The sequence below is a fragment of the Calliphora vicina genome, chromosome 5, assembly GCF_958450345.1.
Source record: "Calliphora vicina chromosome 5, idCalVici1.1, whole genome shotgun sequence".
NCBI classification, from domain to species: domain Eukaryota; kingdom Metazoa; phylum Arthropoda; class Insecta; order Diptera; family Calliphoridae; genus Calliphora; species Calliphora vicina.
In genome coordinates, this window is record NC_088784.1 from 70,775,128 (window position 1) to 71,010,240 (window position 235,113).

Sequence of the window (235,113 nt, forward strand, 5' to 3'; positions counted from 1 at the left end):
AAACTACACCCGAGGATGTTTACAAAATCTCATATTGTGGTACGATAACCTAAAACCGATATTTTGGGTCACAGTGGGGGAAATGAAAAATAAAAAAAGGTGCAAGGGGTGTCTCGGGTATATTACAAATTAAAAATGATGCCAAATTTTTGTTCTCTATCCGATTTGAAATATTTGTATCTACATTATTTTATCTTTAATAGTTTACGAGATATTCACCATTGAAAATAAAAATTTTATGTTTTTTACTTAAATTTGTCTGTATTTTTGCAAAATACGGATCCAAATCTCTCCCGATTTTTTGAAATATATATCCTTTAATTAACAATAAATTTATTAGTATTATAAGGAAAGAATTACTTCAAAATCGATACCAAGTCAAAAGTTATGAGCACTTAAACTAAGTAAAAAAGCAAAAAAATGTTTCTTTTAAAATTTCAATAATTTATATTTTTGAGTGATTTTCGGAAGTGGGGTTATATGGGGGCTATGACCAATTATGGACCGATCACCATGAAATTAGGTCGTGTGATTTATGTCTATATTAAAGTTAACTATGTTGAATTTTGTGTGTTTACCAACATTTTTAAGCGATTTATGCACGTTAAAGTGATTTTCGGAAGCGGGTCTATATGGGAGCTATGACTATGGACCGATCGTAACAATATTTGGTGACATGAATTTTGTGTATATAAAACTTATTTGGAGCGGAATTTGTGGAGATACATATGTAAATTAAACATTTATGACCGATAAAGTCCAATTTCGGGAGGACATTTGTATGGGGGCTAGGTGAAATAGTGGACCGATTTCAGCCAGTTTCAATAGGCTTGGTCCTTGGCCGAAAAAATAATATGTACCAAATTTGATCGAAATATCTTCAAAATTGCGACCTGTACACTGCGCACAAGGTTTACATGGACAGCCAGCCAGCCGACCAGACGGACGGACGGACATCGCTTAATCGACTCAGAAAGTGATTCTAAGTCGATCGGTATACTTTAAGGTGGGTGTTAGACTAATATCTTTGGGCGTTACAAACATCTGCACAAACGCATTATACCCTCCCTACTATGGTGGTGTAGGGTATAATAAAAATATTGTAAAGTGTTTTTTCGCGATTTTTTTTTTAAAAAAAAAATACTTATATTAATTTTTAGTTATACAGAAAATAAAAACAAAATAAAAACAAAATAAATAATGCGTTTACATTTTTCTCAACGGTAAGATTTTGGGAAGTACTATAGAAGAAAAATAATTTCAATATTTGTATAAGTGCGTGGTCAAGAGCCTTCCGAAGTAGACCTATTTTTTATCTAAATTTTAAATTTATGCCAAATTTTCTCCTATCGCATAGCTGCTTTCAAAATATTAAATCCTCTTTTGTAAGCCCCAATATGTTCTTAAATATTCTGCAAAAGCAATTTATAGCCCGCATCTCAGTCCCGTCAACGGAGTCAAAAATCTAAAAAATAAAATTTTTGGTATTTTTTAAAAAATCGTGAAAAAAATTTCGTTTTAATTTTTTTTAATTTAAGTGTACATAACTTTTGACTTGGTATCGACTTTGAAATAATTATTTCCTTAGATTACTAATAAATTAGTTGTTAATTAAAAAATATATATTTGAAAAAAATCGGGAGAGATTTGGATCCGCTATTTGCAAAAATACAGACCAAGGTAGGTAAAAAATATAAAATTTTAAATTTCAATGGTGTAGTAGTATGTTTTGTAACTCTCGTCTTTTAGATTCTACATATGTACAAATCTTAATGTTGAAAGTCTGAATTTAAAACATAAGTTCAGTAACAACTCCTCTATAGCCGTGAGAAACTTTATTAAAATCGGATTATCGGTTTAGAACTTACAAATTTATTTGCACCTTTTTAATTTTTCATTTCCCCCACTGTGACCCAAAAGATCGGTTTTAGGTTCTCGCACAACCACAATATGAGATTTTGTAACCATCCTCGGCTGAAGTTTATTGCTAATCTTCCGCATTTGCAAAGATTCATCTTTTTTGCCTTTCTTTCCTTTTAAACAAGCCCAAACATAGTCAAGTTTCTTAAAATGCTCAATAAAATGTTAGCATATTTAAACAAAAATATAAAATACGAAAGGACAATTTTCGCGTTAAAAATGGGAAGCTCCATTTTGATTTTAGACCCATGGTTTCTTCGGCAAACATTCTTAGAATTCATCGTAGATTACGATTTTGATAACCGCTTTGTCGAGAAAAAAATTGACCCACTCTAATGTATATACTTTATTGGACATTTTATGTTTTCTACACATATGTGACGGTTAACCGTTTTAACCGGTTTTTTCAATGTCGGTTAACCGTAAAACCGCTTTTCTAAAAAATGCCTATTTTCGGTTAACCAACAAACCGGTTTTTTATAAAAACTAATCACGATCCATTGTAATGGATCACGCAAAATTAGGTTATCCATCAAAACTGCATGCTACACGTTCAATAAATATCGCGATACTGGATCGCGGTCAATATATATTGAACGTGTAGCAGTGCCCTTACCAAAATTCTTAAAAATTTATTACAAAATTTTCAACTTTTTGCACAATTGGTCAAGATACCACTTTTCGCATGACATGGAGTAGTGTGTTAAAAACAATATACATCAATTTCTCGCAGACAAACTTTGTTAACTGGTTCATACAAACATTCTGAAATTGTTTTATTAACAACAGTAAAATATATGTATTTGTTGCCTTGCACTCTGAACTAAAATTTGTAATTGGGTTGATCTAATTCTAAACTCATATTTTCACTACTCAATTGATATGTGTTATTATTTAGTACGTCATAAAATCTATTTAGGTTAATTGTTATTGTCGTGATATAAATAAAATAATCTGGCTAATTTGTGATGTTTATTTATATAGACAAAAAATATTAAAAACTTGCAAATTAAGTCATTAAACCGTGTTTTTTATTAATCATTAATCAAGTATTTATTAATTGAATCATAATATAGAATATATAATTATAATAAATAGTTTAGGAATACTTTCGATCAATTCAGTATTTGTTACATCATTACAAATGTATACAATTACATACAAAAGTATATTCTGTAGATATGTAAATAGATAGTGGTCAGTGCCCTACACATCGAAAAATAGTATAAACAAATTGATTCAGACCAAAATAGATTTAGAATTGGTTTGGTAGAAGGAAATTTTTGAAATACAATTAGCAAAATCGGAAGTATGTGTTATGTTTTAGTACTAGTCATAAAGAATTAAATGAGGGCTAATGGCTTAGGATATATTAGCATTTTAAAATTAATTTTTATCCACCGTACACCAGTTTTTTGTAATGGAATTGTAGTGTTTTTAAAAAATTCAAAATGGATTTTGCACTTCTTTTGAATTTTGTGCAATGGAACAAGACTTGTTGTTAAAAAATGATCGCCGAATTTAAACAAACACAGCGCACAGTGGGACAGAATCGAAATTTTTTGGAAATAAATCTGGCATTTCTAAATGGCTGGTCCAATCGGAATAAAATTTGACGTGGACGTAGCCAAGGAGTATTCAAGTTTAAGTTATTAAAATGGGCCCTACAAATCCTCCTACAAATTTGTATCAAAATTTTAATAGGATTGCAAATATTAAGACCTATTTGATCCACATATATTCCGAACTAATCTTTTTTGTTTAGATAAGTTTATTTTTGGTCTTACAAAAAAAAACTGGTCAAAAGGAATCCCGAAATTCCTAAAAATTGGAGCGAAAATCCCAAAACGGTATTTTTTTTACAATTTTATCCATTGGGTCCACAGTTCCATCGGTGTTAGGAAAATACTTTGGGGATAAATAGGAAACAAATCAAGATTTCCAAATCTTCTTTCCGTTTTCTGATCCCAGCTTTGGGATTTTAGAACATGTGGTTCAAATTTGAAATTTTTATAAAAAATAGGTCAAATTCTGAGGGCGTAGGTGCGACATATTCAAAAAATTGGGCATGTTTTTTTACACCAAAATGTTATCCGTAAAGATACCTTACAGATAGATACCTTACTTCTTATAGAATTTTTTTTTTTTTTTTAAAAAAAGAGTTAATTCACCCTTTTGCTTAAAATAATACAAAAATCTACTATTTTTTTAATTTTTAAATAGAAAATCTTTTATTTTTGGATTCATAATTGTTATTGCTCTGAAGTCTTTTGTATATTATTGATAATTTAGTTGTCTAGTTAAAACAACAATCGAGTCCATTCGGTCTAAAATTATGCCCTATATTTTTAAAAAAGCAGACCAAGGTGTGGCAAAATTTTAAAATTTAAATTTAGAAATGCCTATAACTCGGAAATTATAAGAGCTAAATAGCACACGCAAGCATGTCTTTTCAAGACCTAGCCGAGCGCTTTGAAATTGGATGGGAAGAAAAAATGGCACGTGTTTAAAAATTTTACATGTCGAAGGTACCCTACTTTGAGCCCTCATAGCGCCGCTCCTGCAGCATTTCTAGTGCCCATTTTAATAACTTAAACCAATCATGTGAATCGTAAAATAACTATATTATGGTTACAACAATCATGTAAATAGTTACTGTGACTATAATATTGTTAAAGAACTTGTAACAATGTTGAAATGGTTACAGTAAACATGCACAACTTTGTTTTTTCTCTGCGTGTGATTTCGATTTCAAGCGGTTACAGTTTTCGCCATAACTATCAATAAGGCTCAAAAGGCCAGTCATTAAGTATTGCTGGTTTGAACATAGGGAAGAAAGATCCGAGATACCTGATGTTTCTTCTGGAATTTCACGTCGGATACAAAATTAACTAACGAGAGAAATGTAGCTGTTATTAAAACATATAAAACTAAATGCGAAATTTTATTATGAAACTTTGGGAGCGAGGCAAACAATAATATTCATGTCGAAGGTACCCTACTTTGAGCCCCCATAGCGCTCCTGCAGCATTTCTAGGGCCCATTTTAATAACTTAAACTCGAATATTCCTTAGCTACGCCCACGTATAGTTTACTGTAACTATATATATGGTTGATACAATCATGTGAATCGTAAATTAACCATATTATGGTTACCACAATCATGTAAATAGTTACTGTGATTATAATATTGTTGAAATGGTTACAGTAAACATGCACAACTATATTTTTTCTCTATGTGTGATTTCGATTTCAAGCGGTTACAGTTTTCAGTGAGTTTGGATTTCGCCATAACTATCAATAAGGCTCAAAAGGCCAATCGCTAAGTATTGCTGGTTTGAACATAGGGAAGAAAGATCCGAGATACCTGATGTCACTTCTAGAATTTGACGTCGGATACAAAATTAACTAAGGAGAGAATTGTAGCTGTTATTAAAACATATAAAAGGAAATGCGAAATTTTATTATGAAACTTTGGGAACGAGGCAAACAATAATATTCACATTTCTGGAATTGGATAGCTGGTAATTGGGTTAAGTTTTTTTTCGACCCATCGACTCCATGAGATCACTTATTGTGGGGAGAAATATGGAGCAAAACGTTATCTACATATGCGACTTCTTTGGTGTCTTTGATATCAAGCTTGAAAAGTATTTTATTTACAACAATATTCCTATGAATTGGAGATATTACTGCCCCTGTGGCTACTCCTTGTCACAACCTTATTTAAACAGGATCACATTATTAATGGAACCAAGATCATATTATAAATGCACCTTACTTGTTGTACCCTTTGATGAAATAGCTGACTGAACAAACTATTGCAAATATTTATAAGGCCAACAACTTGTCTGTAGGGTATTCATATACAAATAAAGCTTATTAATTTCTGAATAGAGGCTTGTTCTGAAATATGTACTACACATAAAGAAAACAAATACATTTTATTTAATTAAATACATATGTCAGTATTAAGCAATTAATGAGTACGAATAATTCACATGTTTCTCTCACTATAATAATGTTTATTTTTTTGTTTTCGAAGTCAAACATAATTATAAAATTTCCAAATCCATGTACCACTGAACTAGACTACAAGTATCGGCGTAAAGTTCAATAGTATTTTGTTGTAAAGTTCTTATCTTTGCTAGACTGAAATGAGTAAAAATATGTATAACAAAGTAACAGAAAAATAAAATATATGTATAAATTTAAGTAGACTCGTGTAATGACGACATTATTATCAGTATTTTTGAATGTGTAAAAATAAATAATGAATGAATAAGTTTTGTGATGAATAATCAACTAAGGAAAAGTAAATCAGTTTTAAATAATGACGAATTGGCTTGATTTGCATGAATTGCAGAATTTGAATGTAAAGCGTTTTTTTTTTTAAATTCTTATCAAGAATTTAAAGCGCACAGATGGTTAAACGAATGCTACTTGATCCGCCAGTATTTTTTTACATACAGTGACTGATAATAAAATGGAAACTTTTCGAAATATTTAATTCCAAAAAATTCGTTTGAACCTAGTGTTTTTTTAGTATTTTTTTATACCCTTCACCTTCGTGAGAAGGGTATATATAAGTTTATCATTCCTTTTGTAATTTCCACAATATCATTTTCCGACCCTATAATATATATATATTCTGGATCCTTATAGATAACGGAGTCGATTAAGCCAAGTCCGTCTGTCTGTTGAAATCAACTTAACGAAGCCCCAAATAACTTACATACATCAATATCTCTTCCGGCTGGGTTGCTATTTAAAATCGAGAAAATCGGTCCACAAATGGCTGATATATAAGGAAAAAAACCAGGACTACCTAGATTTTTGACCTGGATTACTAAGTCATTAATATAGACAATATGGATATATAATGATATATTTCAAAGACCTTTGCAACGACGTATAAAAGACCATAAGATATAAGTAAGTTGGGTAAATGGGTCCAAATCGGAAACAATATTTTTTAACCCGAACTTTTTGTTCAAAAGTTTTTTTTTTCGGAAAATATTAAAAAAATTTAAAAAAAAAAAATTCGAAAAATTTTTATCCAAAAAATTAAAAAATGCAAAAATAAATTTTGTTTACCTAAAAAGATTTAAAATTTTTATTTTGAAGTATAACTTGTTTTGATGTAAAATCTGTCTTACGCTATGCATTTCTTGAAAAAACAAGATAACTCCATAGTTTTTTAAAAAAACAGAAAAATTAGAAATTTAAAACGAGGTTGTTTCGAAAACTAAGAGAGAAAGAGCGGAATAAAACAAATTCGGGTCACAAGATCGTTGTGTCCATATTTTGATCCTAAAAAACTCGGCTTATTTTTGATATGTACATATATAATAATAAAAGGAAAAAATATTTTTTGGAAAAAACTGGGTAACTCCATTTTTTTGTAAAAGAAAAAACGGATAAATTAACGTACTGAGTCAAATAGTCAATTTTTTTTTTACAAATTATTACTAAAGTTACCTTAATTCCGTAAAATAAAAAATAAATTGAAAATGAAGTTCTTTTGGAAAAACTAGGTAACTCCATTTCGAAACAACAAGGTAACACGTAACAATTAGCTAAATTTTGAATTAATTCTTTTCAAAACAAAAAAAGAATTGAATGAAATTGGAATGAATTCGAACGAATTAGAACAATGAATTGCAATTCAAATGAATGAAATCAAAAATGAGTTGCAATCAATCATATTCAAGAGCAGATCTAAGGGAATGAAAAATGGAAATGTCTCCTACCAAAATGAAAATACTCAGTGCAAATATGCGATTATTTAAACAAAAAATGTTTGTTAAACACACCTTTAATAATATTTTCACACTATTTGATGAAAATAATAAAAATTTAAGTTACTTTTAGTAAATAAACAAAATTTTCCATTTTTGATGTGATTGTCACCGATACCTAATAATTAAATTCCTATTCTGCCACTACCTGACAATTCCAGTATATCATGGAAATTTAAAATCTAATGCTAGGTATACACGTTACGATAAGTCGTACGATAAATCGTATAAGTATGAAGTACGAAGTATGGATATCAAAAATTTTTGATTTTTGTGATATTTTTGTTACTTGTCATTTTTTTCAAAGGAAATAGTACGATTTGTAGTAACGTCTATCACAAAATCGTACTTCAACTCATACTACGATTAGTACGAAAAATAGTATCGTGTATACCCAGCATAAGAATTTTTTTCTTTGGACTATACTAGGTGATATACAAAACATAAAAACTTAGTTGAATAACAAAACGACAGAGGTGCTTACTTTAGATTTAATTACAAAATCAATTCTATTCAAATGAGTTAAAAATTAATAGCTAATTCTTTTTTCTACGCCATTTTTCATTGAAATTGAGAACATTATACATGATATTGAGAAAATTCCAAATGAAATTGAGAATTTCCATTTTAAATTGAGAAAATTCCAAATGAAATTTAGAAATTCAATTTCAAATTGAGAAAATTCCAAATGAAATTGGGAAAATTCTAATTAAAATTAAGAAAATTCCAAATGAAATTGAGAAATTCCATTTCAAATTGAGAAAATTTCAATTGAAATTGAGAATTTCCATTTGAAATTGAGAAAATTCCAAATGAAATTTGGAAAATTCTAATTGAAATTAAGAAAATTCCAAATGAAACTGAGAAAATTTTATTTTACTCTACATAAATAAATATTATAACATACATTAAACAAAAAACATATGAACACAGTCTTATTGACCAACAGGCATATCTTGCAATTCCAAAGCGCTTTGGTGGAATGATTTTGTATGTTCAGTAGCTCTACAGCAATCTCCAGTAGTTATACAGGACTTAGAATCGTTTATTAATTCTTGAAGATATAAAATCCCCTGCTCTCCTACATTAGGAGGATTTACGGTTGGTATATTCATCAATATTTTTGATTTTGGACCAAATTATTTCAATAGGGTTAAGCATTGGAGAATAGGGACTCAATGGTAAAAGTGTTGCTGGAGAGTTGTCGAAAATTTTACATAAACGACTGTGACAAGGGGCATTGTCACATACCAAAACGAGTTCAGATAACTGATTACCCACCTCTTGCTATCAATACTTTTGACCCATTCGTTTCCGCTATCGGCAGTAAACGAACCTCTGCGTCTATCCATTTGAATAATGCCTGCGGTACCAATTGCACCTATCAGGTGGATGTCGGGTCCACCGGAAGTAGGTATCAAAATAACTGTTCGGGATCCAACACAAGACCAACCATGTTTTCTACGACAAAATAAATTGAAATTGGTCGATCTACCCAGACCACCACACCTTTCCACATCTGATATAATCGTTAATTTTGTTCTTTTTAGTTTAAAATAATTTATATAATGTTTCTCAATTTTATTTAGAATTTTCCCAATTTCATTTGGAATTTTCTCAATTTCAATTGGAATTTTCCCAATTTCATTTGTAATTTTCTAAATTTCAATTTGAATTTCTCAATTTCATTTGGAATTTTCTCAATTTCAAATGGAAATTCTCAATTTCAATTGGAATTTTCTCAATTTAAAATGGAAATTCTCAATTTCGTTTGGAATTTTCTCAATCTGAAATGGAAATTCTCAATTTCATTTGGAATTTTCTCAATTTAAAATGGAAATTCTCAATTTCATTTCAAATTTTCTCAATTTCAATTTGAAATTCTCAATTTCATTTGGAATTTTCTCAATTTCAATGAAAAATGGTGTAGTTCATTTGAATTAATTCAAAATCAATTCAATTCAAATAAATAGGAAATGAAATGCAATTCATTTTGACAAACTCATTTGAATTGCAATTAATTTTCACCAAATTTCATTCAATTACTTTTTTTGTGTGAAAAGAATTAATTCAAAATTTGCCAATTCAGTGCATGAATGATTAGCGAATTAATTCAAAAATTAATGATTCATTTACAGCTATGTTCAGTAATTGAGTTTATTGAAATCTAAGTTTAAATGTAATACATTGTATGAATTTGTAAATTTTATTAGTAATTCTAATCAGACCGAAATTATCATTATCTATATATATAGTACAGGCGCGGATCCAGGTCAACCATTTGGGGGCGGGGGTGTGTATATTAAAATTTGTTGTACATTTTTCTTTTTCATATGAAAACTTTTTGATTTTGGGGTGGGAATTCCTATTTCCCCCCCTGGATCCGCGCCTGATATAGTTATATGACAAAACAAGTATTTAACTGTAAAATCAATAAATTTAGAACAGCTTCCGCTATTATTAGAGTATCCAAACCTATTAAGGCAGCCTACTAAGACAGCTTAATTATTGTTTATCGGTAAATTAAAACAATTATTGATATTAGCCATACTTTGTTATAACTTTAAAATTATTAGCTATTGACTAAATTTTAATTTTTTGCTTTAAATAGCTGCATACGTAAAGATGTTTGCCATTTAATAGATTTCTTTGCCTGTTGAAACAATCGGGAGTTAGAGCAGTTAAAACAAAAAAAAAACATGAAACAAGAATTCATAGAGAAACATTTGGAATTATCATTTTTAGAACGGTTTATGCAGATATTACCGGTCATAATCCACGTTAACGCTTTCTCACTTTTGCCTTTAATTGTTTTAGTTTGTGGTCCTGTTATATTGGTAAGTGTTTAAAATATAGGATTTTCCTGATTTTCATTGTAAACTTACACAGTGCAACACGAACAAAAATAACCACTACGTGATAAAAGACCAAGAAAAAGTTTTTTGCGATTTGGATCTTGATGTTCTTTATGAGAAGGGCTACATTTTTGCCTTAGAGAGCAAATCAGAATTCCGACCTGTTTGGGGGCCCATAAAAAGTGCATGACTTTGGGCAAAACTGGGAGACACGGTTTTTTTTTATTGGTCTTTTATCACGTAGTGGTGTCCGTATATGGTTATATTTCCATGACTCAAAAAATTACACACAATTACACCAATAAGTATGGTTTTTATAGCCTTCACCAAGAGTGCTAAGGGGATAAGTTTGTCCTTTCGTTTGTAGTTTCTACATAATCTGGATCGTTATAGACAGCGCAGTCGATATAGCTATGTCCGTCCGTCGGTATGTTGAAATCAACCTTCCGAAGCCCCCAAATAACTTATATATATAATTCATACATCAAAAATTAAATTCGGGAAAATGGGCCAAAATTCACTGATATATAGTTATACCCTACACCACCATAGTGGGGAGGGTATTATGGGTTTGGGCAGATATTATTAGTCTAACACCCACCTTAACCCTCTAACCGGCAAGGCTGCCTTTAGGCGGGTATGTTAAATGTATTTAATGCTGCTTTATTTGGTTATTTTTCCCGTTATAACGCTAAATATGTGTAAAGAGACAAACAATTTACTTATTGTGATAAACAAGAACGTGCACTTGTCTTTTGTTTGTTTTTAGTCCAACGTATTTCTTTTTTTTTCAAACAATAACCTGGTATATTATTTTACCTCGAAATAAAATTAGCCGGTTAGAGGGTTAAATTCGATTAAACGATGTCCATCCGTCCGTCTGGCTGGTTGGCTAGCTGGCTGTCCATGTAAACCTTGTGCGCAGAATATAGGTCGTAATTTTGAAGATATTTTGGTAAATATAATTTTTTGATTCAAGGACGAAGCCTATTGCAACTGGCTGATATTGGTCCATTACAAATGTCCTCCCGAAATTAGACTTTATCGGTCAAAAATTTTGAATTAAGGTATCTACACCAATTTCGCTCCAAATAAGTTTAATATATACTGAATTCATGTCATCTAAATTTATGATGATCGATCCATAATTACAAAATTACGCATTGCTTTCAAGGAAAACAAATTCTTAAAGAACTTGTAATGTTTATAAGGGTCGTCATGTAAACTTGAACAGAATCAGCATATTTTTATACCCTACACCACCATAGTCCGTCCTTCCGTCTGTCCTTGAAAACCTTGTGCGCAAAGTACAGGTCGCAATTTTGAAGATATTGGGATAAAATTTGGTACATATAATTTTGTCGGCGCAAGGACGGATTCTGGAAGAAATACGTCCATTATTTTACCTAGCCCTCATACAAATGTCCTAAATTTGTATAGGTATCTTCACAAATTTTGCTCCAAATAAGTTTTATATATACGGAATTCGTGCCACCAAATTTTATTATGATCGGTCCATAATTTGTCATAGCTCCCATATAAGACCCCTTCCGAAAATCACTTTAACGTGCATAAATCTCTTAAAAATGTTGGTATACATGTAAAATTCAACATAAACAACTTTCATATAGACATAAATCACACGATCAAATATCATGGTGATCGGTCCATAATTGGTCATAGCTCCCATATAGCCCATTTCGAAAATTTATTGAAATTTTAAAAGAAAAATGTGTTTGCTCATTTACTTAGTGTAGGGTATTATATGCTCGGGCTTGACCAATCATACTTTCTTACTTGTTTTTGACCTACTTTTGATCTATATCTAGATTACTAAGTCATTAATAAAGACTATATGGATATCTAATGATAGGCATTTCAAAGACCTTTCCAACGAGTAAATAATGCCGTAATATTTCGGACCTAAAACGCGTCTAAATCGGGAAAAATACTTTTTAATCCGACTTTTTTTCACCAACAAATATTTTTAATCTTTATTTTTATACTAGAGTTCCAAATAATACTCTGTTAGTTAATTTTTGACTTAATAATTTCAAATAAAATGCATTTTCCCGTTTGCACCCCCTTTTTGGTATCTTTTGTAAAATTTTATTCAAATAAATTTCTGTATCGTAATAAAATATTTATGTCAATTTATAAAAAAAAACTATTTTATGAAAAATTTACAAAAAATAAACACAATTTATCCCTTAAGGGTTCGAATTTCCAAAAAGTACCAAATTCATGTTTGTTATTTTTTGATATGTAAAGAATGTGATTTAAAATTTGTTTCTATTTTTATTGATTTAAAGATATATAGGGTGCCAAAAAGTTACCAAAATACAGTTTTTACCCATTTTCTCTCCTAAAAGGTTCGAATTTCGAATACTCTTTTATCTATATAAATATACTGGAATATAGCACTCTTAATTCTTTTTAGTTGAAATTAAATTCGTTTGGTCATTTGGTGGTTGTGATTTACTTCATCTATATACATTTTGATAATGCCACAAGAGTTTCAACTAAAAATGGTCAAGGGTACGTATTGAAATAAAGTTGAATGGAAAATAAATTATTTTTATTAACAAATATTTATTTTAGTTTGATATTTTTAATCCGCAGTAGTCTGAGCAATTATGTTAAGCAATACTATTTTCCAATTGAGCTTATAAAAACCGCGGACTTAAAAGCGGATCGTAATTATTTATTTGCCAGCTTTCCTCATGGCATCACCTGGTAAGTTTAATTGCTGGATAATTCAACTAAATAGCACTAATATTACCTTTTATATTTATAGTATTGGTGTAACCAGTAACATGAGCCAAATGAATGCTGAGTTCTTGAAACTATTTCCTGGCATACAGCCAAAAATTGCCACTTTAAATGTATTTTTCTGGATACCATTTGTAAGAGAGCTGCTTATTTCACGGGGCTTGGTACCATGTTCGAAACATTCTGTAACAAATATTCTCAGTAGAAAGAACGATCGTAATTCCAACGACAAAATAAACGATGGCTTTACTGCGAATGCTTTAGCAATTATGGTGGGGGGAATAAAGGAGTTCTTTGAGACCTCACCGGGAATTTATTGTTTAAGATTGTTAAATCGCAAAGGTTTTGTTAAAATTGCTATACAAACTGGGTAAGTTATTCAAGTTTGCTAACTAACTCTTAATATATGTATGTATATTTTTATAGGTCCCCCATAGTGCCAACATTCACATTTGGAGAAGTTGATGTTTTTGATCAGGTCCAACTACCTTCAAATGTTTTAATAAAAATTTCGACTTACCTAAGTTTAGTTTACGTATTATTGAAATGTTTTTTAGTAAATATCCCTAAAAGACAACGACTTGTACAAGTTGGTGAGTACTGAATGAAGTATTGTGCTGTAGCTAACATTTAAATTATTTTTTTTTAATGAACACTTAATTACAGTTGGTATGCCCATTGAAGTGCAGAAACAACATAACCCTTCCCCGGAACTAGTCGATGAAATTCATCAAAAAGTTATCGACAGTTTGCAACAAATATTTCATACATATAAACATAAATATTTAGCAAATGCAGATACAGTTAAATTAATTATTAAATAAAATAATAATTGTGAGTTGTAATATGATTTGAACTTAAAACAAGTAAGAGCGCTGTATTCGGCTGTGCCGAATTTTATATACCCTTCACCAAATTATACTTCAAAATACAAATTTTAAATATTTTTAGGTAAACAACATTTTTTTTTCCAAAGTTGTTTTTTTAATTTTTTGGAAATTTTTTTTTGGTTTTTACATTTTTTTTTTATGAAAAAAAAATCGGGTTAAAAAATATTTTTTCCGATTTTGCCCCATTGTAGGTCTAACTTGCTATAGTCTTATATATGTCGTTGCAAAGGTCTTTCAAATGTCTATCATTGGATATCCATATTGTCTATATTAATGACTTAGTAATCCAGATACATATAGATCAAAAATTGAGGTTGTCCTGCTTTTTTCTCATACCTCAGCCATTTGTGGACCAATTTTGATGATTTTAAATAGGAAACTTCTGAGCATGTCTGACAGAATTATTGAAGATTTGGATCCCGAAGATATCTGGGGTCTTCAGAAAATTGATTTCAACAGACGGATAGACAGACATAGCTTAATTGACTCCGCTTTCTATAAGGATTCAGAATATATATATACTTTATGGGGTCGGAAAATTATATTGTAGTAATTACAAACGGAATGACAAACTTATATACATACATATACCCTTCTCTCGAAGGTCAATTATAAATTATTTCAACTATTCATTCATTCCATAAAACCATTCCCAATAACTAATACTTTTGATCCATTCAAAAGCTTTAATTTGAATGATTACACTTTAGTAAATTCAAATCTAATCCAAATTTAATGAAAATATTTGTTCTTTACTAAATTTGTTTTTATTTTAATCATTTAGAAAATGAATTGAAAAAAATTTTTCAAATCCATTTTGTAATAGATTTGAATTGAAGAAGATTTATGAAAATAATAGATTTTTGTGACATTTGACCTCCAATATATCGCGCAACGTATAGCTTTTACCATCATATTTAATGCAAATTTTTGATTTATTCTGTTGTTATAGAAAACTAATATAACTTTAGAGCTCTTTGGAATTCCAATTTGTATTTTGTGTAAAAAATTAAGAAAATAAAAAGAATCGTTTTAGAAATATCCAAGGATAAAGGACATTTTCCTAATTTAAATGTCCTTTTTCTAGGAAGATATATAATTTTTATAAAGATAAAACTGAATCCTTGTTAAACCCACCATGTTTGTTAAAATCGATAGACGCAGTCTAAAGCCAATTTTTCACCAAAATGTCCTAGTAAGAAAGTATGGTCGGTCAAGCCCGACCATATAATACCCTACACTAAGTAAAAGAGCAAAAAAAAATTTTCTTTTAAAATTTCAATAATTTATATTTTTGAGTGATTTTCGGAAGTGGGGTTATATGGGGGCTATGACCAATTATGGGTCGATCACCATGAAATTAGGTCGTGTGATTTATGTCTATATTAAAGTTAACTATGTTGAATTTTGTGTGTTTACCAACATTTTTAAGCGATTTATGCATGTTAAAGTGATTTTCGGAAGCGGGTCTATATGGGAGCTATGACTAATTATGGACCGATCGTAACAAAATTTGGTGACATGAATTTTGTGTATATAAAACTTATTTGGAGCGGAATTTGTGGAGATACATATATAAATTAAACATTTATGACTGATAAAGTCCAATTTCGGGAGGACATTTGTATGGGGGCTAGGTGAAATAGTGGAACGATTTCAGCCAGTTTCAATAGGCTTAGTCCTTGAGCCGAAAAAATAATGTGTACCAAATTTGATCGAAATATCTTCAAAATTGCGACCTGTACTCTGCGCACAAGGTTTACATGGACAGCCAGCCAGCCAGCCGACCAGACGGACGGACGGACGGACGGACGGACATCGTTTAATCGACTCAGAAAGTTATTCTAAGTCGATCGGTATATTTTAAGGTGGGTGTTAGACTAATATTTTTGGGCGTTACAAACATCTGCACAAACGCATAATACCCTCCCCACTATGGTGGTGTAGGGTATAATTAAATCAAATTATTTACTACATTATACAATTTACATGATAATTGTTTTTGCCTGAATCTTCGTTAGCTCAGAAATACCTAAAGTTTGTTGATTAAATACCTTCTTTATATTCCATCAGTTTTAAAATTTTTTATTCTATTTTGTTTAGAAAAAGTACCAAAAAACTATTAAATTTTGTTCCCTTATTAGTACGAATTTCAAAAAAGTACCAAAACAGATTCGAGATGTTTTTAAGAAAATAATAATTCGATTTCAATTTTATTCGTATCTTTAATATTTTTGAAAATAATAAAACGGCTCCACCGATTTTGATGAAATTTTCAAGGAATCTTCAGAATAGCCTGGAGGGTAACACTGTAAAGTCAGATTTTTGATTTTCGGTCTGTGGGCGGAGGGGTGTGGCATTATCAAATTTTTACATTATACCGCTAATACCATCTATATATATAAAAAACTTCTGGACCGATTTTGAAATATTGCAGATATTTAATTTTTTACCTAAACATGCACACTAGAGTGCTCCAAAAAAATAAAATTGCGAATTTTGACCGTCACCCCCCCTCTAGAATGGTTCTATGTATTGTAAAAACTCGTTGTGAAAAATATTAGGATGATATGATAACGTTAACTGGTGCCGCAACGACGCTGAAGTTTTGAGGTGCATTTACAAGGGGGAAAAAATGCAATTTTTTCAGATTTTGTAAAAATTTTGGCATTAAATAATTACTTTTGCAATTTAATTTAAAAGAATCAAAATGTACACGTAATTGTCGTTCTAATAAGATATAAAAGACAAAAATTGGTTAAAAAATGTTAAAGTTATTAAAAAATCGCCAGGCCATTAAAGTGTCTCAGGCCACTTGAACAAGAAATGTAGAAACAAAATTAACATATTTTGATAAATATTATAATAAAAGTACATTTTTACTTAAAATATATCCATATTTACTTGTATATGAGTTTTTGTCTTCGTAGGATACCTTTAACCTATTCGGAGGTATGACCAAATAAATTTAATTTTTTTAAAGGCAGTTACAAAACTCCAATTTCAAATTTTTAAAAATTTTGTTAAACAAATTTCAAAATTTTTTGATCATCACATTGGGATTTATTGAGAAAATAATAGGTAATAAAAATATGAAAAAAGTATGAAAATACCTCCTATAGTTTTTCCGTACCTGCGATTTAAATTTTGAGATTTTCAAGAAAAACTATTTTTTTTGGCCATATTTTGGCAAATGAGCCGAATTTCTTTATTGTTATGATTTTTAAGCAAAAGCTATTCAGAATATTATATTCCAGGTAATTTTAAATATAGTCTGAAAGTTTTTCTAAAATCTTAAAACGATAACCCTTAAATCGTGAAGGTCAAACGTCAATTTTTTCAATATTTGGAATTTCTCATGGAAACATAGCGAAATGTTATTTATTTTTCGGCCGATTTTGATGAAACTTAAGAAAAATATAACACAAAGTCTAGTATTAGAGTCTAATACAAGATAATTTTATAGCAAGAGAGTTTACTGCAAGAGAGGGACTGTAAAAACATAACATCGTAAAGCAGGCTCAAGACAAGATAATTTTATAGGAAGAGAGTTAAGGAAATACACAAAAATTATTATTATTTTAAAATTAGTTCTCGAAATCATGGCCAAATCATGGCCAGTCCCAAGTAGTCTCCAGCGTTACAAACATCAAAACAAACGCATAATACTCTCCCCATTATGGTGGTAGGGTAAGAAAATACAAATTTCTTAAGCATTTTTTTGGAATTTTTACCTATTAATTAAATACTAGGATCGCCTGGTGGTCAAAATTCGACCACTAATAACAAAATTATACAGTTACTTTGAGTATACGCAAAAATATTTTTCACGTTTGTTTACAAATACACGTTTATTTAGATGTGCATAAACATGTTGTTGTTGTTGTTTTTGTTTTTCAAGCAAATTTTTAAAAAAAATTTGTATTGTGCACATTTAGAGAAAATAATCTTTTAAACCATATAGGTTTCATCAATATTGGTGGACAATAACATAATTAAAAGTGTACCATAAAAAAACGTGTGGCCTATTTATATATAAGATTTGGATAAGTTTCCATTATATTGTTAACCACTGTCTACATTTGAAGTAGTCGTTTTTTTTTGCTTATTTATGGACCGAATTTGTGGACTTCGGAAAAGCTATTTCAACCAACAAACGGACAGACGAACATTTTATATAAATACACTACCCTACCTATAAATAACCAAAATTTACATACTTTATGAGGTCGCAAATGAAAATTATGGAAATTACAAACGGAATGAGAAACTTATAGTGAAGGGTATAAACAAATTTTTTTAAATTTTTGTAGAGTATTTCATAATTTGCTTTTGAGCTTTCAGAACATTGACTGGGCATTTGCATTAAGAATTCTAATATAATAACAAAAGTTTATTTTTATATTTAAAACATGGAAAACTATATAAATATGTATAAATGTCTGAATGTATTTACATTAGGGTGGCCCAATTTATATGGAGCCAAAAAAACTAGTCTATATTCTCAACTAAAGTGAAAGTTAGCTATATTAAAAAAACAGTTAAGAAAGTAAGTTGGTCAATAATAATCTACACTGAGTAAATTATTCGAATTATTCGATTTTTAACTTGAGATAAGAGATTTTAACTTGTTCGAATAATTTGATCACACGTTTAAAATTAATCGAATTATTCGAATAATTTAATTTTTTTATAAAAGTAAAGATGTCGGTTTTTTAATATTTAATTGTTAAAGAAAAACAAAAAATAACGTTAAAGTTAACAATTCAAGTATTGATAATGTTAAAAAACATTCGATAACAAAGTCCATCATTAAATTATCAACAGAAATATTCTGATCAGAATAACTTCCGAACAATCTATCAAACAATTGACTAGCAAACCCATTAGTTTTGGAGCTATGCTTTAACAAATTTGAGCTAGTTGGACATGATCCTGAATTCAAATACAATATAAACGTACTAAGAACTTTCTTATGTCGTTCATTAATTCGGGTTTTAAATTGAGTAACTAATTCTTTATTAAATGAATTATTCACTGTTTTCTAAATTATTTATAACAAATTGTATTATACCCTCAAGCTCTATCTATCAACGTTGCCGAATCTTTGCTTAATAAAGTGCTCTTGGGGAATTACATAATAAAGGAAATCTGTCGAAAGTTCGATATCATTGTCATTGAACGTGGCTAATTTGAAGTCAGGCAGTGCATGATTGAAGCATTTACAAATACGCAAAAAGTTTATTACCATGTTAGTATAAGACGAACTCCATGCTTTTCTTGCAACAAAACGTTAGTTTGCAATATTTGTGTTTATCATTCGATTTATTAAATATTTTGCAACACTTACGTACGCGATTAATAACATAACTTATAGACAAATATTTTAAGATCATGGCCTTCATCTATTTCAATGTAATCATTATAAATGTCATCATCAATATTACTTTCGATGACCGTTTCAAAATCACATTCTCCATCACATTCAACTCCACTTTAATCTAAGTTAATATTTTGATTACTAATTGCGATTCTTCTAATATTTCGCCAGCTAAATAACAAACATTTTATTCCGTACCTTTTATTTTCATTGGTTCAAGTCCTAAGTTAAAAATTTTGAAAGATTTTTTTTTAGAATTGTAACTTCTTGCAGTAATATTTTTATATTTATAGAAGGAACTATCGGAACAGTTATTTGTCGAATTTCAGAAACAATATAATTTTTGTGAGTCATTATTACTTATTTAAATTTGAAATTATGAAAAATTTTAAGAAATTTAATAAATTTATTCGTTTTATTCGATTATTCTACATAAAATTGTTCGAATTATTCGTTATTCGAAAATGGTAATTATTAAATTGTTCGAATAATTATTCGTAAGAAATTATTCGATTAATCGAACGATCATTAGTCGAATGAATACCCTAGTAAATGAGCAAAAACATTTTTCTTTTAAAATTTTAATGATTTATTTTCGTGAGTAATTTTTGAAATTGGGCTTTATATGAGATCTATGACCAAATATGGACCGATCGTTATCAAATTAGGTTTATTTCTGGAACTTCTGTTAAATTTTATTTGGATTACTGTGGCCATTATATGGGAGCTACGGTCAATTATGGACCGATTGCGTGATTTCTTTCTATATGAAACTTATTTGTCTGGATTTAAAATTTTTAAGAGTTGTATGATCTTTAAAGTAATTTTCGGAATTTTCGGGCCTTATTATGAATCGATTCACAAAACATTATATAGTATTAATAGCTATAAATCAAGCAATACAGAAAGTGATTCTGAGCCGATTGGTATACTCGCTCTGGTGGTTTAGTGTATAAAAACATTTCTCAAAATGCTTGTGATATAGATCACAGGAATAAAAGGTACTTTAGGTTTTACGATTTTTTAATATATTTTGTTTATATTTCTTTCCTAAATTCGGGAAACAATTAAACTTTCATGAAAATTGATTTCACAAATAAATGAAAAAACGTAAAAATTTGTCAAAGGGAGCAAGGTTTGTGGAACTTCTGAGAAGTAAATAACATTTTTTATACCCTTCACCTTCGTGAGAATGGTATAATAAGTTTGTCATTCCGTTTGCAATTTCCACAATATAATTTTCCGACCCTATAAAGTATTTATATTCTGGATCCTTATAGATAGCGGAGTCGACTAAGCCATGTCTGTCTGTCTGTTGAAATCAACTTTCCGAAGCCCCCAAATAACTTACATACACGATTCATACATCACTATTTCCGAATTCCGGCTCGGTTGCTATTTAAAATCGAGAATATCGGTCCACAAATGGTTGAGATATAAGGAATAAACCAACCTCGATTTTTGACCTATATCTGGTTTACTAAGTCATTAATATAGACAATATTAATATAGATTCAAAAACCTTTGCAACGACGTACAGTATGGGCCATAACTAAAGCACCCCCTCAATGGATTTTTTGAAATCATAATTTTTTTGATAAAAACGGCTTTTTTGGGATGTATTTTGTATATATTTTATTAACTAATATTGTTAATGTTCATTTAATAAGATGTTTAAAAATTTGACTCGGTACTGCATATTTGAAATGTGAGTTATCGGGAATCACAATGAATGGACTTAAAAATTCCAAAAGATAAAAATATAGGAAGACGTAGTGTGCAAAATTTAAGTTTTATAGAGTTTATTGCGAAAAAAAACAATGACAAGGAACAAGTACTCCAGTAAATTTAAAATTAAAGTTATTGAAGACTGGAAGACGGGCTTATCACTACATGAATTTAGTAAAAAATATTCAATTAACAGATCAGTTATTTCCAGCCTCGTTACAAAATTTTTAAAGACTGGTCGATAATCTCCGGTGCATTCTGGAGGTCGTTCGCGAAAAAAACATGATATTATGATTTCTTGATCAAAAGGGCAATTCAAAAAGATCCTATAGCATCAGCTAATCAAGTACGAACAAGTTTAAGATTATGCGTTAGCGAAAGAACAATCCGTAGAAGAGTAGTAGAAGCACGATTATTCAGCTGACGACCAGCAAAAAAAAACATTTCTATCAGCTAAGAACAAGAAAGCTAGACTGAAATTTGCCAAATCCCACATCCAGACGAATCCAAATACAACTTAAAAAGTTCCGCTGGAATAAGGCGTGTACGCAGACCAAAAGGAGAAAGACTGAATCCTAAGTATTGCAAAGGAACAATTAAACATGGAGGTGGCAATGTAATGGTCTGGGGTTGCTTTTCTGGTCAAAGATTTGGGCCAAATCATAAAATTTATGGGATTATGGATCGGTTCATGTACCGTGATGTATTGAAAGCTGTAATGTTGCCTTATGCCAGTGAAGAGATGCCAATTATAGGGAGCTTCCAACAGGATAACGATTCTAAGCACCCCTCCAAAGTTTGTAAGACTTGGCTACACAGCAATAAGATTCTAGTTCTTCATTGGCCTGGTCAATCTCCTGATCTCAATCCTATTGAGAACTTGTGGCACATTGTTAATATGAAAATAAATCGTGAAAATTGTTGAAATAAGGATTGAAAATTTTCACGATTTATTTCATGCCGTTAAAATAGCCTGGGAAGGAATATCGAAAAACGCAATTCTTTCTTTAAAAAATATGACAAAAATTTAAAAATTCAGAAAAGATCGATCATAGACACACAAAAGCATTCTCATATAATGGGTGCTTACAAAAATTCAAAGACGATCTAGGTATGTCTTTATGTTGAAGGAACGATATCGCGCAGATAGTGGGACCCAGATGGATGAAATTTTTACTTAACCCTCCATTAGTCGCAATCATTTTCAATCGAGACTAGTCGCAATGTATCAAATTGATATCAATAAAAAAAAGCGCGTTTCAAAAATAATCTCTTCACCTTTTATTTCGAAAACATAATAAATGCAATGTATTTAAAAGAGTAATATTTATTTATAATTTATCAAAAAATAGCTTAAAATTTAGGGTGTTTAAAAAAATTTACAACAAAAAAATGTTTGCCTGTATCAACCAGATCAGTTGCGAGTAACGAAGGGTTAATATTTTCTGTTGATCCGAATTGGTTGGTATGTAAAATGGGAAATATATGTCCAACTAAATGAACAAAATATCCGTTCGTCTGACGTTTAAAAACTATTAAAACACGAGAAGACCTTGACAAATAGTTATTGCTAGTACGAGCGTAAGTCAATAAGTCCGGGACTTTTTGAATTTCCCGGCTCTTAACTGAGAGGGCGCCCGAAACAATTGAAAAATCACGATATTGTGTTTGCCGATCGAATATTGAAAGTGCGATAGATTGTGGAAACCATAGGCATCTCACATGGCTCAGTAGTTTCAATTTTGAATTCTCACATGGGTATGAGAAAGCAAGATGGCTGCCACATTAGGCTACGAAATTCTCCCTCTTCCGCCCTATTCTCCGGATTTACCGGGCGGAAAGATATTTCACAAAAAATACCTTTTGGATGACCTCGACAAATCTTATTTTTTGAAAGGTATAACAAAATTGGGGAAACGTTGGACAAAGTGCATAGATCTCAAAGGAGACGACATATATTGAAAAATAAAAACTTATGTTTCATTAAAAAAGGCAAGGACTATTTAACCCACCTTAGTTAGCAACTTATGTGTCCAAAAATTAATAAAATAGGTTGAACTGGTAAAAAGTTTTGGATCTAAATATATGTAAAACTTTGTTCGGACTTACTACACTACATATATTTGGAAATTTAGTACTGACATTTTCTAGTAATATAAAATTAACCAAATCGGATAATTTGTTTAATTTATATCTCGTACGTTATAAAAATCGGGAATATCGAGAACTTTTTTTGTTGGAGCCATCCTAATGAATATATATTGAATATACCAGAATATACTATATAAAGTGATAGTGACAGTGAATCGACAACAATCTACTACAACAACATTACATACGAATTAGTTAATAGTGAGAGAGAACGAACGAACGAACGAACAAGTCTCAATGTTCAGTATTTATAGTGTTATCGTGTCAAGATATCATGGCGAGGTAACGACATCAAATAATCAATTTTGAAATACATATTTACAATTCATATGGAAACCAACAACTATTTATCGTAAACAAAAAATAAAACAGTATTTTTCAATAATATTTTTTTTGTTTTTTCTTTTCAAAATTTTGTGTTTATTTATTTTTGCAATTTTAAACAACAACATGAAAATTATACACCAAAAAAATATTGAAAGATTAGGGGCGGTGATAAGGTTAGAACTTAACTGAACTGAACCGAAGTGAATTAAACTGAACTGAAGTAATGCACGATTATGTTAGTTAATTCGAGCGACAAACACAACAACTTTAGAACGTTTTTAGAAAAAAACGAACTTTTTTAATTCAATACAAATTCAGTTGTATTTAGAACTTGAACCAGAACAGACGTCAAAACCAATTGCAGTGGTTTTGTATTTTAATACTTACTCTGCTCGTACGAGTATTTTGTAATTAATTGTGTGCTTGTGTAATTTTGTGTGTTTGTTTTTATTTTATTTTTTCTAATTAATTAAACTTGATATTAATTGTTTTATATTGTATTTAATACATGACTAAAGAATTTTTTTATTAAAAAATGGAAACGTTAAAGAAACAAACTAATAAAAAATTAAATGAAATTACCAAAGAAATTTCGGAAGATGTACACGAAACTGTGGAGCATCTAAAGCAGACCAATAAGAAAATCATTCAAGAGATTTCGAAAAATATTAAGAAAATTGAATGGGCACCGGTTAAAGTGCCGCCAAGAAGGCGCATACAAACATTGGCGGTGGCCATGTATGTTTATATTTTCATGTTTTTGCCCTTCCTGTTCCTGTTTTTAGCCGCCTTTACAATGGTGAGTGGGGCTTAATAATATTTGTATGAGAATAGCTTCTGAATATTTTGATTTCTTTAACAGCTGTATTTAAATTACTGGGGTCGAGGATTTTTATTAGTGTACTTGTCCTACATCTATTATGATCATAAAAAAACTTGTTCGTCTGTAAAAGGCAATGGGTATGTATTACTTGCAAATTGTTGTAAAACGTGTTTAATAATATTTTGTTTTTATTGTTTACTTCTCTTAATGACAGCTTGATGTTTTTACGTAAAAACTTTTTCACAAATCATTTACGCGACTATTTCCCAGTCGAATTAGTAAAAACAGTTGAATTGAAACCAAATCGTAATTATTTACTTGCCAGTTTTCCACATGGTATTATTGGGTAAGTTGATCTATGCAAATATATTTAATTATATTTAAAGTATGTAGTATATAAAAACAAATAAGAGAGCTAGATTCGGCTGTGCCGAATTTTAGATACCCTTCACCAAATTATACTTAAAAATATTTTTCTTTTTAAATATTTTTAGATAAACAACATTTTAATTCTTTTATAAAAAAGTTTTTTAAAATGTTTTCTTTTCGAAATTGTTTTTTAATTTTTTCTTAAAAAACTTTTTTCGAAATTGTTTTGTAATTTTTTTTTAAAAAACTTTTTTCGAAATTTTTTTTTAATTTTTAAAATTTTTTTTTTGGAAAAATAATTTATGACAAAAAAATTTTTGATGAAAAAAAATTCGGGTTAAAAAATATTTGTCCCGATTTTGACCCATTGTAGGTCCAACTTACTATAGCTTATACATCGTTGCAATGGACTTTAAAATATCTATCATTATATATCCATATTGTCTTTAATAATGACTTAGTAATCCAGATATAGATCCAAAATAGGCCAAAAATCGAGGTTTTCCCGATTTTTTCCTTATATTTCAGCAATTTCTGGGCCGATTTTCTCGATTTTAAATATTAATCGACCCGGAAGAATTCCCGACATATTGATGTATGAATCATGTATGTATGTTATTTAGGGGCTACGGAAAGTTGATTTCAGAATTCAGACGGACATGGCTATATCGACTTCGCTATCTATAACGATCCTGAATATATGTATATACTTTGTGAGGTCGCAAATGAAAAATGTAGAAATTACAAACGGAATGACAAACTTATATATACGTTTGCCACTCATATCGAAGGATATAAAAACAAGTATGGTCGGTCAAGACCGACCATGTAATACCATACACTAAGTAAATGAGCCAAAACACTTTTCTTTTTAAATTTCAATGATTTATTGTAGTGAATAATTTCCGAAAGAGGGCTTATGACTAATTATGGATCGATCATCATAAATTTAGATGACATGAATTCAGTATATATTAAACTTATTTGAAGCGAAATTGGTGTAGATACCTTAATTTAAAATGTTTGACCGATAAAGTCTAATTTCGGGAGGACATTTGTAATGTACCGATATCATCCAGTTTCAATAGGCTTCGTCATTGAATCAAAAAATTATATTTACCAAAATATCTTCAAAATTGTGACCAGTACTTTGCGCACAAGGTTTACATGGACAGTCAGCCAGCCAGACGGACAGACAGATGGATGGACATCGTTTAATCGACTCAGAATGTGATTCTGAGTCTATTATTAGAAAATACCTAGATTCCTCCATTTTAATATTATAGGGATCAAAATATTTATAGTGATCCTAACAAAGTTTTTCAAATACACATTTGGATCCTTTCTAGGTCTCCTCCTATTTTAATTGTTTCTCAAATAATATTTCGGCCGGTCAAATAATATTTTCGTGAAAATTTCATAACCCTAAGGCCATCCCTTTAGACCTTACAGTGCCTTCAACAGATAGACGGACATAAGGACGGACATAGCCAAATTGTCTTTAATTTTATAAGGCTCAATATAGGGTTTTCAATCGAATAAAAATTATTCGAATAATCGAGGAAAAATAAATGTTTCTCCTAATGAATAAAATTCTTAAGTTTAAAATAAAAAATTATTCGATCAATAATTTTCGAATAAATTTATTTTCAAGTAAATTTTTCGAATAATATTTATTATTAATTATTTATTCGAATAATCGAATTCGATTAAATTTATTTGCAAGTAAATTTTTCGAGAAAATTTTTTTTTTAATTATTTGTTCAAATAATCGAGAAAAACAATTGAATCGATTAACAGTCTATTAAAGTTTTACGAGCAATATTTCGATATGTTACAAGCGGAATGACAAACTCAATATATCTTTATATATATAATTCTTCTGTACGTGTGTTAGTAACTGAACTCCTCCTTAACGGTTAGGCAGATTTCGATGAAATTTGTTGTGTGTGTTTGAGTGGGTCCCTGAATGGTTTAGATTCACAATTGACCTATATAGGCACAATGGGCATGGCACCTCCCATACAAAGTAAACATTTATTATTGCATATCTGGAGTACTATTATAGCGGGAGTCTTCAAACTTTTTGTGAGCTATGGCAGAACAACGTTTGCCGGGACAGCTAGTCCCTTATATATTAAGTGCTGAGTATAAAAACACATTTAAATTAATTAGGACAGTCCTTTTTTATAGATATTTATTACGATAACGTTAATCGTTAAATGTAGCTAACCTTCCGGAAAAGATTAAAAATACAATACCACCTCAAGGAAAAATCAAAAATTTTGCATATCATTTATATTAACGCAATAATTTCTTATCTCGCAAATATAATTCTACATGTGTTTTTTTTGTTGAAATTTTTAAATTGATTGAAATAATTGTTACTGGGGGGTGGTGTGGTATTATAATCTATGCACTTTCTACAATACCGATCGTATGCATGCGTATAATAGTAAAAACTTAACAAATAATTTACATTTAATGAAAAATAATTATAGTGATGACGATATTTCAAGCTGAAACGAATGATAGTTTGTCGATAACGGAGGCAGCTAAACTAAAAAGTCATGCTATTTATTCAATTCGGAAAGTTTTATTAAAAATGTTAATATGTATCAGCCTATGAACGAGTTGATTGTTTGGCTAATAGAGGTCCGCCTTCATATGACCTTTGGAATCCCGTCTGGCTATGGAAATAATTCATCCTGGGGGTGACTTATATGGCCTCCGATAGTGCAATCGATGTAAACGAAGATACCAAAAGTTGCGAAAGGATTGAGACTATTTTCTGAATTATTTACAGGACATTGTGTTTCTAGATATAACAAATTTAATTTAGGGAATGTTGATATAAAACAGTTCAGATTTTTCTAGCTGTATGAGGAAACCTCTGGTCCTTCCGAGTCATTTTGCTTTAGGTTATACATATCCTGAATATGTTATGATGAAGTTTAAGGCTGCACCGAAGGTCCTATAGGTTGCAGAGCTTGAAGCCTCACTAATAATACTGTCCAACAAATTTAAACCTTTTTATTGGAACAGAATAGCGACCATATAATTTTGAAAGGACTTGTTGAGCAGTGGGTCAAAGTTTTATTTTTTTGATCGAAGGGAGCATTATACTAAATAAAAAAAAAGTTGTTAGTTAATAGGTGTGTTCGCGTACTTTCCAGTAAAAAATATCCAGTAACTTTATTTTAGAGAGTAAAAATAAATTACTCTCAATCTGAAAAATTACAAAAAAAGTACGCGAACAACAATTTGTAAAAATAAGTTGTTTTTTATTATAAATCAATTCAAAATATTTGTATTGTGTTATTTTACATCTTTACTATGCAAACTTGTAAATTGTATTAATTTTTAACTGTTTAGTTTTGTTTATATTTGCAACCATATGTTTTAAACATATTTTTACGTTGATGATATAAAAAAATATCATGTTCTCTATCTATGAACTGTCACTTTTAACACTCTCTTGCTCTCTCGTTACAAGTTTTTAAAAGTAAACGAACAGAATCCAGTAACTTCCAGTGATAATTTGTAAAAATTATTACAAATTATCAAGTACGCGAACACTACTAATGTCTTAGAGAATTTTTATTGTCATTTTACTATATTGTAGAATTTTTTTGAAAGATCTTAACCCTCTAGCTTCCCTCTTTAGGACCCCTTTTCGCATACACTTATACTAACTGCCTTGAATGGTCTTAAAATTAGGAATAATATAGCAGGAGCAATTTGGACTTTGTTCTAAATAAAACCGAAAGATTATTGTCATACTAGTCTAACCTCATTCATTTTGAAAACTGAGAAAGAGAGTGATTGATCTTCATCTGAGAATGTCAAATAGACGCAATCTACTATCTGCCTCTGAATATGAATATATGAAGGGCAGATCTGTCTAGACGAAGCTTCATACTCTTGTGTGTTTTATTGAGAAGACTATCGAGTACGGTTAATATAAATTTGTAACTTTCTTGAATATAGAGGTTATCAACCTTGGCTCTATTACATCGGCTCTACAAAGACTTGGTATTGACTAGTCCATTATTGCGAACTAATGTGGTGTTTTATTATCCTTGCTGTGTAATCTGGCAAAACATAAACTACTGGTAGAACGTAATTTTATTGGTTAGACTTTTGATCAAGTGGCAGAGTCAGGACACTAATAATGCACTTCGGACACTCTCTGCTTGGATAACATATCTTGTACTCTTCTCGAGGGAAAACAGATTCCCTTATTTCCACTCGCCCATTTAAATGGCGCGGGACTAACCTAATCCTAGAGAGCAAAGTATCTATGAGTATAGAAGAACAAGAAGGGAGAACCTAAGGCTCTTCGACTTGGTTTTTAAGTCTATACTCAAGTATGATGCTCTTGTTTTATTAATGGCTATTGTCAAATCCATCCACTGTAGGTCCTATGATAAGTTCTAACGCACCTAGGAACTGCTGATTGCATCACACTAACTGGCTAGCCTTTGACTTTATGGATAAGATCATTGTTCTCAATTGGCGTATGAAACCTTCGCCATGATACTGTCTCGATGGATTCCCATACATACAACATTGGATATTTACCAGCAAGACCTTTTTACGAAAGTGATTTTAATGAGTCGATCACAAATTGAAGGTTACAATCTGTCGAAGGGACTGCATTTGAGATCTTCAATGGTGGCACGAGAGCTCATCCGTGAGAAGGGTTGTGATCTTGTTTCGGTTTAACAAATTTTGATTATCATGAAAATCATTATAGTCCGACTAAATTTTTTTTTCAGAACCGAATCTATTATTCGGCCAATTCTCTAACAAACCGAAGCTTTTAAATTTTAATCAATGGATAGATTTTCATTATCTTAAAAAAAACTCAAATATTTTGTTGTGTTTACTAACTTTTGAGACTCTCTGTATTTCTTGATCCAAATATGACGAGTTAATCGTGTTTTATTTCATCTCTTTTTTTAAACCGGTCGCATTTTCAATACCAAATATTTTTTACCAAATTTCTCATTGTGGGACGATCACCTAAATATTGTATTAAATATGTATCTCATATCGGCAGATCGGATTAGAACATAAATAGGTGATAGTTGTAGGCAAAGAATAATATTAGTTGGTTCCCAGCAAAAATTTTGTGAATTTTTGTAATGACAACTAGTTATTTCATGCATTCTTTTGTAAGGAGTGGTGGTTACCCAGCACATTATTTTATTTACTAGAATAAGTACTTATTTTTATGCAGGTTGGTAATGAACTTTTGCATTTAGCACAACTATCTAGTGTGTTTGACTGGAAAACGGGAGGTTAGTGGTTCGCCACCTGCCAAAGCCATTAATTTTTTTGTTCATATCACATTCATTTATATGTTGATGTTAAAACTATTGTTAACTTACAATAAAATAACTCGTACATGGAGCAGTGAGTTAGCAGCTTGACTATCAAACACAAGTAAATAATGTGACTGTTCGATTCCCACACAAGGCAATATTTTTTGTGTATTTTTTTATCTACATATTCTTGTTGTGAATTTACTACTTATTTCTCAACTGATTGTAAGTACATTTGTAAGCTTGACCCCTGAATTTTTTAAAAATCTCGAACAACGGTAAGTAGTGTTTCAGTCAAATAATAAGTAGTTATCGCTTTGCTCCAATTATACTTGCTGGCTTACTAGGTAAGTAAAGTTTTTGCTGGGTTGTAAAGAAGGAGTTAAGCTTTTACAAAATCTAACTTGTAATCAATTTTGCATTAATTTTGCTAAGAGAATTATGTGTTAAAAAGTCCACTATCGTTTTCGTAATTATTTATCAAAAACCTTGCCAACAAGTGTTTTCTTATCACTCAAACCTTTCAAGTTCATACTTTAATTGCGGCCATACGAAGAAATCTGTTAAAATTATGCTACTTTGATTTTAAGTTACGGAGCAAAGTACAAAAGTCTAAATAAATCTTATCAGATTTATGTAGGTTTCATAATAAGTATGCAGTATTTCAAAATTATTGTACAATGTTCATAAAAAATACATAAACTTTGATGTTATGTATTTAAAAAAAACAGTGTATGACGACATATTATCGATTTTCAGTTGGAATATGTACCTGAATATTATGAATATTTGCTGATAGAATTTTAATCAATTAGTCAGAATTTTATGGGATTCTAGATTAATTAATTGAACCTAATAGAAGTGAATAGATAAGGACCTACCTTAATAATAGTCATTTGAAAATTATTGAAACATGCTTGAAATCAAAGCTTCGATTTTAATTCATTTCATAAAACCACTCCCATTTAAACATATTAATGAGCTTTTTTCAAAGGCTTTTATTTGAATAAAATTTATTCAAATTATTATTTGAATGGTTAAAATTTTGTCAATCTAATCAAATTGTTTTGAATCTTGGATCCTATTTGTAGTACATAGTTTGAATTGAAGAAAAATTACCAGCAGTTCTAGGCATAGAGAATAGACATAGAGCGGAAACTCTACTGTCAAAGACCTAACTCAGTTGTCAGAAACCTAAGTGGTGAGAATGTATTAGTAGAAAAAACTATGTGAAAACAAAAACAACACTCGTATGTGTGATTATTTTGAGTAATTTTTTTGTTTGAGTTTTTTTCTAGTTTCCGCTCTATGTTTCTCTATGGTTCTGGGATATTGTTCCGAACTAGTCATTCACGATAGCACAGTGGGGCAGAATCAAAATTTTTTGGAAATAAATCTGGCATTTCTAAACGGCTGGTCCAATCGGGATAAAATTTGACATGGGCTCCTTGGCTACGCCCATGTCAAATTTTATCCGAGTTTAATTTATTAAAATGGGCCTTACAAATGATCCAGGGGCGGCGCTATGTGGGCTTTGACATGTAAATTTTTTTTTCCATCCGATTTCAAATTTTTTTATATTTTTGAAAATCTCGGCCTTGAAAAAACATCCTTGCGTGTGCTATTTATCTCTTATAATTTCCGAGTTATAGACATTTCAAAATTAAAATTTTTAAATTTTGACATACCTAGGTCCGCTTTTTTAAAAATATAGGTCAGACTTTTGGACCGAATGGACTCGATTTTTTTTTGTTGGTAGACAACTAAATTACGAATAACATACAAAAGATTTCAGAGCAATATCAATTATGGATTCAAAAATAAACGATTTTCAATTTAAATATTCAAAAAATAGTTGATTTTTGCTGGTTTTTGGGCAAAAAGTGGACTTAACTATTTTTTTTTATTAAAAATAAACTTTCTTAAAGAACATATAACAATTTTATATTTTTCTGTAAGGCATCTTTACGAATAACACTTTGATAAAAAAACATGTCCTATTTTTGGAGTATGTCGCCACTACGGCCTTCGAAATGTGACCTATTTTCAAAGCTGGGATCAAAAATCGGGAAGCAGTTTTAGAAACCTTGATATGTTCATTATTTATCCCCAAAGTATTTTCCCAGACCAGAAGGAAATGTGGACCCCATGGGCAAAATTGTAAAAAATATAATTTTTGGGATTTTTACTCCAATTTTTAGGAATTGCGGGATTCCATTTGACCTTTTTTTTCATTTTGTTATTAAGAATGACAATTTTAAAAAAACGTTGAAAATTTCATTGAATTTGTTAATAAATAAATATTACATATTTATTGAGATTCTGAAACTAAAAGTTGTATCAAAATTTGAATAGGATTGCAAATATTAGAAACAATTTGATCTACATTTATTCCGAATTATATTTTTTTGTTTAGAAAAGTGAATTTTTGGTCTTACAAAAAAATTTCAAGTCAATATCTCAATTATATTCAAAAATATTCCACTTTAAAACTCCGTTCATCAAAAATATTGCACAATATTTCATACAAATTGTCTTCCCACAAGATTATCTGGGGTGTATAAAGTTTGACTTCTCTCTGCACTACTAAAGCACATACGTGTCAAATGACCCAAAATATATAAAATCGAATAGCCAAGTAGTCAGACATTAGTGACAATTACTGTCTATAAAGGATTATTTTATTAAGCCATTTTAGGATTTTAGTTAAAAACTTGAATGGTGCAATAAAGAATTAATTCTATAAAGAATTAATTTTATAAATAATTAATTCTATAAAGAATTTTCAAAGGAATTAAGCCTATGTATTAATTCGAAATTAATTCTTTAATGAAATAGTTAAGAGATACAATTTAATTTGTTTTGAATTTGAAAATTTAATTACGAATTAAATCTCTTCAGAACTTGGTAATAATTAATTCAATTTAAGCTTAATTCTCTAAAATCATTATTCATAATCAACAAATATCAACAATTCATTCCATAAAAAACATTCCGAAATAAAAATAAATTCTTTAGTTTTATTCAAAGGCTATTGTTTGAATAGAATTCAGTCATTATTGAATTTATTCATAACAAAATTCATTCAAAATTTGATGGTTCAGTTTTTGTTAATTCAAATCTAATCTAAATAGAATGAACATATTTTTGCTTCATTCAATTCGTTTTTTTTTTGTTTAAAAATTTACAAAATGATTTCAAACAAATGGTCTAAATGTGAATGTAATAGATTTGAAAAATTTAATCATTCAATACATTTTATTAATGGCCTTATTCCGAAATACTAAATTGTTTTTCGATTGTGTTTCTGAATCAGGTCCTAAGCTATTTTGTAGTGTATTTGATTTAAAGAAACATGAACTTAAAATAAATATTGAATTCAATACATTTGATGAATTGAGGAATTAAGCCTATGAATTAATTCGTAACCTTTGCTTGAATTATTTTATATTTCTGTTGATTTTTTTGAAGTTAATAATGCGATTTTATCTGGATCTTAGAAAATTGAAAATAGTTTATAGTTTATTTACAATTGCCTATTGAACCGATCTGTTTGTTGCAAATCCATTTCATTATGTACTTCATAAAAAAGACTTAATACTATTATTTTTCTTACAGCACTGGCATTTCCGTTAACATGGGCAACAATATCGGCAAGTGGTTGGAACTATTTCCCGGCGTACGACCCAAAATTGCCACCCTTGATATGCATTTCTACATTCCCTTCACACGCGAACTATTCCGTTTGTGGGGTTTAGTATCGTGCTCCAAGGAATCGCTAACATACCAACTAACTAGATCCAATGATCCCAAAAATAAATACAACAAAGACGGTTTCACATCTAATGCCGTAGCAGTTTTAGTAGGCGGAGCTCAAGAGTCATTGGACTCTCATCCCGGACGTTATGTATTGACATTGAAAAAGCGTAAAGGATTTGTGAAAATCGCCATAAGAACGGGGTAAGTTTTACACATATTTTATAAGTAAAGAAAAATTATTTAATATAAATCATCTCTATTATAGATCCCCCATTGTACCCACCTTTTCTTTTGGTGAAGTTGATATTTTCGATCAAGTGGCCAATCCTCCAGAGTCTTTGCTGAGAAAGGTGCAAACCTTAGTGAAAAAATTAACCGGTGTTTCACCTTTAATTGTATTGGGTCGTGGCTTCTTTCAGTATTCCTTTGGTTTTCTGCCACAAAGAAAACATATTGTACAAGTTGGTAAGTTTAATATTTAATTATTTCAAAGTTATGTTGTTTCAAATTCTAATTTATTTGTGTTCTAATGTTTAAGTGGGCGCTCCCATTGAGGTGGAGAAAATGGACACACCTAGTGCCGAATATGTCAATGAAATTCATCAAAAAGTTATCGATAGTCTGAATGAAATGTTTGAAAAATACAAACACAAGTATATTGAAAATGCCGAAGAGGTTAAATTAGTTATTAACTAATTATTGCATTTGAATATTTTGTACATAAAATTTAAGTTATTTATTTGTTAAAAAGTAAATGTTTTCCTAGTTTTTTAATTTGTATAAAAAACCACCTAATAACTCATAAGTTAGTAATAAATTTTGACAGTTTTCAATGGAAATATTCAATGGAAGAGATTGGTTTTTAATTGTATCTATCAACTTATAATAGTATCTAGTATTAAGATTATCAAGTATTAAAATGGGGGTCTATGTTCAAAAGAATTATTGGGTGTATAACATAAAAATGCGGAATTTTTTAAAAATTTTAGATTTTATTTTGAAATGTTTGAAGCGTATCCCGAGAGAGCATTCTGCATCGATCGAAACAAATAGTATTCGGACAGGGCAAGGTCTGGACTATAAATCGGTTGAGGCAAAACTTCCCAACTACTTCATTCTAAATTGTTTTTAACAGGTATTACAAAATGTGGCCGTGCGTTGTCATGATGGAATATTCTGGGCTTTTTTCGGTACAGGTTCCATGTGATGGTCTGGCCAGATTTCAGCAGTTCATAATAGATAGGACTCTTTTGTTCCCAAAAAATTCCGATCATTACCTTAACTCCAGGGATATTTGGCATTGATGTCGATTCGGCTGGTTGGTTGAGTTTCTCATACGATCCATTACGCTTCGGGTCATCGTAATGGATCCAATTTTCATCGCAAGTAATGATTCGGAGCAAAAATTATATTCTTTTATAGCGTTCAAACATCAATTGGATGAATGCTGCTGCTCGCAAACGTGTTTGCTCCCAATGATTTTGCAAGCTTTTGTTGAGTTTGACTGCAATCTTCGTGGAGTAGTGTCTCCAATTCATGGGTTTCAAATTTTTTTTTGCTGGCCTAGGAGATTATTGTCTTCCATGTCAAGATCACCACTTCTGAACAGCACAAACCATCTCTCGCATGTTGAAACCGATGAAACACATTCACCATAAGCTTTTTTCCAAATTAAAGAAGTAAAGCAAAACTTCCCGCATATGACGCTTAATTGGCAAAACATTTTCGAAGCAAAAAAATAATAAATGACAGAATCAATACAGTTTATTAACAGAAGAAATCTGAATTCAAAGTTGTGGCTGCATACCCAAATATAATCTATAAATATAAAAGAGTAACATTACTGACTGACGGACTGATTCATCATCACTCAGCCGAAATGGCAGAAACTAGAACCTTGAACCTAATAGATCCAGTAAGAAAGGACTTTGGAAATGGAAATTCGAATGCTTAGGGGGTAAAAAAGGTTAATTCGATAACCTTATGTTATTGAATGTTTGACACCCTATGTATCTTTTAAACCACAACAATTTTGGCAAAATGGAGTATTTTTAAATTTCAAACTTGACTTTTTTTTAATATTTTAAATTATTTAAACTGAGTAATGTTAGAGTTAGAGAATATTTATGTACCAAAATGTGAGAACTGAATATACCTTTTGCGGATTGTTACTCATTATCATATTGTATTATCATATGTATGTGTCTAATTTCATGATTCCAAATTCATTATTATAAATGCATTCAAAAAGTACTTTTTACCACAATCGACATTGTGAGGGTGACAATTTTTCGGAATTTTTTTGTTTCATTCGTCAAATTATCAGTTTAAAAATCATTATTTTGGTACACATTTTACTTTGAGTGTAGAATGTTTTTATTGAAATTTTTTGTAAATTTTAATTATGTTGGCTTTGGAATTTTGTTAAAATGAAATTGTCAAAAAGAAAATTTTCATAATTTTTCATCAAAAGAAAATTACATTCAAGTAGGAAGGTTGCATAAACGGATAAATTTGTTTTTAAATAAATTTTGAGACGGATTCTAAGGAAAACATTACTTTTTGGAAGGAATTTTAATTACAATTCGGAAGGCTGAATTTGTTTCATTTTTGGATTTCGAATATTGTCTTTATCCTTCTATAAAATTCGTAATTGCCTTTTTGGAGAATACCCTGTGGGACGTAGTTGAAGACTCAACTTCAAATTCACTTACCGGAGAAAAGTCTACAGGTCTTCAGCCTTCATCTTGTGTATTGCTAACTTTGGTTGACGGAAACCATCCCATCCCTGTCGACTACTTTTTCTTCAAATTTGGAATTGGTCAATTATATATATCATCGTATCCTGTTTATAACAAGAATTTTGATATCCTGATTCATCTCTCACCTGATTTGTACTTCATCTCAACGTGAATTTATAATTATTCTCAAACCTGAAATTATCGTTATTACCCTTGATCATAATATCGTCACAGCTATTGATTTTTTTTTATCTGAGGTAAATTATAAACAACTTGTTCGTAAATTAGTTTTTTTTTATAAATTTACCTGACTTCTGAATGTAAATAGCTACATTATATGATTTAATTTGATTTATTCTTCGATTCTGATTGTTTATAACGTAATTTGATTATTAACTTAGTTTTCGTGTTTAATTTTTTTACTTAATTGTAACTTTTTTTTAAATTTCATTTAATCTAAAAGTATGGTCACCTAATTGATTTTCAGATGTAGAAATAATATATGTTGACAAGTTTATCTCATTACATACATATTATACTCTAATTCTCTCCCACATCTGTATATTAACATTTATACACGGACACCCTACATTCAGACACTTATACTCAAATAACCCAACAAACAAATACATTTTAAACATTTAAACTTTTACTTTATACTAAATTATCTAAATATTTATATGGTTGAGTAATTATAATTAACGTTCCACTGTCATCCGGCGCCTGCTGACTACGTTGAAAAAAAAATGTAAGTTTTGACAATTTTTATTTATATTTTACCAGCCATTTTTTATATATAAAAAAAATACAATATAATTATATTATATATACGTAATATTAATGTAAAGTTAATTTAGATATCATTTTTTTTTAAAAAAAAAGAAACTTTGAGTAATAACAAAAGTTGCATTTATTAGTATTATATTCTTTTATCAAATTTAAATTAAACTGACCATATTAATATTGCGTATATAAATAAACACACCCAACAAACATTTCAATATCACCTTGTTTCATATTAAAATTTCCTATTACATATGTATATAAGATAAACTTAAATCGTAAAAATCCATCTTCATTTCAAATTTTCTACTAATTGAATTATTAATGGTGATCAAATTTTAATAAATGGATTTTAGTTTAAATATCTTTTTAATTTATTATTTAAAATCTTTTGAATATTACCTTTTTTTATATATTATAAATAAAAACTATACTTTTTGTTGTGGTTTCTAACATGAAATTTTGAATTATAATTATTTTTATTACGAAAGGTGAAGTATAGGTATGGGTCAATTAGGGTAGTTTATTATTTTTATAGTTTATTTTTGGGCTGACAGTCGAATCTAAATTTTGTCAGCATGGAGGGAGGGCTATGGAACAGTGTAGCGAATTCCAGCTAAAGCTACACATCAACCCTATACCGCTTCTCCTTCTCTACTTTGTTAATTATTTATTTACTTAGCTACCTAAAGTAAAGTCAATGTAACGGATTCAAATATATTAGTTTTTTTATTTAATATGGGAACACACCTCACCCCCCCCCACCGACGAGCACGGCCGTATTAATAGGTAGCACCGTTCCTATAAACAAACCACCTCATGAAAGAATCGTTACAACATAGGAACATGAAATTAAGCATATATGGTCCTAAGTGAGTGCTAATTCATTCTTCATCAATGAACTAGAAACATGAAAGAAAGCTTATATAGACCCGAGTGAGTAGGAATCCGCAAGTGGCTTATCGGGTCCAAGTGTAAATCGTGTGGGGACATTGTAGTACTTTTTCTTTATTCTAATGTTACTTTCTGAATTCAAGGGGGAGACTTTCTCTTCACCAATGAACATAAAAACATGAAATGAAGCTTATATGAACCTGAACGAGTGGGAATCCACAAGTGGGGGTTTATGGTACTATTTCTTTATTTTAATGCTGCTTTTTAAATTTGGGCCCTAGAAAAAAAAAATAAGGAATCAGATGGCATAGGACGTTTAAATATTTCTAAAATTATATACAAACGTTATTTGCTAATCAAATAATTTGGTAAGTTAGGATGTTTCATTCTATATGTGTAAATAACACATTTTTATACCCTTCACCTTCACCCTTATATATATAAGTTTGTCATTCCGTTTGTAATTTCCACAATATAATTTTCCGACCCTATAAAGTATATATATTCTGGATCCTTATAGATAGCGGACTCGATTAAGCCATATCCGTCTGTCTGTCTGTTGAAATCAACTTTCCGAAGCCTCCAAATAACTTACATAAACGATTCATACATCAATATCTCCGGAATTCTTGCTATATCGAAAAATGGCTGAGATATAAGGAAAAAACCTGGACAACCTCGATTTTTGACCTATATTTGACCTATATCTGGATTACTAAGTCATTAATATAGACAATATGGATATCTAATGATATATATTTCAAAGACCTTTACAAAGACGTATATAAGACCATAGTTGGGCCTACAATGGATCAAAATCGGAAAAAAAATTTTAACCCGAACTTTTTTTTTTTCACCAAAAGTTTTTTTCGCTAAATATTAAAATAAAATTATAAAACAAACAAAATTAAAAAAAAAATCCAAAAAATTAAAAAAATTGAAAAAAGAATAATTTTGTTTACCTAAAAATATTTAAAATTTTTATTTTGAAGTATAATATTAATTTAAATATCAAAATATACGCTAACGAAGTAGCGGGTAATACACAAATAAAAATGTGTAGGGCACAACTTTCAGACGCTACCAACAGCATTTATTTTTCCAATTTTTTTTGTCACTATATTTTTATACCCTTTACCTTCGTGAGAAGGGTATATATAAGTTTGTAATTTCCTCAAAATATCCACAAAATAAAATTTTCCGACCCTATAAAGTATACATAAGGTCGGAACATTTTATTGTGGAAATTCAAGCTATATTCAGAAACCCTGTGGTAGATGGACTCTGAATAGTAAGGAAACACTTGAGGTCCTACTAGATACTCATTTCCCAGGCTGCCTCCCAGTCGACGTTGAAACTGTGAATGGGGCTGCTGATTCTGTTGCTCCGTGTGAAAACTCTGTTCCGGTGAACAGAGAAAGAATACAGTAGGCGATCAAAAGCTTCGACCCATTTAAATCCCCTGAGCCGGATGGCATTATCCTTGCTGATCTTCAGAAGAATGAAGAAATAGTTGTACCATGGCTCATTAACATATACACAGCGTGTATCAGATGGACCTATATCCCTACGTGGTGGACGAGGTGTAGAGGCAATTGGTACTAACTGGGGCATTATGCCGAAAGGTATCAATTGGATCTTCAAAGCAGTCGTCAAACCCATCTTGTTCTATGGAGTATTGGTGTGGTGGCAGGCCTTGGATAATGCTACTCACCGGAAGGCCGTTGAACGAGTTCTAAGGACTATTGCGATACTGATTACAGGCGCTATAAGGTCTACTTCCTCTAAGGCACTTTTTACTATTCTAAACTGGTTACCAGTGGATTTGATGGTGATACAAATGGCTCTAAACTCTGCTGTGAGACTAAATGCGGGTTGTTCGTGGTCTGGTAAGGACCTTGGACACTCTAGGATACTGAATTACTATGGACAGATACATGGTAATGTCGATTACTGCATCGCAAAACCTTTTTTCGATAGGAATTTCCTTATTATGATCCCGATCAGGGATTTATGGCAGCGCGGACTCTTCCCTCCTAGCGGGTGTCTTTATGACATCTAGGTTAACCGAGGAATGCCGGGTATCAATAAATGAGATAGCGAGACATTCTAGGATAACGCTTAAATGGGTCCCTGGACACGATGGAAATCAGGGTAATTGTATAGCAGATGATTTGGCCAAAAGGGGTGCGATGATGAGTGAGGAGGCAATCGATCCCTTTTCTGGTATTTCCCTTGTTAAATGCAAGATGGTTGTTCAGCAGAAACTATATGAGACTGCACAAAACAGGTGGACTAATGAACCTTCCTGTGCTACAGCGAGGTCGACTTGGCCCGTATATGATGCCAACAGGACGAATCTACTTGTAGAATACGTGAGCAAATAAGGCTAATTGTCTCCTTTATTACAGGACACTGTTTAATCGGGACACATGCTAGAAGATTAGGCCTGCGGTACAATGATTACTGTAGAAGCTGCCATAATGAAGAAGAGGAAGAGACTGTGTTTCATCTTTTCTGCCAATGTCCGGCTCTTACAAACCTGAGGGAACGCATCCTCGGATTTCCATTCCTATCATGCTTGGACGAGCTATCAAGGTTGAGTCTTAAAAGAATCTACTCCTTCATCCGGGAATCTGGCTGGTTTAATTTGGTGGCAACGGAAGTATTGTAAATACCCTGATGTCTACCCCCTGGGTATCACAATGGGATCAGATTTGAATGGACCCAAGTGAGCTGCTTGAGGAGCAGCAGCCCATGGAACCTAACCTAACCTATAGATAGAGGAGTCGATCTGTTGAAATCTACTTTCCGAATAACTTACATATACGATTCATACATCAATATCTCCGGAAATCTCGGTTGCTATTTAAAATCGAGAATATCGAACCACAAATGGCTGAGATATATGGAAAAAATCCGGACAACCTCGATTTTTGACCTATATCTGGATTACTAAGTCATTAATATAGACAATATGGATATCTAATGACAGTTAGTTCAAAGACAATGAATGGGTCAAAATCGAAAAAAAAATGTTTAGCCTGAATTTTTTTTTCGCTAAATATTAATGAAAAATGTTTAAAAACAAAAAAAAAATTAAATTTAAAAAGAGAATTTTAAAATAACAATTCGATTTTCTTTTTTCAAAAAATGAAAAAAACTACATTGGAAAAAAAATAAATTTTGTTTACCTAAAAATATTTAAAATTTTTATTTTGAAGTATAATTTGATGAAGGGTATATAAGATTCGGCATAGCCAAATATAGCTCTCATATTTGTTTTTTTTTAAATGGACGCAATATTCCCAAAATATATAGATTCTGGCCCATTCTGCATCATAAACAAGTAAATGAACATTATTTATTAAAAATTTCGAAAATTACATATTTACACATCAATCAAACCACTGTTAAGTTGTTTTTTTTTTAAATTAAATTTTATTTATTTTGTTCATTTTTTTTAATTATTGTTTCTCAAATGTTGTTTACATTATTAACGCAAGCATTTCTTTGTTTTTATGGGGGTTGTTTCATTTTTTATTTAATGTATTAATTTTTTCTTTTTTTTATTCAAAAAATGTTATTCATTTTGAGAATTTAATTTAAATTTTAATTTACTTATTCATTTATTTAATCATTTTATATACAAAAAGGAGCAACAATTAATTAAAATTTTTCGACAACCTACACTACAATATTTTTTTTTTTGCATTTTGTTTCTTTTATTCCAATAAAACTTATATAAAACAAATATTTAATCAAAAAACACGTCTCTGTCTATAAACTACAAAAAAATATGTATGTATGTCTGTATTTATGTTGTATTTTTCATTTTAGTAACCATGTTTTGTTTTTCTTTCAGTGTAAATAACTATTTTCAATAGTTTGTTTGTTATTTTTATTATTTTTATTATATAAGATTTGTAACATTTTTATTTTTTATTAATTTTTTATTATTTTAAATAGTTTTTTTGTTTATTTGTTGTGTTATTATTTGATCTTTTGTTTGAATTTTGACCAAACAAACGGTGAGCTATTTCAACAATTTTTCATTTTCTAAAATATTTGTTAGTTTCTTTAGTTTTGCACATCAGTAGAATTGTAGCATAGATTTTTTGTTCAGTTTTATTTTTCAAAAAAGCCTTGTTCATTAAGTATGAATTTTTAAAATTGTAGTATTATTTTATTAATTTCTTTAGAGATGTAAGAGGGAGAGAGATTCTTTTGAAACACCTGCCTCTACTATTGGAGACGAACTTAAGTTTTAGGATCACAAATGCTGTTGAAAATGTGCATTAGCAGAACCACTTTAGATTCTTTTAAAAAATTCATAAAATTACACCATTTCCAATTGTATTTCAGAAATTTCTAATTGTATATCGGAATATTCCAATCATATATTAGAAGTTTCCATTTGTATTTCTATTAGAATTTTTGTGAAATAAAAATGGAAATTTCTGAAATACATTTGGAAATATCTGAAGTAAATACAATTAAAAAATTATGAAAAACATTTGCCAAAATTCTATTAGTGGAAAATTCTGATATACAAATAGAAAATTATGGAATTTCTAAAATACAATTGGAATGGTAATTTCAGAAACCGTTCTGTGGAGCAATATTTTCATTACTGAAATTAAATACATCCAAATTTATATTGAGAGAAAACAAATTGAAATCAAGAAATCTAAATTATTATATAGAAAATACAAACTGTAATTCCAAATAGCAAATAATTAATATTGAGAAAATTCCAATTGAAATTGAAAAATCTAAATTAATATCAAGAAAACACAAATTGAAATTAAAACAAGTAATAGAACTATATTCGGCTGTGCTATATTTAATGTTTTTAATTTATTAGTGAAAAAATTTAAATTTTTTTTGGTGAAAAAAAATTCGGATTAAAAAATATTTTTCCTGATTTTGACGACGTTGTAAAGGACTTTGCAATATCTATCATTATATATCCATATTGTCTATATTAATGACTTAGTAATCGGTCAAGCCCAAGAATATGATACCCTACACCAAGTAAATGAGTAAAAATATTTTTATTTTAAAATATCAATAATTTATATTCGTGAGTGATTTTCGGAAGTGGGCCTTATATGGGAGCTATGACCAATTATAGACCGATCACCATGAAATTAGGTCGTGTGATTTATGTCTATATGAAAGTTATTTATGTTGAATTTTGTGTGTATACCAACATTTTTAAGAGATTTATGCACGTTAAAGTGATTTTCGGAAGCGGGTCTATATGGGAGCTTTGACTAATTATAGACCGATCGTAACAAAATTTGGTGACATGAATTTGTATATATAAAACTTATTTGGAGCAAAATTTGTGTAGATATATATATAAATTAAACATTTATGACCGATAAAGACCAATTTCGGAAGGACATTTGTATGGGGGCTAGGTGAAATAATGAACCGATTTCAGCCAGTTTCAATAGGCTTGGTCCTTGGCCCGAAAAAATAATGTGTACCAAATTTGATCCAAATATCTTCAAAATTGCGACCTGTACTCTGCCCACAAAGTTTACATGGACAGCTAGCCAGCCAGACGGACGGACATCGTTTAATCGACTCAGAAAGTGATTCTAAGTCGATCGGTATACTTTAAGGTGGGTGTTAGACTAATATTTTTGGGCGTTACAAACATCTGCACAAACTCATTATATCCTCCCCACTATGGTGGTGTAGGGTATAAGTAGGCAAAAAATCGAGGTTGTCCTAGTTTTTTCCTTATTTCTCAGCCATTTATGGGCAGATTTTCTCGATTTCAAATACCAACTGGTAAAATTGGTAAAAAATACTATTTTAGTGAAACAAAATTTTGGTGAAAATAAATTATTGTGGATAAAAAAAAATTGGTTGAAATATAGGTGAAAACTCGAGTTAGTCTCAGCCATTTGTGGACCTATTTTGAATAACAATCTAAGTAGAACTATAGCGGATATATTGATTTAAAAATCATGTAACTATATAACATACAGACGGAATTGGCTAGCTACAACGATCCAGAATACATATACATTTTAGGATCGCAAATGAAAAATGTGGTAATTACAAACCGTAAGGGTATAAAATTGAAAGGCCTTAAAAATGTGTATGGAAGTTTTGTTTTACAAATTTTGAAAAGTGTTAAAATTTATTATGAATATGGAGGTAAAAATATATCAAATTCTAGAGTTCATAAAAAGGAAATTCTAAACAATTTCTCAACATCCTTCAGTTATTGTGTTTGTCTACAACACCATTTTAAGTAGAAATTAAAAAAAAAATCCTATTTAAAAATTAAGAAATTCAAATTAATATTAAGAAAATGCAAATTGAATATGAGAAATGTAATTTAATAATGAGAAAAAACAAATTGTTATTCAGAAATCCATATTAATATTGAGAAATTACAGATTGAAATTCATAATAGCAAATTAGTATTGAGAAAATACCAATTAAAATTGAGAAATTTAATACTAAGAAAAAACAATTGAAATTGAGAAATCGATATTAATATTCAGAAAATGAAAATTGATGAAATAAAACTTGATGTTGAGTAAACTTAAGTTAATACACGGTGTACAAATTTTTATTTTTTAAATTTAAATATGTTTAATTAATTCCGATTTCTCAATTTAAATTGGGTTTTTCTCCATATTATTTTGCTATTCTGAATATAAATTTGTAAATTTAAAATATTTATTTTTATTTCTTAATTTCAATTTGTTTTTTCTCAATACTAACTTGATTTTCTAAATTACAATTTGTATTTTCTCAATATCAATATGGATTCCCAATTTCAATTTATATTTTCTCAATCTAAATTGAGGCTATCAGCGTAAAAGTGGTTTGGATTTTTGGATTTCAATTTGTATTTTCTATTTCAACTTGAAATTGTTTACTCTACTTTTTTTTCGCGTTGAAATTATTGTGTCTAAAGAAGATGATTCGAAATTGTTCTCATATTTTTATACCCTTCGCCATGAGTGGCAAGGGTATATGTATATAAGTTTGTCATTCCGTTTGTAATTTCTACATTTTTCATTTGCGATCCCACAAAGTATATATATTCAGGATCGTTATAGATAGCGAAGTCGATATAGCCATGTCCGTCTGTCCGTCTGTATGTTGAAATCAACTTTCCGTAACCCCCAAATAACTTACATACATGATTCATATATCCATATGCATATCGGCAATTCTTCCGAAAAAATTTATTTTGCCATAAATTTTTTTTTTAAATTAAAAAAAATAAATGGAAAAAACTTTTTTAAAAAGAATTAAAAAAGTATTGGAAAATTTTTTTTTTTTAAATTTAAAAACAATTAAAAACAAGTAAGAAAGTATGGTCGGTCAAGCCCGATCACCATATAATACCCTACACTAAGTAAAAGAGCAAACAAAAATTGTGTTTTAAAATTTCAATAATTTATATTTTTGAGTGATTTTCAGAAGTGGGCCTTATATGGGGGCTATGACCAATTATGCACCGATCACCATGAAATTAGGTCGTGTGATTTATGTCGATATTAAAGTTAACTATATTGAATTTTGTGTGTATACCAACATTTTTAAGCGATTTATGCACGTTAAAGTAATTTTCGGAAGCGGGTATCTATGGGAGCTATGACTAATTATGGACCGATGGAACAAAATTTGGTGACATGGATTTTGTACATATAAAACTTATTTGAAGCGAAATTTGTGTAGATACATATATAAATTAAACATCTATGACCGATAAATTCCAATTTCGGGAGGACATTTGTATGGGGGCACAAACGCATTATACCCTCCCCACTATGGTGGTGTAGGGTATAATTAAAAAACAATTTGAAAAAAAAATTGTTTTTTTAAAAATTAAAAAACAATTTAAGAAAAAAATTCAATTTTGTTTAAATAATAATATTTAAAAAAAAAAATATTTTTAAGTATAATTTAGTGAAGGGTATATAAGATATAGCTCTCTTACTTGTTTTAAATACAAATCTGATGTTGTTGATACGATTCTGTTATATAACTAAATCGGAAAAGGAAGTTTTTGTAAAAACTAAACATAAGTAATATGAGTAACTTAAGGTGTTTTACTCCTTACAAGTTTATAAAGTCGAGTCCTATAGATAGGAAATGGGATAGAATCAAAAGCATGGCGATTAGTAACCAAATGCCCTTAAATCTCTTGAGAATTCTAAATACCTTTAAAAAACAATCTTCTCCCTCTTGTAAATAGAATCGGGGCGTTTTAGGTGGACATAATTATATTTCTGTTGAAATTTCTTTCAGTGTAAATTATTTTCATTGTAATTGTTTACATTTATGTAAATATATATGTATGTAAGTAAGTTTTTATACTAGAGATTTGTAAATGTAGAGTTAGTTTTGTAATTAAATAATTAAGTTTCGAGTAGATAAGTGTGGTTGGTTGGTAGGTACTAAAAGCAGTTTAAGTTCTTGTCTAGAAAAATGCTTTTTTTGTATTCTTACAATTTGAGTTTCTAAGTTTTGCAAAATGTTAAATTAAAAAAAAAGAAGTTTTCTTTCTAACTTTATAATAAATAGGAGGGACCCTGTGGCAAATATTTGGAGTTTTATTTTTTATTTTTTTTGTATGTAGCTATTTCTATTTTATATAAAACAATTATCATTTAATAGGTTTTCTTTACCTAAATTTTAATTTTTTGAATCAGGAATCTTTTAGATTTAATTTGGTTTTAATTCTGTTTGTTGTTGTTGTTCAAAATTTAATCCCTGAGGTGCAAAAAGTAGAGTATATTTTCATTAAAATATTTCTTTAAGTATTTCAGTTTTTAATTTCTTGTGCTTTTTTTGTTTAAATTGGTTTATATAAAAAGCTTGTTTTTAAATATTTGTAGGCCAACAATGTTTGTTTATTTTTTTTTTCATTTTGTTTTATTAATTTTCTATCAGGCTTTATTGGGTGCATTTTTCGCATTTATTTTGTATTTTATTTTGAAGATTATTTTAATAATTGTCAATATCTAATTTAGGTAAATACAATTTATAAATTTTGGATTTTAAATGTTCAGTAAAAAAGGTGCTTAATTTATAAGGTTTTTTTTATTCATTTATTTTGGAAGAGGAAAAAACATTTTTCTAAAAAATTTTATTATAACAATGATTAAAAATGGGCGTTTAATGCAATTTTTTTTTGGGAGTAAGGAGGGGTGAATTTTTAAGATTTGTTTTGCTTAATTTAAGTAAGAATTAATATGTGAATACATTAAAGGAAATATTTTTAGTTTTTGATTGATATCCATACTTTAAGTGATTAGATTAATACAATTTTTTGAAATATTTAAAAATTGAGATTTTGAAATGGTACTAAACTCTAATCAAAATAGTACTTTTTGCTACTTTTGTGTTAAAAATAAATTATTCGATAATTCCAGTGTAAAGAGAAATCTAAGTTGATGGTGAAATTTTAAAAAATGTTCTATCGAAAAACATTTCCAACTTGACGAAATGACCTGAGTCCGATTAGAGAAAATGCTTTTAAGAATCAGATAATCTATTAGATTTAATTTATAAGCTAAAAACGGATATATTTCTATACAAGTACTAAGTTTTTGAGAAACTGCACGATTTCAAGTTGAAATTGACAAAATATCAATTGATATTGAGAAAATCATATTAATATTAAGAAAATACAAATTGATATTGAGAAAAACCCAATTGAAATATTGAGAAAAACCCAATTGAAATATTCAGAAAATTAAAATTTGAATTCAGAAAATACAAATTGATGTTTAGAAAAACTAAATTCATATAAAGAACCAATAAATTTTTATTAGGTTTAAAATTCATAAAATATTTAAAAAATTTCATAGAAATTTTCAATTTCTCAATTGCAATTTTTATATTCTGAATTTCTTTTTGAGTTTTCTTAATATTGATTTCGATTTATCAACTTCAATTGCGGTTTTCTTTAATTTGATATTCTGAACTTCAATTTGTATTTTCTCAATATCAATTTGATTTTCTTAATTTCAATTTGTGTTTATCTCAATATATAAACTTGGATTTTCGCAATTTCAACAAGAAATGTAATTGAAATCAAGAAATCCAATTTGAATACGAATTTGACGTTCAAATTTTTTTAGAATTTCTAGGATATGAGATATCTGTCTACTGTCTACTTATCTTTTGCATAAATTTAGATTAAGTAGGATTTTTGGTGCTAGCTTTATTAGTTCCGGATATGTCTATATACAGATTTTCCCATTTTTATCCTCTTAAAAATCAAATTTTTTTTCCATGTGATCTACACATCGGCAGAGGTGCTTACATACAAAAATTCAGGACACACTAATTCTAAAAACTTCAAAATTGGGTAAAAAATTTTTATGAGTAAATAAAAACTCGGCTTCACGAAAGGACCAAATGCAGTATCTAAAACCATTTCCACAAAATTGCCTTTCTAATGAAACCGGTTTGGAGCTCATCGGTTGGATGTATGAAACCGCAAATGTAAAATTTTTTGGAAAAATTATGTTTGAATCCAAATAGGACCTTGGTACAACATTATGAAATTTTCCCCTAATATTCTCTGTCAATCTGGAATGGCATTGAAAATGAGTAAAATCGGTCCAACCAAAATATAATTTAAAAAGGGTATAAAAAATTAAAACACGATAAGGCTAAACGTGACCGAAATTTGGCATAAATAATTATTGCGAATAGCTAAATTGTGTGTGCAAAAATATACAAAACAGGTTGAAGCGGTAAAAAGTTTTGCAACAAAATATATGAAAAACTTTGTTCGAACTTACCACAATAAATCCCGAAAATATTTAAATTATTGAATCTAGCAAGGTGAATGAATTAACCAAATCGGGTGAACAGAATTCACACAAATCGGTGAATGAAAAAAATAGATCAGATAAGTTAGGTATAATGTTAGTCCACAAAAGAAAAAAATATGTTTTAGCAACTTTGGCTGTAGTTATGACTTTATAAAGTATGACTTACAATTATTTTAGCTGGATAATGAAATATTAGGAGTTAAATTGATTGATAGCTTTTAAATTATATAAAAGCCTAAAAGTATACAATACTAACGTTAAAAACGATTACGTTTTAGTACAAATCATAATAGTTTTCTTTGCATGGTAACACTGAAAGATATTTTACGATATTGGGTCAAAAATCAAAATCAACATATAATTTTAAATATGTATGTATATTAATTTAATATCTATCTAATTAATACTTACTTAATATGTATTTTGAACTTTATAAAACCTTTTGTTTCCACTCTCTCCTTCAGAATGTTGTAACTAAGTTCGCAAAAAATTTTCTTTACTCGAAATTAAAAGATTTTTTTTTTTATTTATAGGAAATTAAATTTTCTTTCTCTTTAAATCAAAGTTGTACTACTTATGTTTGGTAACTTCAAGAAATAGTTATCTACGATGAACAATGCTTAGAAGATATCTTTACCTAAAAAGTAACATGACATTAATTTCAAATCAATATCTACGGGCAAAAATTACCAAATATTTTTACTCCATACTAATTAGTTTGATATATGTAGTTAAAATTGTAGTTATAGCTCAAAATATAAGATCTTGAAGCCATAACTTGATTTTGAAAGATTAATATGTCTGTTAAACAGAAGATTTGTCTGATGCCGCGTTGACAACATGTCTACCATAACCTGTCAACATTGATCCAGCCTTATCAATAAATTTTTACATTAATGTATGGATCTGCGTCTGTTCAGGATTGAACAAATTAACTTACATCTCCACCCCCAAAAAAACCTACATTTTCTAATCTAAAAATTGAAAAAAAGATAAAAGTTTCATATATTTCTCCGCCGAAATGGTTGAGCCCTAGTACAAACCGACAATTTCTAAAAAGAGAAAAGAAATTTCAATTTATTTCCCCGCCGAAATGGTTGTCTGCTGTTCTGTTAGATGGACATTTATTCTAAAGAGTAAACGACTGGTTCCATAATGATCTAATTCCCTGTTGGTAATTAGTATCAATTGTTTAGTCCCATGACGTGTGTATGGAGGACAAATCATTTAATTTAATTAATTATGCCTTGAATTTCATAATTTATCAATGATTTATCATTAACCTGTCGTAGAGTATCTAAAAGGTATCAATTTACCCCATCCTATGTCAACGGCATTCAAATAAATTGTTGCACAGAGAAAACAGATTCGTAGTAGCAACCGAATCTGTTGCCAATCGAATGATTCGGTTGCAGACATAGACATTTTCGGTTATATCAACAGAAAATCCGTTGATAAAAAAGAATTTCGCTTGAAGCAACCAAACTTTTGTTACCCCTTCTACAATTTTGTAACCACAACTGTAAAATTCGGTCACTAAGGTAGAATCATTCGATTAAGGAAAAAATTCGGTTGCTATCACAAATCAGTTTTCTCTGTGTATAACTAGAAATAGTTCCTACTCCTGAAGCACCAGTTACCTAAATAGATCTGTGTCAGTTTCTTTTGATCTAGGGTATTTACTCACTATATGCAGAAACAAGGTAAGCAAATATTTATTTTTGCAATAATTCCAATTTGAGTTCCCAAATTTGAGACACTAAAATTGCTCTACTACAATTTGCATTCTCCAGATCTCTGTTGCAGCTACAGAAAATATATGTATGTTAAATTTTGAGGGTTTCGAAATGTTCGAACTATGGAATAATTACATTGATCTTTAAGTACTTTATCTTCATAAAGTACTTAAAGAGCAATGTTGATAAACATTGCTGGCAAATTTGAAATATTGCAAAAATAAATATCTGCTTACTTTGTTTCTGCAAATAGTGAGTAAATATCCTAGATCAAAAGAAACTGACACAGATCTATTTAGGTAACTGGTGCTTCAGGACTAGGGACTATTTCTAGTTATACACAGAGAAAACAAACTAGTTTAGTTGAGAAATGAAATAGTTTCAATATTTCAATATACTGTTGAGTTTTTTATAAGATTTGTGATTCTTGAACAAAATTAGTGTCTAAAACTAGCGAGAATCTAATAATATATGGAAATATCCTGCACTACTGTTAACTTTTCGTACCATTCCAATGTTTCTAGAAATATTTCCTTTAGTGTAATTTCTTTTAATTTTCTATACTTTTTGTTTCAATTAATTAAATATATTCAGCGTGTTTCGTTAAATTTAAGGTACATTTTTTTAAATAGGTTTTTTATTAATTTTTTATTGTTTTTTTTAATAGAGGATTTTTTTATTTAACATTTTGTTTTTCTTCAAATATATATTTATTAAGAGTATAAAGATTTAGTTAGTTTTAAATGGTTTTGTTTTTTTGTTTTTATTTTTTTGTTAAATATGTATATAAATTATGAATAATATTTGTTTAATGGTTTTTAAATTTACAATAGATAGAAAGTTTTAATTTAATGGCGGAAATAATATTAGGATTTTTCTTATCATTTGGAATAAAATACTTTTTTTTATAAGTTAACAATTTTTATTTATAATTTAATTATAATTTTTTTTCTCTTAATTATGCAATAACAACAAATTTCTTTTTCATATTAAATTTTCTTTCTTTTAATGTTTTTTCTAAATTGGTACTAAAACAGATTTTGTTTTATGGGATTTTTTTTAAATTTACTTAGATGGCATTTTTAGTGTATTTTTTAAGTTAGAAATGAGTTTAAATAAATGTTTTTTTAAGATTTCTTTTATTTTTTTTTGCTGTCACCAAATAAGAAAATGTGTAATTTTTGTAAAATATATATGTAAATGTAAGTATGTAAGTTTGGTTTTAATTTTTCAACAATATGTTCTACAGTTTATTAGCTATTTTTCTATAATCCCTCTAATTTGTTAAATTTAAAAGGATAATTATGTTTAAAATAGCTAGTAAACTTTTAAAACAATTTTATACGCTTTTTCTATATTATTAAGGTCTACAATCATAGAGAAATTTATATAGAGCGGAAACTCCTAAACAACTTAAACGCAAAACTGTTGTTTTTATTTTCCTATAGTTTGATTTACTAGGTTTTTGATAGCAGAGTTTCTTCTCTATAGGGCTTCTCTATGTCTACAACAATTTTATTTCTTTTTTTTTATAATAATAACTACATTTCTAAATATTAGCATTTTCATTTTTAAATACAATATATGATTTATTTATTATTATAATTATTTTTAACAATATAATGTGGAGTTTTTTATTTTATTTTTTAAAAAGGTACATAATTAGGTTTTCATTTCATTAATTCTCGTAAGTACTTTTTTTTCTCTTATTTTTCTTTAAATTTCTAATGTTTAAATATTGATGGGCTATTACTTTGTTTGTTTATTTGTTCTTTTATTTCATATTATTTATTATTATTAGTATGTATTTTTTGTTTTTGTTAAATTCTACTCTCTACTTTCTAGACTGACTGACTGACTGAATGAATGATTGACGTTCGACTTAAGAGTCTGGCCTAATATTTTTATACAGCCTCTGGTCTTATGATTGTAGTCTATGATGGTGTCAATTGTGGTTGTGGTGTAAAATAATGTAGTCCATTTGTTGCCATATCGTACTCGGTGATATATGCAGGAATTTCTAATTGATCTTTTGATATTGCTGAATATAAATGCTCCACACCAGGCAATGAGTGTACTTTGGCTTTGATGGCCGGTGCCATGAAAGTGGTAAACCACCAGGTCATCATCTATAAAGTAACCATTTAAAATTAATTATTTAATATATAATTGTTACATATTTTAAAAGAATATTAATATACCTTAGTCCAGAATGTTGGATGTACAATATAAAAGGCTTTTAGATTCTTCTTGTATCTGTAAAAGAAAGAAAAAAAAGTTTATAAAAAAAGAACAATATGATGAAATGGTGTGGGCGGTAACAAATCTAAATATAGAGATTTATATTTATTTTACAAAACTCTTTAGTAAACAATGAAGAGGATTCGTGCTCTACGATCCATAGGATCTTTTGTGCTTCGTATGAAGCAACTTTCATAAGAGATCAACAGAAAAATTCCCACGACTTTTGGAACATCGCTCCGATACGACCCAAGTAATAATCGCCCAAAGATTGTGAACTGGGCGACAACTGTATCAACCAAAAGTGCTTTCCTTAGGAAAGAAACATGGAAACTGTTACAACAACTCTTCGCCCCAACATTAGACAGTCACAAAGCACAGAGTTCTCATCGTACACCTCGCAAACTCTGCACTGTTTTGTACCATATTGGCGCAAAATAAATTGCTGATATCTAAGATCACTCCTTATGGTAAATATTCTTGCTATATCCGAAAAATATCAGCTTTTGCGATTCTTTTTCCAGGTCAGAGTAATGAATCGATTGGCCAGCCTGAGCCTAAAAAAGTTACCCGATTGTTGGAATTCAGATTCAAACAAAAAAACAAATGCTTTTCTTCAAACCAAAAACAAGTGCATCTGTGGGATGCCATAGAAAGGTTTAGGAAAGAGTATTGGCCACAATATCCACCCATTGTGCATACCGAGTTCGTTCAGCGATGTATAGCACTCCATGATGACAATGAATTGATAAACAGGGCCAAACAACTGAAGAGTAAATTATCTGAGTAGCTACCAGTCGTTCGTAGAGTTTTGAGACAAAGGCTCAGCATCTTGTAGAGTTAAACAAGGAGTTCCTCAGTGTGGGGTCCTGTCACTACTTTTGTTTAACTACTACATTTCTAAACTCCCCTCATAGGCGGACAATTGCAGCATTATGGCGACATGCCTCAACATTGAAGACCTATGCAGTCGAGAGAATGGTTATCTCGGAGAAATACACAACTTCTTCGCTGCTGCTATCACCAACGAAATTTTCAGCAAAACTCTTCACCACCTGGTTCATAGAGACGCCATTCAATCAGCAGGATACCGTATGAATGTCGTACTTGGAGATCGCCCACCACCGATAGCAGACGCCGAGAAGATTCTGCCGCGTAAAACAAGAGTCGTTTTGGCACAACTAAGATCAGGATGTAGCAACAGGCCTAATGCCCTTTGGTCCCTCATAGACTATGCCGTTCTCAATTTATGACCAGCATTAGGGTCCTCATGATACCCCCACATATTCAACTGTCCAGCCAACCCTATTTCACTACGTTCAGTGGATTTATGGACTCATCCTGTCGAAGTAGCACAACCAATCTTCTTCTAGAAGAAGATTGGTTAGTCAGTGGTCAATTACGCTGCTCCAATGTGGTGAACTTCGTTGAGTTGATCTGTCAAAATACTGTCACAAGCTGCATGCAAATTTCATTTACACGAGGGAACGATACTTCTTTCAGTCAAGGAATAAACCGTCATGTTGTCGAAATAGTTCCTCCTGGGATGTCGTCAGAGGAGTCATCCTATCTTAAAGGTATGCCAGGAATCTTCGTGTATACGAGGAGATTGTACAAAGGTACACAGAGAAAACAGATTCGTGATAGCAACCGAATTTGTTGCCAATCGAATGATTCTACCTTAGTAACCGAATTTTACAGTTGTAGCTACAATATTTTAGAAACAGTAACAAAATTTTGGTTTCTTCAACCGATATTCTTCTTTATCAACTGGCTTTCTGTTGATGGAACCGAAAAATTCTATGTGTGTAACCGAATCATTCGAAATTCGGTTGCTATCACGAATCTGTTTTCTCTGTGTATGTTCAGGATCCATTGGATCATAATTCGTATACGGCAGCTTTGAAAGACATTCAACAGACGCCATCATTACCGCAGTTTCAGAATTCCGCCAATAACAGACTCGGAGAAAACCATCCATGGAAAACAAGAGTAGTTGTGGCACAACTGATGTCAGGATGGAGTAACAGGCTTACTAATGCTTACTGTCCATCAAATCTTACTTCACTTAGTCCAATGTATTTATACACCAACCCAGTTGAAGAAGCGCAATTTCTTCTGTTACAACAATCTCTTAAGAAGACAATGCCTTAAATGCTGTCTGGCTATCCGACATCACAAACATCCTAAAGCCTCCCAATTTCATTCTTAAACACTCATCATTGCAAATGAGGTTGGCATAGACTACAACACCCGACATTATCTCTTAAGAAGAGATAACCGAGATCACAAACATCCTAATGCCTCCCAATTTCATTCTTAAACACTCATCAGTGCAGATGAGGTTGGTATAAATTTCCTCTTGAAATATTGACGAGTAAGAGGACATAGGAATCACGTTTGGGCCATAAACACCGGTCTCAGTGTCACCATTGGGATGTTTATTTCTAATGATAAACGACACTTAACCAACATTATTATGACACAAAGCTTGATTCGACCACTGATATAGTCCGACACTCGAATACAAGGATAGTTTTATAAGATCCCAGGAATTCCATGTCGTCCGGATATACATGATAGTTTCAGTGCACTCGTATAGGCCTCCTCCTTTACCAAAATAAGGGTGGGATGTACAGTATAGCAACCATAGCATAAGTGGTGAAGGTCCTGATGAAGCCGGTAAAGGAAACACAGATGGGGCGATAGACTTTATCAATCAGAGATCTTGCGATCATCTGTTCCTTTTTATCACCATACTAATATTTACGTAAGTATTGGTTTGATTACAGTAAGCTACCTATCCTGATTTTAACACTTATGTTTTCCCATATAGAAGCTGACAGGCATAGATTTCCTAAGCAAAACATTTCAATGAAATTATCTTAAAGTTTTATTATAAAGTTCAATTCAATTTAATATTAAGTGTTTTATTTTATATTAAAAACAACTTTTAATGAATCACACAGCCTCAAACGTGAGTAAACACCAGCGAATTTTTTGATTTTTTTAAGATCCTGAAAATCATTATATTTCGACTTAAATCTTATTTTTTCAGAACCGAATCTATTATTCAACTCAGTCTCCAACATACCGAAACTTTTAAATTTTAATCGATAGATAAATTTTAGGATTTTCATTATCTTAAAAAAATCATATAATTGTTGGTGTATACTCACTTTTGAGGCTCACTTTATATAGAAGAGCTTTCAAATAAATTGTTGAATTCAGTGTCAGATTTGAATTTCGAACTATTAGAATTAAGTGCTTCAATGCAAGTACCTCTCAGGTATGATCTGTTACCAACATGAATTTATAATTCATAATTGTGAATTTAAAAATAGAAAGTTGAGAATGTATACTTACTTGTAAGGCAATACACTGTATACTTCACGTAACCAATGTAATGATGGATAATTATTGGTACTGGTTAAAGTATGGAAGTAAGCAATGACATAGTCTCCTTTTACGATGGGATCCAATAATTTTATTAAATATAATAAGGCCTGTAATAAATTTTAATAAAATTAATAAAAAATTAGTTTTAAAATAAAAGTGAAAAACTATCTAAATTCCACCTACTTTTTCCAAATCAAGATTATGGGCTGGAAACCATTTACCACAAAATACAATAACGGGTCTACCCAAACGATCGACACCACTCTGATAAAGACAACCAATGCCCGAAACCTCGTTCAAATCCTCAATTTGAGCACGATGCAACAGGCGTTCGTATCTAAAATGAGAAGGGCAGAAATAAATATTTAAAATAATTTATTCAAATTAAATATTTAATTTAAAAGTGTTTAAATGGCTTAAAAGTCATAAACAATATAAACATGAGTAATGATCATAACAAAAAGTCTGTTAATAAATATTTGATCTACAATTATGAGGTTTATAGTTATAAAACGAGTTTAGTTATTTATTTTGTTACTATATTCTTGTTGTTTGACTTTAACCCATATTTTTTTTTTAATATTAAGTGAAATGATCAATAAAATACTATAGAAAATAATAAAAACAAATAGTAAAATAAATTGTTTAAACATGTTTTAATAGTTCTCTTTATAGTATTGTATTTATTTATAGTTTATATATGATGCGTAGTTGTGAAATTGTGTCAATATGGAACAGCAATTCAAAACAAATTTTCTAAATATGATCAAAAGTAATTTAATGTATCTCAATATTTCTCTGCTTATTTGTTGAGATAATTATTCTATTTTTGGTCACATCATATTATTTATAGATATTATTAATTAAATTGAACAAATTGTGTACAGCTACTACAGTGGAAAACAAAATTCTTTTAACGATTATGATATTTGTTTTAAAAACTGTATACAGTATATAATGTATTCAATTACAGTTTTACTCCACAGATCAAGCGTAATTTGTGTCATACTGTCAACCTATTTATACCCTACACCACCATAGTGGGGAGGGTATAATGCGTTTGTGCAGATGTTTGTAACGCCCAGAAATATTATTCTAACACCAACCTTAAAGTATACCGATCGACTTAGAATCACTTTCTGAGTCGATTAATCGATGTCCGTCCGTCCTGGTCGGCTGGCTGGCTGGCTGTCCATGTTAACCTTGTGTGCAGAGTACAGGTCGCAATTTTAAAGATATTTCGATGAAATTTGGTACATATTTTTTCAGCTCAAGGAAAAAGCCTATTGAAACTGGATGAAATTGAAACCTAGCCCCGATACAAATGTCCTCCAGAAATTGGACTTTATCGGTCATAAATGTTTAATTTATATATGTATCTCCACAAATTCCGCTTCAAATAAGTTTTATATACACAGAGAAAACAGATTCGTGATAGCAACCGAATTTGTTGTCAATCGAATGATTCTATCTTAGTGACCGAATTTTACAGTTGTGGCTACAATATTTTGGAAGGGGTAACTAAAGTTTGGTTGCCTCAACTGAAATTCTTCTTTCTCAACTGACTTTCTGTTGTTAGAACAGAAAAATTCTATGTGTGCAACCGAATCATTCGATTGGCAACAAATTCGATTGCTATCACGAATCTGTTTTCTCTGTGTACACAAAATTCATGTCACCAAATTTTGTTACGAACGGGCCATAATTAGTCATAGATCCCATATATGCCCGCTTCCGTAAAACACTTTAACGTGCATAAATCGCTTAAAAATGTTGGTATACACACAAAATTCAACATAGTTAACTTTAATATAGACATAAATCACACGACCTAATTTCATGGTGATCGGTCCATAATTGGTCATAGCCCCCATATAAGGCCCACTTCCGAAAATCACTCAAAAATATAAATTATTGAAATTTTAAAAGAAAAATGTTTTGGCTCTTCTACTTAGTGTAGGGTATTATATGGTCGGGCTTGACCGATCATACTTTCTTACTTGTTTTATTCAGTATTATTTGACAATTCAATATGGAAAGCCTCATACAGGAACCACGTCTCCAAATAATTCAGCTGCATTACGAAAATCAAATCGTTTTGTAATAAATATTTATCATGCACTTCTGAATTAAATTGTTAAAATCATATTAAATTTTTTCTCTTAACGATTCCGTTAATGAATTCATTACGAATTAATTCATAGGCTTAATTCTTTAGTATGTATTTCGAACGTATTGAATTCATTGCGTTGATAATTCATTCTTTATAGATTCTTAATTCAAATCCATTAAAAAATAGCTCTAAAATGTATTGAATTATTAATTATACCCTTCACCTTCGTGAGAAGGGTCCACAATATAATTTTCCGACCCTATAAAGTATATATATTCTGGATCCTTATAGATAGCGGAGTCGATTAAGCCATGTCCGTCTGTCTGTATGTTGAAATCAACTTTCATACGATTCATACATCAATATCTCCGGAATTCTTCCGGCTCGGTTGCTATTTAAAATCGAGAAAATTGGTCCACAAATGGCTGAGATATATGGAAAAAACTAGGACAACCTCGACTTTTGACCTATATCTGGTTTACTAAGTCATTAATATAGACAATATGGATATCTAATGATAGATATTTTAAAGATATTTGCAACGACGTATATAAGACCATAGTAAGATGGACCTGGGTCAAAATCGAAAAAAAACAATATTTTTAACCCGAATTTTTTTTTCACCAACCATTTTTTTTGATTTTTTTAGATTCGGCACAGCCGAATATAGCCCTATTCAAATCTATTACGAAATGCTTTAGATATTTTCAAGTTATTTTGTAAAAGAATAATATTTTAATTCAATTTAGATTATATTTGAATTAACAAAAAATTAATCATTCAGAGATTGAACGAATTTTGATTATGAAAAAATTCCATTATGAATTAATTCAACAATGAATGCATTCCATTTAAATAAAGCCTTTGAATAAACCTACAGAATTTGTTTTGTCGGTTGTCTGAAATTCTGAAAATTTAATTAATTAATTCGAAGCTCTGACTTCGAGCAACAATGTAGCTTTATTGAGAAATCCTTTCGAGTATTAGCAGACCTCTGAATTTTTTTCTTTTGGGTTATAAGTAGCAATGAACCACCTACAGCGTAGTCGCTAACAATATTTGAATGAAATTATCTTTAAAAAGTAAATTTCAGAGATGATTCCGAAATCAAATTTAAAATAAAGAATCTTAAAATAGCTAAGAGCGGTTTACATATCATAGGTATGCGAATCTATTTAAAAAAAAATCTACTGAACATTACTGAAAAATTTATTTTAAAAATACTAATTCCAATGTTTATTTCATTTGAAAGAAAAGTAAGTAAGATTGTTCTATTCGACTATGCCCACCACCAATATAATACAGGTACCGATTGTTGTGAATTTTGTATAAAACTTTTTACCAATTCAACCTGTTATTGTATACATCACCTTTGAATTGTTTTTAAATGTCGGATGGATATTTTGTTCTATTATTTTTTTTTGCTTGGACCGATTTTCAGCACCAAACATTTCTGACCAACCACAAATATTTTCGCAAAAATTCATTCCCCTAAGTTTGCCCCTATAGGAACTATCGTGCCTTCAACAGACAGAAGGCTATAGCTTTAAAAGTCGATCGTCATAAAATACTGATATTTATGTATTTAATGCTGATATTAGTAGCCTAATTCCTGGATTCTTTATCATTACCGATCATGAGTAAATGCGGCATCCATCTTGCGGAAAGTTTTCTCAAGTGATAATTTAAAATTGAAACCATTGAGCCATGTGAGATGCCTATGGCTTCCACAATCTCTTTTTTTTTTAAAAACTTTCGGGTGTAAAGACCTGAACTTGCGTCCAGAACGTTCGAAATTCAGTAAACCACTTTTTAACCATTGAAATTGATGGTGCAGAGTTCCAATAGTATTTATCAAGCCTAGACTTGTTTTGAGTGATGGGGATTTTCCGCAAAAAATAATGCTTAATGAGCACACGAAATTTATCTCCATTTTCTCTTCAAGTTACGATGTAGTCTGCTATCAATGGATGTCAAACACTAACTAAATGAAGCAGTTTGTTCAAATTTTAACAGGAGTCAACTGATAGATGCCTGTTGACAGGAGCTGTGCTGTCGTTTCAGTAATGAGGCGGAAAATTAAAAAAGTCACGGACTACGACGAATACTTCCATGTGCTAATCCGATATTTATTTTGGTGATGGATATAATAATACAATAGAACAAAATTACATGTCTTTAAATATTAAATACTTTCGGCTAAAACTGAATTTACAATTGAATACCATCAGTTGAATATCATAACAATTTTGTGGCTTACATTTCTAAACTTCTGGGTTCTAATTTCTGTTTACTATAAATTTCTATATATATTGTCACTAATATAAAAGGGCATAACAATTGAAGTGGCCACGCAAAGAGCGGCTGAGCGGCGTCGCTTAGTAGTATTTCATATGTTTTAATTTTTGACGCTTATCGCTCTGACGCTAGCCGCACATTGCGTGGCTTCGGCCTTACGGTCAAAATTCTTTATTTTTACACTATTTCCTTAAATACTTAGATGGTCGGTCGGTCCTATTGTGATTTTACTAATTGAATAAAACTGAGTAAGAAATAATGTAATTGAAAAAACATGAATTACAAGACAAATGAAATCTTTAAAAAACTAATGTCTAACAACATGCCTTTTATCACAACCATGGAAAAATGTTCCATATTCAGTCATAATTATTTGAAAATGTTTTTATTTTTGAAGCAGCAAAACACAAAAACAGACAGACAGCCAACAGCAACTGAAATCTTTGCAGGTGAAATTCAATAAGCTGTAAGGAGCAATGCACTCGTGCTCGCATTTAATTGAATATTGATGAAATATTTTCTACCAATTAACAGCATTAAAAACCGGTAACAACAATTCATTATTAACATTTAACTGTCAGTTGTTGTTTGAGGTAAAACACTCATGCCAGTCACAAGTCTTTAATACAATACAAATTAACAACAACAGAGCAGCAAATCAGATAAATTTAATCAATAACACATCCAGCTAAATGAATCATAGCGAGAAAAAATGATCTTTAATAGAACAGAAAAAAAAATTTCAATGCGACACAGAAATCCCGCACTATCAAACCCGATAGATGTCAGATAAAAAACTAACGGGACAGATGACTGCAATGCGTACAAAAAATGCTGAAACAGTAAAAGAAATACAGAAAATACCTTTCTTTATTTTTATATATGGATCATAAAGATCAACAAGCATTTGTTCTTTTTTTTAAAGATTTTAAGAACATTTAAACATGTTTAAGTTTTGAAAACTTATTGCATATAAGTATAATGCATAAGATAACAAAATAATGCTTATCTCTCACCATACGCTTTCGTTAGATAATTCCTGACGTTTTTATATCTATATATTTTCTACTGCGCCTGTAAAACATAATGAGATGCGTAGTTATCTTTCATTACGTCTGTCATTTTTGCTATATTATTTATTTTGATGAGATAATTTTAACAGAGGGTTTAAATTCATTTCCCCTTTGAAGGGTTCGGGATGCTGATTAAGTATACTGCGACATTTATTTACAATCCAACAATTAAAATGTCAAAAAAACCGTCACAACAAAATCTTGCAAGATTTACACCAATATAGTATGAGAAATATTTGATAATAGTTTATATTTGTGTTTTATAAACGTGAGTGTATTTTCTCTTATTATTCAAATACTTGACGAAATATGGGTGTCCCCTACACATTTCTCGGGAAAACTGTATTAGTTCTAGGGTGTCCAAAAAACCGGTTTCCGGTTTAACCGAAAAAGTGTGTTTTTGAAAAAACCGGTTTTGATTATTGTCTTTTAAAAAAACCGGTTAAACGGTTTCGGTTTTTTTCTTAAAAAAACCCGATTAATCGGTTTATATAAAATTTGTATTTATTATGTAAAAGTCTCCTTAAATTTATTATGCAATTATTTTATATCTTTTATGATTTATTGTCAAATGCTATAATTTTCTATAAAATAAATCAATATTTATAAAAATGGTATCAAATTTTTTCATAAATATGTTTGAATTAGCTTAAGAAAATATATTTCATTAAAACCGGTTAACCGTCTTACAAAAATCGGTTTGCTAAAAAACCAAAAGGTTAAAAAAACGGAACCGGTGAAGTTTACAGAGATAAAAAACCCGGTTGACCAGTTTTCGGTTTCGGTTTTGGATACTCTAATTAGTTCCATTCAAGTTTGGTTGCCGATTCAAAAATTTTAAAAAGGTAACGCTGTATTTTGGGTAATGGTATTTTAGCGATAACAGTATTTAATGTTATTTCGGTTGCCATGTTTAACATTTAGTTGACATTTTTATAGATTTAAAAAAACCTAACGATTGAAAACAAGTTTGTGTTTATAATTTGAAATTATTTATGGAATAACGGTTACGGTTTTTTGAGTTAACGGTACGAGTATTTTCAATTATTCGGTAACGGTAATTCCAGTTATTTCAATAGCGGTAGTTGAGATCAAAAATTTATTTTAGGGATTACGGTAGCTTAAGACGAATGATTTTTGTTTGCAATTGTCGTGAGTTCTAAGGGAGTATTAAGAGCCAATACCCTAACCTTGTAACGGTTCAGGAGTCAGTTCTTTAATCGTATACTCAGTGTATAATCGTATACAGTATATTATGGATTACACTTTCTTAATTGTATTTGCGATAAGTTCGAGTTGAAAACATAAGCCATGAGAATCTTATTGTTCAAGAAAAAATAATATTTCGGAATTTTTGGGATTATTTTAACTACCGTTTGGGGAGAACGAAAAAAAGTATTTGACAAACCTGACCAGTATGCAAATACTCATCCGAAACAGAGCAGACATGTACCGTTATATGTTGAAATAATGATTTAAATACGTATTTTCAATAGAATTAAACATCTCTATTTCTCTATTATTCAAAGAATATTAAATAAAGTTCACTTATTGCTATTGTCCATGATTTCACCTAGTCCCCATACAAATGTCCCCCCGGAATACTGTTTGAGCATTCTTAAATATGTTGATTATACGGAAATCCTGATAAAATTTCGCACGAATTAGTTCTAAGTATTCTGAAACTAAACTTCAAGGATGGCAAAAATAGGGCAACATTTGTCCCTATTCCTCTATTAAGGTCCTCCTCAGAAAATTACTTAAACATTCATAATTGTCTTATAATAATTACTAGCGTGATGAAGGAACAATCTTGAAATCTTCTACCAACCTTTGTGAGGATCGGTTCATATAACCGCTATATCCAAAAAATATTTTATTGTCAATAAATAATTTATACTCGTAAATATATAATGATACTAGCTGTCCCGACAAACGTTGTTCTGCCATAGCTCCCACTATAAAAGTACTTCAGATATGCAATAATAAATTTTTACTTTGTATGGGAGGTGCCACGCCCATTGTTCCTATATTGGTCAATTGTAAATCTAAACCATCCAGGGACCCACTCAAACACACACACAAAATTTCATCGAAATCGGCCCATCCGTTAAGGAGGAGTTCAGTTACTAACACACGTACAGAAGTATTATATATACACAGAGAAAACAGATTCGTGATAGCAACCGAATTTGTTGCCAATCGAATGATTCAAAGAATATTAAATAAAGTTCACTTATTGCTACTATTGATAACAAAAACAACCTTAACCTAAATTATTCCCCATAAAATAGCCGAAATATTATAAAATATCCCCAATAAAATCCCCAGTCCCCAAACGAAATTTTCTGTACCTAAAATCCTACAAGTAGTAGCCATAGATAAATATACATGGATCGGAAACTTTCCTGTCAAAAACCTAAGTGGTGAGAATGCATTAGTAATAAAATTAATACTCGTATGTGAGATTATTTTGAATAATATTTTTGTTTGAGTTTTTTTCTAGTTTCCGCTCTATGTGTATTCTATGTTCGTAGCATTAATATTCGTAAATATTTACGTACATTCACATACACAATTAACATAATAATAATTGTTAATGTTTAAAGAATTTCAATGAAGTATATCAACTATTATTGTAAAAAAATTAATAGAAAATAACAAAATAAATAAACTGCAAAAAAACCGTAGACGAATTATAATAATATATGGAGAATTACAATTAATTTTTGTTATGTACATAAATTTAATTTACTTCCATATTTGGATGTTTTGTTTTTTTTTTTTTAAATAGCTAAATTTATGTTATAGATCTACTATAGATTTTGAATACTGGTATTATTAATACAAACTGTTACAAATATAAAGTAAACAATTTTTTTGTATTTCAAAGTATGCATAGTTTCGAAATAGTTTTCTTAACACATTTTTTAAATTCAAATTAAATGTTTTCTCTCTATGAATTCATTACGAATTAATTCATAGGCTTAATTCCTTAGTACTTCAAACATATTGAATTCATTTATTTAAGAATTCATTCATGTGGCCGTACAAGCATGGAAGATGACGAACGTTCTGCAAATATGGAGGTTGAGGTCTCTACACCCGAAATAATTGAAACAAATAAATCACGATATGATGTTGGCCTATTAGATATAGAGATGATAGTGCGCTGGACTATAAGTCTGAAGGTTGCAGGTTCGATTCCTGCCAAATTCGGGCGTTTCTTCAGACAAGCCAAAGGTCAAGAGAATGGTATATAAATTCATCGAAAAGAATCTAGTTATATGTAACGAATTTAATAACCCATTGATTGCAAGGACTTCGAAATTAGCAAAATCTGAATACAAGGTTATTTACTACTATACGGTAACAGATCAGGCTGGTTTTATTCTTTGAAAAAAATATAGTGAAGTTTAAGTCGACGGAAATAATAGAAAATGCTCCCTCTTCTAAAGAGTGATCAAATTTGAGGTTATGAAGTAAATTGATTGTCAAATGATGAAATATCAAAATTGTATCTGTCATCCATTGACACTTATTTAGTACAAACTTGGGAAATTTTAACCATGAATCGCTACACTCGTGAACATCGAATTTTAATTTTGGAAATTTACTAGCAAAATGTTGAAAATTTCACATTCGCAAAATTCTACCAAACCATGTGGCCACAATTGGTTAATGTTGACGTCAGTGATCTTTTGATCCGGCAAAACAATTCAGTTGTTGCATAACAAATTTCCCGGTCGCGTAAGTTCCAGAGCTGTAAATGAATCATTCATTTTTGAATTAATTCGCGAAACATTCACACAAAAAATGAATTGAATGAAATTTGAATCAATTCAAATGAATTTGGTAAAAATGAATTGCAATTCGTTTTCAAATTGAATTGATTTTGAATTAATTCAAATGAATTTGGTAAAAATTAATTGCAATTTGTTTCCAATTCATTTGAATTGAATTGATTTTGAATTAATTCATATGAATTAGAAAAAAGAATTAGCAATTCATTTGAATTGAATTCATTTCAAACTCATTTCAATTGATTGAAATTTGAATTGATTTTGTAAGTAAATCTACAGTAAGCATCACTGTGGTTTTGTCATTCAACTAATTTTTTATGTAAAAGACAGAAAGCATTTCATACATTGTTATTTTTCCTGATTCCTGATTATAAATATTAACAAAAAGTTTTCGCTTCTTGAATATCAAATGTGTCAGTTCTTCTTGAAGAAACTAACTCCAGACACCATGTTTTCATTGATAAATTTTTGTACTGGATATTTTCATTTTGGTAGGAGAAATTTTTCATTCCCCCTAGAGATTTGCTCTTGAATTTGATTGATTGCAACTCATTTCTGATTCATTCATTTGAATTGCTAATTCTTTTTTCTAATTCAATTCAATTAATTCAAAATCAATTCAATTCAAATGAATTGGAAATGAATTGCAACTCATTTCTGCCTAATTCGATTGAATTGATTCAAATTTCATTCAATTCAAATTAATTAAAAATTTAGCTAATTCATAATTAATTAACCCTTTCAGACATTAAATAGAATTAGTTGAGATAAAAAACTGAAAATTTCAGTGTAGGCTAATTAAGAATATGAAGTCAAATTACGGGTAAATCGTCACACGTGACTGCCAGATGAAGTCAAATATATTGGTCGAATTTTCTTAAATGACATGTATCTCGTAAATAAAATTTAAAAAATTAATGTAATTAATTGCAATTAATACACAAATATCTAAACTAATACTCAATTAATACTTACACGCTTTTTTTAGAGCTTAAAATAATGTAACTATCATTTTAAAAAAGCACCGAATATTACTATATCTAACACATTCTTATAGAACGCTGACGTACTTATGAAAATAACTTAATTTAACCAAAACCAATGAAAAATTAGATGTTTAAATCACATATACATATATACAATCTAGTAAACACTCTTTTGACAACGCTATTAACTGTAAAAATCTATCCAATTGCGTCAACGCTACATGACTTTAAAAGGAAAAATCCAAATGTCCAATATATTGGACAAAATGTCTGAAAGGGTTAAAATAAAAAAAGAATGATTCATTTACAGCTCTGGTAAGTTCTCGTTTTGGAGATTTCAATTGGCCGCCTCGTATTTGTGATTTAACGCAGCTGCACTATTTACTCTCGGACCATTTGAAAAATTGGGTTTACGTGAACAAACCACAAACAACAGATGCTCTGAATGATGAAATTTGATGAGATAAGGGAAACGTTTTTGAAAAATCTTGTTCAAAATATTGTAAAAAGAGCAAACATCGGGCGACTTGCTAGAGGTCAACATTTGCCCGACATTATATGCCATTATTAATTCCCATATTTCTACTTCACATTGGTATCCTTAAATTTGAATTTGTTTTAAAAAATTGCGTGTTTTAAGCCAATTTACTTCATAACCTCAAAATGAATAATTTTCGGTAAAGTTACTTTAACGGTAACTCATCCTGAATGAAAATATTAATATTGCAATTTACAAAAATTCAAAATAAGTGGACAAATATTTTATTACAATTTGAAATTTTCTAGATTTCAAAAAAATCAATTATTGAAATTAAGATTTTGTATCTTTATAGAATATCGGTGACGGTATTTGAGATTATATCGGTAACGGTAATTGCTGTTATTTCGGTAACAGTTGCTTAGCGGTAACGGTAGTTGAGCTAAAAGGGTAATCTAGGCATAACGTAAGCTTAGCGGTAACGGTAGCCTTCCTTGCTTATAGGTAATACAGACGGTATGTAATATTCATTGTGAAATATAATATTCACTAGTTGCAAGTCAATCATTCAATTATCTAATTCCACTGATAATTGGATAGCCAAACCAATGTAACAATAACAACACAAGCATTTAAACACTATGGCCATCTAGGTAAATATTTAATGCTCTCGTATAAATAATAAACCAAAAACAAGCGCATAAATGTCATTTTGAAGAGCACCATGAACATAAAAATCAATAAAAACAATTCAATACTCGTACTTGAAACAAAAATGCTTTTTTATACCCACCAGATGGGGGGTATATTGATTTTGTCATTCCGTTTGTAACACATCAAAATATTTGTCGCAGACCCACATCTGGGTCCTCGTATGGATTCTAATACGATCTAACTACGTTCGTCAGCCTGTCAGTCTGTTGAAAACACTTTAGGGCCCAAACGAAAGTAGATATTTTCCACAAATATACTCAGTTGATAAGGTTTGTTTGGTATTGAAAATGGGCAATATTGGTCCATGATTTCACCTAGTCCCCATACAAATGTCCCCCCGGAATACTGTTTGAGCAGTCATAAATATGTTGATTATACGGAAATCCTGATAAAATTTCGCACGAATTAGTTCTAAGTATTCTGAAACTAAACTGTCAAGGATGGCAACATATGTCCCTAGTCCTCAATTAAGGTCCTCCTCAGAAAATTACTTAAACATTCATAATTGTCTTATAATAATTACTATCGTGATGAATGAACAATCTTGAAATCTTTCTACCAACCTTTGTGAGGATCGGTCCATATAAACCCTATATACAAAAAATATTTTATTGTCAATAAATAATTTATACTCGTATATAATGATATTAACCTAAATTTCGATATAAATCATTTAAAGTTTTAACTAATCACTCTATTAAATTTTGTAAAGTTCGGACCATAACTGATGCAAGTCCCCAAAACTACATATTGTTGGTGGGTCAACAAAATTCGGCACAGCCGATTATAACACTCTTATTGCCATTATTACAACTTGCCTTTATAGTTAAAGTTAACTTTAAGGGTACCTTTTTCTATTGCTTAAATTTACCTTTTAACTATAAAGGCAAGTGGTAATAATGGCCCTTACTTGTTTAAATTACTGTGGTAATAGTTATTACAGCCAATACATTTGTATTTACATAATAGTATTTGTACTTGAATTAAATTCGAAATATTTTCCATTAAAAAACAACAAGAAATATTGTAATTTTGTCAGGATGAGGCTTAAGAAAATGACAAGTAAACAAATCAATTGTCCAGCTGGCTGGCTAAATATATGGCAATTTCTTGGTAAACTTATATTTAATTAGTACATTCGTACTTACTTACAATTTAATAAGATTTAAATGATAATATCAAAACAAAATAACAATAACAACAACATTGGGATTAACCTTGACCTATGACTAGTAATAAATGTGGACTTTGGGAAAATGTGTGTAAATAAAACGAGAATGTTAAAGTTCTCATAATTAAGTGGATTTCCTTACGATGACGTCAAGTCACCTTACAATATTAAAAGTATATAATACTACAATACATTTGTGTATTCCATCACATGTTACTAAATATTTGCAAAAATAATATGTTATATATAAGAAGTGACTGACTGTCTTATATTGATTGAAATTTTAGGAAAATTCATTTATTAATCATACAATTCTCAGACAGTTTGTCTGATATAATCTCGAAAACAAGCATTTGTATATATGAAGTCTTCAGTTGCCTCTGAAGGTTTAAAACACTAATTAAAAATTAATACAGATAATGTAAAAACATTCCAATCTTTGTGCCCAATTGCTCTTAATGTGATGTCAAGGAGTTCATCACCAAAATGCTTTTGTAGGCTGCAAAATAAAATTTCTGCTAAGCACAGACGCATTTACTAAATGATACTGAACTAGCAGCGAATAGGGCGAATAGTCATGTTAAAATAGCCAACACTACCCTCTTAAAGAAATAAGAATTAACAATGAATTTACAGATACAATTTAATCGATACAAATGCATATCACTGGAGTTTCGAATACAAAGTATTATGCAAGTTCTTTGAAGATACCCATTGCCACTATGTTCCATATGGGCAATTCCACGAGAATCGCTACCACGACTGAAAACACACAAACCCTTGAAACTTTTTTTCAAGATGATTTGAATAGAAGATAATAATAAAATGTTACTATGTGAAAGTATTCAGATCATATTACAACATTTTAAAGACAAAAATAATAGTTTAATCTGATTATATTTAATTTTTCAATGTTTTAGGTATGTTTTAAGCTAAAATTGCGGCGAAAATTGTGTACGGTATGTCACGTACGATATTAAATTTTATTTATTACAAAATCATTCAAAGATTGTTTTTATTCAAATATGATGGATTGTAAAGAAAAATTATTTGGTTTAGTGTAAGAAATTAAAATAAAACATGTACCTCAAAATTATTCGCTCTATATTTCAGACAACAATGTTTCGAAAGAACTTTTTATTATTTTAAAATATAGTACCATCTGAATGGAACATAAATACCAAATTATTTTTTAGATACTCTTATTTTTGCAAAATCTATTTCAATCTATAGGCGTACAAATGTATCGTACGATGATATGATATTGCCCATATGTCATTTTGAAGGGTACATATCTGTCATTCACTCTTACTTAGATATTGATCTTAATAGTGCAAACATAGAGAATAATACATAGAGACGAGACACTCCGATTTGTCAAACAAAAATACAACAAATAATATTTCTGATACAACAACAAAATACATTGTCTAGCATGTATTTTGTTGTTGCAAGAGATAGGTTTTTGACAACAGACTTAGGTTTTTGACAATTCCGTTTCGTCTCTATGTTACCCTATGAGTGCAACCAACAAAGTTTTGTTTTGCTTCGAAAATGTCGAATTTTGTACCCATAAGGCAGTTTTGCTTTACTTCTATAATTTGACACAAGATAGCTCCCAATGATTTGATCATTGGGAGCTACTCAAGAAACAATTTCAAAAATTTTGCGAGCAGAAGTATTCATCCAAAAGCAGGGAAATTGGGTACAGGATTCACCCTAAAACAGGGAAATTGCATGACCTAAATGATGGTGGAACGCTATAAAGGAAAATCATTTCTGCACCGAATCATTACTTGCGATGAAAAATGGATACATTACAATAATCCGAAGCGTAAAAGACCAGAGACAAATATCCATGGCGCTAAGGTAATGCTCTGTATTTGTGGAAGCAAAAGGGTCCTATCTATTATGAGCTGCTGAGATCTGACCAGACCTTCACAGGGAACCTGTATCCAACACAACTGATTTGTTTGAAGCGAGCATTGTCCGAAAAACTAATATGCGGCCAGACATGAAACCGTAATATTTCATCATGAAAACGCTCGGCCACATGTTAAAAAGTAAGAAGTGGTTGGGAAGTTTTGCCTAGCCTGCTTTATAGTCCACACCTTGCCCGCCCGACTACTATTTGTTTCAATCGATGCAGAATGTCTCTGGTATACGCTTCAATTTCAATTTTCAAACAGAGTATCTGATATTGCCTTGATTCGTTATTGGCCTCAAAAGATGAGCAGTTCTTTTGACTCGGAATCCATATGTTTCCAGAAATATGTGAAAAGGTCATAGCTAACAATGGCCAATACTTTAAATAAATTTATATTGTACAAATGTTTCAAAATAAAAGCTAAAAATTTAAAAAATATCCCGCATTTATAAGTCATACACCCAAAAGATATGTACATATTTTTTGTTATTTTATGTAAATACAAATAATGCGATGAATCATTCCAAATAAGTAATAAAACTGCATTGACTGATTTCAAAAATATCTAACCCTCCGTTACTCGCAACTGAGTTGATACAGGCAACATTTTTTTATTGTAAATTTTTTTAAGCACCCTAAGTTTTAAGCTTGTTTTTGATAAAAATATCGCACTGGTTTATTTTATTTATTTATATTTATTCTGCAATTTAATTTTTATTATTCTTTTAAATACTATGAATCTAATGTTGTGTATTTCATGTAGCGCTTCCTATCTTCGAATTTAAATAAAACAAAGAGATATCATCGACATTTTTTATTCATTTGAAAGGCCTAACGATGTCAATATGTATGGAAAATAACATCATGCAAATATCTGCCGCCGTTTCGCTGGTTGGCACGCATCCGAAATCTCCAATTTCCCATGACTCTGACGCATAAATCAGACTGAATTATGTTGGCTTTGGCGGCCGCTGCTGTTTGTAGTATATTTGCGTAGACCTGCGACTTAAGAAAATCCCACAAGAAAACGTCTAACAGGGACAAATCGCACGATTTCGGTGAACAGTTCACATCACCTCCACGATGTTAATGGCCTCAAATCGCTGGTGCACAATGTCCAATACGTGACAGACATTTCATGGTGCCGTCCTGTGTTATGTATGTATATAATCTAACATCGTGCAAATGTCCGCTTCGGCTTCGTTGTGTGGAGCGCATCCGAAATGTCATATATTCTTGACTTTAGCGCATAAATCAGGCAGAATTTAACCTATGGTAGGGGTTATGTTGACTTTGACGGCCGCTGTGTTTTGTAGTATATTGGCATAGAACTGCGACTTAAGAAAATCCCATACGAAAAAGTCTAACGGGGACAAATCGCATGATCTCGGATGACCATGCCTTCAAATCGCTGGTGCAGAATTTCCAATACGTGAGACACATCTCATGGTGCCACGTAGCCAGTTGAAACCAGATATCAATTCAGACCAAAAAAGTTGGTAATGGCCTGACCAACATCGTTCTCAAATAAAATATGGGCCACCATCCCAAAATCACAGCAAACAGTGACTTTTTCAGTATGCATTTGACGCACTTGGATCTAATGAGGAGTGTATCGTCATAAATTCGAAAATTTTGTTTGTTTACTTATCCATTCATCCAGAAATTGGCCTCACCATAAAATTGATGAAGCGCTCGGAACAGAACATCGATTTTGGTAAAACAATTTTGTAATTTCCACGTGTTATTGAACTCTATAGTCCTTCATGCTGATTTGGCAAAACAAACTGAATAAATGACAGCCAATTCGATTGAAGTAGCTACAACAATATGGAAGATATCAGCTGTCAAAGTTTGGAAGTCCCTATTGGAAGACCCTTTTTTTAAAAGCAGGAACGTTTTTTGTCTCCTCTATAAAATTTGTAAAGAGGGACAGACTTTTCACATTTGACGCACTTGGATCTCATGTGGATTGGTATCGTCCCAAATTCGACCATTTTGTTTATTGACTTATCCATTCATCAAGAAATTGATCATACCGTAAAATGGAGAATCGAGCGTTTTTGCACACTAAAGCCGTCCATGATGATTTGGTAAAACAATTTGAATAAATTACAGCCGTTATCAACTGTCAGAGATCGGAACTTTATATTGCAAGACCCTTTATTAAAAACAAGGATTGTAGACCGTTTTTTGTGTCTCCTGTAAAATTTGTGAAGAGGGACTTAGCACGCTTGCATACTATGGTGTTTTCTTTGCTGACATAAAAGGTTGCAAAAAACATACAAAAACTATTTCATTACCAAAAACGTACTTCAAAATGAATAACAAGAAAAGCTGTATAAAAAGTGGTGGTTTTCTAACCCTTTGATAAAATTGTGGGTGAAACATATAGCATATTTTGGGGGTTTTAGTGCAACATTATTTGAAAAGAACACGTTATACGCTTATCAAACTGCAGAAAAGAACACAAAGAAGGGTTAAAGGCATAATTTATGCCAGCAAAGAAAACGCCGTAAGCTAACGATGTATTAAAAATGTAACCAAAATATATTCTGTGGTTTTATTTAACTACAAGACCTATTGTTAGTGCTAACTTTAAGTTAAGTTGTTATTCTTAGGGATTTGGGATCTTTAAGATTTTAGGATCCAATAAGAAATGACTGCCTTAGGATTCAGTAAGCGAAATCACAAAAATTTTATATAAAATTTTCTAAATTTTGGAGGAATTTTTAATAAATTTTCATTTATTTTTGTAATTCATCCAATAATTTTTCCCTGTAGCACTGTGTAAAAAGGTGGAGATAACTGCTCTAAAGGTTTTTTTTTCATTTATTAAAACAAACAAAAACCATTTATAAAGAAAACAATACAATATAATATTTTAAAATTCGTGACATCAAGTTATAATTTAATAAAAATTAATTAATTACAAAAAAAAGAAACAACAAAAAACAATTATTAAATAACTATGGACTGTTTTAGATTCAGAGCAGACCTTTAAAATTATTATTATTAATAGCCAAAATAAAAATACACCCAAAAAACCATAAAACTAAAGAAAAATTTAATACGTAATAAAGGCAGACAGACAGCCAGGCTAAGAAGCCAATAATGATGTCAATTTAAATTTGTAAATGTTGCTAATGACGTCATTGTCCTTTAAAAGGGGAACTATAAAATTTGTAGATTGGAAAGGTTGTAAGGGCTTTTCAGTAATTATTTATGTAGGTATAAACAAGTTGTGAATTAAACTTTAAAATAAATATATGTATGAATGACTAGGTTTCTGAATATTTTAAGAAAATGATAGCAAAAAAAAGAAACACGTGAGTTGTTTTTTATGGTAAGTACTAGGAAAAATCAATAATTAATGTATATATATTCAAACAAAACCATACAGACTAAAAGGAACCGGAGCAATAAAATGATAATAATCCTTTAACATAATTTGAAACTTTGCAGTTGGCAATTATTATCTGTACTACTACTGACCTTTCTTCGGGCGATTCCATGAGTTCATCCGGCATTACATCGCCAATATCTCTGGTGGTTTCTTGCATGGGACTAGTGCCCAAATCTATTGAAGTCATACCTTCAACCATTGTCATAATCTTAGGGAAGAACTTGTGTGTGTGTTTTTAGTTTTTTCTTAAAAAATACTAATTCTGATAGATTTTAACACCCGTGAGTGGACTTTTCAGTCACTAGGTTTTAATAACAAACGGTGGTTTTATTTTTTGTATTTTTTTTTGGATTGCCTTTTGCTAAATTTCTTTACTGAGAGTGTAATCGCTAGTTATGGGTGGGAGTGAGTGATTATGTTGATTTTGTATTGAATCACTTTTCAATCAATCAATTTTCTTTGATTTTCCTCCAGAAATTATTCACTTTTATTTTCACCAATTACGTCAATTTCTTTATTTTGTTTTTCTCTATATTATTTCTTTGTTTGCCGTTAAAAAAAATCTATAAAAACATTTAGCGGGTTTTGTTTTTCTTCTTTTAGATGTTACAAAATCTATACTAAAATAAAATTCTCTTTTTTTTCTTTTTCTTAAAAAAAACTTATATATTTTCTCCAATTCCACTTGTTTGTTTTTTCTTTTTTTGTATATTTCGTTCAATGAATTGAAATCGACCGTTTTCAAACGTAGCGTTTTATCGACTAAATTTACTTGAGCATCCGTTTGTGTCAAGAAACTTTTGAAATGCGTCGTTTTGTTGTTATTCTGCTGCTCTCACCATCACTGTAACGAACAGTGTTGCCAACTGCTTGTGAGTGAGGGTGATAGTAACGTTTATTTGACAGATAAAATTGTTATTGTTTTAATAGTTCTATGCAGAGACAGATGAGATAAACCACTCACTATGCTGGGGATGCTGGGGTTTGACGTATTTAAGAAATTTGTGATAAAGTAAATTTCTTATCACAATTTTTTGTTAATTTTATAGTTTAAAAATATTTGCAGATTCTATTAAGAATACTAAGTAAATGTGAATATTGGGTGTATGACTTAAAAATGCCGGATTTACAATTGATGGCTTATCTTTTGAACGCGGTTTTTTTTTAATAACTTATATGTAATTTTGAAGGGTACATATCTGTAATTTATTCTCACTAAGTTATTGAACATTATTGTGTAAACCACAAAGTTTTTTTTGCTTCGAAATGACAAAGCGTCATATGCAGGAAGTTTTGCTTTACTTTTTTAATTTGAAAAAAAAATGCCGCTGAAGCACACCGATTGCTCACCAAAGCTTATGGTGAATGTGTTCCATCGGTTTCAATGCATGAGAGATAGTTTGTTCTGTTCAGAAGTGGTGATTTTGACACGGAAGACAAAGTTCGCCCAGACCAGCCAAAAATATGTTTTAAGACCAAGAATTAGAGACATTACTACATGAAGATTATTGTCAAACTCAACAAGAGCTTAAAAAATCATTGGGAGCTACCCAAGCAGTAAATTAAAAACGTTTACGAGCAGCAGGATTCATCCAAAGGTTGGAAAATTGGGAACCATACGAATTGAAGCCGAGAGACCTTGAAAGATGATTTTGCATGTGCGAAATAATATTTAAATATTATAAAAGAAAGTAATTTTTGAACTGATTCATTACTAGTGATGAAAAATGGATCAATTACGATAACCCGAAGCGTAAGAGATCGCAGCCGAATCGATACCAAAGCCAAATATCCATGGAGCTAAGATAATACTCTGTATTTGGTGGGAACAAAAGTGTACTATCTATTATGAACTGTTAAAATCTGGCCAGACCATCACAGGGAACCTGTACCGAATGCAGCTGATTCGTTTGAAGCGAGCATTGACCGAAAAGGGGCCAGACATGAAACCGTAAGATGTGGTCCATCACCCGCCTTATAATCCAGGCCCTGCCACGTCTGACTATTAATTTTCCGATCGATGCAGAACGCTCTCTCTGGGATACACTTCACTTTGGAACCGACTATCCGATATTGGCTTGATTCGTTCTTGGCCACAAAAGATGAGCAGTTATTTTGGCTCGGAATCTATATGTTGCCAGAAGGATGGGCAAGGACAATGTCCGAAACTTTGGACAAAATTTATATTGTTCAAATTTTCCAAATAAAAACTAAAACTTTGAAAAAATCCTTCATTTTTAAGTTATGTAACTTGCAGTTTCAACATTCAATACATCAACATAACATATTTAATACTAACTAATACATACTAGTATATATTTGTCACTAATTCCCAAACAGTTTATGTGAATTTCCATATAAGGCATCTAAGAAAAACATGAACAGGGAGGCTAGAATCGAAGTCCCGATTCTTACTTCGTATTAATACCGAGAGCTGAAGCATTTATCTCGTCGGATTGTACTCATTAGCTAGTCATAGCCAACAAGTTGTAGTTAGCCGATGAGAGCTGAAGAATTTATCTCCTCGGATTGTATTTACGTCGTTAGCCGACCGAGAGCCGAAGCATTTATCACGTTGGATTGTACTCATTAGCTAGCTAGGGTTGAAGAATTTATCTCCTCGGATTGCATCCATAAACAGTATTTACAAATAATAAGTCGTTAGCCGACCGAGAGCCGAAGCGTTTATCTCGTCGAATTCTCCATTAGAAGCTTCGCCCATTAACCAACATATTTCAAAGATCCAAGACAGCTCTGTGGTAAAGATTTCAAAGGAAGCGGACCTTTGAAGAACCTGGACAGACTAAGCATACCCCGGCTGGAAACAAAAATAGTTATCCCCCATAACAGTTATCCCCCAGTAACACGAAGTCTGGTTATAGTTAAAACATACAAAAATAATTTTAACCGACAGTATAACCATAGAGAACATAGAGCGGAAACTCGAAAAAAACACATACGAGTGTTGTTTTTGTTTTCACATAGTTTTTTTACTAATACATTCTCACCACTTAGGTTTTTGACAACTGAGTTAGGTCTTTGACAGGAGAGTTTCCGCTCTATGTGTTTTCTCTATGATTATAACTATTAGTTAAGGCATAACCAGACTTCATGTTAATGGGGGATTTAAAATTAAATTTTTTGTATGGAAATTCTGTTTCATTCTAGAAGAACTGATTTTTTGCTCGAATTTGAACGAATAAATTTTACCGAAATCACGGTTTCCGTTGATGGTTGCCCATATAATTTACAGTAGAACCAAAATCAAGTTTTTTCTAAAACGCTTAAAAATACATGGTTTTGTATCATCCTGGAATTTATAATGGGCTGAAATTTTAGAGTCCAGATACGACGATCGGAAATATAGTGGTGAAACATATTTATGACTGAACAAACAGTATTCCGAGGGGACATATGTATAGGTGAAACCGATATTGAACATTTTCAATACCAAACAAACAACAGAGAGTATTTTTGGAAAATTTCAGTGTGTTTTCAACAGATGTACAGACTGACGGACATAGCTAGATCATCTTAGAATTTCATAAGGACCCAGAATTATATACTTTTGTGTGTTCTGCGATTAATATTTCAATGTTTTACAAATGCAATGAGAAAATCAATATATCACCTATTTTTTTGATGGTGGGTATAAAAATCTCAATACGAGTATTTTACTATATTTAATACAATTTAAATTATTCGATTTATTTTATAGAATTCAAATCTCTTAATCGAATCAAATCTAATAATTTGAATACCCTACTATCGAGCCTTCAACATGGCTCATATTTTTAATAATTTCTGATCAGCAGAGAATATTTTTGAGGAACATTTCATCGCCCTAGGTCCTTACCTATAGGCCCTACGTGCCTTAAACAGACATGATATCTTGGATCGATTTGGCTGTGTAATTTTACATTTTGGCGTTTTATTTTACACATTAAACAATTGTCATCTCCGTTTACTCTCTGTGCAAAAAGTACTAAAATGTGTATTTCATTTTACTCTTCAGTGTACTCAACATCAGAGTTGCCAATTTCTATTAAATTTGCTTTCAAAGTAAGGAAGTTAAAAAAACAATATATAAAAATCTTCAGACTTCAGAATACAAGGGAAAGTCAATGTGAGCTTTAATTATGTAAGAAATTACTTACATTTAACTTTTTTAAAATGAAATATCAGTTATATTTGCATTTATTGTTTAAATGTTAGAGGGTTAAGGAAAAGTGCCTAAATAATATCATATTAAATAGCAGCTTAGAGAAGAAAAACATAGCTAATCAAATTAATTTTAATAAAACTTAAAATTTTTGAGGAAATTTTCAATATTATTTAAGATTTTCTTAAAATTTTGTATTCATAATTTTAATGAATCACTTTTGTTAAATTGTCTCTCGTAGCCGGCAACACTAATCATCAGCATAGTTTGTTATTGTTTTTATTGTTATGATTTTGTTTTACTTTCAGAAACCCACTGTATTTAATTTATACTTGTGTAGTTCGCACGATTTTGAGTACAAAATTTTGTGTTGAATTTTTTTTAGCGCAGTCGTTTTAGTCAGCATTCTCTCTCAATGTGAGTAATTTGTTGTAGTATTATTTCAATATAATTCCTTTCTCAATTTTGTTGTTTTTATTTTGTTATTTATTGTATTTTATGTGTATTTACAAGATACAAAATTTTAACTTGAAAAGTTTTTTTCCATGCTGCACTCACTTCCTTTTTTTTTGTTTGATTGTTATTTTATTTTTGTGTAGATATTTTATATTCAATATTATTTTAATACGCTTGTCAAATTATTCATCACAAGGAAGTACGTCAATATATATAGAGGTAAATTTTGTGAGTGTATATTGTTTATTTTGCGTTTTAAGGCATGTGTTTGTTTTCAAGCGGTGAAAATAACAGATTTATTTTTTATCGGTGTAGGCGCCAATTAATTGTGTTTTTCTTTGGTAACCAAAGATTGATTTTGTTATAGACATTGACAGTAAAGAAAAATGTTTGCCTATATGTATTAAGAAGAATATTAGAGATCGTGTGAATATTCGGTTTCGTTGTAGGATTAGTTAAAAAATTGGATTTCACCCAAATATTCGGTATTCCAGCAACATTTTACCAAAACTTTTAAATTGAAACAAATTTGATGTGTAATTTAAATTTTGAGGATTTTTGGGCTTTTTAGTCCGATCAGATCAATAGAGATACATAAACTTTTACACACTATTTCAGCCAAAGCTTAGCCTTGGTCCAACAAATTATTATTTTTCAATAACGTTAGCTTTTAAAAAATATGTCAGATAGGTTCTAAATCATTAATTTTCATCCGTAATTTCGGTCAAAATGATCACCGAAAAAAGAACCGGGATCAAGAAGAAAAAAGGTTTAATAGATATTGGTAAAGCAAAAGAAGTCGAACAACTCTTTTTAAGAAACACCGAAAACTTCTACTAGAAAAGGAGCTCGTAAAGTTAAATACTCTGATTCTTTTGTACGCAGAGCCAAAGCTAATGCTGGGTTGAAGTTGTATAAAGTTCTGAAATTTCCAGATCGCAATTCGGCAAAGAACTTAGAGCGAAAAAATGGACGTAACATTTTATAGAAAAATACACCTGTCGTGTGATTGATGACGAAACTTATGTACTTTGCCAGTACATAATGAAATATAAAAAAATTATAGAAGACTTTTTTCAAAAAAATGGGAATAAAATATTATAGCTGATTTTTTGGAAAATTTTAATTTTTAAAATGCAATAAAAGTTTTGTTTTTGAATCCTTTTTAATGAAATTTTACACTTATATAGAAACTTTCGATCCAAATCCAAAAGTGAAAAAGATATTAGTGAATTGTTAATGACAATCCCACAATTCCCAAAAAGCTTCCCAAAAATTCCAAAATTGGGATTTTTAGATTTTTTGATTTATTGAAGGCACCAAGCTCGGGGCTATGAAATCCCTTTTGCACAATATTGAAGAACATATTGGGACATACAAAACAGGTCTTAATTTTTTGAAAGGAGCTATGCGATTTGAGAAAATGTTGTCTAAATTTGAAATTTATATAAAAAATAGGTCTACTTCGGAAGGCTCTGGACCACGTAATAATACGAATTTTGATATTATTTTGCTTTTATAATATTTCCCGAAATGTTGTGTTTCAGAAAAATATAAATATACTATTTATCTTTTTCTTATTTTCTGTACAATTTAAAATTAATGTAAGTACTTTTTTCGTAACAAAATGGCGAAAAAACTACTATTTTTTAAGTTTGAATGCACATAACATTTGACTCAGTATATGTTTTTAAACAATTATTTCATACTATTATTAATACATGTCTTGATAATTCAAAAAATTATATTTCAAGAAAATCGGGAAAGAATTGGATCCGTTATTAGCAAAAAACCTCATCAAGGTAGGTAAATAAAATACAATTTTACTTTTCAAATGCGAATAACTCTAACACTAAACTATAAGAGATAATATATGGCTAAAGCAATGTTTTTTGTAGATCTCGTCTATTAGATTCCATATGTATAAAAATATTTCAAATCGGATCGCAAACAAAAATTTGGCATCATTTTTTATTTTTGATATACCCGAGGTGCCCCACTTTGGGGCATTGTGGCTCGTCCCCCCTTAGTGTTATAAGCCCAAATCCAAAACTTAAACTTATCAACACCTCCTCTATAGCCACGGGAAATTTTATTAATATCGGGCAATTCGTTTAGAAGTTACAGATTTATTTCCACTTTTTTCAGATCCCTCACTGTGCGTCGTTGCAAAAGGTCTTTGAAATATCTATCATTAGATATCCATATTGTCTATATTAATGACTTAGTAATCCAGATCTCAGCTGATTTTAAATAGGAAACTTCTCGAAAGCATGTCTGACAGAATTATTAAAGATTGGGATCCCGAAGATATCTGGGGTTTTCAGAAAATTTATTTCAATAGACTGACAGATGGACATAAGGATCCAGAATATATATACTTTATAGAGTCGGAAAATTATATTGTGGGAATTACAAACGGAATGACAAACAAAGGTGAAGGGTATAAAAATAGCAATTTTCGGTTTCGACGTGCCAGAGATGGTTTGTTCGCTTCAGAAGTGGTGATTTTGACACGGAAGACAAAGATCGTCCAGGCCAACCAACAAAGTTTGAAGACCATGAATTGTAAGCATTTTTCCATGAAGATTGTTTTCATATTCAACAAGAGCTTGCAAAATCATTGGGAGCTACTCAAGCAGTAATTTCAAAACGTTTACGAACAGCAGGATTCATTAAAAAGCTAGGAAATTGGGTATCAATACAAATTGAAGCCGAAAAACCTTGAAATACAATTTTACATATCCAAAATGATGTTTGAACGCTATAAAAGAAAATAATTTTTCCACAGAATCATTACGATAACCCGAAGCGTAAGATATCGTATGTGAAGCCCGGCCAACCAGCCGAATCGAAACGAAAGCCAAATATCCATGGCGCTAAGGCAATTCTTATTATTTGTTGGGAGAAAAAGGGTGCTATCTATAATGAGCTGCTGAAATCTGACCAGACCATCACAGGCAACCTGAAGCATACATTTGCCAAAAAACGCCCAGAATATGCGGCCAGAAATGAAACTGTAATATTTCATCATGAAAACACTCGGCCACTTGTTGCAATATCTGTTAAAAACTATTTAGAATGAAGTGGCTGGGAAGTTTTGCCTCACCCTCTTTATAGTCCAGACCATGACCCTTCTGACTACTATTTGTTTCGATCAAAGCAGAACGCTCTCTCTGTAATACTCTTCACTTCAGAACAGAGTATCCGCTATTGGCTTGATTCATTATTGGCCTCAAAATATGAACAGTTCTTTTGGCTCGGAATCCATATGTTGTCAGAAAGATGGGAAAAGGTCATAGCTAACATTGGCCAATACTTTGAATAAATTTAGTTATTTAACTACAACAGTTTAGGAGATACTGTGAGAAATATTGATTTTGTATTTGAAATCGGAGATGTCCAACTGTTTGCTATCCCTATTGAGATGGTTCTTCCTTATTAAGGATTTTAAACATTTTGTTAATAAAGGATGATTAAACACCTCTATGGTCACCTTAATTAAGTAAATAAACTTATATTAATTACATTTTTGCTGTAAAATGTACTTTACACGTGATACGACAAAGATCTACATGACTATCAAGACATGTTAATTAACTGTAATTTATGATTGAGATACACAGTTTGTTTTTCACAAAATATCCGTATGATATTTATTTATATAAAAATAACAGTTCACTGAAAGATACGAATTGTAGATCAACATTTCATACAGCAGCTGATAAGAAACATTTTTGAAACAAAAAATTATTTTCGAAAAAAATTAAATATTAAAACAACCAAATATGATGCTGTGAAATTTAAAAAGACAAGACACATATTATTGCTTATCAGGAATGGTAGAGAGTTTTGTTTTTTAGAAATTCTGAAAAAAATATTTAAAATTTATATCAAACAAAGGAATTTTGTGTTTATTTAAGAAAATAAATTTAAGTTTAATTTCAAATGCGTAATTAGCCATTTAGTTAATTTGAAAGGAAACGTTATTTTCCAGGAGATTTGTTTACTTTTTGATTAATTTGATACATATATTGATGAGTCATTAAGAAAATACTTGACTCACAGTTTTTTTTTTTTTTGAAATATTTTGAAATAAACACAGCAGCAAATTGTTTTTAATTTTCAAGGTTTCATTAAGAAAATTTGCATACAAATCAATCGTACAATAATTTTCCATTAAACCGGAGCAAGTAGGTATTTGATAATAAATTTATGGAATTTATAATTCAAAGCGATATTTTTAATTTGTTTGTGTAAAAAAAATATTTAAAATTTAAATAACAACAATAATAAACGCCATATGCAAATTATGGTGAAAACGCAATAGCTAAAAATGCGCTTATTTATATTTGTTTGATATAAATGAAAGTGTATGTGCGTATCGTTCAATTTTATTTTGGTTTTTAAACTGAAAAAAAAAATAAAAATTATTTAAACACAATAAGGCCGAGAAGCCATCAAAATTGCTTTTGCAATGGCCAAATATCAACCAAAATGGTTTAGTTTACTTGAGAATGTTTGTTTTTTTTACGTTTGCAATTTTATTTGTTAAAGTCTAGGAAAATTATTAATTATGTTGAATTATATTTTATGCGTATGCGAAGGTTAATTTAACGTAATTGTATAATTTTTCATGCACTGCACAGTAGAGCAGAATCGAAATAATTTGACAATAAATATGTCACTTCTAACTGGATTCGATTAAAACATAGCGAGTATACGCATTTAAAAATTAAAATAACGGACATAATTTATGACCGAATTCATTAAAATGTTTCCTGTTATACAATATATAAACAAAATCATGTTTTGACGACGGAACCCATAGGCCCATCTGAAGAGCTGTGTACTCTCGAAGTAGGGCAACTCAGACATGCACAATTTTTAAATGCTTCCAAATATTTTAGGACTACACAAACGTGTGCCATTGGAATTTTTTCAAATTTTTAGCTTTTATTTTGAAACATTTGTACATTATAAATTTGTTGAAAGTATTGACCATTGTTAGCTATGATATTTTCCTATCATTCAGGCAACATATGTATTCCTGCTCATGTTTTGAGGCCAAGAACGAATCAGGCCAATATCGGATACTCTGTTCTGAAGTGAAGAGTATTGCAGTGAGAGCGTTCCGCTTCGATCGGAACAATTAGTAGTCGGACGTGGCAGGGTCTGGACTATAAAGCGAGTGAGGCAAAACTTCCCAACCACTTCATTCTAAACACTTTTTAACAGGTCGAGCTATGTCATAATGGAATATTATGGTTTCATGTCTGACCTAATATTATGGGAGTTTTTCGGCCAATGCTCGCTTTAAACGAATCAGTTGCATTCGGTATAGGTTCCCTGTGATGGTCTGGCCAGATTTTAGGACCCTTTTGGTTCCACCAAATACTGAGCATTACCTTAGCGTCATGGATATTTGGCAATGGTGGCGATTCGGCTGGTTGGGTGGGCTTCACATACGATCTCTTACGCTTCGGGTTATCGTAATGGATTAATTTTTCATCGCAAGTAATGATTCGGTTCAAATTTCTTTTCTTTTATAGCGTTCAAGCAACATTTCAGACAAACAAAATCGCCTTTCAAGGTCTCTCGGTTTCAATTCGTATGGTACCCAATTTCCCTGATGTTGGATGAATCCTGCTGCTCGCAAACGTTTTGAAATTGCTGCTTGGGTAGCTCCCAATGATTTTGCAAGGTCTTGTTAAGTTTGACAACAATCTTCATGGAGTAATGCTATAAATTCTTGGTATTTCTTTAGCTGGCCTGGGCGATCTTGTCTTCTTTGGCAAAATCACCACTTCTGAACCGCACAAACCATCTCTCGCAAGTTGAAATCCATGAAACACATTCACCATAAGCTTCGATGAGCAATCGGTGTGCTTCAACTGCATTTTTTTTAAATTAAAGAAGTAAAGCAAAACTTCCCGCATATGAGGATTCATTGGCTCGAAATAGAATTTACGCAAGGGTTAATTGTCAAATGAACTGTCATACTGTGCTAACTCTTTGACATTTATGATCAGGGCGGTTACTGCGTAACTCAATCCGAAAACGAAAATGTTCGAATTTGTGTGCTAAATAAATTTTAATTCGAAACGATTTCCTTTTTAATCGAATTAGGGAGTAAACCCTAGTATATTCAGGCAAATCATCATGAATAGATTGACGCTTAAACAACAGTATTATCAAAAATTTACTTCGAAAAGCAGTCATCGATTCGCGCAACTTATAGACGACTGTTTTATCACAAATTTCACGAAGTTCACGAAGAGGCAAATTTTTGGCTTAAAAGGTTTGTTAATAAACAAAATTTGAGGCATATGGAGTGAGACCAAGACACAACATACCCTACAGACTCCCTTACATCCAGAAAAATGCACCATTCGATGCGGTTTAACGCTGGTGGCATCACCTGCGTGAGCTTGATTTTTTGTTTCAAAATATGGGTGACATTGATCCGAGCGGGATGTGGTTTCAACAGGATGACGCTATGTGCCATATTGAAATCAAAATTTGGCGATAACTTGAGAAATGGAACTGTCAATTGGATTATGCTGATAAACCAGCAACAATTGACGCGTTGGAGGCCAACAATGTTCGTGTTATTGGTGACATATGGCCTGCAATGGGCGTCCAGAATGTGCTTCGTCATGAAAAGCCGCATTGGCGATAAAAAATAGATCCATTACGATAACCCGAGCTGGAAGACATCGTACTTGAAGCCCGGCCAACCAGCCGAATCAATACCAAATCCATGGCGCTAATGTAGTGCTCTGTATTTGGTGAACCAAAAGGGTCCTATCTATTATGAGCTGCTGAAATCTGGTCAGACCATCACAGGCAACCTGTACCGAATGCAATTGATTCGTTTGAAGGGAGTATTTGCCGAAAAACGCCCAGACATATGTTGCAATACCTGTTAAAAACTATTTATAATTAAGTGGTTGGGAAGTTTCATCTGAACTCTCTGGGACACGCTTCACTTTGGAACAGAGTATCCGTATTTTGTATCTTGGTTTCAAAAGATGAGCTATGCTTTTGTCTCGGAATCCATGTGTTGCCAGAAAGATGTGAAAATGTCATAGCTAACAATGGCCAATACTTACGGTAAATGGAGATTGTTACCGCAACATGACGTACATGGCTTAATCGACTCCGCTATATATAAGGATCCAGAATATATATACTTTATAGGGAAAATTACAAACCGAATGACAAACTTATATATACCCTTCTCACGAAGGTGAAGGGTATAATAATGTAACACTCACTTCCCAAAATTCCAAATTATCCTACAAAGAAACCACCTTAATATCAACAAACGTTGGCCATTTAACATTTTCATGTCTGACAGTCAAATTATCGCTGGTTAAATATTCGAATATTAATTCAAATACTGACAGCTTTTCACAGTTTAAATTAAAACCAACAGCAAAAAACATAGACCTTAATAAAATTAAATTGAAAGCCAGCTACACGAAACAAAAAGAAATTTTTAACACAAGAATGATTGATTAAAAATTTATATCAATGGAATTTATACACGGGCAAGTGGTGTGGGACAAAGAAACTATGTAGTTCCAATTTAACAATTGTGAATTGTGAATTTTGTAATTGAACTTTAACTTAATTTAGAAAATAAAATAAACTAAAAATAGATGTACATGAACATTGCTTAACACGTTTAACAATGTTACACTTTGCCGTTTCCTCCTTCCGTTTATCGAAATGTTTGTCTTATCACAGAACAGAAATTGGATCTGTAGGGGGGGTGGGGGTAGTGTCATGTCCTTTAAAACTTTATTCCTGCTCGTACGTATATATGTATGTACGTAATAGATTTTTGAATTTATTTCTCCGTTTTATATCACTAGATGTCGGTTCGTGTTGCATTTGTTGGTTGGACGGATGGTGACGTCAGTTATACTTAGTACCTGCTTTTTGTTTGCTTTCGTCATTAAGTCATGACCTGAATAGTTTTCCTTATATTCTCTACTACGGAATATTTTCAGATGATACTCTACGAGTAGAATACTACGTATGAAGTAAGTTAATTATAAAAAAAAAATATATATTTTTAAGACAATCGAAATTGACACTGTTTGCATGCGATGACTGTATATTTGGAGAGGGTATCTGGTATGATAGAGGGAGTAATGTTGCACAAATTCAATTTTAGTGCTCAATTTTGTACTCAAAAAAAGAAAGAAATAAAGTGAAATTGGTAATTTTTTTAATCAAATCAAAATCAAAGTGTATGTATGTACGTTGTACAGTGGGGTTGATGGGATAAGCGATATTAAATTTGTATCTTCTAAACTACTGGCCCGATTGCAAAATTATGTACAAAAGACTGCAGGAGGGCATACGATTTCATAAAATAAAATTTGTGATCATTCTGTTGCAACACAAGGTGCAATACTCGTACAGTGTGCCAAAGTCGACCACATTTTTGGATGGAATGCTCATAAAATTACACAGGGCAACAAAATCGAAACAATTTTAGAGACTTTTTAAACGACTACACAATTTTGATGTATTGTGGTTCCAGTAGTACAAATTTGGTACAAATTTTAAATTCTATGGAGAAGTTTTTTAAAAAAAAATTTTTTTTCTAAAATTTTTAATTTTTTTAGATGTTTCTCCACATAATTTGTGATAACTCAAAAAGGGTTAGTCCGATATTATTGAAGTAAACTTTTGTTAAAATTTTTGTTACAATAAAAACAAGTAAGAAAGTATGGTCGGTCAAGCCCGACCATATAATACCCTACACCAAGTAAATGAGTAAAAATATTTTTCTTTTAAAATTTCAATAATTTATACTTTTGAGTGATTTTCGGAAGTGGGCCTTATATGGGGGCTATGACCAATTATGGACCGATCACCATGAAATTATGTCGTGTGATTTATGTCTATATGAAAGTTTACTATGTTGAATTTTGTGAGTATACCAACATTTTTAAGCGATTTATGCACGTTAAAGTGATTTTCGGAAGCGGGTCTATATGGGAGCTATGACTAATTATGGACCGATCGTAACAAAATTTGGTGACATGAATTTTTTATATATAAAACTTATTTGGAGCGAAATTTGTGTAGATACATATATAAATTAAACATTTATGACCGATAAAGTCCAATTTCGAGAGGACATTTGTATGGGGGCTATGTGAAATAATGCACCGATTTCAGCTAGTTTCAATAGGCTTCGTCCTTGGGCCGAAAAAATTATATGTACCTAATTTTATCGAAATATCTTCAAAATTGCGAATTGCGCACAAGGTTTACATGGACAGCCAGACGGACGGACGGACATCGTTTAATCGACTCAGAAAGTGATTCTAAGTCGATCGGTATACTTTAAGGTGGGTGTTAGACCAATATTTTTGGGCGTTACAAACATCTGCACAAACGCATTATACCCTCCCCACTATGGTGGTGTAGGGTATAAACACATGTAAAATATACACTAAAGTACACGCTTGTACCCACATACAATTTTCTGAAAATAAGCGAATTCACTTAATTGTGAATAAATTCGAAAATAATTCATCGATTTTTATGATCGATATCTCATTTTGTTCCTATTACATGTGTTTCTGTGATAAAGTAACAAATCTAAACAATTTCTGCAGTTTTCGATTTTTCATGTTTTTTTTTTTTTTTTAACAAAAACAATTTATATTTTCACATAAAAAATATATTTTTTGCTTCAATTTGTTATTATTATAACTCCGAAACTACTGAACCGATTAAAAAGCAATATATAAAAGGATTGAAGATCGGAATAACCCTTTTTGAGTTATCATAAATTATGTGGAGAAACATCTAAAAAAAAATTATCATTTTTAGAAACAAAATTTAAAAAAAAAATTATCCATAGAATTCAAAAATTTTACCATTTTTGTACTTAGGTAACCATGATGCCTCAAATCTATTAGTGAAGCCTTTTTTTGCTGTTGATCTGTGATATGTTTGTTAAATCATTTTTGAAATATGAGAAGATTGTTATGTGTTTAATGAATAGTAGAAGAAATAATTTGAAAAAATAAATTTAATTATAAATTGCATGCAATTGCATAAAAATGCTTCTGAAAATTGGATCATTAGTTTAAAAGATAAAAATGTATTACCAATTTTTTTCCAATATGCGTTGTAATGTTGATAGTAACAACGACAATGATGTTGAATAATTGTGCTTGAATGGGATTTTAAAGGAATAAACTAATAATTTAATTTCAGTTAAATCAGATTGGAATCTTTACAACACATTCAGCATTCAAGTGACAATCCCAACAGCGTAACATTTTTCAAAATTCATTCCCGATCTGAAATTAAATATTAGACAATAGGCTACGAAATGTATTTTTAAGAAATAATTTTAAAAAAATGTGATCAAAAACTAAATTTTCTCAGTCCCACTCTAACTAATAGGTACAACTGTTAAAATTTGCATTTTTATACCCTTCATCTTCGTGAGAAGGGTATATATAAGTTTGTCATTCCGTTTGTAATTTCCACAATATAATTTTCCGACCCTATAAAGTATATATATTATGGATCCTTATAGATAGCGGAGTCGATTAAGCCATGTCCGTCTGTCGGTCTGTTGAAATCAATTTTCTGAAGACCCCAGATATCTTCGGGATCCAAATCTTCAATAATTCTGTCAGACATGCTTTCGAGAAGTTTCCTATTTAAAATCAGCAAAATCGCTGAGATATGGGAAAAAAACCAGGACAACCTCGATTTTTTACCTATTTTTGACATATATCTGGATTACTAACTCATTAATATTGACAATATGGATATCTAATGATAGATATTTCAAAGACCTTCGCAACGACGTATATATTTCACCAAAAAAAAATAATTTATTTTAAAAGTTAAAAAAAAATAATTTTATTTCGAAAAATTAAAAAAATAACTTTGGAAAAAAAATAAATTTTGTTTACCCAAAAATATTTAAAATTTTTATTTTGAAGTACAATTTGTTGAAGGGTATATAAGATTCGGCACATCTGCATATAGCTCTCTTACTTGTTAATACTAATGTAGTGTTTATTCCCAATGATTCAAGCACTTGAATATTTTGTTGGAATTTGACTTGAATGCTGATATAATTATGTTTTAAACTTGAAAAATATTGAAATAATTAAATATTTATCAAACAAAAAACATATGGCTTGAATCTATGTTTTCATTTTACTAGAGAATGCCATTTATATAAAGGCTTGAATTACACTTGCTTTCAACTTGAATTCCAGTACAAATGATTATTTGGTTAAAACTGAAAATAATTTCTTATAGTTTTTTTTTAAATTTCGTTTAAAAATGTAAAATATCGGATTGAGAATTATTATATATTATTAAAGTCAGAAACTGTTTAAATATTATAGTTTAACATCTAAGGGTAAAACTATTTTTAATTGGAGTTTTTTTTCACCTTTAAATTTGTGGAAAACATAGCTACTTTGATCCAAAACAAGCTGTTCATCACGCCATCCTTACCCCCATTTCATTAAAAGCACTGCCAAAAAATAAAATATTTAAGTGTGATGTCCAACTCAAGAAATATTTCAAGATTTGAATACATCGTTTTATGGATCAAGAATCAAAAAGTGTTGGATGGTTATTATGTAATTCGTTTCGTAAAGAAATTCGTTCGAATTTGTATGCTTTTTACATTGTATTTCAAATCGAACTACTTAATAACCCCCCTATATTTCGAACATTTTACAATAATCAATCGTATTTTTAAAATTTTCATTTTGATATGTATTTGAGTTGTTAGATAAGGCTAAATATTTACAACTCTCCCTAATGATTCTACATTGTAAAATTATTGTTTCATGTAGAAAAACCAGTTAACATTGAGAATAAACAAATTGAAATTTAGAAATCCAATTTAATATTGAAAAAATAATTGAAATTAATATTCAGTAAATTAAAATAGAAGTTGAGAAAATACAAAACTTGATGTTGAGAAAAACTGAATTAATATTAGAAATTCTGAATTTCAATTTGTATTTTCTCAATACTAATTTGGATTTGTTAATTTCAATAATGACAACAATGAAATATTTTTAATACATCTACCAAAATTTTGGATATCACCACGAGTTACATTTTTATTTAAATTATCTTTTTAGAATATATCACGTATTTCATCAACAGAACAGAGACTGATGGATGAATTCAAGTGGCATAATATTGAAAGAAGAGGTGGAAGTCTGTACCCGTGCAACTACAAGCATCATGGATTTAAGAACAATGTTTGGAAAAATTTAAAGAAGTTAAAAAAACTTATAAAGCCAACAACGAGAAACTTCTTGAAATTTCAAGAAACTTCTAGAGTAAACAACGAGAAATTATTAGCTGAAATTCAAGTCAACAACGAGAAACTCCTAGCTGAAATGAAAGCGAAATTTCAAGAATCATCTAGAGTCACAGACAAGAAAATTCAAAAAAAAATCTGAAGCTTTTAACAACAGAGTGGAGGGTATTGACATGAAGGTGTCAGATTTAGAGAATGGTGTCGATCTTGAAATAAAGGCGAATAACCTTCAATGCCAAGATGGACCAGAAGCATCTAGTAGAATAAAAGCTCCTAGTTTTGATGAGAGCACACCGTTTAATGTGTTCAAGTTTCAGTTTGATACAGTTGACAAGAGAAATGAATGGAAAAATGAAGATGAAGCTGCAGGGAAATGCAGCAGAAGTTCTAGAATTTGTACCAAAGAGCTGCTGGAATAATTATGAAGACTGCTCTGCAACGTAAGTATGGTAGCCAACAAAATTTAGAAATATATTGAATGGAATTACGTGGTAGAGTGCAGAAAGCCAATGAGTCGCTGCAGGACTTCGTGATGGATACTGAACGTTTGGTACACATATCCATCCATGCGAAAACCATCCGTTGATGGATCAATTCAAGATTAAAGCATTTGTGATGGACATTCATGATTTTGATATAAAACAATTGGTATGTGCCTCAATGAAGCCATCGCAGAAGATAATCTCTACACAGCAAAGATGCTAGGTGCCAGATCTTGAAGTGATTGGGTGAGAAGAGGAGAAATGTGGTGAAAGCTGTAAAAGAGGCAATTAAATCTCAGATGATAGTCCATTGATAAAATCATATTGGTTCCTGTGCAGTTGATAAATAGCTGCCTATAACGTATATGGGAAATTCCTGACGGAAAACCGTTGAGAAATCTAATTGTGGTGCCGTCCTCTAAAATCAACGAAGTAATTAAGGAGTTCCATGAGGGTCACAGTGGTGGTCGGCTTGGTGCGACAAAAACTTTAGAAAAGATAAAATGTTTCTATTGAGTCGGATGTCAACAATCTGCTGTTTTTGATTGGATAGCCAATTGTCCACAATACATACGAGTAGCAGCCAAAAGTCATGGACAGCATCAGCAGTACAGCGATCTGTGATGAATCTGGGCGCAAGCAGATTTAAATATCCAACAACAAAATGAAAGCCAGATACGATCGAGCTGTGAACTCTGAAGAATTTAGCGAATGCCAGTTTGTGATATTGTATAACCCACAACGTAAGAAAGGGACTGTTTCCCAAACTACAAACCCATTGGGTCTACAGAATACAGAAATACAAGAACCCGAGATCTGTCTAGGAAAAAGGTAAATTTATGCCTATTCGGGACGAATGTAAATAAGAAAAGTTTGACAAATAGAAAAACTTTTTATTAAATCTTTTAGAAATTTAAATTATTTAAAATATAAAATATTCTAGAGTAAGTGAACAAACAACAATTAATTATTGTTAAGTTACCGCAATAAAATTTAAAAAAATTGTGTATTCAACTATTACTACAAAACAATATTATACAATTTACCAAAATTTATGCTTAAATAAAAAAAAAACGCAAATGTTTGTACGTAATATTAAATGTGATTTTGTATATAAAATACATTTTGTGAACTGTTTACACACGATCTTCATTTTAAAACATTTACTGAGAAAGAGGTGGGTGTGAGAGAGAGAGAGAGAGAGAGAGAGGAGAGGTGCTACAAAATGTGTGATGAGAATTTAAAAGCAACGAAAAATTATTCAATCGTCATCCAGCGTGCAACGATCCATAAAAAATAGTTTTTAATATTCAGTGAATTCGATTGCTATCGAAAGTACATTTGTTTTTTTTTTTTGTTTTCAGACATGTATTTGTGCTGATTTTAATTTCAATTTAGATTTTTTTTATTTCGAATTTATAATTGTGGTAAACAAAACCCCCTTGGGTGTTAGTTTTGTTTACAAAAAGAAGAATATTTGAAAGTTCTATTCTTACAAATGTGGCCAAATTAGCGTTTCTATATAGAAATCTATGTATTTATAAAATCATCTTATTAAATTTTATTTTGCCATCGATTCCATAGTATCGCATTTAACAGTTAGGACTGCAAACAAATGATTTTTACCATCAACTGTCAAGCATATCTTACAAAAACTACAAATTACTAGAATAATTCACCCCTATCGCGAATCATTATTTCACATGAAATATGTTCCCATTTCCCATTTTTCATTCATAAACTTTGTTCATGTGAAAAAATTTCCCATGTTGTGAAATTTTTAGATGAAATTTTGTAAACAATAAACAGCTGCTACGAACAAAATCAACTATTGTGAATGAAAAGTTTAGGGGAATATCACGATAGCAATTTTCCCTTCGAGGGAAATGGATATTTCATGGGAACATGGATATTTCATTAAAAATAAAAATCATCATAATTTTCATTTAAAATCAAATTAAAACTACACAAAACGTTTTGAAATAGAAAACTTAATTTAGAAACAGTTACAGTTGTAAAAATTGAAATTGATATTTGTCAAAAAATCATAAAGCGTAAATTCAAACAAACAACAAATTAGTAACTAAAACAGAAGCAAAAATAAAAAAATAAAAATGGTAAACAAATCTAAAAATATGACGTGCTTATTTAATTATTTATTTAGTTAGTAAATGGTTCTTTAGTAAATATTTAATTTCACTTTAATACAATATAAATAATTGTTACAACTTGCTGTTGTTTTACATCTTTGTATTTTAAAAATACTCTAGTAATAAAAAAAATAAATAAATCTTACCTTTCTTGATGTTCTAGGCCTTCAATGCCATCGGCCACAACACTTTCATAGACACCATTACTGGGTCGGTTGCCCAATAAATGCTGACGATCCAAATCGGCCTTTAAAAAATTAAAGAGAAATAATTTTGTTTACATATAAATACATACATATTTTTGTTTTTAAACTAAACATCATATTTTGTAAAACAATTTATCTCATTTTAAACAAATAAATATACAAATATGTAAATATTTTCAAAGGCAGATGTAATGTTTTACAAAATAAGATAGTAAATATTTGCCGCAGTTTTAATCAATACCTTAGTATGAAATTTTGTTTTGATTGTTTTATCTTTAAGATAAATATTTTTATTTTAAAATTGTATTATCTACCTGAATTTGCGATTGCATGCCACCACTGTATGAGTTAAGATTCAAACCGTTTAAATCGGATACACCGTATTCAAGATCCGAACCACCACCTTCAAAATCGTGCGGACAGTTGTCAGAGTCGTCGTCAGCTGGAATGAAACACAAAACATACAGATAAGTATAAAGTGAAATCGAGTAACGTTATTAATTCTTAATAGTCTTGTTTTTATATATTGTATATGCATTAACAAGATTATTTCAAATATAAATATTATATAAAGTTTATTATATATTTGTAGAATATTTCGCCAGCTAAAACCTGATAACAATTGAAACCGCTGCATCATAGTGAGGCAGAATACAAATATTTTGGAAATATACATTTGGAAATGACATTTGACATGAAATTGAAATTACATAGGCGTAGCAGAGAAGTATTCGAGTTTACGTTTTGACAACCAAATTCATAAGCCCTACGGAGCGGGGCAGATTTTAAACACTTTAGTTTGTGGTTCGTTCAAAACCACAGATTTTGTGTCTATAGAAGCCTGCATGAGTGTGATATTTATCGTTTACAGTCAGCAGGATATACGAATTTAAAAATTAAAATCTCAAAATATTGCCATACTTTTTCTAAATCATATATTTGTTTCCGCCTTTACATATTCTACCAAAATAGTTAACAACGTAACAAATTTCATTGTGATATGTTAACGAACAAATCTTTTATTATACCCTTCACCTTCCTGAGAAGGGTATATATAAGTTTGTCATTCCGTTTGTAATTTCTACATTTTTCATTTCCGACCATATATATTCTGGATCCTTATAGATAGCGGAGTCGATTAAGCCATGTCCGTCTGTCTGTCTGTTAAAATCAATTTTCGGAAGACCCCAGATATCTTCGGGATCCAAATCTTCAATAATTCTGTCAGACATGCTTTCGAGAAGTTTGCTATTTAAAATCAGCACAATCGGTCCATAAATAACGGAGATATGAGCAAAAAACCGGGACAACCTCGAGTTTTGACCTATTTTTGATCTATATCTGGATTACTACGTCATAAATATAGACAATATGTACACTGATGGACAAAATTCTCCGCCATTTCCCCTTTAGGATGTGTAAAGGACCGCCACGCTACGTTTTTGTAAATTAGGTTAAGTTAAAATTACTTGTTTTAACTGAAGTATAATTAAAATGAATTATTGTTTTTGTTGAAAAAATAAAATTTTGCGTTTCAATTATATTTATAACATGGTAGTCCTTTAAACATTCTAAAGGGAAATGGCGGTGACTTTTGTCCATCAGTGTATATCTAATGATAGATATTTCAAAATCCATTGCAACGATGTAGATAAGGCTATAGTAAGTTGGACCTACAATGGTTCAAAATCGGGAAAAATATTTTTTAACCCGAATTTTTTTTCATCAAAAAATTTTTCAAAAAAAAAATTTAAAAACTAAAAAAAATTTTTTTAAAAAAATTAAAAAACAATTTGGAAAAAAAAATTGAAAAACAATTAAAAAAAAAATAAATTTTGTTTACCTAAAAAAAATTTTTTTAAAGTATAATTTGGTGAAGGGTATATAAGATTCGGCACAGCCGAATATAGCTCTCTTACTTGTTATATATTATAAATTTATGAGTTCTCGAATTTCAACAATTCAATGCTTGAATTACACTTGCATTGATTACTCTAGTTTACAAGGTTTTTGCTCATGAATTGAAACATATGGGGATTTGTGTATTTAGGACTTCTAACGTCGGAAAAAATATTAAAAAAAATCCTGGATGTCAAACTTTTGAGATATTTATTAAAAACGAAACATATAAAAATGTACACGCAGAGAAAAAATATAATTGGGCATGGTTACTGTAACCATTTATATAGTGTTACAAGTTTTTTAACTATATTATAGTCACAGTAACCATTTACATGATTGTGGTAACAATAATATGGTTAACTTACGATTCACATGATTGTCTCAACCATATATATGGTTACAGTAAACATATATATGTTTGTGGCAACCATATTTATGATGAATAATTTTATCATAATATGTTGTTCTCAGATTATGATAAGCCTTAAGCCGAGAGCACCATAATATGATAAGTCCTTCATCATATAAATGGTTGTCACAAACACATATATGTTTACTGTAACCATATATATGGTTGAGACAATCATGTGAATCGTAAGTTAACCATATTATGGTTACCACAATCATGTAAATGGTTACTGTGACTATAATATAGTTAAAAAACTTGTAACAATATTGAAATGGTTACAGTAACCATGCCCAACTATATTTTTTCTCTGCGTGTACATTAAATTAGTACAAAAAATTAAAAGTGAAGTGAAGTCCTCTTTTTATAATTATTTTCATTTGTCTCCCTCACGACACTCCAACAGTAGTCTCCCAGCGTATTCTGATTCCAAATACCTTGATAATTCATCTCGAAAAACTTCAAATCTTGATGGAAACGCTCTCTATGTTCGTCACTTATGTGTCCAAGGTTTTCCGGGAAAAAATCCACATAAGAATGAAAAAGTGAATTTTTTAAACCCATCAGTTCAAAATTATGTAATAAGTTCGCAACAATATCTCTGTAATTTTGACTTTTCTTATTATCCAAAAATTCTTGAACAACAAGTTTAAAAGAATTCCATACTGCTTTTTCAACATCGGTTAATAGACACTCAAATTTTGTATCACCTAAAATTTTTCTTATTTAAGGACCCACAAATATCCCTTCTTTTAATTTAGCCTCAGAAAGATTCGGGAACATAAATATTGAAATTCTGGTTTTGTCTTATCTAAAGCTTTTACGAAATTTTTCATTAAACCTAATTTAATGTGGAGTGGCGGCAAAACTATTTTTTGTGAGTCAACCAAACTGACATTTTTAATGTTCATTTTACCAAGAATATATTCACTACAATTTGTGCAAATCGAATGAGGTACCCACATTTTATCCTGATTTGACACGGGGAATCCAAAATAATGTAAATAAGCATTTTGCAGTGTTTGTGTTATAGGAAAACCTTGATTTAAAACCAAAATGGTCTTGGTTTATTTCACACTTTCTAGAAGATATTTTAAAATATTGTTTACTTTAGAGTTTTGTATTTAATAGCGATTTATTAACGTTTATCTACAAAAAAGATGTACTTTTAAACAGTATTTATTTTTTTCCTGTTAATTTTAAAACTCCAAAATTTTATATAGAAAAAACCAACAACGAAACAACATAATGTTTGGGGGATTAATTTCATTTCTAATATTGGGGATTTAATTCATAACTATTCTGGGTTGTATCAAAAACTGGCTTCACTTAGAAAAGTTTATGTTTGCATTGCCGATCTTCGGCCGGGCGCTAAGGTTTTCTCCTCTTGGGTTTTCTGGGCGAAGTGGGTTTTTGATACACCCCAGAGGAGAAAACCTTTGCGCCCAGCCGAAGGCCGGCAATGCAAAGAATTTTTAGTATGCGAAGACGGTTAATTTTTTTCATTTTGGTTTGAGGATTTAGTTCCTCTTGTTGGGGATTTATTTCATTTAGAACTTTTGGGTTTTAATTCATAATGAATTAAGCCCCCAATTTTGGGGTTTTAATTAATTTGCTGTTTGGGGACTTTGTTCATTGGTTACTTTGTTCGTAGTTCCTGGACCGAAAAGTTGTGCAAGTCAAAAACTATATTTTTTATTAGAAATAATGATATTTAACTAGTTTTTTGCATATTCATAATTGCCAATAAATAAGATTAAATTTATTGTTGAACATTATGAAATCGCATTTTTCTTTATATAGATATTAAGTAAACAATGCTTATGGGGGGTAGGGTCAATTATGGACCGATCCTCATAAAATTTTGTATAAAGATTTAGGTTTATATAAAACATTTTAGATCCCTTTCACACTAGGCAATTTAGTTGCGCAAGTCTCTTGCCCAACAACAAAACATTTTCGAAACTTTCTTCCGACAGCAACAGGAAGAACACCTTGCTTCTGACCAAATATTCATTAGGCGTAGCCGTTATTCGTCCACCCGATGGACGTCTATATAGAAAAACTTTATTAGGTGAAGCTGCTATACCAGATGAATTAGAAAATTGGTGACCAGTTGTACACACACTTCAAAATAAACACTTGTTTGCACTATAATTTATATCAACAAAAAAGAATTCAAAAATTATTACAGGAAAATTGAAAAGAATTGTTTATCATGATGTTGCAAATTCTCCACACTTTTTAATGTTTGCAGTAAATACAATTTTTAAATATTTCAAGAACTTTTCCAGCAATTTTACGTTTTAAAATCGCGCACTTAATTTCAAAACAATTGTTATTCGTTTGTTTAATTTAGAAAAATTAAAAAAATGTATTGTATATACAGAAAATCTTTCTTATTCCGAGCTCTATGTTAAAAAAAATGTTATTTGATAAGACACCAAAAGAATAGGTTCTGTCATAGAAATCTTTTTTTGTTTTGTTTATTTTTTGTTCTATATGAATGTTTAACAGCAGTTTTAAGCTCTTTTTACGTTTATACGCCATCGTTTTCATTTACTTTATGTGACAGAATTGTTATCATTGGTGCTATTAAGTTAGATGGTATGTTGAGTTGATCATGAGTTATATTTTGAAATGAAAGACAAGAAGTCAATAGTCTGCTATTATAAAAAATATGAATCGATGAAAATAAACTTATTCCTTTAGCGTGTTTTAGAAGTTTGTCTTCATGGGACTTAAACTAAACATGTACTTATTCTAGAAACACCAAAGCCCCCTATCATACACAGAGAAAACAGATTCGTAGTGGCAACCGAATTTGTCGATTACACACATAGAATTTTTCGGTTCTAGCAACAGAATATCAGTTCATAAGGAAGAATTTCGGTTGAAGCTACCAAACTTTTGTTACCCCTTCTATCATTATGTAGCCACAACTGAAAAGTTCGGTCACCAAGGCAGAATCATTCGATTGGCAACAAATTCGGTTGCTACTACGAATCTGTTTTCTCTGAGTAGAATTCATTATATTTTATTATAGAGTGTGACGTATATTCGTTATACAGCGAACATATTCTATATTTTTGAAACTGGTTATGGGTCGTTTTCTGATAAGAATGTATAACTCTTAAGATAAAAATCGATTGTTTTGTTTTTTTCAAATCTCTTTTGTAAATAAGATAAATCACTTAGAAAGATTTATCTGTTATTTTAATAATCTAGAAAGCATCTTATCTGGCATGAACAAATCAGATTCCGAAATGGTACTGAACTCTAACCAAACGAGTACTTTTTTTTACAACTGAAAGTACTAAATTCTCTTTTAAAGTTTTTAATTTTTTGTTGGACTGATTCCAATTCTACACATTAAAATATATGTAACCAGTGTTAAAAACTTTACCATAGGTCAATAATTTGACTGTAATTCATTGCCAAATATAATGTTTCAGACCAAAATGCAAATGGAAAGTTGGAATTATTATACCCTGCACCACCATAGTGGGGAGGGTATTATGCGTTTGTGCAGATGTTTGTAACGCCCAAAAATATTAGTCTAACACCCACCTTAAAGTATACCGATCGTCTTAGAATCACTTTCTGATTCGATTAAACGATGTCCGTCCGTCCGTCTGGTCGTCTGGCTGGCTGTCCATGTAAACCTTGTGCGCAGAGTACAGGTCGCAATTTTGAAGATAGTTCGATCAAATTTATTACATATTATTTTTTCGGTCCAAGGACCAAGCCTATTGAAACTGGCTGAAATCGGTCCATTATTTCACCTAGCCCCCATACAAATGTCCTTCCGAAATTGGACCAAATAAGTTTTATATACACAAAATTCATGTCACCAAATTTTGCTACGATCGGTCCATAATTAGTCATAGCTCCCATATAGACCCGCTTCCGAAAATCATTTTAACGTATAAATCGCTTAAAAATGTTGGTATACTCACAAAATTCAACATAGTAAACTTTCATATAGACAAAAATCACACGACCTAATTTCATGGTGATCGGTCCATAATTGGTTGTAGCTCCCATATAAGTCCCACTTCCGAAAATCACTCAAAAATACAAATTATTGAAATTTTAAAAGAAAAATGTTTTTACTCTTTCACTTAGTGTAGGGTATAATATGGTCGGGCTTGACCGACCATACTTTCTTACTTGTTGCGTTTTGTGGTGAGCCTTCTCTAATTATTAAGCGACTTAGAAAATGTCGAATTTTGTATCAACAAAGCATCATATGCGGGCAGTTTACTTCTTTAATTTGAAAATAAGTGCCGCTGCAGCACACCAATTGCTCACCAAAGCTTATGGTGAATGTGTTCCATCTGTTTCAACGTGCGAGAGATGGTTTGTGCGATTCAGAAGTTTTAATGTTGACACGGAAATCAAAGATCGCCCAGGTTAGTCAAAAATGTTTGACGACCAAGAATTGGAAATATTAAGATTGTTGTAAAACTCAACAATAGCTTGCAAAATCATTGGGAGCTACTCAAGCAACAATTTCAAAACGTTTGGGATCAGAAGGATTCATCCAAAGGTGGGGAAATTGGGTACCATACGAATTGAAGCCGAGCGACCTTGAAAGACGTTTTTACATGTCCGAAATGATGTTTGAAAGCTACAAATGAATCAAAACTTGCGATGAAAAATGGATCCATTACGATAAACGGAAGTGTAAGAGATCGTATGTGAAGACCTGCCAATCAGCCGAATCGACACCAAAGAAAACAAGTAAGAGACCTATATTCGTCTATGCCGAATCTTATATACCCTTCACCAAATTATACTTTAAAATACAATTTTTAGGTAAACAAAATTAAAATTTTTTTTTGGAAAATTAAAAAAAAATTCTTTTTCTTAATGTTTATTTTTTAATTTTTTTTTTTAAATTTATGACAAAAATTTTTTTAAAAAAAACAAAATTCGGGTTCAAAAATACATATATTTCCCGATTTTGACCCATTGTAGGTCTACCTTACTATGGTATTATATACGTCGTTGTAAAGGTCTTTGACATCTATCATTAGATATCCATATTGTCTATATTAATGACTTAGTAATCCAGATATAGATCAAAAATCGAGGTTGTCCTTGTTTTTTCCTTATATCTCAGCCATTTGTGGACCGATTTTCTCTATTTTAAATAACAACTGAGCCAGAAGAATTTCGTAGATATTGATGTATGAATGTGTATGTAAGTTATTTGGGGGCTTCGGAAAGTTGATTTCAACACACAGACGGACATGGCTATATCGTTCCGCTATCTATAACGATCCAGAATATATATACTTTGTGGGGTCGCAAATTAAAAATGTAGAAATTAAACGATCCAGAATATATATACTTTGTGGGGTCGCAAATTAAAAATGTAGAAATTAAACGGAATGAAAAACTTATATATAACCCTTGCCACTTATGGTGAAGGGTATAAATATCCATGGCGCTAAGGTGCTCTGTATTTGGTGGGAGCAAAAGGGTCCTGTATTTGTTGGTCCTATACTTCTTTCGCATCGAAATTCCATAAATAATGTACGAAATGCTATTCTGTTGCACAAAAGCCACTTATACCAATATTATTAGAAATCAATATGGAATATCCTACTCTGATATATTACTATTAGGGCAGCATTTTAACAAATGCCTTTTAGATGTAGGGTATTATATATTCGGCCTTATCTAAGTAATTCTTTAAGTGTTTGAAGAGTAGTTTATCAATCCATCTCTATTACCAAGAATTAATGTTGTTTTCCAAAATTTTTAATTACAAAAATTGTCAGGTTTGTTGGTTTTTTTTATTTATAACAAAATATAAATTTGTGTTCAAAGTTGTCGTTAATTTATGAGTTGGATACATTTTTTTTATTTTACTGAAATTTTATTTATTTGAATTAATGTGTGTGGAGCAAAAAATAAATATTTATAAGCGGTCAAGATTAAACACATGATATAAATAACATCATAACAAAACATTAATGGGGATTTTTAGGAATAAACATTCATCATTCTATTACAGTTCAAAAATTCCAATGATTCTTACAAAATAACTGATTAAAATATATACAATGGTTGATAATACAAAGGAAACTTTTCGAAATATTCAATTAATAGGTAACAATCCAAAAAAAAATTTAAAAAATTGGAATTGTATTTTTTAAAATTTAATTAATACCTATAGGGTGTAAACAACATTTTTAGACAAGGCATCGGACCTTTCAAATGTGTTACACAACTTGGTACACAGGTTCCTTTCAAGAAAAAGGTCATAAACAATTTGAATTTAAAACGCTCATTTTAAATTCTTTATCCAATTTTAATATTATTGTCATAGTAATGCTTATGTACGCTAGTTTCAATATTTTGAAATAAAAAATCGTCCTTGAAAAAATGTCCTAATATTTCGAAGAATAATCGAAAAATGTCCATATATATATGATATAAATTGCAGAGCTTTCGAATTTTCTAAGTATATCATCAAAAATCCTTTTCCGAAGGAAAACGGATAAACAATTTAAGACCATACATATCCTTTAATGGATTTTTTTTGAGATATCCTTTGAATAAGGACGATTTTCTATGCAATACACGATGAGAACAGATTTCTAGAAATCTGGTATTTTGCACACATCTATTAAAAATATAAACTTTGAAACTACACAGAAAAAAGTTTCAACATAAACAGTATGATTTGATTTTTAATTCATAACAATTATAAATAACAAAGGGCAACAAAAACGAAAAATTTTTAGAGGCTTTTTAATCACTACACAATTTTGATGTACATATTGTGGTTCCAGTAGTACAAATATGGTCCAAATTTTTAATTCTATGGAGAAGTTTTTTTTTGTAAATTTTTTTTTTTGTAAAATTATTAATTTTTTTAGATATAATTAATGATAACTCAAAAAGTCTTAGTCCGATATTATTAAAGTAACCTTGGAAAAGTTTAGATTTACATAACCTTTAATCCGTTTTTATATTGCGTTTTAATCTGCTCAGTAATTTCGGAGTTATAATAACAAATTGAAGCAAAAAATATATGTTTTACGTGAAAATAGCTCATTTTTGTGTTTTAAAAAACTCATGAAAAATCGAAAACGCAGAAATTATTCAGGTTTATTACTTTATCGCAAAGCCACATATAATAGGAAGAAAATGAGATATCGATCACAAAAATCGATGAATTCTTTTTGAATTTATTCACAATTAAGTGAATTCGCTCATGTTCACAAAATTGTATTTGCTTAGAAGCGTGTACTTTGAGTGTAAGAACATACAATTATCTAAACAAGAGCGAATTCACATAATTGTGAATAAATTCGAAAATAATCCATCGATTTTTATGAACGATATCTCATTTTGTTCCTATGGGTGGGTCAATTTGTTCGGGTGAGAAAAAGCATGACAGGCGTATAGCAAAATTTTGAAGTCTCTCAGCGGGAGCTAGGTTTTGATTTTGACCCTTCTCATAGTATTATTTATTTGTCAATTCATAACAATTATAAATAATTTCTTGTTTTGTTTTCAAATAAAATCTAGGAGGCTTGAATAAAAATATTTCAATTTCCATTAAAGGTATTAATTAGGGTATTCAATTAATCAGGTTTCTGGTTTAATCGGTTAATCGAGCAAATAATTAATCGGGGTTTAGATTTAATCGGTTAATAATCGGTTAATTTAAAATTATTCGATTAACCGAATAATTTCTATTTTAATTTTAAATTGAAAATACAACAACGAATTTTGTGTGCAAATACATACAAAAACAAAACAATTCAAACAAAAAATAATAGTAAATATGGTATTTGAGATCCTTTTTGTATACACATGTAAGTTTTTTAGGGTTTTATTGAAAACTTCTGAAATAATCTTTTAAAAAAAACAATATAATTTCTTTAGATTTAATAAAACTTGACTTGGAAGAAAATCTATCGCTGATGTATTGTTGGAGAAATCGAAATCATGATAAAGAATATCCAATATATCAGTTCTTTTTGTAGTTATCCCATTGGAGTCATTTTTGGATTGTTTTAGATTTTGAATAGTTTCGATAAGTTGTGATAAAAAACTCTTTTCCAAAAAAAGTTCGTCTATACATGTAAATAGAAACAAAGTTTCAAATACATGTAAATTAAATATGTCAGTTTTTATACTCACTAATCAAGTTTCTTGAATGTTCGAAAAAATATGTAATTTTAATTTGAAATTTGTTTCTTAATTGAAACGGAAAAATAAATACAAAAAATATGTATGTTAAAGTGCAAATAAAAAGAATTTCGGTTAATCGACACAAATTAATCGGTTTATTTGTTATTCGAAAATCAGCAATTTTAAATTATTCGAACAGTTAACCGTCAAAAATTAATCGGTTAACCGATTAACGGTTAATCAATTGAATACCCTAGTATTAATAGACGGCAATACTGAGCAAATTTAAAAAAAAAATTTGAAATCATTCGGTATTTCAAGGAATCGTTTCGAAAAAACATTATTATTTACACGAAAATATTACAAATAGTTTATTTCTTTGTTAATTGATATTTTTCTGTAAACTTTATTTTTATTTTTTGTTTTCTTGACATTTTATTTGTATTTATAAATACATCAATCAAAATAAAAAGTTTTTGAATTGTATTAAACAAAAAATAATAAAAAAAAAATCATTCGTATTTTTTGAAAATCTAATACTAATTTTGTTTAGACGATGAAATTGAGTTTTTGACAAATATTAATACTCAGTATTGCCGTCTATAAATACCTTAACATAAATTTGTATGTTATTCAAAAATTTCCTTGAAATATTTTTTCTTATTTTTATGATTTTAATTTTTGGAAGCATGTTAATACATGTTTAATGATATTTTTTCAACGTTTGTTGATTCATTTTGAATGATTGATCAATATAGTTCTAATATACGAAATTATTTTAACCTTCGCTTTACCAATACCACTTGGTTTTTGTTAGCTTAATAATTTTTTTCATTTTGTTTCGATTTAAATAAAATTTAGACTCAATGAACAAATTTCAGAGTTCTATATAATTCAATAAAAACATTTTAAACTTTTTATAAGGTTTTTTCAATTTTTTAAAATTTTGTTCATCGGATATATGTATAGGAGTGCAGTATCACCCGGGTGGGTATTGGTAAACCACGTACAAAAAAAACCTTTGGTAAAGCGAAGGTTAACTAAATCATTACGCAATGCAATTGTAATGCTATTTACTATAAAATATCAAACAATTATGTAAAAAAAAAGCAAAAACTTCCATCATGTACAATTTTCTAATATTTATTCTGTATTCTTATTCTGCATCGAAAAAGTTTGGGAAAAAAGTCACGTTCGATTTATAATATTTATTAATTATGAATTTGAATTTATTATGAATTTTTATTGTTCTGCGTATATAAAAACCAAACTAAAGTTTTATTTTGAAATTCTAAAGAATTTTAAATTGTGTACGGCCATGGAATATTATCGAATTCTGAAAAATTAATTTTTCTGAACTTTTATTTATATTAACAAAAATTGTGGGGACATCTACATAACACTTGACCGTCTTAATTGTGTATTTGGGGTCCAGTCATTTTCCCTTTGTAAATTTTTGACAACGTCTTGGAAATTATTTGTAGGAATTTCTTGAATTCTTAAATTATCAAATGTTGAGTTTTTATAGTACGCCTCTTAAAACTTTTTGTTGTAACTTTTGAATATTTATCACATCATTTATTATTTTGCTTTTTAAATTTTCGCAAATCATGACTCTATCTATTTTTACTTAGTATGTATTAAAAAAAACTTAAATAAAATTACAAAAAGAAATTATCAAAATAAAATAAATATTGAAACAACGGTAAAATAAATTTTTCTTAGCAGTTTTTTATTGAATCAAACATCAAAATCGTTTCAGTGGGAAATAAGTATTGTATGTATTTTCCCAAACAATTTCCAAATTTGTTCAAACTTATTGTATGTTAAATTTTTTTAAATTCATAACTTTATTTAAAACTAATTGATTGACTTTTCTTCCATTCGTTTCTCCTCATGTGTAGAATATTTTGTTCAGTGTAGCTAAAGAATACAAAAATTAAAATCTATAGCATATGCTAGGGATGTACTATAAAAGAGTTGCCAATATCATTTCAATTATAAATAAAATGAACTGGTTTTTATAGGAGTAAAATATCGGGTGAAATGTTTATTGAATTCAAGATTTTTGTAAAATACTCGTATACAGTTTTTAATAAATTTAATAGTTTCCTTAATTGGATATTATTGAAATAAATAATACTGATGACCAGAGAGCTCAACGATTATAATCGTTAAATAATAATTCCACTACATATTACTAATTCGGGTTCGCTGAATTCAGTGGTGTCAATCGTTTTTTTAGGTTAGCTCGTATTTTCGAGATATACCGTTATTTCGAAAATGGAGGAGGTCAATTTTCTGAAGACCCCAGATATCTTCAGATTCCAAAATCTTCAATAGTTCTGTCAGACATGCTTTCGAGAAGTTTCCTATTTAAATTCAGCAAAATTGGTCCACAAATGGCTGAGATATAAGGATAAAACCACGACAACCTCGATTTTTGACCTATATCTGGATTACTAATTCATTAATATAGACAGTATGGATATCTAATGATAGATATTTCAAAGACCTTTGCAACGACGTATATAAGACCATAGTAAACTACAATGGGTCAAAATCGGAAACTTATTTTTTAACCCGAATTTTTTTTCCACCAAAAAAAAAATTTAAAAAAACATTTTTTTTTAAATTTAAAAAAAAAAATTAAAATTTAAAAAATTTTAAAATAACAACTCACCAAAAAAAAAAATAAAAAAATTAAATTTTAAAATAACGATTGGAATTTTTTTTTTCAAAAAATGAAAAAAAACAACTTTGGAAAAAAAAAATTTGTTTACCTAAAAATATTTAAAATTTGTATTTTGAAGTATAATAAGATTCGGCACAGCCGAATATAACACTCTTATTTGGTTTCATTCGGAGCTTGTTTTACAAACTTCAAAATTCTGATCTATTTTTCGAAAATAAAAAAGTATATAATTCGACATTCATTTAGGGTGATTCTTAGAGTTTTTCCATTTTTATTCAGTAATGTTTGACAATTCATCATGGAATGACTCACACCGTCTCCGAATTATATAGATGTATTACGAAAATCAGCGCTCTGTTTTTCGGAAACTTCGAGCAACATATGGCTCGATACCCCCGGTCCCAGTAGCTTATTTCGCGATCCGAACCGCCTAGATCATTTGATATCAAACTTAAAATTTTTTTCTTTGTGGTTATGTAACGTTTTCTCATTAGGCGATTATTTTTTTCCCAACGTAAAACTGCAGATTAAAATTTTGTTTTTCTCAATGTCTCATTTGCTTCTATTCTTTCGCAAAGCTAACCCGACCTAATCGGCCAATTATTTATTTATCGTACAGATAAATTCAATCAGCTGACTGCTGTTCATAGTTTTTATGTGTTAGTTTAATAGAGGAATTAACATTAATTTGATGGAGGATGAACATGAGTTCCAAGTGAATGCTGAAAGAGTTTATCATGTCAGGCCTAATTACCTGGCAGACATGCAGGAAAATGAATTTTTCAAAAGATTCCGGCTGTCGATGACCACATTAAACAGCTGATTTATGTAAACATGTTGTCACTTGAAGGCAGGGTTCCCAACTTTCACATCTATTTTGAGAGGTATTGCCAACTGAAAATAATGTTTTTTTTCGGTATATTGAGAAAACCAAAATTGTTAACGGACAGTTTGCGGCCTAATAAATTTATGTCGAAATTTAGACCCCTTTCACACTAGGCAATTTAGTTGCGCAAGTCTCTTGTATTTGTAGATACTAGAGGTAATGTCGGATTAAGGAGAAGAAAATTTTGCATGCTGTTTTGTTGTTGGGCAAGAGACTTGCGCAACTAAATTGCCTAGTGTGAAAGGGGTCTTAGTAACAGGCAGTTTGTCGATGCATTGAGAAAACGGGCCTTGTTCGATAAGCCAGCTACGATTCAAGGCTTGGAAGCAGATATTACTCGCGTAATTTTCGAGATACCGGTAGCAATGTTGGAATGAGTGATCGAAAATTGGACCTTCCGAATGGGCCGTCTCCAGAACAGTCGCTGCCATCATTTAAATGAAATGTCAGAGATTGTACTTTTGGGTCATAATATATATGCCGATATTCAATTCTATTTTAATCATCTATATATATAAAAATTAAATGGTCCATGTATGTAATGTCATCACGTGAGAACGGCTGTAGCGATTTGGCTGATTTTTTTTTATTCGATTAAAGAAAAAAAATTTAAAAATTCCTGGTAAAACTCGGAAATTCTTTTTTTTGAGTCCAGTAATCTGTAATAAAAAAGCTCCCTAAAGTATGCAGTGCAAATTTAGATATTTTATTTGCAAATAAATAAGAACAGGCTGGAGTACGTGGGTTGGAGAAACTTGAAGAACTAACATTAGTAAATGCTACCGGGCGAAGCCGGGGCGATCAACTAGTTTACTTATAAAAAAGACCTATGGTTGCAGTTCAATTTAATTTACTCTAACGGGCTCCATTCTCCCAAATGATGATGCCAAACTCAAGATTGACCTTAGAGGGAAAGAAGACAGTGTTTTCGGGTCTAGTTTTTAAGGGATAATCTATTTGTATACCCTCCATGAGAGGTAAGGGTATATGTATGTATATACATTTGTAATTTACACATTATTCACTTTTGTGAGGCTGGGTCCTTAACTGATCTTACCCCCCATATAAGCCATATATCAGAAAAATAATTTATTGTCAATAAATAAAAAAAGTACCCACATACTGAAGGAGGGTATAAAAGATTCCGCTCAACCGAAAATAATACTCTTCATTGTTTTTAATTCAATTGCTTAAAACTAAAAATAGGATTCGTGATTTCACTTTATAATTTTAACAATTGATTAATAGCACATATTTTATTTCTGAATATGATTCATCACTATGTTTATTTACTTGTAACAACAGCACAGCTTTTCTCAAACAATATAGTATTTTTTTTAAATTAAGACTGAGATCTCCAACTTATGAAGAAGTCAAGGTTCCGCACTCTTTTAATATTTTAATAATTAACGATTTGCGTCTTTAATTCTACACCGATATTTGTCTACCTCCAAATGCGTTTGTTTGTGTTTATAAATTCAATGAAACTGAATTTACCTGTGCCTCGTTCCACATCCAATCTAAACACCTCGAACAATTCACTTTATAATCTTATCAAACCACTAAATTAAATACAACAACAACAATAATAAAAATGATTAAAGGTGGAAAAGGTGAACAAAGAGTCGAACAGAGTGAGCGAATGTAATAGAAGAGAGTTGCGAACCCTTTAATTTCTGTGTCTTATCAATTTGTTTCAGTTTTTGTTTCTGTTTGTTGAGAGTCAATACTTAATTTATTTATCAATTTTTACAATCTGTTGTTGTTTGTAAAAAGGGGTATTAAACATAGTTATTTTTTTATTATTGAAGATTTATAAAACAATTGTCTTTAACAGTGTTACGATTGATATGAAATCTAGAAAAATGGTTGATGTCCTTACTAAGATCAAAATTATTAAAAAATGTCTAGCAAGAGAATACCCGATTTCAGATATTAAATAACATTCTATTAATATGTACATCTAAACTACATACCATGATGACGCATTAAAACACTATGCTGTGGATTGCGTATGATGCGTATTTGACGATCGGGATGCTGTGGTTCACCATATTCACCGCCAATATCTTTAGGCAATTGCCATAAAGCACTACGTTCTTCTAGATTATCACGTGGAAAATAGAGAGGTGCCAATACCTCATAAATGCCCCGTTCATGGGGACTAACACAAAATATCACGATTTGCGATGTAAATTTATCCAAATAACGGCGTACGGTTCCTGCAAACACAAGCAAATTGTTTAAAAAAAATGTTTTACAATGTTTTAAGCAATAAATTGTTGATATACTTAATGCAATATGAGCGGCTAAGTCAGCTGGAAATGACTTTTGATTGGTACTAATATTGCACACAGATATAGTTTTTAAATTCAGTTCTTTGGCTTTACATAAAACGTTTCTATGGGGAAAAAGGAAAATATGTTAAAATTTAATAGATATTTTTAAGAAATTGTTAGATTATCATGTACTTACCTATAACAACAATGTAAAGTGTTTTCGGCTGCAGTTTTAAATTTCTCTTTATATGCAGGACCCACTGTATGTAAAACATAACTAGCGGGTAAATTGTAGCCCTTGGTAACGCGTACTTCACCAGTGCGGCATTCTGAAAAATGGAAAATAATATTAAACATCTAGTAGGTTGCTCATTTTTATATTATTCGAGAAAATAATTAATAAATTTCCATTACGTCACATTTTATTAAATCTTTAGCTTAATGTGCAAACATGCAAAGTCCACTTTTTATGAAAATAAGATTTTAAAAATACACTGTTTGCACAAAGTTCACAATTATTATTATCTGGTATGCAAAACTGATACATCCATTTTAATTTGTCATATTTGCCAAATTTGTGTCTCAATCAAATGGAATTGAGTATAACTACGTTATTAAATATATAATAGCGTCAAACTTGTTTTAGTTATTGTTTTATTCTAAAAACGTAAATCATACAACATTTGCCTATTTTGGCCTTTCAGGACAACTATACCGACAATAGAGACTTTAAATCAAATAACAGAGTTAAAACGATAAAAATATACACTGTATAAACTGTAATGAATTATAATTGAATCGTTTATTTCAAAAACCAGTCAAGCAACAAAAAATCCAAAATTACGTTATTGGGTGATTACTGTTCTGTAAAGGTAAATGTATCGTTTAATGAAAAGACAACTAAATACTGCCTTTATTATGATGAAGCAATGCCGCAAAATCCGTGTTTAGTGCAGAAAGAAGTAAAGTGATTTATTTTATACTATGTATAGGTCTCAATAAATGTGGTTGGATATGATGAGTTTTATGGGAATATTTGTCAATGGCCTACAGCGGAAGCATGATGATAACGAGTGTATGTTGACGAATAGTTATTTCAAAAACAAATATGACTATACGAATATGATGTTAAACTCTTTAAAAAGTTCATTTGTCATTTTACCTTTGAGTTTACATAGTATATTTCGTATGAAATTTACAATAGTGATGGTTGTTTGTTTCAGAAACCAGTCAAGTGCAAACTTTCAAAATATCAATTTTGTAGAAGTAATTTTTAGGTTCCTATTAAGTTTTCTTTGATTAACTAAAAATCAATAATTTGTTGCTTGATTGGTTTTTGAAATAAACGATTGAATTATAAATCATGCCAACTATGTAATAAAACTGCATTGACAGATTTCAAAAATATTTTAAACCAAGAAATTTAGAATGATTTTTGTGTCTCCTGTAAAATTTGTGAACGGGGATTTATCGCGTTTGCACACTAAGCTAACGAAATATCTTTTAAAATTATTGTTTATTAAACGTTTCTAAATTTTAGATTCCAAAATACATATAAGGTTCTCTGTTAATGTTTAAGGGGTATAACTACACATGGCGAGAATATATTATTAATTCTGTCAAAATGTTGATCATATTTGTTTAGAACGTTGACGAGCTTTGAGTTTGAGAACGTTGACGAGCTTTGAGTTATGGTAAATGGTTATCTCAACGAAATCCATAATGTCTTCACTGCACGCAACTTGTAGTTATCAACAACGAAGTCCACTTGGACAAAGGAGGTAAAACTCAACTTAGGCGACGTACAAATTCCGACAGTGAATCACCTGAAAATCTTGGGTGTCACTTTTGATAGGTCCTCAGGCACTAGCTGGCAGCACTTGGTGTATGGATAAAGAAACCTTGCTAGATACCTACAAGACGATTGATCGGTCAGTGGTCAATTATGCAGCTTCATTGTGGTCGCCTTCGTTGAGTGATACTCAGTGGAAAAATAATCAAAGTTGTCAAAATGCAATTTTGCACCGTCACAGGCTGTCACAGGCTGCCTTCAAATTACTCCCGAAAACCACCACCACGAGGAAACTTAGGTTCTACCGGTCAAGGAACATAACGTCATGTTGACGCAACAGTTCCTTCTGGGATGTCATCGGAGAAGTCATCCAAACTTAGACATCACACAGTTGGAGTCTCACCCGATAGAGAGCATTCAGAGGTATGTATGTGCAGGATCCATTTGATCGCAGCTCGTGTATGACAGCTTTGAATGCCATTCAGGTGTTAGGAAACCGTATGAATGTCGTACATGGAGGTCGCCCACCTGACGCCGAGAAGATTAAACCCTAGATTATATAATGTAAAATTGTTTATGCTGCAACAGCAACAATATACCGATCGAAATACTAAATTAAGCCAAAATGCAGTAAAAGTCAAATTTCAATAATGTAATAATGGGCCAGAATAGTTTCCCTCCATAATTTCGTTGACTATGTGATTCCAGTGGTCCCCGTGAGAACCAGCCGTTACTTCTAATAAATCTGATCATATTTACTAGTGACACATCTCTGATACAGTACAGATCATGGAAAACAGCTCTACCAAGATATAATAGTCTATGCTCTTGAAAGGTTGAAGGTGTTGTACCGATTCCTCCTCATCCAAACAACTTCTACAATAGCTATAACGTGAGTAACCCATACGTTCCAACACGTATCCAATCATACAGTGTCCAGTGATTATACCCGTAAGAAGCCTAATCGAATTAATAGTAAGAGACGAAAGAGTCCTGGTCATATCCTCTGTCAGAGTGGGCCAGAGCATTCTGGATATTGTATAAGTGATGATATTTAACCACTTGAGTTCCGTCTCACTCAAAGCCCATTCATCTATAAATTTCGATACTGTCACCAGGGGAGTGTGAATATCCCTTTGCGCAAGAGTTACGTTTTCATCTGATACTTCATTTCCCCGGATGCCCTCATGTCCTGGAACCCATATCAACTCGACATGATGTTGTATAAGTTGTGCCAGTGATTGGATACAATTGAGATGACATTTCGACCTAAAAACGATGGAGTTAGGAGCCTTGATTGATGCAAGGCTGTCCAAGTGGTCATCAAAAAATGCCGCCCTAACTAAGGGAACAGACGCTAACAAGTTGAGGTCGTGATCGATAGGTGATCGAAGATGTTCATTTACCCCACAGCCCCTCTTAATATAGAGGGGGGAGGGTAGTTCTTAAATCACATCCTTAGGATGCTTAAGCCCCTGCATCGTGCACGAAGACCCTCTGCTGCGGGTAGTCACCTTGAAATTTACAATAATGTAAATTTTATTAAAAAATTTAAGAGGTCCGAAACTACTAGTAATATTAATATTATTTTCTCTAAAACCTTAAAATTTTTAATGTTAAGCATCTTAAAAATCTCTTTAAGAAATTTGTATAAGTTAATTTTTGTGTGTTTAAATTAAAATTTTTCTGTTTTTGTCACACGGTGAAAATAGTTTTGGCTGTAATAATCGAATTAATCCCCAATCAAATGATTTAGTCTATTGTGTAAGAAAAAATTTAGTTGGGGTGACAAAAAATCAGGTATTCTTATGTTTCAATTGGTTTTCTGTTGGAAACATCTAAGGATAATCAATCATTCGATTGGAATCAAATGAAATTAACTAATATTGTGACTTTAATATGAAACTCCCGAAATTTCCCGATTAGGAACCCCACTTTGATTCCCATGGTAAAAAGATTAATAGTTCACCCGTTGCACAGTGGGAGAAACCCCTAATTTAGTGGAATTAAATTCATATCTTCTAAACGCTAGGCCAAATTAATTTCATTTATATGGAAATATTGCAGGCAAGGAGGTAAGCTAATAAAGTAATGCAAAATGGGTACTGCTACTTCAGTAGAATGAGAATGTAATTTTATTTATTGCAAGTAACTATTTAAATCTATAGATTTTGGACATTTACCCTGTTGCCGGCATAGGTCGAAATATTCCTATAAAATTAAACTTTTTTTAGTTTTATTAATAAGTTTATTTTTATTAGTTATGAAATGATTTAGTTATAATTAAACAATGAAATTAAGAGTAATTAAGCTAACTTGTTACAATTTTGTGGATTTTTATTATGAGATTTTTAAAATTTATTTAAATTAGTCGTCTTCAGAGTCTGATGAATCACTAGGAAGTAATGGATCCAACAGTAGTCTATAATATAGCCTTGATATTGGTAAAAAAAATTAGGACTGCATCTCACAGCATTAGTGAGAAAATTCAAAAGTAAAAAAAAAATTCTATAAGAATATTGCCATTGGTTATCACAAATAGCAGAAAATATATTTTTATTTTTCAGATTTACCAAGCCTCTTATTCCATCTACATAAAAAAAGTAAAAATACAACTTAAAGAAAACCGTGTACTATCCTGCTTAATAACAACTTTGAAAACAATTCTTCATAAAAAAAATGTCTGAAAAATTTTTTACATTGAAATAGTTGTCAATACCAAACCACTGAAGTTATTAATAAATGTTAAATATTTTTAAGTACAGCAACAACTATAGATTGAAAGTTTTTTTTTTATTTTGCGCCACTAAATTGTTGATTTCTGCCACAGTGCGTTGTTAAGAATTTATTTTTTGTTGTGAATATATCAGTGAAAAACATAAACAACAACTTTTAAACATAATTACGAATACCTTTATATGAATTCGAAATAGGGTACGGAATTAGTTAAAATTTTGGGAATATTTTCAATGGTTCAAAAGAATTAATTCTCAATACAATTTTCAAAATCCAATTAACAATATGCTATTAACAATTTCATTATGCTATCCAATTAACAATATGCTATTAACAATTTCATTATGCTATTCAGACCAAAAATTAATTCGTTGTCTAGTTCCCTTGTTCTCCAAACTTATTGAATTCATTCCTTTAAGAATTCATTATTTATGGCATTAATTCCTTATTGAAGTTTCAAGTTTTCTTTAATTCTAATCCATTACAAATTACTTCAATTCAAGTCCATTGCAAATAGGCATAAGACAATTTTGTTCAATTCATTTTGTAAATGATTAACAACTAAATCAAATTGTTTGTATTAGATTTGAATTAATAAAAATTTAATCATTAAAAGGTTGTATACATTCAGCTATGAATTAATTTAACTATGAATTAATTCTATTTAAGTAAATGCATTTTAATGTAGCTAAAGAATTGGTTATGGGTTTATGGAGTGAATGGCTGCCTTTTTTAATTCCGAATTAAGATTTTAGTGAATTAAGCTCAAATTGAATTAATTCTATGCTCAGCTTGCACTTAGGAAGCTAGCAATTTTTTTTAAATAACTTTAAGGGGCCTTATATTTACCTCTTATATTATGTGTTAAATCATCTTTTAATTGATTACCAGCTACATTTAAAATACGATCCGATATAATATTGCTTTCAGTTAAAGTCTCATCGGTTGTATTGGTGATGGCATCTACTTCCAATGTGGTTATGTCGCCATCCCTGTAAAAATAAAACAAATATAATAGAGGAATATAATTAATAACACTGAGTAGCACTAAGAACTATGTAGTTACCATAATATAAAGCGATTGTTAACATCACGGGATATGGGAAAGGGACTGCAATTGTGACGGGGACCTCCTAAAGTTGAATAATCAGTTATTGGCAGTCTTGTATCTTGTTTGGCAGAACCACCCCAGGTGGATAAATTTTCAGGTTTAATTTTCTACAAATATAAATATTGAGCAGTATTAAATTTTCTATTTTTAACAAAGATAAAAAAAAAAAAACTTACGCAAAACGCTGAACCTAACGCTTTGAAATCTTCATTTGAATTTGTATCCAGTCGCATGTTGATTGATGTTTCTGAAAAGAAAATAAACATAAGTAAATATTAATTACAATTTCAATATAAAGATTTAAATCATAGAGAAATACAAATAGATGGGAAATATGGAAATATGTGAAAATATTTTTTTTTTATTTTCACACATTTTTTCATCAAAATATTTTTCCAAGACCCGACTTAGTATATATATTCTAGGTCCTCATAAGATTGTAAGCCGATTTTTAATATCGGGAATTCTTCCGGGCCGGTTGCTATTTCATATCGACACAATCGGCCCACAAATGGTTGAGATATAATGAAAAAATCTGGACCACCTAGATTTTTTACCTATTTTTGATTTATATGTCATTAATATAGACAATATTGATATCCAATAATAGACATTTCAAAGACCTTTGCAAGGGCGTATATAAGGCCAAAGTCGGAGCCACAATGGGTCAAAATCGGGAAAAATATTTTTTACTTAGAATTTATTTTTAAAAAAAAAACTTTTTACAATTTTTTTTTATAAAATTATTTACAAATTTTTTTATAAATTTTTTTTTAAATTTTTCTTATAAAATTTTTTCACAAATAAATTTAAAAAAACTATTTGCCCTAAAATATTTTTTGCTAATAAATTAAAATTTTTGTTTTACCTAAAAATATTTTACATTTTTTTTAAAAAAGTATAATTTGGTGAAGGCTATATAAGATTTTTTTTTACTGATTGACAGTATAAAATAATTTTTGCCAAAAATTTATATTTCCCAAAAATAATTAGAGTTCAAATCCCAAGTTCGGCAAACTAATACATACTATTGACCCAATTCTTTTTGGTTTACATTCTTCTGTATATAATTCCTCAATTTTTAGAATTTAAAAAGGTTTGTAATTGAAATTTTTGCTTTATTAAATTTCCTAAAACTATGTAGTAAAAGCTTGACTTGCATTTGATATTATTCCTGGAAAAATAAATAATAAAACACCCACCCTAATGTACATATTTGTTTGTGTTAACGAATTTTTGTTTTTTAAATTTCCTTTCGAATTGAAACTTTAATTTTCCTGGTAAAAACTTTATGAATGCAGTGGTTTTCGCAAAATATTTTTGTGAACGTATGTATATGTAGGTGTGTGTTGGAGCCGATAAATTGTTGTAAACGTTTCTTACACGCACAGGCATATACACATTTACATTTTCACACTTTTACTGTAAACAAAAGTACCGTTAGCCACACTTTACACTTTACACACACATGCCTGGAAACACATTAATGGAAATCTTACAGTGGAGGCTATTTAATTGGTATACAGACATATTTTGTTTTAACAGACTAGTTCGTAAGTTTTTTTCAAAATGTAAATAAAAATTAGTTTACGTTTATATAGTGCATCACGATTTAAAGTCCGATCGTAGATTATTGTGTGTATGACTCAAAAATGTGGAATTTTATCAAATTTTTAGCTTTTATTTTGCAACATTTGTTCAATATAAATTTATTCAGAGTATTGGCCATTGTTAGCTATGACTTTTTTTTCCATTTTTCTGGCAATATATGGATTCGGAGCCAAAATAAATGCTCATCTTTTGAAGCCAAGAATGTATCAATCCAATATCGGATACTCTGTTCCAAAGTGAAGAGTATCCCAGAGAGAGAGAGATATGCATCGATCGAAACTAATAGTAGTCGGATGGAGCAAGGTCTGGACTGTTAGGAGGGTGAGGTTAACCTTCCAAACCACTTCAATCTAAATAGATTTTAACAGGTATTGAAAAATGTGGCCGAGTGTCATTTCCGAGTGTCATTTGTTTTTCAGCCAATTCTCGCTTTAATGGAATCGGTTGTGTTCGGTACAGGTTCCCTGTGATGGTCTGGCCAGATTTCAGCAGCACATAATAGATATGACCCTTTTGGTCCCACCAAATACAGAGCATTACCTTCGCGCCCTGGATATTTGGCTTTGGTGTCGTTTCGGCTTGTTGGCCGGACTTCAAGTACGATCTCTTACGCTTCGGGATATCTTTTTCATCGCAAGTAATGATTCGAGGTACCAACATTGATTCGGATCATTACCTTGATGTAGTTAAGATACGAAATCATCGCAATTTATCGAGAAACACACAAACGATCCAACAGAGGAAACTGGACGTCAAAAAGCTGCACGCACAATAAACTGCTACCGCCTATTCCTAATTCTACAAGAGACAATTCCGTACCCTGATGATATCTGTGCAGAATGGCAACGTATTGCACACTACATGGAAACTGTGGCCAAATCCGTACTTGAGTTTCAAAAGCATCCTACAAAAATCCATGGTACGACCAGGAGTATCACAATGCAACTGCAGAGAGAAACGCTGCATTCCTGGCAACACTGTAGTCCGCTGTAATGCGAGGAGTATGGAGAGAAGGAGAGAGGAGAAACGTCTGTTCTGTCGAGTGTTAGGAGATCGAGATATATAGGAGTAGAAACTAAGTCCGCAAATTGTACCAAACAGAGGGCATTGTTACTTGTAATTTCTCCTATAAAGACCTAGTGACTGATACTGAAAGTGTACTGAGGATATAAAAAGAAAATTTTTCCATGGTGTTGGTATCATATGATAATAGCGACGAAAATACGCTTGAACTAATCGTCTAATGTACAACACCTAGCCAAAATGAGATTGAGAAAGCAATATCCCGGCTGAAGAACAACAAAGCTGCAGGTGCCGATGGTTTACCCGCAGAACTGTTTAAAGGCGGCGGCAATGTGTTGTTAATGAGTATGCACCGACTTGTTAGAAGAACGCATACCCGATGACTGGAAGAAAGGTGACAAAACCGTATGTGCCAACTATACAAAATTCTATAGAACACACAGAAAACAGATTGGTCGGAATTCGGTATTTATTATAAACATTTAATAACGTAAACTGAAAATTTATTGTAATTATTAAAAAAGTATACATTTTACAGTTTTTCTATGTTTAGAATTGAAAAATCATAATCATAATTGAATTGAGGTTCTAGCAACTGTAAAATAAGAATATTTAACCGGTTTGTGTCTTTACTAAGCTTTATTCGATAGATTCGGAAATGACAATCGAATTAAATCAACAATATTAATGATTGTGATCGAAAAATTCGATTAAGACGTAAGAAAACCAAACTCGGTGTTCACAACAGATACAAAATAAAAAATGGTAAATAGTTTTGACATTTGTTCAAAATAAATATTAAACTAAATTCTAAAATACAATATTATTTGTTTAAAAGAAAATAAAAACCAGAAAAGTCGATTTAAATAATTAATATTAGCGGGTTAATACAAGGGAAAGTAAGTTTCATAATTATTTTAACTGATATCCGGATACAAAATAAGTATGTGACTGAATACTACATACATACATATTTTGTAGAAGAATCTTTCTTATGATTTCATTAAAGACATATTGATATTGTTTTAGGTATAAAGGAATCAAAGATGAAAGGTAATTCCCCAAAAATGCATACAATCAAGATAACGAAGAATAATTCAAACCCTAATCATCCGGATATTATTTAAAACCAATCCTTATCATGCATAAGAAATTCAGTTTTCAGTCGTGGTTGCACAACATTATTTGTCTTGGTCTATCGTTCAATTCATCTTTTATGTATGGACACCTGGAACGTGCTGTCATGTTATAGTGTACCAATATGTATTAAATTATATTTTGTGTTACTTTATATTTTAAATAAATTTAAATAAACGGAATGAAATGGAATGGAATGTTTGAAAATTTATTGATTATAGCTACTAATATTTTCAGTCCTTTTCACCGAATTGTGTTTGAATACAGTTACGTGTACTATATAATTCAGTTATTTCAATCGAATTAAGAGATAGTAATTGCAACCGACAAAATTCGATTGGCGACAAATTCAGTTGCCACAACGAATCTGTTTTCTCTGTGAATATATCGATATATCTGGCGTACTATGCTATCGATTGAAAACTAAAGTCAGCGAAATAATAAGACCCTACCAATGTGGATTTAGACCTGGTAAATCTACCACCTACCAAGAAAAATAAATCGATACCTATTACCTGCTCGTCGACTACAAAGCTGCTTTTGACAGCCCGAGACGAGCAAACATATTTAAAGCCATGTCTGAGTTTAGCAAAGCTAATACGTTAACTGAAAGATCAGCGGTTAAAATTCGAAAAGACCTTTCCGTGACGTTTATTACCAAACGAAGTGATCTATTCAATATTGAAATAATCCTGTGCGGACTGTGCGAGAGGTAACTGCAACATTCTCCAATTCCAAAAAGGAGTGGTTGAAAGTAGGTCTGGTAGTAAATGAAAATAAAACATTATCAACGAACAAGGAAGCAACAAATCTGGGTCAATATGTAAACATTGGAGACTATAACTTTGAGATAGTGAACAACTTTATCTCGTTACCGCCATAATCCAAAAAAATAACATCAGTTTGGAGATAAAACGAAGAACTATTTTTACTAATAGATGCTATTTAGGGCTCAGCAAGCAGTTAAGAAACAAAGCTCACTCTCGACGAACAAAAATTGCATTCTATTGAACGCTTATGTTCTTAAGTAAGCAGATGAAGCTGATCTTGTGGAGTTTGAGAGAAGGATTATCCGTGAAATATAAGAACCTATCTGCGTCGACGGATAGTATCGCCATCAAATGAATCACGAGCCATCAACATAGTTAATCCCATCAAAGTACAATGGTTGCGCTGGATAGAGCATATCACATGTATGGATGGGAATGCTCCGGCGAGTAAATCATTCGAATTCGCTCACAAAGGAAGACATAGAAGTGAAAGACTCAAACTGGAAGGATCAAGCTGAGGAAGATCTAGCAAAACTTGGCGCTAGAAACTGTAGGCGAAGAGCATTAGATAGACGCGCGTGAAATACTATTCTGAATCAGGCTACAACATAATTTCGGACATGAAAAATCGTCTTTCAATTTCTTTCAGCTTCAATTCGTATGGTAACCATATTTCACTGCTGTTTGCAAACGTTTTGAAATTGCTGTTCGAGTATCTCCCAATGATTTTTGTTTTACGACAATCTTCATGGAGTAATGCGTCCAATTCTTGGTCTGGCCTCGGCGACTTTGTCTTCCCTGTCAAATTCACCAGATTTTAAAGACATACACCCAATAGTTCTTCGGTTATTATAGTTTATGGATTGAAAACGGTCGCATGTATGTCTTTCTGAATACATCTTTAAATTCCAGTTATAATCTATTATATTGAGGTGTAAACATGAGGCCCTCGATATGCAGGGCAAACGAGTATTTTTGCCTTTTTTGAACTGCATTTTATTTACCTTTGTGGCTCCAAATTATAATTTTTGTATGAGAAACGACTCACTCTAAGATTTATTTCCTTTATTTACAGATAGAGTAAACTAAACGTCCCAATGTGCCATTTTATATTTGGTTATACAATATAATAATGACTATCACAAAATAGTTTTTATTATATCCTTTATTTAGTCATCATGCCTACGTTTAAAAACAGATTAGCTAGTTAAACAATTTACTAATTTTTCAAATTTGTTTAATTAATTCAATTATTATTTCCTTAACTATATTGTATTTTCTACTAAATCTACTAAATTGTTGCATGTTAATGGAAATGAAATTTAAAAAGTATTTTGTGTTCCAATTTTCGCCATCAACAAACATGACAAAAAAATTTCTTAACAAAAACCTGAATCTGTAAAGAACCACACAAACCAACCCATCAACTTGATATTTTTACGAAACGCCTCAAGTTATGCAGCAAGTTGTGTGTGGTGTGCAGTGTGAAAACAATGTTTTCATTCTTTAGCTGGAATACAATGACGGCGAGAAGATGAAGAAGAATAACAACAACATTGAAAATGTAATTTTTGCTGTTAGCAAACAAACCCTGCAGTTTTAAAGGCAATAACACCCTAGTTAGAATAATAGTTACCTTTTTTTACTGATATCATTTAAACTAGTATAAGAAGTAAATTAATTAACGAATTAAAATATGATTTTTATTACTAGGTATTTCTGTAATTCAAATATGTAAATGAAGGTGATGCCAATTACTTTTCGCTAATAAAATTGTAAGTAAAATATTCATTGATTGCTAACAATAACAACCAAAACAGCAAATGTAGCAATAAGTTTTTTAGAGTGTTGCTATAAAACATGAGACTTTAGAAAAAATAATTGTTGTAGTGATTCTAGCTTTAAATTCGTCAGTCAAAAGCATAAGTGGCACATTTGTCAATGGGGAACTGGTTCCATGTAATGCAGGGAGTATGCAAACACATTTACACAATGAACATGTTATGCCCTTTTAGCATAAATATATTTGCATGTGTAGGTTTTGGTGGCTGCGAATACATCAGAGTATGACTATAAATACATTAAGGTGGCCCTCACTTTGCATTAAGTTTTAAAATTGTTCTCCGTCATCTAGAAAGCAAATGCTGAAAATTTGAGCAAAATTTGTTAACGTTTAGAGGTTGCACATTTTATTTTCAGTTTCGAGCTTTGGGCCAAAGCTGATTTTTAAATGTCGGAGAACGATTTTACCCTTGGGAATTTCGAAAATCGAAAAAGTGCCAAATAAGGGCTGCCCTAATATCCATACGTATGTATTTGCTTGTCTGTGTGTAGGAATACATGTAACATTTTTGTTAAAATACTCATAAAACCAAAAAAACTACATACATTTTCATTGTTGCAATGTACATTATTTACTATTGAAATCTACATCTTTTTACATCAACATTCAACATTTTTTTTACTTTACAGCATCAGTTTATATAGTTTTTTTTTCTGTGTCACTGATGTTATATTTGTTGTTTGTGCGTTTTTTTGTTGCAGATTTTTTTCTTCTGTTTCACGAGTTTCATTAGGTTGCTTTTATTTTTGAAAATTTCTATAAAAGTTTCGTAAAAGGTACAACGACTAGTAAATGTAAATGTCATAAAAATAACTGTTACAAACAAAAAACATTGTTTAAATAACGTTTTACATTTTTCCTACCTTTGTACAATAAATATATATGCAACATAACTATGTAGAAACTTGTGTACTCTCAGCTCGACCTTTTTATCATCAAAAACTATATAATCTTTTTTAATATTTTAAATGGAGCATGTAACTGCATGACTTTGTCAATGTATGCAAAACAATTTTGTTTGCATGAGTTTGTAGTTGCAGTCTTTGTTAATATCACTATTTATAGTAAAATATTAAATGTGACATTTTAGGTCTTTTAAATAGTTTTGTATAGAACAAAGAAAACTTAAAACAAAATGTAGCTAATGATGTATTCTTATTAAGGTCACCAAGTTAAAAATTCATACAATAAATTATAATGTAAATGTTCTTTACATTTTACTCAACATACGAATGAGTGATTGCACATAATTATCTAATATTTATTGCGTATACGTTAAAAGGTAAAAAGTTCTTCGACTTAAGGAAAAGTATTAAAAACAAATGTTGCGTATCTAATTTCACAGTATGTAAACAATAATAGTTTAAACTGTGTAAAAAATAATTTGCAATATGTAAATCACAGTTTCAAAAGTGTAAATAATAGTTTACACTATGTCAACAATAGTTTACACTATGTCAACAATAGTTTACACTATGTAAATAATAGTTCACACTATGTAAACAATAGTCTACACTATGTACAGACAAATTTACACTATGTAATCAATAGTTTACACTATGAAACAATAGTTTACACTCTGTAAACAATAGTTTACACTCTGTAAACTATAGTTTACGCTATGTAGCAATAGTTTACACTATACAAACAATAGTTTACAATATGTAAACATTATTTTTAACTATATAAACAATAGTTTACACTATGTAAACATTAGTTTACACTATGTAAACATTAGTTTACACTATGTAAACATTAGTTTACACTATGTAAACATTAGTTTACACTATGTAAACATTAGTTTACACTACGTAAACAATAGTTTACACTAGAGGTTGCACATTTTATTTTCAGTTTCGACTTATGGGTCAAAGCTGATTTTTAAATGTCGGAGAACGATTTTACCCTTGGGAATTTCGAATATCTAAAAAGTGCCAAATAAGGGCTACCCTAATAGCCATACGTATGCAAACAATAGTTTACACCATGTAAACAATAGTTTACACCATGTAAACAATAGTTTACACTATGTAAACAATAGTTTACACTATGTAAACAATAGTTTACACTATATGTAAAGAATAGTTTACACTATGTAAACAATAGTTTACACTATGTAAACAATAGTTTACACTATGTAAACAAAAGTTTAAACTATTTAAACAATAGTTTACACTATGACAAATTAATTTGAAAATCAGTCGTTTTTGAAATAACTTGATTTACAGGACAGGGGCGTATACAAAGTATATTTTGGAAACAGCATTTCGCAAACATAATTTCAAACCGCCCACTCTATAAATGGTCACAATAATAATCGTTCATTCGTTTTTAATTAACTGCTAGTTTTTTGTTACAATCTCTTACTGATTGAGTTCGTTATAACTGTGGGCTATTTTCTGTTCGTCATAAAAAATAACAAAAAACTGCATTTGAATTTCATACAAGAAATAGAATACAAACAACAGAAAAAATTAAAAGAAAAAAAATATTGCCCATTATATTAGAAATGGTGCTGATAACTGGTTTCTATGCAAGTGTAATTTTTTATTACATTTTCGCCCAAGGCAAATTATGGTTACAAGAAATTGTACAAACCAAATTGAAAAAGAAAATGCTATTCTTAAAATTTTTGGGGAAGATACAAAATGAATGGATGAATGAATGAAAAAAATCATATTACAGCAAAGTGCTAGTACGTTCTTTTCACAAAAATACATTTTCTATTTATTGCTTGCATTGCAGTGATGAAAAGAGAAATTCTAAAAATAGTTAACTTGTATGTTTTATGAAACTTGGATGTAACAGGCTACGTACTGGTGGTGTAGTGAATGTACTTTTTGTTAGTATTGTATATAACCAGGCAGGATAACAAGCAAGGAAAGGCAGCTTTGGATACGAGAATTACGGCATATATTTACCCCAAGAGATATTAGAAAAGAGTGTTCCCAATGGTGTTGTTAGAACTGCTAGTTTACTAGTAGATTATTATAAGTAGACTATTAACAAACACACATACACCCAGGCATTTAAACACATACATGTATGTATTGGATCTCATATGGGAGTTTTAGAAATTATTTCAAAAGAACTATTTCTTTTTAAATTTTGTATAGAACAAATACATAAGTATAAACAATTGTTCGTTTTTAGAACATGCCAAACAAAATTAAAAAAAGTTATGATGTAAAAATTGTTTGACATACATATATAAATTTTTGTTCACTTTAAGTAAACATCATTTAATCCTACACCATGTAAACAATAATTGATACTTTATAAATAACATGTAAACTATAGTTCAAACTGAAAAAATATACATATGTATGTATTTAGTTTATATAGTTTAAGCAACAGTCTACACTATGCAAGTAATAGTAAACACTATATAAACAATAATTTATACTATGTAAACAATAGTTTACACTATCCAAACGATAGTTTGCACTATGTAAACAATAGTTTACACTATGTAAACAATAGTTTACACTAGTAAACAATAGTTTACACTATGTAAACAACAGTTTACACTATGTAAACAACAGTTTACACTATGTAAACAACAGTTTACACTATGTAAACAATAGTTTACACTATGTAAACAATAGTTTACACTATGTAAACAATAGTTTACACTATGTAAACAATAGTGTACACTATGTAAACAATAGTGTACACTATGTAAACAATAGTGTACACTATGTAAAAAGTAGTTTACTCTATGTAAATAATAGTTTACACTATGTAAACAAAATTTTTCACTATGTAAACAATATTTTATACTATGTTAACAATTGTTTACACTACGTAAGCAATATCTTACACTATGTAAACACTAGTTTACACTATGTAAACAATAGCTTACACTATGTAAACAATAGTTTACACTACGTAAATTATAGTTTACACTAAGTAAACAATAGTTTACACTGTGTCATCAATAGCTTAATCTGTTTCAATAATAGTTTAAGCTACATAAGTAGTATTTTACACTTGTAAACAACTTTTTGACATTTTGTGAAATAGATAAACCAATGGAAATAATAATATACACAATCTTTGCAAATTTATACTGAATGAAAACAATTGATTACAGGTTAATAATGTGTTAGTCCATATGTATATAATAGTTTAGGCATTGTAAACACTAGTTTAAACAGACAATACACAATCATTTATACAGTATTTTGACTTTAATTCTAACCCAGAGAGGTCTGTGTATATAGAATTCAAAGCATATCCTTTGTATGACATGAAGAAATTTGTTTGCTAAATGTTAAAACTAACATTAAGTTTGTTTGAAACATGTTTGCCTATCTTTCGCATTAAATACCTTTAAATTTCTGCTAGACAAGATAATGATTGCATGTTCGCTTCATAATAATTTAAATTAGAAAAAAAAGCAAGCAGGAAGAGTGTAACAAACATGCTGAACACGGTGACTTGGTATTAATATAACCTTGATGATGAAAAAAGAATACGTACATAGGGTATGGTATATAAATTTAAATGAAATGCTCGCACTAGAATTAAACAAAGGATTTTTATAGAACACAAATCCCCACATTTTCACCAACCACCTGCAAACAATCTGCATGAAAATGTCTTGCCTGGCCTGGCACTGTATACAAAGTTGTAAATTTAAATTATAATTATTATTATTTTTTGCACAGCTTTTTTTTTATTTATATTAAGAACGAGTGCAAGTAAAAGTAAATGAAAATATAAGTTAGTGAACACTAGTATTTGTATGCATCAGGAACGAATCAATTATGCCTTGCTTTTTAATGAGCAGGATATTGAACAAACTTTTGTTAACAATTTTGCTACTAAACAAATTTGAATTAGTTCGTTTCGTTTCGTAACGTTAACTAAAAACTAATTATATGCGAGCCTAAAAGTATGCCGAGAAAAATGTACATTTAATATTGTTGGGTAAAGTGGAAGGTAGAAGAAATTATATTCAAATCATCAGACATACTTACATTTTCTATTTACATGTTGTAGGGTGTTTGTAGCACCAAGAAAATCTCATTATGAGAAAAAAACTGTGTGTAATTATGAAAAACGTTTATTTAAATTAAAAAAGTACGCAAATTATATTCATACAAACTTATACATTTAAATAAACTACAAAAATATAAAATGATTCATTTAGTATGTCTGTTTTACTAGTTGTAATTAAATATTTAAATAGAAAAAGAACAAGTTTAACTTACTGAAATTTAAACTAAGATAGTTATTAAAAAAGAACCAAGAAAATATATACAGATGCATTTTTAGAAAAGTTTTTATTAGTCCAATAAGAGCACGTGGAAACGAGTAAATACTAAGTAAAATTCTGCGAAATTCTTACTTAATCTAAGAGATGGTAAAATTGTTTGTTTCTGATGTTTCATACAGGGACCGTAACGGTTATAAGGGATATCAAAAAAGTTATTTTATAACCGTTATTTTGTGACTTTAAAAATAAAAGTCCATCTAAAACTGTTATTTTTCAACGTAAAAATAAAAGTTCCGATGAAACTTTTAAAAAAAAGTTTTAAATATCCGTCATAAATAAAAGTCTTTTGAGGACTTTTATTTTTTCGGTCAGAAAAAAAAACTCATTTGAGGACTTTTATTTTTTCCGTCATAAAATAAAAGTCATTTGAGGACTTTTATTTTTTCCGTCAGAAAATAAAACTCATTTTATGTAAATTGCTTGTCGTTGGTCAGATCATTACAGGCTTGTTATACACAAAATGTAAGTGATTGAAACTTTTAGACAATAAGTGTTAAATTATTTTAGGAGCAAGACTAGTAATCTTAATTTACCTCAAGTTTCCATTGATGTCCAGACTCGATGGAATTCTACCTACCTTATGATTAAAAACTTAATAGCCTACAAATCCTTCTGCTTGAAAAATGTCGATGCCGCGCTTAATCTATGTCAGTCAGAATGGAAAAATATGGAAGCCTTATTATCCCTCTTGGAGCCTGTATATTTCGCCACAAAAATGCTTTAAGAAGAGCAATTATTTTTCAGCGATTTTTTTAAAATATGGCTTCAAATGAAGCTTGAAGTTCAGACGAAGCCTGACAGTTCTAAATTTTTAGACAAATTAGAACAGCGTGAGCAAATGCTGCTAAATAATCCAACATTTCTTGTAGCTTTATATTTGGATCCGCGTCTTCATTGCATCATAGCGAAAGAGCCTTTAAAATTGATGTGTGCTCGAACTCATCTTAAAGAAGTGATCGTTCGGATTTTGCAGTTGGAGAAGCAAGTGAGTTTTAATAAATATTTTATAATTTTTTCCTAAAAATGTGTTTTATTTGGTTTTTTCTTTGCAGATAAATAAAACCCAATGCGATGATCGACCGTCGACAAGCAATTCGTATATAAGCTTTACGATCTTCACCAGATGTTTTTCCATCTTCGCCGGATGATTGCGATACATCTCAGTCTCGTACATCGCTTTTGGGGCAATATTTGAACTCCCTAAATGTAGATAGGGAACAAGAAAGTGAAGAAAATGATAATGAGGATGAAAAAAAAAGCTTTCTATGAAATAGATAACTTTTCTCCAAGGCCCTTAACAATTGATAAATCTCTTTTTGAGTTTTGGGAGGTAAAAAAAATACATTATCCGTACTTATATAAATTGGCAAAAACTGTACAATATGTTCCTGCAACACAGGTAAGCGTGGAAAGAGCATTCTCTGCTCTTAAATTGGTTTTGAGTGACCTACGTTCAAATCTTTCTGCAGAAAATTTGGAAAAAATTATGTTCGTTAAATTAAACAAGTAAATAACTACACACTCAATAAAAAAGAGACTGAAAAAAGAGGAAAAGAAAAAAAATGAGTTTTATTTTCTGACGGAAAAAATAAAAGTCCTCAAATGACTTTTATTTTCTGACGGAAAAAATAAAAGTCCTTAAATGAGTTTTTTTTTCTGACGGAAAAAATAAAAGTCCTCAAACGACTTTTATTTATGACGGATATTTAAAACTCTTTTTTTAAGAGTTTCACGCGAACTTTTATTTTTACGTTGAAAAATAACTGTTAAGTTTGGAGTTGGGATCATTTTTTTAATATCACCATAGATTCTGAAAGAGCACGTCAATACGAATCTATTGGTATATAAGACTAAGTCCGTTGACTCTAACATAGTGATTTTTTGATTTCAAATTTTCTGGATAACCGTTATTTACGGTCCCTGGTTTCATATAGTTCATAGATGATTACTTGCCAAACCGTAACTTGTTCACCCTACATGTATCTAAGTTGCGCCATCTGTTATCAGTCTTTGTAAGAAAGTGTCTGAAGACTATATTTTAAATAGTCTCCAGTGTTATTGCTACTGAAACCGCATTGGAGATATCCAAAGCAGATCCCATTTTGGCTAACTCGTGTGCCTGTTCATTGCCAAGTACTTAGTTTCTGTACTTAGGGATCCAAACTAAAGTAATGTCAGATAGACGACCTAGCCTTGACAGAGCTTTCTTACATTGCTTGAATAATGAAGATGAAGTTGTATAAGAATTCGATGGTTATGTAGTATATTACAAGCTACCATAATCGCAAAAATGTTAGCCTGAAATACACTACCTTCATTCGCAAGATAGTATGAGATGCCTATCCCAAGTTCATCACAAAAAAAACCAGAACCAACACCACAGCTCATTTTAGAACCGTCTGTATATATCCTGGTGTCATATTCGTACATGAGGTTACACCACTCACTCCTGGATGGAACTAAGACTTTGAACACCCTATCAAAATCTGTATATGGAGTAATATAGTTCGAAGGTTGGTTTACGATCGGAGTCAGTAGGACCAGAATCCCCGCGTGGCCATATTTTCTTAATATCCAAAATCCAGATGTATTAAGCCTTGCAACGCTGCAGGCAGAGGTGGCCATTATGTGAAGGTCAGCTGGAACAAGGTACAGTATAGTGTTCAGTGCCTCTTATATAGCTGGTATACGATATAGTTTTTTCTAGTTGCAGTCCACCATACAAGAGATCCATTTAACTACACTGGTGCATATTCCTATAAACGCACTTAATTTGTTTATGTATTTTTGTTATATCTTTGTTGTTCTCATCCAAATGCAAAATTTAACTTTTTCAATGAGAGACAATTTAACGGTACTTTTTGAAAGTAAACAAGTTTTTATACCCTACACCACCATAGTGGGGAGGGTATTATGCGTTTGTGCAGATGTTTGTAACGCCCAAAAATATTAGTCTAACACCCACCTTAAAGTATACCGATCGACTTAGAATCACTTTCTGAGTCAATTAAACGATGTCCGTCCGTCCGTCCGTCCGTCCGTCCGTCTGGTTGGCTGGCTGGCTGGCTGGCTGTCCATGTAAACCTTGTGCGCAGAGTACAGGTCGCAATTTTGAAGATATTTCGATCAAATTTGGTACATATTACTTTTTCGGCCCAAGGACCAAGCCTATTGAAACTGGCTGAAATCGGTCCATTATTTCACCTAGCCCTCATACAAATGCCCCCTCGAAATTGGACTTTATCGGTCATAAATGTTGAATTTATCTATGTATCTACACAAATTTCGCTCCAAATAAGTTTTATATATACAAAATTCATGTCACCAAATTTTGTTACGATCGGTCCATAATTAGTCATAGCTCCCATATAGACCCGCTTCCGAAAATCACTTTAACGTGCATAAATCGCTTAAAAATGTTGGTAAACACATAAAATTCAACATAGTTAACTTTAATATAGACATAAATCACACGACCTAATTTTATGGTGATCGGTCCATAATTGGTCATAGCTCCCATATAAGGCCCACTTCCAAAAATCACTCAAAAATATAAATTATTGATATTTTAAAAGAAAAATATTTTTACTCATTTACTTGGTGTAGGGTATTATATGGTCGGGCTTGACCGACCATACTTTCTTACTTGTTTTCTTATTCTTGTTGTTTGCCTTAATTATGCGATCAAATGTTCTTGGTGCTATTTTAAGTGGAAGATTCGTACAAATGCAGACGTGAAATTTGTTTTTAAAAAAGTAACCAAAAATAAAATATTATCAATTTTATAAATGTCAGTTTTAAAGATGCCCAAGGGAACTTTTTTGTCCGATCAAAAAAAGATTCAAATTAAAATTTTTTACGACCAAGGATGTTCCAATAGAGAAATTGGACGCAAAATCGATCGTTCGGAAAGTGTAGTGCGAAATTTCTTGAAGAAAGGTCAAAAAAAATACAAAACTAACAAGAAGACAACATAATCTAGTAAAGCAAGAAGCAACCCCCAACAAATTGAATTCCACACAAATAAAGAATAAATTGAATCTTCCAGTGACTTCCAAACACGTTGCACACATTTTACGAAACGATGAAAACATAAAATGGAAAAAGCCGAAATGTAAACCAATGCTAAAAAAGCACCTTAAGAAAACCGTCTAAAATTCGCAAGAAAATATATGAAATGGACAGATGAGTGGAAAAAAGTAATTTTCTTTGACGAACAAAAATTTAATTTAGACGGTCCTGACTAGGGATGCCAATCCCGAAATCCCGATCCCGAAAATCCCGGGATTTTTCGGGATCGGGATTTCCCGAATCCCGGGATTAGTGAAAAAGAATCCCGGGATTTTTCGGGATTAACAAATCCCGAAATATTATGAGATTTTTGATATTTTAGGAAGATTTTTGAAGCACCCAAAATACTTAGAAAGCTAAATTTCACCATATTTTTTATAATACTAATCTCGCTTCAAATCCAAACGCAGACATATTTTTTCATTTGAATCGGAGAGCAGCACGTCTCCCTTGCATTAACAGGCTTTTACACAATTTACACTTTTACGAAATTTATGTTCAAGTTATTTTCTAAAGGGGACTAGGGGCAAATGTAGCCCGATTTCCGCAGTACTTTACAGTATAATTTTAGAGTATTTACAACTTATTTTGTGCAAAATTTTATAAGGATTGCCGCATAATCAAGATATTTATGACTGCTCAAACAGTACTCCGGGGGACAATTGTATGGAGCTAGGGGAAATCATGGACCATTTTATTTTAATTTAACGCATTAGTTTTTGATTTGTTATGTTTTTACTTAAATATATTAATGATATAATAGTTTTTATTGTTGAATTTGATGTTTTTGACGTTTAACTAAAATCCCGAAGTCCCGAAAAATCCCGAAATCCCGAAAAATCCCGGGATCCCGAAAAATCCCGGGGTCCCGAAAAATCCCGGGATCCCGGGATTTACATTTCTAAAATCCCGAATCCCGGGATTTGTAAAACCCAGTCCCGTTTGGCATCCCTAGTCCTGACGCATACTCATGCTATTGGCACGATTTGAGATCAAACGATGTTCGGATGTCAAAACGTAATTTCGGTGGTGGCAGTGTTATAGTTTGGTCAGCGTTTTCTGCAGTTGGCAAGTAGAAAATATGTTTTGTTCCGACAAAAATGAATAGTGCGATTTATAACGAACTGTTGGAAGATGCTCTTCTCTCATTTATGGAAGAAAAAATCTATGAAGATTGCATATTCCAACAAGATAATGCTGCAATCCATGTTTCTAAGCAATCGAAATCTTGGTTTAATGAACATAGCCTTCCTCTGTTGGACTGGCTGGCTTGTAGTCCGGACTTAAACCCAATGGAGAACTAGTGAGGATACATGGCCGTAATGTTTATGCAAGTAATGCCCAGAATGAAAGCATAATGACTGTGACAGAGCTGAAACTAAGAATTAAACAAGTCTGGGAGGAAATTGATTCCAATCTGCTGAAAAAACTAGTGGAATCAATACCAGGCCGTATTTTTGAAACAATCTATAACAAAGGATCATCTACACATTATTAATAATGCTACAGTGGCCCATAAATTAAAGTGCTTTTATAGAAAAATACCCTTAGAAATGGCTGTTAATCTCGAAAATTAAGTAAAAAAATAAATAAAGTGCAAATGAATTTTTTGTGAAGTCTTAACTAATTTAATAAACAAATTTGTAGCCTCCTAAATATGTTCATGTTTAATTTTTATAATCTTTTTTAAAAAAAAGTAGTGTGCGTTTATAGAAATATGCACCAGTGTATGTTCGGACTAAGCCCCCATTTTTTACCAAATATCTTACGACAAGTGTAATAGGCCACCGTTGACCACTTAACCCCGTGTTGAGTTTTCTTTTTCCATGATAATTTAGAGTCCAGGATATTTCGCATTATTTGAAAGGGAGATTTCGCAGTTTTTCAACCGCGGAAGTCTGAAGCTCGGAATCTTGGTCTTGGTGTTTGTCATGAAAGTACAAGTTCTGTTTTGCTTGGAATTACCGCAAGACTACTTTCCATGGTCCAATTTTTGTGAATCACATCCCGAAAAAAATCCTGATACAATTATTACCACATCGTCTGCATAAGCGACAACTGTTATAACTTTTTTGTCTAATTAAATGAGAATCAAGTTAATAACGATAAGCCAAAGTAGTGGAGATATCACTCCGCCCTGAGATGTCCAGTCGCTGATATAATCTTCAATATCTACCTTAATAAGAGCTTGTTGAATTGCAAGAGCAATTACAATATTGAAAGCACCTTCTATGTAAAGGAAGGCTGTCATTGTGTATTGAGGGATATCTCTATGACACTTATGGTTTCATGTAGAGCTGTCTCTGTAGAGCGACTCTTAAAGAAGGCATGCTGACTGATTGAGCGCCGTGTTGTGCCCTCTAGCGCTGCCTTATATGTGTGTCGATGAGTCTTCACAACGTTTTAAGTTGGAAATATGAAAGACTAATTGGACGAAAGTCCTTCGCGTTCTGATGACTTCTTTTGCCGATTTTGGGAATCAAAACGACCTTGACCCTATTCCAGTTAACCGGAACATGGTTAAGAGAGCGACGGAGCGTAAATATTCTGTGAAGCCAGGGGATGATATGACAGGCCCAGGTGACTTGAATGCGGAGAAACTATCAATAGCCCATGATATCCTACAATAGGAGATAATGTTACTGTAGATATTGGATAGAGGTCCTACTTTCACTCACAATATCCGTAGCAGTAGTAGTATTCAGTAGGATACCAAGTGACTCTGCTGAGGATTCGAATCAGGAGTCATGCTTTCTTTTAATATATGTAGGATTGGATTGCCCTTTGGCTAGAATTCTGCTAAGTCTTGCAGAGTCCTTTGTGTTATCTATGGATTCGTAGAAACTTCTCCATGAGTTGCTTTATGCGACTACTATAGCATTATTGTAAGCTTTTAACGTATCAAGGTAGGTTTGCCAGGATTTGATATTATAGCTAATGTAAAAGGCCCTACTTGTTTCCCTATGTAGCTTAGATAGCTCCGGGTTCCACCATAGAGGAAAGCCTGTCTTTGCCTTAATGACTGGACAGGAAACTTCGAAAGTTTTGAAAAAAGTTTTACTAAGGTTTTCCATTATTTTTCAAGACCAGTGATCGAGTTTTCAACAACTGGCATATTCTTCAGTTTATGTTGGTCACAAGTTTAATATTTAAGGTCTATATCTTGTACTGTACGATTCGTGCAATCGGACCAGTAGTTTAGGAGATTCAAGTTTATTAGGCTACAGTTGGTCTAATTTTGTTACCAAACATGCTTATGAAATATTAATTTGACCAGGTTTTAGTTACATTGCACCTTAAAGGGTTAACAACTAACTTATTAGTCTTTTTCCTCACCTTTAATTAACACATTTAACAACTTCAAGCATAAAATCTAACACTACAGTCTATAAAACTGCTCACATATTAAATTAAGATGATGCTCATGATGACGACAAAAAAATAAAAAACCTTTGAGGAGAAGCATGATGTGAAAACATCTGATAACTATCAGTCTCGTTTTGAGTAGATAACGCCGAACCAAGATGATGCCGACTACAGTGACATGACACCCACTTATTTTGTCAACTCCGCAAGAATGAACAATATTTTTTACTCATAAACGATTAAACAGATTGTAAACAAGTAGACAGATGCACGTATGTATTTAAAAGATACCGGTATGAGTAGCTAGATATAACCGTACTAAGTCATAATAAACTAAATAAATATTTGCTAAAATTGGTATGAAAAATAAAGATCACGACTCATGAAAATAAAATATTTGAATAGAACTAAATCTGTTGTTACACAAAGGAACCAAAACAAATAAATTATTTATGAAATAAATTTTAGACAAAAATAAAGTTGTCATCATTTGTTAGTAAACAAAGCAAATAGATGACTAAATTTCATTAATAATACTTTTTTACGTTTTATTAAATATAAACAAATAAATTTGTTTTGTAAAAAGTTTATGATCAAACAAAATATTTTTGAAATGATGGAATCATGGCAAACAAAAATGTATTTATATTTTCTACAACGCAAAAACAAAATAATTTTTTCAATATTAAGCCCTAGATCTGTACAGTTTCATTAAAATTTTAAAGTTTACAAATTTTACAGAGACAAATTTTTGGTATCTGGAGTCGAGCTGATAATAAATTGTAAAATTATCCTATACTTCTTTTCTCTATTTTTAATAGCAACACAACCAGAACTCTACCCAACATATTGATGTATCAATCATGTTTGTTAGTTATTTGGAGACTTTTGATTGTTTATCGACTTCGAAATTCCAAAACGAATGACAAATTTGTATACAGTTTTTGATTTTATGTCTTCCCGGTATGCGACCAAAAATCTCTTAAAGGAAAAGACCTAAGCTTTTTTTTGAGCAAAACAGGTTTTTGATTTTGCAAAAAAAGTCAATAATTTTTTTTCAAGGAAATATGGACGAAATAGCTATCTAAACTATTTGCGACACATTTTGCTAATAACAATAGGTAAAAAGTTATATGGATGAAGAAAAAACCAGTCTGGCCAAAATGTTATATTAACTCTGAAAGTTCTTGACCGATCTTTTTGAAAAATTGTGTCTAAAATACTATGCAAATTTCATCCCGATCGGAAGACATTGATTTCAAAAGTTGTGTCAATTGAGATGAAAACCCTCATATATGTATATTCTGGATCCTTATAAGATCCTAAGACGATCTAGCTATGTCCGCCTGTTGAGCCCAAACAGAAGGAGCTAACTGGCTGACATTTTCCTCAAATAATCACTCTTGATGAGGTATGTTTGTTATTGAAAATGGCAAAGTCAGAATCTAGAAAATATTGACGGACTTTTTTGTATATTTTATTCATGTCATTCAAAGTATCGTTGAAATTCATTTCAAACGATAGTAACTTAAGAAATTTTTATTTTGTAAGAAATATGAAACAAATTTTAAATCCATTCATCAACAGCAAGAACAAAAAGTTTTGTTTTGGGAAAAGTCGACAAAGTTTATTTTTTTGAGCCATCCTAATGAATATTTTCTTTTTTGTTCTTAAGAAGCCATTGGAAAAAATCTCTGATTATAATCAATAATAACACTGAGCTATAAAATAACATCGTGAACTATAAAATAACATTTGGATTGACTTTTTGGAAAATAATGTAGAGAAAATGATGTAAGATTTTTACAGTGGGTAGATACGACCACTGGACATCAATTTCTTGCAAAAATTGAAAATTTAAAAATTTTGAGTTGACTCTCTTTAGAGGAACCAGTGCGATATATGTCATTTACCCTTCACCTTCGTGAAAAAGGTATATATAAGTTTTTCATTCCGTTTGTAATTTCCACAATATAATTTTCCAACCCTATAAAGTATACATATTCTGGATCCTTATAGATAGCTGAGTCGATTAAGACGTGTCCGTCTGTCTGTTTGTTGAAATCAATTTTCTGGAGAAACCAGATATCTTCGGGATCAAAATCTTCAATAATTCTGTCAGACATGCTTTCGAGAAGTTTTCTATTTAAAATCAGCAAAATCGGTCCACAAATGGCTGATATATGAGAAAAAAACCAGGACAACCTCGATTTTTTACCAATTTTTTACCTATCTGGATTACTAACACATTAATATAGACAATATGGATATCTAATGATAGATATTTCAAAGACCTTTGCAACGACGTACATATATAAGACCATAGTAAGTTGGACCTACAAAAAATTAAAAAAAACCTTCGAAAATTTTTTTTCCAAACAATTACCTAAAAATATTTAAAATTTGTATTTTGAAGTATTATTTGGTGAACGGTATATAAGATTCGGCACAGTCTAATATAGCTCTCTTACTTGTTTATTCTCACTTTGCTATTGAACATATAGAGTAAACAACTATGTTTATTTTTGCTTCTAAAAATTTAGAATTTTGTGCCAACCAAGTACTTCTTTAATTTGCAAAAAAAAGTGAAGCTGATGCACACCGATTGCTCACAAAAGTTTATGGTGAATGTGTTCCATTGGTTTCAACGTGCGAGATATGGTTTCAAATTGTGATATTGACACGGAAGACAAAGATCACCCAGGCCAGACAAAAAAGTTTGAAGACCAGGAATTGGAGACATTACTCCATGAAGATTATTGTAAAACTAAACAAGAGCTCGGAAAATTTTTTGATATCAAAAAAAATAATATTGTTATGTGTTTACGTTTTAAAATCGGTGGTTTATTTCCTTTAAATAAACCGGATTATTTTAATTGTAAATAAAAGCGCCAATTTATTTAAATTTACACAACAGACACTATGTATTTTTATACAATTAAATTTTTATAATTTACAAGAATACACACTTTTAAAACACACTGGTTACGATATACTGCCCCACTCACAACTCGCTGTTACTATTTATATATAATACAACGCCATCTTCTACAAGTTTCATGAATAATCTAACCGAAAAACTCAAGCTATCCCCTAGCGCCTGTAAGCTGCTTCACAGTTAATGTTGTCCTACTGATAAGCAATGTTAATAACAGCGTGTTATCAACATTGTTTATAACTAGAAGTTTCTACTGATGAGGAAATGTTTATAAACAAGATGAATGTTGCAAGCAGACTTTACAGACCGTTAAATTCAACTTGAATAGTAACAATAGGTTATCGATGTCCGAAAATATTTATATTCGAACATCTATGGATAAATAAAATACAAAAGCTATTTTTAATTGAATTTTTTTTTATTTTTTTGAAAGTATTGCTACTTTGAACCAAAATTCGAAACTTTAAATAAAATGTGGAGCCTGTAAATGCTATTAGATTTAACTCAAATGTTCAGCATTTATTTTTTAGATGACGTGGAACAATTATTGAACTTGGAAGCATTGAAATAAGAGCCACCCTAATACAAATGTTAAATATTTCTTTTGGACAATTTCTTGAAAAGCCAACAAAAAAGCAAAAAGTGTTGTGTTAATCCTTTTAAATTGCATTAAAATGCAAAATGAAAGGTAATACAATTATTGTAAAATATTGTTGAGTAGATAACAACGAAAACAAAAAAAACGAAAAAGTGCAATTAACTTTGCTTGGGAATCATCAACACTTGACATTTTGCTTTTTGTACATAAAAGGTACATAAATGTGTTTTTGTATCTATTTGTTCTTTTTTTTTTTAAAAAAAAGAAAGACTATTATTTGTTTTTAAATTAACACCCACATACATGTTGCTTTTCCCAGTAGTTCTAGGAGACAGTACCGAAGTAGTGAGTTACTTCAATAGCTATGTGACTCGTTATTTTAAAACTTGCATAATGAGACTGTCCGATAGCTGGTCCAAAGCAATCAACGCATTGGATTCACATACTGCTTATATAGCGTCAGTTACTTTACTAGCTACCTAACTGGTTACTTAATCAGCTACATAACTAGTTATTTTAACATGTACGGCTGCTAATTGACCATAAATAGCCATCTAACAAGTAAGAGAGCTATATTCGGCTGTGCCGAATCTTATATACCCTTCACCAAATTATACTTCAAAATACAAATTTTAAATATTTTTAGGTAAACAAAATTTATTTTTATACCCTTCACCTTCGTGAGAAGGGTATAAGCTTGTCATTCCGTTTGTAATTTCTACATTTTTCATTTCCGACCCTATAAAGTATATATATTCTGGATCCTTATAGATAGCGGAGTCGATTAAGCCATGTCCGCCTGTCTGTTTAAATCAATTTTCTGAAGACCCCAGATATCTTCGGGATCCAAATCTTCAATAATTCTGTCAGACATGCTTTCGAGAATTTTGCTATTTAAAATCAGCAAAATCTTTCCACAAATGGCTGAGATATGAGGAAAAAACCTAGACAACCTCGATTTTTGACCTATTTTTGACCTATGTATATCTGGATTACTAAGACATTAATATAGACAATATGGATATCTAATGATAGATATTTCAAAGACATTTGCAACGACGTATATACGACCATAGTAAGTTGGACCTACAATGGGTCAAAATCGGAAAAAAAAATTTAACCCGAATTTTTTTTTTACAAAAAAAAAAAATTTAAAAAAAAAAAAATTTTAAATTTAAAAAAAAAAATTTAAAATAACAATCGAAAGATTCGGCACATCCGAATATAGCACTCTTACTTGTGTTTGTCCAAAGTTGTTTTTTAATTTTTGTTAACAAATTTTTTTGAATTGTTATTGTAAATTTTTCTTTTTTTTGAATTGTTATTTTAATTTTTTTTTTTTTGTGAAAAAAAAATTCGGGTTAAAAAATATTTTTTCCGATTTTGACCCATTGTAGGTCCAACTTACTATGGTTTTATATATGTACGTGCAAAGGTCTTTAAAATATCTGTCATTAGATATCCATATTGTTTATATTAATGACTTATAAATCCTCATATCTCAGCCATTTGTGGACCGATTTTGATGATTTTAAATAGCAAACTTCTCGAAAGCATGCCTGACATCTGGGGTCTTCAGAAAATTGATTTTAATAGACGGACATGGCTTAATCGACTCCGCTATCTATAAGGATCCAGAATAAAAGACATATCACAGACAGTCCAATAAACGATTGCTTGTAAACAAACCTTCCTCCGACAACTCTCCAATAGATTGCTTCTGGTGGCTAAAATAACGACTTTCTAAAGAGCAATACAATATAAACGTTTAAAGTGACTTCACTATAGGTTACTAAGAGACACTAAAGTGAATATTGACTTTACGTTATGTTATATAGGATATCAGTATACTTAAGCAAAAAAAAACTGTATCAACACAATTTATATAAAACCAGTTTGTACGAATTACTCACAAAACATTTAAAGTGACAATTCTTCGTCTTCACGCTTGATTACCTGGGATGTATAAAGTAACCCATTGTCTTCTCTCTGCACTACAAAGAGCACATACGTGCCAAAATATATAAATTGGAGTCAGTCAAGTGATCAGACATTAGTGACAATTACTGTCTATAAGGGATACATTGCCTGATAACTGCTGGGTTAAGAAGCTTTTTTCCCAATACTTGTGTAGGGTATTAAATACTTATTACTTGCACACAATTTAAACATTTTGCAATAAATTGGATTTTTTACCATGAACGAACGTTCCTCTTAAACCTTTCTTAAAAGTAAATTTATAGAAACCTGATAATTTTGAAATTTGTGTATCCCAATTTTGTTTTTGTATAATTTATGTAAAACCTTTGCTAAATAGTGTAATTAATTAAATCTCTGAGGCTGTTAACTAACTAATTGAATAATGTCGATAAGATAACATAAATTGCATCTTCATTATGTATTTGACATGTCATGTTTTCGATTGAAACTTATCTGGGATTAAACTGTTTATTTTTCCATAGAAATGTTAAATTCAATTAATTTAATTTTGCCATCCTTTAAATGCATAATTAATTACATAAGTATGTATGGATGTATCTATATAATTTTGCTTAATCCATTTTTGATTCACCACATGTGGTGCAGTTTATTTGACACTTGTATTAAGCGAGCCTGTATTTAAAAGCCATTTTTTCTCCACAAAATGTAATTAAAAATTGTATAGAACTTTAATTAAGGACGGCTTTTGTTGTAATTGAATCATTTACAGTAAAGTTGGTTAAAATCTTTTTTTGAATTTTATTCGTGCCCACATTTTTAGTTGCTCCTCATTTCACCATCTTCCATTTTAGTTTTAGTTTGCTAGCTAGCAACCACATGTAGTGTAATTAAAGTTGTTTTAGTATTATGAAAATAGTTGAAAATCATTCAGAGATGGGGAGACTGTAGTTAAAACTAAATTGACTTATTTATTAAAGTGTGGTCTTGTTGTAGAGCAGGGGTTCTCACAAGCATTTGCTTCAAGGCGCCCCTGACACATTTCATTGAAAATACGGCCCACTATTGCTATTATTAGGCAATACAGGTATATATAAATCCTTTTTAAATAATATAACGAATTGAAATCCACAAAAGCAATCTAATATTAAGAGAAATCATAATGAATATATGAAATCCGAATTAATAGCGAGAAAATATAAATTGAAGATGAACGATCTTTTATCTATTCTTTAAGAAAGATATTAAAAAGAATTTATGGTGAAAAAAATTTGGAGACAAAATCTCAAACATTTGTCTCGATTTTAAATAGCAATCTAATTTTGGTGAAAAAAAAATTTCACCATGAGTTGTGAAGCATGTGATTCCGTTCGTAATTTCCACATTTTTCATTTGTGAACACATAAAGTATATATATTCTGGATCGTTATGGATAGCGGAGTGGAATGTTTATAAGGACCCCTAGAAAATCGCCCCCATTTGACAACCGTTTTTGTAGATAGTGAATGTGCCTTAGTTGAAATGTATGAAAAGCTTATTTTGAAAATAATTCAGAAGCTTGTGAACGATTAATGAAATTCCCCATTGTCAATGCTGAGTTGATGTTCGTAGTTGGAATGGGGGCTAGTGGGCAGCCAACCAAAGTTGCTCGACGCTGGCCTATGTAATTTAGAAAAAAAAACAAGTAAGAAAGTATGGTCGGTCAAGCCCGACCATATAATACCCTACACTAAGTAAAAGAGCAATAAAAATTGTTCTTTTAAAATTTCAATAATTTATATTTTTGAGTGATTTTCGGAAGTGGGCCTTATATGGGGGCTATGACCAATTATGGACCGATCACAATGAAATTAGGTCGTGTGATTTATGTCTATATTAAAGTTAACTATGTTGAATTTTGTGTGTTTACTAAAATTTTTAAGCGATTTATGCACGTTAAAGTGATTTTCGGAAGCGGGTCTATATGGGAGCTATGACTAATTATGGACCGATCGTAACAAAATTTGGTGACATGAATTTTGTGTATATAAAACTTATTTGGAGCGGAATTTATGGAGATACATATATAAAATAAACATTTATGACCGATAAAGTCCAATTTCGGGAGGACATTTGTATGGGGGCTAGGTGAAATAGTGGACCGATTTCAGCCAGTTTCAATAGGCTTGGTCCTTGGTCCGAAAAATTTGATCGAAATATCTTCAAAATTGCGACCTGTACTCTGCGCACAAGGTTTACATGGACAGCCAGCCGACCAGACGGACGGACGGACGGACATCGCTTAATCGACTCAGAAAGTGATTCTAAGTCGATCGGTATACTTTAAGGTGGGTGTTACACTAATATTTTTGGGCGTTACAAACATCTGCACAAACGCATAATACCGTACCCACTATGGTGGTGTAGGGTATAAAAATGCTGTGGTACATACAACATTAAATAACATTAAATAAAAGCTTTGAGTTGATCATTGTAGAAATAGAACTTTCATTATGCTGCTGGTAGGAACATGGCGCTGTGTATAAATTGTGGCAGAGGTTGCAGTCGGAAGTTCAGTTTATCATAGGAGCTCTTAGAGTTTACATCAACTGCATTCCTTTAAATTAGAAAGTGTAATTTAAATGTGTAAATTACTGTGAATTATAAACGTTTATTTGTATAAATTCACAGAGTAACTATTTAAACTGTTGTTGTGTAAATCTGAATAAATAAACTACTAAACTGCTTTTATTTGGCATCAAAAGTATTCGGTTTATTTAAAGGAAATAAACCGTCGTTTTTAAAAGGTAAAAACTTAACAATATCTTATATGAGAGAGTTGTCTCTTTTAGTTCAAGCAGAAATTCAAATTCATAACGAGTACAATTTTTTACACCCTTCACCTTCGTGAATTCCGTTTGTAGTTTCCACAATATAATTTTCTGACCCTATAAAGTATATATATCCTGCATCCTTATATATAGCGGAGTCGGTTAAGCCATGTCCGTTTGTCTGTCTGTTGAAATCAATTTTCTGAAGACCTCAGATCTCTTCGGGATCCAAATCTTCAATAATTCTGTCAGACATGCTTTCGAGAAGTTTCCTATTTAAAATTAGCTAAATCGGTCCACAAATGGCTGAGATATGAGGAAAAAACCAGGACAACCTCGATTTTTGAGCTATATATGGATTACAAAGTCATTAATATAGACAATATGGATATCTAATGATAGATATTTCAAAGACCATTGCACCGACGTATATAAGACCATAGTAAGTTGGACCTACAATGGTTCAAAATCGGAAAAAATATTTTTAAACCCGTTTTTTTCACAAAAAAAAAAATTAAAAAAAAAAAATTAAATATTTTAAAATTTAAAAAATTTAAATAATTCGAAAACAAATTTTTTCCAAAAAATGAAAAATACAACTTTGGAAAAAAAATTAAATTTTGTTTACCTAAAAATATTTAAAATTTGTATTTTGAAGTATAATTTGTGAAGGGTATATAAGATTCGGCACAGCCGAATATAGCTCTCTTACTTGTTTTAAACTTAAAACTTTATAAAATGCTTTGTACATTCCAGTACTGCACATAGATTTACCATATTTGGTAATCTCTGTTTATAATTCGTCTTTGAAATATGTATGTATGTTGAACAACTCTGCATTTTCACAAAGTTCACTTTATAATAACTCAGCTAACCATGAAATAAATAGTTCTAACCATGTTTTCAATTAACATCTATACAGCAAAGATATTTTAAATAATGTATTCATGCTTACCAATTTAAACTTTAAATATATGTTGATATTAATTATTGTTTAAAAAATGTTTTAAAAACCAGCAAAAATTAGGTAATGTTAATTAATATAATATATTCAATGAATTCAATAACATCAGCTGGTCTACATAATGTATTTTAATGTCAATGCTTAAATCAAGAAGAGTTATTATGTTGGCATTTTAATCCATTACTGGGTAATGAAAGTTTAACCTTGTACAATTGCATCCCTTATAAATTAATTTAAAATAACATAACAATAGAACATAAATAAGTGTGTATGTATTTAAATTATTTGTTTATGCATTAAAATTCCAAATTCTTTTCAACATTTTTATGACATCTCTACTCACACGAAAAAATAATTGTAAAATTCCATCACGATTTTAGATAACAAATATTGCTACCATATTTGTTTGATTAATTTCAATTTGGAAAATAGACTTAAAAGGATATAAATCTATTTAGTAAAATGTTTGTTTTTTGAATGTACATTGAACATAAATAAATTGGCTTTTTTGTACAGAGACTAGATCTTCTAAAAGTTCGGTCACACAGTGTATATATTTGACAAAACAAAAATGATGTAAGCACTAAATAAAGTATTGATACGAAATTGCACTTTGAATTTAACGGTTTTAATGTCTGCTTTCAACATCCAATACTTCTACTTACTTATCAGTAGAGGCTGCCAACATTAACTGTTAAAGCTATTAACATTAACATTAAGGCTGCTGAAAGCTGTAGAAATAGAACAATATTGTTTTGTTCGTTAGATAATTCATGAAACTTCTAGAAGATGACACTGTGTATATAAATAGTAAAAGCATTTTGCAGTCAGTTAATTTATCATAGGCGCTGTTAGAATTAACATTAACCGAATTACCAGTGTATTCTTGGATATTATAAAGCGTGTTTTTTGAAATTTCGTGTATTAAAAGAGAGTTACTATTTAAATTGTTGCGTAAATTTAAATAAATAAAGAGTTGTTACAAATTTTAAACTACGGATCGCTTTTATTTGCAATTAAAAGAATACGGGTTATCTATATATATAAAAATGAAATGGTCCATGTATGTAATGTCATCACGTGAGAACGGCTGGAGCGATTTGGCTGATATTTTTTGTGTTCTATTCGAAATTTTCAGCAGATGGTTTGTAAAGAAAAAATTAAAAATTCCGCTAAAACTCGGAAATTCTTTTTTTTGTGAGTTCAGTCAATTGTAATAAAAAAGCTCCCTAAAGTTTAGATATTTCTTTGCAATTAAATAAGAACAGGCTGGTGTGCGTGGGTTGGAAAAACTTGAAGAACTAACATTAGTAAATGCTACCGGGCGAAGCCGGGGCGATCAACTAGTTTAAAATAAATAAACCACCGTTATTAAAAGGTAAAAACGTAACAGTTTAATATTTTTGATGCTGATTGTTCTTACAAACTTTTTATTCTAAACTTTTTCTCCTTTAAAATTCTATAATAATTGTATATTCTTTATGAAAGTTTCGGTTGCAATGGCCGAACCCCAATTTTTGGGCTAATCCATAACTGAACTCAAATATTCCGTCAAACTCTAAAAATAACCTTAAATGTACTTTTGAATGTTAAAAGAATCCTAGGCCGTATCAAGTTTTAAACATAGTTAAGGTGTATGTTTTTGTATGAAAAACTATTTCAAATCTTTGATTAAGCCCAATTATGACCCAATAAACTTAGAACAGCCATCAAATTAAGTTTAGGAACCAGGTGCAAAAAGGTGAAGAATTTCTCAGGGCATTGTTGCCGGTTTAGGTGTAAAAATGATTTTATTGAAAAACAAATGAAAAAGAACTAATAAAAAATATTTCGAATAGATCGGGCTACTAAAAGTTAGTAATACTTTGATTTAAAAAAAAAACACACTAAATTTCACATGCTAAAATTATGACATCACTCAGAAAACAGCTGACAGAACAAAAACTAAAAGTCAAATTGCATTTCGACCTTCGAAGGAAATGTTAACAAATCTGTAAATTCACAGTTAAATTTAAAAAAATATATATAATTACTTATTGAGATAAATGGTATTTAGTAATGCATGCCTTGAGGGACTCTTGCGGGTTAGAGGGTTAAATATGTTTAAAATTTTGATAAGATACTTGGCCACAATATTTTTGATAAACTTTGTGATCAATTTTGACTTTAAGAACAAGATTTCGTATAAGTACGACCATCAGTCGTACTGTAAATTTGGCTGATTGGTATAAATATAATTGTTTAGATACTTAAAAATACTTACAAAAATAAACGGAAGTTGATCTGAAAAGATAGAGAATATTTAATATTAATTTCATTGCTTCAATTAAAAATAAATAAAATTTAAAAAAATGCCAGGAAATATAAAATAGCAAGTGTGGAATCCATATTAAAAGTATTTATCTGGTTGAGCAGATTGGGTTAAATTTAATATTTTCTATTGCTAGTGCAATTCAGTGGTAGATTTCAAATATCGGTTTTCTCTATCTCCTAGTGTTTTAATTGCTAACATTAACATTGAAGCTGCTAAAGGCTCTAGAATTGGAATATTCTAGTTTTGTCCGTTAAGATCATTCATGAAGCTACTAGAAGAGAGATGGCGCTGTATAAATAGTGGTTGCAGTCATTAGTTTAGTTTATTATAGGCGCTGTCTTGTACATTATTAAGTGTAATTTATGTGTGTGTATTTCTGTGACTTATAAACGTGTATTTGCATAAAAATACTGAGTGACTATTTAAACTGTTGTTGTGAAAATGTGAATAAACAAGTAAGAGAGCTATATTCGGCTGTGCCGAATCTTATATACCCTTCACCAAATTATACTTCCAAATAAAAATTTTAAATATTTTTAGGAAAACAAAATTTTTTTTATTTTTTGGAAAATTTTTTTTTTCAAATTGTTATTTTAATTTTTGTTTTTTAAATCTTAAATTTTTTTTGTTTTTTCAAAAAAATTTTCGAATTATTTTAAATTTTAAATTTTTTTTGGTTTTTTCAATTTCTTTTTTTTTTGGTGAAAAAAAAATTCGGGTTAAAAATTTTAGGTCCAACTTATATGATCTTATATACGTCGTTGCAAAGGTCTTTGAAATATCTATCATTAGATATCCATATTGTCTATATTAATATCTTAGTAATCCAGAGAGAGGTCAAAAATCAAGGATGTCCTGGTTTTTTCCTCATATCTCTGCCATTTGTGGACCGATTTTGCTGATTTTAAATACGGAACTTCTCGAAAGCATGTCTGAAAGAATTATTAAAGATTTGGATCCCGAAGATATCTGGGGTCTTCAGAAAATTTACTTCAACAAACAGAAGGACATGGCTTAATCGACTCCTCTATCTATAAGGATCCAGAATATATATACTTTATATGGTCGGAAAATTATATTGTGGAAATTACAAACGGAATGACAAACTTATATATGTATAACCTTCTCACGAAGGTGAAGGGTATAAAAAAGAGTTGTTGCAATACTAAACTACTAAACTGCTTTTATTTACAATCAAAAGTATCCGGTTTATTTAAAGGAAATAAATCACCGTTTTTAAAAGGTAAAAACGTAACAATAGATTAAATAAGATAAAAATTTCATAAGAATTTGAACCCATTAGTTAAATCATTGGGAAAGTTTCCATTGTATAGTCAGCCGATGTATGTATATACTATTGAGAGTCTACGACCAATATTTCGAATCCATAAAATCAATATTTTTGGTATTGGGAACAATAATTAAATTTATTTAATATATCGAGCCCTAACCACGAAAATATCTTAAGTGCATAACAACAAACATAACAGGAAAAGTGTTTTTGTGATAGTTTACATGTTGTAACTCAATGTATATATGTATATGCATTTAAAGCTAAAATTGTTTTTGCTATTAAATTGTAGCGGTAAACAAATGATCCTACATGATACAATCGAATATATTGTTCGTTATGATATTTTCGCGGTTAGGGGTCGATATATTAAATGATTATTTTCATCATATTAGGAAATCTCTGATTCTTAGCAGCATAATCGCTCCTCGTGATTCACCTCTTTTTTGAATTTTGAATTTTATTTACAAAATTTTAACTTAGCTAGATCTCATTCTTTAACTTTACTGGTATGAAGGTGTAGTAAAGGCGTCATGTTTTATATTTAAAAAAAAATTAAAAAAAAACAATCTGCACTCTGAGCAGTCTACATATAGAATTATTAGCACCCTCATAATTACGAGTAAAATAAATTGAACAAAATTATTAAGACTTAATATTCACACATTCATCCATTCATTCATTCATTTATTTATTCAGTCATTTATTCATACAGATGAGTTCATAGAGGTATGACCGGTTAAATAATTAAACATGGTTGGATGGTTCGTTGGGTTCCTCATTGGTCGCTTGGTTGGATGGCTAAATTAGAAAAAAATATTTCATATTTCCAACATAAAGCCAATCATAAATTGTTGAACCAACATTATTTTTAATTCAATATTTACTAATATACATAGATAGGTACTACATACAATATACCAATACAACAAGTTAACCATTATTATTTTTCGTTTTAATTAAAGTTGGTAAATGAGTAATTTGAATGCAAACATGTGAATCACATGTGCCATTTGTGGAAATTTGTATTTTAATTAAAACTACAAAGAACTTAAATTCACATTCATACAAAATACATAAAAACTAAGTAACAAAACAAAAAAGACATTCTTTAATTACGTGATTAAACAAAGAAATTGTTGTTAATTTTATATTTTTACGTTTTTTGTTTTTAAGGTGATTATTTTATGAACTTTATTTAGATTTTAATTATATGACGAACGAACTGAACAAAACAAAAAAAACTGAAGAAATAAAATCATTTAACCTACATAAACGGCATTAAAAGACAGACAGACAGACAGTCAGTTAGACAGTTAGGTTGGGGAACTGGAAGACAGACAAGACAGAAGAATGTTGCATTGATTTGATACAGAAGAACTTGTTTGGAATAATTTTAATTGGAATGATTTCATCGTTTATAAAAATAAACCAGAATTCTAAAGTATGTAAATTTGTCCAATGAGTAACCGTTGACCATTTTGTATTACATAGTTAATTTAAATTACAGTGAAATGTGGCAATAGGAGACAGGAAAATATAAACATTAGGATGGCCCCTATTGTGCACTTTTTCGATTTACGATGCTGCCTAAAATGGTCTAAAATGGTTCACTGTAATCTACAAATCAATTGCTAGACAGTTTTGATCCCAGATATAAAAGGGTTAATAATGTCCCACAAATCTAAAATAACTAAAGCAATGAAACAATCTGATATTAAATATTAGAAAGAAACCAAATTTCCTTCAAATTCTCCAATTTGAAATCCCTACGCTAATATTTAAGTACAACTGTTAAAATTTCTATTTTTGATCCTAATTAACTTCTTCAATTTGAAAAAAAGTGTAGTTGAAGCACACCGATTGCTCACCAAAGCTTATGGTGAATGTGTTTCATCGGTTTCAATATGCGAGAGATGATTTGTGCATTTCAGAAGTTAGGTTAGGTTCCATGGCAAGCAGCTCAATTGGGTCCATTCTATACTGATCCTATTGTGATACCCAAGGGGTAAACAGCCGGGTATTTATAATACTTCCATTGTCTCCGAGTTAAACCAACCAGATTCCCTGATGAAGGAGTAGATTCGTTTAAGATTTATTCTTGATAGATCATCCAAGCATGATAGGAATGTGATTCGGTGGATGCGCTTCCTCAGGTTTGTCAGAACCGGGTATTTGCAGAAAATGTGAGACTGAGTCTCCTCCTCTTCTTTATTTTGACAGCTTCTACAGTAGTCGTTGTGTCGTAGGTCCAGTCTTCTAGCATGTGTTCCAATTATACAGTGTCCTGTAATAACGACGGAATTCCATAAGTAGATTCGTCGCAACACAGGAAGGTTCATTGGTCCACCTCTTTTATGCAGTCTCATATTGTTTCTGCTGTACAGCCATCTTGCACTTAACAAGGGAAATACCAGAAAAGGGGTCGATTGCTTTCTCATTCATCATCGCACCTCTTTTGGTCAATTTATCTGCTATACAATTACCCCGATTTCCATCGTTTCCAGGCACCCATATCTCGCTATCTCATTTAGGCATACTCGGCATTTCTTGGTCAACCTAGATGTAGTGAAGACACCCGGTATTTCATTAACGCCAGCCTTGCTATCGGTAAAGAGGAGCTAGACCTTATAGCACCTGTAATCAGTATCACGTAAGTCCTTAGAACTCCTTCAACGGCCTTCCGGTGAGTAGCATTGTCCAAGGCGTTCCACCACACCAGTACTCCATAAAACAAGTAGTAAATTTGCCAAGCAAAACAAGTTTGAAGATCAAGAATTGTAGGAATTACTCCATGAAGATTGTTGTCAAACTCAACAAGAGCTTGTAAAATCATTGGAAGCTACTCAAGCAGCAATTTCAAAACGTATGCGAGCAGCACCCAAAAGCAGGGGAATTTGGTACCATTCGAATTGAAACTGAGAGACCTTTGCATGTCCGAAATGATGCTTGAACGCTATAAAAGAAATTAATTTTGCATTGAATCATAACTTGCGATGAAAAATGGATTCATTGAAGCTCGGCTAATCAGCCGAATCGTCACCAAAGTAAAATATCCATGGCGCTATGGTAATTATCTGTATTTGGTGGGAGCAAAAGTGTCCTATCACAGCAGAGAACATGTACCGAAAGCCACTGATTCGTTTGCAGTGAGCATTGGCCGAAAATAGTATTAATATTCCATCATTACAACTCGGCCAAATGTTTCAATACCTGTTAAAAAGTATTTACAATAAAGTGGTTGGAAACGTTTGCCTAACCCGCTTTATAGACCAGACCGTGCCCCGTCCAACTACTATTTGATTCGATCGATGCAGAATGCTCTCTTTGGTATGTGTCACTTCAGAACAGAGTATCCGAAATTGGCTTCTTTCGTTCTTGGCCTCAAAAGATGAACAGTTCTTTTGGCTTGGAATCCATATGCTGCCAAAAAGATGGGATAAAGAAGGTCATAGCTTACAATGGCCAATACTTTGAGTAAACTTATAGTGCAGAAATGTAGAAAGACTTTTTGAAGTCCATGTCAGAAGTATCCTTTCACCGAGTAACTTCTGAAGGCGTAATTCTTACTTGAAGAGAAAGATGGGAAAGAATATTGCTACTATCGAGAAGGAAGGTGTTATAGCATAATTTGTTGATATAAACTGTGCCTTCATTATTGTGGATATATTTTAAAGAATCAAAGCGACATGGATGGGGAACATGCTCAATTGCAGGTCTAAAAATTCGAGTATGGATTTGGGTTTTATATCGCCACCCTTGTGGTATCATATCGTAAACAGAATTGTATTCAATCTCAGTGGTAAAGGCACTAAAGAATTTACCTATGTTGATGATGCTCCTTCTAAAAGGGAAATTTCTTCCCACAATAAACAAACACATGGGATCGGCATTGGGCTTATTACCACATGCACTTAGGACAATGTACCGACGAAGACAAAGCAGGTACTTTTTATGGGGAAATACAAAATTCCAGTGTCATGCTTCCTCGATGTATAGATAGTATTGCTCTGGATTTCGAGAAAAAAAGCCAAATGTAGTTTTACATTTTAAGCTCTCGTGGAAACAGAGAGTCGTGTGCGTACTAATATCTGCGTCTTTTGTACTTGTAAAACGATCTTTGGGAAAATATCGTGTCGCAAACGGTATATTGTTCCCTAATCTCTAATCTATACAACATGCAGAGAATAGCCTGTGTTAGATCACAGAGGCGATAAGCACTACTCCTCAGAGCAGTATAGAGACGATGCTGGACAAATGTCCCATTGATATTTTCATCAAACACTATTCAGAGAATTCCTTAAGAAAGAAGACTCCAGAATCTCAATCTACACAGATGATTTAAAGACAGAAACTGGCTCCGGTGACATCATCAAAAACAATTCTGAGAATTCCTTAAGAAAGGAGACTCTAGAATCAGGCGGACTAAAGCATGATCGCAAGGGTCATGTCACCCTCCAGCAGAATATCGGCATGCCAATCTGGGACAAAAATCTGATTAATTGATACCAACACAAAATTTTTACAAAACTTTTACAACGAGAATACCGACCAGATCATCGGAACTATGGTATCTCAATCTACACTGATGGTTGAAAGACCAAAACGGGTTCCGGTGCCTTAGACTCCAAGAATCAGGCGGACTGAAGCATGATCGCACTGGACATGTCACCTTCCTGCAGAATATGGACAGGCCAATCTGGGGTAAAAATCCAACACAAAATTTTGACAGATCTTCTACATCGAGAATACCGACCAGAGAAGACTGAGCAGCCAACTCTGATCTTCGGAATTAAGATATCTCAATCTACACTGATGGTTAAATCATAGAAACGGTTTCCGGTGTCTTCATCTAAAACAATTCTGAGAAAGAAGACTCCAAGAATCAGGCGGACAAAAGCATTATCGCACTGGACATGTCACCTTCCTGCTGAATATGGGGTAAAATCTGAATAATTGAAAGGAGCATTTTGACAGATCTTTTACAACGAGAATACCGACCAACGAAGACTGAGCAGGCAACTCGGTATTATGCTGATGGATCAAATACAGAAACGGGTTCATCTATGATGGAATTTTCTATGATGATCTGATTTTCTCGTATCTGTCAAACTATTCAATTTCTACATTGACAGTCGTAAAGCAATCAATGATACCCGGCTTGGTCACCGTAATTTTTTTAATAAACACAAGGCTTCTACTTGTCTGCAGAAATACCCAGAGCCATTGGCGGGAATTGAACTCGCAACCCTCTGATTGAGAGTCCAGCACACTACCATCTAATCTTCCGGGTCGAGCCAAAATGGATCTCGGGGCATAATGACCGTGGAAATGAAAAAGCTGAATAATGTGCAATAAGCTGGTAATCATTCAGTAAAACTATTTCGAACAATAACATTGATATGTCTTCGGTTGCTATATCAAATATGATCGATGAAGGACCACATATGTTGATATTCTAGTCCTAATATTTGACCTAATATTTCTTTGGGTAAACATCACTGACCACCGTTGCCAAACTAAATGCACATTAGCAGTGTAATAAATAGTTTAAACACTAATTAAACTTGTGCGTTTTAATTTATTTATCTTTCTTTTTTTAACAAAAACTAAATTATCATATTTATAAATGTATGTATGTATGGATAATAATATTAGAAAAGAATTTCCTTATTTATACCTACATTAAAACACTCACATAATAGTTTGTATAACTAACTATAAGAGTAGTATTTCGAAAACTTTTTTCAACATTTATTTTTATAACTTTGCATGTTGGTTCTTGTTTATCTTTCACTTTAGTTTTTTTTTGTTCATTGTATTAGTTTCCTAAACAAAAACAAAAATTAAAAGCCATTTGTCAATTACACTACAAACAAAAAAAAATCATTATTATTATTTGATCAAAATTTTCCAGGTCACTTAAATAATTTATGATATTTAAGTGTGTTGTAGGTCATTTGACTACATAGTTTCTGACTTTCTATTCTGCAATATTTTTTCCCATCGTAAAAATGTCATTATAATTATATATTGTCATCGTCAGTTTGAGAGGTTTATACTTAAGTCGGTGAGTGCAATTGTCAGTCTGACTTGGTGGTTGTCTTGTCCGTCCGTCCGTCTGTCTGGTCTTAACTATTTGAGTTGAAAATAAAAATTGAGTGGAAAATTGCACAAAATTACACTTGAAATTCAATATTATATGTAGAACTGTTAAATTCAATTATAAGCCATTAATGACACTGGTAAATATTCTTCGGTTTGTTTAAATTGGAAAGACAAAAACGTAAATTATATAAATTTTGCTGAAGAGGCCATAGAAATATAAAAACAACTTTAAACTAATTTATTATTAGTACCTTTACACATTTTTGTTTTCATGTGGAAAGCATAAAGTGAAAATAGTATGTAGGTTAGTATTAGGGATGAACTTATTTTGCACTTATTCTTTGTCTGTTGAATATTTGAGCAAAATCTAATAACGTTTAGTCATTGCACATTTGAAGTTTCGAGCATAGAGAAATACACATAGAATGGAAATCAGAATCTAACTCAAACAATTAAATTACTCAAAATAATCAGACACACGAGTGTTGTTTTTCTTTTCTCATAGTTTTTTTAATAATCCATTCTCACCACTTAGGTTTTTGACAACTGAGTTAGGTCTTTGACATTGGAATTTCTAATCTATGTGTATTTATCTATGGTTTCGAGTTTTGGGTCAAATTAGCAGTATTTTCAAAATATTTAAAAAATTAAATGTTGAAAAAAATTATAATTAATAACATTATGCAACAATTTAAGACTTTTGGAAAAACACATGATCATGACAGAATAAGTTCGATTCTACTATCAAAGGGTAGTAAAACTCCATAGTCAGTTTGACGATTTTGGTGATAAATTTTTTTGTTTGAGCCTCTAAAGATTCTGAAAATCAGTGGGCACTCAAAAAAAGGTGTCATCAGTTTTTGGCCAACAGCTAATTCAGACTTGGTGATACTGCTTAACTATATATGGCAATAATATAGCTAAGAGTCCACCAAACAAATTCTGTTTAAATATAGAAAGACAATTTTTTTCACTCTTTTTAGAAAAACTTCCAGGGACTCCTTCCTAATCTTTCACTAACCATTTTTAATCTGAACGTATCTAGGGACTCTACAAAGATCATCTTGTACCTTAAAAATTTTCGTTTTTTTAATATTATTTGACGCGAAAACAAAGATGTTTTGTTTAAAAAGCATGATCAAGTGCAAACTTTTCTATTGTGTAATAATCGGACGTCATTTATCTTAAAAACTAAACAAAAATTTTAATATGGTGATTTTCCATGAAGAAAAATATAAAATTTGAATTAATGTAAAATTTTAATCTATTGAGGCCAAGAACGAATCAAGCCAATGTGAAGCATATCCATCAATCGAACCAAATTGTAGTCGGACGGAGCAAGACCTGAACTGTAAAGCGTGTGAGGCATAACTTACCAGTAATTAGGATGTTTTGCCTAAATACTTTTTTCTAAATACTTTATTGCAATATGTGACCTAGCGTTGCAATTATAGAATATTATGGTTTCATGTCTGGCCTGTAACGGTCTGGCCAGATTTCAGCAGCTCATGATAGATAGGACTCTTTTGCTCCCAACAAATACAGAGAATTACTTTAGCGCCATGGATATTTGGCTTTGGTGTCGATTCGGCTGGTTGATCGGGCCTCACATACGATATCTTATTCAAATTATACCTAATTCCTCTGCTCTTGGGTGAATCCAGCAGCTCGCAAACGTTTTTAAATTGCTGCTTGAGTAGCTCCTAATGATTTTGGAGTTTTACAACAATCCTCATGGAGTAATGCCTTCCATTATTGGTCTTCCACTTCTGAACAGCACAAATCATCTCTCGCACGTTGAAACCGTTAAAACACATTCATCATAACCTTTGGTGAGCAATCGGTTTGCTTCAGCGCAGTGTTGCCAATTTAGCCCTTTTTGGGCTAAATTTAGCCCTTTTCAATCTTGTTTAGCCACAAAAAAATTAATTTAGCCTTTAGCCTTTTTTATTTTCATTTAGCCATATATATTTACTCTAATGAAAATTATATATTTACTGTAATGATCTGAATTTTTTACTGTTGAAAATTAGTAAAATCAGTTAAAAAAAAATTGGCAGGAATATTATGACAAAAATTAACTAAAAATGTTGAACCAGTAAACAATTTAAGCACATACAAATTTTTGGACCATCCATACATTAAAACAAGTAAGAGTGCTATATTCGGCTATGCCGAATCTTATATTCCCTTCACCTTTGTTGTGGATGCATTATTATTTTTTATAATTAGTATATATGTATGTACATTGCCCACTTTCAGCTTACAGCATCCTAAATTTATCAAGAACACAAAAAACAACAACAACGCCAAACGAAACAGAACACCAAAAGAAAAAACAAAAACAAAATACGCAAGGCAATGAAACCAACACACATCCAAACATACGTTTAATTGTATAAAAAACAACAACAACGCCAAAAGAAACAAAACACAAAAGAAAAACAAAATACGCAAAGCATGCACATTCAAACATTCAAACATACGATTTGTTGATTTTTTGTCAAAAAAACCAACACACAACCAAACAAAAGTTTAGTTGTATAAAAAACAACAACAACGCCAAAAGAAACAAAACACAAAAAAAAAACAAAATACGCAATGCTTGCACATCCAAACTTACGTTTTGTTGTTTTTTTGTCAAAAAAACCAACACACAACCAAACAAACGTTTAGTTGTATAAAAAACAACAACAACGCCAAAGCAACAACCATACGTTTTGTTGCTTTTTTGTCAAAGCATGCAATACATTGTGTTTTTTGATGAAATTTTCAGAGGTTGTCTCGGATTTTTGCTCATATCTCCGTTATTTATGGACGGATTTTGCTGATTTTAAATAGCAAAATTCTCGAAAGTATGTCTGACAGAATTGTTGAAGATTTGGACCCCGGAGATATCTGGGGCCTTCAGAAAATTGATTTCAACAGACAGACAGACGGACAGACAGACAGACAGACAGACAGACAGACGGACATGGCTTAATCGACTCCGCTATCTATAAGGATCCAGAATATATATACTTTATAGGGTCGGAAATGAAAAATGTAGAAATTACAAACGGAATGACAAACTTATATATAACATTCTCTCGAAGCTGAAGGGTATAAAAATGCCATAACTAATATAGAGAAAATGGACGCTATTTAAATAAAAATTGTTAACAAATATGTTAATGTTTTACGCGCGGGTCCAGGCGTTTATAAAATCATATATGGGGTAAAAGAGAATACTTTTAACTTTATCTGGGCGATGTATTGACGTAAATATAGTACTTTAGCAAATATTTTATAACACATGCCATGTAGTATACCATTTTCAAAGACTACAATCCAACCAATTTAGAAAGAAAAATTCAGTTCATTCCCAATAAGCATTTTAGCTGGAATTCAAGTGTAAAACAAGTTGAATTCCAGTCATACATTCAAACTTCAAGGGTTGAAATACAGTTGTATTACACTTGATTTCAATAGCATTCTCCAGTGAAAAGGAAACTTGAATTCAAGTCGAACATTACAGTGTTAATACAGTTGAATTCCAGCCTTGAATTACAATGAAATTCAAGTAGGAATTAAAATTGAATTCAAGCTCTGAAATTCATGTCGAAATAGTAATTGAATTCAAACTTTAATCTGTTATTATTTGATTACTTTTATTTTTTAAGATATATTAAAAAGTTTAAAAGGTCAGTTAATAATTAGTTAATAATGAATGTCAAATAACTTATATAAATAAATTTGATCTTAATTTAGAATAGGAGCAAATATATTGAAAAAATTAATTTTAACTTCGTAGATTCGTTCTTGAAAGCTTGTTTATTAATATTTATCCAGAAATCTGTTCATTTTTGACTATTTGTGAGCGCTAGATGAATATATTGCATTCTGTGTGATGACGAAACAATTTGTTATTAATTTGATATTTACTCACTGTTTTATTTTGACGGAAGACTTGCTTATTTATTATTTGTGCTGCTGTGCAGTTTTTTGTACATTGATTTTAAATATTTCAAATTTTTTTTTACAAAATTGATTAATATTTATTATTTGTTTGACAAAAAACAAAAATATGTTCAAACATTTTATAGCTTGAAAAGTACTTGAAAAAGGGCCTGAAATTCAAGTTGAATTCCAATTAAATTTCCAATACTTGAATTTCAATTTATTGGGTGCTTATTGGGTTATCGATAATAATTTAGCTATGATCATTTTTATCAGATCAAATATAGAAAATTAACTTTTTTCCAAATTTAAATTAAATATGTAGTTATGTTTACATATTTTGGCTATCTTAGTTTTGATATGTTTACTAACTAATGGCAAAATTTATGTTTTTGCCAATGAAAATCAATTCTGTCCGGAGACGTGTATAATTTTTAGAATATTTTTTTTCTGCATTACATGAGAGGCATATTTGCCATATATTCACTTATCAAAATATTCTCCATCGAAGTTATCACAAAGGATTACTTTATACATAATTTGTCTTTCATATAAAGCAATTTGCCTAGGAGCATTTTGCAGGCCAGGTGATAAATACGAGGCTTTAAAAACATCGGCATATGATATACGTGTGGCCACGTTATTTTAAAGTTAAGGATCAACATACAGGAATAAATATTCTTATTTTCTTGCATTTGAACATGTGCACGTGTGTTATATTCATACATCTTTGTTTGTCTATTCGCCATAGCCAAATGTAACATTCTAAGTTGTTTTTCGTGTCAAATGTATGTATTTTTTTAATTAAAAATGTTAGCCCTTTTTTAGCCTTTTTTTTCTAAGTATTTAGCCCTTTTTGTTCACCATGAATTGGCAACACTGCTTCAGCGACACTTTTTTCTTTAAATTAATGAAGTAAAGCAAAACTTCCTTCATATGACGATTCGTTGGTACAAAAAAACGTTGTTGTTTACAATGCTCAATAACTAAGTGAGAATAAATGACAGATATCCTTGGTATGCTTGGTCTGTCCTGGTTCTTCAAAGGTCTGCTTCCTTTGAAATCTTCTTTACCACAGAGCTGTCTTGTATCTTTGGAATATGTTTGTTAATGGGCGAAGATTATAATAGAGGATTCGATGATATAAACGCTTCGGCTCTCGGTCGGCTAACGACTTATTATAAAGTAAATGCAACTATGCAATCCAAGGAGATGAAACCTCCCCTATTCATGTTTTTCTTAGATGTATTATATTAGAATTCACATAAACTTTGGTTTGATAAATATTGGTTTGAATTGAACCCAGATAGTTTTCATGTCTAAGAAAAGCTTAAAAATTATTGAAAAATACATTGTAGGCTACTAAATACAGTGGTGGCCAGGAATTTAAGACAAAAATTGTTTGCTGAATTCGACGTGATTGTCAATTATTTTTTCAAATATTTCCACAAATATGTATGCATGAGGACTGTTTTAACACACAAGTGTGATTTATTCGACTGTGTCAATTCATACATATTCACCATGAACACATAAAATTTTTCTACAACTTGACCAAATTTTTTTTTTTTAAATAAACATATTTTCTCACATTTATATCATTATATTTTTATTATTATAAAATATTCGGACCAAATTTCGTATTTTTAGTTCCATTAGTTTCGCTCATATCATGTTATTAACAGCGGATGTTCGCTGAGGTGGGTCAACGTATTTCCACATATCTTTGTCCATATATGTTTTACCGATTTTTCCAAACATTTTTCAGAAACTAGAAACATTAATAATAAATTTCATACCCTTAGAGGTCCTTTTATTTTGTCTCTATCGCACTTAAAATTCAGTTGATGAAAAAAATTCAAGTATTTGTCTTAAATTGGTGGCCACCACTGTATGTGTACAATCTTAATTGCTTTTTATGCCCTTCACCTTCGTGAGAAGGGTATATATAAGTTTGTCATTCCGTTTCTAATTTCCACAATATAATTTTCCGACCCTATAAAGTATATTTATTCTGGATCCTTATAGATAGCGGAGTCGATTTAGCCATGTCCGTTTGTCTGTCCGTCTGTTTGTTGAAATAAATTTTCTGAAGACCCCAGATATCCTCGGGATCCAAATCTTCAATAATTCTGTCAGACATGCTTTCGAGAAGTTTCCTATTTAAAATCAGCAAAATCGGTCCACAAATGGCTGAGATATGAGGAAAAAACCAGGACAACCTCGATTTTTGACCTATATCTGGATTACTAAGACAATATGGATATCTAATGATAGATATTTCAAAGACCTTTGCAACGACGTATATTAGACCATAGTAAGTTGGACCTACAATGGGTCAACTTACTATTTTTTATCAAAAAAAAAAAAAAATAAAAAACAAAAAAAATTTTAATTTAAAAAAAAGTGTTTTAATTAAAAAAAAATTTAAATCAAAATTCGCCAAAAAAATTTTTTTACAAGAAATGAAAAAAACAACTTTGGAAAAAAAAAATGTAGTTTACCTAAAAATATTTGAAATTTTTATTTTGAAGTATAATTTAGTGAAGGGTAAGATTCGGCACAACCGAATAATCTTTAGATTATTACAAATAAATTGAGTCCGAATAATATAATACAATTTTCTTCGCAGCATTAAAATAGCTTAACAAATTGTCAAATTTATTCACAAAATTTCGTTAATGTTTTTATAAAAAATTTTATTTTTCCATGCATTATTACACACTGTAATTCTCCATTGGATTATTATTACTGTGATGATGGTGATATTTTTATTTTAATTTAACTAAAAGCAAATATAATTAAAAACAAACGTTTTTTTCTCCTCAAAATTTTACGATTATTTAAATGCAATAAAGTTCTACTGACGTCAAGTGGTTTTTATTTTTAGGCCGTTGCTTTTTTATATTTTTCATCATTTTTTTTAAGAGCTGCTGACATTTACATTTTTCCAGGTGTAGTTTTCTGTTTAAACAAGTATTTTTTTTTTTGGTTTAAAATGACAAATTTTTTCTGTTTATTACAAAACACACAAAGTTATTTTTTAATTAATAAAATATTAATTAGGTAAATAAATAAATAATAATAAATAACAGAATGTATTTATTTTTCATTTAAATACAATTCAATTATTTTTTTTTAAATTTTAAATCAGCTGTGAAAAAATATATTGCAGTTATATATAAATCAAATGGACACATTTTAATTGCTGTATTTAAATTATAAATAAAAATGTGTTTTCTATACGAGTTAACAACTGATCTTTTAATAGAGATACATGAATGTAATAAATTTTAATAAAAAGCCACACATGATTTACTTTGATGTGTTAGCAAAAATATAAAAAAAAAAATAATTTCAAAACTTTTAGTTGAAAGTACCTACGTACACACTTCAATTTGTAGGTGTTTTTCACATTTCCGTTGGAAAACTTTTTGATTTTTTTTGTTTTTGTTTAAATGTCATGTTTCAGAAAATATTACAAAAATGAAAACACACACCGGAAATTGTGCTTTCTCTTTAAATGTAACGTCATCATTTATATACACGAGTATAAAACAATTACAAAATAGAAAATAGAAAAAAATAAAAAAAAACTTTTCAATAGTTTCTTTTTTTCAACTGCATCATGATCAGAATTTCAGAATTTGTTAACGAAATTTGTTTTGTTTAATATATTTAATTGAGCCTACGTCAATGGAAATTATTTTTGAAATTGTGTTAACAAAGTGCAGCAAATTAATTGAATTATTTCGCTGAAATTTTAATATTTTTTTAGCAAGGACCCAAAATAACTATTATCAAGATGGACATCCTTAGAGAAGAAGGTTTATATAAAACCTCTTTATATACAGAGACTATAATGTATAAGCAATTGAAAATATTTAATCAATACTACCGATCGAAATACATGGGAAATATGAAGCAGCCCTACCCAGAAGTTAAGCAAGTAGTCAATGTAACCCTTATAGACAGTGATTGTCACTAATGTCTGATCACTTGGCTGACTCCAATTTATATATTTTGGTTCATTTGACACGTATGTGCTCTTTGCAGTGCAGACAGAAGGCAATTGGTTACTTTATACATCCCATGTAATTTGGCGTAAAGACAATTGTCATTAAAGTGTCTCTAAGTAATCCAAAATGTAGTCACTTTAAACGTTTACTTTGTACTGCACATTTTTGTTAGTAATTCGTACAAACTGTCTATTTGAACGACTATTTGAGATCAATTAGCAACCGTACATTTTGAAATAACTAGTTATGTAGCTGATTAAGTAACCAGTTAGGTAGTTAGAAAGGTAACTGAGTCTATGTAACCGGTATATGAACCCAATGCGTTGATTACTTTGGATCAGCTATCAGAGAGTCTCATTTTAATTCAAAAGGGTCAATTGATCCCCTGCTTAGGACATGCACGTGATAAAATAACTAGTCACATAGCTAGTTATAAAACTAGTTGTCTCCCCAAAGGATAAGTACAATTTCTAGTATGGGACAGTCTCCTAGAACTGCTGGGTAGTTGCTAATATTGTGAAAATATTGAGTGTTTGGGTACTCAATACTCTATTTTTCTATGTACTCGATATCAAAAAGTAAAAGACAAAAAGTGCAACTAGATGGATGGTAATGGAAGAATGGCTAATATATGGCCAGATAACTAAATAAAAAATAAATATCCATCCAGGGTGTAATATTATAACTGAAAGATGTGAGAGAATACAAAACAGAATATAAAAAATAAACAGCATCACCCTAATACAAGGCGGAGGAGAATGGAGGAACCAAGAAACCGATCTCTATACAAATGGTTCCACTATAGGCGACTAAACGGAAATAAGATTCTACAAACTAAACCGAAATATAGGAAAATGCCTGCGTCTACAAGATCAAAACACTGTTTTTCAAGCGGGTATCATGGCGATTAGGGAGAACATTAAATGGTTGAATAGGATTTTTTTTTTCATCATTTATTTATTGTATCTTCATTATTTAATGAACTAACAATAAGTGGTTCAAATCTTATATCTAATATTATTATTTAATTAGTCCAGCCAGTGCCGGACGAAAAAATTTTGTGTTCATGGTTGTTTTGGTTAAATTGGCATTCTTCCTTCTAGATTAGGTCTGCTGTGTCCCTCCTTCTTAATCGAGTGTGGCCACGGTTATCTAATATGTTGCGGGCCAGCGGGTTTGGGTGAACTTCAAGTTTTTTTTAAATATTTTTGTACGTTTTTCGAGATTTCAGTTTTTACACGTTTAGATCTTTGTGTATATTCGGGTTTTTGATATACCAGGGGGCAACTGTGATCATTCTTAGAAACTTGTTTTGGCGTCTTTGGATCTTTTCTACATTTGACGCTGAGGTTGAATAGGATTGATAACAAATCCTCAACTCATATTATTATAGATAGTCAAGCGGGTTCGATAATGTTAAATCTCGGAACTTATACACACCATCAATATGTGAGAATACAATATGAAAATAAATTAATTTTCCACATCCTTTTAATTTTTTTTCTTTATTTTCTTTGTATAAAATAAGCAAACAGCTGATTCCGTACGGAATGTGCGATCAGCTTCGCTCTTTGCTTAAGCAAACAAAAGTTGACGAAACTTGTCGAAACTCTCTTAAGTACATTATAGTTTGTCACATACGTTTTATAAGTAAGTATTCGCACAGTTGCTTAAGCTGACTTAATCTAGTGTATGCATATTATAGTTGGGCCTTATATGTGGAAAATTTCAGACAGCTAACTCCTTTAGTATTCGCCCCTATCATGCTTTCAATAGACAGACGGACGGACACAGTTAGATTGTCTTAGAATCTTATGAGGATCCAGAATTCATTACATAATCCTGCAAATATTCATAATATTGAAATATCAAATTGTACTCAATTAAGAGATTAACTCCCGTTGATTTGAAATAGTATTTAAAACTATTTGAGAGCTGTTTTGAGGAATACTGTGTTTGACCATTCATAAATATGTTGATTGTGTGGTAATCCTGATAAAATTTTACGCAAATTATTTCTAAGTACTCTGAAATTATACTGTAAAGTATGGCAACCTTTCTTCCTTTAATATAAATCTTTCTACCAACTTTTGTGAGCATCGGTACATAATTGACCCACCCCCATATGCATATCCCTTATATCAGACAATTATTTTATTGTAACATATAAAATTTTAAATTTTTATTCCCCATTTAACGTTTATTGAAATTTAAAACAATTTTTTCAATCTTTTAAATTTTCGTTGAAAATTTGTTTGGAAAATGTGAAATGAAATGATTTTTTTGGTATCAAATTATACTGGATTAAGTCAGAAAATTGTTATATTGGGTGTATGACCTAAAAATAGGGGATTTGTTTTTTAAATTTTTAGCATTTATTTTGAAACATTTGTTCAATATAAATTTTTTTCCCATCTTTCCGGCAACTGTTAATGTTTTGAGGCCATGAACGAATCAAGCACATTTCGGATACTCTGTTCCCAGAGAGAGCGTTCTGCATCGATTGAAACAAATAGTACTCGGACGGGGCATGGTCAGGAATATAAAAGGTTTTGAAGCAATACTTTCAAACCACTTTTTTGTAAATAGTTTTTAACAGGTATTGTAACATGTGGCCGAGTGTTGTCATCATGGAATATTACGGTTTCATGTCTGGGCGCACATTCTGTGCGTTTTTCGGAAAATGCTAGATTCAAACGAATCATTTGCGTTCTGCATAGGTTTATGGTCTGATCAGATTTCAGCAGCTCATAATAGATATGACCCTTTTGCTCACAGAGAATTACCTTAGCGCCATGGATATTTGGCTTTGCTGTCGATTCGACTTGTTGGTCGGTCTTCACATACGAACTTTCACACTTCGGGTTATCGTAATAGATCCAGTTTTCATCGTAATTAATGCATCGGTGCAAAAATGAATCATTTTGTTTTTTTGCATTCAAGCAATATTTCAAACATACAAAATCGTCTTTCAAGGTCTCTCAGCTTCAATTCGCATCCTGCTTTTGGATGAATCCTGCTGCTAGCAAACATTTTGAAATTGATGCTTGAGTAGCTCCCAATGATTTTGCAAGTTCTTGTTGAGTTTTACAACCATATCCATGGAGTGATGCCTCCAATTCTTGGTCTTCAAACTTGTTTGGCTAACCTGAGTGATCTTTGAAGTCCGTGTCAAAATCACCACTTCGTAACAGCACAAACTATCTCTAGCCCCTTGAATCTCATGGAACAAATTCACCATAAGCTTTGGTGAGCAAAGACGTTTCATTGGTACAAAATTCGATATTTTCGAAACAAAAATAAACTTTGTTGTTTACACTATAATGTTCAATAACTAAGTGAGATTAAATGGCATATAAGTTATTAAAAACAAAAACCACGTTATAATGTAGAACATTTATTATTTTTAAATACCGAAATTCATAAAACGGGGAAAATGTGTTCTAGAAACTGAGTTTTTTTAGAAAATTGCCTACTGTGACGTTATTTACCGTGTGATAGTAAAAAACTTTGTAAGTATTTAAGAAACATATACCCCCATTTTCTCAATATCTGGTTATCGTTTTTCGTAACGATAAACCTCCAATTAACATTTTTTTTTGTATGAGAACTGTCAGTTTATCGTCACGATAAAAAATAACCAGAGATAGAGAAAATGGGGGATAGAGTTATACAAATATGTAACTTTTTCGAAGATCGGCGCTTTTCGGTTTTTAAAATTTCTTACTGAAACCTAATTTTTTTTTTTTAAATGGCCAAGTTTGTATAGGTCTTGTGCGGACTAGATTTGCTTGAGTGAGCCAAATTTTACTTTACACGCTTTTGCATTAAATTCTCTTTTCGAATCATATAAAAATTGTATATAGTGCCGAAGAAAACTTAATACATGAGGAGCCGCAGGAAAAAAGGAACTTTTTCGAACATTTTTACAAATTAATTTTTTGGTATTTTTATAATATTTGGGTTGAAATCTTCTAGAAAAAATCAATTTTTCAAAATTTTTAAATTTTCAATTAAGTACCTTTTGTTCTGCGGATTCCCATATCTAAAACCCCAAAAAAAAATGGAGCAAAATTAAAAAAGAAAATAAATAAACCTAAATATCTATTCAACCAAAAGAGATAAACTTCTCAAGGACTATTTACATTTTAAAATTCAGCTCATTCGGATTATAAATGGATTTTTGGCGATGTTTTTTTTAAAAATGTGAGACTCGAGGTCACCAACTTTGAGGGGCCACGCACTGGCCCCCACTACCGCTAGGAAGCTGAACAACTGTAAATCAACTCGAAAACACTTCAACTCTAACCATGTGAACAATATATCTAATAGTTCCCGAGATAACGAATTATTTAAAAAAAAACGTTTCTAAACCATACATCCCCACCACTCTTTTAAATAAATAATTCTAAACAAAAAACACTTGACATTTACCCAAATAACGTGTGATCATCAATCAATTTTCATTTAAGTAGCCACTTCCTCTTATATACAGTTTATTTGAAGTGTGCAATTTCAAATATTAAACATATTCGAAATTCTCAATATGTGCATTTTTATATAAGTAAGTAAGTACTATACACTTCACGTTATTTGCTGAAAAAAAAAGCAAACTAATTATATTTTTACAAATTGTTAATAATGACTGTGTATTTTTATTTTTGTTTGTTACAAAAATAAACAATTTATTCGATAATTATTGTGTTTTTAAGTCACAAGTGATTGAAGCAAATTGCTAGACTGTAATAATAAAGCAAGTGGCAAATGTTTGAGAAAAGTCAAGTCGAATTTTAAAGATGCACTTTTTTGATGAAGATGCAATTTGGAATATAGAGAGTTATCTTAAGATCAGCTTAACAAGTTTTAAATTATGAAATCTGTCCAGTAAAAACTTGGTAATGTCATGAAAATACTGATTAAATTACTTTTTAACAAATACTACATACCATTTGTATTACTTGGAAGTAGTTTAGTAATGACTATATATATCTTTTATTAAAATATCACTAAATAGGACATTTGTTAAAATATTTAGCGAAAGAAAAAGTCAGTGTGACATACGGTTTGTTATAGCGTAATACAGTGCGTAGAGTACCTTTTAAAATAACATACACGCAATGTGTCGAGTAGAATGCAACAAAGACCAATATCATTTGATAGACAGCTAACAAACAATATTGATTTAATGTCAGTTTGAAACCAAACCCATCTATTTTCTTTGGCCCCATTGTTGTTGTATTCAAGTAGCAGCAACATGTTGTCATGCATGTTGTTTGCAGCTATTTTGAATGTTGTCATGCACTTGTTTTGTTTCTTTTCCCTAGAACTGCAATTTGAAACAGATAATTTGAGTAACAAACTGGTTGTGTTTTATTGTTAAATTTTTATTTTTATCTAAATACAATAATGTTGTGTTTGTTTATTTTTAAATTTGAATTTAATTTACACGTTTTATTTTCGTTTGATTAAAAAAAAACAACAAAACGATTAAATGATCTTTCAATTTGTTTTTTTTTTTTTAAATTAAATTTGTGGTAGGGAGTGGTTGTGTTTTTTTTTGCGATAGTAAAAAGATTTATGTATTTTACAATAATTGATCATAAAATATTGTATTTATCACGATCATTTTCCCAGTTAATTTTAGAGATCTATTGAATAGGGTTTTTAAAAATAGTTTTTTACAGCTAACATTTATAAAAATCTTGGAGTATTTGGAAAAGTTTTTTTGGTCAAATACTTTAATTTTGCTTATAATTTATTTTTCAAACTCCGCATATCGTCACGAATTCTCTGGAAATCCAACAAATGTAACAACTAATGTAACAAAGTAAATTATATTTTGGATTATTTTAAGTCTCTTAATTTCTAACCACGAAACCCCTACTCATGACGTAATGATGATTGGATGATACTTAAGGTAAACGCGATGATGACGTTACCACTGGCCAATACTCAAACACAATAGAACATGTTTCTCGTTTTAAACTTTAACTTGGTTGAATGGAAACTTTTTTGTCTTGTTTAAAACTACAAATGATAGATGCAATCAAAATATAAATAAATTTAGCTTTAGAGAATATTTTAAACGGGTTTTGAACTTCTCAAAACAGTAATTTACAATCGAAAACGTAGATCATCCAATGGCGACTAATAAAAAAATAAACAAATAAACTTAGACTAAAGTCGAAAGGTTATATTTGGATGGTTGTTAAATATATTGTTAGTTTAGTGAGCAAACCAGCTAAGTCCATTTTTTAAGAAAATTGAGATTTTAATACAAAACATTAGAATAAGTAAAAATATAAGTTTTCAATTATATAATGCGGTTTTTGTTTTTAATAACTTATATGGGCAATTCCATGTCATCGTATGTGAAATTAGGGTTTTTAATTTCCCGACCTTTTTTGATTCCCGGGAATCGGTAAATTTTTTTCTACATTCCCGAGTACCCGGCTATTCCCGAAATATATATTGATACTGTAAATAAGGAATATTATGGCCAAATTTCATATAAAAACTTAGTGTTATAATTATTAAATATCAGAGCTTCGAATTAATTAATAAAATTTGAGCTTAATAAAATCTTAATCCGTAATTAAAAAATGTCAGCCTTTCACTCCATAAATCCATTCCTAATATTTAATTTTTTAGATTCATTCCAAAGCCTTTCTGAATTAATTTTAAAGTTAATTAATAACAGAATTTATTCAAACTTTGAATGATTAAATTTTTGTTAAATCAAATCATTTACAAAATTAACTGAAAAAATTGTCTTAAACCTTTTTGTACTAGATTTTAATTGAAGAAAATTTAATCATTTAATAAATTTTTGAAGCTATTTTGGGATTTGAAGAAGAAATTTAAAGAAATATGAATGATTCAATATGAAATAAATTCTATAAATAATGAATTCTCTTTATAAATTTTCATACGAAAAACCCCAAATATAAGCAAAAACTTTTCACTGTTTTTTGGTGAAAAAAAATTTAACTTGTTTTCTATGTATTTTCGTCAGTTTTTAATTCCCGGGATTCCCGACTAAAAATCTCGGGAATCGGGTAGTGAAAAATTGGCAAAATTCCCGGGAAATTTGTACCGGGAATTTCCGAGATAAAACCCCTAAGTATATAACCCCTAATATAGATTTAGCAAAACTAAGATTATCTGAAAAATAATTTGGTATTTATGTTCCATTCAGAGGATACTTTATTTTAAAAAAATAATACGAACTTTCGAAACAGTGTTGTCCAAAATATCGAACAAAATAAGGGCATATCGCACGTGACATAAAACGAAAGTAATTTAAAGGTACACAAATTTGCGAATGTTTTGTTTTAATTTTTTGCACTAAACCAAATATTTTTCCTTTACAATCCATCATATTTAAATATAAACAATCAGTCGATGATTTTATTATAAATAAAATTTAATATCGTACGTGACATACCGTGCGTGACATATTTTTCTCTTATAGTAAAACAATATATATTCTGTAAATATATCACCGTACGACACTTAATATTAGACACGAACCGGATGATATACGTCTGAAACAATAAATTAAATGAAATTTATAGTTTCAGACGTATATCATCCGGTTCGTGTCTAACGAATTTGTTCTCTATTTGTCGGACGGTGCACCGCGGTATATGCATACAAAAAATAAAAAAATAAATGGAAAATATACATATATTCGGTTTCAATAACTTAGTTGGTAATAGCAAAAAAAAAAAAACAATCAGAGTCAAATTGGGAGCTTATTTTTTGTCGCCATTTTAGCCTAAAGCCTACTAATTAAATTATAAAATTAAATATAGTCAGTTCAAACTCTTATTTTTGCCTTTAAAATGTTGTAATAAGCTCTAAATACCTTCACATAGTAACATTTTAGTTTTTTCTTCTTTTCAAATCATCTTGAAAAAAAGTTTCATGAGCTTTTGTTTTTCAGTCGTGATGACAACCACGACTCGTGGAATTGCCCATATGTTATTTTGAAGGGTACATACAGTGAGCCTCAAAAGTGAGTAAACACCACAAATTATTTGTTTTTTGTTCTAAGATAATGAAAATCCTAAAATTTATACATCGATTAAAATTTAAATGTTTCAGTTTGTTGGAGATTGGACTGAATAATAGATTCGGCTCTGAAAAATAAAGATTTTCATGATCTCTGGTGTTTACTCATATTTGAGGCTGAGTGTATCTGTCACTTATTCTCACTTAGTTATTGTACAAAGTTTGTTTAGCTTCGAAAATGTCAAATTTTGTGCCAACAAAGCGTCATAGGCGGGAAGTTTTGCTTTACTTCTTTAATTTAAAAAAAGTGCCGCTGCAGCTCACCGAATGTTTACCGAAGCTTATGGTAAATGTTTTTCATTGGTTTCAACGTGCGAGAGATGGTTTGTGTGGTTTAGAAGGGGTGATTTTGACACGGAAGACAAAGATCGCCCAGGCCAACCAATAAAGAATTAAAGTCATTACTCCATAAAGATTGTTGTCAAACTCAACAAGAGTTTGCAAAATAATTGGGAGCTACTCAAGCAGCTATTTCAAAATGTTCATCCAAGAGTATAGAAGCGTTGGGGCCAATACGAAATGAAGCTGAGAGATCTTTAAAGAAGAGTTTGTATGTCTGAAGTGATGCTTCAACGCTATAAAAGAAAATAATTTTTGCACCGCATAATTACTTCCGATGAAAAATAGATCCATTACGATAACCCGAAGCGTAAGAGATCGTTTGTGAAAACTGGCCAACCAGTCAAATCGATACCAAAGCCAAATATCCATGGCGCTAATGCTCTGTATTTGGTGGGAGCAAAAGGGTCCTATCTATTATGAACTGCTGAAATCTGGCCAGACAATCTAGGGAAACCTGTACAGAATGCAACTACTTCCTTTAAAGCGAGCATTGACCGAAAAACTCAATGCTCGGGCACATTACGCAGTACCAGTTAAAACTATTTAGAATGAAGTGGTTGGGAAGTTTAGCTTCGCCCGCTTTATAGTCCAGACCTTACCCCGGCCGAATACTATTTATTTTGATCGATGCAGAACGCTCCTTCTTGTTCCAAAGTGAATCCTATACTTTGGAACAGATTTGATCTTGGCCTTAAAAGATGAGAAGTTATTTTGGCTCGGAATTCATATGTTGCCACAATGGCCAAAACATTGAATAAATTTATATTGTTCAAATGTTTCAAAATAAAAGCTAAAAAATTAAAAAAAATCAGCATTTTTTTGATTATGATTATTTTGGTTGTTGAATATGATGACCTACATTTAGTGTTTTTAATTTTCCGACCTTTTTTGATTCCCGGGAATCGGGAAATTTTTTTCTACATTCCCGGGTACCCGGCTATTCCCGAAATATATAATGATACTGTAAATTAGGAATATTATAGCCAAATTTCATGTAAAAATTTAGTGTTATAATTTATTAAATATCAGAGCTTCGAATTAATTAATAAAATTTGAGCATAATTCACTAAAATCCTAATCCGTAATTAAAGAATGTCAGCCTTTTATTACTTAAATCCATTCCTAATATTTAATATTTTTGGATTCATTCCAAAGCCTTTGTTTAAACTGAATTAATATTGAAGTTAACAGAATTTATTAAAACTTTGAATGATTAAATTTTTGTTAAATCAAATCATTTACAAAATTAATGGAAAAAATTGACTTAAGCCTTTTTGTACTAGATTTGAATTGAAGAAAAATTTAATAAATTTATGAAGCTATTTTGTTATGGATTGGAAGAAGAAATTTAAAGAAATTATAATGATTCAATAAGAAATTAATTCTATAAATAATGAATTCACTTTTTAAATTTTCTTACGAGAAACCCCAAATAAATAATAATATTAATAAGCGGTCTATCATTGCCAAGATATAAGCAATAAACTGTAAAAACTTTCCACTGTTTGCTATGTATTTTCGTCAGTTTTTAATTCCCGGGATTCCCGACTAAAAATCCCGGGAATCGAGTAGTGAAAAATTGGCAAAATTCCTGGGAAATTTGTCCTCCTTATGTATCCAGTACGATACATATTCATAACAACTTTTTTCCCTAACGACCCTTCTGAGCATGGTTCAATAATGAATCACTTTCCTTTAATGATTGTCCTTGTGCGCTACACCACCATAGTGGGGAGAGTATATTGGGTTAGTGCTGATGTTTGTAACGTGTCCTGTCCAATCTGCTCAAACTTCTATATTGTCCCAGGGATGAAGCCTATTAAATTTGGTTAGAATCGGTCCATTATTTCTCCTAGCCCCCTTACAACTGCCCTTTCTGAAAATAGTTAAGCTGTCGTAAATATCTTAATTATCTTAAGCTGTCGTAAATATCTTAATTATAAACATATCCAAACCAAGTTCAGCACAAATAAGTTTTATATGAGCTAAACTCGTACTACCAAATTTAGTACCTATCGATCCATAATGTTCCATAGATCCCATATAAGCATCATTCTCGATAATTTCATTAATGTGCATAAATCTGTGAAAAATCTTAGTATCCAAATAAAATTCAACACATATATACGCATATCATCCCACCAAATTTTGTGACGATCGATCCATAATTCATCATAGCTCCCATATAAGGCCCACTTCCGAAAATCACTTTATCGATAATAAATATCTTAAAAATGTTGCTATTCACATAAGATTCAATACAAATAAGTTTTATATCAAAAGAAAACGGTTTAGAATCCTATACTCGGTGTAGGGTATCATATGGAATTTTACATTTGCAAGATCATCTTTAATCTTTAAAAATTCTCACAATTAAATTTTCTTCTGATTTCATACGATCACAAATTAAATTAATTAATGCAATAAAACTAGAATTTTCATTAAATACTTAAATGTGTTGCTTAAACAAATTAATTGTTATTAATTGGATACAAAATTAAACGATTAACATTAAACAATTTTAAATTATAAAATTCTATTTAATCTCAATTGAAATGTGATTTCCAATTATTATATATTTCCTAACATCTAAGCTCAAATTTAACATTACACATTTTCTATAAAACCAATCTCCCAATAATGTGGGTTTTTCCCAACAATATATGTCAGCCCTAATTAAGAAAGAAGAAAATATAAACATTTAATATTACATTCGGATTGATTTATCGCTAAATAAAACTTAAGTTAGCTGACAGAGTAACTGATTTGAAAATGGTTTTCAATTAAAATCTAATTGGATTTTCAGTAAAATGCTGACATATTTAAATAATTCTATTGATACGAAGCATACGAAGCAAATCGATTATTAATTTCTAACAACTGAAGTTGTAAAGAATTTGTTAAATTAAACAATTTATAAATAAATATATTTATTTAAACTACAAAAACTTTACAAAAAATAAGAAACATGTGAGGCGGAAAGAAATTAGTCATTGGCCTGAAGCTATATTGTTCAACTGCGTCTCAAATTGTAGTAAATATCAAACGCTGACCTTTAATATCTGCTTTTTTTTGCTTTTCAACAAAGAAATATAAATTTTTGTTATTATTGTTAAAACCACAATTATTTGTATTTATAGTTTATATTTGATTAATGATTTATTTCATTCCATTGAAAATCTATTTATGAAAACAACTCCGTGCTGTTTGCACTCTGCACCATTTCCAATTAAAATTTAGGAAATTTTTTAATTGTGTTACAAAAGTTTTCTCAATTGTTATGTTTAAATGTCCAGTAAGATTTTAGAAATGTTTTATAATAGTTTTCAATTTTGTGAAATCTAATGAGAAATTTTTAATATCAAATAGGAAATGGTGTATTCGTGCAATAATAAGGCGAACCAAATACGAAACCTACAGTCAACCAACCATCTACTTATTGAAGTTGTTTAAATATATACAGTGCCGGTTAAAATAATAGCACCTCAGAATCTTAAAGCAATTCAAATGCGATATTTTTTAATTTCTAAAGTACGAGGACGGGTCAATAAATCCGTGACATTTTGAATTTCCGGATCTTAACTGAAAGAACAACACAGATACTGTCAACAAACATCTGTCAAAATTTGAAAAAGCTGCGTCATTTAGTTTCTGTTTGACAACCATTGATAGCAGACTTCCGCATGACTTTAGGAGATAATATAAAAAGAAACAAAGAAACCTAGATGTCAAAATGCAGCCTTTAGGACAATCACAGGCTGCCTTCAAAATACTTCCGAACACGACATTCACAAGGAAACTAAGTTTCTACCGGTCAAGGAACACAAACTTCAACATCACACAGTTGGAGTTTTTTTTTAATTTTTTATAGTCAATGGTCCGTGAAAAAGTAACAAACTGCAAAATAAAATATTAAATAAAAATAAAAACTTTAGAACAAAATACAATACAATAAATACTTCAAATACTGCAAAGAAAGACGAAAAAAAGTTATTGAGAAAAAATATACGTGAAAAAATATTTTATAAATGACATGCTTTTGTCAAATCCATTCAATTGACTTTAGCTGGATTTACTTAGAGAAGCTTTGTTTAAAAGTTCTAAAAAGAAAGAATGTAATCATTTTTACATGAAATATGTGAAATAAAAGTTTATTGAATGTTCATAAACTAATGTTTTGTGAAGCATTAGAAATCTACTTCATTATCTGGCAACAAAAAACCTTGTATTCGCAAATATTTTCAAAACTCACATACAAAGTAATGAGTTAAAATCGCATATGCTGACGATGTTGTGGTATTTATATCAGGTAAATTTCTAGATACAATATCTAGTTGTATGGAGTCTGGATTAATAATACTCAGTGAGTGGAGTGTTTCGAATGGACTTAGTGTTAACCCCCTGAAAACGGAACTAGTGCTTTTTACGAGAAGGTATAAAATCGAAACCAACATTGAATGGAATCGGTCTTCAGTTCAGACATAATGCTTAGTATCTTGGCATCATTTTAGATAATAGATTATCCTGGAGTCTGAATATTCAGAACAGGATTAATAAGGCCTATCTATTCTTGCAAGACGGCAATTAGAACCAATTGGGGTATTGGACTGAGGTGTATAAAACTACAGAAGGCCAATATGTTGAACTATTCGCAGCGTATAATCACCTTGCGCAACTAGTTAATGAACCAACACATATTCCATGTGTTGATGGGCACCAACATATCACCATAGACCTTTTTCTAACTTCACACCCTGACAAGTATGAAGTAGATGTTTTTGCACCTCTCGGTAATTCGGTTCATTGTACCATTTCCGTCTCAACTTCGCTCTCAGAACTTCGTAACGTTTCACGACCAGCTACGAAACGTTCAACTTATATTGGAAACTCTATTTCTTAGAAAATAATGTCAATGTCATGGCGAAAATTATAGAAAATATAATTATGTAGGGATGAAATTCTACATTCCAAAAAAAAATTGTTTTACTATGGATAGATCCTGGTTTAATCAGAAGTGCAAAATTGCAGTAAAAGCTTTTGATCATTCGTTAAAATAATATAGGATAATTCTAGTTCCTCAATTCATACTCTTTTAAAGGATGGTCAATCATTCACTGTTTGATAAAGCTAACTTTTTGGCAAAATTATTTGTAAATATCTCGAATCTATCGGAAAACAATCAACCACTATCCGAGCTCGAAAGCGTATCAGTAACTATGCCAAATATATTCTTTCGCGCTCGTGCAGTTACAAAGGTTCTGAGGGATCTCAACATAAACAAGTCTCCTGTGCCAGATGGTAAACAAGCACAGGATTTGAAGCAGTGTTCTTCGATGCTAGCTCGTCCATTAGCTAACCATGCACGCAAGACTCAATGTTGTATGTTATCACACAAGCGCACGACAGATTATTTTTCTTCATCTGTTTTAATGGGTGGATAGGGATGAAACGATACCACCAGGGTATCGATACATGTACTCGATACTGCATCGTTAGTAAAGTATCGATACCTACTCGGTATCGAACAAAAAGCATCGATACTTACTTGTATCGGTAAATTTTTTCACATGATTAGAACCAGTGAAAATCTGAAGTAAATTCAAATGTACATGGTTCTAAGTACCTGTTGTACTTTGTATGCGTAAACTCGTATATATAAATATTGTTTAAACCTCTATTTACTGAAAAAAACGTTCTTCAAATCAAATTTTTATAAAATTTAATTAAAAAAGAAAACGTAACACAGGCTTATTCTATGAAAATTGTGACTTTTTGATTGGATAGAGACCCTATAATTCTGAAAAAAGCATGTTGACTTATTGTCAGAGTTATATTGTGGAATTTTATGGGGATCATTTTTGTGGAAGATCTTAACTCTCTATCTCCTCTCTTTAAGGGTCAATTTGACCCTTTTTTCGAGAAAATAAAAAAAGTCCTTTCAAAAAGGACTTTTAAGGATTAAAATAGGTGGTGGTCACCAAAGATGTAAATAAAGCTCTTTACGCTTAATTAGTAAAATTACACGCCAACTCCGGTCTCGTATTTTTCAAAAATTCACCAAAAATCCAAGTATGATCAGATGTAGATACTTGCTTTGAAATCTTTTCAATGACAGGATCTGCATAGTCAGGATGGCTTTTTAAATGCTTGTGCAGATTTAACGTATTGCCAAAATACCGCACGCTTTTCAAGTATTTTTTCATCTTTTTTTGTAAAATATAACTACACGGCCGATTTTATGGGTGCCATTTCTAGGGATTTTTTATCAAATTAAAGTTTTACAACACAAATCAAAAATTATATTGAAAATGGCGTCAACTTAGCTTTGTTTTGTTTAATAATATGAAACGAGTATTTTTGACCGATACGATACTTTTGACCGATACCTACTTGGGACTCGGTGCTAAAGTATCGATGATATAAGTACTTGGTATCGAAACAAAATTATCGATATTTACTTGTAGTTACTCGTATCGTTTCATCCCTATGGGTGGATTAGTTATTAAAGAGTCAGAAGCTCTTGCTGTTCTAGGCATGAGTATACAGTGCGATGTCCGATGTACAAAACACATTTTTCAAGTGTGGAAGGAAGCATTCAAGTGCATTTGTTTTCTAAAACGATGTAGGAAATACTTCACACCATCTGATCTTCTTACTATTTACACCACTTATATCCGACCAAAAATGTAATACAACTCTTATTTATGGGCCGGTGTTTCGAAGTCTTTTTTAGAGTTACTCGATCGCGTACAGGAGAGGACGAAGGTGCTTATTGGTGGCAGTAGGGTATCCAGTTCTATCCCCAGAGTGCTGCTCCATGCTAAAAAAGCAAGTAAGAAAGTAAAGAAGGGGCCATATAATATGCTACAACGAGTATATGAAATTTGTATGTATAATGGACCGATTTCAACCAATTTCAATAGGATTCGAATAAAAAAAATTAAGTTTTGCAGAAAATATCATACAGCCAGCCAGGCAGACGGACGAACGTTATTAAATCCGCACTATGGTGGTTTAGGGTATACAAATTACCGGAAATGAACAGATATTTTTAATATTTCCCTGGAATGGAAAAAGTCCGGGAAAATATAAACCCTACTCCAAAGATAAACAAATTGTGTTATGATTTCGGGAAATCCCAAATTTCTTTAATTATTTTATACTGCTGCACATTGAAACATTCCTTACATTTAATCCTTTAACAGCACTGTCTTTAAATCATGATGATTTTCTTTATTTTTTTTTTGCTTTTGTATACTTTTTTGCATAAAAAAATTGGCTAAAATACAATCTACAAAGATAATAGAAGTTTTATTATAAAAAATAATAAAATCTCAAATGTGGCAGGCAGGTTTACAAATCCATTCAAATGGGTGGGAGGGTGTAATAGAAATGAATACAAAAGTAGTTATGAAATATGTAGGTATGAATTTATACTATAATATATTGACAAATTTAACCAACCATCCAACCAAAACAATAAATCTCTGCTGTAAGTGTTACAAGGTTTTACAAAAAGGTTTTCCAATTATATCACAATATTACGAGTATTTTTATTTTATTTTTTTCATTACAGCTACTATGTTTTGGCAAGACTTGCAGCTGGCTGTGCCAGACTTTAAAGATACTGTTTGCTGTTTAAAAATTCGTATAATTACTTAATGATTAAATTGTTTATGGTAATCAGCGATAGACACCTGGAAAAATGCTTGGCTAAATTGTTTTGTCGTTTGTTAAGAAATAAATTTTGAATTCAAAATCGAACACACACACTAAATACTAAATTGTGTGAGTAGCTACTGTGTAAAAAAGTTAAAAATAAGATTGCATTGAAATGAAACCGTAATTAGAAGATAAAATATTCCTGTTCTATATCTGATTCTATTCTATTATGTTGTCATTAAATTTTGTGAAACAGATTAAGTACAAAGATAGCAAAAGTTTTAAAATGTTACTCGTTTGAACCTCAGCACGTGTTGTTAAATCCTGGCATAGAAATATGTTTAACTCAGCTAATTAGTTCATTCTTTTGCTAATTATAACTAATGGGTATCAAAAAGAGGATTATTCGAAATTTAAGCTTTTGTAACATTTGCATTGATGATTTTACATAATAATTTTGGTGCCACCAAAACTAAAGCTGATTTTATGTATATTTGATACCCTGATTCTAATACTACGCGTAGTTTTCGAGAAATTGCAGGGGTAAAATAAAGGAACTAAACGATTTTACACAATTTCCTTAAATTATTTTACAGTTTAGAAGCATCTTATTTACATTGTCTACGATAGAGGCGCATAGGACACTCCCGTGTGATACTCCAATATTAATCTGCCATTAATGGAAACGTTCTCCTTATTCTTCGCTATACGATTCAAGATTTTCAGGAAACTTAGTTGGAACCATCAAAAATACCAGCTTTTAATTTTCTGTACTCAAACCTGGAAACATTCTTGAAAGAAAGGCAAAACACGGACCAGTTCTATCTAATGCCTTCACTTATTGATTTATAAATCACAATTTGATGTGTAATGTAGGTAAAATCATATTATCTCGGGAATCCAAAGGCGGATTTATAGCATTTAGTTTACCAACCGTCATGTTTTCTCTCACAGGCCAGAATTTCTTGATTCAACGATCGTAATTTGCTCTGCTTTCCCATAAGCAGATGAAGCATGGACATTTAGTGTAGCCACTTTGATGGCCTAACAAGAAATTAAACATTTTTTAATCAACACATTTAACCCATTGGAGATCTGAGTACTTAAGTTTTTTTTTAAAACAAGATCTACGATTTGATACTCCTCCTACAGTTTCATAGAATGAGCAATAGGCAGAGCTGCTTGCTTATTAGCAATATCTAATTTAAACAAAAAATTTAGAAAACACTTCATAATTTTCTGAGCTAAAGAATGGAAAAAGTTCTTTTTTGCTACCGCGATAAAATGAGACTGTCTCACCTTGAGTAAAAAGATTTATTTATTTGAGTCTATATGCTAGCAGCTCCAAGTTCTCCTTTGAAAGATCAAGTTTTTTTTAAATCACATAAGTAAATCATCGTTAACACTTCAAAATAGCTGTCATGTTCATCCTATAAAACTTCCACGATCTCTGTGTCCGACAAATCTAATTGATATTGATTTATAGGAGAGATGGTTCGTGTCTGTGTTAAGTGGATACTCTTTAGCAGACGGAAAATCAGGATATGTCATTTTCCTTTTATTCATACCATGTAATTTAACAACTCAAAAATAGCTGTCATCAATGAGGTTTTTTGGTTCTGTTCCAATCATAGGTACACAAAACTTCAAATGACTACGTTTACAGCTTTCTCACTGTCTTACATGTTCCCGGATTATTCAGGACGTCTGTTATAGGTTATCTAAACTTTTTCAAAACAAACGTAACAAAACACATTTTAGTCACTGCGACAAGTTGAGTACATAATGCTAAAATCAACTTTAGAAAGATTAAGAAACGGGCACACGAATTTACTTATGATAGCCAATATTGAAATTCAGCTCTGGGTGGAGGAAGAACTCTCGCGTCGTTGCCATTATCCGTTAAGGGCAATCAGTCCTTTTATAGCTGCCTTCGAGGGATTGCGTATCACTCACATTAGTTAATGGTTGGCGTCGTCTAACGTTACGGTATCTCGAAGTTTTTCACTTAACCACATGCATTCGTTTTGGTTATAATTTATAACCTATAATTTGTCGTGGTGGAGTACCAAACAAAACTCAAGTTTGATTCTGTGGAGACCATAAAACTCAGGAGTTGAGTTCGAGAATACCGGCTTCCTATACGAAGGTATAGGTCGATGTGGTAGTTCTTATTAGACGCAAGCTGTAATTGGTGATGACGTTATTTTAGGCCAAGAATTAAATCCCTGAACTAAAATTTGTTACATCGTTTGTTGATCTTTGTAATGCAACCAGAATTTGAATGCTTTTAAATTTACAAACAAGAAGATAACCTGATATAGAACTAGTTAAGTGATAAGTTGTTGGGTAGGAACTAGTTCTCTAGTTCTAACATCTGATACGGATTTAGTTAAGGCTAATTATTATTCTTATTTTAAAATGGTTTCTCTTCGAATCTGGCTTTATTTCGGGACACTTCAGCTTTTCAATTGCAAAAATGAATTATTGGATGTCTTATCCTTGGTAAGCTCAGTTTCTCTTTAAGGCGTCATTTATTTTGGAATCGGATGTCGTTTAGGTTCCCAAATGAGTATAATATTCTTCAGACTGAGTTATCTGAAAAATCCCTGACAGGTGCCTCGATAGACTAGACGATAGTGTACAGGACTATCAATCTGGGGGTTGCGAGTTCGATTCCCAACCGAGACTCTGGGAATATCTGCAGACAAGCAAGTATCCTTGAATATGGTGAGGCATTCGAAAGTTGGACCGAGGGCGTACGACAAATCTCCTTTAAATACAATGCTAACAACTAAGAAGCGTGGTGGCTTGGATTGCCCAATAATGACTTCTGATGAAAGATGAAACTATATTCCACTTTTACTTGGAGATCTACGTACTAGGTTTCTAGGACATTGTTCCTTCGGCAGTCTCACTGAACTATCGGATATTAACCCTTAACCTGCACTAATGGCTATAAGTCTCTAAAACGGTTTTAAATGCTTTAAAAAGGGACGTTGCATCTATTGTCCTAATCAGACGAATATAACGAAATATTCAAATATATTATTTCCGAGGAGCGGGAAATATTTCTAATTCGGAAGCAGTAGACATGTACGGAAGCTGTACAATATTTCTATTAAAGCTACTTGCTGTACAGCAAAGGAACAGCAATGTAAGGGAGACTTTATGGTTTTTAATTTTGGATGCAAAATTTATTGCTTTTAAGAAGCTCATAATCAGAAATACATTTATGCCTTTATTAGGAATTGCAACTGATTACTGGGACCTCAAATTCGTTAAATGACAAGGAACTAATAAATTTTCCTCTTGAACTGTTCTGAAAATGTCAACTCAACTTTTTATAACATTATTCTATGAATTATCTTCCCATTTTCTCTTCATCTATACCACTGTCTCTATTTCTTATCTTTTCAGGCAACACAAAGGGACCAACTGAATGGATCCAAATGCAATGACCGCCTGTTAAACTTAAACTAGTATTAGACCATAAAAATTAAAATCTTACATACATATTGTTTGCTTGGTATGTAAACGTGCTAACTACCTTTTTAATAGATTTTAATGTAGAGACACGGAAAATATTACAAATACTTTTGTTTAAAATATTTATTTAAATATGTGATTGCAGTTAAGTTTGGCAACTGTGAATTTTTACAAAAGATTTCTATTGAAATCATTATTTCCAAAAATAGGACTTAGCACATTTGCGCGAATTCAAAGAATTTGAAATCACTCATAATTCATTTTGAATATGTTGCATATTTTAAATAAATAATGCAATTTCATTTATGTTATAAGTGTTTGCCATTTATCTGTTAAGATTATCTGCTCTCTATTAACAAGTATTATTTATTTAATAATTTTCTGACAGTGTGCTGAAATAATTAAATAAATCAAATAACAATCATCAATTATAGTTAAATTAAAACAACTGTCAGTTATTGTTGATTTCATAACAAGAATATTTTATAACATGTTTCTTTTTCATTTCACTTACTTACTTACGTTTTTATGATTCATAAATTTTTTACAATGTACGAGTAGTATAAAAATATATTGTTAACATACTTAGTTAAGCTGTGGCAGTGCAATGTACACTGCACAGTGGGGCAGAATTGAATTTTTTGGAAATAAATCTGGCATTTCTGCAGCGGTCCGATCGGAATAAAATTTGACGTGGGTGTATTTAAGTTAATTTGTGGTCTTACAAAAAAAAATATCAATTCAATATCTCAAAAATACGCCAGTTTTAAAACTCAGTCATTCAAAAAAAATTTCACTTTTTCATATTTTAGTATAAAATGTGACTAAGTCAGAAGACTTGTTGAATAAAATATTAAAAAAATGTATCAAAAAAAAATCTGAAAATTTGCAATATTTTTGAAAGACTGAGTTTTAAAAGTGGCATATTTTTGAATCTGATTGAGATATTGCCTTGAAATTTGTAAGACCAAAAATTAACATATCTAAACAAAAAAAAAATAACTCGGAATAAATGTGGATCAAATTGGTCCTAATATTTGCAATCCTATTAAAATTTGTATACAAATTTTAGTATTAGTAACTCAATAAATATGTAATACGTAATAAAATCTTAACAAAGTGTAAATAAACTTGTCAAAAGTTCAAAGAGAATACCGCAATTGGAAAGCGAAAATTCCAAAAATTTAATTTTTACAATTTTGCCCGTAGGGTCGTCATTTCCTTCGGGGCTGGGAAAATACTCTGGGAATAAAAAGGGAACATATCAAGGTTTCCAAAGCTGCTTTCCGTTTTCTGATTCCAGCTTTGAGATTTTAGAACATGTGGCCCAATATTGAAATCTTGATAAAAAATAGTTCAATTTCCGAAGGGCGTAAGGCCGACATATTCGAAAAATAGAACATAATATTTAAAACAAAATGTTCTCCGTAAAGATACCTTACAGAAAAACATAAAATTCTTATATGTTCTTAAAGAAAGTTTTTTTTAATAAAAACAGAGTTAAGTCACCAAAAAAAACAAACTGAAGTTAAATATCTAGGTCTGCATCTAGACCGACGTCTTACCTGGAAAAAGCATATAGATACGAAATTGACTCAAATGAAGTTAAAATTACTACAAATTTACTGGCTAATTGGTAAAAACTCGAGATTGAGTTTAGATTGCAAACTTTTGCTGTACAGCTCAATAATAAAACCCATATGGTGCTATGGAATTCAATTATGGGGCACGGCCTCAGCTTCTAATATTGAAAAAATTCAAAGATTCCTAAATAAAATATTACGAATGATAACAGCAGCGCCTTGGTATGTGAGAAATATTAACATTCATAAGGACCTAGGTGTCTCTCTGGAGAAAAATGAAATAAAAAAACAAGCGGAAAAAGTTAGAAGTTCACCCAAACCCACTTGCACGAACATTAATGAGAAGTAATGGCTACATCCGAATAAGAAGAAGGAATCCAACAGACCTGCGCTGATGATAGGATCTATAAATTAAACATAATTTTTCGTCCAACTGTGGTGGGACGTAAATAAAAAATAATATTTAGATTTAAGATTTGAAGAAATTATTGATAGTTCACATTCTTTTGTGAAGATACAATAAATAAAATATGAAATAAAAAAAAAAAAAAAACATGTCGAAGTTCCCTACTTTGAGCCCACATTGCGCCGCCCCTGGAGCATTACGCCCACGTCAAATTTTATTTTAATGGCACCAGCCTTTTAGAAATGCCAGATTTATTTCCAAAAAAATTCAATTCTGCCCCACTGTGCACTGTAACAAGATTATTTTTCAAAGCATTTCAGAAATTTGTAATTTAATATTTATATAAAAAACACTGAGAAATATGAAGTTGAAATCTAAATTTGATTATTGCGAAAAGGTTTTGAGATGTTCTATTTAATAGAGGTAGTTATGTTTAAAAGGAAATTACATTACATATCTAACCGTAACATATGTATGTGTACCACTTCCAATCCTATAAACTTTAAAATCTAGTCGAAATACAGACAGAAATTGTCGCTAATATCTGATCACTTGGGTGACTCCTATTTATATCTTTTAAGTCATTCGACACACATGTGCTCTTTGTAGTGCACAGAGAAGTCAATTGGTTACTTTATACACCCCAGGTAATCTAGTGTGAAGACAATTGCCACTTAAGTGTCTCTAAGTAATCCGGAGTGTAGTCACTTTACAAACTGGTCTTATAAAAATTGTTTTGATATAATTCTCATTTTTGCATAAGTGTACTGATATCCCATGTAACATAGCATGAAGTCAATAGTCACTTTAGTGTCTCTTAGTAACCTCTAGTGAAGTCAGTTTGAACGTTTATTTTTCACTGCACTTTAAAAAGCAATCCATTGGAGAGTTGTCGGAGGAAGGTTTGTTTACAAGCAATCCTTTATTAGACTGTCTATGATATGTCTTTTTGGCTGACTATTTGAAGTCAATTAGCAGCCGTACATATTCAAATAACTAGGTATGTAGCTGATCAAGTAACCAGTTAGGTAGCTAGTAAAGTAACTGTCGCTATTTAACCAATATGTGAATCCAATGCGTTGACTACTTTGGACCAGATATTAGACAGTCTCATTGTAATCAAAAAGGGTCAATTGACCCCATACTTAGGGCATGCACGTGTTAAAATAACTAGTCACGTAGCTATTGAAGTAACTAGTTCCCACCCTAAATGATGGGTAAAATCACTAGTTCGGGAATGTCTCCAAGAACTGCTGGGTTAGGGTAAAGTCAATTGTCACTTTAGTGTCTCTGAGTAACCTAGAACGTAGTGATTTTACCCACCAGAAGTAATATATTGGAGAGTTGTCGCAGGAAGGTTTTTTACAAATAATCCTTTATTAGACTGTCTATGATGTCTTTTTAGCTGACTATTTGAGGTCAATAGCACCCATACATGTTAAAATAAGTTATGTATCTGATAAAGTAACCAGTTTGGTAGCTAGTAAGGTAACTGCCTCTATTTAACCGGTACGTGAATTCAATGCGTTGGCTACTTTGGATCAGCTATCAGACAACCTCATTGTATTCAAAAAGGGTCATAACTAGTTGTCAAATTAAAGGCTAGGTAAAATCACTAGGTCGGGACAATAACCCAAAACAGCTGAAACATGTTTACGTAACTTACGTACATATTTAAAATACGATTTGACTAACTTAACCACATATATATAAATTGTAATATAAATCTTAGCGAATGACAAATGAAAATGAACATCTAAAGAATGCTCTAGTTATTGTTGTGTATTCCATTTATTTTTGAATTTTCCAACCGCAACTACTACTGCAATCTGCTTGGAGAATGAGAAAATGTGCGAGTGGGCCCGGAAAAAAACCGTCTGACTCTAAAGTTCGTTGTACACACAGATACCAACTATGTACTACAATTGTATGTGCCTTGATGCGAATGTGACAAAAAGAAAAAAAAAACGGAAATTAAACATTAATATTCATAAACAATACGAGAATTTATACTAAACAAACAGTTGTTGGCATTAGCTTTTAATAAAATAAAATAAAAAAAACAGATTCATAAATACTATATCGCATACGCGTATTTATGTGTATAAATGTTTTATTTTTGCAAATTTCCATAAACATAGTAAATATGAACGTTCTTATATTAAGTATTATGTGTAGAAAAAAAATCATGTTTAAATCACTGTACACTCCCCTTTAACAGTGACTGACAAAACATAATTTTATTCTACTACAAAAATAAGTCGGCCTCCTACACCGTTACCAATATATTTCAGAAATTTACATTTGTATTTAAAAAAAAATATAATACAAAAGGACTCAGATCAAAAAACCTTAACACACGTTTTTCATTAACACTTTTTTATCAAGGTACCATGTCAGTTATTATATTTAATGTCAATTATGTTCATTTGTTGTCAATCTGATTAAAAAGAGTGACCAGAAAAAAGTGCGTACTAAAATTATTAAATATTTTCAACAAAACCCAACTTGGTCCTACAAACAGTTGGACAAAAAATCAATGGTCTGCCATCAAACTGATTCCAATGTTATTAAACAGTATCGGCAGGACTTCTTCATTGATAGAAAGAATGTTCCACATGATGTTTCTAATGCCAATAAATAGAAAGCATTTTCAAAAGAGCTCCCAACACATCCGATAGGAAAGCAGTCCGATTAGCTCAGTACTCGGACTATTTGGTACGAAAAGTTAAAGCCAATGCTGGTTTAAAAACATACAAGGCTCAAAAAGTTCCTGACAGCAGAACTCTGCTAAGAATTTAGAGGCCAAAGACAGAGTACGGAAATTGAAGTAAAATTTTTTATACAAAAAAATATACCTGCTGCATAATGGATGACGAAACGTACGTATGGAAAATTTTTCGAAGCTTCCGGGTCAATATTTTTATGTTGCAGATGCTCGAGGGACTGTTGTAGAAAAGTTTAGCGACAAAAGAAGCCAAACATTTGTTAGAAATGGCTCTATAAATACCGAAATTTACATCATGGAATGTTTACAAAAGAGGGTGCTTCCATTCATAAGACTTCATAATGTGTCCACTTATTTTTTGCCTGATTTGGCATCCTGTCGCTATGCTAAGCAATATATGTTATTTGTACCAATTGGGTAAATCCTCCAAACTGCCTGGAGCTAAGGGCAGGTGTTCAAACTAAGTGAGAGAAAGCTCAATAAACACCTTAATGGAAGAGTTTCCGGAAAAGGTTCATAAATTTATTACTATTGATTAAAACAATAATCATAATATTTTTTTGTAAATTGAAATAATAATTTCAATCAAATAAAAAACTAAATCAAAATTGTAGGTTTAGTGGTTTAATTTTTATGTATGTTAAGATTTTTTCGATATCAGTTCTTATTTCAGCAAAATATTTTATAGTCACATATTGATAGTAAAAAACCCTATTCGAAACCGTTCGAACAAAAGAACTGTACATCCAAAGTGATACTCTGTTCCAAAGTGAAGCGTATCCAAGATAGAGCGTTCTGCATCGATCGAAACAAGTAGTATTCGGACGGTTTCATGTGTGGCCGCATATTTTGGTATTTTTCGACGAATGCTGTCTTCAAACTACAGGCCATCACAGGTTCCCTTTTCTCCCAAAAAATACATAGAATTTCCTTAGCGCCATGGTTATTTGGCTTTGGTGTCTATTCGACTGGTTGGCCGGGCTTCACATCTGATCTCTTTAGCTTCAGGTTGTTTGGTTATTTTATAAAGGCAGCCATTATTAATCAGCTTACTCTAAGGATCATGCTCAGGTCCTCAAGAGGTCCTTCACATATCAGAAATGGGTTCAGTGCCGAACCAACCTGACGCACGAATGAACGAATCCATCTTCCTGACCTTCACAGTAGATAGATCCGCTAGGTCGTGCAAAAAAGGACTACCTATTGACGCAGGCCGAGCCCCCGATAGAGCACGGCAAAGGCATAGGAGACGTTTAACCGTTTCCTCCTCGTATTCATCATGGCAATTTCTACAAGTCGTTGTATGGAGTGTTCAGTCTCCTAGCATGCGCCCCAATCAAGCAGTGCCCAGTAAGCACTGATATCAGAGCTCGCAGCCTAGGCCGTGATAGCCCCGTAAGGTACATTTACCATCATATCGCACACCCAGTTCAAAAGTGACACAACTCAAAATTTTAATTTTTCAGAAATCGAAAATAAATATATACCAATTGCAACATAATGAAAGACATTAGTGTTTTTTTTAGCCACAGTTAACAACAAGAGAATACACTGATATCTTTTGTATAGATAAACAAGTGTATTGTGTATAGTTTAAGCGTAATTTAATTTTTTGGGTTTATAATATAAACTTTATATAAACTTTATATAACCCCACAAATTAATTTTGAGTTGTGTAACTTTTGAACTGGGTGTGCGATATAATGGTCAATGTGAGCCTCGATATCGAGCAATTTGTCAGATTATAACATCTGAGCTGAGCAGACTCAACTAATTTACGCTGTATGAGTGAATTACAGCAAAATAGCGGTAAACCGAATAAATCGAGCTCATCAATTCATCCAAAATAGCATTGCCAAGTACACCAGAGTGACTCGTCATCCGGGTAATGGATCCGTTTTCCATAGCAAGTTATAATTCAGTGCAAAAATTATTTTCTTTATGCTTTCAAACATCATTTCGGACATGCAAAATCGTCTTTAAAGGTCTGTCGGCTTCAACTCATATAGTACCCAATTCTCCTCCTTTAAAATTGCTGCTTGAGGAGCTCCCAATGATTTTGAAAGCTTTTTTCGAGTTTGACAATAATCTTCCTGAAGTAATGCCTCAAATTCTTGGTCTTTAAACTGTTTTGTCTGGCCTTGGTGATCCGCCTTTTTTAAATCATATTTGAATTCCGAAAAACGCATTAACCTAAATAAATGTCTTATACATATCGATATCGAACCAACATTTTACACAGATCAACTATCAGTCCCCAGCTGTTAAGCAAGTAGTCAATGTATCCCTTAAAGATAGTAATTGCCACAAATGTCTTATCACTTGCCTGGCTCCAACTTATATATTTTGGTCATTTGACATGTAGTTATGTGCTCTTTGTAGTGCAATTGGTTACTTTATACATCCCAAGTAATCTAGCGTGAAGACAATTGTCACTTAAGTGTCTCTAAGTAATCTGGAGTGTAGTCACTTTACAAACTGGTCTTATACAAATTGTTTTGATATAATTTTCATACAGTTTATTTTTATTTTTGCTTAAGTATACTGATATCCCATGTAATATAGCATGTATCTCTTAGTAACCTATAGTGAAGTCACTTTAAAAGTTTATTTTGTACTGCACTTTAGAAAGCAATCCATTGGAGAGTTGTCGGAGGAAGATTTGTTTACAAGTAATCCCTTATTAGACTGTCAATGATATGTCTTTGTAGCTAACTATTTGAGGTCAATAGCACCCGCACATGTTAAAATAAGTTATGTAGCTGATCAAGTAACCAGTTATGTAGCTAGTAAAGTAACTGACTCTATGTAACCAGTATATGAATTCAATGCGTTGACTATTTCGGACCAGCTATTCGACATTCTCATTTTAATCGAAAAGGGTCAATTGACCCCCAGCTTAGGACATGCACGTGTTAAAATAACTAGTCACGTAGCTATGGAAGTAACTAGTTCGGGACTGTCTCTTAGAACTGCTGGGTCCATATTTGATCATAGCTCTCATACAAGGACCACTTCCGAGAATAACATCCATAAAACGCGGTAAATTTTGTATGACAATCGCTCTAAAATAGGTCATAACTCCCATATTATTCCCATAAAAGGCCCATATCCGAGAAATACATTAATGAGCATAAAAATCGATACATATTTAGTTTGAAGTGTGCATAAATCATACTACAGGACTTTGTGACTATCGATCCATTGACCCTAAATAAGGCTGTGGAAAATACATTATAAAGATGGAGGCCATATACATTCTGGTACGATCTAGGTCCTAGAGGGTGGTGACAATTGGTGACAATTTCGTACATAAACGTCACTATGTACGAAATTGTCACCAAATCTCGAAAACAAATAATAGAATTTCCGTATGTCCTATGTTGAAAAACAATTAAAACACGGACCTACACTATGGATATTTTGTTTTTATTCAACATTCCCCTTATTATCTCATCCACTGTAAATTAAAGATGCACATACCCACATATGTGTGGACATGTGAATGAGCAAGTGGAACGAGTACGTACATACGATTTTCTTTTTTTGTAACATCCGCAGTTGACACAACACACGTGCAATGTAGTGGGAACAACCACCACGTAGCAAGCTTCATTTCATAATATTTCCCATATTCTCATTTTCAAACTTAGTTTGTTAAGCCAAGTTATTGGAGGAGGGTGGAGAAGTGTAGAAGGTTTGTTGTCATCAAAAGTATGGGTACCCTACATGACCACAAGATGGCACTGTGTTTTTGGTACTTAAAAGTTTTGTGTGCTGGGTCAGCCACTTAAGAACGTGTTTAGGAAAATGTGTTTGTTCATTTGTTGTAAACCACATTAAAGCAGATTTTCGCTAAAGGATCTATTTCAATTTTAAAAATAAAAAATCGTAGAAAAAACCTTAAACCATAAGAGTCTTACAGAAAACTAAAAATAAAAATATTACTGCTTCAACAAACGATAAGAGAAATTTATACTAAAATCATATTTAATATAGGTTAACGCATTTCCTACGAGTGCTAAGTATTTGCAACAACAGTAATCAATATCATTTCCGGATTTTGTTTAATGTTCGCCTGAACTATTTTTCTAACATTCTATTGACTTATGGTATTAGAGTAGTGCACCAACTGGTTTAAAATACCTGAGATCGTTATTTTTAGTTTTTTTTAGCGGAAATTAATTTTAAACAAAGTTGTTTAGATAATTTGGAAAGAGTGCACTCAGCGCAGATGCAATAAATTAATATGATTACTGGACAGCTACATTATTTTGTTAGGACAAGGCAAAAATTATATAATAACCAAAGATAGAAATATAAAAATCACATGATTTAAGGAATTCTAAAATGGCAAATGTATTAAGTTACAAGTAAAGCTTAAATACTACATGCAACCGGTAATAAAAATTTGTTTTTAGATATTTGAAGGAATCTGTTACGTTATTTTAATCCCAGTTTAATGTACTTAATGTGACATTTAATTTAGAATTTTCTAATTTCTCGAAATTGTCCTTATATTGCACAGTGGGGCAGAATCAAAATGTTTTTGGAAATAAATCAGGCATTTCTAAATTGCTGGTCCGATCGAAATAAAATTTGACTTGGGCATTGACAAGGAGTATTCGAGTTTATATTATTAAATAGACCCTACAGATGATTCAGGGGCGGCGCAACAGGGGCTCAAAGTAGGGTACCTTCGACATGTAAAATTTTTAAACATTTAATAACTTAAACTTGAATACTCCTTGTCTACGCCCTAGTCAAATTTTATCCCCATCGGAACAGCCATTTAGAAATGCCTGATTTATTTCCAAAAAAATTTGATTCTGCCCCACTGTGTCTTGCAGTAAACACTGTCACAGTAGGACTCTTTTCAGAATCTCTCTTAACCAGTTCAAAATTATTCTAAATTTATAGCCTTTTTTCTGTTCTAATAAAAAAAGTTTACATACTGTCATTGCTGTTTTTTTTTGAGTTACATGACGTCAGCACATAGAATTAAATAAAATGTGACATCTGTGTTTTAATTTATATGTTTATTGTAGCAGTAGTTGTTGTTTTTGCTCATTTTATTGTAACAGCAAGAGCGACCTACAAAAAAAAGATTTCTTCCGTTCCTAATTGTGAGTTTGAAGTTGGTTAAATGAAATAAATCAAACAAACAACATGAAAACTAAAAACTATATATTTAAAAACATTGTCAATGTAACAATTGTTGAGGCATGTAAATAAAATTTTCATAAATTTAAAGATACCCAGCAGTTAAGCAAGGCTGACTCCAATTTATATATTTTGGGTCATTTAACACGTATGTATGTGCTGTTTGTAGTGCTGAGAGAAGTCAATTGGTTACTTTATACATCCCATGTAATCTAGCGTGAAGACAATTGTCACTTAAGTATCTCTAAGTAATCTAGAAAGTAGTCACTTTAATCAATTTATATCAAAGGATAGGAAGTTTTTAGTTTTCTAGTTTTTAAAAATATATAAAGCTTTTGACAATTAAAAAATTCATGGCATACTTTTTTGAAAAATATGATAAAAAATGCTTTTAATTTTATTTTTGGGAAGATAGAAATTTTTCAAATTGGAATTAAATTTTTGTTTATGAATATTTTTTTTTATCAAATTTTATAGATATATTGATTTTTCTATTGAAAATGGTAAATAAAAACAAATTTTGGAACTTGTTATCAGGAATCCCCCAAAAGTTTTTTGGCTATTATATCCATACCAGGATCGGGGTTATCGGAACTCTTTACAAAATAATTAAGAATATATTGAGCCATCTACAATTGGTTACTATTTATATTTTGATATCAACTATGCGGTTTGAGAATTTCAGCTTTAAAATTGAATTTTACATAAAAAATAGGCGTTTTTTTTGGATGGATCTGGTCCCCTCGGTATCAAAAATTATCAAATTTTTTTTTTCATTTAAAATATTTAATGTAAAGTTAGCTTTTCAAAAAGTATAAATTCCTATTAATCTTATAAGATATTTTTTAGATAACTTAAAAAGAAAAAAAAAATACTTTTTTCCAATAAATTAGCGAAAAATCGCTATTTTAAAATTTTTTAAATTTAAATGCATATAACTTTGGAGTTTGTCATTATTTTTAAACAATTCTTTTTCTATTTGACATCCGGGAATCTGGCTGGTTTAATTTGGAGGCAACGGAAGTATTGTAAATACCCTGATGTCTACCCCTTGGGTATCACAATGGGATCAGATCTGAATGGACCCAAGTGAGCTGCTTGAGGAGCAGCAGCCCATGGAACCTAACCTAACCTATAAATGTGTTGGAGAATGGATAAAATCGGGATATATTTGGGAAATTTTTGACCCCGCTGTTATCAAACAAATTTTGATAATTTAATTTTCAAATGCGAATATCTCTTAAGCTATAAGTGATAATTGATAGCTACGACGCGTCGCACAGTGGAAAATTTTTGTCAATATCGGATCAAAAATCTGTAACTTATGAATGAATGAGGATTTTTAAAAGATTTTTTTTGGAATAGGTGGGACCTTAAGCTGTAATATGGATTTTTAATCTGAAAAATCAAATTATTTAAAAAAAAGTTATGAACGGTTAAAAATACATTTTTTGATTTTTTTTGAGTTTTTGTATAAAAGTAATAGTATTATAGTAGCTCTAACTCACATATTTTTAAACCGATTCCAAAATTTTAAACAATTATGGAGAGGCATCGTGTAAGTATTTCATAAATGTCTGCATATTTTACGAAATTATGTAAATTTTTATAAAAAGTTTCGCATTTTTATACCTTTCACCTTCGTGAAAAGGGTATATATAAGTTTGTCATTCCGTTTGTAATTTCTACATTTTTCATTTCCGACCCTATAAAGTATATATATTCTGGATCCTTATAGATAGCGGAATCGATATAGCCATGTCCGTCTGTCCGTCTGTGTGTTGAAATCAACTTTCAGAAGCCCCCAAATAACTTACATACACGATTCATACATCAATATCTCCGAAATTCTTCTGGCTCGGTCGCTATTTAAAATCGAGAAAATCTGTCCACAAATGGCTGAGATATAAGGAAAAAACTAGGACAACCTCGATTTTTGACCTATTTTTGATCTATATCTGGATTACTAAGTCATTAATATAGACAATATGGATATCTAATGATAGATATTTCAAAGACCTTTGCAACGACGTAAATAAGACCATAGTAAGTTGGACATACAATGGGTCAAAATCGGAAAAAAATATTTTTTAACCCGAATTTTTTTTTCATCAAAAATTTTTTTTTGTCATAAATTCTTTTTCCTAAAAAATTAAAAACTTTTTTAAAAACTTTTTTTAAAAAAAATTAAAAAACTATTTGGAAAAAAAAATTTAACAAAATTTTAAAACATTAAAAAAAAAATTTTGATTTTGTTAAATAAAAATATTTAAAAAAAAAAATAATTTTAAGTATAATTTGGTGAAGGGTATATAAGATTCGGCACAACCGAATATAGCTCTCTTACTTGTTTTTTATTCATATGCTAAAAGGTGTTAATGAAAAGTTGAATAAGTTTTACAATTTTCATCCGATTAAAAATATTAAAACACTGTTTTGTTAAGAACTAAATTTACTTTATACATAGTTATAATTTTTTTTAAGCTATCATAGCAAAATAATCAATTAAAATCAAAAAAAGCTGATAATTTTTTTTTTCTTAATTTCTGAGTTGCTCAACATTTTTGAATACCATTTGTTTATAGGCACAAAAAGGCAGTTAATTTTCATAAATATTTTATATAATAAGTTAGACTTTAATTCCATGTTAAAACTAGATCGGCGGCAAACGGCGCCAATAATTAAAATCCTAGTCAAAGTTGCGTAGTTAAGCCAAAAAACATATATTTTAAATACATACAAAACTCATTACAAATATAGAATCTGGACAAGATACCCTTTCCAACAAGGTATAACAATCCTAAAAAATATAATTATAAATATTAAAAATACGCCTTTGAATATGGTCTAATTTTAACTTTTTTTGACATAATAATTATATTTTCTGCAAATAATTATTGCTTGACATCTTAACTTTATGATAGAACTTGTTTTATGGTTAATTTCAATCATTTGCAAAAATCAATTATGAGATGCATTCACCTTATATAAATCCACTGTGCGTCGTCGCGACGAGGTTAGAGCTCGATGAGGAAATTCAATATATGTAGTTTTATAACATCGCACTGGTTCCTCTAAAGAGAGTCGACTCAAAATTTAAAAATTTTCATTAGAGGCAAAAAACTGTTTTTTTTTAATACATTACAATAAAAGTCGAAGACGAATACAACTGTATTTTGTGTCGAAAGAGTAGAAAATGATGTAAGAATTTTACAGTGGGTAGATATGATCACTCCAGTGAATTTTTTGATTTTTTTAATATCATGAAAATCATTATAGTCCGACTTAAATCTTTTTTTTCACAACCGAATCTATTATTCAACCAAATCTCCAACAAACCGAAACTTTTAAATTTTAATCGATGGATAAATTTTAGAATTTTCGTTATCTTAAAAAAAAATCAAATAATTAAGCTTTTGGAAGTTACAGATTTATTTACATTTTTTTGAAATTACGCTTATTTTGATATCCATATTCTATCAGATAGGGGAGAAAATATTTTTCGAAAAATTCAAATAAAATTCTATCTAGATTGAATTTTGAAAAACTAAAAAAACCGTATCGGTGAATATATATGAGGCTTATGAAATATTAGTTTAATCGAATTACTTTAAATAATTCTAAGTCAAAATCCAAAACACTTAAAATTTTTGTGAAAAATTACAAACGTTCGAAAATTTCTGATACAGCATTGAAAGCGTCTTACTTATAGAGAGCTTTGACATCAATAGTTTTCTTTGGGAACACCTTATTTTTCTTCCATACAATCAGGGCCACCCTAATATACATACATGTATGTATGAATGTGAAGGAGGGGACAAAATGAAACAAACAGAACTAGTAGAAGCAGAAAAACATCAGGTTGGTTACATAACATTCTTGTTTGGTATTGGCCAAAAAGTTAGGTTTTGCATTGAATTTTGGCCATGTTTGCTTTTTTATGAATATTTTTTTTTTTATTATTTTTCTAAAAACAAAAACTACATACAATATTTTTAATGTTGTCATATAAATTATACCAAAAATGTACAAACGATGTACAAAATAGTATGTAAGTAGTTATGTTCTTTTTTTATAATTAATCATTTGCAGTATGTCTATAAATGAATATTTGTGGTTAAACTTGTAACAATACAAAACCTGGTTTATTTACAAGCCTGTATAGTTATTATTGTATAATTTCTCCATTTTTTTTAATATTTATTTAGTTCTTTTTCTCATTTTTATATTGTAAATATTTTTATTTCATTTTTTTCATTTAAATATTTAATGTAAATTAGTTGGCATCAAACAACAAGCCATAGTGAAATAGTAAATATTAACATTTAATTATAAAAAGAGGTATAATTAACTAGTTAAAACAAATATGTAGTAAGTAGCAGGGTGACCAATAATGAACTATGTCAAAAATAAAATTCCCTGCTTCAGTAATACAACTTTTATAAGATACCAAACTCGTATAAGATACTCTGAAACAATTTGTGGTATAGTGGTCACTTTACTAACCACCTTTTCTATAGTATTTAGAATATAGTTCATTTGCATCTATTGGCATTTTGCTAAACAATTACATTTTTTAAAGTCATGATTTATTGTTTTCTTGCTTAACTTTGCCGTCAGGTTGCTCTGGTTAGATTAATAGATTAATTTGAAAATATTCTAAACCGCAGTTTTTCTAAGAAACTTTCAAGCATTTTATAAAAAATGCACAGAGTGTTTATTGTTCATCTAATTCAGTGTTATTTCGTTTGTTTGTCCAGAAAATTTAGTCAAAATTATTAGATTTCAAACAAATTTATACGCTACGAAAATTTATATTATAATTATTTTTAATGCCAACCAACACGGTGGTTAATAAACTAACCACCTGGAGTGGTTTTGAATTACTTTTTTTTATTTTTTTATAATAAACTAACCTTAAAGTAAAAATGCAATTGTTTTGATTTTAAACTTATACACAAAGGGTTCAATTCCCGTCAAAATCTCTGGGGTTTTCCACAGGCAAGCAATAATAGCTGCGAAGTTTGTATTTGTTTAAAAAATAGCTTTTGCTAGAAAAATGTTGTCTTAGAATGAAGTAGAATCTTTTTGGTTTCGGTTAACCTGCTTTTATTTAATTAAATATTATACCAATAGAATAATAAATAATACATTCATATGTATACATTTGCTTAACAGCAAAGTATATAAAGTGGTCTTTGCCATAAGCCAATTAAAATTCCTATCTTTGTTAGATCAGTCCAATCTTGAATCATATAAAACTAAAAATAAATAACACGGCAATTTAACAATAAACTACTCACAACATTCACATGTCATTCTACACTTTGATTAGAATACTTTTTAACAGCAAGGCTAAATAATTATATCCTTTAAATTAATATTATATACAAAAATTAATGACATTTTAATACATAGTCCAATTGCTGCTTCGGTTTAATATTGATTCATACATTCATTCGTTCTCATTAGGTTTTAACGTAATCTATACTGAATTATCTTTCTAAAAAGTTGTACAAAAAATCTTTTTCCCTCAAGAAACTTAATTTTTTATTTTGGCACTCGAATCAGTGCTGAGATGTTTTTGAGTAGATTTTTTTGGCCTCAAAGTTGCTCTCCTTGTTCCTACAAAATTTAAAAACATCAGCAAAAATGTTGTTCTTATACGAATGTCAAAGAATTTTATATTTATATAGTAGTTCTAGAATATATCTACAAAATATACTTTGTAAAAAATTTATTTTGAACTGACGTACCTACCTAGGATATTTCAAAAATATCAGTTATATATTTATAGATAGATATATATAAAACACAACAAATTTTTCTATCTACCTATGACCGCTATATACTCTGAAACCATCCAACCGATGAGCTCCAAACTGGTTTCATTAGAAAGATAATTTTGTGAAGATGGTTTCAGACACCTATTAGGTCCATTTTCACATAAAATTTGTTTCCAATTTTTAACTATTGAAAATTTCTATGTCTTGAAATGCACATGTAGACACTTCTCACGATTTTGAAAATTCAAATTTTAATGGGGTAAAAATGGGTAAAATCGGTAACTCTACATCTCCGGCACTAATAAAGCTAGCACTAAAAATCCAACTCAATCTGAATTTATGCAAAAAATAGGTATATAGGTATGTGATACTTTTTGATTTTTTTACTTACCTATTGTTGTGCAAAAAATAGGTATATAGGCATGTGATACTTTTTGATTTTTTTACTTAAAGGGGATAAAACGGACGAACACCAAGTTTTGGTTCTTTTAAATTGAATTGTTGTTCTTCTAAAAAATATGAAACGTAAAAAGGGGGAGGGGTAAAATTTATCTCTCGTTTTGGTACTTTTTTACATAAAATTTTCTATGTACATTTAATGTTACTTTTCTAGAGAGTGACAAAAAATTTACCATAACATGTGAATTACGCATAGTACTGTACCTTTAAAACGTGATGGTTCCTGGACTAATTTTCCTTGCTAATTCGAAAATGGATTTTTTTATACTGTCGTATTCGAAATCCAACATATTAGTTTCAGTTTTCGGTTTCCACTCGGACAAGTATATTTCTACTATAGTAAAAACTGAGTGGTTAATAATGAAAATATGAAGAACGTTTGTTTTTTCGCCCACAGAAGGATCATTTGGGATAATTTAATCATTTTCACTTCTAAAAACGAATATCCTATGATAAAAGCAAACCGTTTTTCATGCCTCCAAATTGTTTAATTGTTTGTTTATGCTTAAAACTCTCAAAATTTTTACTGAAAGCCGAAAATGGGCATGATTGGTATTTATTGGCGTGGCACCACCAATAAATAGTTATTTTCGTCGTACAAACCTCGATCACGAAAGTAAATAGTTATTTGTAAATACCTTGAGAACTTTATAGTGGAAGTCTTAAAATTTTCCCGAATATCATGCTTTTAATTTTAAAACCAATACCGCAGAAAATGGGCGGTATTGGATTAGTGGGCGTTAATTTCAAATATCTAAAGAACTATAATCGTAAAAAGATTTAAACTTTGTACAAATTAATTTCGACGGAGTTTGACTGAAAATGGGCGGAATTGGATTAGTGGGCGTGGGACCTATTATACAAAGTAAATATTTATTTTCGAATATGTGGAGAAGTACAATTGTGACTTGCATTTTATGGTCATAATCAGAGCGATTAATTCTATGGATCGTAAATTGATTTTAACATTGTGTCCTCATCGTGAAAAAGTTGTCGCAATGACTGAACACAGTAAACAATTTTAGAAAACCAATAAATTAAAATTTTTTTTTTTTTTAATATAAATAAATAAAGAAATGAATTTATTTAATTTTATTAGCGAAAATAATTTTATGGCAAACAATTTTTGTTTAAATTTCTTGTTTTATTTTAATTTAATTTTTTTTTTTTTTAAATTTTCAAAAAAAAAAAATTATTACTGAAACAAATTTTATAACAAAAAAATCCGGCTTAACAGATATTTTTCCCGATTTTTGACCCATTTTAGGCCCTACTTACTTTGGCCTTATATACGCCATTGCAAAGGTCTTTGAAATATCTATTATTGGATATCCATATTGTCTATATTAATGACTGAATTACTAACCAGATATGGATAAAAATTAGGTCAAAAATCGAGGTTGTTTTAAAATCAGTTTTTGTTTTGTCGGCTCCATAATCATTGAAGACTTGTGTTATATTTGTTACAATGTTTTTTTGTATTTCTTCTATAGAATATGATGTGTTTTACAGTATTTTCTATGGAAAAATTACATTATAATAGTTTTTCTATAGAAAACTTTCTGTATAACAGCTTCTTGTATACAAATTTTGAGTATAAAGGTATTTACATTGGAAAATTTTGTGTGTAACCGTTTTAAAGTAAAGTTTCAGTATAACAGTTTTTTCTATAAACAAATTTCGAGAAGGATTTTATCTATAGAAAATATATGTAATGGTTTTGTTATAGAATATAATATGAAACGGTCTTGTATAACAGATTTTCTATAGATAGTTTCTTGTATAATAGTTTTTCTTTTTAATTTGGAAAAGTTTTTCTATAAAAAACTTTCTGTATATCAGCCTTTTTTATACAAATTGTGTGAATAACAGTTTTTATTTTGGAAAATTTTGTGTGTAACCGATTTAAAGTTAAGTTTCAGTATAACAGTTTTTTCTATAAATAAATTTCGAGAAGCATTTTATCTATAGAAAATATATATAATGGTTTTATTATAGAAAATAATGTGAAACGTTCTTGTATAACAATTTTTCTACAGATAATTTTTTGTATAACAGTTTTCCTATAGAAAATTTTCTGTATAACAATTTGCCTGTAAAATGTAGTATGTATAACAGTTATTCAATCGATATGTTTGTGTATAATAGTTTTTTTCTATAGAAAGTAACAGTTTTTTCAATGAAAAATATTCTGTATAAACTTTTTTTTGAAAATTTTAAGAAATATCAATTTTAGTAGTATGAGGGTGAACAAACGTTTTTTATACCCTTCAGCTTCGTGAGAAGGGTATATATAAGTTTGTCATTCCGTTTGTAATTTCTACATTTTTCATTTCCGACCCTATAAAGTATATATATTCTGGATCCTTATAGATAGCGGAGTCGATTAAGCCATGTCCGTCTGTCTGTCTGCCTGTCTGTTGAAATCAGTTTTCTGAAGACCCCAGATATCTTCGGGATCCAAATCTTCAATAATTCTGTCAGACATGCTTTCGAGAATTTTGCTATTTAAAATCAGCAAAATCGGTCCACAAATGGCTGAGATATGAGGAAAAAACCAAGACAACCTCGATTTTTGACCAATTTTTGACATACATACATATATCTGGATTACTAAGACATTAATATAGACAATATGGATATCTAATGATAGATATTTCAAAGACATTTGCAACGACGTATATAAGACCATATTAAGTTGGACATACAATGGGTCAAAATCGGGAAAAAAAATTTTAACCCGAATTTTTTTTTTCAAAAAAAAAAAATTTTTTTAAAATTTAAAAAAAAAAATTTTAAATTTAAAAAAATTTAAATTTAAAAAAAAAAAAATTTAAAATAAATTTTTTTACAAAAAATTAAAAAAACAACTAAAAAAAATTTAATTTTGTTTACCTAAAAATATTTAAAATTTTGAAGTATAATTTGGTGAAGGGTATATAAGATTCGGCACAGCCGAATATAGCACTCTTACTTGTTTTAATATTATTTTGATACAGAACAGAAATTACATTTAATGGTCGGCGAATTTTTTAATAACTCGAACATTTTCCGATCGATTTTTGGTTTTTATATAATTTAAGAAAAATAATTTTATATAGATTACGATTCAGTTATAAATAAATGCGAAATACAATATTTAATAAAAAATTTTTACAAAAAACTGAACAAATTTAATTTTTTCCTAATAAATTGGAAAAGTTCAGGGCCTATGTTTTTTTGGGTTATTATTAACCGATTTGATTCAAATCTTCATAGTTGGACTATTATAGCAAGTGTTATAATAATCCTACATTTGTTACTCGAAATTCTTAACCCAATTTGTATACAGCACATAAAAACTTTAAAACTTTTCCAATATTTCCAATTTCCGAAAACTTAAGAAGAACATTACAATTATTCTGAAGTACATAAACGTGTTTTTTTTCTTTAAATATACCTGCATAAATAAATATTGCTGCAAAGTTATATCAAAGATATCCAAATGTTTTTTTAATGTATGTATTTGTATTTTGCAATGCAAATTACATATCGAACATTTTATTTTTTCCCTGAATGTCAGATTTAACTGCCTGTTTTTATTATATTTCACTTACTCGAATATTTGTTTTTTCTTTTGCTATATTGCTACCCAAAAAAAAACATGTCTTTTTCTGAAAATGTTAAATTTTGTTCTTTTTTTATACATACTTTTCTGTGCCAAACTAATCAATATTTTAAAGATAAATTCGACACTTAACTAACGTGGAAAACAGCAACAAAAATATATAAAAAAACAAAAAAACATGATTTTGTTGTTATCTCTAGCATTATTTCAACATTTTTATTCTCCCACATGTCCCTGAAGATTTTCCAGCAACAAAAATGTGTGTTTTTCAAAAAATAAAAACAACAAGAACAGGCGAAAACAGAAGAACATGACGAAAAAAAAAAAGTTTGAAGAAAATTGCTACAAAGTAATTTAAGCGAAAGAAAACGGCAAACAACAATTTCTACATATAAAATTCCATTTTTATTATTTTTGTGTTTTCCACCAAAGGAGAGATAAGTATTGAAAGAGAGAAACAGAAATATGTACACAAGTATTTCCATACAGGACAAAAATATGCTCTCCAAAAAAACATACTCACACTCAGTAATGCAAACATTTAAATAAGCAAAATGTTAGACAGTTATCTTCCTCACAGGATGTTGTCGAATGGAGGCACAACAAAAAAAAATACTTTCACACACATCCATACTCATACTGATAAAATACAACAAACCTGTATAAACGTGATTTACTTTAAAATATTTCGTTGGTGTTATTGTATTTTATTTGCCAACTGTGTTTTGTTGTTACTGCTGCTGCTGTTGTGTCTAATATTTAACGGAAATAAAAAATGTTATTAGTATGGGTAAATCTACAGTATCGGTTAAAATACATAAATTGGACAAACATTTATACGGTAACTTTATAGAGAAACAAATTTGCTTGTTTTTTAAAACAAAAAAGCTTTGAGTGGATTATTGTAGAAATAGAATGTTCATGAAGCTACTGGAAGGAAGATGACGCTGTGTAAAAATAGACGCTGTTAGAAGTAACATCAACTGTATTACCAGTGTATACCTGTATGTTATAAAGGGTGTAATATAAGTGTGTACATTAAAAGAAAGTGACTATTTAAATTGTTCAGTCAGTTGAATCAAAGAGTTGTTACAGAGTTAAGGCCGTATTCATAAACCAATTTTAAATTTAAACAACGTTTTAAAATCAAATTTTGTATGGAAATGGTGCCTTAAAACATTGTTTAAATTTAAAATTTTTTATGAACACGGATTAACCTCCTAAACTGCTTTTATTTGCAGTCAAAAGTATCCGGTTTATTTAATGGAAATAAACCACCGTTTTTAAAAGGTAAAAACGTAACAATATCAATAACATTCTCTGCTAATAATCATAATATATTTATATAACGAAAAAATTATGCGTACGTTTAGTTTTACAACTTTGTTTACACACAAGAAAAATTGCAACATTTTAAACGTATTTCAATGCTTACGAAAATTACTAGAAAATATACGAAAGTCCGCGACTTTTTGAATTCCCCTGCTCCTTACTAAAAGACAAAACTGCTCCTGTCAACAAATGCATATGCCAGTTGACTCCTGTCAAAGATTGAACAAGCTACGTCATTTAGTTTTTGTTCGAAAGCCATTGATAGCAGACTACCTCTTGACTTGAGGAGAATTTGGAAAAAGTAAATTTCGTCTGCTCATTAAGCATTAGTTTTAGCGGAAAAAACATCATTCAAATAAACGCTAAGCTTGATAAATACTATGGGAAATCTGTACCATCAATTTCAATAGTAAAAAAAGTGGTTTACTGAATTTCGTTGTGGCCGTACAAGCACAGAAGAAGACGATCGTTCTGAAAGTCCAGGTCTCTAAACCCGAAGTAATTGAAAATAATCACGGTAAGGTATTGGCCGATCGGAGATTGAAATAGCGAGAGATTGTGGAAGCCATAAGCATCTCACATTGCTCTGTTGTTTCAATTTTGAATGATCATTTGGGTATGAGAAAACTTTCCGAAAGATGGGTGCCGCGTTTGCTCACAATCGGATACACAAAACGATGTACAAAAGGGTACACACATGTGAAGTTTTCATGGCATAAATCGAATGAATTAGGCTACGAAATACTCCCTCTTCCACCCTATTCTCCGGATTTAAACCTGAATAAGTGTATCAGCGGAATGAGATTTGACTGCAACGATGAAATAATCTCACAAAAAATACCTATTTTTGATGACTTCGACAAATCTAATTTTTTGGAAGGGATAAAGAAATTGGAGAAACATTGGACAAAGTGTATGGAGCTGAAAGGAGACTATATTGAAATGTCTGGAACAAAATATTACTTAAGTGTTACAAATAATATAATAAAAGGAGGAATGAGCAAAAAGATATTTGCTAAAATTTTGTATGCCAAACTGTCAGCTATATAATAAATAAGTATAAAACAAGTAGGAGAGCTATATTCGGCTTTGCCGAATCTTATATACCCTTCACCAAATTATACTTCAAAATAAAAATTTTAAATATTTTTAGGTAAACAAAATTTATTTTTTTTGCAGTTTTTTAATTTTTTGGAACAATTTTTCGAATTGTTGTGGAAACTATTCACTATACACGGATTCAAAAAAGATCCATATACAGTGGTGGCCAGGAATTTAAGACAAAAATTGTTTGCTAAATTCCATGTAATTGTCAATTATTTTTTCAAATATTTCCACAAATATGTATGCATGAGGACTGTTTTAACACACAAGTGTGTTTTATTCGACTTTGTCAATTCATACAAATTCACCATGAACACATAAAATTTTTCAACAACTTGACCAAAATTTTTTTTTTTTAAATAAACATATTTTCTCACATTTATATCATTATAATTTTATTATTATAAAATATTCGGACCAAATTTCGTATTTTTAGTTCCATTAGTTTCGGTCATATCATGTTATTAAGAGCGGATGTTCGCTGAGGTGGGTCAACGTATTTCCACATATCTTTGTCCATATACGTTGTACCGATTTTTCCAAACATTTTTCAGAAACTAGAAACCTTAATAATAAATTTCATACCCTTAGACGTCCTTTTATTTTGGCTCTATCGCACTTAAAATTCAGTTGATGAAAAAAATTCAAGTATTTGTCTTAAATTGGTGGCCACCACTGTACGTAAGCTTCTAGAGTAAAAGATTATCTGTAAATTTACATTTAAGTAGTCCGTACACTTAACTCTAAATGTATAGAATCTACAAATAGGAGCAATACAACTGGGTTCAAACGCTATAGAACTGCGAAGAAACTAATTGTAGAAATACTGCAATTATATTTCGTTGTTAATAATACTGATGATCTATTTTTATATTTGAGTTGTTTTTTTAAATCTATACTTTCTTTGAAATTAGAAAAAAAAGTTATAACATGAATTTTGTCAAAAATGTTTTGGCCGACAGTGCACTGCAGTGTATGTGTGTTGAAAATAAGAAAGTTTCACATACATACTTAAGTGAGGGTATGTGTACTTGGAGTATGCGGCAATATTATGTTTGAAGTTGGAGCAGTAGGAGTATTTGGTTGTTGGGAAACGAACAAAAACCTTAAAAACACTCACACACTCTCATATAGTTCTACAAAAAATATCAATATGCTGCCTTCTTGAGAGCGAGCACATTTTCCCAAAACTAAAAAAACAAATAAATGGAAAACAACAAAAATTATCCTCGAAAATTGACATTGAGGAAGCTTAACAGACATACTGACTATACTTACTTAAAGTTGAGCACACAGACGAGGGTAACTTGAAAAGTCGTTGTGGAAAATTATAAGATTCATATTTATGCTTTTAACAAAATCTCCTTTCACTTAGAAGAACATCATCTCCAAACTTTTTCTTAAAATCTTCAAAAATTTTCATTGCTACATTGATGTTCTCATTCTCATTAAGGGAATTTTTAAAATGCTAAAACATACAGATATTCCCATACAATGTCTTGATAGAAAATCGTTTACAATTCATCAAGTCACTGTGTCTACTGCGTATGCATACTCAATCGGGAAAGACTGCTAATATCGCATACGTGCTAGAATACTTGATGCCCTAAAGAACTGCAAGAGTTTATGGTCCTTTGTCAAAAGTATTCGAAACAGTACCGGTGATACCTAATGTCTCTTTTACAAATTCTCTGGTATGGATTGTATTCCTTCATATTCATCATTTCTGGCACGTTTATTTAGGAACCTTTTCTACCTTTCATATCAATCTGCGATTTCTCCAAGATTCGACAAAATGATCGCACAATTGCAAAGGTAATGGAGAGCATCTTGAACTATCACCTTATCAATAACTTAGAATCGATTACACTTTTAAACGATAGATAATATAACTTCCACAGTGGTCGTTCAAGTGGAGATATAATCTTAACTCTCAGACTAGTAGTGTCGATCAACACATCACATGGAGGAGAGTAAAGTAGTCGTACTGGGCATTTATAAATCATTTGACCGAGTGTGATATCAGAATTCAGGGTAGAATTTTCTCGTTTTATTTCACTATAAGGATAGTAATAGATGGGGTTTGTTCCGAGAACTTTATATTGAGCTCTGAAGTCCTCCAGGGCTTTCTACTTTCTCCTTCCTCTTTTAAATGTTCATGAATGATTTACTAACAATCACTTCAATTCCTATTTATTCTTTCGTAGATGACAGTAATATTTGTCGCTCATATTCCTTTGACCATAGACCAACTATTTCTGAAATTAAACTCAGTTGGAGTTGGTACGAGAATGCAGTGTGACGTCCGTTAGAATCATTATATATTTTATGTTGCGAATGGGATTAAGAAGGTCAACGACAACTCAATTTGAATAATTTATCCTGTAATGCTTGTTTAACATTAAAATCTATAACATCTTGGATTACTGTCGATTAAGCTTTCTTCGTGGACATAGAAATATATGGGGTTTGTTCCGAGAACTTTATATTGAGCTCTGGAGTCCTCCAGGGCTTTGTACTTTCTCCTTCCTTTTTTAATTTTCATGAATGATTTACTGACAATCACTTCAATTCCTATTTATTCTTTCGTAAATGACAGTAATATTTGTCGCGCATATTCTTATATACCATATATCTACTCTTTCTGAAATTAAACTCAAGAATGAATATGACTGGACGTTACAACAAACTCCACACCTGCTTCCCTGAGGATTCCATTCGATAGCCTGTATGGGAATATCATTATCATCTTTACGAAGTGTGTGACCTATCCGCTACCATTTTCGTTTACATATTTCTGTTTGTATTGGAATTTGTTGAGTTGTTTAACAAAGACGAGAATTGGAGATTGTATTTAGCCAATATATTTTAAGAAGTCTGCGAACAACTGGTAAAATCTTGCATAGATTTGACATCAGAGCTGACGGCATATTTCACACTAATATAGTAGAACTGACTTTGGTGTTAATTTTTGGGCTTCGTTCTTTGTGAATTATTGGACGATCTTTACACGTTGGTCAACATTCCAAATGCTTGAATTGCTCTCTTACACGTGACGAAATATCTGCAGTGGTGCAGCCCTGCCTGTCAGTTATGCTTCCAAGGTAGCAAAAGGATTCTACATCCTCAAGTTGCATGGCAGCAATGTGAAAAGGGGTATTATTTTCGGTAAAAATACGCAGTACTTTGAGGGCATGGTCGACAATGTTTCGCATCCTGTGTTCCATTCCAGTATGTGATTGTGAGAGGTCAAGGTCTTCAAGTCTATCTTGAAGGCCCCACACAATTCCATTTCTTGATGTTATAGCTTAATATTAAAGAGAAGTGGCGTGCGCACACATTCCTGGCGGACTCCTCTACCGATGTTTATCTTATCATATAGCTCATTTTCATGCAATATTCAGCATGTTGCATTAGCATAAATAGATTTTATGAGAGGGATCAACTGTTGTGGAACTCCCTTTTCAAAATCTATGAAAAGGAGATATAATGGTATTCTCCATTCAACGGACTGCTTGACTATTATCCTGAGACTGTTGACATGGTCAACACAGAATTTTCCACTGCGGAAAACGGTTGTATCACAAAGCCTTTTCTTGATGATGTGTGCAATAACTTTTAACATCATATTCAAAAGAGTGACACCCCTCCAGTTACTACGTTCTGATAAGTCTCCTTTTTTCGGTATTTTAATGATTACAAGAGTGAAACTGGTAAATAATTGGATGATCAAAATCCATCCATTAATGGTAGATTTATAGCTCCATACAAATCTCTACTTCGATTTGTTTCCGCAGCCTTTTGTGTTTCTTTGGCAATATTTTCCGCCCATCATCTCTTATCGCGTCTTACGCTTTTCTGGACAGCTCGATCTGGATTAGAGTACTTTTCCTGACTTGTCATCTTAGTGGATTAGAGTGCTTCTCCTGACTTGTAATCTTAGTGGAAACGTTAATGTCACCCTTTGCTGTTTTCCTTTCTTCCACCATCTTCCATTTATCCTTCCGTCCCATCTCTTTGAAGTCTATATTTTGAACGGCAGTGTCGACCAACAGGTGTTCAAGTTTCGCCCAGAAATATTCATGGGAAGTAATTTAGCTTGACATTGCGGTTTCCAATGCTCGGCAATGCAGTTTCCAATGTACTTCTTAGTAACGCCGGGATCCTTCAGTTTATTTATATCGAATTAGATCCTTGACGATGTTTAGCTCCTTCTAAAGGCAGCGACCTTCATTCTTTATTACGTACGTCTAAAAGAGACCCCCGTAATTTCCGGCTGATGGTGATGTGAATTCTCTTGTGAAGAAGTAGTGTGCCACCAATGACGAGATAATGTGTAGTACACATTTCAGCATATTCTTCGCCATTTCCGTCGTTCTCCCTAAGCTATGTCTGCTTATTGTAGCCTCTATACTGGTGTTTTCAGCTCCAACTTGCGCATTGAAATCGCCTACGAACATTAGTATATCCCCACGATTAACAGTTGCTTTCAAGTAGCCTATATAATGCATCCTTTATTGATCTTTCCGATGTTTCGGTAGAAGCGTAACACTGGACGCATAATAGTCTTTGCATTCATGGACTCTGAGTAGTATAGTTTCAATTTGGAATATATCTCCTGGCATATTAGGCATTAAAGGTACTCCTTGGAATATTAGTGTTCTCAAATCGATGTCAATTATTAATAAATCAATTTCTCTGTCAGTAAGGAAATATTTAAGTACATTTTTATATTGGCGGCTGATCTTTGCCTTCCAAACATTTCTGAGTATTATAGCTAGAATTTGGAATATATCTCTTGGCATATTGCTCTTATGGAATATTAGTGTTCTCGGTGAAATATTTAGCTAAAACTGAGCATTAAATGGTGAATCATTACCATTGAAAGCTCAATCTTTACATAACAAGAACCCAGAAATTGAGACAATCTGAAATAACACAGATCTTACATTTTTATTTCAACTGACGAAAACTATTAGGCACAAATAAATATGTTTCAAAACTTGGAATTTCTTCACTTAGATTTCTAAAAAACTTGTCAGACTGCGCTCTTAAAGAAACACAAACAGACACAGAAATAGAAATCGAAAAAAGCATGTCAAAATATTGTATACAAGTATAAAAACTTTTAAAGGAGAATAAAAATTCTATAGATCTCAAAAATGTAGATACACACACACACTCATATTCACACAGGACAAACCAACAACAACTCACTTTATTTTTCTATTAAAATTTCTGTTAATGTTTTTGTTGTCTTCTTGTCCAAAGGTGTTTCTTAACATTTTTTCGTCCTTTATCCCCTTTAAGCTAAAAGTGGGCCGAAGTTTAAGTAAATATTAATTTTTTCTATTGTTGTTACCTTTTCCTTGTATTTTTTTCCTAATATTTATTATTATTTTGTTGTTATTATTATAAATATATGTTTTTTGTATAATTTTGAAGGGTAAACTATTTTTACAAGTACGAGTAGTATTATCTGTATAATATTCTCCATACTTTATTTCATATTTAAGTTTTTGGTATTTTCTATACTTTTATTCCCCGGGTTAGGTGGATATACATATGTGTGCGGGAGGGAAGCCTCTGTGTAATGACTAATTACCTTTAACTGTAGGTATGTTTGTTTATATGTATGTACTTAGGTATTTGTAGATGTGGGTTAATTTTTAGTACATACTGTCATTAGGTTGTGTTTGCCTTCACATACATAATCAAACATATAATTTTATATGTCTACACCTTTTCCCTACATAAAATCTTTATAGCCAGTATTTAAAAGTTCATTTTGAAACATTTAAGGGCCAATTAAATCAAAAAGTTTTGTTTGGGTTTTGAAAATGACGATTATAAAAAGCCAATAACAAACTTTGAATAATGATAGTAGATCGAGGCAGCAGCATAATTTATTTGTTTATGTTGAATCAGCACTTAAAAATGCAGTGCATTTCTAGAAAAATATATTACTGAATTGAGCTGTTTTAACAGTTACACATTTGTCTACTATATAAGCCATCGAGACTCGGAAACATCTCAGCTAAAACCGTATTTCAAATACGTTTTTTCGAATAACCCGAAAACAGGATTTCTAAAATATCCAATACTCTCATTACAAGGTAGTATTTTGCGAAATTTCGGTAATAGTTTTTTCAGGATAACGGTAATGTCGATCTAATGAGTATCAGTCAGATCGACCCAATAATAATTGGGTGTATGACTTAAAAATGCGGGATTTAGAATAGAATAGATTTAGAATAGGGTACATATCATTTATTTATTCCTAGGTAGTTATTGAACATTATAATGTAAACAACAAAGTTTTTTAGCTTGGAAAATGTCGAATTTTTTAGTCATATACGGGAAGTTTTGCTTTACTTCTTTAATTTGAAAAAATGCCATTGAAGCACACCGACTACTCACCAAAGCTTATGGTGAATGTGTTTTCAAAAAAGTTTGAAGACCAAGAAATGGTGGGATTACTCCACAAAGATTGTTGTAAAACTCATCAAAGTCTTTGGGAACTACTCAGGTAGCAATTTAAAAACGTTTGCGAGCAGCAGGATTCATCCAAAAGCAGGGAAATTATGTACCATACAAATTGAAGACCTTGAAAATCGATTTGCCATGTCCGAAACGGCGCTTTAATGGTATAAAAGAAAATAATTTTTACACCGAATCATTACTTGCGAAGAATAGATCCATTTCGATAACCCGAAGCGAAGAATATGCATAATGTACGCTCCACTACATTATGCAATACCTGTTAAAAACTATTTATCTGCGTTGCAGTTATATAACGAGTGTAATCATAATTTTTTAGGTCGTTTAATTTATCGTTTTAATTAATTGGAACTAGAATAAAGTAACCTTTCCTAGTCACAAGGTTTTAATTTTTAAGTTAAGTTTCATAATCTTCTGATCTTGTTGTGTTAATCGTTTGGAAAATCAATATAATCGTCCATTAAAGCGATGAAGTTGAGAAACTATAGATAGTTTTCGCAATACTTTTACTTTTAACAATAATACGCATCTCGTATGATGCCGTACAGTGCGCACAGAACAAGCGATTAATGGTTTGCAGCGTAGTGTTGATGATGATCCAAATGTGTCAATTAGTCATCGTGCTCAACAATTAAAAAAATTGTGTCCCTTCACTTTATGGAAGATTTTGCGTAGATTCAACTCGTACTGGAATTGAAGGCTCACGATCATCGTTGGCGCCGTATATTTGGTGAATGGGTTAAAGGAAACATCGCTATTGAATCACACTTTCATTTGAAAATGTTTTTCAGTGATGAAGCACACTTTTGGTTAAAAGGCTATGACAATAAAACCATTACATTTAGAAAAACTCTTATAGCTCTTACCCCCAGTAACACGATGTCTGGTTATGTGTTAACTAATAGATATACTGACAGTTTTCATACAAAAATAATTTTAACCGAGAGTATAACTGTTAGTTAACGTTGAACCAGTTTTCATGTTAATGGGGGTTAATAAATAATGATTGTCAGAATGTTACAGTGAACGGTGAGCAGTATAGAGACATACATACTAATTTGTTCGTGCCACATCTCGCGATACAATCCATTCATGTGATTTGACACCTTTAGATTATTTTCTCTAGGGATATCTAAAGCCCAGGTCTATGCAGTTAAACTAGAAATGATCGAGCAATTGGAAGAGAATATTCTCCGAAATATTATTGCAGAAATACAACATGATGTACTGAGCAAATTGGAGCTCCAGGTTACTTCATGCATGCGACAAATGCCCGAAATCATATTTAAACCTTAATGCCATACATAAATTCTCTAATCGAATGACTTAAAAATGTGGGATTTTTTCAAACTTTTAACTTTTATTTTGAAACATTTGTACCATAGACAAGAACTAGATAGGAAACTCAGAGCCAAAAACCTAAGGTTGTTGTCAAAAACCTAATTCATGAGAATGTATTGCATGTATTTTGTTATTGTATCACCCGTATGTGTGAAAAGAGAGTAATTTTTCAATATATATTACTCTTTCCTTCTGTTCTATGTGTTTATTCTATGATTTGTACAATATAATTTCATTCAAAGTCTCGGCCATAGTTTGCTGTGACCTTTTCCCATCTTTCTGGCAACATATGGATTCCGAGCCAAAATAACTGCTCATCTTTTGAGACCAAGAACGAATCAAGCCAATATCGGAAATACTGATCGCTTCACCTAAAGCGATCGACACAAATTGTATTCGAACGGGGCAAGGTCTGGACTATAAAGCAGGTGAGGCTAAACTTCCAAACTACTTCTTTCTAAATACTTTTTAAAAGGTATTGCAACCTGTGTCCGAGCGTTGTCATGATGAAATATTACGGTTTCATGTCTGACCGCATATTCTGGGAATCAGGATGGATATTTGGCTTTGTTGGCGATTCGGCTGGTTGAGAGGGCTTCCGGTTATCGTAATGAATCCATTTTTCATCGGAAGTAATGATTCGGTGCAAAAATGATTTTCAGCGTTAGAACATCATTTCGGACATGCAAAATCGCCTTTCCCTGCTATTGAATGAATCCTGCTGCTAGCAAACTGCTTAATTACTGCAAGCTCTTGTTAAGTTTAACAACAATCTTCATGGATTAATACCTTAAATTCTTGGTCTTCAAACTTTTTTGCCTGGTCTGGGCGATTTCTGTTTCCAGTGTAAAAATCACCACTTATGAACCGCACAAACCATCTTCAGAGCAATGGGTATGCTTCAGTGGCACTTTTTTTCCAAATTAAAGAATTAAAGCAAAACTTCCCGCATATGACGCTTTGTTGGCAAAAATTCAAAAGCAAAAAAGAATCGTTGATGTTTACACTATAATGTTCAATAATTAAGTGAGGATAAATGACAGATATGTATCCTTCAAAATGACATACAAGTTATTAAAAATAAAAACTTTTGTCAAAAGATACGGCATCTATTATAAATCACACATTTTGAATTCATATACCCAATAATAAAGCCAATTGGGTAGATATTAAAAACGTGCTTTATTTAAATTTAAAGTTCTCCGCCTCTTTAATATTCACCCGCAACAAAACAAGATTCATACAGTTTATATTTTCATAATTATTTTTCTGTTAATATTCATATTTTCTCTATAGGCGGCCTTCGGCCGGGCGAAGGAACTTAAAAATCTAGAGTGTATCGAACACTGGCTTCGCTAAAAATGCTTTTTCTGTGTATCAACATTTTCTGAAGTCATATAAATTCAAAAAGTAATTTTTGGTTCACAGTGTTAATAAACAGTATATCATATAAAAGGTATGTTAAAGCACTTTTCAATGATACCCATAATGACAAATTTTCTATTATATATATTGACTTTGAATTCCTGTAACTCCTTAACTAAGACAGAACAGGCTTATAATTATGAGAACTATCAAAACCAAACAAAAATATTAAAATGTAAGCTGTTTCGACGATCTCGATTTATGCCAAACATCCTTTATCAACTATTTTTTTTTACTTAAAAATAAATATGTTCAAGTATTCGATTAATTGACAATTATTCTTAATTAAAAAAAAAGTTTATTCATTCGAATAAAAAATATTTATTTTTAACGATTATTCCAATAATATTTATTCGAATGATAACCCTAATATGTAGGTAATGACAATTTCGAAAAACAATAAGCAGACTGCTGTGATTATATATTTTCAAATTAACAATGGAAATGGTTTAACAGAGTACATGGCGTTTTTTTAATTTATTTTATTATTATTATTGTAATTTTTTATTGTCATTTTTTATTATTGTTCTTCTTTGTTGTAACTTACATTTAGTTGATGTTGTTGTAGATTTTTAGTTCTTTGTTGTTGTTAGTTGTTGTTGTAGTTGTTGTTTATTCCGTTTTATTACAGCAAACAAAAAAAGTTCAGATGCCAAAAGACAACAAATAAAAAAAAAACTTAAATAAAAAAAAGTAACTAAAACAAAAAACCTATAAAAACGAGTTGTAATTTAGCACAACAAACTATAAAATAAATAAGTTTTCTTTTCTTTTTTTTTATTTATTTTTAATGATATTTACTATTAATGTTTTCTGTTAAAATAGCGATGACAGTAGCTGGATTGAAGTTAGTTTGAAAATATATTTCTTTACTATTTAATTTGTTTTAATAATTTGTATATAACAGTATTTTTTGTTGTTTTGAAGCTAGATTTTATTTTCTTGGCAGCTTTTTGTTATTTTCAAAAAAAATAAAAAATTTGTTTATTTATCACTTTTTTCAATAACTTTTAAAATTTTGTTGCAGCAAAAAATATTTAAAGTAGGCAATTTTGCTTTTACCTTTGTAACAACAATTTTCGTTAAATTTTGGGGTTTTTTCTTTGTATATTTTCGTTACTTTTTTTCTACTTTGTTATAATGGGTTTTCCATTAACTATCTATCTATTTTGTTATTATGTATTTTTTGTATGTATTTCATAAAAAAAAATTTTATTTTCTGCTTGAATTAGCATTTATTTAGACATGCATAGCTTTACTTTTGGATACAAACACACGTATCTATGTACGAACACTCCACAGACACTTTATTTCTAACGGTTGTTTTAGTAAAAAAATAATTATTTATTCCTCATAAATAAATCTTTGTATTGAACTAATTTTTTTTCAAACAAAATTAAACAATTTGTTTTTGGCTCCGCAAATTCTTGATTTACACCGCTTTAATTGAAAAACTTCTTATAGATACTTAATTTTGTTTTCACTTTAACTCTTTCTTTTTTTGTATCTCTTTGTATATCTACCGTTTTCATTAAGTTTAGGAGTTTTTCATTTAAAATCTTTTATGTCCGTCTAACGTGACTCGTCTCGTTCAAACAAATTTACAAGTTTATCAAACGCGGGCTACCGAACGACTGACTGAATTATTGTAGTATCTATTTGTTCTGTCTTTCTTTCTATTTCTGTTCAGTTTCTTTTTATTTCGTTTTCCTTTTTGGCCTCTGCTTCGGCTGTTAACATTATTAGTACATTTTTTCCAAAAATTCATGCATTTTTGTACTCATTCGTCTCACTGTTTATTTATGTGTTCTTTACTTTACTTCGTCTACTGTTATTTTGCTCGTATTCGTATTGTAACGAGTTTGTCATCATTGTTGTTGTTGCTGTTATTCTCCCCATTTAGTTAGTGGGGCTCTTTATTTATGCATTAAACACATTGAAGACAGCAGGCTTCACGACTTCACGAACACAAATGCTGCTGGCTGAAGTTGCAGCCGTGCGGCAGCCGGTGAATTCTTTTAAAGACGACAGCTTCAAAGTAAACAGCTGATTTATAATTCAGTGATGTCACTTTAATTTTTTATTTTAATAAAAAATAACCGTACAAAATTCCAAAGTAATTAAACGTTAAACAATTATTTTGAGTAAATATATATATGTGGTAATAATTTATGTACCTGTTATTAATTCATTTCAATATGGTTATCAGAAACTTCTCTTAATTAAGTAAAAAAAAATATATTTTTTTAAGCACTAATTTGATTTACATTTTTTATTATATTAGCAACACTATTTCTGTTTTGAAGTTGACAAAAATAGAAATTAGCCTAATTGGGCAGCAGCAGCAAACGAAGTCGTGTCGTCGTGAAGTTGTGCTGTCGTCAAAAGAATCGTCTTCATATAAACGTGTGTATTCTATTTTTGACAGATTGAAGTCGGAAGCCTGCTGTCTTCAATGTGTTTAATGCATTACTGCTGTTTAGTTTGTGGGGGATATACAAATGTAGTAGTCTAGTTGTCTCTTTTACTCTCTTACTCTCGCTAGTGTACTTTGTTTGGTGTGTGTGTGCTTATATATTTAAAGCTTGTTGTTCGTTACTTTTTATTATGGTTGTGAACTTGACTAACAGTTAGAAAAGCTTTAGTAACAAATAAAGCAGTACTCCTAAAACTATTAAAAACATTTTGTATTTAAAAAAGAAATTTCGTTTCCGTTTGTAAATAAAATATACAAATGATTGGTGTTTTAAAATATATCTGGAAGTCTAAAATTTACAGTAACAGTTAAAAAGCAAAATTTTAATTTTAATAATAATTTGATTAAATTTCAATATTTTGAATTATGTATAACTTGTAACTGTAACTTTTTAACAACAAAATTTTGTCGTTAAGTAATCAAAATTCGTTAGTTAACAATGTTTATCGTTAACAGTTAAAAACATTAATTTTAACCAATTATTTTCGTTTAAAATAGTCGGTTGATAACGATATGTGTCGGTAGGTTAATGACAAATAAAATGTTTTAGTTAAGCCATAAAGATAATTGTTTAGGAGTTAGCTTTGTAACATAAATATTCGAAATAAGCTGTTCTTTGACGGACTGATTTGAGTTTTAAATATAAAAATAAATTTGGACATAGTTAATTGCTTTTAGAAAATGGTACTTACATATTAACCCTTTAATTATTTAAAATGTTAATAATAAATTGAAACAATCTAAAATTTTAGTTTAAAATAATTTTCTAAATTAATAAATCATTATCTTTAGAGATTTACATTTGATATAAATTGTGGCTATCATTAATCTTGGATTTTTTTCAATTAAAATTTGAACACAATGTATTAAAAAGTATACGTATATGCATTTATTTTCATCAGTTTGTTTGTCCGTTTAACCGGGATTTCCCATTATGGTTTTCAGAAGATGTTACCCAAGACAACGCAAAAATATTGATTTTATTATAAAAAGAAACCAGATTAAGATGCAGTATTTCGCCAATGGGCATTTGTAAATTGTTTTAAATTACACTCCAAAATACATATACTGAATATAAAATAAAAAAACAAACTAAAATTATTGTGGTTGAAATGGAAAATTAAACAGCGAAGAGAAAACAAATGAAATGTTAGGGTATTAGGGTGTTTTTTTAACTTTCGAGGATTGTGGGTCAGTTCGTTTTACACTTGATATAATAACACAAATCTGAAAATTTAGTCAACTCGGATAATGTTAACCCGCATAGGCTCTAAAGCATTGTGTACCACATACAACCCCAATGCATTGCAATACACGAACATTAATCGGTCTTTTACACAAGTACAACACGAACGTCAATAAAACTCTCAAAAAAGAGCTTAAAATAAGCACAAACGTTTTATTCAGAAGTTCGGTGGTCTGAGGTTTGAAAATGTGTTTAAAAGAGGAAAAATTCTATTTTATCATTAAAAATCAATTCACTAAGTTTTTGAATATTCAAGATTTTTCATTCAAATAATGCTTAATTTTGATGAAACATTAGAAAACATTAGTTATTTTTAGTATGACTGCATGAAACAATGTTTAACATTTTATCAAAATTGGCTTGATCATCTAGATTAAAAAGTTTTTGTCTGTTTTTATCCCTCTTTGGTACTTTTTTGTCCCCATTGAAATATTTTATGAAAAAAGTACCAAAAATTAAACAACATTTGTTCAATTAATTGTTACGATTATAATTTTTCTTCGATATTTATCTTTTTAACAGATACATGGAGTAGCAAAAAAGTACCAAAATACAGTTTTGTCCCGTTTTCTCCCTTAAAAGGTTGAAATTTCAAAAAGTACCAAACAACTGTCTGCTAATTTTATAAGTAGTTAAAGATGCATTTTAATTTTTGTTTGTATCTATTAGGGTATTCATTCGACTAATGATCGTTCGATTAATCGAACAATTTAAAAATGTCATTTTCGAATAACGAATAATTCGAAAAATTTTATGTAGAATAATCGAATAAAACGAATAAATGTTCATATATATATAAATTTATTAAATTGCTTAAAATTTTTCATAATTTCAAATTTAAATAAGTAATAATGACTCACAAAAATTATATTGTTTCTGAAATTCGACAAATAACTAAAGACAAAGGGACTTTCGATCACTGTAGATGAGTGTTCCGATAGCTCCTTCTATAAATATTGTATGGTTACTGTTTGATTTCAAAGTTTTATTAAAAAAAAATTATAATAAGTAAATAAAATATCGAGCTCATAAATTAAAATAGGGTATTATAGGATTAAATTTAGATTTTATTGACTTTGGCACTATATGAAAATAATTTTGTTCAATTCATTTTATTATATTTAGCAATAAATTACTATGTGTTTAATAATAAGTTTTAAAATTTTCAAACTAAATTTGAGTAGAGTTTTTCTACAAACTTAAACAATTGATTTGTCCCATCTTTTAAACTACTTAATACTTCAAACTGTTTTTAAGTAAGTAGGCATAATATTTTATTTTCTCAATCCATGTGCAACAATGTTCATAGAATCAATAGGGAGAGGATGTTCGGATAAATTTCTCGAAATGTTTCTAAACTACATAAAGCTTTTCAAAAACTTCTGCATAACGCGTGTGTTTTCTTGGTAACAAATTACATTGTATGTGAAAACTAAGCTTGCTGAAGTCAACGAAAATTCAACGAAGATAAATCGATTATGGGTAATCTCATTTTTTCTTTAAGTAACTTAAGCCAATTATCATTGGACCTTAACAAAATAGTAAAATATAAAATGAAAAATCACAATACAAACAATAAAATCATAATAAGAAAACAAAATAATGAAATACAAGAAAATATTCAACAAAAATATGCAGTTATGAGTTAAATATGCAAAAATATGGTATAAAATGCAAAACATGCTAAATTATGCATGAAAGGGCAAAATATGCAAAAATATGCACTAACAAATCGATGCCAAAATTCTTAAAATTGTCTGAAACGGATAAATACCCAACTCAAATGATTATACGACGCACAGCAAAAAATATGACATTGCATATCTTTGGTTGCCCTGGTTATATGTATTTGAATTTAAAAAAATTTAAAAAGCCAATTTTTCGGTAATATTATGGGAAAAAGTACTTTTTTCCCATTTTTGGGAATTACGGTATTCCTGATTATAAATTTCAAAATTTGTTTTTATTTTTCCATCTTCAATAGATAAATCTATATAACTGTAAAATTTCATTAAAAAATATTCATAAATACAAATAAATTTGAAAATTTTGTATCTTTGCAAAAACTTAAAATTTTTTCATTCAAATCGGAGAAAGGTTTTAGAAGTTACAGATTTATTTCCCTCTTTTTATACCCTTCACCTTCGTGAGGACGGTATATATAAGTTTGTCATTCCGTTTGTAATTTCCACAATATAATTTTCCGACCCTATCAAGTATATATATTCTGGATTCTTATAGATAGCGGAGTCGATTAAGCCATGTCCTTCCGTCTGTCTGTTGAAATCAATTATCTGAAGAACCCAGATATCTTCGGGATCCAAATCTTCAATATCCAAATCTTCGAGAAGTGTCCTATTTAAAATCAGCAAAATCGGTTCACAAATGGCTGAGATATGAAGAAAAAACCAGGACAACCTATATCTGGATTACTAAGTCTTTAATATATACAATATGGATATCTAATGATAGATATTTCTAAGACCTTTGCAATGACGTATGTATATAAAACAGTAAACAGTAAGTTGGACCTACAATGGGTCGAAATCGGAAAAAAATCTTTTTTAACCCGGATTTTTTTTTTCACCAAAACCAAATATTTGAATCCTTCCTTGTACAGACAGATAGACCGACGGGGATGGCTAGATCGTCTTACAATTGTATAAGGGTCCAGAATATACAGTGGTTGACAAAACAATGTAAACTTTTCCAAATATTCCATATGTAGCCCAAAATTTTAAATATTTTTTTTAAATAACATTTTTTTTTAGTTCTTTACTTGTATAGTTTTATTTATATAAATTAACTGAAAAACAAACCACATAATTAATCATATTCTGAAAAAATGGAACACAATTAAAAATATTCACTATTTCGCTACTGACAAAACAATGGAAACAATGTAAAACGAAAATAATATTTAAAAGAACGATGTAAAAAGCATCCTGTTTACAGTTATTTTATTTTTAAATTCTGGTAATTTTTCACAATTTCTTTTTCTAAGTTTTTCGCATAATTGCTTTTTTTCAAAGTTAACGAAAATGGCTTAAGTTAAAATTTGTGAAGACTTAAAAAATAAAATAATTAACGATTTTAAGGCTGCTTTAAAACAAAAAAGTATCTGTGACAAATATTCAATAAATAAATCAGCAGTTTCAAAAATTATAAAGAAATTTCGTGAGACCGGTTCTGTAAAAACTCAACATTTAGGTGGAAGACCTCGTAAGACTACTCCTAGACAAGATAATTTAATAGCGAGAGAGTTCAAGAAATTCCCAAAAATAACTCCTCCACAGGTTGTTAATAGCCTAAAATTAGAAATAAGTACCCGAACAGTTAGTCGCAGGGCAAATGAGGCTGGTCTTTCTTGCTATCGTCCTGTGAAAAAACCACTCATTTCTAAAAAGAACCGTTCTGCTCGTCTACAATTTGCCAGGGATCATTTAAACTGGACGATACAGAAATGGAATACTGTCCTCTTTTCCGACGAATCCAAATACAATTTAAGAGGCAGTGATGAGAGAACATTTGTAAGACGATCAAAGTGAAAAAGATTAGATCCAAAGTACACAAATAAGACTGTAAAGTTTGGCGGTGGCAATATTATGGTATGAGGATGTTTTTCAGGGCAAGGTATGGGCCCAATTCATATTATAAAATATACCATGACAGGTATAGGATACAGAACCATATGAAACGATGTTATGTATCCATACGCTGAGGAAAATATGCCCCTAGTTTGGAGATTCCAACACGACAACGACCCGAAACACACCTCTAGGGTTGTAACCAAGTGGTTACAATCCAACGAGGTACGTGCTTTGAAGTGGCCTTCCCAATCGCCAGATCTCAATCCCATAGAAAATCTATGGGAAATTGTAGATCGTAAAATAAGGATCCAAAATTACACCAGGAAGGAAGATTTATCGGAGGCGGTTATAAGGGAATGGCAAAATATTTAAAAGGAGACCATTGACTCTTTAATTGGTTCAATGCATCGTCGATGTGTAGCAGTTATAAAAAATAAGGGATACCTAACAAAATATTGAGTTATTGCTAAGTTTATACCATATTTGTTAAAATAATACCTAAGTTTCCATTGTTTTGTCAATGTCGTAATAAAGAAATCTTTTAATTTTCTTTTCTCATTTTTAGAATTTAATTAATTATATCCTTTGTTTTTTGTTAAATTAAGTTAATAAAAGTATACAAAGGGTATAAAAACTAAAATTTCCGAATTTAAACTAAAATATCTTTTAAACTATAAGATGGAACTTTGTGATATGAACAGGATTTTCTTTACTTTCCCACTTGCTTTATAACAAAGTTTCATTCACTGAAATCTGTTCATATCTGTACAAGTTATAAGCTGTACAAAGTTTTCCTAACCAGAAGTGGTTGAGTTTGACACCCTTTATCTTATCTTGTATTCTAACAGGGTGATCTCAATTTATACATCTTTATGCAAACGGACCAGTAGCTTAGCCGATTCATATTTATTACCACATTTTTTCGATCGACTCCACTGTCCGTTGTAGCTTCATTTAAAGCATCTTATGATGATCATTTATTTATTTTTGGCAGATCATCATCATGCCACCAACAACAAACCAATGCGATCGAAAAATTTTATATGAAAAAGTGTGTACAACATGACACAATTTTCACTCCAATAAAATCCCATGAGCCAGTGGACAACATAGGAAAAATGAAAAGTGCCTGCTAAACAGTTGGACAAGGGGACTCATCATAAAAACTAAACACGATTGCATAGCATCAGCTCTTTTTGGGGCAAAATGTTTGTTGTTGTTGATGTTGTTGGCAAATTAAAGATCGTCTTGTAGTACATTTTATTACAGACTCACTTTTGCGCTTAACCAGAGGTAGAGAGGAAGAAGCTAAGGAGGAAGAAGACGCCACAGAAGAAGCGACATTTGTGGCATAATAAGTTGTTGGCTGTTGACTGTCTTCTGTTTTATTTTAGCTGTTTTTGGTGTTGGAGTTTTTTTTTATTATTAACCAGATACAAATGAATACCAACTGAAGAAAATTGTATTCGTAGCCGTACTAAATAATAATTTTTTTTTTACTTTTAAACATTTAGTTTTTGGTGTTTTTTTTTGTTTTAGAAAGGAGGAAGTTAATTTTATTTTTCTGTTTTTCTGGACAAACATAAATTGTGTTCCATGTAACTAACAAAAAACAGCCATTGTCTGTGTTGGCAATTTAATTTTGCAAATTAAATGTTTACTAAAAGAAGGTTTATTAAAATTATAAAATAAAAATACATTTTAAATAAGGTTTAGAGTTAGTTAGCTATTACAACATTCATTTTGAACGAGGGTTGTGTGCTAAAGCCGCTCTAGTTATACTTTGCTCCCGGGAATCATATTAATACTATAGTTATCGATCGAGAGCTAAAGTATTTATCTCAACCGATTGATTTATCTCTTGGAAATTACATCAACAAGTTATTAGTCGATCGAACTATTGATCTTGTCGGGCTGGTCACCAGCCTCTCTTACACAACTAACCGTTACACAGTTGGCTCGATCCGAAAATAGTGGTAGATAGTAGAAATAATCCTACAGGATGACATAAGCTTTTGATCGTTTATGTTTCCGATTCTGTTGCCATGCTAAATTCTTTAATTTAAAACCTATTGAGACAATGTAAGCAATAAATATGTCTCGATTAGCTATTATAAATATTCTTATCCTGAGCCGTTATCTCACTGCAACCAGACCTATTGAATTGCTTTTATTTCTGTTGCCACATTTTCAATTTCTCATTGAATACTGTTGAACAATTAAAACCAAAACGTTTCGTGTTGATTTTAAACATTTCATTTAACAATTTTAACTAAACAAAAGCCGTAAAAAAAATTATTTAGGTTTTGTTTGCATATTGTAAATTAAATTAACAACCTTGTTGTTTTGTATTCTTTCGCATTTGTATGTTAAAGGTATTGAAATTGAAGTGAAATGAAATGAAGAAACTTTCAACAACAACCGCAATAAGAACGAATGAATATATGTAAATATAAGTACGATAAGTCTGTTTTTATCGACCCATTTACAAAATGTTTCCAATTGTTAAAATGTTGTAAAAAGAAACAGTTGTTAAATACAATACAAAACAAAAAAAAAACACAAAGGGGTGTGTGGGTGCTGCTCTATTTTTATGGATCGTAACTGCCTCCATATCGATATTGTTTTAATTATTTATTACGATTTTCTTAGCCTAATTTGGGAACTCAATTATTCGGATTGCAAAATTTTATACGATTCTATCTCATCCTTTTATCATTTTAACACCAACATTTCCCGGGACTATTAATTGGGGGCTATTGCAACCAATATATGTATAAGGATTTAGAATATATATATATACTTTAAACGGCTGCAAATGAATACTGAATATAGTGCTATGCTTCCAAGAATTTCCGATACTGGAATTGCTGACTTTTCCAAAGTTGTTCAAATTTGTTTTAAAATGATTACACAGGTTAACAGCTTAAAAAGGCTTGACTAACCACTATATAGATTTGATGCATCATGGCTACCTAAGTACAAAAATGGTAAATTTTTTCAATTCTATGGATAGATTTTTTAAAAAAAGTTTAAATTTTGGTAGACATTTCTCCACATAATTAATGATAACTAAAAAAGGGTTAAACCCATGTTATTAAAATAAACTTAGAAAAGTTGAGATTTTCATAACCTTTAATCTGCTTATATATTGTGTTTTAATAGGCTCAGTAGTTTCGGAGTTATAATAATTAATTGAACAAAAAATATATTTTTTACGTGAAAATTGCAAATTTTTTTGTTTTAAAAAAATCATGAAAAATCGAAAACGAAAGAAATTGTTCAGATTTATTACTTTATCATAAAGCCACATGTAATAGGAATAAAATGAGATATCAATAATAAAAATCGATTTATTATTTTCGAATTTATTCACAATTAAGTAAATTCGCTCATTTTCACAAAATTTTAGTTTTTTTTTGTTTGATATACATAAAATTGAGTAGTTGAAGTTCTTCTTTTGAATGATTGAATGATTGAATTTTGAAAACATTTTCCCCATGCTATGTACAAATTTTTGCATTATATTGCGTTTTAATCGGTTCAGTAGTTTCGGAGTTATAATAATAAATTGAAGCAAAAATATATTTTTTAAGTGAAAATAGCAATTTTTTTATTTTAAAAAAATCATAAAAAATCAAAAACGGCACAAATTGTTCAAATTTATTGCTTTGTGCAAAGCCACATGTAATAGGAACAAAATAAGATATTGATCATAAAAATCGATTTATTCTTTTCGAATTTATTCACAATAAAGTGAATTCGCTCATTTTCACAAAATCTTAGTTTTTTTTGTTTGATATACATAAAATTGAGTAGTTAATGTTCTTCTATTGAATGATTGAATTTTGAAAACATTTTCCCCATGCTATCTACAAATTGTTGCATATACAGTGGTTGACAAAACAATGGAAACTTTTCCAAATATTTCATTAGTGGCCTAAAATCTGAAATAATTTTTTTAACAATTCTATAGTATTTTATTTGTATACTTGTATTAACTTAATTTAACAAAAAGCAAAGGACATAATTAATTAAATTCTAAAAATAAGAAAACAGAATTAAAAGATTTCTTTATTACGGCATTGACAGAACAATGGAAACTTGGGTATTATTTTAACAAATATGGTCTAAACTTTGCAATAACTCAATATTTTGTTGGCTATCCCTTATTTTTTATAACTGCTACACATCGACGATGCATTGAACCAATTAAAGAGTCAATGGTCTCCTTTGAAATATTTTGCCATTCCCTTATAACCGCCTCCGATAAATCTTCCTTCCTGGTGGAATTTTGGGTCCTTATTTTACGATCTACAATTTCTCATCGATTTTCTATGGGATTGAGATCTGGCGATTGGGCAGGCCACTTCAAAACACGTAACTCGTTGGATTGTAACCACTCGGTTACAACCCTAGAGGTGTGTTTCGGGTCGTTGTCGTGTTGGAATCTCCAAACTAGGGGCATATTTTTCTCAGCGTATCTGTATCCTATACCTGTCATGGTATCTCTTATAATATGAATTGGGCCCATACCTTGCCCTGAAAAACATCTCCATACCATAATATTGCTACCGCCAAACTATACAGTCTTATTTGTGTACTTTGGGTCTAATCTTTTTCCCTCTGGTCGTCTTACAAATGTTCTCCCATCACTGCCTCTTAAATTGTATTTGGATTCGTCGGAAAAGAGGACAGTATTCCATTTCTGTATCGACCAGTTTAAATGATCCCTGGCAAATTGTAGAAATGAGTGATTTTTTCACAGGACGATAGCAAGAAAGACCAGCCTCATTTGCCCTGCGACTAACTGTTCGGGTACTTATTTCTAATTTTAGGCTATTAACAACCTCTCGAGGAGTTATTTTTGGGAATTTCTTGAACTCTCTCGCTATTAAATTATCTTGTCTAGGAGTAGTCTTACGAGGTCTTCCACCTAAATGTTGAGTTTTTACAGAACCAGTCTCACGAAATTTCTTTATAATTTTTGAAACTGCTGATTTATTTATTGAATATTTGTCACAGATACTTTTTTGTTTTAAACCAGCTTTAAAATCGTTATTTATTTTAGTTTTTAAGTCTCTTCACAAATCTTAACTTTAGACATTTTCGTCATCTTTGAAAAAAACCAATTATGCGAAAAACTTTAAAAATAAAATAAAATAACTGTAAACAGGATGCTTTTTATATCGTTTTTTTAAATTTTATTTTAGTTTTACACTTCTTTCTTGCAGAAGTTTCCATTGTTTTGTCAGTAGCGAAATAGTGAATATATTTAATTTTGTTCCCTTTTTTCAGAATATAATTAATTATGTTGTTTGTTTTTCAGTTAATTTATATAAATAAAACTATGTATACAAGTAAAATATTAAAAAAAAAAAATTATTTTAAAAAATATTTTAAATTTTGGGCTACATATGGAATATTTGGAAAAGTTTCCATTGTTTTGTCAACCACTGTATATTGCGTTTCAATCGGCTCAGTAGTTTCAGAGTTATAATAACAAATTGAAGCAAAAAATATATTTTTTACGTGAAAATAGCTAATTTTTTTGTTTTAAAAAAATCATGAAAAATCGCACAAATTATTCAAATTTATTGCTTTATATAAAGCCACTTGTAATAGGAACAAAATGAGATATCGATCATATAAATCGAGGGATTCATTTCGAATTTATTCATAATTAAGTGAATTCGCTCATTTTCAGAAAATTATATGTGCTTACTTAATTTTTTTTCGATTTTGTTGCCCTGTGTTATTTACTGAATGACTTTATAGTCAAGTCCTAATTCTGATTGGTCACTGATTAGCCTGTTATGGCTATGAACTTTTAACTTCATGTGAGGTCTATTGGATTCTATATGACGATGTTAAGTAAGTCGACTATCTAAATAACTATCAAGGACTGGGGTATAATTATATTGAAGAGTGTGACATGTGGACGTATCAATTCTACTTTTAAAACCTTTCGCTCCAGTATCTTGTTGACTAGATACTAGGGTGATCTGTCCAGTTTTTATTACCCGGTTATAACCGGTTTTTTTGCTAATGTCGGTTTCGGTTTTTTTGAAAAGCTCACATTTCGAATATCGAAGGAACCGGGTATTTTTATTCCTCGAATAGCCGGTTTTTTCTAAAAGTGAGTTTTTATGAGTTTTAGTGTATTAAAATCTTTAAAGAATATTACAAATCCAAAAAAAAATAATAAAACAAATACTTCAACTATTTTAGAAGACTTTTTATATTTAGAAAATATAAGCCTGAAGACTTACTCAATGTCTTAAATTTCTATATGTCCTACAAATACTCCAAGTAAAAGAAAATGTTCAATATCTAGTTTTATAAAAAAAAATCAATATACTCCAAAGCATTTAAACTGTGTTTTATTTATTCCTAAGAGATTATTTTACCTTCACAAGGTCTTCAAATTTACTGATGTTAACCCTCTAACCGGCAAGGCTGCCTTTAGGCGGGGTATGTTAAATGTATGTAATGCTGCTTTATTTGCTTATATCTCCCGTTATAACGGTAAATATGTGTAAAGAGACAAACAATTTACTTATTGTGATAAATATGAACGTGCACTTGCTTTTTGTTTTTTTTTTATTCCAACGTATTTTTTTTTATTCAAATAATAACCTGGTATATTTTTTTACCTCAAAATAAAATTGGCCGGTTAGAGGGTTAACGATCTTCGGGTCAAATTTGACCCAAATAGAAAGTAGATTTTTTTTTAAAAAAATCCTATTGTAGTTGTTGACATTTGAAATTAAATTAAAGTCATAAAATATAAAAAATATCAACCACTAATTTTTAGAAAAAATGCAATTTTAATTTCAAAATGGGTAACATTTTACCCGAAGATCTTATGAAGGATAAGAAAAACAATAGTTCAGCAAGTATGATGGAAAGAGACAGATATATATTAGAGCTACCAAAGATGTATTATAGCGCTACCAAAGCTCTGAAAACATGTAACTTAATTGTACGTAAAAAAAACCTTAAGTCCAAACAAGTTTATAGATATTTTTTTAGTTGTTGACATTTAAAATGAAATAAAATTCATAAAATATCAACCACTAACTTTTAGAAAAAATTAAATATTAATTTCAAAATGGGTCAAATTTGAACCGAAGACCTTGTGAAGGATAAAAGAAGTAATCAAAATTGTTTTAATCACTATTATTTTAATAAATAAAACTTTTAATCTTCTTATTTCTAGGTGTTTTAATGTTTTTCGAAAAAACCGGTTATTATAAAAAACCGAAACCGACACCGGTTTATATTAAATTGCAATTTTTCGAAGAAACTGAAAACCGGTTTCTAAAAAATGTCGAAGAATCTATCACCCTAGTAGATACTATGTGTCTAAAAACTGGAATAAATTTCTGGTGATTTCTTTACGATTATATTCTCTTTGATAATTTGTTAATGAAGGAACAGGAAATATAGGGAGCTTCAAAAATCTTCTAAAATATAAAAAATCCCGGTATGTTTTTTTCACAAATCCCAGGATTCGGGATTTGCTAATTCCGAAAAATCCAAGGATTTTCGGGATCGGATACCTACATGCAATTTTGCATGCAATATATGAAAAAACCTACAAATTTTTCAAAGGGTCAATGTTTGTGGAACTTATAAGGATTAAATAAAGACTTTTTGTATAACTATTTGATATTAAAGGAAACCTTTGGACTTGAAAATTGATATTTTAGTAAAATTAAATAATTTTATAAATTTTAGAGACGTCATTTTTCTTAAAAACTAAACAAATTATAATATGGTGATTTTCTATGAAGAAAAATATAAAATTTTAATTAATGTAAAATTTTGACGGTTAAATTTATCATAACAATATTTGGAGTAATATAGACTCAATTGTCCTTAACTCAATACCATTAGAGTTTTTGACATTTTTTATTTTCAAATATTGAAATTCCTAAACCGGGGAAAATATGTTCCAAAAACTTAGTATTTTTAGAAAAGTAACTACTGTGAGGTTATTTAAATTGTGATAGTAAAAAAACTTTGTAAATATTTAAGAAATATATAGGATTATATAAACGGGGAGCTCTTTTGAGGATCGGTGCTTTGCCTTTTAGGTGTTGTGTCCGCTTAATTGAGTTAAATTTTAATTTAAACGCGTTTGCATAAAGTTCTCTTTTCGGATCATATAAAGATTGTATATAGTTCGGAAGAAAATATTTTTTTACCAAAGAAAAAATATATGGGCTTCTTTTGGGGAAAAAGCGTAAAACTACGAACCTATTTATATGTTCCAACATTTTATAGGGACAAGATAACTGTTACCAAGTTTCTTTTATTTTATTTAGAATTTTATCGCCAATATAGCTGGTATTTTAAAAATAAATTTCGACCTTAAAAAATCATAAAAAGATCTAGCAAAGTTAAAAAAAATAAATCAATAAACCTGAATATCTCTTCAACTAATAGAAAGAATCTACACTTGTAGCGTAGTTTTTGTAGATCTTCACAAGGACCATTTACATTCAAGCTCATTCGGGTCAGCTCATTCGGGTCATAAATGGATTTTTGGCGATTTTTTAATAAATTTGAGACCCGAGGTGACCAACTTTGCGGGGCTACGCACTGGCCGCCATTGGCCCAAGGAAGCTGAACAAACGTAGATCAACTCAGAAATCATACCTCAGCTCATACCATGTGAAATTTCGTAATAATATCTCCAATAGTTCCCAAGATACCGAATTATTTCCAAAAAAAAAGTTTTTAAACCACTGTGCAAAGCAACAGGTAATAGGAACAAAATGAGATACTGATCATAAATATCGATGGATTGTTTTCGAATTTATTCACAATTACGTGAATTCGTTCATTTCCACAAAATTTTACTTTTTTGTTTGATATACATAAAATTGAGTTTGCTATACATTTTCCCAATGCTATGTTTCACAAACATATATATTTCATTTTAATCGGCTCAATAGTTTCGGAGTTATAATAACAAATTTAAGCAAAAAATATATTTTTTGCGAGAAAATAGCAAATTTTTTTCTTTTAAAAAAATTAAGAAAAATCGAAAACGACAGAAATGGTTCAGATGTATTGCTTTATCGCAAAGCCACATGTAATATGAACACAATGAGATATCAATCATAAAAATCGATGGATTCTTTTCAAATTTATTCACATTTTTGGAAAATTGTATGCTTACAAGCGTATACTTTGAGTGTAAATTTTACATGTGTTTTGTTATTGTAACAAAAATGTTCACTCATCACTCTTTTCAGCATTGCGAATTACGTCTCATTCTTATTCCTACTACAGACGGTTCTACGGATAGGAAGGACGAGAATTTAATCGGCCAAGGACATCTACTCAGCAACCACTAAAACAATAACAACGTCTCTTTCCAGTAGTGTGATATTACACGATATAGGCTACCTGTTGACAGGTTGGGAGCCCGAAATTAGCAGCTCACCAAAATGATTTCTCAACAAAGTTGCACGAAAAACATTTCTCACAGAACTCTAATTTCCGTACTATAGCTGAAAATTTTCTATGATGAATTGTCTAACAATGATCTGGAAAAATGATGATTGATTAATATTACTCATACGCTGACATGGTTACGAAAAATACAACTGTAACTGAGAAAATAGTATTTGTTTTTCTAGGCACAATTGTCCCTAGAAAATGAACAAAGGGGGATGAAATGTTCCCCAATTATTATCTGTCGATCAGAAATGTTTGGTATTGAAAATAGGAAAAATTAGTCCAACCACCAAAAACTAAAACAAAATAACCGACAGACATTTAAAACCAATTAATGACACAGTCCAACAAATTAAGACTTTTTGATTGAAACGTAATAGCGACCCTATAATTCTGAAAGGGCATATTTAGCAGATCATTTTTGTAGAATAAACTTATAGTCCAGCTGGTCTGATTTTCTTTTACAGTGGGTAAAAGTTTTAACTTTTTGATCGAAGGCAGCATTATACTAAATTAAAACAAATTTTGTAAGTTTATGTCTGAGAGAATTCTTATTGTCAGAATTATATTGTGGAATTTTATAGGGATAATTTTTTGTAGAAGATCTTAATCCTCTAGCTCTTGGGTTTAGGGGTCAATTTGACCATTTTTTTTTCGAGAAAATCAAAAAAGTCCTTTCAAAAAGGAAATTTAAGGATTACAATATTTTACGAAAATTTTTGACGGAAAACCAAAGTTGTTAATAAAGCTCATTAAGATTAATTAGCAAAATTACACGACACCTCGAGTCTCACATTTTTTAAAAAATCTCTAAAAATCAAAAATCGCCCTATAAAAAGTTACACACATCCAAAATTAGAACATGTAAAATGGGCCGTATTTTTAACGTTTTTCCCCACAAAATCACATGTACATATTTTTTCTTTTGTAGAAGAAAATTTTCTTTCAGACTATATAGAATTTGTATATGATCCCAAAAGAGAACCTAATGCAAAAGCATGTAAAGTAAAATTTGGCTTACTTATAACACCCCCGAGACCTATCCAAACTTGGCCAATTTAAAAAAAAACTAGGTTTGAGTAAAAAATTTTAATAATACAAAGCACCGATCATTGAAAAAGCTCCATATTTGTATAACCCTATATGTGTCTTTAATACTTACAAAGTCTTTTTACTACCACACGGTAAATAACATTATAGTAGGCTCTTTTCCTAAAAAAAATCAGTTTTTGGAACACATTTTCCCCATTTTAGGAATTCCGGTATTTGAAAATAAAATATGTCAAAAATTATAATGCCATTGATTAAAGGACATTTAAGTCTATATTACTTTCAAAATTTTTAAATCTTTAAATTAATTCAAATTTTATATTTTTCTTCATGTAAAATCACCATATTATTATATTTTTAGTTTTTAAGGTAAATGACATCCCAAACGTTTAGAAATTTATTTCGTTTTACTAAAATATCAATCTTCAAGTTCTAATATTTTCACGAATATCAAATACTTAGTAAAATTAAATAAATTTAATTTTAATTATGGGAGAGATAAGATATAAATATTTGGGGTATTCACACGGTCTGCTAATAGTAATATTATCATAATGTCTTAATATATAATAATAGTTGTTGTTGTTGTGTTTTAAACAAAAAAAGTATAATTTTATGACAAAACCATAAACATAGTTCAAATAGTCTTATTAGTTTATAACTTTTTTTGTTTGAAACACAACAAAAATTTGATTATAATATATTAGGACATTATGACAATATGACCAAATAGTAGAGCGTGTGAATACCCCAATTATATATCAACGTGTATGAAATTATGTCTTGTTTTCAAAAGTGTACACAATTTTTAAGAATTAAAAAGCTGATAGAATACCTTTTTCAAAAATATGGGAATAAAAAAGCTAAGCTGATTTTTTTTTTAGAAAATTAAAATGCGATAAAAGTTTTGTTTATGAATAATTTTAGATGAAATTTTTTGAAAATTCAAAAGTGAAATTGTTAGTGAAATTGTTTTTGGCAATCCCACAATTCCCAAAAAAAAACATTTAAAAAATCTTAAAAATGAATTTTTTTAGATTTTTAACTCTGTTGACGGTACCGAGGCTATAAATTCCCATTGCAAAATATTTAGGAAAATATTTGGTCTTACAAAAGAGGTTTCAATTATTTGAAAGCAGCTATACGATTAGAGAAAATTTGGAATAAACTTGAAATTTTCATAAAAAATAGGTCTACTTTGGAAGGCTCTGGACCTCGCAGTAATACAAATTTTGAAATTATTAATAAATAAAATGTTACCTTTCAGAAAAAATAGAAACACATTATTTATTTTGTTTTTATTTTCTGTGTAACTTAACATTAATCTAGTTACTTTTTACGAAAAAAAAAATTCGCGAAAAAACTAGTTTTGATTTTTTTTTAATTTAAATGCACATAACTTTTGACTTAGTATCGATTTTGAAATATTGTTTTTCTAAATACTAATAAATTTGTTGTTAATTAAAAAATATATATTTGAAAAAAATCGGGAGAGATTTGGATGAAATTTTAATTTTCAAATGTGAATATCTCGTAAACTATAAGAGATGATTTTTATAGCTCTCTTCTTGTAGATTCTACTTATTTACAAATCTTTCAAAAAGGATCGAGAACAAAAATTTATCATCATTTTTAAGTTCTCCTACAGTTTTGGGAAATTTTAGTTATCAGTTCTCAGAAAGTTTCATGTCACTTACACAAGGGTTCTAATGTTTTCATGAGGCGCTACAGTGGGCCAATGTTCTCAACGATTATAAAAAACTAAAATAATTCGCTTTTCAAATAAATCAAATATTAATTCATATGCAATATACATACATGCATAAATTAAGGTGATTCTAATTAATACATATCATTAGATTTATCAATTATAATTACAATACCAACGACATACTTATGTAAAATTAAGCAAATTTGTTAAATTAAATTATATTGTGCTTCATTCACTATTAATTATTGTATAAAAATAATAATAGTAGAGAAATAATTTTGTATGATACGAGTATTAATAAATATAATTTATTACTTTTAGTTAAATTCATGATAATGTACTTAAAATAAATTATTTCACAAACTCATTTTATTTCTCTTTAAATATTGTTTTGCAGTGTATTTCTCACACAATAATTGCAAATATTACACAAATAAATAAAAATATAAAACAAAACAGTCATAAAAATTAATTGTTTTATTTAAATATACTTTTCTGCATACGTATGTACATTAAGGTGGCTCATATTTAGCATTTTTGATTATTTTTTGATATGTCGTAGTGGAAATTTTTGTTCTCATGCCAAAAGCTATCGAAAAATCGATGGCACAATATCGACAAATTTTTCTCCATACAAATCGGTCCACCCTAATATACACGTTTTAATTCTGGATGTTGATTTGGAAAAACCTTGATATACTTGAATGGAATGGAAAATGGAGTTCTTATTTCAGAATGCAGCTTCTTGGATACCGTTCATTTCAATTGACAATATTGACGGATTGGTGACGCACAGTGGTTTAGAAACTTTTTTTTTAAATAATTCTGTATCTCGGGAACTATTGGAGATATTATTATTAAATTTGACATGGTTTAAGCTGACGTGTTTTCGAGTTGATTTGCGTTGCTTTCTAGCGCTAACGGGGGTCTCAATTTTTGTTTAAAAAAATCGCCAAACTTCAATTTATGATCCGAATGAGTTGAAACATAAAATATAAATAGTCCTTGAGAAGATCTACAAAAAATACGCTGACAAGTTTGGGTTATCTCTATTAGTTGAAGAGATATTCAGGTTTATTGATTTATTTTTTTTAATTTTGCTCGAACTTTTTATAGTTTTTTAGATATGGCGGGCCTCGAAATTTATTTTTAAAATATCAGCTATTTTGGCGATAAAATTCTAAATAAAATAAAAACAACTTTTTAACAGTTATCTCTTCCCTATAAAAAGTAATACGCATCCAAAGTTGGAACTCGTAAAAAGGACCGCATTTTTTAAGTTTTTCCCCAAAAAAGCCCATATTTTTTTTCTTTTGTAGAAAAAAAATTTCTTCGGGACTATATATAATTTTTATATGATCCGGAAAGATAATTTAATGCAAAAGCGTGTAAAGAAAAACTTGGCTCACTTAAACGGACATACCACCAGCCCTATTCAAACTTGGGCAATTTAAAAAAAAAAAATCGGTTAGAGTAAAAAATTCTAAAAAGGCAAAGCACCGATCCACGAAAGAGCTCTATATTTGTATAACCCCATGCGTTTTTTAAATACGTACTATGTATTTTTACTATCACATGGTAAATAACGTCACAGTAGGCACTTTTCTAAAAAAAACTCAGTTTTTGGAACATATTTTCCCCGTTTTAGGAATTTCAGTATTTGAAAATAAAAATTTTCAAAAATTCTAATGCCATTGATTTAAGGACATTTTAGCTTATATTGGTTCCAAATTTTGTTATGTTATCTTTAATTGTTAAAATTTTACAATGGGGCAAAGTTTGTGGAACTTCTGAGGAGTAAATAAAGGCTTTTAATATAAGTATTTGATATTGTTGAAAACACTATAACTTGAGGATTGATATTTTAGTAAAATTAAATAATTTTATAAAATTTTGGGACTTCATTTACCTTAAAAACTAAAAAAAAAATCATATGGTGATTTTGTTAGTTTTTATTTTATTTAAAATTTTATCGACAATATAGCTGATATTTTAAAAATAAATTTCGACCCTCCGTAGGCCCGCCATATCTAAAAAACCATAAAAAGATCGAGCAAAATTAA

General features: G+C 30.5%; 3 protein-coding genes across 5 annotated transcripts; 2 read left to right on the top strand and 1 right to left on the bottom strand.

Annotated features, from left to right (window-relative positions):
• Positions 1-10,420: 10,420 nt before the first annotated feature.
• Positions 10,421-14,198, top strand: LOC135961363 (2-acylglycerol O-acyltransferase 2-like). Its single transcript, XM_065512861.1, has 6 exons — positions 10,421-10,558; positions 13,017-13,114; positions 13,178-13,312; positions 13,374-13,718; positions 13,775-13,941; positions 14,015-14,198. The coding sequence occupies exons 1-6, from the start codon at positions 10,421-10,423 to the stop codon at positions 14,170-14,172; spliced, it is 1,041 nt and encodes a 346-aa protein (XP_065368933.1). The 3' UTR covers positions 14,173-14,198.
• A 9,955-nt stretch (positions 14,199-24,153) lies between these two features.
• LOC135960174 (2-acylglycerol O-acyltransferase 2-like) lies at positions 24,154-34,956 on the top strand. Its single transcript, XM_065511401.1, has 6 exons — positions 24,154-24,623; positions 24,687-24,784; positions 24,862-24,993; positions 33,965-34,306; positions 34,371-34,570; positions 34,644-34,956. Exons 1-6 carry the CDS (start codon positions 24,360-24,362, stop codon positions 34,799-34,801), a joined length of 1,194 nt encoding a protein of 397 aa, XP_065367473.1. The 5' UTR covers positions 24,154-24,359; the 3' UTR covers positions 34,802-34,956.
• A 16,757-nt stretch (positions 34,957-51,713) lies between these two features.
• Positions 51,714-214,246, bottom strand: Gdap2 (ganglioside induced differentiation associated protein 2). 3 transcript variants are annotated; one of them, XM_065514552.1, is made up of 14 exons: positions 214,051-214,246; positions 147,092-147,111; positions 116,652-116,722; positions 116,431-116,582; positions 116,214-116,356; positions 111,033-111,165; positions 110,849-110,958; positions 110,534-110,779; positions 94,823-94,950; positions 94,449-94,549; positions 56,918-57,071; positions 56,702-56,841; positions 53,296-53,350; positions 51,714-53,223 (listed from the first exon to the last, which is right to left on the bottom strand). In XM_065514552.1, exons 3-14 carry the CDS (start codon positions 116,706-116,708, stop codon positions 53,029-53,031), a joined length of 1,614 nt encoding a protein of 537 aa, XP_065370624.1. In that variant the 5' UTR covers positions 116,709-116,722; positions 147,092-147,111; positions 214,051-214,246; the 3' UTR covers positions 51,714-53,028. The 3 variants fall into 3 exon arrangements, with proteins under 3 accessions (XP_065370624.1, XP_065370626.1, XP_065370627.1); XM_065514554.1 differs by lacking the exons at positions 110,534-110,779; positions 110,849-110,958; positions 111,033-111,165; ... (3 more) ...; positions 147,092-147,111; positions 214,051-214,246 and adding an exon at positions 99,009-99,144; XM_065514555.1 differs by lacking the exons at positions 94,449-94,549; positions 94,823-94,950; positions 110,534-110,779; ... (5 more) ...; positions 147,092-147,111; positions 214,051-214,246 and adding an exon at positions 74,793-75,523.
• Positions 214,247-235,113: the final 20,867 nt, after the last annotated feature.

Coding starts and splice junctions, on each gene's coding strand:
- Gdap2 (XM_065514552.1), bottom strand. CDS start 116,708: ATGCGACTGGATACAAATTCAAATGAAGATTTCAAAGCGTTAGGTTCA. Junction 111,166..116,213: donor TTTAACACATAATATAAGAG/GTAAATATAAGG, acceptor TCCATTTTTCAG/AATGCCGCACTGGTGAAGTA. Junction 110,780..110,848: donor AGCCGCTCATATTGCATTAA/GTATATCAACAA, acceptor TTGTGTTTGCAG/GAACCGTACGCCGTTATTTG.
- LOC135960174 (XM_065511401.1), top strand. CDS start 24,360: ATGGAAACGTTAAAGAAACAAACTAATAAAAAATTAAATGAAATTACC. Junction 24,785..24,861: donor TCGTCTGTAAAAGGCAATGG/GTATGTATTACT, acceptor TCTTAATGACAG/CTTGATGTTTTTACGTAAAA. Junction 34,571..34,643: donor AAAACATATTGTACAAGTTG/GTAAGTTTAATA, acceptor CTAATGTTTAAG/TGGGCGCTCCCATTGAGGTG.
- LOC135961363 (XM_065512861.1), top strand. CDS start 10,421: ATGAAACAAGAATTCATAGAGAAACATTTGGAATTATCATTTTTAGAA. Junction 10,559..13,016: donor TTTGTGGTCCTGTTATATTG/GTAAGTGTTTAA, acceptor AATTCTTTTTAG/TTGAAATTAAATTCGTTTGG. Junction 13,313..13,373: donor TTTCCTCATGGCATCACCTG/GTAAGTTTAATT, acceptor TTATATTTATAG/TATTGGTGTAACCAGTAACA.